Source organism: Oryx dammah, unplaced genomic scaffold, assembly GCF_014754425.2.
Source record: "Oryx dammah isolate SB20612 unplaced genomic scaffold, SCBI_Odam_1.1 HiC_scaffold_6, whole genome shotgun sequence".
Taxonomy (NCBI): Eukaryota; Metazoa; Chordata; class Mammalia; order Artiodactyla; family Bovidae; genus Oryx; species Oryx dammah.
This window is the reverse complement of record NW_024070190.1, coordinates 18,480,176-18,689,633: the sequence shown is the minus strand read 5'-3', so window position 1 is coordinate 18,689,633 and position 209,458 is coordinate 18,480,176. Positions and strand designations below refer to the sequence as shown.

Genomic DNA, 209,458 nt, shown 5'->3' with positions numbered 1-209,458 from the left:
GGAGGACAGCGGTGCCTGGGCGGGTGAGGCACTGGCATTGCCAGAGCCAGTCCGAGGAGGCTGCGAAGGCGGCGAGTGGCCCCACCCGGCCCTTAGGGGAGAGTGAAGAAGGGAAAGCGGACTCTGCCACCAGGCGATCTCTGCCCGCCAGGGTCCCAGAGGCCCATAGAACCAGGATGGGATGAGGAAAGCAGCTCCAGGCTCCCCCTCGGCTTTGCTTTGAGCACTCCTCCCTTCCCCCCAATACGAATTTCCCCTTAAGTCCTCACCCAGAGGACCTTCCCACCCTCTCAAGGCCAAGGCAGGTCACTATTCTTGGTCTCCATCTCCAGCTCTCTCCTCCTCAGACCTGAGGCTACACACCTTGGGGTGAAGATGGACTGGGGGGTAGGGGATGTGAGGAGACTCTGGGCGCACCAGCAGTTCCGGCTCAGCCTCCCTTGGGACTCCAGCTCCCAATCAGTCCTATGCATATCCCAGTCAGCAGACAACACCTAAACCCACCCTATCCTTCAGCAGTGCCCTAGGAAAGCGAGCAGTTGCTCCCCTAGGCCAAAACGGTAGCAGGAAGCCTCGGCTTACAGCACCCTTCCTTCTGGCCCTCAATTTTCCCATCTGTAGGCTGAGTGCAGAGGCTCCTTCCCTGTGGTCTTGACTGTGCTATGTCAGACAAGGAACCCAGGGACCTCTGTGAGCAGCAGATCCAGGGCCTGCCTGACCCCTGTGCACCTGGCCCCTGGTCTGGGTAAGGTAGGCCCTTTACTGTTCAGCAGATCGCTGAAGGCCAGAGCACCTGTCTGCCTACCCAGCAGGGGGGACACATCTGAGCTTCTGGAAACTGTTCTCCACAGGTATAAACTCTGGTATAGAGGAGATGGCCTGACCTTGGAAGTTTCACCTCTTTCCTGCACTTCATTTGCTAATGCCTTAAGCTGCCTGCCCACAGAGGCAACTGGCAGTCATTGCTTGTGTGCCCTCTGGGGAGAGGCACAGAGAGAGGAGGTAGTGAGAATGCCCTGCAAAGTAGAAGTCCCAGTGGTGGGAATTCAGGCATTTGGGCCAAGCTCCTAGGGGAGAAGTTGTTAAAGGGGGCAGTGCTCTTCCTCGGCCATGCCCAGCAGCAGCCACAGCCCAGATGCCAGTTCCAGCCTGGCCCTGCCCTGCCTTCCTTCCTCTGTTGGATATTTTCTCAGCAGTCCTGAAGATCACAAGGGAAGCAAACCAGAGGGGAGGAGCCCAGAGTTATAAATAAACAAGAATAATACCCTGGAGTCATGGAAAGGGCTCATGCCCCTTGCTGACTGAGTGGCCTTGGTCAAAGGACTTTACCTTAATGGCATCCATCCTTGGGCGTGTAAGACAGACCACTCTAGAGAACAGATGGGGTTGGAAGGTGGAGCCCCTGTGGTTAGTGGTATCTCAAGAGCTAAAGCCCATATCTCTCTGTTCCAGTGACTTCGGCTGGAACAGCGGTTCAGCAAGTGGTGGATCAGGCCACAGAAGCAGGGCAGAAAGGTCTGGTGGGGCTGGTGGGCAAGAGGGTGGAAAGCCCCAGCACACCTCCATACTCCACCCAGCCCTTTTCCAGACACACTGTCTCCTCTGCAGACCCTCTATCCTCATTGCTTCCTGGGGAGGGAGCCCCAGGGGAGGCTAACCCTGCATGGCTGTGGTTCCCCAGGATCCCGCCCTCAACTGCTCTTTCCTTCCTTCCCCAGCCATGGACCAGGTTGCCAAGACTACTCAGGAAACCATCGACAAGACTGCTAACCAGGCCTCTGAGGCTTTCTCGGGTTTTGGGAAAAAATTTGGCCTCCTGAAATGACAGAAGGGAGAAATGGGTGACTCCCTTCGAGGCCCGGAGCTTTGGCAGGCTCTTGGTGGGCCACCTCATTAAAACATATATTCCTACCCCGTGCCCACTTCATGACTCCTTCACTGGGCCCAGCCCTCCCTCGCTTAGAGCAGAGCCTCAGCCCAGAAACTCAGCCCCTAGTCCAGAGACAGTCCTGGCATTCCAAATACGGAGGAAACCCAGACTGACTGTCCAAGAACTCATTTGCCTTTTCTCAACCGCGTATCCCTACTCTCCCTTATTTTAAGTTCAAACGCCATTTAGGTACGTGCCTCTCCCCGCCCCCGATTCCAAAACCGCTCTCCCAGTTCCAGGAACCCGGCCCTTCCTAGAAAGGTCATACTCGATCCCCAGAACTTCGAGGAGCTCAGCTCTGGGCGGGGGACTAAAGATTCCATCGGCCACGGCCTCGGGAACTTCTCCCAGCGAGCTGAGCCAGGAGGCTGGGAGCATCGAAGCAATCCAGAGCTGGGCGCCGGCGAGGACTTCAGGCGGCAGGAACTCTCGGGGAAGACAGGGAACGCAGGGGAGTGGGTCTGGCCCTAGCCACTCTAACCAGCCCGTCTGGTGTTTGTGCGACTGCCGCGCCCAGCGGTGAGTCACCGGGCGGGACCAGGAGGGCGAGGACACGCCCCGAAGACCTGGGCCCCGCCCGACTGATTTGGTTGGCGAGGCCGCCAAGAGCTCCGCCCACGACACGCCCCCCCGGGAGGGCCCTGCGGCGCACAGGACTGTGCACGTGAGCGCGTTGCACATGGGCCTGAAGTGCAGGCACCCGGCAGAGTGCGCGCGCGCGCTAGACCACTCCCGTTGACACCCCTTCCGTTCGGATGCGCCAGTATCTTCTGGCCTAGGGTGGAGACCGGCGTATTTTCGGGCAGATCCCCAAGACTGTCTAGAGTTCGCGCAAACTTTATTCCCTCCAACCTCCCCTGCACGTGTCCACGTGTTCATGCACGCGATACTAGCTCTGGGTAATCCCTGCTGGTGAGTGACTCATCGTTGCCACAGGATAAGCCCAGCCCTGGCGCCGGGCACAGGCGGCCCTCTTCATCCGAACCCTCGCCGCACTTGGCTGGTAACGCCCCGTTCCCTTTCCCCAGCTTCCCGCCTTTGTGCACGCTGTTCCCTCCGTCCGTATGATCTCGTTCTCTTCTGGACGAGTACATACATAGTCATGCCTTTTCAACTCTGGCTACAGGGCACTTCCAGTTCAGGGGAGACTGATAGAAAAAAAGCGCCGTCTTTGCTTCATACTCGAGACCGGCTTTCCTAGAGGCTTTCGGCGTCCTGCCAGCAGGGTGCAGCGTCGCGTCCACACCCCCGCACCCCTCCCCTTCACACCCCTAGCCCAAGTCTTTCTGTGTGTAACCGTCTGCCCAGGGGACCTTTCCTTTCTCCAATCCGAGATCTCTCCCAAGGAAGCAATAGGTTTCCTCCCTAATTCTTGTCACCCTCACCGCAGGGCCAAGCTCAGTTTCACGGTTTGTTCCTGTTTCTGACTTCCCCAAAGAAGGCCTCACCTGGTCTACAAAATGGGCCAAGACCTAAAGGGAAGGTCCTGGAAGAGATACCTGGAGTAATGTGGAGGTGCTTCCAGCATCTCCAGGAGCCCCTGGCCCCAGGAGAGGATGCCAGGGCTGGGACAGATCACGTGGGGCCACACCCAGAGGCGGGTGGGGCTGAACTGTCAGAGCCTTCAGGCCCTTTGGGTAGGCACCCTTCCCCTGCCTGACCCAGGAGAAATCCCAGTTGGCCCAACAATCTTTCTTAATCCTGTTTTCCTTCTGAGTGTGTTGGCCTTAGGAATGGGTGTGTGAGCCATCTCAGACCAAGGAGAGGAGGAGTCGGGTCTGAGGACCAGGAGACTTCTAGGAAAGTGTTTTTCATCCTCAAAAAAAAAGACGAAGCATTTCTTCCTCTTCCATTGGACATTTTTGTGACCGGAAATGATCCTTAGGACTCTGGCAGCCACTTCTAACCTCAGGAGGAAGGAGCCAGAGGAAAGCCAACTGGCTGATGAGGGCAGAGCAGAAGTATGAAAAGAACCTATATCCCAAGTTATTTTACTGAGTCCCTAACTTAACCAGTCCTGCACCTGCACAGTAGGCAAAAGGATCAGTTTTCTCATCGTTTAAGCTGCTGTGAAGTATGTTTCTATTACAAAGAAAAGCTAAAATCCTGACGTTGGCTCAGGGAGAGTAGGGTCCTTCCTTTGCAGCCTCCCTCACCGCCTCAGCCTCCTTGCTCAATACCTCCCCCTCTCAGTTTCAGCCCCGTTGACCTCTGTTCATTTCCCTTGGCCTCGTGCTTCAGCTCGCCTCTGTCTCTGTGTGTGCTGTTTCTTTCTTTTTTTTTTTTCTACCTGGAATGCTGTCCACCCTCCCTCATAAATCACCCTTGTCTAGACAGGTGGCTTCTGCCCTTTTGTCCTTCAGATCTCAGCCTCCCAGATCGGCCCCCAACATACACAGAATGGGTCCAGCCACTGCCGGTGTGCTTCTTTCCCCACTGATGGACTAATGAGGGGCTCTCCTGTGTGCTTTGCTCTGATGGCTGTCCACGGGCTGCAGCCAAGTCCCCTGTGCTGATGAGTGCGTGCCCAGTGCCTAGAGTGGGGCTCTGGCAGCATCCGCCGAATGAGAGCAGGGATGATGGTCCGCTGGTTCTCCTCCCAGATAACAGAATCGCCATGCTAGGGTCCCTCTAGTGCCATCTCCACCGGGCAGCCCCTGCACGTCTCTCTGCCCCTGAGCATGGGATGCTCCCATGCGCCGTGCGGATGCCTCTGCACTCCTCGATTCCGCCAACGCGGAGCCCTGGGGGTGTGGCCAGGTTGGACGTGTCTTTGGCTCTATGTCTGGGACAAGGTGGATGTGGTGCTAGGGAGCCCTGGGAGCCTGTAGGGGCCCAGGCCTGTCTCCATGAGGCTCATGAAGTTAGTGAAACCCAGACAGGCTGAGGAGAAGAAGGCTGTGGCCTCTGCACCTGCTGGGTCTTGGTCAGGTCTCCAGAGATGATTCTCCCATTAGCAGCTCCTCAAGTGGTTCCTGATTCTCCCAGTTCCCCAACTAGCCAAACGCAAAGTCACCAACACCACGTTTTGGACTTTAGCTCTGACTCCCATCAAATTACAGATGAGAAGGGCAGAGTTTTCTGCTTTCCACCTTCTCTCCCTTTCTCCTTTATTTCTGCTTGTTGTTAGTTGTCTCGTTTCTCCTCCGTGAAAATACATAGCATTTACATTCCATTCCTCCACACCTTTGTTTTATCTTAGATCTGTAACTGAAGATACAGCCTACCATTGTCTGCTGAAGTATTTTCTATTATCTCTTGGTTGGTTGGAGTTAGTCCTCTAGAAGTTTCCTCAAGAATGAAATATTTTCAGATGAACTGAGAAGACGTCTGGGATGTGACCTGAGAATTATTATAGCTAGGCCCCTTGGGTTACAGCAGTGTGTCCATGAGGGTTCATGGTGTTCTGTTTTTTGTGTGTGGCATTTTCTATTTTTAAAAAGGTTAAAAAGTTAAAAATCAAGAAAGAAGAGCTCATGTGAACTATATTCTGTGTTCTTAAATGTGTGGAAATGTTAGTCTATAGCCTTTATACTTTATCCTCAACTGGGTTTGAAATTTTCAGCTCACACTTTCTTCCTTGAGTGTCTTCTAGATATGGCTGCAGTGCCTTCTGCCACAGAAGATTGAATAATTCCTGTAAGTCTGATTTCTATTTCACTGGAATTTCTTCCTTTTATTTACTTATGGCTGTGCTGGGTCTGTGCTGCTGTGTTGTTCCTTGCTGCCCCATGGAGTTTCAGGAAGGGGAAATGGAACCTTTAGGATTTAAGCTGCTGTCACGTTGCTTCCAGACCTGGAAGTCTGGCAGGCTCAGCTGGTGTTCTCTGTTTTTGGAGAATCCACGTATTCGGTGCCGTTCACTCCCTGCCCTCGTCCTGGGAACTGGCCTCTTGAACCTCATTTCCCAGGCTCCCTTTCCTTCGGGACTTGTTGGGCTTGGCTGCAGGGGATATCAGTAGGAGATAGAGAAGAGAGGGGTTTATCCCTCCTGCTCCCTTCTTGCCGGGCATGGTTGGGCAGTGGCCTTGTTCCTCCGCTGACCGTGGCAGCTCCTGTCTGCTGACCCTCTCCTATAGCTGGAGCTCGCATCAGGGTCTACAGCCCCTCCAGGCCAAGGGTCCCCCATTGCTCCAAGTCCCTGGCAGCCTCACCATCTCTCATTGACTCCCTTAAGTCTACCCACACCTTTGTGAACTCTCCATTTCCTCAGCTACCTCTCTGATGTGCCCTCTGCTCATGGGTGTATGAGAGCTGGGTTGCTAGGGAAGTCTTCTTTTGGTGACTGACAAACCAAGTCTCCCGGAATCTCTTCTTGGCTCCCCTGTGACTGGAATGGGTCTGTATGTATAAGTTATATGGGCTCTGTGTGTACTGGGAGCTCAAATCCATGAAGAAGAAGTAGGAGAAAGCATAGGCAGGATGACAGTTATAAAACTCTTGCTGTTCATGACATTTGCAGTCACAGGAGAAAAAAAAAATGTATCATGCTTCAGATGTGAGACAGCCCTAAGTATTTAAGCATACTTAAACTTTTTTTTTTTCCCCCAGAATTGTTCATTGCTCAGTTGGCAAATTGCTTTTGAAAAATTGGCTCTCCTTGACTTGATGATGGAGTCATCTGGTCCTTTGCCAGACTGGGTTGTTGAGCAGATTCCATTTGAATAATTAGTTGACTCTTGTCAAAGCTCAGTTCTCGCAGCCCCAAGTGTAGGACTTGACCTTCTGACTCAGGACAAACTGACTCGGCTGCCTGTGTTCAAGGCCTGCTCTGTGGGGACCCATCATGACAGGCTTCTGCCCAAATGGGGTGTTTCCTACCTGAGTCACCCCAACCTCATCCAGGTAGGAGTAACCCAAGCCCAACCCCTTAGACCAGAATCCTTCTTAGGAGGGTGTGAGACTGTCCTAGGTTCTTTGGGCTGGAAAGGAGTCCACCCTCAGGGAGCCCGGATGGGCTGGGCTGAGCTGAGAGGCCAGGGAGCTGGTCAGAGCTACAGTGGGAAGGCTGATGGGACTAGAAGTGGGCCAGAGCACCAAGGTCTGAGGCCCAAATCCAGTCTTGGGCAGCTTGGCCTCTCCAGGCCTTCCCTCTCCCTATTGCATTTGGGATCTGTACCTGAACCCAGCCTTGTCAGGAGATTTGGGGCCATGATAAGTTGTCACTGGAGTCTGGGTGCTCACACCAGGGCTGTGCATTAAGGAGGAGAGGGTCCCATGGGCCAGGGGATGTAGTGAAGGTAACAGCAGTCTGACAGGGAGGAGGAAAAGTGTAGCCAGAGGGCTCCTGGCTGGCACCGGGGCCAGAGTCCTGCTGAGTGGCCGAGCCCTGATGGGCCTGTCAAGGAGCTGGTGAGCTCCCAAGGAGAGGGCCACAGTGACGAGTACCCGAGGGTGGGTACTGGCACAGTGGGGTCATGGGGTCTGGAAGCCATCCCAGAGCTGGTGGCTGACACCGCCATCCTGTCAAGGGGTCCAGCAGAAAGGACCCATGTAGGGGTGGAGGACACACGCAACCTCAGAAGGAACGGGCAGGGGGCTTTGATGGGCCCAGGGAGCATCCCTGCAGGTCTCTCAGGCCAGTTCCCACCGGCCATGTCCCAGAAGCGCCCCCACCCTTGGCAGTGTTATCCAAAACCATGAGCAGAACTCTCTGGGATTTGGATGTAACAGGGAGGCCAGAGTCATCTAGACCTGCTTAAACTGCAGGGCCCCTCACTTTCATGGCCACTTCTGAGTCCACAGGGTCAAACATATATATATGTGTGTGTGTGTGTGTGTGTGTGTGTATATTCACATGGATAGTAATATTCTTTTCCTTAAAGGGACTCTCCAAATTGTTTAAGACCTGATCAGTTCCTGCTTATGGCACATGTGGGGCTATGGCCTTGTGACCCAGAGTTCCTGCTGGCTATACCATCCACTGCCCACCCTAGGGCGGCTGGCCACTGCCCAGGGCCTCCCAGCACCACGCAGGAATGTGGGAGGGCCTCGACTCCTTAAGCCTGTATCAGGTAAACAATAATTAAACCCTGCCTCTCCCTCCTGGACTCCCCTGAGAGGTAAGGGAACCTGTATGGGGGGAGCAGCCTCAAACTCCTGCCCCAGGCCTGGACTTGATGAGCAAGTCCTTGAAAGGGCCTTCCCTCCATGACTCCTAGCCAGTGGGAGTTTCATCTCCAAGCCCTCTCACTCCGAGGCAGCTTTATACCCCTGCCACTCTTTGTTCCACCCACTGATTGGTCAGGGCTCACTGCCGAGCAGCATGGACCTAGCTAGCATCCCTAGCACATCACTGATAAGAGGGTGGGAATGGAAGTTTACCAAGAGTCTGCATGCCTGGCCCCACCAGCTATCAGTGACAAGGCCAGGAAGGCATGGATGCCCCCATTTTATAGATGAAGAAACTGAGGCTCAGCTGGGCTAGTGACTAAGGGAAGCAACATGTGATACGTGGCTTGAGGCATCTCTCTCCATCCTGAGTAACTCGGAAGGCAGTCTGGCTCCCTAAGCATGTAGTGTTTCAGGGACTGGTCGAGCTTCTTTCCGGGAACTCTTGCTACAGCCAGAAGCACACCCCCAGATGGTGGCAGGGTCCTCCATTTACTCCCCTAGGACCTTTTGGGTGGGCACTTCTCACTTCACAGGGCTTCCCTAAGAGGCCAGGCCCCAGAGTGCAAGGAGGACTGGGTTCCCTTACCTGCAGGCTACCTAAGTGCTGGGCCACCCAGGTGCTCCCCTGAGTGAGAACCAGGTAACTGCAAGTCCGGGATGACTAGACTTCTGGTCAGCGGTGCAACCTTCTCTGCCTTGGGCCAGGCATGGCCCTCATTTTCTCTACTCCCCCAAACTGTCCAGTGGAGGCTGCAAGGCTACTCTGCTGAGCTGAGTTGGGAATAGGGAGGGGAGCGGCCTCCACTTCACTTGTATTCCTGGCCTGGGGGCTGCGCAGGTCCCCAGGCTTACAAAATGCTATACCCCTGAGTAGGCCACCCTAGGGATAGTAGGCAGCAGGCTGGACGTTCTTGGCCTTGTCTGGATACCCAACTGTGCCCAGACTGCCATGAGTCCAGGGGACTGGCAGGGCTGAGGTCGCCAGATGCCTCTCGCCCTACAGGACACTAAGGCCTCTTGCTTTGGGAGAGGGGTATGTCTCAGAACTGAGCTCTGTCCAGCCTCATGCTCCCGGTCCCTGCCCCTCATGGGGTCTCAGGTTATGGGGAGTGGGGGTTTCATGTTGCCAGAGGAGCACTTCCCCAGGCAGAGCACTGGGGTGGCCCCACCCAGCTTCTTCCTCCTGAGCCTGTGCTGACTCACCATCAGCGTGAGCACTCGTGTCACAGAGCCCGGCCAGGCATCAGAGGCATCTATAAAAGCAGACTGGTCCAGGCCCCAGCATCCTGCTTGATTACCACCTGTTGCCACACAATGCTGGGAGGCCTGGGGAAACTAGCTGCCGAGGGCCTGGCCCACCGCACGGAGAAAGCCACGGAGGAAGCTGGTAAGGACCCTGGGGCTTCTTTCCCCTCGCACTGTTCCTCCCACTGGGGGACTCAAGACAGACTTGACTGGGCCAGTGAGAAGCTGATCCCAGCAGGATTGGGGCAGGCTTTGGCCTCATGGAGAACCAAGGATGATCAGCTCCATAGGCATGGAGGTAGGGGACTGTAGAAGCTAAACCAGTAGGAGCCGAGAGAGGTCCACTGCCCCAGCAACCCTCCTGGCCAGACCTGTTTTGCCCCCCCCCACCCCCTAGGCTTGACACATTGCTGGGGTCTGTGGCTGTGGGACGGAGGCGGCAGCTCAGAGGAGCTCCCTCGTAGCAGGAGGGGAGCCAGGGTGCTGGGTGAGCAGCTGGTGACTTGACTCCTTGCCTCTGGAAACCGGCAGTGGGTGGGAGGCTTTCATGTTAAAAGAGCTTATTCTAAGTATCCTATAGATGCTACAGGAAAAGGAAGGTGGATTTTAATTTTTTACCATAACTTTAAAGCTTCAAAGATTTCTTGCTTAAGAATCCCGAAGTCTGATTGTGTTCAAAGTCAGCCCCTAGGGTTTACACAAAGGACATTTTCAGTTTCTTCAAAGTCCCCGGAAACTCTTTTTTGTACATCAGCCCTTGGATACAGAGAAGCTGATCCAAGCCCTACCCGTTTGACATTTTGTGAAAAACAGCTTGTGCCCAAGTTTGCTGTTCTCTTTCTAAATGGCTGCAAACATGTCTGTGTTTCATTTTAGCTTTGCAACTGCTGTTGACCGCCCACTTTCATCTTGACCAGCTCTCTGAGCACTGTGTTATTCCCAGGACAAGGGAACCCAAGCAGTGGAGTTAATTCTAGGAGTTAGAATCTGAAATAGTCCTTCTGGCCCAACATCTTTCAGCTCTAGCACGTTACTGCCCTAGGAGGGCAGAGAGTTTTGTCTTATTGGAGGAATTGCTTTGGGGGACGTGGTGTTGCTGTGGGCGTGGGCGGGGAGTGGTGGTGGTAGGGGTGAAGCTTTGACATTCAGCCTCCTGCTGCAGCCTCCATTCAGCCATAGGCAGAAGAGCAGCTCACCTGAGAGGCATGGTGACCTGGGAAATAGGCCCAGCCTTGGGTCCAGGTCCCCAGCCGACAGGAAGGCCTGCTCATCAGCATTCCAGGCCTTGCTGGGCGAGGGACACGGAGAGCCCTGTGCCCTGCCAGCTTGGCTGCTAGCAGCCAGGTCCCACTCCAGCCTCTGAAGGAAGCCAGCTGGGGGCTCTTGCTGAGCAGCTTGTCCTGTCCTGGCGGGAGTAGCATCCCGGAGGCCCTTCTGGGATACCCAGGGCTGCCTGGACCCTGCCGTGAGGATGGGCAGCTTACACTGCGCTCTCACTCTGGGCTTGTCTCGTCTTTTCAGTTCATGTTGTGGAGGGAGTGGTGAAGGAGGTGATAGATCACGCCAAGGAGGCTGGAGAGAAAGGTAAGGCCAAGTTCGGGTGGGAAGGAGGGAAGCTGGGTGTTGGCGGCAACCTGCTCCTTGCCTAGCCAGGCCAAGCCCTGCCCCCCAGGTTGCTTCCTTTCAGCTGGGGTGCAGTTCCCTGCGCTCAGCTGAGATCTCACACTGTACTTGCCACAGCAGGAACCATCTAGGTGGTCCTCTCTGTGGAATGTTAATAAGATGGTGTCACGAAAGATCAGGCGGCAGTGTGCTGGGACAAAACATTGGAGACATAAAGTATATATTTGTACAAATTCGTATTTGTTTAAATGTTTATATGCTTGTTTATATGTTTCTGTATCACAGTGTACAAAGCTTGTGTATGTCTCACTCCTTACAACAAAGTAGTTTGCAGATGGATTAGGACTTAAATATAAATACATGAAATTATTAAATTCATAGAAAAGAACGTAGATTTTGGCATAATCTTAGAGAATGGAGGATCTTTTTAATGATGACAGGAGACCCAAAGGCCATAGAGGAAATATTAGGTAAATTGGACAGGGTGTGCTAGGTCACTTCAACCGTGTCCGACTTTCTGCGACCCCGTGGCCCATGGCCCACCAGGCTCCTCTGTCCATGGGATTCTCCAGGCAAGAACACTGGAGTGGGTTGCCATTTCCTTCTCCTAAATTGGACGGTATAAAACTTAAAAAATTTCCATAGTGAAAAAAAAATACCATAAGCCAAAGAAAAGAAAAACCACAAACTGAACAAAAATATTTGTAGTAGAAATGATAACCCAATATAAAAATGACCAAAAGATATAAACAGACAGTTCACAGAAAAATGAAGCCTGAGTAGGCAGTACACCCGCAAGCAGATGCCCTGTGTCACTAATAGTTGCAGAAATGCAGGCTGTTTGGAGAAATAAAAGCAAGTGCGAATGCCTTCATCCAGGAGCTGCGCTCTGCTCTGTCCCACAACGCCTGCAGGGCGCAACCCAGTGAGGCTGCCGCATCCCACAGGACACTCCAGGCGACACCAGCCCAGCGAGCGACTTGAATTGTTTTCTTTGCTCACCTGGACATTCTTCATCTTCCTTCCCAACAGCCATTGCTGATGCTTTAAAGAAGGCCCACGAGTCGGGGGAGAAAGTGGTAAAGGAAGTCACTGAGACGGTGACCAGCACAGTCACGAATGCTGTCACACATGCAGCAGAAGGCCTGGGCAAACTGGGACAGTGAGCTTGCCTGCCACCAGCAGGCTCTTCCTGAATCGCAATAAAAGGCTGTGATTAACTGTGTACACTGAGCCCTGGCTTTGTTCCTGTTTGGATGGAAATGTTGCCTGTGTCCCGAGTGTGCCCTCTGCAGCGACAAGGGGCCAGCACCTTGGCTCACACGGGGGGCCACACAGTTCCCTGAGATTAATCAGCTGTGCTGCTCTGGGTTGATGATCTCTCGTGTCAGCAAGGAGCTCTTGAGGACTGTTAGTGTCTGTGCTACCTCTCCTAAAAGACTATTTCCCTAGAAACTATACAAAGCTTTCAAACACCTCAGTGCTTCCAGGACACCCCAAGAAAGGACCACAGTTCAGCTTGTGTGTTCTTTGGGTTTTCTTTGAAATGTTCTTGCAGGAGTCAGGGAAGATAACAGGCCAACTTGAGCTGGGCAGGATCAGGCAGATCGAGCTGCTTCAGGTTCTCCAAGAGGCTTAGAGAACTGTTTCTTCTGGACAGTCACAGAATCATGACTCGTTGGAGACTCTGTCAACTCTCTGCTCAGAGACGTGGGTCAGGCTTAAACTGGCTGTAGCAGGCAAGAAAGCCTGGCCTTCCCTCCTTCCTGCCATGAATGAATCAGTACCATAAAAGGTGTTTTGTGGAACGAGTTAGTTGCTCACCATATTTCTGATGGTCTTTCAGAATTGGCTTTACAAGTTTCTGAATGGCCCAGGAATATCCAGTGTCCTGGCTTGAAACATTTGTTACTGTCCAGTTGGGTCTGGACCTTATATCTTGGTTTGGTTTCTGATGACTTTTGAATTCTCCCAGTCCAAACCCAAGCTCAAAAGGATGTGACTTGTGAGTGTTAGTGTCAATCAGAACAGGCTCTTTGGACAGCAGTTCCTCTTAGCAGCGTTTATTTTATTCTTCAGGTACACAGACAGAGGCCCAAAGGGTGAGGATACATCCTGACATATTTGTGATAATATGAGATTGGAAACACCCTAAAATGGTAATCAGAAATCACTTGGTTGGCAAGCTTAATTGTGCTTATTAGGTTTGACACACACTATCAAACTGACATTTATTACTTCGTGTATTTATAATGCCTTAGCATGAAAAATGGGACTTCTGCTTAGATGGTCATCTAAGGACTGGATAACAATTACTGCATTTCTATGAAATGGAATACTCTGTGGCTGTTAAGGGATTTCCCTGGTATCTCAACTGGTAAAGGATCCACCTGCAAAGCAGGAGACCCTGGTTCGATTCCTGGGTTGGGGAGATCCGCTGGAGAAGGGATAGGCTATCTACTGCAGTATTATTCTTGGCCTTCCAAGACATTTATTCAAACACAATAAATGTAATGTGCTTGAATCATCACAAAGCCATCCCCACCCCACTCCCAACCCCCACCACCGATCTGTGGGAAAACTGTCTTTCACGGAACTGGTCCCTGGTGCCAAAAAGGTTAGGGACCACTGTGCTAGTAACCTCAAGGCTTACACTCATGGATAAAGGAGGAAAATACACGTGTCTCATATATGCCCTTCCTCCGTCCCTGTGCGCAGAATACTCTGTGGCTGTTAAGGGATTTCCCTGGTATCTCAGCTGGTAAAGAATCCACCTGCAAAGCAGGAGACCCAGGTTCAATTCCTGGCTTGGGGAGATCTGCTGGAGAAGGGATAGGCTACCCACTGCAGTATTCTTGGGCTTCCCTGGTGGCTGTTAAGAATGAGAAAAATGTACATATATCATTAGGGGTCATGTACAAATGAGTTAGTAATATGTGAAATATGTATGTAGAACTAGTTGATTTTTTTCAAAGCAAACAAGAAAACTGGTAGAATATATATGTGTATGTATATAGCAAATGTTAACCATGTCTGTATGTATATAAAATATTAACCGTGTTCAACTCTGTGTTTCTTTGGAGATATGAGGAATCCTCACTTTTTCTATTATATAGATGTAAATGATGCTTGAATTTAAGAGAAAACCAATACAGATATATTTTGAAATGTGGTTATGGAGGCCACATGCTAGCTTATTGAAGACTGCTTCCTAGTTAAGTGATTCTTAAAGTTTGCTGGTTTCATATTTGAAAACCAGTGTAATAGGAAAGTACCTTTGCATTCTATTACGAGTTGATTACTAAAAGGATATTTCCTGTAAGCTTAAATTATAGGTAAGGGCCCATCTCTGGAAAACCTGCCTCCCAGGTAATGAGCATTAAGCTAAAATACCTTTCTTTAGCTCTCAGGAAACATGCTGACCAGGCACACCTGCTAGAGTCCGACACTACTGAGTGACTTCACTTTCACTTTTCACTTTCATGCATTGGAGAAGGAAATGACAACCCGCTCCAGTGTTCTTGCCTGGTGAATCCCAGGGACGGGGGAGCCTGGTGCGCTGCCGTCTCTGGGGTCACACAGAGTCGGTCACGACTGAAGTAACTTAGCAGCAGCAGCAGCAGCAGCAGCAGCAGCAGCAGGCACACCTGTGAATGACTACAGGGAGCAAGAAATTAACACATCTCTCCTGGAGGCTGATGGGAACCAGGAAGTGTTTGATTTTACTCCTTCCCCTTCCGTGTAAAAGAACCCAACCTCAGGCAGAATGGTTCTTTGGAATGTGAGGCCACCATCTTCTTGTGCGCTGGCTTTCTGAATAAAGTTGTTAATCCTTGCCCCAACAACTCATTTCTTCACTTATCGGCCTATAGTGTGGTGAGCAGCATGAGCTGCACCAAAATTTGTTAGAGTTCAAGATTTGCTACTCATGGCTAGCCAGCCCTTGTTGGGGAGTTTTCGGGTAAGGCCCTAGCAACTGCCGGGCCACTTAACCTGAGGATCTTGCCTTCAAAATTCCCTGAAGCAGCACCGGCTTCCCCAGAACTTGACAACTGGAGCAACAAATTGACATTTAGGAGTTGACAAGCTCCATCCACACAGTAGGGTAAGTTGCTCTGGTGTGTTCAGCCAGAAACTTTTCTCTTCATCTGGGGCTTTTCCTTGGGAATAAGCCAACTTGTTTTATATTTGAGTGGGGTGCCCTGGTGGAAAACGTAGAGTTGTTGGGCTTTTACTAGACACGTGAACCAGTTCCTTTGCTCCTTTGGATGCTAGCATTGTGCGTGAGGTTTGTGTTTTGTTTGTCTTGAGTTTCTGTCTTTAAAAATGGGGAATATTTTGCATATGGTAATGTGGATGTTTCAGTGTGCAAGTTCGATGCATGAATCAGGGCACGCAAAGCTGGTGATCTGGGACAACCCAGAGGGATGCGGTGGGGAGGGAGGTAGGGGGGTTCAGGACAGGAGAACACGTGTACACCCGTGGCTGACACATGTTGAAGTATGGCAAAAACCACCACAATATTGTAAAGTAATTAGCCTCCAATTAAAATAAATAAATTGATCTTAAAAATAAATACAAAAATATGTAATTGCAAGATTGAAAGAAAAAAAATGGGGACTGTTTGAATTAACCCTAAAGAAAGTTCTCTGAAGCTTATTTTGGATAAGTCATCTGATTACAGCTATGAACCCCTGGGTGAGAGGAGGATGCTATTTTATTGTACTGATAACAATGTGTGAGCACAGTACCTGTTAGGAGCCCCACAGAGATTCAGGCAGGGTTATCGTGGGACCCTGTGCACCATGTCCTGCTGTCCTTGCTGTGTTAAGCACTTCATTTATGGTCTCCTATGTTGTTGGCATCGGAGAAGGCAGTGGCACCCACTCCAGTACTCTTGCCTGGAAAATCCCATGGATGGAGGAGCCTGGTGGGCTGCAGTCCATGGGGTCACTAAGAGTCGGACACGACTGAGCGACTTCACTTTCACTTTTCACTTGCATGCACTGGAGAAGGAAATGGCAACCCACTCCAGTGTTCCTGCCTGGAGAATCCCAAGGACGGGGGAGCCTGGTGGGCTGCCGTCTATGGGGCTGCACAGAGTCGGACACGACTGAAGTGACTTAGCAGCAGTAGCAGCAGCATGTTGTTGGCGTATGTAACACCCCCAAGACCAAACTTGAGGGTTTGTTTAGGATTTTCTGTTTGTCCTTTGGGTTTGTCATTTCATTTTGTTTGGTACAGCCAAATCAGTTTTGTGATATTTCAAACTCTTAATGATGTCAAATGGAGGAAAGGAATAGAAAAAACAAAAAACAAAAAAAACAACCCTGTCTCCTCTTGTCTAAAAGTGGGACATTCTCAGGAAGAAAAGGTTCCACTTCATTCCTAAAATCATCAAAAGTTACAAATAGAAGTAAAATAAATATTTATAGAAAGTGTTTAGTCATCTAGACCAGTGATCTTGATTTGCCCCATTTGCCAAAACCCAACCTCTTTTGTAACTGATAGGTTTTTACATTGTTGTACCTGATTCAGGGCTGAAATTTTGGAGTGGGAACTGTGAGGTCCTTGTATGTGTGTGTGTGTGGTATGTATTATAGATTGTAGAAATGCCAGCATTACTTAGTAAAACAGCTCTATTGAATCCAGTTCAGTTTAGTCGCTCAGTCGTGTCCTACTCTTTGCGACCCCGTGAATTGCAGCACGCCAGGCCTCCCTGTCCGTCACCAACTCCCGAAGTCCACACAAACCCATGTCCATTGGGTTGGTGATGCCATCCAACCATCTCATCCTCTGTCATCCCCTTCTCCTCCTGCCTTCAATCTTTCCCAGCACCAGGGTCTTTTCAAATGAGTCAGCTCTTCGCATCAGGTGACCAAAGTATTGGAGTTCCAGCTTCAACATCAGTCTTTCCAGTGAACACCAGGACTGATCTCCTTTAGGATGGACTCGTTGGATCTCCTTGCAGTCCAAGGGACTCTCAAGAGTCTTCTCCAACACCACAGTTCAAAAGCATCAATTCTTCGGCACTCAGCTTTCTTTATAGTCCAACTCTCACATCCATACGTGACCATTGGAAAAACCATAGCCTTGACTAGATGGACCTTTGTTGACAGATTAACGTCTCTGCTTTTTAATATGCTATCTAGGTTAGTCATAACTTACCTTCCAAGCAGTAAGTGTCTTTTAATTTCATGGCTGCAGTCACCATCTGCAGTGATTTTGGAGCCCCCCAAAATAAAGTCAGCCACTGTTTCCACTGTTTCCCCATCTATTTCCCATGAAGTGATAGGACCGGATGCCATGATTTTAGTTTTCTGAATGTTGAGCTTTAAGCCAAGTTTTTCACTCTCCTCTTTCACTTTCATCAAGAGGCTCTTTAGTTGTTCTTCACTTTCTGCCATAAGGGTGGTGTCATCTGCATATCTGAGGTTATTGATATTTCTCCCAGCAATCTTGATTCCAGCTTGTGCTTCTTCCAGCCCAGCGTTTCTCATGATGTACTCTGCATTTAAGTTAAATAAGCAGGGTGACAATATACAGTCTTGACGTACTCCTTTCCCAACTTGGAACCAGTCTGTTGTTCCATGTCCAGTTCTAACTGTTGCTTCTTGACCTGCATACAGGTTTCTCAAGAGGCAGGTCAGGTGGTCTGATGTTCCTATCTCTTTCAAAATTTTCCACAGTTTATTGTGATCCACACAGTCAAAGGCTTTGGCATAGTCAATGAAGCAGGAATAGATGTTTTTCTGGAACTCTCTTGCTTTTTCCATGATCCAGAGGATGTTGGCAATTTGATCTCTGGTTCTTCTGCCTTTTTTAATACCAGCTTGAACATCTGGAAGTTCATGGTTCATGTACTGCTGAAGCCTGGCTTGGAGAATTTTGAGCATTACTTTACTAGCATGTGAGATGAGTGCAATTGTGTGGTAGTTTGAACATTCTTGGGCATTGCCTTTCTTTGGGATTGGAATGAAAATTGACTTTTTCTAGTGCTGTGGCCACTGCTGAGTTTTCCAAATTTGCTGGCATATTGAGTGCAGCACTTTCACAGCATCATGTTTCAGGATTTGAAATAGCTCAACTGGAATTCCATCACCTCCACTAGCTTTGTTCATAGTGATGCTTCCTAAGGACCACTTGACTTCACATTCCAGGATGTCTGGCTCTAGGTGAGTGATCACACCATCATGATTATCTGGGTCATAAAGATCTTTTTTGTACAGTTCTTCTGTGTATTCTTGCCACCTCTTCTTAATATCTTATGTTTCTGTTAGGTCCTTTCCACTTCTCTCCTTTATTGAGCCCATCTTTGCATGAAATGTTCCCATGGTATCTCTGATTTTCTTGAGGAGATCTCTAGTCTTTCCCATTCTGTTGTTTTCCTCTATTTCTTTGCATTGATCTCTGAGGAAGGCCTTCTTATCTCTCCTTGTTATTCTGTGGAACTCTCCATTCAGATAGTATATTTTTCCTTTTCTCCTTTGCTTTTCGCTCCTCTTCTTTTCACAGCTATTTGTAAGTCCTCCCCAGACAGCCATTTTGCTTTTTTGCATTTCTTTTCCATGGGGATGGTCTTGATCCCTGTCTTCTGTACAATGTCGTGAACCTCCGTCCATAGTTCATCAGGCACTCTATCTATCAGATCTAGGCCCTTAAATCTATTTCTCACTTCCACTGTATAATCATAAGGGATTTGATTTAGGTCATACCTGAATGGTCTAGTGGTTTTCCCTACTTTCTTCAATTTAAGTCTGAATTCGGCAATAAGGAGTTCATGACCTGAGCCACAGTCAGCTCCCAGACTTGCTTTTGCTGACTTTAGAGCTTTTCCATCTTTGGCTGCAAAGAATATAATCAATCTGATTTCGGTGTTGACCATCTGGTGATGTCCATGTGTAGAGTCTTCTCTTGTGTTCTTGGAAGAGGGTGTTTGCTATGACCAGTGTGTTCTCTTGGCAAGACTCTATTACCCTTTGCCCTGCTTCATTCCGTACTCCAAGGCCAAGTTTGCCTGTTACTCCAGGTGTTTCTTGACTTCCTACTTTTGCATTCCAGTCCCCTATAATGAAAAGGACGTCTTTTTTGGGTGTTAGTTCTAGAAGGTCTTGTAGGTCTTCATAGAACCTTTCAGCTTCTTCAGCATTACTGGTTGGGGCATAGACTTGGATTACCATGATATTGAATGGTTTGCCCTGGAAACAAACAGAGATCATTCTGTCGTTTTTGAGATTGCATCCAAGTACTGCATTTTGGACTCTTTTGTTGACCATGATGGCTACTCCATTTCTTCTAAGGGATTCTGCCCACAGTAGTGTAGATACAATGGTTATCTGAGTTAAATTCACCCATTCCAGTCCATCTTAGTTCGCTGATTCCTAGAATGTTGATGTTCACTCTTGCCTTCTCCTGTTTGACCACTTCCTATTTGCCTTGATTCATGGACCTAACATTCCAGGTTCCTATGGAATATTGCTCTTTACAGCATCAAAACTTGCTTCTATCATCAGTCCCATCCACAACTGGGTGTTTTTTTTGCTTTGGCTCCATCCCTTCATTCTTTCTGAAGTTATTTCTCCACTGATCTCCATTAGCATATTGGGCACCTACCGACCTGGGGAGTTCATCTATTGAATTAGCTTAAAGAAAATTAAGCACTTATATAAATACTCAAATATAAGAGACTCTAACTAGAATAATTTTGTGTTCATGTGATCTAGGAAATATTCAGTATTGAATTAATATCTAGTATGAAAGTTTGTGTAAGCTTGTTGGTTTGATTTATATGGATTTGTGCTTAGTATCGTCAACATTAAGTTCTATTACTTTTATTGTACCTAAGTTTATTAGAAATCAAAGAAGACCTGTTCTTGCTACAAAGTTTGTCAGCAAGAAAAATAACAAATGACAAAGCTTCTAAGTAAATAAAATAGAGGCATATGAAGTAAAATTTAGGTAAATTCTATAGGAATAATTGGGCTTCCCAAGCGGCGCTAGTGGTAACGAACCCGCCTGCCAGTGCAGGAGACGTAAGAGACGTGGGTTCAATCCCTGGGTCTGGAAGATCCCCTGGGGCAGGGCATGGCACCCACTCCAGCATTCTTGCCTGGAGAATCCCATGGAAGAGGAGCCAGGTAAGCTACAGTCCATGGGGTCACGAAGAGCCGAACACGACTGAGGCGCCTTAGCACGCACAGCACAGCACATAGGAATAATTATATTTGGGGAATGTCTATCTGAAATAGTCTCTCTAGATTTTTGTAACCTGAAACTAAGTCAAATGAGGAGAATCATTGACTCTCTAGCTCATTTCAAATAGGATAAAATATTAGAACATTAATTGCTGCTGCTGCTGCTAAGTCCCTTCAGTCGTGTCCGACTCTGTGCGACCCCATAGACGGCAGCCACCAGGCTCCCCCGTCCCTGGGATTCTCCAGGCAAGAACACTGGAGTGGGTTGCCATTTCCTTCTCCAATGCATGAAAGTGAAAAGTGAAAGGGAAATCACTCAGTCGTGTCCGACTCTTAGCGACCCCATGGACTGCAGCCCACCAGGCTCCTCTATCCATGGGATTTTCCAGGCAAGAGTACTGGAGTGGGGGGCCATTGCAGGCATGTCTAAATTTACCAACTTTTGCCTTCTTAGAAGAGGAAGACTAAAGCATAAGTGTGTCAATCAGGAAATGCTGATTTGACAGTTTTAAAATTACTTCTTGGGTTTTCACTGGAGATTAAGGTTTTGTAAGGAGAGTATTTCAGTATGCAAGATGTAGTGTGTGTGTCTTTTAGCAATGAAGGCTTGAGGCATGAAAATGTATTTTGTTAAAGGGAAAAATGTGATTTTGTTCTAGAGCTGTTCTGAATGGAAAAAGTGAGGGACAGATTAATATGCATATAGAAAATTGTGTAAGGTTTTTGCAGGCAGAACATTGAAAGTTTTTTGTGTGTGATCGGGATTAGCTAAAATTGAATTTAAGAAAGCAGAGTTTAAGGGTAAAGTGGTGCAAAACCTGAATTTGGTTCTCTAAGAGCACAAAGTTTTCTTAAAATATTAAAATCCTTTTGGTAATTGTTTCTTTAAGTGATCTGTATTTGCTACTGAAATCTTTTCTTTTTTTAAAGATCTTTTATCACTGGTTAAAACTTTTGATACTTTTGATAAACTTCCTAAAGATCAAATTCTAAATGAAGTTCATTTGAAGCTAGTTAACTTTGAAGTTTTCCTGGGGGTTGTAACATCTCAAATTATTTGTTTTCTTTCTGTCTCAGAGGAATATTAAACTAATTAGGCTCATTTGGTATGTTAAATTATGTGGGACGCGTTGTCAAATAAGAGGTGATAAAAATTCTTGCAGTGTATCATATGTAAATAAGGTCCACAGCAGTACTTTGAACAATTTCTTTCTCAGAACTCCGTAATAAATAAGCACGGTGATGCTGGAAAAAAAACACCACATTTACATCATGTGTAAAGATGATTGACACACATGTTCTAGAAATTATATGGAGCTCCTAAAATTCTGGTGTGTGCATGACTGTGTACTAAGTCGCTTCAATTGTGTCTGATTCTTTGTGACACCATGAACTGTAGCCTGCCAGACTTCTCTGTCCATGGGTTTCTCTAGGCAAGAATACTGGAGTTGGTTGCCATACCCTCATCCAGGGAATCTTCCCGACCCAGGGCTTGAACCCTCATCTCTTACTTTATCTGCACAGTGACTTTTGAATGACTCTATAGCTATTTTGTGAAGAAGTGGGGAAGAGGGATGAAATCCTCTGTGAGCAAACATTTGTGCTGTTACATTGGGAAAATGATGGAGATGAGAGGGAGGATATGTTGCGTGAAAGCTTAACTCCTCTGGCTGAGCTAGCAGTCCCAGCCATTCTGGCCATTATGCCAATTATATCCAACCGTCTAGCGCCTATCAGGAGAAGGAAATGGCAACCCACTCCAGTGTTCTTGCCTGGAGAATCCCAGGGATGGGGGAAGCCTGGTGGGCTGCTGTCCATGGGGTCGCACAGAGTCGGACACGACTGAAGCGACTTAGCAGCAGCAGCGTCTATCATTCCTACCCAGCCCCAATTTCTGACACTGGGACTCACGACTTCCCTTCCTAATAGAGGTCAACTAGAAAATCCCATGTTAGGTTTTGGGGCACAAGTACTTGGTCTGTATCATGTATCATGTAAGATCTGACAGGGCACTCAGTTTGGGCCAGAAGCCACTCCCAGGGGAAGACAGTTTCCCTTCCCCATTATCTCATAGGGAAAGTGAAAGTGAAGTTGCTCAGTCATGTCTGACTCTTTGCGACCTCATGGACTGTAACCTACCAGGCTCCTCTGTCCATGGCATTTTCCAGGCAAGAGTAATCGAGTAGGGTTGCCATTTCCTTCTCCAGGGAATCTTCCCGACCCAGGGATCGAACCCAGGTCTCTGGTGTTGCAGGCAGACGCTTTACTGTCTGAGCCACCAGGGAAGCCTAATCTCATAGGGAACCTAAGTGCAAATGATCAGCCCACTGGGTTTCTCAGAGTTATGTAATTGGAGAGATCGCAACCTTCCTTAATAGGGAGGGTCTTTCACACCCAAAGCCCACTTGGCAGTGCCCTGAGCTGAACCATATTGGGACCCAATGAAGGAAGAATGCCCTTATTAGAAAATAAATGTATCTTGGCAAAACTTCATAAAGGAGAACCAAAGCAAAAGAGTTTCAAAAAATTCAGCAAAACAAAGGAAGACCTCTCTGAATTTTTAGAAAGGACTTGTCAGGTCTATAGATGTTACTCTGATGCAGATCCCAAGGCCCCCGAAAACACTAGAATGGCAAGGTTGACGTTTTTGTAGGGGTGGGGGCAAAGTACCTCAGGTATGGTGAGAAAGTTGCAAAGATTAGATATTTGGAATGAACTCTTTTTAAGCTGTAGATGTTGCTTTTAAAGTGTTCAACAAGGAACAACAGAAGAAAGAAGATGCAAAACAAAACCACTGTTTTGTCAGAAAGTCGCCACTGGGGCCCTCTAGGGGGCTCTACACTAAACACAGGAAAACACTAAAAGAAGAGAGCCTCTTCCTGGTAGAAAGAAACAGCCTGGTGAATGAGCAGGCTTAGGGGCCCCCTTGGACTTGAGGCAGCATGAGGTGGTAAATAACAGTTTAAGCAAATTAAAAAAAAAATCAGTTTAAAGGAAAAACTGGGGGCTAAAATGTCCTTTCGGGGCTTTGAAAATTCCCAACATACTTAGAAGATTCCGAATATACTGCTGGGAATGTAGGCCATGCACATGTGTGACGCCACAGTTCAGTAAAGACCTGAGAAGGCCTGAGGTCCAGCTCTCATCTTTGACCCTGAGGATTTGTGCAAGCAGGACGTGAGAAGCAAGGCCAACATGTAAACTGCCTGGCTTAGTGTTGAAGGTGAGGCCCAGCATGCACAGAGTCTTGGCAAAGACAGGAGACCTACTGATTCTAGGTCCTCGAAGAAACCTCTGTCCAGTCATTAGCTGACCACTAAGCTAACTGAGGAGAAATTTCAGTGGCTACATGCAGCAAAGAACACTGACTGTTAGAATTATTTCAGAAAGGCCACTAAACACTCAACAACAGCAAATCTAGGGGGGAGGAGTGTGAAATCTGATTTCCAGAGTTCCCACTTTGTATTATTTAACATGTCTAGTTTTCAGCAAAAACAAAACAAAGATATGCAAGGAAAGAAATTATGATCGATTTAAACTGTGGGGGGGGATGGAAACTGTGCCTAAAGATGCCCGGAAAATGGACTTACTAGACAAAGACTTCAACTATTTTAAACAGGTTTGAAGAGCTAAAAGAAATCAGATCTAAAGAACTAAAGGAAAGTATGAGATCAATATCAAATAGAGAATACAAATAGTTAGAAATTATAAAAAAGGAATGAAATAGAGTGAAATCAAATGAAAAATGAGAATTTATTACCAAATTCAAGGCCCTGAAGGTTTATCACTATGGTTTCTTCTTATAGCTTTATAGTTTCATCCCTTAGGTCTTTGATCCATTTTGAGTTAATTTTTATACATAGAGTGAGGAAGAAGTCATACTTTGTTCCTTTGCATGTGGGTATACAGTTGTCCTAATGCCTTTTGTTGAAGAGTCTATTTTTTTCCACTGGATGGTGTTATGTGTTGAATTGAGTCTGCCTGTGAAAGATATGTCTGAGTCCTAACCTCCAGTACCTGAGAATGTAACCTTATTTGGAAACAGTCATTGCAGATGTAACTAGTTAAGATGAGGTCATACTGGAGTAAGGTGGACACTTAGTCCAGTATAACTGGTGTCCCTGTAAGAAGACACACACAGAGGGACGATGGCCATGTGGCAACAGAAGTGGAGATTGGGATGATACAGCTGCAAGCCAGAGAATGCCACGACTTGATGCTGCTGCTGAGTCGCTTCAGTCATGTCCGACTCTGTGCGACCCCAGAGACGGCACCGCACCAGGCTCCCCGTCCCTGGGATTCTCCAGGCAAGAACACTGGAGTGGGCTGCCATTTCCTTCTCCAGCCACGACTTGATGGCCACCACTAAAAGCTAGAAAAAGGTAAGAAGTTCTTCCCTTTGGGCTTCAGGGAAAGCATGGTCCTGCTGACACCTCAGTTTATTGCAGCCCAAACTACAAGACAATAAAGTTTCATGTGTTTTTTAAAAAATGTTTGTTTAGCTATTTATTTTTGGCTCTGTTGGGTCTTAGTTGCTGTGGTGCATGGGATCTTCGTTAAAGTACGTGTGATCTTTTGCTGTGGCACGCAGGCCTTGCTAGCTGCGGCACGTGGCTCAGTAGCTGTGACCCAGACTTAATCCCCAACCAAGAATCAAACCCATGTACCCTGCTTTGGAAGGTGGATTCTTAACCACTGGACCACTGGGGAAGTCCCCAAAGTTCTGTGGTTTTAAGCCATCCAATTTGTGGTACTTTAAGTCAGCCTTGGGAAACTAATACAAATGATGTTGGCACTGTTAAAAAAAATCAGTTTACCATAGACGCTTCTGGACTCTCAATTCTATTCCATTGGTCTGTAGCTTTATAAGGCTTTCACCTCCTTGGTTAAATTTATTTCCTCCCAGACATTTTATTTATCTGGATACTATTGTAAATGAAATTGTTGTCTTAATTTCCTTTACAAACTGCTCTTTGCTGATGCATAGGAAAACTGATATTTGAGCATTGGTCTTGTGCCCTGTAACTTCACTTAGTTTGTTTATTAATTCCAGTAGAGCGTGTGTGTGTGTGTGTGTGTGTGTGTGTGTGTATGTTCTATGGGATTTTCTGTATATAGAATCGTGTCATCTGTAAACAGTTTCTCTTGTTTTCCAATTCAGATTACTTTTTTTTTTTTTTCCTAATTGCTCTGGCTAGAACTTCCAGTATCATGTAGAATAACAGGGTGAAGGCAAGGACATTGTTCTTCAGGGAAGGCTTTCTATTTTTCACCGATGTGTATGATATTAGCTGTAGGTTTTTCACAAATGTTGTTTATGTTTAGAAATGGCCTTGAATTTTGTCGAGTGCTTTTTCCATAGCAATTGAGATTATGTGTCCCCTCTCCACTTTGTTCAGTTAGTGGGGTTTATTAGAGTGATTTCTTCATTTTTATACAGTGAAAACTTTTATATTTAGAATTAGCCAGTTGGACTCATTTTAGACGATCCCGGTTTTGTTTGCAATATCTAAAGTATTGTAGTTAGGAGCCCCTTAAACATATGCCTTCCTCAGGTAATCAGGGCGCTGACCTTAGCCCTGTCAACATCATACTGCTTTCTCACTGCATGTTTAATCCAGTGCTGTTGGCCTTGACATCCACAATGAATACCAGTATGTTGTCTGTTTCCTTCGGGGCTGACTCAGTGGGGAGGGGGAGCTTGATGATGGCATAGCGGTCAAACCTGTTTCTGTTCCGGGTGCTCTTCTAAGGATGTTCGGCTGCCTCTTGAGTCACAGTGTTTTGGGCTGTCAGAACGTGTGTGATGTCTGGGTCTCCTTTTTTTGTGGCTGTGGATGCCTTTGAACACTGCTTTGTTGGCTTTCCAAAGCCGTTACTGTAGCTTTGGCTTTGGGAGGGCAGCAGCTTCGGTGGAGAACCTTTGGCGCCATCCTCATTCATAAAAAAAGGTTTCAGATTTATGTTGATCCATCCTTGCATTCCTGGGATAAATCCTACATGATCATGACGTATGTACGATGTATATGCTGCTGCTAAGTCGCTTCAGTCGTGTCCGACTCTGTGCGACCCCAGAGACGGCAGCCCACCAGGCTCCCCCATCCCTGGATTCTCCAGGCAAGAACACTGGAGTGGGTTGCCATTTCCTTCTCCAATGCATGAAAGTGAAAAGTGAAAGTGAAATAGGTCAGTCGTGTCTGGCTCCTAGCAACCCCATGGACTGCAGCCCACCAGGTTCCTCCGTCCATGGGATTTTCCAGGCAAGAGTACTGGAGTGGGGTGCCATTGCCTTCTCCATGATGTATATACTTATGTGCCATTGGATATGGTTTCTGAATACTTTTGTGTCTTTGTTACTAAGGGGTATTTTTTAAAATTGAGGAATAATTGACTTATAGTGCCGTGTTAGTTCCTGGTATACAGCAAGGTGGTTCAGTTACACATACGCCTTTTCATCATGGTTTATTCTAGGATAATGAATATAGGTCCGTGCTATACAGTAGGGCCTTGTTTATCCATCCTGTACACGCAGTCACACACGCTGATCCGAAGCTCCCGGTCCTTCCCTCCCCTACTTCCCTCTCCCTTGGCAACCACGGATCCGTTCTCTCGAGCCTTCTGGTGTGGCAGGATGTACACTTGCCATATTTTAGATTCCACGTGTGAGTGATATGATCTGGTATTTGTCTCCTCCTGATTTACTCCACTTGCTATGGTAATTGCAAGGTTCATCCCTGTTGCTACAAACGTTCTTCTGTGTGGCTGAGTGATGTTCCGTTGGATGCACCACGGCTTCTTTATCCAGTCATCTGTCAGTGCACATTGAGGTTGTCTTCATGTCCTGGCTATTCTGTTATGCTGCTATGAACACAGGGATCCATGTATCATTTTGAACTAGAGATTTGTCTGGATACATGCCCGAGACAGATTTCTGGACCATATGGTACCTCTAGTTTTTTTTTTTTTAGTAACTTCCACACTGTTTTCTATAATGTCTACAGCAATTTATAATTCCACTAACAGGGTAAGATGGTTTCCTTTTCCCAACATACTCTCCAACATTTATTATTTGTAGACTTTTAAATGATGGCAGTTCTGACTCATATTACAGGATATTGAATATCGTTTATATATCTCTCCCATATACCGTTTGGTTGTCACGCTGTGTCTGACTTTTTTGCACCCCATGGACTGTAGCCCACCAGGTTGTTCTGTCCATGGGATTTTCCTGGTGATAATACTAGAGTGGGTTTTCATTTCCTTCTGCAGGGGATCTTCCTGACCCAGGGACTGAACCTGTGTCTCCTGCATGGCAGCTGATTTTCACTGCATGGCACTGAGCCACCTGGGAAGTGCAGGTATACACACACACACACACACACGTGGGATATTGGTGTGTAATCTTCTTGTCTCTGCCTGGCTTTGGTATAAGGATAATACTAACCTCATAGGTGTTACTTCCCTGGTGGCTCAGCGGTAAACAATCTGCGTGCAATACCAGAGGCGCAGCATGACTATATAAATACTCCCAATATGTCAGCCAAAGGCCACACTAAGAGTTATCACCCCACACCCACATGACCTGAGCTCTGCTCACCTACCTGGTCTTGTTCCAAATATTCCGGAACTTGTTTGCACATCTTTCCCTGCCACCCCACCCCTATTTTAATGTTGCATTTAGAATGGAAATAGACGTCACTGTGCTTGGGAAGGGCCTGCCATGACCACAGTGCCATGGGCTTATCTACTCCTTGACCAGATGCTCAGAATCATGGAGAGACAGACTCGATACAAAACAGACACAAAGTTCAGCTGAAAGTTATGTTCCAGATTTGCCAGCTATATAAGCTGGTGGAATCAGGTCTAGAATCCAGTTGTTGATTACGGATACTATGATTACTATCAATCATATGGATACTATGATTATTAGTATTCTGTCTTGTTATATCCTTTGACTAAATTATTAGAAACAAAACCATAATCAACAAAACCTCCCTTTGTTAAAAAGTCCTTATATATAAAAAAAGGTATATAAATTATGTTGGTACATCAGCTTTAAGCACTAGAACCTCTTCCCTGAGAACAGCCATTGATATTGTTTCATAGAATAAAACACAAAAGAATCCAAGAATCAAATTTGGGCTGCTCAGTATAATCCAAAGATACGTTATGTATGTGTTTGTTTCAAAAATTTCAGAAACCCAATTATACTTTTATCATCTACTGACAAAGGCAAACATATGAAATACAAAAACACAGAAATGAAACATAAGCTTTGGAAAAGGTAGTCTTTTTAATAACTGTTTTATCACCAGGTTAAGTCATGCAGTTACAAAGTAGTTAGAAATTTCTAAAAGGATATTATTGTTAAAAAAAAAAAAAGAAAAGAAAAGCTCATTCTTACATAAATACTCTCTAGTACTTCATTGGGGCACTACTGTTCAAAGGCCCTGGCCAAACAACTCCCAACAAAACAGAACCCCAAGTTGCTTCCAGCCCACTAGGGACGAAGCCGTGCACAAAGATGAGGCCTCTAAACGAGGACACAAAGTCAGGGCGAGTTGGGGCCATTGGCAATGCTCAGGGCTGCCAGCCAGACTCCGAAGAGGGAGCCCAAGCGGTTTTTTCTGGGATACTCTACTTGAATTATCGTTCAATTAGTCAATGCAACAGATCTTCAAAAGAGAACAATTAATTAACATGATAAGGAGGTCACTACATTCTTTGGACTATATATCATAATTGTGGTTAGTAAATTTCGACAGCCTTAACAAAAATAGCCTCCATCATTTGCAGGTATGAAGATAACTTAATTCTCTACTAGGCTTTTTATTTTTGCTGGATGACAGTATGCAATTGACAAGCTATAAATGATACTGTTTTATGTTATAAAAATACTAGCTTTTTTCATTCATTATGTTTATAGGCATTCACTGCTTGAGTCAAGGTTAGGCTTGTTAAATGATTAAAGGCAATTTTCTTACAGCAGCATGTACTTTTTCTAAAAGAATAAAATACGTAAAGAGAAAGAGTTTTGTTTTTTGTTGTTGTAACCTATAAAATCGAGTTATTTTGCTGATGTAAAATACCAGTAACTCACTTGAGAACCATGCTACCTCCTGAAAATGCCACATACCTGCTTCCTACATGTGTCAAAGCACCCGACAGACGTGTTCAGAGCTGAAGCGGCAAGTGACTGACTGGTCTTGGCCGAGAAGAGCTTTCCTAGGGCCAGAGCTGACTGTGCTGGAAGCAGCCATGGAGGAAGGCAGCACAGGCAGACGGAGAAACCTTATTTAAAGGCAAAATGCCCAAACGACTCTCTGGAATAGCTATTTTCTACGACCACCTATTAGCTTATATATGATCCCTTAACCTTAATTTCTTTTTTCTTAAAGGGCTGATTTGGATTGACTTGCTGCGAATGGTGTCCGTTATCTATTACGTCATGAGAGAGATTTCTGTGGTTACATGTAAACTTGTGATAGGTCTGCAGATGAAGAGGTGGAAGGGCAGTGAGGATGTCAGCCACAGCCTGGTCTATGTGAAGGTCACACCAGCTTCATTGTACACCTTGAAAACCTTCTCGATGGCGTTGACGTAGGCGGCCGTTCTCAGGTCCAGTCCCAGGTTATACTTCATGGCTGTGCGCATGATTTGCTGAGAGGAAGGAGGAAAGGCAGTGGTTATCACCCCGACGCCAGCAGCCGATCCATGAACACACAAGGTACATGTGAGCCTGGTACAGGTTGCCCGGCTGCCACTTTAGGACTGGATTTGTATAGCCAAAGAGAAACTACTTAGGCGGTAGAAGAACTTCTAGTTGGGAAGGATTAATTCTCTGGAATTGATACAAACTATTGTTTAGGCAACAAGAAGGTGCTACTCTACTCTTCCAAATTTAAGATGTGAGCTATCTCTAGACCCCTTAGACATCTAGTAATCTGAAGCAAGTATGATATACACTAATAATGTGAATGAACTAAGGATGGGGTGATGGAAATGTTCTGGAGTTAGTGGTGATGGCTACACAGCTTTGTGAATAAACTTAAAGGCTGTTTTGTTATATATTTTAAAAGGGTAAATTTACGGTATGCTAGTTATCTCAAAAAATTAACGGCAAACACCATGATCAATATCTGCTCTGCTATTTCAACTTAATGCCAAGTGGATAGAATCTGAACTTGAGAAGAAGTTAAGAAAACTGGACTCAGTGCTCGCTTCGGCAGCACATATACTAAAACTGGAATGATACAGAGAAGATTAGTATGGGCCCTGCGCAAGGGTGACAGCAAATTCGTGAAGTGTTCCATATTTTTCCTTTGACCAAGGAGGCAAGAATATACAATGGAGAAAAGACAATCTCTTTAACAAGCAGTGCTGGGAAAACTGGTCAACCACTTGTAAAAGAATGAAACTAGAACACTTTCTAACACCATACACAAAAATAAACTCAAAATGGATTAAAGATCTAAATGTAAGACCAGAAACTATAAACTCCTAGAGGAGAACATAGGCAAAACACTCTCCGACATAAATCACAGCAGGCTCCTCTATGACCCACCTCCCAGAATATTGGAAATAAAAGCAAAAATAAACAAATGGGACCTAATTAAAATTAAAAGCTTCTGCACAACAAAGGAAACTATAAGCAAGGTTAAAAGACAGCCTTCAGAATGGGAGAAAATAATAGCAAATGAAGCAACTGACAAAGAATCTCAAAAATATACAAGCAACTCCTGCAGCTCAATTCCAGAAAAATAAACAACCCAATCAAAAAATGGGCCAAAGAACTAAACAAACATTTCTCCAAAGAAGACATACAGATGGCTAACAAACACATGAAAAGATGCTCAACATCACTCATTATCAGAGAAATGCGAATCAAAACCACAATGAGGTCCATTTCACGCCAGTCAGAATGGCTGCGGTCCAAAAGTCTAAAAGCAATAAATGGTGGCGAGGGTGTGGAGAAAAGGGAACCCTCTTACACTGTTGGTGGGAATGCAGACTAGTATAGCCACTATGGAGAACAATGTGGAGATTCCTTGAAAAACTGGAAATAGAACTGCCATACAACTCAGCAATCCCACTGCTGGGCATGCACACCAAGGAAACCAGAATTGAAAGAGACACATGTACCCCAATGTTCATCGCAGCACTGTTTATAATAGCCAGGACATGAAGCAACCTAGATGTCCATCAGCAGACGAATGGCTAAGAAAGCTGTGGTACATATACACAATGGAGTATTACTCAGCCATTAAAAAGAATACATTTGAATCACTTCTAATGAGGTGGATGAAACTGGAGCCTATTATACAGAGTGAAGTAAGCCAGAAAGAAAAACACCAATACAGTATACTAATGCATATATATGGAATTTAGAAAGATGGTAATGATAACCCTGTATGCAAGACAGCAAAAGAGACACAGATGTATAGAACAGTCTTTTGGACTCTGCGGGAGAGGGCGAGGGTGGGATGATTTGGGAGAATGGCATTGAAACATGTATAATACCATATGTGAAATGGATCGCCAGTCCAGGTTCGATGCAGGATACAGGATGCTTGGGGCTGGTGTACTCAGATGACCCAGAGGGATGGGATGGGGAGGGAGGTGGGAGGGGGGTTCAGGATGGGGAACACGTGTACACCCGTGGTGGATTCATGCTAATGTATGGCAAAACCAATACAATATAGTAAAGTAATTAGCCTCCAATTAAAATAAATATATATCAAAAAATAATAAAAAAAGAAAGAAAACTGGACTCAAACTGTGCTTGAAAGGCTTTGTAATAATGATCAAGTTGTCAAGAAAACTTTCACATATACCAAATTCTATGCAGTAAGGTAGCTTCCTATAGCTGTAACAGAGTAATGTGCACTGAGCTGCAATCCAGTTTGGCTGACTAAGCTAAACATCACTCCTCCTAACTTGGCATTATTTATTTCAAAGTCTGGAAAACATATTGAGGACCCTAGAAACAACGCTCATCATTTAAGAATGAAAAAGCACACGTTCTGGAACATTTAAACAGACTGATATTTCCTGTCACTGCTCACACAATCGGGCAGCTGAGGGGACACAGCTGAGCTGCACTTCATGTAGCCAGCAGAAACACAAACCACATCTGTATACGTACCCTGGCAGAGCGCTCCATGGTGTAAGCTAAACCAGAGTGCACGATGTCTTTCTCAGAGGCACCCTGTTAGGAAAAAGAATAGTTGAACCAAAACCATACAAAGACATGCTTCACCTGTCAGAGCACAAAGGATTCTTAAGTCAATATACAACGAGATAGAATTGTTTTCTTTCAGGCAAGATATACTTAATTTAAAACATTTATATAACATTTGTATCAATTAAGAAACATGGGTTAAACCTTATTCCAAACTTTTTCTACCAAATTAGGAAACACTTGCTTTACAAGTGGAGTACTGCTATGCCTTTCACTTACTCACTCATTCATTTAAATATTGTATATATACTATGTGGTAGGAACTCTTCTAGGTACTGGGGACACAGCAGAAAACAAAACAATGAAACTTCTCTCTTCTCATAGTTTAGATTCTAGCAGAGGAAACGGCATACACACTTAAAAACCATGCCGCTAAGATCACCAAAATTTTGAATTCAGACTGAGAATGGCTCAGGGCCTAAGGGCTTCCACTGTTAACAGGGCAGAGTGATGACAGGCATCAGCAGAAGGGCCGGCGAGGGAAGCAGGGAGAAATCCAGGAGGATGCGGCACCCTGGGAGCTAAGATGTATTTCCACGGGGAGTGATCACCTGTGAGCAGCGAAGTGAGATGAGAACTAGAAAACGACAACATGGCAAATGACAGTTTGGCGATGCTGCCAAACCGGTTACCTGGACAAGAAGAGTTCTGGTGGCGTGCTGGGCAGAATAGGAGGTACGGATATAGAAGAACTGAGAACAGAGCACATGCGCCTCTTACGGAGGTATGCTGATTAGCAGCGGTCCCCGGTTTCGGCACCGGGGGCGGGTTTTGGGGAAGACCATCTCCCCATGGACTGGGGAGGAAGGACGGTCCTGGGGTGACTCAAGCACGTTTACTGTGCTCTTTATTTTTATTATTATCACACTGTGATACATAACGAAGTATACAGCTCACCATCATTCCCCACTTGCTGACAGGCTTCTGATATGCGCTGCAAGCCACTGATTTATTACGGTCTCTGTGCAGGCACATCTGTTGACGACTTGTATCTGCAGCTGCTCCACAGCGCTAGCACCACCGCTCCAGCGCCCCTCAGATCATCAGGCACTGAGTGCTTGTGAGGCGTGTGCGAGTCACAGTAGGGTTTGTGTGCCTATGAGGATATCGTGCCGTCGCTGATCTGACAGGAGGCGGAGATCAGGTGGTAGTGCCAACAATGGGCAGTGGCCGTAACTACAGATGAGGCTTCACTTATTCGCCTGCTGCTCACCTCCTGCTGCGCAGCTGGTTCCTAATAGGCCACAGATGGTACCCAGGGGCTGGAGGCCCTTGCTATACAGGAGATAGAAATGACAAGACCTGGCAGGGCAAGTGTGATGGGAAGATTTATACTTTCGTAAGAAAGCACTTGTTACATTGATAGCAAAGACTGAAGAGGGAAAACTGATGATGCAAAAGAGGCAAAGGTTCGCTGGAAATTGAAAGTAGGTCATCTAGTTGCCCCGAACAAGATGCGGGCTGAGATGGAAGCACAAAGAGTTGCTCTGTAACAGTAACAGGGCACAGATACCAGGACATGAACTGGAGTGCAGGGGAGGAGAAAAGGAGAAAATATGATATAAATCACCAGGCAAATGAGAAGATGAGTGGACAGGGGAAAGTAACTTAATTGCTGGGGAACTGAGAGCCTACTGGAAGTCAGAGTTTGAAGAGTCAGTGGGGCCTCCTGCTACAGGGAAGGAATGGAGGAGGCAGAGCACGGAATTTCATCAGGTTCTGGTGTTAACAGGGGGTGTGATGAAGCAAAACAAGACCAGGGAGTTAGTGTAATGATGCTGAATGGAATTTAAGTGAAGATAGGGGTAATGAGGGACAGTGAAAAGATGATCAGGTCAAGGATACAGGTCCTGGCAGGGCCAGATCATGGCTGGGGAGGGGGAGACTAGAGGAAAGGAGCTTGGGGCAAAAACTTGTTTTTCAGCTAAAACTTATTACAAAACTCCTGTAATAAATAAGTCAGTAAGAGGTGAGAAACAGCCTTAAAATTGAAAATTGGAAGCACTGAAAGCATCTGAAAGTTGCAAGACTGATACACTGGCTGCTCTGTGGCAGGCCATGTGCTGTGGCAGGCTATGTGCTGCGACATGGGGTGAGCTGCTGCAGCGGCAGGAGCTGGGAACGCACGGGACTCCCCTGGGATGGAAGGACAGATGACAGGCTGGCACACAGAGGGAACTTTCAGGGAACAGAGATGTGATGGTACTCGAGCAGGGAGCGGGTCTGGGTATTCCAGAAGGAGTGACCAAAACTAAGGGATACATAGTTGTGGAGAAGAGGAAGGTTCTTTGAAGAGAACAGTTAGTATCCAGAGTGGGAAAAACATTGTCTCGTTCAAAACAAAGCCCTTAACATTTCCCCATGTTGTAACAGTCTTAAATTATTTTCTATGATGGACTATTTCATAAGATATATAATTTAGCCATTTTCTGGCCCTCCCCCACCACCAGAATGTTAAATCAAACCTAATTTTGAAGATGACTACACACACAGTTCAGTGACATCATGCACAGAAATCATTCCTCTCCTTTAGAACTGTTTTTGTAGGATTAATTCCCAGAAGGGATGTTATTATAGTGTCAAAGAGCAGGAACACTTTAATAACATTTCTGCACTGTCATCAGAATAAAGGTACAACTGCTTCACCACAGACATGGTGAGTATAAGATCCATTGTTTATGCTAGTTTAATACATTAAAGGATCCTTATTTTAATATGTATTTCTTTAACAATGAGGTTAAACATTTCTTCTCAGCCTATTTCCTGTGATTTTTTTCATGATGTCTGCCATTTACTGGTAAAGAGATTCTCTTTATGATGTGTATCAATATATTCTATTGAGAGCTAATTAACATAAAACATCTGTTCTCATCTGTTTTCTTAATGTGTCCATGTTGCAAGTTCAATCTTTATATAAGTCAATCTGTTTACTTTTCAGTTCTATTTCTCTAAAGCTTGAGAGTCAAAGTACACAATAATTCTTCACAATCGTGTTAGAATCACTCGTTGAGTCATCTATATTGTAAAAGTATCAAAAGCAGTAGAACCATGAATTATTTCACACTAAGATACTCCATTTTTAGAACATAATAAAAAGGGAAGTCATATAATTGTCATGTTGATTACCACCCCTCAAGCCCATTTAATCTGCCTGGCCTAATCTAAAGAAGAGAGCAGGCCGTGTATGGAAAATACTGTCACAAGCACACTCACCGATATCCTGTCTTGGAACTCTGCTGTGGGTACAATGGGAATAGTTCCACCATGTTTTCCAAACTTCCTTTCCAAACTTTCTTGAACAGACACTACAAAAAGCCGAGAAATGAAGATAAAATTTTGCTAGTAGGAGAAAACAAATGAAATACAACCAAAAGTAATCCCAAACTATATTCACAATCCTACACTGAATAGTTTTAGAAACCTTCAACACTAATGACATAAAAGGGTTACTCATTTAAAACTGAGCTAAAAAGAATAAAGCACTTTGCCAAATTCCTATGTAAGTGTGAATTTAGGTCACCGATCTGTTTCCATAACACCCATTACCAGGGTTTTCCTTGGCTCTTTTAAAAAGAAAAAGGAACAGGAATTGATGGAAAACTTCACCCAGATTCTCAGTGGGCTCAGTAAAGCTCAGCTGGAGGTCCTGGTCTTATTTTAGCTTGAGGAAAATACTAGTGTTAACTCTGAAGCCTACTCTAGTCAAAGACAAACAGCATTCTTATCAGAAGATGCAAAAAAATTCTTGACTCTAGATAGGTCTTTACCAAGAGCAACCTGAGAAAGAAACGGATGAGTATCAACAGGGTTTAAAATGATACTCTTTATATACTACTAACTTACAGATTATGTTCTGGGAACACTTGCAGAATAAACACTGGAATATAAATACATTCTAGAGAGTTCATATATTGAATACCTCTAAAAGAATTGTATATTTTTGGTCTAAGACTCATGAGACAGAATGGTTTCCTATTCTGAGATTAAACAAGAAGGGAGGGAGGGAGGTTTCAGAGGGAGGGGACTTACGTATACCTATGGCTGATTCATGTTGATGTATGGCAGAGACCAACACAATATTGTAAAGCAATTATCCTCCAGTTTAAAAAAAATTTTAAAAAACTAAAAGAAAAAAAAATCTAATTATGTAACTATTACTCACTTAATATCACTGTATCATTATTGGTCAACAGAAAAATAACAGAATTTTGTATCACCAAAACTACCATTTAATAGAAAAACTGTAATTACTTTTTAAAACCCAGATGCATATCAGAATTATCTTGGAATTTTTTGGGGAAAAAAAAGAAACAAAACGAAATTTGTCCTTTTATTAAATACAAGCTTTCCCCAACTTTTTAGATGGTCCAAAAGACTACTCTTAGAGAATACAATAATCAGAACTCACTAAGCAAGTGGTAGTTAGAATCCCTTTCATATTTGAAGGTCAAACGACCATAGCTGACATGATTTAGATTCTTCAGCCACTCAAAGTAAGATACTGTCACTCCTCCAGCATTCAAGTAGAGATCCTGTATACAAAGAAATGAGATGATGGTTTTAATAAAAGCTTACAGTGAACATAAGAGCTCAGTGTGAAAGCAGATTAAATTTCAGACTTCCCATACATATCTTAGACAGGGGCAGAAAATTTGTACTTAAGAAATTCAGTTTAACTGAAATTTTTAAAGTGCTTGCAGCAAAAGGAATTCTTCAAAATGCATCACAAGTCAACACTAACTTCTAATGGCCTTTTGCTACAGACCCCATGCTTAACCACTGAAAAACTTAAGCACATGTTACTCACATTAGCTTTCTGAGTGAAAGGAGCAAGGAACATGTGCAAGTTACAGTAGTATTTCTAGCACATTTAACATTTATATAACTGGATTTAAGAAGTCTAAATACATACTCAAGAAAGAGCCTGAAGTTGAAAGAAAATGTTCAGGTCCAAGTGAACTATCTCTCTTTTTTTTTTTGGACAGGCTTATTATGTTAACCACACTTCCACTTTATTTTCTTAAAAGCAAAATAAAGATGAAAAATTCACTAAGCCTTGGGAAACTAACAATCCTCTCCCCACAATTCCTTGCAAAAAAACAATTATGACTCTGAGTACATACAAAACCCAGCAAACACAGTTTACTTACTGGAATAACCATGATGTTCCTCTCTAGGAAAATCTTATCAGCTTCTGGAGTTGTCGGTCCATTGGCACCTTCAGCAATGATCTGCAAGAAAGTTAGAAACATAGAGAAATGCTGGTAACACTGTGAAATCCCCTGCAGCTGAGCCTCAGAGATATGTGCATGGGAGAGGGCTGTGAGAGAGACAAAAAATTCCCCTTTAAATTGCATGCTGGGGAACTATATGTGAATTATATCCCAGTAAAGCTGTATTTTTTTAAAGAAGAAACCCATTGGAGCTTTCCTATGACCTTCAATCGCATTAGTAAGGTTGAACCCATCATCATGTCACCTTGGCTTTGACTCGTGGTGCATTGGACTTGGTCAGCTGCTTCTCGCTGGCAGCAGGGATCAGTATGTCACAGTCAACCTCCAAGATGCTCCCTTCATAGATCTTTGCTTTGGGGAAGCCCAGGATTGTTCCATGTTGCTATAATTGATTAAAAATCAGAATTAATGGCTGCAACAGAGTTTAAATGTTTATGTTCAGTGCCTATCATATGAAGTCTCATAAGCAAACAAAGTGAAAAGACAACACACAGAAGGGAGAAAATATTTGCAAATGAAGAGACCAACAAGGGATTAATCTCCAAAATATACTCATGCAGCTCATTAAAAAACCAAACAAAAGCATGAATGGAAGACCTAAATAGATATTTCTCCAAAGAAGACATACAGATGGCCAAGAGGCACATGCAAAGATGCTCAGCATCACCAGTTACTAGAAAAATACAAACCAAAACTACAGTGAAGGGCTTCCCTGGTGGTTCAGTGGTTAAGAATCCACCTTGCAATGCAGGGGACACCAGTTTGATCCCTGATCCGGGAACAATCCCCATGCCTTGGGGCAACTAAGTCTGTGCACTTCAACTACTGAAGCTCTCGTGCCCTACAGCCTGTGCTGCAACAAGAGAAACTACTGCAATGAGAAATCCCTGCATGGCAACTAGAGAGTAGCCTCCTCTCACTGCAACTAAAGCACAGCAATGAAAATACAGCACAGCCAATAAATAAATAAAATATTAAAAACAAAACAACTGTACAATGAGGTACCACCTTACCCTGGTCAGAATGGCCATCAACAAGAAATCTACAAACAATAAATGCTGGAGAGGTTGCGGAGAAAAGGGAACCCACCTATACTGTTGGTGGGAACGTAAATGGGCATGGCCAATATGAAGCATAGTATGGAGGTGCCTACAAATAGAGCTACAGTATGATTCAGCAACCCCACTCCTGGGCATATATCTGGAGAAAACTATAATTCAAAAAGATATATGTAAGTAGCCAGGGCATAGAAGCAACATAAATGTCCACGGACAGAGGAACAGACAGAGAAGAGATGGTACATATACACAATGGGGTATCACTCAGCCAGAAAAAAAGCACGAAGCAATGCCACTGGCCGTGCCACGAATGGGCCTAGAGACTGTCCTGAGTGAGGAACGTCAGACAGAGAGAGAAACGCATGACATTGCTTATATGTGCCATTTAAACAGGGGCATAACGAGCCTGTCTGCAAAACAGAGACAGAGTCACAGGTGCAGAAAGTCGACTTATGGTTACCCAGGGGGAAGTGGGGGAGGGATAAATCGAAAGATTGGGACTGACAGACTTCTACATATAAAAACAGATAAGCAGTAAGAACCTACTGTATGGCACAGGGAACTCTACTCAATATCGTGTAAATGACCGACCTGGGCTAGAACCCAAAAAGTGGATACATGTATAACTGTTTCACTTCACTGTACAGCAGAAACTAATGCAACACTGTAAATCAACTATAGCCCAATAAAAACTAATCTAAAAAAGCAATGGAAACAGATTTCAATAATGCTTATTTCAACTTTATAACACCCAGGTGGTCAAACTCCTCAGATATTAGAATAACATACCAATTTGAAGTCTTCCAGTTCCTTTGGGTCAATACCATCTGGATTCCATATGCTGCCATCAGACTCACCAACAGCAACACATTTAGCACCAAAACGATGTAAATATCTCATAGAGTGCAGGCCCACATTACCAAATCCCTGTGAACAACAGTTGTACATGAAACAAAAATCAAAGTCCTAGCACAGATGGTTAAGTCATATTCTGACCAATACACATTCTATTAGTTTAGAAGTAATTCTCAAAATACTTTTGACAAAAGAATCCATGTCTCTCTTCAATAATAAATTTCTGTGTTTTGAAATTCAGAACTCGGGGCTTCCCTGGTGGCTCAGAGGTTAAAGCGTATGCCTGCAATGCGGGAGACCTAGGTTCGATCCCTGAGTCAGGAAGACCCCCTGGAGACGGAAATGGCAACCCACTCCAGTATTCTTGCCTGGAGAATCCCATGGATGGAGGAGACTGGTGGGCTACAGTCCAGAGGTCACAAAGAGTCGGACATGACTGAACAACTTAAAAAACAAAAACAAAAACAAAAAACAAAAAAAAAAAAAAAAAAAAAAGAAATTCAGAACTCAATCCTTTGTAATTTCTGCTAGTGAGTCCTGAAGACATTCAGTTATGAGCAGCTTGCTGACTTATAAAGAAATGGCAACTACCTAGGACCTCAGTCCCTGATGGCCAGATGTCCTATGGTCATGAAAAGATAAGTCACTAACTGGGAGGAATATAAGTCTTATTTTAAAGTAGCATTCAACTTAATTTCGATTCTTCTAAGCAAACTAATCAAACATCGATCAAAAGCTGAAATCTGGATCACCATGTATACACATAATAGTTTAAGAGGATGTATTACCTTGCAAATGTCCATTTTAAACCTTAAGAGATCCAAAGGATCTAATTTTAAAAACTGCAAATCTAGAGGCTCCAACTGAGAGCATGTAGAACTCGCCTCTTCCCAGAAATACATCAAAAATATATCTACGAATGGAACAATTTTCACAGAATACCTACTAATCACTAGACCTCAAACACCTAAAAGGATAAGAAAGATGTATTAATTTAGATCTTTCCATTAATAGATCTTTAGGATGAAAGAAAAAAAGAAAAAAAAGGGAAGTGGAATGGGACCTGTGTCCCTGTATTGAAAGTGTAAAACTGTTAATCACTCAGTTGTGTCTGACTCTTTGTGACCCCACGGACTGTGGCCTGTCAGGCCCCTCTGTCCATGGAATTCTCCAGGCAAGCATACTGGAGTAGGTAGCCATTCCCCTCTCCAGGGAATCCTCCCCAACCCAGGGAGTGAACCCGGGTCTCTTGCACTACAGGTGGATTCTTTACTGCCTGAGCCACCAGGGAAGCCCTGGAAGGGAGCTGCAGAAGGGGAGAGGGTCCTGTATCCTGGGAAGCCGCTTCGCAGGTGGGGGAGATCAGGAAAGGGGTTTCAGAGGCTCAGAAGAGAGCAACAACTGTTCTGTGGCAGGCAGGGCAAAGAAGAGACCTGCACAGACTGCCCATGCCACCACCCAGCGCACCTGGCCTGAAATACACGTCTGCTGGTAGAGGTGGGGGTGAGTGCTGAAACTCGGAGCTGAGAGGACAGACCTGGGGGAGGACTGCTGTTGGCTGCATGGAGACAGAGTGAGTGTGGTATGGCTGCGACAGAGCGTGTGTGAAGAAGCCTGGCCCTGCCACAGACACGGGAGTATAAGGATGAGCCACTGTTAAGGGCGTCTGACGCACGGGGCAGGGCTGCCACAGCACCCTCTTTCTCTGCAGGCACTGGGAACACGCACCCTTGCTGCGCTCTTGCTGCGCTCTTGGAGCTGGCACTAGCGGATCTCCCATGCACAGAGTGGGGCCGAAATCAGAGCGGAGCCCTTGGGCCGTGCACAGCAAGGGGGGGCCTCGGTGCATATCCAGTGCAGGCTTTGGTCTCAACACCACTCACACTTCCCATCCAGGGGATAACGGCTAGCATACACTGAGGAAAGAGGCGGCAGGCACCCACACCACAAACAGCCCTCGCACGAAACAACACTAAACCCACGCAGGCTACATAGGGATGCGCCCACGCGAAAAACAGCCCTCTGAGACCACAGGAGATAACTGCTTCTACTCACAGACATAGAGAACAGACTTGTAGTTGCCAAGGTGGAGGGGGCGAAGGAGGAATGGATTGGGAGTCTGGGATTAGCAGATGTGAATATGAGATGGGTAAAAAGCAAGGTTCTACTGTATAGCACAGGAAAATATATTCACTATTCTGTGACAAACCATAATGGATAAGAATATGGAAAAGAATCTACATACATGTATAACTGAATCGCTATGCTGCACAACAGAAACTAACAGAGCACTGCAAGTCGACCGTACTCCAACGGAATTTTTAAAACTTGCAAATCTAAAAACACTGAAAACCTTACTGCCTATTTATCAGTCATTCCTCAAGAGAGTAACAAACATTTTTACCTGAACCGCAAATGTTTTATCTCCAAATCCTGGTGTCATTCCTAAAATACTCATGTAAGAAGCCTCATTGATGAAGTTTTCAATCCCATGGAAAACTCCCCGGCCAGTAGCAGAGATCCGTCCATGGATTCCACCCTGACTGATGGGCTTACCAGTAACACAGGCATGGGCATTAATATCCTGTAAAAAAAGAAAAAGGGCGCAAAACTTAAAATTATACTCATTAGAAGTGAGTGTGTCTTTAAGGTATACTTTCGTCAACAGAGATAAATCTCACTTTTTCAGATTCTTGTTCCTAGAAAATATATAATAAAGTATATTGTACTTTCTGATGGGAGAAACAGGGTTTCTAGGAATTTAACATAAAGTAAGGACAATAAAGGACAGAAATGGTATGGACCTAACAGTAGCAGAAGATAGTAAGAAGAAGTGGCAAGAATACACAGAAGAACTATACCAAAAAGATCTTTATGACCCAGATAACCACGATGGTGTGATCACTCACCTAGAGCCAGATATCCTGGAATGTGAAGTCAAGTGGGCCTTAGGAAGCATCACTATGAACAAAGCTAGTGGAGGTGATGGAATTCCAGCTGAGCTCTTTCAAATCCTGAAAGAGGATGCTGTGAAAGTGCTGCACTCAATATGCCAGCAAATTTGGAAAACTCAGCAGTGGCCACAACACTGGAAAAGGTCAGTTTTCATTCCAATCCCAAAGAAAGGCAATGCCCAAGAATGCTCAAACTACTGCACAATTGCACTCATCTCACATACTAGTAAAGTAATGCTCAAAAAAAAAAAGCTCATAAACTGAAATTCCAGATGTTCAAGCTGGATTTAGAAAAGGCAGAGGAACCAGAGATCAAATTGCCAACATCTGCTGGATCATCAAAAAAGCAAGAGAGTTCCAGAAAAACATCTATTTCTGCTTTATTGACTATGCCAAAGCCTTTGACTGTGTGGATCACAACAAACTGTAGAAAATTCGTCAAGAGATGGGAATACCAGACCACCTGACCTGCCTCCTAAGAAATCTGTATGCAGGTCAGGAAGCAACAGTTAGAACTGGACATGGAACAACAGACTGGTTCCAAATTGGGAAAGGAGTACGTCAAGGCTGTATATTGTCACCCTGCTTATTTAACTTATATGCAGAGTACATCATGAGAAATGCTGGCCTGGATGAAGCACAAGCTGGAATCAATATTGCTGGGAGAAAATAGCAATAACCTCAGATGTGCAGATGACACCACCCTTATGGCAGAAAGTGAACTAAAGAGCCTCTTGATGAAAGTGAAAGAGGAGAGTGAAAGAGTTGGCTTAAAGCTCAACATTCAGAAAACTAAGATCATGGCATCTGGTCCCATCACTTCATGGCAAATAGATGGGGAAACAGTGACAGACTTTATTTTTTGGGGCTCCAAAAATCACTGCAGATGGTGACTGCAGCCATGAAATTAAAAGATTGGAAGAAAAGTTATGACCAACCTAGACAGCGTATTAAAAAGCAGAGACATTACGTTGCCAACAAAGGTCTGTCTAGTCGAAGCGATGGTTTTTGCAGTAGTCATGTATGGATGTGAGATTTGCAGTAGTCATGTATGGATGTGAGTTGGACTAGATAGAAAGCTGAGTGCCGAAGAATGGATGCTTTTGAACTGTGGTGTTGCAGAAGACTCTTGAGAGTCCCTTGGACTGTAAGGAGATCTAACCAGTCCATCCTAAAGGAGACCAGTTCTGAATATTCACTGGAAGGACTGCTGCTGAAGCTGAAACTCCACCAGTTTGGCCACCTGGTGCGAAGAACTAACTCATTTGAAAAGACCCTGATACTGGGAAAGATTGAAGTGGGGAGGTGAATGGGACAACAGAGGATGAAATGGTTGGATGGCATCACTGACTCAATGGACATGAGTCTGAGTGAGCTCTGGGAGTTGGTGATGGACAGCGAAGCTTTGCGAGCTGCAGTCCATGGGGCCAAAAAGTGTCAGACACAACTAAGTGACTGAACTGAACTGAACTGAAAATTGTAGCAACCAGAACAGTGTGCAATAGGTAAATCGATGGGTGGGACATGAGAAAACAGTCTTAATATATATAGGAAGTCAATATAAAATACAAGAAGCATTTTACGTCAGTGGCTAAAGTATGTACAGTTTAATAAACAGACAATTTGTTACCCTTATGAAATAAGATAAAGTGCCTTATTTCATACCATATCCCTTACCCTCCAATGTTCTAGCTGGAGAAGTTAAAAAATGACTATAAATACTTTTACAGAGAGAATTTAGGATTGTGTTAGCTGTATCATTACCAACAAAGAGGATAAAATAAAAAAACCAAAATGGTCCAGTAAAGTGATTTATGGTATTAGTAGTTTTCCCACAGTTTTCCTTCATGAATAGTTAATGCTTATGAATACAGAATTACAAACCAGGTGCCAAATGCTTTTGAACAGAGAAAATGCAAATGCTGGAGCTGACAGCGATCCTCTCTGAGGTCAGGCACTGTGCCGGCTGGCTGCGAGCTGCCCTGCATACCTAATTGTTCTGGAAAGCCTGGGCCAGGGTGGAGAACTTGCTTGCTTTCCAGTGCCCTCACATCTGAACACAAGTAACAAAAACTATGGCTTCTTATCTGAGGCCTGGCCCTGATTTTGGATTTCCTATCACTTTAAGGATAGTCTTTTACCAGCGTTTAGTTTAAGGGTTAGTTGGCAAAGCCTCACAAGACTTTCTTTTGTCGCCTTTGGGAATGAGCTAGGAAATGACAATGTACTGCCCACTGCTTTGTCCTATTCGGTCTAATGCTTTGCTTAAAAAGACCATCCCCAGGGCTCATTTAACGCAAGAAGGTAACATAGAAAAGCAACCTTTTGGGAATGGCAGGCAAAACCAAAATTCTTTGAAGTGCCTCAGACTGCTCCTGTTTTAGGGGATTTGCAGAATTTGCCTGGTGTAGTATTTATATTTACTTTTCGTGGTTACCAAGAGCCACATTATTCTCTGACTCACTTAACCCTAATGGCTATCACATGAAGTAGGTACTACTGTCATTTTCTAGAAGAGGAATGCGAGACAGAGAGCTTAAGGCACTTGCCGCAGGTCACAGAGCTGGCATGTGAAGAAGCCCGTTCTAGAACCCAGGGTGTTTACCCGTGCTCCCGACTACACACATACTGCGTCACCGCAGGAAACGAGACAAGTCTAAATTTCTCCACTAGATGCTGTGGCCACCTTCCTCTCTTTCCCAGGAAACAATATTCCTCCTCTTCTAAGGCTGATTTTCCACTAGGGCCCTTAAAAGATGAATCCACGGCCCACAGCCAATCAACATGCCAAACGACAACAAAAACCTTTCTCTTTGGAAAACAGGCACCTTTCAAGCTGTCCTCTAGCCAGGGCCATTTTTCTTAAGTGAAGCCTACTCTTCATGCCCTACTTCACTCTCCACAGCCCCCCTGAAGCCTGGCTCCATTCTCACTATTCCAGCCTAGTTGCTGAACTGGCGTCTCCTCAGAACCACCCCCAGCATCCACAACGCAGAGCTCTTGGTCCTTCTCATTCTTTTGTAACTAATTGCTTCCCCCTCCACCCCACAAACACTGTGCAGTCTGTCCATTCCTCCCGATTCTATGGCAGGCCAATAGCGCTCTGGGGCTCCTGTGTAGTCGTCTCTCCCCAACAATCCCATTTTCTGCTGCACACACGGTGAAGCTTACTGTGGCACACACCTGCTCACTTAGCACTTCACTGGCTTCCCTCTGTTTTCAGGACAAAGACCAAAGTGCTTGCTGTCACCTACAAGGTAGGAATCTGGTCTGACTCTCTTCTGCGGGCCTGTCTCATGCCCTCTCTACTCTGGCTACCACAGTCTTCCCTCAGCCTCTCAGGTTCGCTTCTTTTCACATAAGGACCCAGGTGCTTCCTTCTGCCTCTAACCCTTGGCTAGCACCACTTCCCCTGGTTGATAAGTACTCCTCTTTCAGAGTGTAGACCAAAGGTTACATCTCAAGGAGGCTTTTCTGATCCTACTCCAGAGACGGGGTTAGGTTCCCAGTACTCTTTTCATGCCATCAAAGTGCTTCCTTCTAGCCTTTACCCCAATTGTATTGAACACCTTGCTTGTACTTTATTATTTTTTTTCATTCTCCAATTAAAAAAATTTTTTTTATTTAATTATTTTAATTGGAGGCTAATTACTTTACAATATTGTAGTGGGTTTTGCCATACATTGACAGGAATCAGCCATGGGTGTACATGTGTCCCCCATCCTGAAACCCCCCTCCCACCTTGCTTGTACTTTATAAGCCTTGCATGTAGTAAGTGACCTCTCTATATTTTTAGAATAAACTGTGAGCAGTTAGGGTATGGAGTTCTTAGAGGAAGAGAATCAGGCAAACCCTTCCTCACAAAAGAAAAGCCATTGTGTTATCTGAGCCTGTCCACAATGCTTGTACTTGGACAGGTCTCAGCACTCAACCATCAGATCAGCTGAAATCTAAAGGAAGATGCTGACCTTTTCTCATCTTAGTAAGTTCAGTCACCTAAAGCTTGGACTCTGCCAACCCCCCAAGCCCCTTCATAAATATGCGTGTACCCTTAGCTCAAAAGGCTCCCGCTCGTGCTGTTCGGGGAGACGCTGCTTTGGGAAAGATCCCTAGTGCTGACTTGCTCTGACTGGTACACCAAGCCCATCTTCAGTCTGGTCCTGCCTTGGCCTAACACCCATCAAGGTGTATCCAGGTTTTGGGTAACAGGGTGTCTTTCTTCAGTCACTCTCTCTTCCTATTCCTAAGTGGGTTCAAGGCTCCACCCCTTCAAGGACAGAAGGCCAAAGGTGTCAGTGGCACTACTTCCTCGCAGCCCAGAGACTCAAGTCCTCCTGGTGCTTTCTGATTCAACCTTGTCCTTCGCCTTGCTCCCACGTGTGCAGCCCCGTACTGCTGAGTCTACCTCTGAGCCAGTGCTTCTCCCTAGCCACGTGGCTCCCAGGCTGGGAAGGCGGATGCTGACACTGTGGAGGCCGTCTCTTTGCTCTAGCCGAACACTGTGGCCAGCCCTTCTCCCCTAAGGAAGAGCCAGCATCAAAGGCTCCCCGCTGACTAGCAAGTAAAACAAAAACACCGGGACTTGAGTACTTCCTTATTTTTTCATGTACTTCTTCGTTCTCCCATCACCTTTCTAAATGGGCCTTGTCTTCGGGCAATCTGAGCTCTACAGCTTCTCTGCCTATTTATTCCCCAAATCCCCACACTGAATTCTATCCATTTTCAAGGTCTCAGCTCAGTTCAGTTCAGTCACTCAGTCGCGTCCGACTCTTTGCGACCCCATGAATCGCAGCACGCCAGGCCTCCCTGTCCATCACCTATATGCAGGTCAGGAAGCAACAGTTAGAACTGGACATGGAACAACAGACTGGTTCCAAATAGGAAAAGGAGTACTTCAAGGGTGTATATTGTCACCCTGCTTATTTAACTTATATGCAGAGTACATCATGAGAAACACTAGGCTGGAAGAATCACAAGCTGGAATCAAGATTGCAGGGAGAAATTTCAAGGTCTAGCCCTGACCAAATACCTCCTTCCAGGAAGCCTTCCTCCTCCTGCCTTCAGAAACTCTCCACCCTGCTATCACACTATCTCCATACCTTATCTGCTTAATGTGTCTTAGTTTCTTTGAGGAAAAAGCCCGAATTGAACGCTTCTTTATTTCCCATCTACTGTCTTGTAATGAATCCTGCCCTGGTAGGTGATCTTTGAGGGTCCCATCCCAGTGTTGAGAACAGGATTGCATGTGAGTAAAAGCCTAACCCAAGTTCACTACATTTATGATGTAAGATTATTGTTTAGTCACTAACTTGAGTCTGACTCTTTTGCAACCCCGTAGACTGCAGCCTGCCAGGGTCCTCTATCAGTGGGATTTCCCAGGGAAGAATACTGGCGTGGGCTGCCGTTTCCTTCTCCAGGGGGTCTTCCCGATCCAGGGACTGAACCTGAATCTCCTGCATTGGCAGGCAGATTACCACTGAGCCACCTGGGAAGCTCATGATGTAAGACAGACAGGAAGTAAAATAATATATAAAACGAGGCATAATTAAATGAGAGGAGACAAACTCGATGACTTTTCCCCTTATATACATCATCATTTGAACTGTTACTTCTGATAGATAAGAAAACGAAGCCTTCAGGGCCTTGGTGAGTACTCACATAGTGCCCTATGGTGCTAGCGTAGGTGTCAGCAATCCAGGACATCTCTCGCTCGCCTGTGCTCATGTCTGGGGCGGGCACATCAATGCCAGGACCTGGGGACACAGAGAAAGGGCATGGCACCAATGTTTAAGATAAATGCATCTCAAACACATCCTTGCAGTTCTCTATAATAACAAAGCTACCATGGCTAGAAAACTTCAGATTTCATCTAGGTTACTAATTCAAATTATAGAAATACTAAATGTTCCATTACAAAGTCGACACACACAGCGTTACATAACTTCTCCCACTAGTGTTCACTCGCTCTGAGTTTGGAAATTAGTTCTGTACAACAGATACACCACTCAACAGACTTCCGAATGTGCAAGCATAGGCAAATCAGTCTAACCTCTCTTGACCTCGTTCCTTAAACTGCAGTTAGAGATCACAGTGGCATAAGGAGGCTGCAGTTAGAAAGTTTATGTGTCTGACACAGCACAATGACATACCTGCTTTCTGGGGATGTAAACCCTCCTCACCAAGTAGAAAAAGCAAAACCACATAGTGCTGAAGCAACTGTGTTAAGCCCATAATACTTTTACCTGTGACAGAATCCTGCTTTGACCTATTATTAAAAGCTTACTCTGCACAGAAAGTTTTAGACCTTGGCTTTCAGTTCCTCAGAGCAGCAAATCAAATGGTTTGAAGGTAACAAGAAGTCAGCCCACAGGCAGTGACAAGTAACAATGACAGTCCTAATGCTGATGTCCTATGAGATCTCAGATGGAAATGTATTAAATGGTGCCCACTTAAATCTGTAAAGGCAGGAATATATAGAAATAGACTCATCAAAATGGTAAGTAAGAATACAAAACAACCTGTTTAGTGGATCAGTTAACTAAAATACAGTATATCATGCAAAGAAATACTGTTCAGCAGTTACAAGAATGATGTGCACCCATGTAAATGACTTGGAATCATCATTAAAATGTACATGTGGAGAAAAAAGCAGGTTTTGTATAGCAAGTCCAAGTTCCCATTCATATAAATTTTTCTTTTTTTATACATTTGTTATTGTTTAGTCACTAAGTTGTGTTAGCCCATAGATTGTAGCCTGACAGATTCCTTTGTCCATGGAATTTTCCAGGCTAGAATACTGGAGTAGGCTGCTATTTCCTTCTTTAGGGAATCTTCCCAACCTAGGGATCAAACTTGCATCTCCTGCAAGTTTGGGAGGCATATTCTTTACCAGTGAACCACTAGAGAAGTCCTTCTCTATATATACCCATGTGTAATAACTACACTTATTTCCATATAAATGTATGCAGAGGTTTAGAAAGATAAACTTTTTCACTCTATTTAGAGTTCAGTCCTGTTTATAGCTTTCTATATTGTTTCAACTGTAAAATACAAACTCATTACCTTTATAAAAAGAAAACCACAACTTTAAAATGACAAATTGCTCCTGCGTCCTTTTAGAGGTTCCCAGATGGCTCAGAGGTAAAGAATTCACCTGCAATGCAGTAGACATGGTTCGATCCCTGGGTCGGGAAGATCCCCTGGAGAAGGAAATGGCAACCCACTCCAGTATTCTTGCCTGAGAAATCCCATGGACAGAGGAGCAGGAAAGGCTACATACAGTCTATGGGGCTGCAAAAGAGTCACATGACTCAGAGACTGTTACCACCACCACCCAAAGTAAAATTACAAAGTATTATTACTACTGCATACAAAATCAATGTATAGGGATACACAAATTACAAATAATTCCCGAGTTACAGGTAAATTCTCAAATACCTTACAAAGTACAGGTGTGAAAGTTTAGCCTTTTAACACTCAATCCTGTAGATAAAAAGTTGACTGAAAAAGGCACCTGCTTTCGCAGGAGTATAGAGGTAAAGCTAAACAGGTAATTTTGGTGCACAGAGATATAGGGGGATGAAAAGGGAACTCCACAGTTTAAAAGACGATATCCAAATGCACATAACAGAATTAACACCCTTTCACAAACTAAAAAAAGAGAAAAATGAAGGACTACTTCTCAATTCATTCTATGAGGCCAGTATTATCTTGATATGAAAGACTTCATAAGAATACTAAAGACCGGTATCTCTTAGAACAGTATCAGAAAAAATAAAATACTTATGAATAAACCTAACAATTAGTACAAAACTTGTACCTAAAAAACTGTAAAATATGATTAAACAAATGGAAGACATTCAGTACTCATGGACGGGAAGACTCAGTATGGTTAAGATGGCAACACACTACAGATAAGTCAACAGATTAAAGCATCCCTACCAAAACCCCAGGCAACAACATTTTTTTTTTTTTTTGCAGAAATTGAAAAGCTAACCTTAAACTCATTCAATATGACAGGGCTAGGACCCAGACTCAGGTCTAACTCATAATCTGAAACTCTGTGGAAAGGCAAGTCAGAAAATAACTGAAATGATGTCAGTTCCAAAGGTTTGCTCAGGACTAATTCTGTGCCCTAGGGAGAGGAAAAGAAAGCCAACTGCCTCCCTCTTAGGCTACAAAGCTTTCTGGGCCCAGATGTCAGCTTAGTTGCAGAGTGGCTTAGTAAAGCTTTTATACATAAACAAAAAAAGTTAAATTGCTAATATTTAAGCTTTCAGTGTTTTAATGAATCACCTTTTAACCTTTGAAATTACAGGGTTCTTATCAATATAGAGAAAATTAAGTTGTATATACTCTATATATGGGCAATAAATACAACTGAATAAAGTCTGACACCACTCAAGACTATTAAATATGTTTGAGGTTTAAGCTAAGCTATGGCGTAAAAAATTACGAAGGCTACCAGAATTGGTAGTTACTCTGCCACCTCATTAGCGCTTCCCCTGTACAATGACTGCAAGTAAAGCCCACAGCAGTGCCAGGGAGGACGTGCCAAGAAGCCAAATGCCTTTTAAATTATGAAAGACAGGACAAACCTAGTAAAGTTCTCGTGTTACTAGAAGGGGAACTTCAAAATAGGAATACATTAAGTCAATAGGAACTTGTCAGCAGTGAGAAGAATACTAAGAAAGAAAAACAGAGGGTCAGGAAAACAGAAAAAGGAACTTTTCTTTCCTGCTTAGTTTTCTGAGTTTACTATGTTAAACTACGGTAGCAAAATTCTATCAAACAATTTTATTTTATTTATTTATTTTTTTACCACAAATCAATCTTTCAGGACAATAAACAGGTTTAATTTGCTTGAAACTTAAATGGATTAAATAATAATTATAGATCAAAGAATATTCACATCTCACACAAAATAATGTATGATACACATAGTACTATGATACAAAAACATAAAGAAATGAGTATCAGTACCCTCAGAAATTTAGTCTGACCGGCAAAAACTCCTAGTAACAAACATTAGGAGCCCCAGGAATCAGCCAGTGATGGCAGAGTGAGTCAAGAGAATGAGCCTCCACACCTCCCAGCCTGCGCCCACTTCTCTGAAGGGAAAGGCCTGCTTCAGCCTCCGATTCCAAATAGCATGTTTTCTCACTGCTTTCCGAACAGGATTACTATTGCAAAACTCCTTTTCGCATATTAAAAATTACTTATGATGAAGGTATTATTTCGTTCCTAAAATCTTTTTGGATGTCACAATTGTGACTGTGCCTGTGGTTCAATGCTATTACAGTGATCAAAAATCTTATAATGTTATGTCTGTACAAGGAGAAGAGGTGCAAGTGACCTCTGCCGCTGTCCACGCTGTATACTAAGAACGTGAACTTTTCTATTAGAGCGGAGTCACGAACATGCCCTGGTGTGCTCACCATGTTTCACACAGAGCCCAAGTTCTCAAAGGAAAAGGACAAGTCCATCCATGCCTGTATCCATATACAGACAAAAGCAGGAGTTTAAAATCATGACAAGTAGTTTTTAGATGTTCCCACGCTGTGGAAACCTACATGGCAATACATACCAATAAAGCCCTTCTTTGCCAGCTCCATGGTGAACCTCCTTGTGATCTTTTCCAATTCATTATCCTGTAAAGGAGAAAGGTGAAAACAGACAAGAATGAAAAAACAATTTTTGATAGAAAAACCACTAGAGGAGGTAACTAACAGGTGCATCCTATTTTCTTCTTATAGAACATTTTCATACTATCTTGTATAATCTTCAGAAAAACAACTCCTAAAGTAGGCATTTCCATTCTAAACGGAAATTAAAATTTACATTTCTGAGACCAAAAATTAGGTTACCTAAAAAGGACAGGGAAGCCTAGCATGCTGCAGTCCACGGGGCCGCAGAGTTGGACAAGACTCAGTGATTGAGTAACAAGCAACAGAGCAGCACAGTGCTCACACCTGTTCTTGCATTAATATAGGAGCCTGTGAGCAATCCTCATGGTTTATTTTCATTTAATCACAATTTAAAAACATATATAGTTTGTATGCCGATATTAATTCATATAATTTATTAAACGTAATACAGAGGCTAATTAGTAACATTAACTTGGAATTGATAGGATAAATAAAACTTTTACCAAATTACATATCACTAGAACCTTGAGATCCCAACATAAAAACCTCAGATCATAGCTGTATTAGTATATGATATATTTATATATAGTGTATTTACATCACAGCCATATATAATAAACATGTACACAAATGCCTAAGAATATGAATGTATACTTACTACCTTTTAACCAAGTAGGAAAATGAAACAGGACACTGCTGTGAGCAGGCGAGCTTTATCTGGCAGAACATTCAAGGCGCTAGTGGTCTATTTGTTTCTCCTGTGCTTTTCAAAGCAAGGGAACCACTAATGTCACCGGTATAAGGGGTGCACAGAAGCACAGTGATTTCAAGCCCCATTAGTGCTGCGTACACTAATGTCATTTTGATACTTACAGTGTAGTTCTTGGGATTGATCTTTACACCTGCTTTGGCACCCCCAAATGGCACATCTGAAAGAGAAGTTTGAAAGCTGCTATTCCGTATAAAGGATAAAAGAATTAAAAAGGCAGAAAGCACTATGTAATACTATAACAGTGTGATGCCTTTAGCTTTAGTTTCAGAAAGTTCAGTAAATAAGCCCACAATGATCTCTCCTCAAATGATGTGATATAAATTCTAAGAAGATGCAAATTACAGTCATATCTAATCAGAGTGCCTTACTTCTAAAATGTAACAAAGTATTTTTCTTGTATTATAAAAAGTATAGTATGAATAAGACTATGTTTGGTCTTATTCACAGAGTATAGAAAGGGATTTAAACAAATATCTACACTTCAGGAAAATTCAGTTAATTCCTATAAAAAGTTTCCCATTTAGAAAAAGGTAAACCAAGACTGATAGAAAAAAATGATGTAAGTCTTTCACAACCTAAAAAAAAAGCAAAACAAACCCCAAACACTTCTCCTAAGGTATACTTCTCTAACATCTTAAAAGTAACCTTGTATGCAAACATATTTTCCCGGAGTTCTTATTAGGTAGCAACAAAGGAGATCACTTACCAACCACTGCACACTTATATGTCATCAGGGAAGCCAGAGCTTTTACTTCATCTACACTCACATCAGTGCTGTAACGGATACCTGGTTGTTTAAAAAAAAAAAAAAAAAAAGATGGGGTGAGAAAGAAGGGGATGTATTTAGAACATCCTTCCAGCATGTTAAAAGAAATACAACAACTTAAAAATGTCCACACTTTTTAAAGGACAATTAAAGTAGCTTATAATTAGAGTCAGTAACGGATGGAGTTCCCTGGTGTCCCAGTGGTTAAGACTTTGCCTTCCAATGCAAGAGGTACAGGTTTGATCCCTAGTCAGAGAACTAAGACCCTGTATGCCCCAACAGAATGAGCACTGAATTTGATTCAAGTATTCTGATATTTTAGAGAAAAAGATTTGCCCACAAAGGTCTGTATAGTCAAAGCTATGGTTTTTCCAGCAGTCATGTATGGATATGAGAGTTGGACCACAGAAAAGGCTGGGCACCAAAGAACTGATGCTTTCGAATTGTGGTGCTGGAGATGACTCAAGCCCCTTGGATAGCAAGGAGATCGAATCAATCAATCCTAAAGGAAATCAACCCTGAAAATTCATTGGAAGGACTGATGCTGAAACTCCAATATTTTGGCCAACAACACAGAAAGCTGACCCATTGGCAAAGATCCTGATGCTGGGAACGACTGAGGGCAGGAGGAGAAGGGGGCGACAGAGGATGAGATGGTTTGATGGCATCACCGACTCAATGGACACAAATTTGAGCTAATTCTGGGAGATAGTGGAGGATAGAGGCGCTTGGTGTGCTGCAGTCCATGGGGTCACAAAGAGTCAGACATGACTTAGCAAGTGAATAACAACATATAGATACTCAAATGTATAGAATACAGAAACTATGTGCACACCACGCCTTTATCTGCTCGTCTGTTGGACACTTCGAGTGCGTCCATATTTTGGCTATTACGAACAATGCCGCTCTAAACACTGAGGTGCATGTAGCTTTTTGAAATCAGTTATTTTCATTTTTTTCATATACATTCCCAGAAGTGGAACTGCTAAATCATATGGTAGTTCTATCTTTATTTTTCTTGAGGAACCTCCAGTTTTCCAGAAATTGGCTGCACCAATTAACACTCCCACCAACTCTACTGTGTTCCCTTTCCTCCCCTTCCTCACCAACACTTGCTATTTGTGGTCTTCTATTTTTAAATTAGATTGTCTTTTTAGTATGGAGTTGTAGGAGCTGTTTATATACTTTAGATGTTTAACCCAAATGTTTTCTCCCAGACAGTAGATAATGTCTTTTCACTTTGTTGCTGATTTCCTTTGCCTTAGGAGACAGATCCAAAAAAAATATTGCTATGATTTATGTCAGAGTGTTCTGCCTTTGTTTTTCTCTAAAAGTTTTATGGTTTCCGATCTTACCTTTAGGTCTTTAAGTTTTGAGTTTATTTTTGTATCTTTCCCAATTGTATATTCTTGTCTCCTTTTGGGTAGATTAATTGACTGTAAGTGTGTGGGCTTATTTATGGGCTCTCTATTCTGTTCCATTGATCTGTGTGTCTTTTTTGTGCCAGAAATACACTGTTTTGATTGCTGTAACTTTGTAGTATAGTCTGAAGTCAGGGAGCATGATACCACCAGCTTTATTCTTTCTTCTCCAGATTTTTTTGGCTATACAAGATCTTCTGTGATTCCATACAAATTTTAGGATTATTTTTTCCTAGTTCTTTGAGAAACTGTTATGAGATTTTGATAGGGGTTGCATTAAACCCATTGATTACTTTGGGTATTACACACATTTTAATATTATGAATTCTTCCAATCTATGAACACAGGATATTTTCCATTTCTTTTTATCTTCAATTTCCTTCAAAAACATCTTAGATCTTTTATCTCCTTGGTTAAGCTAAAAAATTGCTTAAATACTAAAATGTGTTTATACAAATTAATGAATAGGAAGGACTGATGCTAAAGCTGAAACTCCAATACCTTGGCCACCTCATGCGAAGAGTTGACTCATTGGAAAAGACTGATGCTGGGAGGGATTGGGGGCAGGAGGAGAAAGGGACGACAGAGGATGAGATGGCTGGATGGCATCACCAACTCAATGGACGTGAGTTTGGGTGAACTCTGGGAGTTAGTGATGGATAGGGGAGGCCTGGCGTGCTGAGATTCATGGGGTCGCAAAGAGTCGGACACGACTGAGTGACTGAACTGAATGAATAGGCATTACTTAAGCATGTTAATGGGGCTTCCCTGGTGGCTCAGCAGCAGTCTGTCTGCAATGCAGGAGACCTGGGTTTGATCCCTGGGTTGGGAAGATACCCTGGAGGAGGGTATGACAACCCACTCTAGGACTCTTGCCTAGAGAATCGCATAGACAGAGGAGCCTGGCAGGCTGCACAGAGTTGGACATCACTGAAGTGACATAAGCAGCAGGCATATCATTTAGTGGAAACTAAGCTAGGCCAGGAATCTGGGTTGGGTGCAGTGCCCATCATTTTCTAACAAGTGAATCCCCACCCAAACAGCAACTGCAATGGATGTCTGCACCTGCTCACCTGGTTGAGCAATGAGGTATAAGCAATGCTCTTAGGCTTCACGCCAGAATTGCTTGGGATAATGTGTATGAGGCAGCTGGCGCAGTGTCTGCATGTGGTCAACACTTCACTCTCAACTATTTTCACTTCTATAATAAGTATTACAAAGTAGTGGCAAATAGCAGAGAAATGTACATTTCAAAAGTCTAAATGGATAGCATTTTAAGCAGTTCAGTGAACTCTGATTTCTGAAGATAAATTCGTCTGGGTGGTAAAGTAGTGCACTATTAAGAACCAGCATTTTCCTTATTTTATTTATTTATTTTTGGGGGGTCTACAAACTTGATTGGGAGTGAGAGGGCTAGGAGAGGAGCTGCCTTTGCTTTCTAGCTGTGTCCCCTGCCCCCACGGGGGGTGCTGCCCTGAAGAAACAAAGCGGAAGACCTTTCTGTCCCCAGGCTGAGAAGGCTGGGCTGGAAGAGGCTGAGGGTAGGCCACACAGCAGGAAGGGGCACGCCTGACAGAAGAGAGGGTGTGCAGAAAGAGGCAGCAACCAGCTGGACGCCCAAATCTTTTATTAAGGGGGGACAGTTTGGGGAGGCCTCTCACTGCACAGCCTGTTGGTTGGCGCTGCTTCCCGAGTCCTGTGGCTTCATCACGACCGGCAGCAGGTGGGCGGGAGAAGGGCTCGATGCAGCAGGGCCTCGAATGCCTCATCTGCCCTGAAGGCTAGCCCCACAGTGGCAGGGGCCTGAGGCCGTGGTGTCTGGCTGGTGAAGCCACACTCGCCCAATGTCTTGCCGTCGTCCAGAAGCTGGTCGTCCTTGTACAGCCGCTGCTCATCCGGCGGCCGCTTTACCCTTGACGATGCGCTTCAGCTCGAACACGGTGCTCGACTCTTTGGCGTCCGTGAAGATGGTGGTCTTGTGGCACCGGATCATGAGGAACACGTCCTGGGGACGGCGGGCCAGCGTGAGCGCGGAGCCGGGGCCCCCCGCGCGGCCCTGCACCCCCGCCGCCCCCGGCCCGGGCCCCGGCCCCCATTTTCCTTATCATATATAGAGCCCTGTCATCAGTCATGAGTGTGCTTTTAGAGTCTGTGCAGTTTAGTTCAGTTGCTCAGTCGTGTCCGACTCTTTGCGACTTCATGTATCGCAGCACGCCAGGCCTCCCTGTCCATCACTAACTCCCGGAGTTCACCCAAACTCACGTCCATTGAGTCGGTGATGCCATCCAGCCATCTTATTCTCTGTCATCCCCTTCTCCTCCTGCCCTCAATCCCTCCCAGCATCAGGGTCTTTTCCAATGAGTCAACTCTCCGCATGAGGTGGCCAAAGTATTGGAGTTTCAGCCTCAGCATCAGTCCTTCCAATGAACACCCAGGACTGGTCTCCTTCAGAATGGACTGGTTGGATCTCCTTGCAGTCCAAGGGACTCGCAAGAGTCTTCTCCAACACCACAGTTCAAAAGCATCAATTCTTCGGTGCTCAGCTTTCTTCACAGTCCAACTCTCACATCCATACATGACCATTGGAAAAATCATAGCCTTGGCTAGACGGACCTTTGTTGGCAAAGTAATGTCTCTGCTTTTGAATATGCTATCTAGGTTGGTCATAACTTTCTTCCAAGGAGTAAGCATCTTTTAATTTCATGGCTGCAGTCACCATCTGTGGTGATTTTGGAGCCCCCCCCAAAATAAAGTCTGACAGTGTTTCCCCATCTATTTCCCATGAAGTGATGGGACCGGATGCCATGATCTTCATTTTCTGAATGTTGAGCTTTAAGCCAACTTTTTCACTCTCCACTTTCACTTTCATCAAGAGGCTTTTTAGTTCCTCTTCCCTTTCTGCCATAAGGGTGGTAACATCTGCATATCTGAGGTTATTGATATTTCTCCCAGCAATCTTGATTCCAGCTTGTGCTCCTTCCAGCCCAGCGATTCTCATGATGTACTCTGCATGTAAGTTAAATATATGAGTCTGTTCAAGTAGTCACTAAATTATATGAACTTCTTTTTTCTAAAAGATTTTTTTTTAAATGTGGACCAGTTTTTTATTGAATTTGTTACAATATTGTTTCTGTTGTGTGTTTTAGTTTTTTCACCAGGAGGCATGTGAGATCTTAGCTCCCCAATCAGGGATCAAACCAGCACCCCCTGCATTAGAGGGGGAAGTCTTAATCACTGGAGCACCAGGGAAGTCCCCCTTCCTTTCTTAAGTGGGGAAAAAGTTATACTTTCCCTTCCCAGTGCTTATAACTAGTGCCTTCAACGAAAAACAGCTTGAAATATTAACATTCAGAAATCATACAGAAATTTAAGTTCTAGACTTAAATGCTCATTGGAAACCAGACCCTTCTTTCTACATGGTGTAAACAAAACGTCTATTTTATTGCAGAAGTCGTGGAATGATGAGTCAGAAACTGTGCATGTAAGAAAAAACATGTTTCCACTGGGTGGCACCCAGGAATTCCTGTTTGTAAAGTGAAATTTTCTTTCCTAGCCACACCCATTTACAGAGTTCAACTCAAAGACACTGAAGAACAGTAGTCACATAAATTACCTCTCATTCCACAGGCATTTTCTGCAGGCTAGGAACCAATGACGACTTCCAGTGAATTGAGGCAAGGGATGACTATAAGGAAAGTAGTGGAGTCAGGGGAATAAGCCTTGGAACAGATAAGGGTAGACACAGAGAGGAACCTAGAAACCAGTGCAAGGGGTGCCTGGGCTAAGGAAGACATATGCTTTTATTTTAACTTTCTAATTAGTAATACATGAATGTTTTTAATTCTGGAAATCAGCAGATATACTAGTACAGAGTGACTCACACTATTAATCTGAGGGGGAAAAAAAACAACCTCAACAAGTACTCTGCACTAAACACTCGAGATAACAGGTTAACAAACTCCAGTAATACAGGAAATTACCTATACCCAAGGGATAGTTGGTTACTCTTCTTCCTTTGGGATTGGAAATCAAAGAAAATTACTAAAAATATACTGCCACCTGAAAAATTCTTCATCACATTCTCACTGATGTTAAGAATATGATTGCAAAGAAGACAATATTTCCACTAACTTTGTAAATTCAGTGGATTGGGAGATACTATATTAAGACAAAGTTACTCATGAAGCCAAATACCCACATGCATAAAAGAAAATCAGAAAAACTTAAAACATTTTAAACCAAAATGAAGCAAGAAGGACCTTATTTTCAGTATGAATATTCTCATTTTTTATAGAACCAAGGCTTTCTCTCCCTCTCTTCTGTGGCAGAGAAGGCCAAAGGTAAGCAAGACCAACAGAGAGTGGATGGGGTACAGGGACAGAAACTAAAAGGAACAAATCTTATTAGAGAAATGGAGAAAAGTACGTTAGAGTTTTTGGGTATCCTAAAGTCTTAGAGCCTAGGCTGACATTAGCATTACTACTGTTTGCGAAGAAATCAACTGGGTCTTTGAAAAACAGATGTAATAATGGAGGTAGACGCTTCCAATGGAAAGCCTAACTCCACAGCTGGGTACACTAGAAAGGGAACTGGGTGATTACAGAGGTGTGGACCACAGGTCTAATGTCATAAGAAATGCGGTGCGGGGAAAGGAATAAATTAGAAGGTTGGGATTAACATATACACACTATATAAAACAGATCAACAAGGACCTACTGTATAGGTAGGTCTACTGTATAGGAATTCTACTCAGTACTCTGTAATAACTTCTATGGGAAAGAATCTGAAAAATAGAAATAAACATACGTATAACTCAATCACTATGCTGTACACCTGAAACTAACATTACAAATCAACTATACTGCAATATAAAACGAAAATTAAAGAAGAGAAAGAAAGGGGGTCTGAAGTCAAGGACTATGGCTGACAGTAATCTGTGCTTTCAATTCACCAGAGTAAACTAAAGAAACACCACCCATGACAATGTTTATTATTTATCAAACTTAGTAACATTGGAGGAAGGGTTGGTAATAGAACTTTGTAATCACTCCTTTGATTCTCCAGAGAAGTTAACCTAATATATACTTATTTTGAGCTAACTAGTATCCAGATGTTTGAAAAGAACATCAGTGAAATGCAGACACCTGCAAACCATACACAGCATGAAATGTTTCTCAGCCTTTTAACTTAATTCCCAGAGATTTTCCTTACTACCTTCAAGAGCCTAAGATTGGTGTACAGTAAGTTTTTCTAGAAGGAAAAAAATCGAAAGCAAAAACTGGCTATGTTGCTATGGTGATAAAGAAAACACACCAGCTGATTACACTGAAAAAGATGCAGTGAAAGCCACTGCCGAGTAGCTTGAATTTTTCTTCCTTTTCCTAGCTGACTCAAAATCAAAACATACAAAAAGCTCTTAGCAACTGAGGAAGCTTTGCTTTTTTATGTTGAATCATTAACTAAATAATACATTCATGTAAATTCAAATGGTTTTAAATGTCACTTGAACCTGGATCTTTTAATAGGGTTTGACTTATGGATCAGAAATTCGATTTCCATCTGTATTTTGTCTTTTCAGAAACTATACTCAATAACCAAGAGTTCTGCCACAAGCATAGAAACCTATAAAGGCAAAGAGGACTTACAACTCTTACTAAAGTTCATGCAATACCACACTTGCCATTTACTCATTAGAACCTATTTTCTCAATAATATAATCCCCTAATTCGCAATGAAAGAACATAACTTAATTTAAAATGAGGAGAGAAGGCAAAGAAGCAGTGAGAAACCAGTACCTACCCACCAGCAAGTAAACACTCAAAGTCTCACAAAAATTCCTTCAGCCTCAGGAAGGAGTATCCATGTAAGAAGGCAAGGAACACATCACAGTTTTAACCTATTATCAAAATTTTTATTTTAAGCACTTTGGAGAAATAAATCTAAGCCTTCTGGAAGTGAATGTCTAACAGATGCTGAAAAAATGGAATGGAAACTGTATTTCTTTCCATTGAAATTTCAAAATTATATAACATATATGCCTGTCTTCATCAAAATTCAAATACGGAAAAGCAGATGTCTCCTGATTACCACTTATGACCTCATTCTTTAGGGGTGAATATTCTTAGCCACTTAAATGTGTATGTATCCTTCCAAGTCATTTCCCTGCATTTATGTACATACATATCTATAGAACATACAGCTCTGTTTTGTGCTTAAGTATTTAACTTAAAGCCCAACGGATGGAGGAAAGAATATGCATTAAGGCGGGGGACGGAAGATTCTGTTAATTTTTATTTTATTGATTCCTTACTCTGATAATAATACTAAACTTAGTCACACCTTCATACCAAATAGGTCTTGGGAATGATGCTAGTAAGACTTGTGAATATACAGTAGGTAACATTTAGTAAAAGACAACAATTCGTTATAAAAAGGTTCAAAGAGGTAAAGGCTCAAATTTTCAGATATCTAGTTTCATATCTATTATTTACAAGTCTAGGAGATATCTGAGAGGGATCTTAAGAGAGGAAGAGAATTATGGGGATATTGGAGGCAAGGTAGGGACAGGTGCCACAGAGACTATACTTTGCAAGGATAAAGCTGAGAAAAATACATGCCTGTCTTTTTTCCTAAGGACCATTTCACACCAGATTTCCTTTATTTTCAAAGTCCAATCCTCTTTCCTCGTAACACTTCTTTCCCTAATACCAGTTTTTCTATCAGTGTCTCAGAGGAGAAAACCGAGTTATCTTTGACTCTCCATTCCATGCACCCTACCTGTAGGGGAATCCTGAAGCTATCAAGGAGCCAATAATTGGTTCATCAGAACAAAAGGTGCTCTTATTCACCCAGGAAATTCTAAGGGCTTTAGGAACTCTGTATAGGATGCTCCTGCCATCCCCCAAACCCTGGAAATTACAAGGATTTCAGGGGCTCTGTGTTAGCAACTAGAGTTGAAGGCCAAATATTGAAACAATGGGCATGCTCAGAACCCCTATCACTCAGGAAATTACACAGGTTTTAAAAGTTCTGTATTAGTAATCAAATGAATATTTATGCTATAAAACCCTTCTTTTCACTATTGACAAACACAGTCTGTCCTCACGGCCCCAACACACACAGTCCTGCCTCCTGCTAGACCTACGGCCAACTCCTCTTTGGCATCTCTTTATCTGAAATGACCTTTTCCCAATCTAAGTCCTATCCAGCCTTACCTACCTCTAGACAGCTCTTCTCTGGCGTCTTCCTTGAACTCCTACTGCAGTAACATATCACTCAGAGTGCTCTCAACTGTGTCACTAGAACCCGCCTGCAATGCAGGAGACCAGGGTTCCATCCCTGGGTTGGGAAGATCCCTTGGAGAAGGGAATGGCTAACCACTCCAGAATTCTTGCCTGGAGAATTCCATGCACAGAGGAGCCTGGTGGACTACTGTCCATGGGACTGCAGAGTCGGACACGACTGAATAGCTAATGCTTTTTAGGAAAGGAAAATCAGTCTTTATAATTTTCATTTGTGTCACCTTTCACATTTTCAACTAGCCAAGACGCAATTCAGCAAAAGTAGAGGGTCTGAGAGACTTTCGCCAGGAACAGTCAAGAGAAGTGATTCACGATCAAGTTTGCTTATAGAAGAGATACCCAGAAGAAAGCTATTTTAAAAATTATTTGCACTGACTAGTAATAAATTTTGATTAACTCTTACATGATTCAATTTTTAACTTTTTACATGAATAAACCCAGACAGTAAAGACTCAGAAGGTGGGTGCCGGAATCATATGGCTAGAACCTGAACTGAACCCTACTACTTACTGCCGTGTAGCCCCCCACAAGGAAGACCTCATTCTTTAACCTTAGTATCTGCATCAGAAAATCTGGGTCAACAGTGCATTCATAAGGTTGTTCTGAGGAATCAAAGCAGTGGTGTATGGAACGCTCTTAGCGAAATGAATGGTTTAAGACTCAACAAATGTTATCTAGCCCCTTGTTTTGCCAGCTGACCTTTGTGAAGGCAGACTCTCCTACAGCTGCCTTTTGAAAGGTAATCAGAAATATTCTGAGCAGCCCTCTCCCAGACTGTCTTCTTGCCCTTCAGAAAACCTTTCCTGCCTTTATTAGTAGTATTAACACTTCAGTTTTGATAGTGTGTACTGCAATCTGCATTAATTTCTGCCTCTGGAAAGGCGAAAACATTGATTCATCTGGATAGCTAGGTCAGTTTTAGATAACAGTTGTGGTCTTAAGATTGTTCACGGTTATCTTGTAGGAAAGGACTGGGAATAGAGCTGCTTCATTTTATAACTTTCACAAATATTCACAAAAACTGTTCACAATTATTCACAAATGTTCACAAATTATTAGAACACTTGTATTTTAACAGGGATTTGTGGGGTGGAGCAGTTATGGGCCCATTTATGAATCAACATGCTTCATTAAAGTGCTATTTAAAGGTTTTTCCCTTCATTATTTATAACAATCTAATTATTATGCAAAATAATCAGAAAAAAAAGTCTCATGTCAGAGACTATGTAGCCTAGGAATTTTCAACATCCAGAAGTTGATACTTTAGGCTTTATTCCTCAGTTATCTTTAACATAACTGGATATGAAACAATTTTATTAAGCAATCTAAATTATCACCAACAGCGCTAAAGCCAATTTCTTCCCACTATATAAGTTATAAAGTCTAAGTAATTCTCTACACTTAGCAATTTACATGTCAGTTTTACTGGAGTTTGATACACACTATTGATGTTTGTCCTCAAATTTTTGATGCCCCAATTCCTGCAACGTGTCCTTTGCATAATGAGTAAGTAGTAAGTATTTGTCTTTCTGCATATAGGGTTTTTACTGCCAAAGCAAACTAGCTAGAGGAATTCACAGCAAGCGACAGGAAGACGGAAGGAGACGGAAGGACAATCAGGTCTCTTGTATAGGTCTCCTCCATTATCAGGGCTTTTCATTCCCTAGTATTTCTGGGGAAAGCATCTGGCTCCATGAAACAGAAAAGACTTTTATAACAGCAACACCAATTCATATTTAACTAAACAATATTAAAAAGAACAGGGCTACTACCACAGGGCTAAGGGCTAGAAGGTAGAAGACATATAAGCTACCTGTGGTCTAAATGACCTTTCAGACTGAGTTAAATGTATAGATACAGACTCACTCTAAACAGACTACACAGTGTGAATTTATTCAAACTTACCTATGTTTTGACTGTTGTCAATTCAGCATAAGAGAAATAAATCTGAAACTTTTTTTTTTTCAGTGTAAGCAGAGGAAGTCTCATTTTGAAACAGTATCAGTACTTTCTACAGTTTTCCCCAAAGTACTACTATTTACCACAAAATCAGATCCCAAAGGCTGAAGGGGGGCTTCAATACTGTATTAACTCCAACTCTTATCGGGCTTCCCTGCCCCACCCCCTACATCCAGTTGCCCAAAGACAACAACAAAGACCATCTACCTCCTACTGTTTCTCTTTTGCATTTTGGTTCTTAAAAAATAAGTCAATGGGTTAATATACACTTTTTTTGGGTGCTGACATTTGCAGCTAAATAAGACAATGTATCAGAATTACATCAGCTTTATTTAAATGATAATTTTAGAAAGTTCTGAGAGGAAAAGTCAGCCACAGGAATTTGGACTCAACATTTTTAGCCTGAGGACTAAAGAGTGGGGGATGGGAGGACTGGAGAGAAGAGAAAGTAAACTGACTCTTGCATCAATGAACTGCTATCATCAATCTCTCTACTTCTCTCCAATCAGTTAAATAATTTTTCTTCTAAAAAGGTACATTAATCTCAGGTAGAACCATAGCCAATAAAACACAGAGGGTTTATACTGAGAAAGTTAATAGGAATAATCACTGATAATGTTTTCACCACGTTTGAAAGAGTCTTCTCAAAGCAAATTCCACAAGATTAATCTTTGCTGAAAATATCTAAGGCCTCTCTTGAAACTTTCCGTCAGAGCATGAAGTACACTCTTTTGCAAATCCTTAACAGATGCAAACCTACTGGCTTCCTTTAAATATGGTATGTGGGAAAAGAGAAGCATAAAAACATATGTATTATTAAATATTTACTTGGTATAAAGTACACATTAGCCACTCTCAGTTCTTAAAACCACCTGTTTCCCTTACAGAGATTATAAATTAGATTGTTGTTTTGTTTCAACCTTAAGAATTTTATGTTGGAAAACTCAGGTGTAAGGTTGCTCTTGAAGAAAGATTAGGAAGCTGAGGATTGGAGAGAACGATGATGAAGAGCAGACAAGGGTCCTCCCCAACTCAGACAAGCTGGTTGAGAAGGCAGCGGAGTGAAGATGGGGAGAGAAGTGTGCTAAGGAGGGTAAATTCACACGGCTGATCCAAAGCACTTAAAAAGTCTCAATCACCTAATACACGCTGTATTTCTAAAAATAGTTAATAACTTCCTTGTAGTATTTAATTAGAAGCGAAAAAGAAAAACCCAGGGAAAATAAGTCCTTCTTGGAATACACATTCTCTGCAATAAGATGGGGATGATAAGGGTAGGAAGATTCCAGAGTGTCATGAAAGCAAAGTATGGATGTCTACAGCACCTCTGTTTTGTAGCTCATCTGTTTAGTATCCTGTTCATTATCTTAAGCAATCTAAAATATGTTGAAGAGCCTTCATAGCTACATAATCCTTCCCAATCCCGCTCCCTCTGTATTCCTTAAGATAATATACTCATCAGTTTATACACGCTGATTTTCTTTTGTATTATCTTGCAATGTTTGCTACTACTTATTAGGTGCAATTCAGTTTCTGTTTATATGCTGGGATTTAGCAGTGCTTTCAGTAGCAAACCTTCTTGTAAACAGGATAAAAAGAACAGAGAATTGTATCCTAACATTCTAGTTACTAGAACCTAGTAGAAACAAGTGCTACAATAACAGTGCTTTCTATAGCTGATGCAATTTATTAATGTTTTGGTATTAAAAACTATGGCAAGATGAAGAGGACTAACAAACTAGGGCAAACTTCAGTTGCTTTCGTGAGTTTTTGGAGCTGTGACTCATCATAGGAGAGGACATGGCATAAAGGAACAGAATATAAAGAACTTCAAAGAAATGAACTCAGATCCTGCAGGAAAACAAATATATTGGCTTAGCTGCGTACGTCTTAAGCAACTGGAAAATAACGTCAACAAGGCACATAAACGTGATGTCCACTCTTCAGAAGCAACTACAATTTAATATTTGCTAACTTGGCCTCTTCTAACATCTTTGCTTCTCTCGGGAGCCGGAATGTGAATTGCTGGTTTTGAGAATAAGGGAGTGGACAGAAAGAAGGCAGGCGATGTAGATGGACAGAGTGTGTTTTACATAGTATTGGGGCTGCAATGGGAAATCAGAGATCAAAGAAGTTCAAAAGCTGGTTTTAAAAGAGGAAATTGAGAGCTAGAGGATAATTGAGCTCTAAAGGTTAAGTCCTAGAAGTGGGTGGGGTCAATGCAAATTTAGCAAGAAGTAAAAGTAAATCATTAAGCAGTCTGAAGCAACCTTTGTTCCTGGGCTAAGAATGCCAGCAGAGTGCAAACTTTCCTCCTAGAGAGATTTCTAAAAATCATCCTTAGAAGTCAGCCAGTATTAACAGAACACTGGACCTGATTTACTGAGACAAAGGGTCCAGCCCAACATCCTCTGTGCTTCTTAGGCAATCCCCAGCTGGATTCTACCTCCCCGGGTTCTTTATTCTACAATTTTTTAGTAGAAAAAAGTGGTTTTGCCACTGTTAAGCACGATTAAAAATGCACTGTGCGATTTTAAGGAGTAAAAAAGAGAGGGGAGCCTTTTTTTTTTTTTGCTCAAAAAAAGCAATCTGACTGCAGAAGCCAAATCTACAGACATTCAAAAACTACTGCAAACCTGGTGACTATCAAATTCTAGCCGATTCAACCCCTTTCTTCAAATACTTTTCCCCCTCAAACTCAAAATGTGGTGCTAGCCTGGACCAGTACACACCCCCACAGCTACTTCATTCCATTGGCTGGCAGGCGGTCTTGCAGTCTACACCCTTTAGACCTACCCTTGGTGTTTGTCTGATGTTACACTGTTCATGTATTACCATTTTGTGTGTGTGCGCAAAGCTGCCACAGTAGGAAAATAATTTAAAAGATCGACTATAATTAATAAATTCATTTAGTTAGTAAAACTGTAGATTTCGATTCATTTTGTTATGTTCCTGTATCATCTGTCACTACTGTGAAAGAGTGAAAAAATCCGAGAACAATTATTTCATGCTTTGCATTCGCTTGAGTCATAGAAGATCACAAAATCTTGCAGAGGCAGACAGATGGGGCTGTCATTTTCTTTTCTACAAGTGCTCTTCAAGACCCACACTGTGTGTCACAGAGCCTAGGATCAAAAGAGCAATGTAGTGTCTTCTGCATACAGCATCAACAAGCTCGCGGGGGGAGGACCAACTACGGGGTGGTGATGGAGCAGAAAATTCACTATCCATCGGAGCCTGACACAGCTGAGGCCGGGACTTGGGAGAACGGGGACAGCGTGGGGGAGGGGGGGGGCGACGGTACCAGCCTGGGCTGGGCTGAGCGGTGAACCCCCGAGGCTGGAGGCCAGGCGGGGCGGGGCAGGACACAAGGGGCTCACCTCCCTTGCAGGGCGTGCGGTGCTGGCTGTGCTGGGCCCGGTAGCCCTCGATGACTTCCCAGGAGCCGTCGTCACGCCGGATGGGGAAGGACAGGCTCAGCACATGGTTGCAGGGCTTGATGATCCGCAGGATGCCACGCACCCGGTTCCGCTTCTGCTCCTCGGTCTCCCGGGTCTTGAGGTCCTCCACCAGCTTGTCCTCCACGATGCTGGCACCGCGGTCAAAGAAGCCCTCCACCATCTTGAAGAAGTTGGGGTCGTCCTCGCGGTCGGCCGCCGCCTCGCTGTAGTGTCGCCGAGCGGGTGGCGCGAGCCCTGGCTGCGGGGCGGCGACGGCTGCGGCAGCCTGCCCGCGGGCCCGGCCCAGCAGCACGGCCGAGTCGGTGGCCACGGAGCCCAGGGCGGCGGGCCCGACGCGGGACAGCAGCAGCGCTTCACCCAGGCACCGGTACATGGCGGCGGGACGGAGGCCAACGGAGGAGAGGCGCTCTCACAGGCCCGGAGACGGACAGAGGGAGGAAGGGCCCGGCGCGGGCTGCCCTTTTAAGCCACAGCTTCCTGCCTTCCTGGCTATCCCCTCCCCTCCGGCGCTAGCCGCCTAACGGGGAGGACGGACTCTGGGTGCCACGGGCCAATGTCGCCTGTGAATGGCAGGGCGGGGGGCGCGCACCGCCCAGGGAGCCGGGCCTCCGCCTCCGCCGCGGCCTCGCCCGGCCTCCCCGGCGGCGGCGTGAGCCGGCGGGGACGCTCGGGGGCGCGCAGTCGCGGTCGCGCCGGACGCGCATGCTCGCAGGTCGCGGGGCGGGGCGAGGGCTCCCGCCCGGGGCTGGGATCCGCGGCGAAGAGCTGGAGCCCCAGGTCTGTGCGCAGCCCGGGCCTCTCCCGGGGAGGGGCGTTGACTGGGGAGGGGGCCTCCGTGGAAGAGGCCTGCCCGCCTCGTGGGGGCGCTAAGAGTCTGGTCCCAAGCCCGCGGGCGGCCTGGCGGTGGGCCCAGGGTGGGTGAGTCACGGGTGTCCCTCCTTTCCGCCCGCGCTCTCGGGCGGGGCGGCCATCCTGTCACCCCTGCGCCTGTCTTCGGGTGGCAGGGAGAAGCACCGTTTGGAGGTCGGGCTAAGAGCTTGTCTTTATCCGCTGGGACTGAGACGAACTTTGGTCTTTGGAGTTGGAGTTTTGAAGTGTCTTGCAAGAAATGGAAAGGAGAAGGCTTGGGAGCTGGGGACTCCCTTGTCTATTGGCTTTCACTGTTTTAAGTTTTAAATTTTGTCCCATTCAACCACTGCGTGATGTTGAGATAGTTATGTGAATCGTTGTTGTATCTTTCTGAAATTTACTGTTTCCTCATTTCAGAGATATGTTCTCGAAACAGTTAAAAAACAACACTGTAGAACTGCAATAATACTCCAGGATATTCTTTCTCAGTAATAAATGTACTAATAGTCCAGAATAGAATTTGTAAAGGTTAAAAGACATGAGGGTTTAATTATGTACTTACACAAACTTGATGAGAAATGCTAGTTAATACACTTCTATGGGTACAGTTAGATGCTTGTAAAAGTCTAATGACTCAGTTTTTAAGACAAGCTATCAAAGGCCACATTACCAACTTAAGTGGTTCCAGTGTAGGTTGGTGATTTTAAAATAGTACCTTTTTGACCTGCAAAACGACTTTGCCTCCTGACATTGACTTTATTCATCTGTTAGTTAGCATATGGAAGGGAATGTTTTAATTCTTACAATTTTCTGTGAAGTATAAGGTGACAACCTAGATCAATTAAATTACTTTCGTCTATTCAATGTAGTCAAAACAAAAAAAGGTGGAGCTTATGTTTTATCTCATTTGCTAGACAGTTAATAGTCATTTATATTTGTATTGTGTTTTCAGTGGTAACTGTTCTCTGGACTGAATCCTGAATTTGTCTTGTTGGTCAAAGGATTAAGGTATCAAGTTTCCTTTTCAGTTGACAGTGTTACTTTATATTGCAAAAACAACAACAACCAAAAACCTTAAAAAGTATCAGAATAAAATGATCAGAATCAGTAAACATGGAAATTCAGATTAAATTCTTAGGTATGGTTTGAAGAAAGTGTTTTAGAAGCTTAGTTTTATTGCACTTCTTTATCTCCTTCTTGATAACGACAGCCTTCAGAAAAATAAATGTTTAACTTTTCTTCTTCCAAGTTTTGTTCACCTGAATTCAAGAAGTTATTAATGAGAGGCAATGGAAGGAGTGAGGAAATTTAATTGAGTCTGCTATGTGTCGATGTCTTATGAAATATCTCTAAAAGAATGTCCTAAAGTAGATTTTTAAATTTTTAGAGTCTTTGTTATGTTTTTAAATTATGTACAAGTTGTAAAAAAATTCAAACGGTAAAGACAGATTTTTTTTTAAAAAGAGTGAAATCAAACACTACTGCTCTCCTCACCTTCCCATTTAGTAACTGGTTGGAATGCTTCTTTTCATACTGAAGTAGGTATTATAATTCTTGATTTTAAGAGGAGGCTGAACTGAGGCTTGCAGAGACCAAGTGAATAGTTGATCACCTAGATGTTAAATAGCAGACTAAAATTCAAACTGTATATCTGACTCCAAGTTCTGCCATTTCTAGTATTCCAAGAAATATTTCAATTATGTGTTGTGTTTAGTTTAAAATTATTTACTGTGATGTAAATCTAGTAAGTTTCAACTTTACACTGATGATTGCCTTTATAAAATATACAGATATTTTGCAAATTAAAGCTTAATTATTGATAATAATTTTCAGTTCAAAGGAAGACTTGAATTTAACTTGAAAGGAATTTTGTTCATTTGATAGCATTCAATAAAGACAGTTTGTTTTCTGCCTTTAAGGTTTATGCATTTTCCTTAGCTGTTTCAAAATTCCAGGCCTTTTCTCTTTGATTCATAGCATGCTTTTGTGCTTTCAAGTGCTTTAAAAATTATTTTAGAAGAATTATTTTAGGATTTAGAAAGACATAGCATATAAATACAGGAACAACATGGTTGTTTTAAAAAATAATTTAATTAGAAAAGGTAATATATACTTTCTGTCTTAGATTTGTCTATTTGGGACATTTTGTTTAAATGGAATCATGCAGTCAATATGTGGTCTTTTGTGACTGGCAAAGATTCATACCTATTGTAGCATGTATCAATATTTCATTTTTTTAATGGTTGAATAGTATTCGTTGTATGGCTATAGCCCTTTTTCATATATATTCAGTTCAGTTCAGTTGCTCAGTCATGTCTGACTTTTTGTGACCTCATGGACTGCAGCATGCCAGGCTTCCCTGTCCATCACCAACTCCCGGAGTTTTCTCAAACTCATGTCCATTGAGTCAGTGATGCCATCCAATCATCTTATCCTCTGTCGTCCCCTTCTCCTCTCATCTTCAATCTTTCCCAGCATCAGGGGCTTTTCAAATGAGTCAGCTCTTCACATCAGGTGGCCAAAGTATTGGAGTTTCAGCTTCAGCAGCAGTCCTTTCAACGAATATTCTGGACTGATTTCCTTTAGGATGGACTGGTTTGAACTCCTTGCAGTCCAAGGGACTCTCAAGAGTCTTCTCCAACACCAGAGTTCAAAAGCATCAGTTCTTCAGCACTCAGCTTTCTTTATAGTCCAACTCTCACATCCATACATGACTACTGGAAAAACCATAGCTTTGACTAGACAGACCTTTGTTGGCAAAATAATGTGTCTGCTTTTTAATATGCTGTCTAGGTTGGTCATAGGTTTTCTTCCAAGGAGTATGCATCTTTTAATTTCGTGGCTGCAGTCACCATCTGCAGTGATTTTGGAGCTCCCCAAAATAAAGTCAGCCACTGTTTCCATTTTCGTATATATATGTGTCTATATATGTGTGTGTGTGTGTGTGTGTGTATATATATATATATATATATATATATCTTCTTAAAAAATTTATTTGGCTGTGCCAGGTCTCGGTTGTGGCACATGGGATCTTTGATTTTTGTTGCACCATGTGGAATCCTTTAGTTTTGGCATATGGGATCTTTAGTTGCAGCATGTAGGATCTAGTTCCCTGACCAAGGATTGAACCCTGGTCCCCTGCCTTGGTAGTACAGAGTCTTAGCCACTGGACCATCAAAAAGTTCTATGGCCCTCTTTTTAAATCTGTTAATCTTTGACAGACGTTTGGTTATTTCCACTTTTTGGCTATTGTAACACTACGATAAATGTTCTTGTAGACGCTTTTGTGTGGACAGATACTTTCAATTCTGTTGGGTACACACCTGTTAGAGTTGAATTGCTGAATTATAGGGTAACTCTCTGTTTAACCTTTTGGGAAGCTGCCTAGCTGTTCTTCACAGCAGCTGGACCATTTTAATTCCTACCAGTGGAGGATTCCAACTTCTTTTTATTCTCCCAAACACCTGTTATTATCTGGTTTAAAGGTATAACTCATTTTGATTTTGATTTGCATTTCCTTGATGGCTAATGATGTTGAGCATCTTTTAATGTACTTATTGACAGTTTATATATATATATGTATTTTATATATTAATTTTTATTGGAGGATAATTACTTTACAATATTGTGATGGTTTTTGCCATACATCAACATGTATTGGCCGTTGGTATATGTGTGTTTCCCTGCCATCATGAACCCCCACCTCCCTCCCCACCCTATCCTTCTGGGTTGTCCCAGAGCACTGGCTTTGGGTGCCCTGCTTCATGCATAGAACTTGCACTGGTCATCTGTTTTACATATGGTAATGTACATGTTTCAATGCTATTCTCTCAAATCGTCCCACCCTCGCCTTCTCCCACTGAGACCAAAAGTCTGTTCTTTACATCTGTGTCTCCTTTGCTACTCTGCAGGTAAGATGGTCGGTACTGTCTTTCTAAATTCCATAAATATGCATTAATATACAGTATTTGTCTTTCTTTTTCTGACTTACTTCACTGTGTATAATAGGCTGCAGGTTCATCTGCTTCATTAGAACTGACTCAGATGGATTTCTTTTTATAGCTGAGTAATATTCCATTGCTTCCTTATCCATTCATCTATCAGTGGATGTCTAGGTTGCTTTCATGTCCTAGCTATTGTAAATAGTGTTGCAATGAGCATTGCGGTACATATGTCTATTTCAGTTCTGGTTTCCTTGGGGTGTATGCCCAGCAGTGGGATTGCTGGGGTCACATGGCAGTACTGACAATTTGTATGCGGTTTTAAAGAGAGATGTACAGTCACATCCTTTTCCCACTTTTCAGTTGGATTGTCTTTTTATTGTTGACTTGTAAGAATTTGGGGTTTTTTAAAATTTACTTTTGGCTGTGCGTTGCAGAGGCTTTTCTCTGATGGCGGCAAGTGGGGGGCCACTCTGTGGCTGTGGTGTGCAGGCTTGTTACAGGGGCCTCTCTTGGTGCAGAGCACGGGCTGTAGGCTGTGTGGGCTTCGGTAATTGTGGCACGTGAGCTCCGTAGGTGCCACTCGAGGGCTGTAGAGGGCTGGCTCGGTAGTTCCGGTGCACTGAGTTCTGGCTCATTAGTTGTAGCGTGTGGACTTAGTTGCTCTGCGGCATGTGGGATCTTCCTGGATATAGAACCTGCATCTCTTGCGCTGACAGGTTAACTCTTTACCATTGAGCCACCAAGGAAGCCCCTTTGTAAGAGTTATTTATTTTCGGTTTGTTTTCTTTTGAGAGCTCTTACATGTTTTAGATGCAAATCCTTTATCACATATATGATCTGAAAGTGTTTACTTCCATTCTGGGGCTTGTCTTTTCACTTTGTTGATGCTGTCCTTTTAAAGTTTTTAAGTTTGATGAAGTCCAGCTTACAAATGTTTTCTTTTGTGGCTTGTGCTTTTGGTGTCATGTCTAACAAATGATTGTCTAATCGAAAGTCAGGAAGATTTGCACCCGTGTTCTAAAAGTTTTATACTTTTAGTTTTTACATTTTGAGTTGATTTCTGTACAAAAAGTGAGGAAGGAATCCAGTTTCATTCTTTTGCATGTGGATAGCAAATTGTCCCAGCACTATTTGTTCAACAAAAGACTATTTTTTTCTCCATTGAATTGTCTTTGAATTCTATTGAAATCAACTGACCTAAACGTCAAGATTTATTTCTTCATTCTTTATTTCTTTTCCGCTCACCCATATGTCTATCCTTATGCTGGTACCACATGGTCTTGGTTACTGCAGCTTTGTAGTAAGTTTTGAAATCAGGAAATGTTATTTTGTTCCAACTTTGTTCTTTTTCAAGATTGTTTGGTTCTTCTTAGTGTCTTGAATTTTCATGAATTTTAGGATCAGGTGGTTTATTTCTGCAAAGAAGCCAGCTAGAATTTTGACTGGCTTAATGTTGAATGTGTAGCTCAACTTGGAGAGTGGTGCCATTTTAATCAGAACATGAATATGTCTTTTAATTTATTTGAGTCTTTTAAAGTTTCTCTCATTCATGTTTTGTCTTTTCAGAATATCTAAGTTTTGTGCTTCTTTTCTTAAATTTATTAATAAATATTTTACTCTTTTTGATGCTATTATAACTGGAATTGTTTTCTTAACTCCATTTTCAGATTATCTATTGCAAGTATACAGAAATATAGTTGAATATTATATATTGACCTTTTAAAAAAATACTCATTTAAATATTTATTTGGCTGTCCTGGATCTTAGTCACAGCATGCAGGGTCTTTAGTTTCAGCATGTGAGGTCTAATTCCTCACCAGGAATCCAGCCTGGGTCCCTAGCATTGGGAGTGCTGAGTCTTAGGCACTGGACCACCAGGAAAGTCCCTATATTGATCTTTTATCAATATAGGTCTCATTTATTGACTGAACTCATTTATTAGTTCTGATAATTATTTTAGTGAATTCATTAGGATTTTCTGTGTACAAGATTATGTCATCTACAGATACAGATAGGTTTATTTCTTCCTTTCCAATCTGGATGTGTTTTACTTTATGGCCTGATTGCCCCCCCCTCTTTTTTTTAATGTTGTATAGTATTTCATTGTATGAATGTGCCATAATTATTTTTAACTAGTCTCTCACTGATGGTCATGTAGGTTCTTTCCAGTTTCTTGAAGTTACAGCAGTGCTGCAGTGAATAACCTATTACATAGAATATTGGTTTTCAAACTCTTCATCTCAGGTCTTCTTTAGTGTCTTAAGTATGAGTAGTGAATTTGAACTGAGAAAGAATTTAGTAGTCATCATAATTTTACTTACAGAGTTGTTTAGTTCATATTTGACAAAAATCATTGTCTTATTTGGATATTAAAAATGATAAAACCAGCTGATATAAAAAAATCAAATTTAATTTTTTAACAAGGGCTTTTAAAACAAGGAGTTAAAAATCTTTTTTTTTTTTTTAATCAGGTCCCCATGTTACTAAGTTTTATAGGGTTTAGTTCACAAGTGCTTGTCAGTACCTCATTATTCACCCAGATGAGAGTAGCGGAGAGAAGAATATACCCCATAAAGGAAAGATCATTAGCATAGGTCTGAAGATAGGTCGAAATCAGATTGATTATATTCTTTGCAGCCAAAGATGGAGAAGCTTTATACAGTCAGGAAAAACAAGGCCGGGAGCTGACTGTGGCTCAGATCATAAATGCCTTATTGCAAAATTCAGACTGAAATTGAAGAAAGTAGGGAAAACCACTAGACCATTCAGGTATGACCTAAATCAAATCCCTTATGATTATACAATGGAAATGAGAAATAGATTCAAGGGATTAGATCTGATAGACAGTGCCTGAAGAACCTTGCATGGAGGTTTGTGCCATTGTACAGGAGGCAGTGATCAAGATCATCTGCAAGAAAAAGAAATGCAGGGGAGGGAGGAGGGAGGGGGGTTCAGGATGGGGAACACGTGTACACCCGTGGCGGATTCATGTTGATGTATGGCAAAACCAATACAATATATATAAAAAAAAAAAGAAATGCAGAAGGCAAAATGGCTGTCTGAGGAGGCCTTACAAAAAAGCTGAGGAAAGAAAAGATGCAAAAGCAAAGGAGAAAAGGAAAGATATGCCCATCTGAATGCAGAGCTCCACAGAACAGCAAGGAGAGATAAGAAAGTCTTCCTCAGCGATCAGTGCAAAGAAACACAGGAAGAAAATAGAATTGGAAAGACTAGAGATCTCTTTAAGAAAATTAGAGATACCAAGGGGACATTTCATGCAAAGATGGGCACAATAAAGGACAGAAATGGAATGGACCTAACAGGAGCAGAAGATATTAAGAAGAGGTGGCAAGAATACACAGAAGAATTATACAAAAATGATCTTCATGACCCAGATAACCACGATGGTGTGATCACTGGCCTAGAGCCAGACTTCCTGGAATGCAAAGTCAAGTTGGCCTTAGGAAGCATCACTACGAACAAAGCTAGCGGAGGTCTTGGAATTCCAGTTGAGCTATTTCAAATCCTAAAAGATGGTGCTGCGAAAGTGTTGCACTCGATATGCCAGCAAATTTGGAAAACGCAGCAGTGGCCACAGCACTGGAAAAGGTCAGTTTTCATTCCAATTCCAAAGAAAGGCAATGCCGAAGAATGCTCAAACTACCGCACAATTGCACTCATCTCACATGCTAGTAAAGTAATGCTCAAAATTCTCCAAGCCAGGCTTCAATGGTACATGAACTGTGAACTTCCAGATGTTCCAACTGAATTTAGAAAAGGCAGAGGAACCAGAGATCAAATTGCCAAAATCCGTTGGATCATGGAAAAGCAAGAGAGTTTAAAAATAACATCTACTTCTGCCTTATTGACTATGTCAAAGCCTTTGACTATGTAGATCACAGCAAACTGTGGAAAATTCTGAAAGAGATGGGAATACCAGACCACCTGACCTGCCTCCTGAGACATCTGTATGCAGGTCAAGAAGCAACAGTTAGAACTGGACATGGAACAACAGACTGGTTCCAAATTGGGAAAGGAGTACTTTCCCAAGGCTGTATATTGTCACCCTGCATATTTAACTTACATGCAGAGAACATCATGAGAAATGCCAGGCCGAATGAAGCACAAGCTGGAATCAAGATTGCCGGGAGAAATATCAATAACCTCAGATATGCAGATGATAACCACCCTTATGGCAGAAAGCAAAGAAGAAGTAAAGAGCCTCTTGATGAAAGTGAAAGAGGAGAGTGAAAAACTTGGCTTAAAGCTCAACAGTCAGAAAACTAAGATCATGTCATCTGGTCCCATCACTTCATGGCAAATAGATGAGGAAACAATGGAAACAGTGAGAGATTTTATTTTTGGCGGGGGCTCCAAAATCACTGCAGATGGTGACTGCAGCCATGAAATTAAAAGATGCTTGCTCCTTGGAAGAAAAGTTATGAACAACCTAGACAGCATATAAAGCAGAGACATTACTTGGCCAACAAAGGTCTGTCTAGTCAAACCTATGGTTTTTCCAGTAGTCATGTATGGATGTGAGAGTTAGACTATAAAGAAAGCTGAGTGCTGAAGAATTGATGCTTTTGAACTATGGTGTTGGAGAAGACTCTTGAGAGTCCCTTGGACTACAAGGAGATCCAACTAGTCAATCCTAAAGGAAATCAGTCCGGAATATTCATTGGAAGGACTGCTGCTGAAGCTGAAACTCCAATACTTTGGCCACCTGATGGGAAGAACTGACTCACTGGAAAAGCCCCTGATGCTGGGAAAGATTGAAGATGAGAGGAGAAGGGGACGACAGAGGATAAGATGATTGGATGGCATCACCGACTCTGTAGACATGAGTTTGAGCAGAAATCTCTGGGAGTTGGTGATGGACAGGGAAGCCTGACATGCTGCAGTCCATGGAGTCACAAAGAGTTACACACAAGTGAGCAACTGAACTGAACTGATCAATAATTTTGATGCATCTGAAATTGTTTTTCAAGTCTTTGTGTCATAGTTTTCAGAATAATTTTTTCTAATATTTGCTTTTATTTTTCTGACTGATATTCAGAAAAGGGTAATTTTTTTTTCTCCCCTAGTATGTTTGTGTAATAAGCAGAAAAATAGTAACAGAAAGTATATCAAAGAGAAGGACCTGAAATTTTCAGAATTTATAGTCTTTTTATTTCTAAAAACCTTTTTTTTTTCCTCTTAATAAATCAAATGTCAGTTACATCTGTTTGGCTAGTTTAGCTAAGTTTTCATTTTACTGCGTCACTGAATAATATTCAGCAAAGGTTTTCTCAAGTCTTGCTTAAGGATTCTTGCCCTGTTATGAGTAAACATGAATATCATGGTAGTATCTTTATCCCTTTAAGCATAGCATGCAAGAAACAATTTTTAAGAGCTCTCTTAAAAATTAACTGTAAGCCAGGATTTTGAGCTCACATGTATGTAATTCATCGTGTCTCTGTCTCTTTTTTTAAATTGACATTTCTTTTTGTTTGTTTTCTTTATAGGTAAAAAAGATAGTACATTCAATTATTTATTATTCAAGGTGCCTCACCATTCAGCTCCACTTATTGACATGTAAATGCAAATCTTTATTCTATCTTTAGCATTTTCTTTCTAGAAATTTTAGATCAGTTTTGATTTCAATATGAAATTGTTTTCAATAGTAAGAAAGTGTAAGCTAAAAATTGCAACATGTCTCTAATGCTATTAAAAGCAGGCATAACTGAAAAATATACTGGAGGCAAAAAGTACCTTCCCATTGACCGTGATGAAGAGTTACAGGGGAAGCATAGACTTTATTTTGAAGCATGTAAAAGTGTTAGTTGTTCAGTTGTGTCCGATTCTGTGACTCCATGAATATATGTATATTATACTGAGTTTGCTCCTTAGTAAAAGGCAGAAAAGAAAAATGAATGAAGCAGTAGGGAGTAAGGTATCTGAGACACTGGTAATGTAAACAGGTAAGTTAAGCAGTCTCTGGAGAAGAACCAGGAACCACTTTCTTGACATAAAAGAAGCCATTTTGTGGTCTATGTCTGGTTACAATGCTTGCCCATGAAAGAAGTCTGGCAGTAATTATGACCTTAAGGAAAGTAGGGGAATACAGGACAGAGAAAAGACAGTTAAACAGTAGTGCAGTGATAAAGCAAAGTCCTAGCTCCTCCTCACAAGATGTACATAGGATATCTTTGAGTTCTGCAGGAACTAAGGCCCCCACCCAGGTAGAGGATGGAATGATGCTGAGCCTCCTGACCTTAATCAACCAAAGCCTGGACTCTGTTGATCTTTGCCCCAATTTGCTCCAATTTATTGTTGTTTTGGCCACACTGCTCAGCTTGTGGGATCTTAGTTCACTCGACCAGGGATTGAACCTGTACCCTTGCAGTGAAAACAAGGGGTTTTAACCCCTGGACCACCCTGAAATTCCTTGTCCCAATTTTATGCCAAATTCTCCTTTACTCAGGCCTGTTCACGAATATGCATATACCCTTAGCTTAAAACTTCCCCACTTTTTGGACTTTGCTGGTGGTCCAGTGGATAAGACTCCCTGCTGCCAATGCAGGGGGTCTGGGTTTGATCCCTGGTCATGGAGATAGATGCCACAACTAAGAGTTCTCACAGTGCAACTAAAGATTCAGCATGCCTCACCTAAGACCTGGTGCAGCCAAGTAAATAAATTGTTTCCCTTGTGGCTTAGCTGGTAAAGAATTCGCCTGTAATGTGGGAGACCTGGGTTTGATCCCTGGATTGGGGAGATCCCCTGGAGAAGGGAAAGGCTACCCACTCCAGTATTCTGGCCTAGAGAATTCCATGGACTGAATAGTCCTTGGGGTCGCAAAGAGTTGAACACAACTGAGTGACTTTCACACAAATAAATTAGAACAAAACAAAACCTCCCCACTTTTGCTGTTTGGGAAAAGACTACTTTGGGAAAGTTCCCAGGTGTCCTCCTTACTTGCTGCAAGTAATACAGAAGGATCTGGATGTATTACAGAGGTTACAAAGATCTCCTGATCTTTGGCTTGGCTGTGCCTATTTGAAATCATTTACCTCAGAATGGGGCTTGAACCCATGTGTTGAAACTCAAACCCAGCCAAAACCTAGTTTGAGTCTTGAACCCATAAGGCCAGGACTGGAACCCAGCCAAAACCCAGTTTGGGACTCTAACCCACAATCTTTTAATTAGAATCACTCACCTTATGTCTGGACTTACCGAGACTGAGCTGCTTTTTGTCTCAGTGTAGAAGGAGTTCAGTGAGAGACAAAGTGATAGGCAAGAAGTAGATCTGTTCATATAGGATGCTTATAAGAGATGCAGGTGGGCAGGCAAGGGAACTCTGCCCTAAGGATTGAGTGGGCTACCCATTTTATAATGAAAAAAAGTGGGAGGGGAAAAGACTGCCTTCTTCAAGTAGACACAGATGCAGACGTAAGGCATACATCAGTAGATCCTCCTTCATACTTGGCAGGAAAGTGTCTGACTCTAGAATGGTGGTGATGTTTTTCTTCCATCTAATGGCCTGGGGCATACCTTGTGGGTTTGTGTATAGTTTTATGGTTAAGCAAGCCTGCTTCATTGAACAATGTCCCAGTAGCTTTCTTGAGGTTTCCTTCTCTATCTATAGTCCCCTATTGGGACTTCTACAACTACCTGTATAACTATTCGGTTCTATCCCTATCATACTGTCTAGACACCCGCCAAGAGGCCTACCCAGGTTTCAGGTAACAGTAATGACGGGAGTCAGCTAAGTAGCAGTAGTCTAAGTGCCCGATCTCGATAGCTTGCAGTGAATAGATATTTGCTTCCCTGGTGGCTCAGACGGTGAAGAATCTGCCTGCAATGCAGGAGACCCAGGTTTGAGCCCTGGGTTGGGAAGATGCCCTGGAGAAGGAAATGGCAAACCACTCCAGTATTCTTGTCTGGAGAATCCTATGGACAGAGGAGTCCATGGGGTTGCAAAGAGTAGGACACGACTGAGCGACTAACACACACAAATGCCTGATCCTGATAGCATGCAGTGAACAGATGGACTCGCCCGCAAATGACACTATCCAGATAAAAGTGGCTTAAACTAAAGCCATAAACTAATAACTTACCTGACAAGAAGGTGGCGCTAGTGATAAAGAATCCACCTGCTAGTGCAGGAGACGTTAAGTGTGGGTTTGATCCCTGGGTTGGGAAGATCCCCTGGAGTAGGAAATGGCAACCAGCTCCAGTATTTTTGCCTGGAAGATTCCATGGACAGGCACCTGCCTGGCTGTCTGTGGGGCTGCAGAGAGTCCTGCACGACTGAGCAACTGAGCACAAGAAGTCTGGATGCAAGGATATTCATTGTTGGTTCAGGGCTTAGTTACCCAGTGATTTCTCGGTGTAACTTTTAGCAACGTGGTGATATCTTTCCTTAGGGTTGTGAGACTGCTACAGGTTTCTAGGGGTCACATGCAGATGCAACCAGGTATTACCTAGGGCAGCAGTTTCCTCCTGTACACCTCTCTCTCTCTCTCTTTTTTAAGCTGCACTGGATCTTCATCGTTTTGTGAGGGCTTTCTCTAGTTGCGGCAGGCTGGGACTACTCTCCTATGGTGGGTGGGCTTTTCGTGGCTGTGGCTTCTCCTATTACAGAGCACGGGCGCTGGACGTGCAGGCTTGAGTAGTTTTGGCACACGGGCTCAGTAGTTGCAGCCTGCAGGCCTCCAGAGCACGCTGCCTTCAGCAGTCGCGGCACCCAGGCTCTGGAGCAGAGGTTCAGTAGAGTTGTGGCGCACGGGCACAGTTTTCCCATGGATGTGGAATCTTTCCAGACCAGGGGTCAAACCTGTGTCCCCTGCATCGGCAGATGGATCCTTATCCAGTATACCACCAGGAAAGTCCTACATATCTCTTTATTGGTGAAGAAAGCCTGTTCCAAAGGCCTGCCGGCCAGCTGCAGCTCTCTGAGGCCCCAGTAGATAGGATTATTAATTCATGCTCTTGCCTTAACAGAGGCTAGAAAGAGAACTTTCTGGCACTTTTAGCTTCTGAGGTATAGGCAGGCTGTGCCGGCAAGGGAGAAGGTTGTGGAAGGAAAAATTGTTAAATTGGTAGCCAACAGTTTTTGCCATATTTACCATTGAAAGTAACTAATGCTCTCTGTGTTATCTTATTGTAATAATATATATTTTTAGAATACAAGTACAGTTTAAGATGGGTGAAACATTCTTAACACTGGGAATCGTGATGCTTATGGTTTCATGTTCTCTACATTGAGAAATCTGCAGATTCTAGTACCCTTTCGAACTAACTGTCACTGTGTTTTGTGTTCTCTGTATTGAGAAATTTGCAGAGTCTAGTTCCCTTCGACATCTTATATAATGATGATCGTTTTAAGAGTATGTCTCCTCTTTTTTTTGAAAAGCTTTTTACCATTGACAGCTTGTACAGCAGTAACTCCACGCTGTGGTGTTTACTCTGTTGCTAGAACAGAAACCCATCCTTAACTTCTGGGAAAAATCTTGAGAATTATAATGAAATATCAAATGCTCAGATGAAGCTGCTGTCAGCAACTTACTGTCCTTGGAGTAACACATAGGCAAGTGGCTTAAATGAAAATAACTAGTGTGACCTTTATGTTGAAATTGGAAGTTCTTCTTATCTTTGTTTCAAGCATGGAAATGACAGCCTCATCACAGTCACTGTTAGAGTACCATATGGTTAGAAACACAGCCTGAGAGTGGGGTCAATATGTAAAGGTGTCCTTCAAGTCGTTTCGTCCTCCACAGTGTCTTAATCAACCATAGAATCTTCATGATTGCATTCTTGTAGGGTCATGTAAATCAAAGAAACACAAAGGGGATTACATCTTCGATTCTAGAAGTTGATATCTGCCAGCCATCCACAATGAAAATTCCAGTCAGCTATTTAAAAAAAAGAAAAAAATGAAGTGTCAGTGAAAAGCTGCTAATACGCAAAGAACACATATCTAGACTTTAAGAATGTAGGACATTTGTGATGAAAGGTTCAAGTTAAAGCAAATATTTATCCTTACCTTTGTGTGTTTTTTCTAGGTCAGGTAAAAATGAATTTATTTTGAATAATAATCTGGTATATTTTTACAAGTCTATTCTAATTAATTATAGACTTTGACTATCTTCTGTAATTTCATTTTTTAGTCTTTTTAAAAAAATTCAATACAAACACCAGAAAAGTGAACTAAACTACCTTCAGGAAGCAATTGCAATTGGCTTTATTTATTGGCTCCCTAAATTACTTCGAAAAAGTTTAAGTGGAAAAAGCTAAAAAAAAGACCCCAAGCCCTGAGAAGTTCCAAATCCTTGCCTCTTATGGTTTTCATTTATTTTAACATTTCCTTAGAGAAAACTGAAAAAGTGTACAAATGAGAATAACAAAAACCTATACGTAAGTCCATAATACCTGTGTGTTTTGAATTACAGGTGTTCCCCACTGACCCAGCTTTTGGGGTCTGAACTCAGAAAGAGGATAGATGGGGTAGTAAGGGATGCTCAGATTTTATTCCTAACCTGATTGTATAGATTCATATTATTTCTAATGCAAATCCCAGTTTTTTCATACTGGTTCTCAATATGGAAGATTTATATTTTTCTAATTTTTCTCTGTAGTTATCAGTGAAAGCAGTAATAACTGGCAAAAAGTCAATTAGAATTTTAAACAGTAGGATAAAACCTGGAAATCTTGAAATATGAAATAATAATTCTAAAAAATATATATATAGGATCATATAAGCAGTCCATGATATAATTAAGGTATGGATACATGTACTGCATCCCTTACTTTTGGGAAGTTTGATTTACTCCACTTTGATGAAAGACCTACATTAGTACCTATTTTTAATAACTGAAAGCAATCTGAAGAGGATTTTCACTTTTATGGAAAAAGGCAAAAAGCAAAAATAGCATTCAGCATTTGTCTTGAAGGGAGCCAGCTGTTGTAGGGGTGGTCCACCACCAAACTCCTTCTCTGGTAACACGCTCAACCATAGCTTTGAACTGTTCCTATCTCGATTTATTTTGTGCATCCCTTAGCTAGCTGTCTCCTAAGGCAATTGCTTCTTCAATTTATGCTGTTTTGGCTTAAAGATTTCAGAGGAATGCTCTACTTCCATATAATAGGAGAAAACTGCAATCGAAAACAAAAAAGACTAAGTATTTTCAATTTTTCCACTTTTGAGAATCAATTTTTATTTTGAATAATTGTGTTTATAATAATTTTTCTTTAGAAATAAATTTACATTTACAGAAGAGTTACAAAGATACCACAAAGAGTTCCCTTTACCGATCTTTCCGTACTACCCACATCTTACATAGCCATGATCCATTTATTGAGAGTAAGGAATTAATGTCAGTACAAGTATGTTTATTTTTGACTGTCATTTCAGTCAGATTATCATGTTAACGAACATGTTTTTTGCCAAATTACCTGTAGCTGTTGTTGTTCAGGGGCTCAGTCATGTCCGACTCCTTGCGACCCCGTGGACTGCAGCACGCCAGGCTTCCCTGTCCTTCACCATCTCCTGGAATTTGCTCAGACTCATGTCCGTAGAGCTGATGATGCCGTCTAAGTCTCTCATCTTCCATTGTTGCCTTCTCCTCATGCAGTCAGTCTTTCCTAAAATCAGGGTCTTTTCCAGTGAGTTGGCTCTTTGTATCATGTGGCCAAACTATTGGAGCTTCGGCTTCAGCATCAGTCCTTCCAGTGAATATTCGGGGTTGATTTTCTTTAGGATCGACTTGGTTTGATCTTCTTGTAATCCAAGGGACATTCAAGAATCTTCTCCAGCACCACAGTTTGAAAGCATCCATTCTTCGAAATGTTGTGAAAGTGAAATTGTTAATCACTCAGCCGTGTCTGACGTTTTGTGACCCCAGGGACTGTAGCCTGCCAGGCTCCTCTGTCCATGGAATTCTCTAGTCAGGAACACTGGAGTGGGTAGCTGTTCCATTCTCCAGGGGATCTTCCTGACCCAGGGACCGAACCTGAGTCTCCTGCATTACAGGCAGACTTTTACCATCTGAGCCACCAGGGGAACCCTCGAAATGCAGTACTTGGGTGCAATCTTAAAAATGATGGAATGATCTCAGTTCATTTCCAGGGCAAACACGGAGCATCACAGTATGCCAAGTCTGTGCCCCAATCACCAGTGCCGAAGAAGCTGAAGTCGAATGGTTCTCTGAAGACCTACAAGACCTTCTGGGACTAATACCAAAAAACGATGTCCTTTTCATCATAGGGTATTGAAATGCAAAAGTAGGAAGTCAAGAGATACCTGGAGTAACAGGCAGTTTTGGCCTTGGAGTACAAAATGAAGCAGGGCAAAGGCCAACAGAGTTTTGCCAAGACAACGCACTAGTTATAGCACCCTCCTCCAACAACACAAGAGACAACTATATACATGGACATCACCAGATGGTCAATACCAAAATCAGATGGATTGTATTCTTTGCAGTTGAATGTGGAGAAGCTCTATACAGTCAGCAAAAACAAGACAGGGAGCTGACTGTGGCTCAGATCATGAGCTCTGTACTGCAAAATTCAGACTTAAATTGAAGAAAGTAGGGAAAACCACTAGACCATTCAGGTATGACCTAAATCAAATCCCTTATGATTATACAATGGAGGTGACAAATAGATGCAAGGGATTAGATCTGATAGACAGAGTGCCTGATGAACTATGGATGGAGGTTCATGACACTGTACAGGAGGCGGTGACTAAAACCATCCCCAAGGAAAAGAAATGCAAGAAGGCAGAATGGCTCTCTGAGGAGGCCTTACAAATAGCTGAGAAAAGACAAGAAGCGAAAGGCAAAGGAGAAAAGGAAAGATATACCCATCTGAATGTAGAGTTCCAAAGAATAGCAAGGGGAGATAAGAAAGCAAGTCTTCTTAAGTGAACAATGCAAAGAAATAGAGGAAAATAATAGAATGGGAAAAACTAGAGATCTCTTCAAGGACATTAGAACATTTCATGCAAAGATGGGCACAATAAAGAACAGAGTTGGTAAGGACCTAACAGATGCAGAAGAGGTTAAAAAGAGGTGGCAGGAATACACAGAAGAACTGTATAAAAAAGGTCTTAATGACACGGATAACCATGATGGTGTGGTCACTCACCTAGAGCCAGACATCTTGGAGTGTGAACTCAAGTGGGCCTTAGAAAGCATAACTACAAACAAAGCACGTGGAGGTGATGAAATTCCAACTGAGCTCTTTCAAATCCTAAAAGATGGTGTTGTTAAAAGTGCTGCACTTTGGAAATTTGGAAATGCCAGAAAATTTGGAAAACTCAGCAGTGGCCACAGGACTGGAAATGGTCAGTTTTCATTCCAATCCCAAAGAAAGGCAATGCCAAAGAATGTTCAAACTACTGTACAATTGTACTTGTTTCACATGTTAGGAAGGTAATGCTCAAACTCCTTCAAGCTAGGCTTCAACAGTATGTGAACTGAGAATTTCCAGATATACAGTGGATTTAGAAAAGGCAGATCAAATTGCCAGCATCCATTGGATCACAGAAAAAGCAAGGGAATTCCAGAAAAACATCAACTTCTGTTTCATTGACTACACTGAAGCCTTTGACTGTGTGGATCACAACAAACTGGAAAATTCTTAAAGAGATGGGAATACTAGACTACCTGACCTGCCTCTTGAGAAACCTGTATGCAGGTCAAGAAGCAACAGTTAAGTTAGAACCTTACATGGAACAACAGACTGGTTCCAGATCAGGAAATGAGTACATCAAGGCTGTATATTGTTACCCTGCTTATTTAACTTATATGCAGAGTGAGTGAAGTCACTCAGTTGTGTCCAACTCTTTGCGACACCATAGACTGTAGCCTACCAGGCTCCTCCGTCCATGGGATTTTCCAGGCAAGAGTACTGGAGTGGGTTGCCATTTCCTTCTCCAGAGGGTCTTCCCGACCCAGGGATTGAACCCCAGGCTCCCGCATTGTAGGCAGACGCTTTACCCTCTGAGCCACCAGGGAAGCCCTGTGCAGAGTACATCATGTGAAACACTGGGCTGGATGAACCACAAGCTGGAATCAAGACTGCTGGGAGAAGTATCAACAACTTCAGATATGCAGATGACACCACTCTAATGGCAGAAAGTGAAGAGGAACTAAAGAGCCTCTTGATGAAGGTGAAAAAGGAGAGTGAAAAAGCTGGCTTAAACTCAATACTCAAAAAACTAAGATCATGGCATCCAGTCCCATCAGTTCAGTTCAGTTCGTTCAGTTCAGTTGCTCAGTCATGTCCGACTCTTTGAGACCCCGTGGACTGCAGCATGCCAGGCTTCCCTGTCCATCACCAACTCCCAGGGCTTACTCAAACTCACATCCATTGAGTTGGTGATGCCATCCAACCATCTCATCCTCTATGTCTCCTTCTCTTTCCACCTTCAATCTTTTCCCTCAGCATCAGGGTCTTTTGCCAAAATGTTGGAGTTTCACCTTTAGCAGCAGTCCTTCCAATGAATATTCAAGACTGATTCCTTTAGGATGGACTGGTTGGATCTCCTTGCAGTCCGAGGGACTCACAAGAGTCTTCTCCAACACCACAATTCAAAAGAATCCATTCTTCATTGCTCAGCTTTCATGACTATTGGAAAAACTATAGCTTTGACTAGACGGATCTTTGTCAGCAAAAATCCATCTGCTTTTTAATGACGAAAGTGAAAGAGGAGAGTGAAAAAGTTGCCTTAAAGCTGAACATTCAGAAAACGAAGATCATGGCATCTGGTCCCATCACTTCATGGAAAATAGATGGGGAAACAGTGGAAACAGTGTCAGACTTTATTTTTTTGGGCTCCAAAATCACTGCAGATGATGACTGCAGCCATGAAATTAAAAGACGCTTACTCCTTGGAAGAAAAGTTATGACCAACCTAGATAGCATGTTGAAAAGCAGAGACATTACTTTGCCAACAAAGGTCCGTCTAGTCAAGGCTATGGTTTTTCCAGTGGTCATGTATGGATGTGAGAGTTGGACTGTGAAAAAAGCTGAGTGCCAAAGAATTGATGCTTTTGAACTGTGGTGTTGGAGAAGACTCTTGCGAGTCCCTTGGACTGTAAGGAGATCCAACCAGTCCATTCTGAAGGAGATCAGCCCTGAGATTTCTTTGGAAGGAATGATGCTGAAGCTGAAAGTCCAGTACTTTGGCCACCTCATGCGGAGAGTTGACTCATTGGAAAAGACCCTGATGCTGGGAGGGATTGGGGGCAGGAGGAGAAGGGGACGACAGAGGATGAGATGGCTGGATGGCATCACTGACTCGATGGACGTGAGTCTGAGTGAACTCCGGGAGTTGGTGATGGACAGGGAGGCCTGGCGTGCTGCGATTCATGGGGTCGCAAAGAGTCAGACATGACTGAGCGACTGAACTGAACTGAACTGATGGGACTAGATGCCGTGATCTTAGTTTTCTGAATGTTGAGCTTTAAGCCAACTTTTTCACTCTCCTTTTTCACTTTCATCAAGGTGCTCTTTACTTCTTCTTTGCTTTCTGCCATTAGAGTGGTGTCATCTGCATATCTGAAGTTATTGATATTTCTCCTGGCAATCTGTGGCAATCGGATGGTGACCACAGCCTTGAAATAAAAACACTTTCTCCTTGGAAGAAAAGCTCTGATGAACGTAGATAGTGTATTAGAAAGCAGAGGCATCACTTTGCTGACAAAGGTCCATATAGGCAAAGCTGTGGTTTTTCCAGTAGTCATGTACGGATGTGAGAGTGGCACCTGTGCTATACTATTGACCTTGAGGTCACTGCTCTGTCCTCACAGCAGGACATGCTTTCAGGTGGTCATGTGACCTTAATCCCTTGTTCCTCAGGCTGCAGATGATTGATTGCCTTTTGGGAAGGTACCTTTGGACAGCATGTGCCTTTTGGCTAGCCATGGCCAATCTGATTGCTAGCCAGAAACCTGTGATGTGATGTGGTCAGAAAGATGACTTTCTAATTTGAATTTTATTTCTCATTTATGTGTATCTTTGTCATATCTTTGTCCCACTTTTTAAATGTGGTCCAAGTGTTTTCTTTTTCAAAACAAAAAAATCCTGATCAAAATGGTATGAAATACTTTGTTGTTGTTTAGTCGTTAAGCTGTAAGCGACTCTTTTGCGACCCCATGAACTGTAACCCGCCAGATTCCTCTTGTCCACGGGATTTCCCAGGCAAGAATACTGGAGTGGGTCGCTATTTTCTTCTCCAAGGGATCTTCCCAGCTCAGGGATCAAACCCTCATCTCCTGCAGGCATCTTCTTTACTGCTGAGCCATCAGGGAATCCCATGAATTCCACAGCTACGTTGTAGTTCACTGTGGTTGGAGTGTGAGTTTATGTGTTATTCATCGACTTTACTGATGTACTCTGTTGTATATGTGTTCTTTGTGATTTTTGATTCTAGAGGTGGGGATCTGTCATAGGTTCCAGGGTAATTTCAGCTGTTAACCCCTTTAAATACTGTCTTGACCCAAATCATCTCTCACTTTATCGTCTGTGTATCTTACCTATTCTTTATATGCAACTTTTTAGTTTTTTATGCTTTATTCTATAGGCACCTGGGATTAGGCAAAGTGCCACCTTAATCCAAGGTTTGTAATTCCCAGGACCGTGAGACCATGCAAGACTTGGTTACCGGACTTCAGGGACTGGTTCACTTCGGGGTGACTGTTACCGTAGGAGTGTTGCCCTTTGGCGTTATCAGTTATTGTGGGGATACTCTCTTATTAGAGTTGTCATCTTATGTGGGTTCTGTGTGTTGAATTATGTTCCTCACAGCCTACGGCACCATCAAACAAAAATTTTTATTTTTCCTCAAGGTCAAATGCCCTGAGATCAAAAGCAGCTCCAATGCTAATTTATTGTAGGTTCCTGATTTTCTCACAGAATTTTAACTGGGTATCCCTTACTCTCTTATTATGGCTTAATGACTTTTAAGAATTTGCTTTTTATATTTTGCCTAGTGTTTTTAGTTGTTTTCATAGGATGAGTTGGCTTGAATCTTGATCATCACTTTGGAGAACTGGAACTTATGTTGTTATTTACATATTTTAGTTTGTCTGCTATTTATCATGATTAACTTAAACACACAGAGACACATATAAGATACTTTTGTATTCTTAAAGTTACATTAGTGTTATAAATTCATGTGGAAAGAACTGATATCCTATTACATTATCACCGAACCACGAAAGAGGATAAGCACTTTCCCGTTGCATTCAGACAGACTCTGTTGTTCTTCAGAGTTTTACAGGCTAAATTCTATTCTCATGGGCTTTATTTATTTTAATTTAAAAGAAACTTGTCTTGATTCTTCGTTAGTTTGTTTCTGTTTTGTGTTTCTGTTTCAGTGGCTTTTGCCTGGAGAAGGCACCCTCTGGATTTACATACCATCTTTGTAAAACTCTGTAATTGCATTGTTCTTAAAATAGAAATAGGAACTTATTTATGGTCATTTATATGGCTTTGATAGCCACATTGAACTGTGGTGGTTGTCTACTTTTAACTATTTTTCGAAGACTCTTGAATAGCCAGTGCAATCGTTTTTTGAGCGTTCTTTATTTATTTTGGCTATGCTGGGTCTTCACTGCTTTGCATGAGCTTTCTCTGGTCACGGTGATCGGGGGCTGCTCTCCCTTGGGGTGCGCGGGCTTATCATTGTGGTGGCTGCTTCTGTTGTGGCGCATGAGCTCGAGGTACTCGAGCGTCAGCAGTCGTGCCTCTCAGGGTCTAGAGCACAGGCTTAGTTGCCTTGAGGCAAATGGAATCTTCCCGGACCAGGGACCAAACCCGTGTCCCCTGCATTGGCAGGCAGATCCTTATGTACCACACCACCAGGGGAGTCCTACTTTTAATTTTTTTAACTTCTTAATACTCAGATTTATTAGAAGACTTTAAAGTTTGTTTTGACTCTCACATTTTACTTTGTTCATTCATTTATATAAAGCTGTTTATTGAGCACCTGTTAGTGACCAGACCCTGGGGTGAATAAGACAGACAAGGAAGAACTTTGGAGGGTAGATTGCAAGGAGTGCTGGAGAGGAGGTGTCAGGGTTCCGTGCAGCTTCCGATAGGGTGGCCAGAGAGTCTTCTTCAAGGATGAAACATTCCCATTGAAATTAAAGGCTGAGTTGGAGCAACTTGTGTAAAGAGCTCTGGGTATAAGTGAAGGAAACACCATGTGGAAAAACCAGGGGAGGGGAAGAGTGTATGTGTGTGTGTCTGGGTGTCTGTGTGTGTCTGTCCACACATTCAGTCATATCCGACTCTGCAGCCTCATAGATGCTAGCCTGCCAGGCTCCTATGTCCATGGAATTCCCCAGGCAAGAATACTGGAGCAGATTGCCATTTCCCACTCCAAAGTATCTTCCCAACTTAGGGATCGAACTGGCATCTCTCATGTCTCCTGAGCTGGCAGGTAGGTTCTTTACTGCTGGCACCACCTGGGAAGCCTGAGGGAGGAAAGAGCTTGACATATCTTGGGAACCAGCGTGATTGTGGTTGTCCAGCTGTAGAACAGCATGCTGTGATTTTGGAGAGATAGATCATGTCAGCAAGGGCTTTACCTTTTTACTTTTTGTTCAGTGAGAAACTTAATTGAAAGTATAGTGGGCATAAATTTTCTAAGCTACAAATTTGAATGAGCAAACATGTAATTTTCATTTTCTCTCTATAACTAAAATTACCTTATTTCTGGGGCTTCTTATTCTACTACATAATAGAAAACAGTCTTGCCAGTACCTTCTGGTTTAACTTAGTTAATTCCAGGTTAACTCAGATGTTCAGGTAAATAATCAGTCCTTTAGATATGTGTTCAGTTTTCTCATACAGCGCCCCCGCTTTTATTTCTGGGGTGGGAAGTATTGACAGAGAAGCCATGTAATACTTTCTGCCATAGAGGTGGGGCCTCTCACCTTTGTGCCATCTTGTGCCCTTGGCCGGAGAAGGCAATGGCACCCCACTCCAGCACTCTTGCCTGGAAAATGCCATGGATGGAGGAGCCTGGTAGGCTGCAGTCCATGGGGTCGCTAAGAGTCGGGCACGACTGAGCGACTTCACTTTTGCTTTTCACTTTCATGCATTGGAGAAGGAAATGGCAACCCACTCCAGTATTCTTGCCTGGAGAATCCCAGAGACAGAGGAGCCTAGTGGGCTGCTGTCTGTGGGGTCGCACAGAGTCGGACACGGCTGAAGCAACTCAGCGGCAGCAGTGCCCTTGGCCACTGTGAGACTGTGTCTTATACTGACTTAGTCTTGAATGGCACTGTCTGCTCCGCTGCATCTGAGGCTGATGTCCATGGCCTCTGGTCCTGGTCGGCAAGTCTGTGTATGCTGGGTCTTCCTTAATCCCAGGCTTTTTTGGGTCCATTGGCCCAAAGCAAACTCCTTAGTGGGTTCCACGTTCTGCTGGCATGCTTGGGACTCTGAGGTAGCTTTTCAGGAGTGTAGTCTGGGCATGTTATTGGCTGTTGCTACCCTACTACATTGGATTAGTGTTAGCTGTAAAGTTTTGGTAAAAGGCTTGTAGTTCCCTCATCCATGACTTGGAAAAGGGAAACATAATTATCTTCTATTCCAGATCCTCCCCAACAAAGATACTGGAGATCTTCCTCACCCCAGCCTTAGCCCCATCTGGGACAGGAGATAGAAATTTTGAACTTGTATCTAAGCTATCTCCCAATTCCTCTTTCTCTCTGTACTCCTTCCCTAGGTTTTTATGTCCTCTCATTTGTTGTGGGAGAATTGCATTTTTGTCACCACCTGCCACTTTCTTTATGCTGTAGTTTAAAGTATAAAGGCTTCCCTGATAACTGTTGGTAAAGCATCCGCCTGCAATGCAGGAGACCCTGGTTCAGTTCCTGGGTCAGGAAGATCCACCGGAGAAGGGATAGGCTACCCCTTCCAGTATACTTGGGCTTTCCTTGTGGCTCAGCTGATAAAGAATCTGCCTGCAATGCGGGAGACCTGGGTTTGACCCCTGGGTTGGGAAGATCCCCTGGAGAAGGGAAAGGCTACCCACTCTAGCATTCTGACCTGGAGATCGCAAAGAGTCGGGCACGACGGAGCGACTCTCATTCACTTCACTTCCGTGTAAAGTCTGCCGGCAGTTTCCTTGCCTTGGGGTGTGATATTTAAAGCCATGGTTTTAGAGTTTAAAAAACTCTTTTTACTCTTAAACCTTCAGATACTGCCTTTGAAATGCTTAGCTTTCAAAAGTGATGGTTTCAGTGGATTAAAGAACTAATTAAAAGAGCTGAAACTATTAAAAAAAACTTAGAAAAAATGTAGGTACGGATATTTATGATCTTAGATTAGGCAGAGCTTCCTTAAATAGGACACAAAAAGCACAAGTAGCCAAAGAAAAAATAGATAAGTTGGATTTCATCAAAATTGAAAACTTTGGTTATCAAAGGATGTTATCAAGATAGTGAAATATACAAGTACCTATATCTTTTCATAGAGAATAAAACCAATGAAATCCTGATTCTAGAACTCAGGATAGAATTCTCAGCTATAGATGTGCATTTTGTCATCATTGGTGAGTAGGTAACATAAATATAGTAATCCTGGGATAAATGTGAGATGAGCATAGAGGGGAGCCATGGGGGAAGTGTAAGCATCTATGGGCTGAATAGAGAAAGGAAGGGATGATGTGAGAGGCTGAAAGAAGAATATGAATTACCATAGGAGTTTCCCCAACTTGATTTTAAGTTTCTTGAGGGCTAAGATTGTCATATTCATCATTTTATCCCCAATTGTTATCATAAAGTAGGTTTTCAGTAAATGTCATTAAATGAAGACAGAGAAGTTTTAGGAAAAGCGTGGTCAGCAGTGTCAAATGTGGAAAATAGTTTGGCTGCAATGAGGACAGAGCAGCAAGTAGGTGATTGATCATCTTCTGGGAACAATTTCAGTGAAATCTCTGTGGTAGAGATAAATGCCAGGTTGTTGAGAACTGGCGTGAATGGTTGTGAGAGAGTGGAAGCAGTAAGTACAGATATTCTTTTCAAAAAGCTTATAGAGCTATAGGATCATAGGTAGAGGGCATGGTGTATCAAGAGAAAGTTCAGCATATTTATGTGTTAAACAGAGAGAGTCAGAGGAAGGGAGAAGTTGATGATACAGGAAGAAGGAGGAGGTGTGTGAGATTGATCGACATTGTCCTTATGCATGGAGAGAACAGAATGAGGATACTAGGTTTGAGTGGCAATAGGAATATTGTTCCCAGCACAGTAGGGATAAAGGAAGGAAGGATGGTGCGGGTGGAGAAGAGTGAGGGATGCAGGGCATCAGTACACTTGATTAATTTTTCATGAAGTGGGGGGACCACCTCGTCAGCCGAGATCATAGGAGATGATGAATGTAGGAGAGAGTTTGAGGGAAAAGGGAGAATTTCTTTTTTTTTTTTTTTAATGTTTAATTATTTATTTGGCTGTGGTGTGTCTGAGTCCTGACATGAGGGTTTTTCTAGTTGTGGTATGCAGGCTTCTCTCCAGTTAAATGGATCACAGGCTCAGTAGTTATGGTCAGTTCAGTTCAGTTCAGTCACTTAGTCGTGACTTAGTCGTGTCTGTCTCTTTGCGACCCCATGAATTGCAGCACGCCAGGCCTCCCTGTCCATCACCAACTCTTGGAGTTCACTCAGACTCACGTCCATCGAGTCAGTGATGCCATCCAGCCATCTCATCCTCTGTTGTCCCCTTCTCCTCCCGCCCCCAATCCCTCCCAGCATCAGAGTCTTCCAGTGAGTCAACTCTTTGCATGAGGTGGCCAAAGTACTGGAGTTTCAGCTTTATCATCATTCCCTCCAAAGAAATCCCAGGGCTGATATTCTTCAGAATGGATTGGTTGGATCTCCTTGCAGTCCAAGGGACTCTCAAGAGTCTTCTCCAACACCACAGTTCAAAAGCATCAATTCTTCGGCTCTCAGCCTTCTTCACAGTCCAACTCTCACATCCATACATGACTACTGGAAAAACCATAGCCTTGACTAGATGGACCTTTGTTAGCAAAGTAATGTCTCTGTTTTTCAATATGCTGTCTAGGTTGGTCAAAACTTACAAGGAGTAAGTGTCTTTTAATTTCATGGCTGCAGTCACCATCTGCAGTGATTTTGGAGCCCAAAAAAATAAAGTCTGACACTGTTTCCACTGTTTCCCCATCTATTTTCCATGAAGTGATGGGACCAGATGCCATGACGTTCGTTTTCTGAATGTTGAGCTTTAAGCCAACTTTTTCACTCTCCACTTTCACTTTCATCAAGAGGCTCTTTAGTTGTTCTTCACTTTCTGCCATAAGGGTGGTGTCATCTGCATATCTGAGGTTATTGATATTTCTCCCAGCAATCTTGATTCCAGCTTGTGCTTCTTCCAGCCCAGCGTTTCTCATGATGTACTCTGCATATAAGTTAAATAAGCAGGGTGACAATATACAGCCTTGATGTACTTCTTTTCCTATTTGGAACCAATCTGTTGTTCCATGTCCAGTTCTAACTGTTGCTTCCTGACCCGCATATAGGTTTCTCAAGAGGCAGGCAGGTGGTCTGGTATTCCCATCTCTTTCAGAATTTTCCACAGTTTATTGTGATCCACACAGTCAAAGGCTTTGGCATAGTCAATAAAGCAGAAGTAGATGTTTTTCTGGAATGCTCTTGCTTTTTTGATGATCCAGCAGATGTTGGCAATTTGATCTCTGGTTCCTCTGCCTTTTCTAAAACCAGCTTGAACATCAGGGAGTTCACGGTTCACATATTGCTGAAGCCTGGCTTGGAGAATTTTGAGCATTACTTTACTAGCATGTGAGATGAGTGCAATTGTGAGGTAGTCTGAGCATTCTTTGGCATTGCCTTTCTTTGGGATTGGAATGAAAACTGACCTTTTCCAGTCCTGTGGCCACTGCTGAGTTTTCCAAATTTGCTGCCATATTGAGTGCAGCACTTTCACAGCATCATCTTTCAGGATTTGAAAGAGCTCAACTGGAATTCCATCACTTCCACTAGCTTTGTTCGTAGTGATGCTTTCTAAGGCCCACTTGACTTCACATTCCAGGATGTCTGGCTCTAGATGAGTGATCACACCATCGTAATTATCTTGGATGTGAACATCTTTTTTGTACAGTTCTTCTGTGTAGTCTTGCCATCTCTTCTTAATATCTTCTGCTTCTGTTATGTCCAGACCATTTCTGTCCTTTATCGAGCCCATCTTTGCATGAAATGTTCCCTTGGTATCTCTCATTTTCTTGAAGCGATCTCTAGTCTTTCCCATTCTGCTGTTTTCCTCTATTTCTTTGCATTGATCGCTGAGGAAGGCTTTCTTATCTCTTCTTGCTATTCTTTGGAACCCTGCATTGTGTGATTAATTGACTAATTTTCTGTGATTATGGTTTCAGTGTGTTTGCCCTCTGAGGCCGTCTTGCAACGCCTACCGTCTTACTTGGGTTTCTCTTACCTTGGACATGGGGTATCTCTTCATGGCTGCTCCAGCAAAGCTCAGCCGTTGCTCCTTACCCTGCACTAGGGGTATCTCCTCACCTGCCGCCCCTCCTGACCTTGAACTGGAATAGCTCCTCTAGTCCCTCCTCCTCCTTGGGTGTGGGGTGGTTATGGTATTACAGGCTTAGTTGCCCCAAGGCATGTGGGCTCTTAGTTCCCAGACCAGAGGCTGAATCAGTGTCTCTTGGACTGCAAGGTGAATTCTTAACTACTGGGCCACTAAGGAAATGCAGAACGGGAGACTTTCGAGGCCATTGAGAGAAATGAGAGGGCTCACTGAACTGGGTTATTACTTAGAAGAACTGTAATAATTTTTCACGGCTCTGGTATATCTAGTTGTCAGGTGATTTACCCCCCCCATTGCTCAGGCCTCACCAGCCTGAGGGTTTGAGCGGACAAGCTGAGCAATTGGACTGATTTTAGTCTGAGTTTTACAGCCCAGTGTAGCAGACAAAGGATGAAAGAAATTTCAGTAGGATGAGCATTTGGAGTTCTGGGCCACTGAGGATAGGCAGAGTAGGAAACAAATGAAACCAGGAAGTAGCTTCTGTAGTAGCGGTTGAGACGTGGATATTGGAATTTAAGATGAAATAGGAGAAGCCCTTGCTGGTATGGCTGAAGGTGAGATCTGGCTATGGGTTTCTGAATGGAGAGATGGTAAAGATTCCTGGAGTTGGAGGAGATAAGGAAACTGTAGAGCTAAAATTTTACAGGAGTCAGCTAAACAGGAAGTGAGTTGCTCAGAATGATGGCAGAGCAAGGGGTGGAAAGATACTGAACCATGTTCCAAAGCCGTTAGTGACTGTGAGAGAGTGACCAGCAGGACAGGCGATGACAAGGGGAGACCTAACAGATGGCCTAACTCTCAGAAGATGTGTTTTTGTTTGAGGGTAAAGAACTGTGCTGGTGAGTAAGGCATAACTTCCGTGCTTCCCATGGCCTCCCTGGTGGCTTAGAGGTTAAAGCATCTGCCTGGAATGCGGGAGACCCAGGTTCAGTCCCTGGGTTGGGAAGATCCCCTGGAGAAGGAAAACGGCAACCCACTCCAGTACTCTTGCCTGGAGAATCCCATGGAGGGAGAAGCCTGGTAGGCTACAGTCCATGGGGTCGCAAGGCTTCATGTTTGCTGAGTGGGGAGAGATTAGCTTGCACCCAGATTAGTTTTGAGAACAAGACTGCTGGCAACCAATTTAAGTTGGTTGGGGTTTAGGGTATTTGTTTGCAGTGAAACAGTGGAAAGGGTTATTAAGAAGTACAGCTATGGGAGGCGTGTGATGGTCAAAGAGGGAGAGAGTACTGAGTAGGAATGAGATCAGAGTGCAGCAGGAAAGAGGGATTAATTGAAGGGGCATACATTTTGGATGATTGTAAGAACGTGGTGGTCTTAGCTAATCTCAAAATTTTTATTAATTTTCTGGGAAAAGGCCTTGATGCTGACAGATTGAAATTCTGGGTTATGCACAAAACTCGATGACTTCATTGTTTTCAGGTCTATTTGGCAGTGTTTAGCTGTCTGTGGCCTTTGTGCAGAATGTCATAAAGAACCCTAGCATGGGACTGTTTTCTTTTATGGTAAGGCTTAGCCTTGGGAAAGGAGGAAGGCAGGGGTGGAATGGATTGGTGTTCACTTGATTTTTTGACCTTGACAAACTGGTCTCTAAGGGGTTTGTATATGGGTAGAGATAAGCCTAAGATCAAATTGAAATGAGAAATCATTAGGTCTTCAGACCTTTGCACAGTGGGCACCAGGTTGAGGAGTGTAAAAGTCTCTGAATCACAAGAGGAGGTCACAAATAGCAATATGTGTAGTTCTTGATTTCTTTAGAGGTATGTGAATTTAGTAACATTGTAGCAATAGCTAATCCATATTTAAGTTATAAATGTAACCTGAAATGCTACATATTAAATGTCTTTTTTTTGTTTTTTGTTTTGGCTGCACTGTATGACTTGTAGGATCTTGATTCCCTGAGCAGGGTTTGAACTCGAGCCACAGCAGTGAAAGCACCAAGTCCTAACCATTGGGCCACCAGGGAATTCCTTAAATATCTGTTTTTGGAATTTTGAAAATGTATCAATTCATTAAGTTACAAAACTCTCAAGAGTTTTACCTCTCCCCAAATGCCTTAAAACCAAAGGTTATACTACATTAATCTTTGGCATATTTAAAATATGTTTTCAGACTTTCTCAGGTCACAGAACACTTTGAATCATGATTCATTGTGTTTCTGTAGAACAAGAAACAGTGACCGACTTTATTTTCTTGGGCTCCAAAACCACTGCAGATGGTGACTGCAGCCCTGAAATTAAAAGAAACTTGCTCCTTGGAAGAAAAGCTATGACCAACCTAGACAGCATATTAAAAAGCAGAGATGTTCCTTGGTTGACAAATTTCCATCTAGTCAAAGCTATGGTTTTTCCAGTAGTCATGTATGGGTGTGAGAGTTGGACCGTAAAGAAAGCTGAACACTGAAAAATTGATGCTTTTGAACTGTGGTGTTGGAGAAGACTCTTGAGAGTCCCTTGGACTGCAAGGAGATCCAACCAGTCCATGCTAAAGGAGATCAGTCCGGAATATTCATTGGAAGGACTGATGCTGAAGCTGAAGCTCCAATACTTTGGTCACCTGATGCGAAGAACTGACTCACTGGAAAAGACCCTGATGCTGGGAAAGATTGAAGGCGGAGGAGAAGGGGATGACAGAGGATGAGATGGTAGGATGACATCACTGACTTGATGGACATGAGTTTGAGCGAGCTCTGGGAGCTGGTGATGGACAGGGAAGCCTTGTGTGCTACATTCCATGGGGTCACAAAGAGTCAGACATGACCGAGTGACTGAACTGAACTGAACTGAACTGAAGAAATATGGAGCTTCCCAGGTTGGCAAAGAGTTGGACACAACTGAGCACACACACACACACACGCACATAAAAGAAATATTGATGTGTGGGATTTCACTGTACAAACCAAGAACAGCTTTGCTAGCAAGAAAACATGGCTGTTTTGTATGTGTGACCATCTCTGCCTCTCACAAAATAATAAAGAACCTTCGAAAGAAATCACATTTCACACTTTTCCCATCTTTGCCCACTAAGCCAGTTTGCTTCTCATTGTTTCTTTTGTCATTTAGTAGAACTATTTAGCTCAAAGGCAAGTGGTGTCAAGTTAGACTTAAGCAAAATTGATATACTCAGTAAAGAAAACGTGGAAAATACAGAGAAGTAGGAAGAAGGCTCACCTTATGGCTCAGATCAACCATAGTTGATGTTTGGCTGTATTTTTAGATTGAATTTTTCTCTTAAATTTTGATTACTTAGTGTTTTGTTGGCTTTTATAAAATTATGCTTATACTTCAAAAGTAAACTAGTAACTTGCTTTTTCACATAGCATTATTCATCATCTTTAAAATAGAATTTGTAATGACTGTATAATGCCACTAATGTACCATTCTTTAATTCTTCCCCTAAAATTAGACTTTTGTGTGTTTATTTATGGCCACGCCACACAACTTGCAGAATCTTAGTTCCCCAACCAGGGATGGAACCCACACCCTCAGCAGTGAGTGTGGAATTGTAACTACCGGACTGCCAGGGAATTCCCTAGACATTTTCAGTATTTCTAATTTTCCACAATATTAAACAGTGTTGTAATATGTGTATTTATATAAGATTTATCTTGTGTTCTCATTTATCTTCATAGTGTAGATTCTTGAGAATTGATGTGTTTGATCAAAGGGTGTGAGCATTTCTGAATATCCTGACACATACTGCTTAGAAAAAATTTTAAATGGAAGCATAGCATAATTAGCACTTCTGGTAATGACTGTTGCTGTTTAGTGGCTAAGTCATGTCTTACTCTTTTTGCTACCCCGTGGACTGTAGCCTACCAGGCTTCTCTGTCCATGGGGATTCCCAGGCAAGAATACTGGAGTTGGGTTAGCATTTCCTTCTCCAGGGGATCTTCCTGACCCAGGGATTGAAACTGTGTCTCCTGCCTTGGCAGGTTGATTCTTTACCACTGAGCCACCAGGGAAGCCTGGTAATGAGTAAATTTGCCAAATGGACACAATAAATACCAAATGGAAAAACCCTATGATTTGAATATTGACTTCAAGTCTATACAACAGATGTGAGACTTAGATATATCTTGATAATGGGAACCATACATGTCTTTAATTCAAATGGCCATAGACTGGATGAGGACGAATAGTTTCCGCACAGAACTGTAGATAATTGAATGACTACTATGATGAGACATGATCAGTTGAAGCCAGTGAAGGTTATGAGAATGGAAAATAAAACGTTCCATTCTACTACATGTACCGGTTCCAGTCACCAAACCCATATGCTACAATCTGCGAAGATATTACTGGCCTGGTGGCTTAGTGGTAAAGATTCTGCCTGTAATGCAGGAGACCTGCAGGAGACGCAGGTTTGATCACTGGGTCGGGAAGATCCCCTGGAGAAGGAAATGACAACCTACTCCAGTATTCTTGCCTGGGGAATCCCATGGACAGAGGAGCCTGGCTGTTTGCAGTCCATGGGGTCACAAAGAGTCAGACATGACTGAGCATCTAAAGAACAACCACAAGTTAAAGATACAACATAGGAACATCCAGATGGAAGCGATGAGTAGAGCAAGGTAGGGGGGCAGGAGTGTGGAGCTTCCCGGGCGCTCGTCCGACACAGCACCCTTCCAGCACCTCATTGTGTTCACCTGGGAGGTGTTAACCGCTGGTTTTTTAAACAGATTTAACTTTAGTGATGGAATTCTTTATTGTTTCTCAGGGTACTTTTTGTTTGTTTGGTTTTAATTTTAAAAAACATTAACCAGTCTTTTTGAAGGATGGTCTGTGAAAAGTGGGTTCTATCATATAAGTTTGGGAAACTGCATTCTATAAATATCCCTTGACTGCTTGGCCATTTATAATGAACATCAATTTTTATCAGCTTAATAGAGACTCAGGGAAATTATTTTAGTACTAATAATTTAACCTGTATCAAGCACTTACTATTTGAAAGCTCTATTCTAAGAACCCCAGCTGTATTAATCATTCTAATCTTTTTAGCAAGTCTGTCTTCTGCAGTTATTTCCTTTTTTTTTTTTTTCCTTTTTTAACAGATGAGAAGATTGACACCCAGAATGGTGAAATGACATGCTCAAAATCCGATGGCTAGGCTAGGAAGTGAAGAGTTTTGATTCAAACCCAGATATTCCAGGCTCCCGGTAATATGTCGTACTTTTTGTTACCAGTGAAGTTCAGCATTTCTCAAACTTGTTTGTTGCTTTTTTCCCCTACTTGAAAGCCTATTTTAAGTGGAAGGTTTTTTTTTTTTTTTTTTTTTTTTAACTTTTTGGCCGTGTCTTGTGGCCTGTGGGATCCTAGTTCCCCAACTGGGAATCAAACCTGTGCCCACTGCATTGGAAGTGTAGAGTCTTAACCACTGGACCCCCTTGAAGGTATTTGTATATTCTTTGTTGCAGTGACTGTCCTAGGAATTTTTAAAAGGTCAACATCACTCTATAGTACTTTTGAGGTACTAAAACAGTTCATAATCGAAATCATTATTTTACTCTGCTTTCTCTGTTCTAATATTATATTATCATAGTTAAATAAATTAAGAAACTGACAGGTAGTGCCATGGAGCATTATAATGATGGGCATTGGAGTCTGAACCTTGGCTCTGCCTATTTGTTAGCTAGGTGACCTTAGAAAAGGTACTTTATTTCTCAAAGCTTCTGTTTCTTTCTCTAAAAGGTTAATATCTTACAAAGTGGCTGTGAGAACTAAATGAAAAAATCATGTAGTACCTGCCAAATAGAAGGGTCTCAGTAAGTGTTAATTACCCTTTTATTTTTTATTCTTAAGTCATCTCAGTTCTTTACCATGAATGATTATGAAAACAGTTGGGAAAGAAAAATCAGTTTTAAATTTAAACTGTCTCAGTGTTTATGCTGATATCAGCTCCATTTCTGATAAAGTGATGTTGTCATGATACAGGTTGTATGGGAGTTAAAACCAGTTTCCTTCCGGCTTTCCAACTGACATAATACGCAAAACCTGACTGGGCAAACATAGACCTATTTATTAGATGACTTATTATTAATGTTAAACTAGCTTTGGTGCTGACTTCTCCAGTTCTTTTTGAAATTTCACTGTTGTCATTTAAAATCTGACAGACTTCAAAAGCTTTGTAAAATGCTTAATGGTTTAAATCATCCTTCAGAACATAGAAAGTATATTTTCCAAAGGGATGTTCTCTATCTAGCAATATGCTCAAAATCATGCAGGAGGACGGAATTGCTTATGTTTTCACATTTACTACTGGAGGATTATTCAGTTTTTATGGCAATCGACTTTATGCTTTAGGAGAAGTATTTTTAACATATGTAACCAAAGTATGCATAATCATTTAAAACAAAGCTACAAGAGAAATCTATAGGGCGTTTTCAATTTCACAATGATTTACCGCCCAAGCGAAAAGAAGGTGGGTTTGGGTTGAGCTGCGTGTGTGTTCAGTTGTGTTGGCTCTTTATGATCCCATGGACGATAGCTCGCCAGGCTCCTCCCTCCATGGGATTATCCCGGCAAGAATACTGGAGTGGGTTGCCATTTCTTCTCCAGGGGAATCTTCCCGACGCAGGGATTGAACCCACGTCTCCTGAGGCTCCTGCCTTGCAGGAGGCTTCTTTACTGTTGAGCTCTCTGGGAAGCCCTTGAGCTGTTTGTAGGGGATCGCTAACATTCTATTCTAAGTGCCTCGTAATAGCCCAGGCACATCATAAACACTCAGTAAACATTTATGGACCGATTGAGTTTGATTTCTAATCCCAGCCATATACCTTGCAACTTCTGTAACCTTGGACTTTCTCGCACCTTCTAAACTTCCGTTTCCTCTTAAGTAAAAAAAAAAAAAAAAAAAAAAGAAGTATCAGTATTAACTTCCCAGGATTGTTGTAATAGTTAAATGTTCATGCATTAAAATAGCCAGCCCAGCACAGGGCGTGTTCCCCAGATACCTCAATAATGTTCTTTTCAAGCACTCTTTTTGTTTCTCATTACCTAAGTATTTAGTTGTATTCAAGGGTGTTTACACTCTTGAAAAAAATGAATGTTTATTAAACTGAAATTATATTCCTTTGTAACCCATACTTGAAATGTTTCAGCAAAAAGTGATTGTATGTTTGTTAGACTTTGGTTTGAATCTTGTCTTTAGTGTTGGGACCTTACGGAAGTTATTTAGCCTCCCTGTAAGGTATTATGAAGCTGAAATGAGCAAAATATATAACGCTCTAGTTCATTGCCTGGCTTGCATAAGCCCCAAATAGATATTATTTCTTTAAGTTGAAACTGTCATTTAGTCTGCTAATTTGCATAATTAATTCATGTAGCTCTAGAGCCCACTCTATTCAAGCCCCACTAAGAGCAAATAGGAAGACTGTCAGTGGACACTGGGACAGTTATCATGTAGGCAACTGAATTCGGCCTTGGGGCTTCCTTTGTGGCTCAGTGGCAAAGAGTCCACCTGCCAATGCGGGAGACCGGGGTTCGATCCCTGGGTCGGGAAGCTCCCCTGGAGAAGGACATGGAAACCCACTGCAGTATTCCTGCCTGGGAAATCCCACGGAGCGAGGACACTGGCAGGCTGTAGTCCATGAAGTCACAAGACTCATACACAACTTAGCAACTAAACAAAGCCAACAGATTAGGTTCAGCAGAAGCGGTATTTTCTATTGTAATTGAAGTAGAATAAATCAGTGGGGCTATGATTGCACTAGGCTTCCCTGGTGGCCCAGACTGTAAAGAATCCACCTGCAGTGCGGGAGACTGGGGTTTGATCCCTGGATTAGGAAGATCTCCTGGAGAAGGGCATGGCAACCACTCCAGTACTCTTGCCTGGAGAATCCCATGGACAGAGGAGCCTGGCGGGCTGCAGTCCACGGGGTCACAAAGAGTCGGACATGACTGAGCGACTAAGCAACAACAATGTTGCATGTGGCATGGCCGTTTTTTGATGTTGTCTTTTTTGAATGTCAGAATTTTAAAAAATGAATGTCAGAGATAGGTTCATGAGAACTCAAGGACACCAGGTAAATTTTGCTATGTAAAGTTTTTCATCTTTTGCTGATCTTCTTCATTAGAAATAAACATGTTCCTCCCCTTTACTAAAATTCAACATATGATATTGGTAAGCCAAATTTAATAAAACATTCTGCCATTATAAAATTCACTTGAATTGTTTAGATACCATATAAAATCGATTTCTACCATGGCAGATTAAGCATTGCAAAGCTGGTGATAAGAATTTTATGTGAACTCCTGGCAAATAGAAAAGATTACTGAGCATGGTAGAAAAAGGTTTACTTTTGAAAATGTTCCTAATGTCCTTAACAATAAGGTTTTTAAAGGGATACTAAAAGATCAGTGGTTGTTTCGGGAGGTAACTCTCTGATAAAATGTTAACATCTGTTTTCTGTTTTGTAGGGTTTCTTTCATTAATTAAAATGTAATTCACAGAACATAACAGTTTCAGTGGCTTTGAATACTTTCATTGTCATGGCTATCACCATTATCTGGCTCCAGGAGTTTTTCATCACCCTCAAAGGACATCCCCTTAAATTTTCTCCCTTCTCCTAGCCCCTGGCAGCCATACTTCTGCTTTTATCTCTGTGGATTTGCCTTTTCTGAGCAATTCATATAAACAAGAGTCCTATAATATATCGCCTTATGTGTCTGGTCCCTCTCTTACACAGTATATTTTCAGTTTACTTGTAACGTGGCATGTCAGTTCAGTTCAGGCGCTCAGTCATATCTGACTCTCTGCAACCCCATGGACTGCAACACACCAGGTTTCCCTGTCCATCACCAACTCCCGGAGCTTGTTCAAACGCATGCCCGTCGAGTCAGTGATATCATCCTACCATCTTATCCTCTGTTGTCCCCTTCTCCTCCTGCCTTCAATCTTTCCCAGCATCAGTGTCTTTTCCAGTGAGTCAGTTCTTCGCATCAGGTGTCCAAAGTATTGGAGCTTCAACATCAGTCCTTCCAATGAATATTCTGGACTGATTTCCTCCAGGATTGACTGGTTGTATATCCTTGCAGTCCAAGGGACTCTCAAGAGTCTTCTCCAACACCACAGTTCAAAAACATCAGTTCTTTGGTGCTCAGCTTTTTTTATGGTCCAACTCTCACATCCATACGTGACTATTGGCAAAACCATAGCTTTGACTAGATGGACCTTTGTTGGCAAAGTAATGTCTCTGCTTTTTAATATGCTGTCTAGGTTGGTCATAGCTTTTCTTCCAAGGGGCAAGCGTCTTTTGATTTCATGGCTGCAGTCACCATGTGCAGTGATTTTAGAGTCCAAAAAAATAAAGTCTGTCACTGTTTCCATCATTTCCCCATCTATTTGCCATGAAGTGATGGGATCAGATGCCTTGATCTTAGTTTTTTGAATGTTGAGTTTTAAGCCAAGTTTTTGACTCTCCTCTTTCACTTTCATCAAGAGGCTCTTCAGTTCTTCTTTGCTTTCTGCCATAAAGGTTGTGTCATCTGCATATCTGAAGTTATTGATATTTCTCCCAGCAATCTTGATTCTAGCTTGTGCTTCATCCATATCAGTACTTTGTAGCTATTCTGGGCTGAATAATTCCGTTGTAAGGATATACCACATTTGGTTTATCTATTCATCAGTTGATGGATGTTTGGGTTGTTTCCACTTTTTGACTGATAGAAATGATGGTGCTCTGAACATTTGTGTACAAGTTTTTGTGTGTACATGTTTTCAGCTCTCCTTGGTATATACCTGAGATGGAATTGCTAGGTTATATGGCTGCTCTCCTTCTCCTATTTGGAGCCAGTCTGTTGTTCCATGTCCAGTTCTAACTGTTGCTTCCTGACCTGCTTACAGACTGAGTGACTGGACTGAGCTGACTGATGGTGGTTCTGTGTTTAACGTTTTGATAAACTGCCAAACTGTTTTTCCTGAAGCAGCTGCGTCATGTTATATAGTTTTTAATGTTATTTAAGACTCTTGGAAGAAATGAGGAAAAAGTTTATGAAAATGTTAACCTAAGAATGTTAGTACTCATGAGAGCCATTCTGGCAAACCGGATGAAAGTCTCAGTTCGTCTCATTTGCTATACAGAATGAAAAATTAAGATGTAAATCCACATCATAGAAGCAGTGTCATTTTTTATACTCTCTTACTCCTTCACCTGCCCACTTCTCTTAAAAGTGTGGAATATACTTGGAATTGGTGTTGTTTACTTTCACATAATGAATATGTGACTAAAAGTGACGTATGACGTTTCCTGCTTTGCCTCTGTTTAGTGAGTTTCATGTTGTGTTACACACAGTTTACTAAAGCAGAGAAACTGAGCATTGTTCTTTCTGCAGAAGACATTCTTAATCAAAATTCAAAATAGAAAAATAAAATTCAAAGTGGGTTTGAATTCTGTTTCAGCTTTCTTAGATATAAAAATATTTTTCAAAAATATCACGTAGAGACCTCAGTTATTTGTGTTACTGTAATGGGTGGTTTAGAGACACTTTTGTCTTCTCTGCTGAGGCTGCTGCCCCTGTCTTTTGTTCTCCCCGGTCATCATCAACTGTTCAAACAAACTTCACACTTGTTCTAACAAAGATTTATACAGCCTTCCTAAATTTACATGAAATGAAATTAGTATAAAGAAATAAAGTATTTTTGTTTCATTAGGGAAATAGACTTTCAAAGCAGAAGGGACACTCAAGAGAAACAATACTTATGAAGTGATTTCTGATATTAGATCAACACACAAGTGCTTTTCAAGCCTTTCTCATTTAAGGTGACAGTCCATGTGAATTTTATATTTGAAAGAAGAAATGTGATTATCAGTCATTTCATAAAGCTTGATGTGCACCCTGGTGCTCTAGGATAAATTGATCCTTATTCCTTTCAAGGATGTATCATAGAGATTGAGTCATATTCTTTGAGTAATGAAAAATTAAGGAGTTTCTTGTTTAGGTAAACTCTAAGTTAGCTTTGCAATGTGGACATCGAATATATTGTTTACTAAATTCTATAATTTTAACTGGTAATTTTCAGTTGTTTTCCAGTTATTTTGTTTTTAATATAATTTATGTTATTTTGTTGGGTAATTTTATCTACTTCATTTCTGGAATGCCTGAGTAAAGAACTAGATAAATATTGGGTTTTAATCAGGATTTTTCTTTGAAAATTGAGCCTTTTAATAAATTTTTCATGTATTTTTTTGGTCTGTCATATTAATTTTTCAGTTGATAACTTTCTTTACCGACTAGAACTAGTACAGAAAATGCTTTCTACCACCCTGTAATGTAAATTTTCGATTACAAAATTTACCTCACAAAAATAAAAAATAATTTACTCTATGATTCAGCAATTCTACTTTTGGAAATATGTTCTAAGTGAAATCACTATCTTGAAGACATGTCTGCATCCCTGTGTTCATTGTAGTGTTCTTTACCATAGCCAAGACATGGAAACCATGTAGGTGTTCCGTTGTTGGCTGAGTGGATAAAGGAAGCGTGGTATGTGTATATGCAATGGAGTATCATTCGACCACAAAGATAAGGAAACCCTGCCATTTGCAGCAGCATGGATGGACCTCAGTGGTATATGCTAAGTGAAATAAACCAGACAGACAAAGACAAAGGCTGTATGATGTCACTTATGTGTGAAATCTAAGCAAACTGAAGACACAGAAAAAGAGAGCAGATTGGTGGTTGTCAGAAGCAGAGGGGAATAGGTGAAGGTGGTCAAAAGGTAGGAACTTCCAGACTTACTTGGTGATCCAGTGGTTGGGAATCCCCCTGCCAATGCACCAGACACGGGTTTGACTCTTGGTCCAGAGATTCCATATGCCCTGGGGTAACTAAGCTCAGGGGCCGCACTGCGAAAGCCCGTGTGCTTTAGAGCTCGCGCTCTGCCGCGAGAGAAGCCTCCATCATGAGAAGCTCGCCTGCTGCAGTTAGAGAGCAGCTCTCACAAAAATAAATACATCAGTTAAAAGGTACACACTTCCAGTTATAAGGTAAATAAGTCCTGGAGATGTAATGTACAGTGTGGTGACCATAGTTAACAACACTTTATTAAATATTTAAAAATTACAAATGGAGAAATCTGAAAAGTTCTCATCACAAGAAAGAAAAGTATTTATAACTATGCAGAGTGATGGATATTAACTAAACTTACAGTGTAGACATTTTGCAATATATACATATATCACATCTTTATACTGTACCCCTTGAACCAATACAATATTTTATAACAATTATGTTTCAATAAAACTGGGGAGAAATTCATCTCAGATACAACATTGATTGCTGGTATTTTTATTTAAGATACTGGTAAAGAGAAAGAAGCAGGGAATTTTGGAACTCAAGTTTTGTATATGTATAGGGCTTCCGGTAGCTCAACTAGCAGAGAATCCGCTTGCAATGTGGGAGACCAATGTTCGATCCCTCAGTTGGGAAGATTCGCTAGAGGAGGGCATGGCAACCCTCTCCAGTATTGCCTGGAGAATCCCCATGGACAGAGAAGGCTGGTGGGCTACAGTCCATGGTGTCACTCAGAGTCTGACATGACTGAGTGACTCAGTACAGCATATATATATATGTATTTAATATTTTAAAGACTTCAGCTGGAATTCCATCACCTCCACTAGGTTTGTTTGTAGTAATGCTTCCCAAGGCTCACTTGACCTCACACTCCAGGATGTCTGACTCTAGGTGAGTGATCACATCATCGGGGTTATCTGGGTCATTAAGACCTTTTTTGTAACGTTCTTCTGTGTGTGTTCTTGCCACTTCTTTTTAATCTCATCTGCTTCTCTTAGGTCCTTACTGTTTCTGTCCTTTTTGTGCCCTAACTTGCATGAAATGTTCTCTTGGTATCACCAGTGTTCTTGAAGAGATCTCTGGTCTTTCCCATTCTGTTGTTTTCCTCTATTTTTTGCACTGTTCACATGAGAAGGCCTTCTTATCTCTCCTTGCAATTCTCTGGAACTCTGCAGTCGGTTGGGTAAATCTTTCCCTATTTCCATTCTCTTTTGTTTCTCCTCTTCCCTCCGCTAATTTGTAAGGCCGCCTCAGATACCTCTTTGCCTTCTTGCATTTCTTTTTCTTTGAAATGCTTTTGTTCACTGCCTCTTGTACAGTGTTACAAACCTCTGTCCATAGTTCTTCAGGCACTCTGTCTATCAGATCTAATCCCTTGAATCTGTTTTTCACTTCCAATGTGTGATAATATAAGGGATTTGATTTAGGTCATACTTGAATGGCCTAGTGGTTTTCCCTACTTTCTTCAACTTAAGCCTGAATTTTACAATAAGGAGCTCATGATCTGAACCACAGTCATAGAGTTTCTTCATCTTCAGCTGCAAAGAATATGATCAGTCTGATTTCAGTATTGACCATCTGATGATGTCCATGTATACAGTCATCTCTTGTGTTATTAGAAGAGGGTGTTTGTTATGTCTTGACAGAACTCTGTTAGCTTTTGCCCTGCTTCATTTTGTAGTCCAGGGCCAGATTGGCCTGTTACTCCAGGTATCTCTTGACTTCCTACTCTTGCATTCCAATCCCCTATGATGAAAAGGACATCTCTCTCTCTATTTTTTTTTGGTATTAGTTCTAGAAGGTCTTTGGTCTTCACAGAACTGGTCAACTTCAGCTTCTTCAGCATCAGTGGTTGGTGCACAGAATTGGATTATTGTGATTTTGAATGGTTTGCCTTGTAAACAAACTGAGATCATTCTGTCATTTTTGAGATTGCACCCAACTACTGCATTTTGGACTATGCATATGTCCAAAATGCGTAGTCCAATCTTTTGTTGACTGTGAGGGCTACTCCATTTCTTCTAAGGGATTCTTGCCCACATTAGTAGATACAATGCTCATCTAAATTAAATTCACCCATTCCTGTCCATTTTACTTCACTGATTCCTAAATGTCGATATTCACTCTTGCCATCTCCTGCTTGACCACGTCCAATTTACCTTGATTCATGGACCTAACATTCCAGGTTCCTATACAATATTGTTCTTTCCGGCTTTGGACTTTACTTTCACCACCAGACACATCCACAGCCGAATGTCATTTCCTCTTTGGCCCAGCCACTTCATTCTTTCTGGAGCTATTAGTAATTGTCCTCCACTCTTCCCCAGTAGCAGACTGGACACTTTCTGATCTGGAGGACTTATCTTCTGGTATCACAGCTTTTTGCCTTTTCATGCTGTCCGTGGGGTTCTCTCGGCAAGGACACTGGAATGGCTGCCATTCCCTCCTCCAGCGGATCTTGCTTTGTCAGAACTCTTCACTGTGACCCGTCCATCCTGGGTGGCCCTGCACAGCGTGGCTTATAGCTTCATTGAGTTATGCAAACCCCTTCTCCATGACAAGGCTATGATCCTATAGAAATAGCTAAAAAACAGTACAAACAGAAATAATACAAATATTAGTGCTGTTAAAGCAGTGTTTGGAGAGAAGCATTGTATTAAATTCTTATATTAGAAAAAAGGAAAGGTCTCAAATCAGTGGTCTAAACCAGGTATCAGTACACTTCAGCTTGTAGGCCAAATCTAGCCAATCACCTGTTCTTGTGTGGCTTGTGACCTAGAATGGATTTTATGTAATAAAGTGACTGAAAAAGAGTGAAAAGAATACTGACATTTTGTGATATGTGAAAATAACAGGAAATTCACATTTTGGTGACCATAAGGCTTTCCTGGAGCATGGCCATGCTCATTTGTTTATGTACTGTCTGCAGCTGCTTTCTTGCTATATCTATGGTATACAGTAATTATAACAGACTATATGGCTGCAAAGCCTGAAATATTTTCTGACATTTTGTAGAAAATATTTGCCAACCATGGCTATGGATGCTAAAGATTTTAAAACAGTTATATGGTTATATATTTCTCTTTTACCACTTTTATTCAACATTGAAATAATGGTCCTAGAAAGTGTAATAAATCAAGAAAAAGATAATAATCAAGCATAAAAATTAGGAAAAAAGAAGTAAAACTTATTTACATGTGTTATGATTGTATACATAAATTGTGGAATCTGCAAAAAGCAATTTTAATAAGTGAATTTAGCAAAATCAGTATGTAAAATAATTTTAGTTCTCTATATTAGCAGTGAATGATTTGTAAACTAAAATTAAAACCGCTGTTTCTGATAGCATTAAAAACAGACAGACAGACAGATACCTATGGATAAATCTAAGGACGTGTCCTCAAAACCGAAAGGGGGAAACATTGCTTTTGTTGCTGTTCAGTCACTCGGTCGCGTTTGACTCTCTGTGACCCCATGGACGCAGCTTCCCTGTCCTTCCTCATCTCCTGCAGCTTGCTCAAACTTATGTCCATTGAGTTGGTGATACCATCCAACATTGCTAATGTACATTAAGGAAAAACTAGATAGTGATAGAACATATTCATGGATTGGAAGACTCAACATTGTTAAGATGGAGTTCTCTCTATAAATAGATTCAGTTCAGCCCTCATTAACACCCTAATAAGCTTCTTTAAAAGGCAGTTCAGGTTTATTCACTGGCTGTGCTGGGTTTTGTTGCTGCCTTCGCTTTTCTCTGACTGCAGTGAGCAGCTGCTCTTCAGTTGCTGGGCACAGGCTTCTCACCGTGGCGGCCTCTCGCATTGCTGAGCGCGGGCTGTAGATCTCAAGGGCTCAGTAGTTGCGCTTCCTGGGCTTTAGAGGACAGGCTCAATAATTGTGGCTCACAGGCTTGGGGGAGTGGGTGGGGTGAAGTCGCTCAGTCGTGTCCGACTCTTTGCGATCCCATGGACTGTAGCCTACCAACCTTCTCCGTCCATGGGATTCTCCAGGCAAGAATACTGGAGTGGGTTACCATTTCCTTCTCCAGGGGATCTTCCCGACCCAGGGATCAAACCCGGGTCTCCCGCATTGGAGGCAGATGCTTTAACCTCTGAGCCGCCAGGGAAGAGGTTAAAGCATAATCACCTTTGTTTGAAGAATTAGATAAGATGATTCTACAAACCTGTCAAGTTGTAAAGGACTAAGAATAACCAACATAATTTTGAAAAACACAATTGGAGGACTTTTGTTTCCTGATGTCAGGATTTTCCACAGAGCTACAGTAATCAGGACAGTGTTGGGTAATTCCCTGATGGTCCAGTGGTTAGGACTCCATGCTGTCACTGCCAAGGGTACAGATTTAATCCCTGGTTGGGGAACTAAGATCCTGCAAGCTAAGGGGTGCAGCCAAAAAAAAAGTGTAGTGTTGGCATAAAGTTAAACATATAGATCAGTCATACATAATAGAAATCTCAGAAATAGACTCATATATTTTCCCACCAAAGTGCTAAGTCAGTCCAATGGGGGAAAAAAAGACAAATGTGTCTCTAACTTGACATCTATATGGAAAACAAGGAGCTACCACCTTGACTCGTTCCCTCCAGAGAAACTATCAATAATTTGCAAAGGATCGTATATCTAAAATGAAAAAAGCAAAAACGGTACAACTTCTGTATTATCTCTTCCTTCATAACAATTACCCAGTACTTCCTGGCTTAAAGCAACACATATTTATGTAACAGTTACTCTGTGTCAGGCACACAGGAGGAACTTAGCTAGGTAATTCCAGGACAGAGTCTCCTGTAAGGTGGTAACCAAGATGTTAGAAGACTGTAATCATCTGAAGACCTGACGGGCTTGAGAGTCCCCTTCTAAGATGGTTTGTTTCTCATGGCTACTGACTAGAGGCCTCAGCTCTTGCTGGCTATTGGTAGGACCCAGTTCTTCACCACTTGAACATATCTATAGCGCTGCTTGAGCACCCTCATGATATGGCAAGTGACTTCCCTCAGAGTAAGTGATCAAAGAGTGAGCCCAGGGATGAAGTGGCATTGCCTTTTATGACAAACTCTTGGAAGTCACCATCACTTCCACCATGTTCTTACTCATTGCTCCAATCCACATTTAGAAAATTAAGGGTAGAAAATTAAGCCTCACCTCTTGAAGGGAAGAGTATCAAAAATTTGTGGACCTATTTTTAAAATGTCATAGCTTCTAGAAAAAAGAAAAGGAAACCATCTCTATGACCTTGAAGTATTTAAATGTTTATTGAATAAGATCCTAAAAGAAAAAAGATATGTAAAAAAAACATGGATAAATTGGGCGTCATCTAAATTCACACTTTAAATAATACCACTAAGAAAAAGAGTAGGTAAGCCCAGAGTATGGAAAAAATATTTCCAGCATATTTCATATTTATCCATCAAAGGACTTTTTTCTAGGGTATGTAAAGAACCACAACAACCCATTAGTAAAATGAGGAAAAGAGGAATAATCCAGTAACAAAGACTTCCCCAAAGAGGATACTAATGATCAATAAGCGCTTGCAGAGGTAGTCAATGTCACTTAAAGAGGGAGACAAGGCAAAGTAGATTCATAATAAGATTCCATTTCATACCCTCTAAAGTGGCTAACAAAAGAAAGACCGAAGATGCCAAATATTGGCCGTGATGTGACCCAGCTAGAATTCATCCATTGCTGATGGGTGTGCAAAATGGAACAGCTACTTTGGAGAACTGTTTGGCATTGTCTTTAACTTTTAAAATTTTTATTTACTTATTTGCTGTGATGAGTCTTAATTATAGCAGGTGGGATCTTTAGTTGTGGTGTGTGAACTCTTAGTTGTGGCTTGTGGGGGTCTCATTCCCTGACCAGGGGTGGAACCTGGGCCCCGTGCATTGGTAGCTTGGAGTCTTAGCCACTGGATCACCAGGGGAAGTCCCGTTTGGCATTTTCTACCGAAGTTAAGTGCTTCCAGGTGGTTCAGTGGTAAAGAATCTACCTGCAATGCAGGAGATGTAGGTTTGATCCCTGGGTTGGGAAGATCCTGTGGAGAAGGAAGTGGCAACCCACTCCAGTATTCTTGCCTGGGAAATCCAATGGACAGAGGAGCCTGGCTGGCTACAGTCCATGGGGTCACAAAGGAGTCGGACACGCCTGAGCGACTAAACAGCAACAACTGAAGTTCAACATGTAGCCATCCTGTGCTTTGACAGTTCTACCCCTTCATATTTAATGAAGGAAAATGAAGACAGATCTACAAAATTATGAATTCAAGAATGTTCATAGCAGTCTTATTCATAAATGCTACAAATTGGAAACAACTGAAATGTCTGTTTACAAGGAAATTCATTAATAACTTGTGGTGTATTCACAGTACCCAGCACCTGGTATGCCCAACAACACAGGTGAATCTCAAAACCACTGTGTTAAGTGAAAGAAGCTAGACATAAATGAACATGTACTGTTTTGTTTCTATGACGTTCAAGAAAAAAACAAGACTCTTCTGTAGTGATAGAAATCAGAAGATAATTATAGATTGGAGAGGGAAGGAAGCTGTTTAGAGAGGGACATGAAAGAACTTCCTGAGGCCCATAGGAACGTTCTGTATTTTGTTTTGTGTGGTGGTTACATGGGTGTAGACAATTGTTAGTTGTCATCAAACGGAACTCTTAAGACTTGTGCCTGTTATTGAGTGTTTAATTATACTTCACATTTTTAAAATAGTAAACAAAAGTCTAGAGGAAGAATGTTTAAGGCTGAGGGGGTGGTGCTGAGATATGCTTTGGGGTATTTAAGGTCAAAGGAAGAAAGTGGTTCAGGTCAGGAAGATAACTCTGTCATCTGTGGTTTGTTTCATTTACTCTGTATATTTTAGCTTGCTAAGCAACATATTTTTATCTATTTATTAAATGTTTTTGGCTGAGTCTCATCATGTGGGGTCTTAGTTCCCTGACTAGGGATCCAACCTGTGCTCCCTGCAATGGACGGACAGAGTACTAACTGCTGGACCACCAGGGAATTCCCAGCAACAGGCTTTTAAATTTGAATATTTAATGTCTCCCCTTCATGGATCACAGCTTTGTCATGGCAAAGGGGCTTGTGGAACTCAGTGATGCTATGAGCCATGCCATGCCAGACCACTCCAGATGGACACGTCATAGTGAAGAGTTCTGATCAAACATGGCGCACTGGAGGAGAAAGCGGCAGCTCACTCCAGTATTCTTGCCTGAAGGACCCCATGGACAGCATGGACTAGAGAGCCTCTTGAGGATGAAAGAGGAGAGTGAAAAAGCTGGCTTGAAACTCAGCATTCAAAAAATTCGACCATGGCATCTGATTAGGTCACTTCATAGCAAATAGATGGGGAAAAGTAAAAGCAGTGATAGATTTTATTTTCTTGGCCTCCAAAATCACTGCAGACAGTGACTGCAACCATGAAATTAAAAGACGCTAGCTCCTTGGAAGGAGAGCTGTGACAAACCTAGACAGCATATTACAAAGCAGAGATATTACTTTGCCCCAAAAGTTTGTATAATCAAACTAGTTTTTCCAATAGTTATATACGGATGTGAGAGCTGGTGCGTAAAGAAGGCTGAGTGCCAAAGAATTGATGCTTTCAAATTGTGCTGGGGAAAACTCTTGAGGGTCTCTTGGACTACAAGGAAACCAAACCAGTCAATCCTAAAAGGAAATCAGCCCTGAATAGTCACTGGAAGGGGTGATGCTGAAGCAGAAGCTCCAATACTTTGGCACCTGATGTGAAGAGCTGACTCACTGGAAAAGACTGATGCTGGGAAGGACTGAAGGCAAAAGGAGAAGGAGGCAACAGAGGATAAAATTGTTAGATAGCATCACTGACTCATTGGACATGAATTTGAACAAGCTCTGGGAGATAGAGGACAGAGGAACCTGGTGTGCTGCAGTCCCTGGCGTTGCCAACAGTTGGATATGACTTAGGGACTGAACAACAACAAAAATTTAATGTCTTGGAAACTTATCCTCCCATTGCTAGATGATTAAAAAGAGAGAGAGGGAAAGGGAGGGAGGGAGAGAGAGAAGAATTTGTCAAATATGAAGGAAGCGATTTACCAGGGCGGAGGAGTGGGGAGAGGTCCTCTCCAAAACCATATACTTTTCACTTCATTATTAGATTTACAATAAACCTTCTAAGTGGAATTCTTTGATAATGAAACCCCTTTGTGTTGAAATTCTCTTCTTTCCTTACCTTTCTACCCTAAGCCAGTGCTTTGTGAGTGTGTTTCATATGATTACAATCCTGAAAAAAGGGAACACCAAAGAATGTTTAAACTACCGCACAATTGCACTCATCTTACACGCTGGCAAAATAATGCTCAAATTGCTTATAGCAGAAAGCGAAGAACTAAAGAACCTCTTGATGGAAGTGAAGAGGAGAGTGAAAAGGTTGGCTTAACACTCAACATTAAAAAATGAAGGTTATGGCATCTGGTCCCATCACTTCATGGCAAATAGATAGAGAAACATTGGAAACAGTGAGAGACTTTATTCAGGGGGGCTCCAGAATCACTGCAGATGGTGACAGCAGCCATGAAATTAAAAGACACTTGCTCCTTGGAAGAAAAGCTATGACCAACCTAGACAGCATATTAAAAAGCAGACATTTCTTTGCCGAAAAAGGTCCATCTAGCTGGTTTTTCCAGTAGTCATGTATGGATGTGAGAGTTGGACTATAAAGAAAGCTGACTGCTAAAGAATGGATACTTTTGACCTGTGGTGTTGGAGAAAACTCTTGAGAGTCCCTTGGACTGCAAGGAGATCCAATCAGGCCATCCTAAAGGAAATCAGTCCTGAATATTCATTGGAAGGACTGATGTTGAAGCTGAAACTCTAATACTTTGGCCACCTGATGCGAAGAACTGACTCACTGGAATAGACCCTGATGCTGGGAAAGATTGAAGGCAGGAGAAGAAGGGGATGACAGAGGATGAGATGGTTGGATGGTATCACAGACTCCATGGACATGAGTTTGAACAAGCTCCGGGAGTTGGTGATGGACAGGGAAGCCTGGCGTGCTGCAGTCCATGGGGTCACAAAGAGTCAGACACGACTGAGTGACTGAACTAAACTGACTTCAGATGATTCAGTTGCAGTGTTCAGGCTTGGATTCTGGCTCCACAATTGTGCAAAGTCCGGAGAAGCCGTCTGGTGTAATGGGTAAGATCTTAGGCTCTGCAGTCCGATTTCCTGCATTCCAGTCTTGGCTCCAGTGCCTGCAAGCTGTGTGACCTGGGGCAAGTTCCTTTAACTCCTATAAACCTGTTTTCTGAGGGGGAAATAGGATAAGAAGGAAAATCAATTAGGTTATTGCAAATAATCCAAATGCTCATTGGAACAAGGGCAGGAGCAGAAGGTGGAGAAAAGTGGTCAAGTTCTGAATGAATTTTAAAGGTAGGACTGAAAGGATTTGATGATACATTGAAAGAATGAGAAAAAGAAAGCAGGCAGTGAGAACACTGAAGTTTTTGACTTGAGAAACTGGGAGAGTGGAGTTGGCATTTGCTGAGATGAATAGACATTTTACAAAGTAATGTCAGGGCTGAAGTTGCAAAGTGTTTTTGTTGTTGTTATTTCTTGATTTTGTTGGATTTTTCATCTTTTTTAGGTGGTGGGTGGAGGTGAGAGCAAGCACAGGTTTTGTCAGGCAGACCCCTGGGACACGTTATGCTTGAGGCCTTTATTACTAATCAATCATTACAGTTCAGTCCTTTTGCTATTACATGATGTAGGGGACAAGGGAATGAAGTGTGCTATTTTAGATTTCATCCTTTGACTTTGCTTAGGAAGAGTGATTCTTGGATAAGTTGACATCTTGCTGTCTGAGATGTTTTCTAGGAAGAGTGGATCCAAAAGGTATTATACCATTGTCTTCAGACTCATTACCCAGAAACTGAAGCTAGATTCTTTAGTTGTCAAGTTAATTCTGTTTTCGACTTCATTTAATTCTTTTCTCTGTCGTGTGATTCTTAAATGCATATTATACTTTTTAGATACAATTCAACCTTATTTCTATTAGTATTTTATTTTTAAAACCTTTTGGCAGGGATGGAGGCGGGTTGGTTTTCTTTTCTTGGCTGCCCAATGAGGCATGTGGATTCAGGATCTTAGGTAATCAGCCAGGGATTCAACCTGTTCTCCCTGTAATTAAAGCTCAGAATCCTAACCACTGGACCACTGGGGAATTCCCTCCTTAAAAACTTTGTACAGGGAAAGAGAACAGTGTTTCTCTCTATTTCTTAAGTCCTTCCTAACTATTATTTTAATGTTTTTGATAAAAAACACACTCTTCACTAATAGGACATTTATTCATGTATTTATATGGTTCTTAACTAGAACACTATGTAATTTATTTCTAAACTGAGACATTTTTAAGAGTGAGGAGGGAAACTGACGGAATAGGACTCCAGGATACCTGTGCTTAAACTAGGACTGTCCTGGGCGGATCAGCATGTCTGGTTACCCTGTTCTTAAGGCAGAAGAGCAGCTAGAATAAGGGTCATTTTCTGTTTAAATACTTACTGGGAGGAGGCAAATGCCTGGAATAGGGGCTGGGAGGGAGAAATTCCCACTGCATTGCCAGCAGGTCTAAGAGGCTCACTGTGTTGCACTAACTTTAGGGTATCTCAGGTGATGATCAGAGCATAATTACAGATCTCTCACTTGAAAAACCAAAGGCTCTTGCAAAGGAAATGAGAGCTTAGGCAAAAAGGTTTAAGAAATCAATTGTCTGCTTAAAAATTTGTCTTAGTAGTTATTATTTTAGATACAAGAATGAGTAATAACTTTTTTTAAAAATAAATTTTTTATTATTTCCTTTTGATTGTTCTGGGTCTTCGTTGCTGCGTGGACTCTCTAGTTGCAGTGAGTGGAGGCCACTCTCTAGTTGCGGTGCGAGGGCTTCTTACTGCGGCGGCTTCTCTTGTTGCAGAACACGGGCTGTAGGGCACACGGGCCTCAGCAGCTGCTCAGGAGTTACAGCTTCCAGGCTCCAGAGTGGGGCACCATAGTTGTGGCACATGCGCTTAGCTGCTCAGAGGCATGTGGGGTCTTCCCAGGTGAGGGAAGATCTGTGTCTCCTGCACTGGCAGGTGAATTCTGTACCACTGAGCCACCAGGGAAGCCCCAAGAATGAGTATTTGCTTTAAACTTCAATTGATTTTGTTTTTGAGGGACAAATAGTATATCTTACAAGCTTTCATGGGTGACGTGAAATGTGGCAACTTTCTATCATTTTAAGTAGGAAATTCAGATACTAGCATTTAGTGATTATTGGTTATTTGTAATAGTAAAGACCCCTTCACCTCATGCGAAGAGTTGACTCATTGGAAAAGACTCTGAGGCTGGGGCCAGGAAGAAAAGGGGACAACAGAGGATGAGATGGCTGGATGGCATCACCAACTTGATGGATGTGAATCTGAGTGAATTCCGGGAGTTGGTGATGGACAGGGAGGCCTGGCATGCTGCGATTCATGGGGTCTCAAAGAGTCGGACACGACTGAGTGACTGAACTGAACTGAACTTCATCGATTACAGCCTTGTCCTGGTGAAGAAGGGGCTTGCATTACTCAATGAAGCTATGAGCTGTGCTATGCAGGGCCACCCAAGATGGATGGATCATAGTGGAGAGTTCTGACAGTGTGGTCCACTGGAGGAGGGAATGGCAAACCACTCCAGTATTCTTGCTGTGGGAACCCCATGAACAGGATGAAAAGGCAAGAAGATATGGAAATGGAAGATGAGCCACCCAGGTTGGAAGGTGTCCAGTATGGTGCTGGGGAAGAGTGGAGGGCAATTACTAATAGCTCCAGAAAGAATGAAGTGGCTGGGCCAAAGTGAAAGTGACGCTCAATTGTGGATGTGTCTGGTGGTGAAAGTAAAGTCTGATGCTGAAAAGAACAATGTTGCATAAGAACCTGGAGTGTCAGGTCCATGAATCAAGATGAACTGGATGAGGTCAAGTAGGAGATGGCAAGAGTGAACATTGACATCTTAGAAATTAGTGAACTGAAATGGCTGGGAATGGGCAAATTTAATTCAGGTGACCATTATATCTACTACTGTGGGCAAGAATCCCTTAGAAGAAATGGAGTAGCTCTCATAGTCAACAAAAGAGTCCAAAATGCTATCTCAAAAATGACAGAATGATCTCAGTTTGTTTCCAAGGCAAACCATTCAGCATCACAGTAATCCAAGACTATGCCCCAACCACTGATGTTGAAGAAGCTGAAGTTGACCAGTTCTATGAAGACCTAAAAGATCGTCTAGAACCAACACCAAAAAAAAAAAAAAAAAAAAGTCTTTTTCATTATAGGTGATTGGAATGCGAAAGTAGGAAATCCAGAGATACCTGGAGTAACAGGCAAGTTTGTCATTGGAGTATGAAATGAAGCCGGGCAAAGGCTGACAGAGTTTTGTTGAGAGAACACACTGGACATAGCAAACACCCTTTTCCAACAACACAAGAGGCAACTCTATAATTTGTCAATACTGAAATCAGATTGATTATATTCTTTGCAGCCAAAGATAGAGAAGCTCTGTACAGTCAGCAAAAACAAGATTGGGAGCTGACTGTGGCTCAGGTCATGAGCTCCTTATTGCAAAATTCAGGCTGAAATTGAAGAAAGTAGGGAAAACCACTAGGCCATTCAGGTGTGATCTAAATCAAATCCCTTATATGATCATACGGGGGAAGTGACAAATAGATTCAAGGGAATAGATCTGATGGACAGGGTGCCTGAAGAACTATGGACAGAGGTTCGTAACATTGTACAGGAGGCAGTGACCAAAACCATACCAAAGAAAAAGAAGTGCAAGAAGGGAAAGTTGTTGTTTGAAGAGGCTTTACAAATAGCTGAGCAAAGAAGAGAAGCAAAAAGCAAGGGAGGAAAGGAAAGATATACCCAACTGAATGCAGAGTTCCAGAGAATAGCAAGGAGAGATAAGAAAGCCTTCCTCAGCAATCAATGCAAAGAAATAGAAGAAAACAATAGAATGGAAAAGTCTAGAGATCTCTTCAAGAAAATTAGAGATACCAAGGGAACATTCCATGCAAAGAGGGCACAGTAAAGGACAGAAATGGTCTGGACCTAACAGAAGCAGAAGATATTAAGAAGAGGTGGCAAGAACACAGACTGCTGCTGCTGCTCAGTCACTTCAGTCGTGTCCGACTCTGTGTGACCCCAGAGACGGCAGCCCACCAGGCTCCCCCGTCCCTGGGATTCTCCAGGCAAGAACACTGGAGTGGGTTGCCATTGCCTTCTCCAGTGCATGAAAGTGAAAAGTGAAAGTGAAGTCGCCCAGTCGTGTCTGACTCTTAGCGACCCCGTGGACTGCAGCCCACCAGGCTCCTCCATCCATGGGATTCTCCAGGCAAGAGTTCTGGAGTGGGGTGCCATTGCCTTCTCTGAAGAACACAGAAGAACTGTACAAAAAAGATCTTCATGTCCCAGATAGCTACAATGGTGTGATCACTCTGGAGTGTGATCATATCCTAAAGTGTGAAGTCAGGCAGGCCTTAAGAAGCATTGCTTGCATGCTAAATCGCTTCAGTGGTGTTCGACTCTTTGCAACCCTATGGACTGCAGCCCGCCAGGCTCCTCTGTCCATGGGATTCTCCAGGCAAGGATACGGGAGTAGGTTGTCATGTCCTCCTCCAGGGAACCTTCCCAACCCAGGGATTGAACCCACGTCTCTTATGTCTCCTGCATTGGCAGACTGATTCTTTACCACTGGCACCATATGGGAAGCGCCTAGGAAGCGTTGCTACAGACAAAGCTAGTGGAGGTGATGGAGTTCCAGCTGAGCCGTTTTAAATCCAGAAAGATGATGCTGTTAAAGCACTGCACTCAAGATGCCAGCAAATTTAGAAAATACAGCAGTGGCCACAGAACTGGAAAAGGTCAGTTTTCATTCCAGTCCCAAAGAAGAGCAGTGCCAAAGAATTTTTGAATTACTGGACAATAGAGCTCATTTTGCATGCTAGTAAGATTATGCTCAAAATCCTTCAAGGTAGGCTTCAGCAGTACATGAAAGGAGAGTAATCATGTGGCGTTCTGAGCTGGATGAATCACAAGCTGGAATCAAGGCCGCCTGGAGAAATATCATAGGTACGCAGATGATGCCACTCTAATGGCAGAAAGTGGAAAGGAGCTAAAGAGCCTCTTGGTGGGGGTGAAGAAAGACAATGAGAAAGCTGGCTCAAACCTCAACATTCAAAACACTAAGATCATGGCGTCTGTCCCATCCCTTCATGGCAAAGAGAAAGGGAAAAAGTGGGAGCAGTGACAGATTTTATTTTCTTGGGCTCCAAAATCACTCTGGATGGTGACTGCAGCCACGAAATGAAAAGCCGCTTGCTCCTTGGAAGAGCTGCTGGTGGTGGTTTAGTCGCTAAGTTGCATCTGACTCTTGAGACCCCATGGACTGTAACTCTGCCAGGCTCCTCTGTCCATGGGATTCTCCAGGCAAGAATACTGGAGTGGGTAGCCTATCCCTTCTCCAGGGGATCTTCCTGACCCAAGAATCAAACCTGGATCTCCTGCATCGCAGGCAGATTCTTTACTGACTAAGCTACGAGGGAAGCAGAGCGATGAAAAACCTAAAGAGCATATAAGAAAGCAGTGACATCACTTTGCTAACAAAGATCCATATAGTCAAAGCTACGGTTTTTCCAGTACTTATGTACGGATATGAGAGTTGGACCATAAAGAAGGCTGAACACTGAAGATTTGATTCTTTTGAGTTATGGTGCTGGAGAAGATTCTTGAGAGTCCCTTGGACTGCAAGGAGATCAAACCAGTCAATCCTATAGGAAATCAACTCTGAATATTCATTGGAATGACTGATGTTGGAGCTCCAATACTTTGGACACCTGATGTGAAGAGCTGACTCTTTGGAAAAGACCCTCATGAGGGGAAAGATTGAAGGCAAAAGGAGAAGAGGGCAGCAAAGGATGAGATTGTTAGATAGCATCACTGAACTCAGTGGACATGAATGTGAGCAAACTCTGGGAGACAGTGAAGGACAGGGAAGCCTGGCATGCTGCGGTCCGTGGGGTCACAGAAGTTCAGACAGGACTCAGTGACTGAACGACAACCGCAGAGAGTGAAGAGTTCCGCGTGAGTGCACATAGTGTGTGGGCCGCTAGTGCCCAGTTATTTCTTAGCGTGGTGTATTAAGATGAGCTCAGTTGATTGGCTGGACTTAAAGAATAGAAGAATTATTTATTTTTTAGCACCACGGTAGCAGTCACTCTGGAGAACACATAGAAACTGTAACAATTGTTTCTAACGTCAAGATAGATGGCAGTAAACTGAATACTGGTTTTTAAAAAACAAATTAGACAAAATCTTTCCATATATAATCTTTGTTAGTCTCCTTGTTTTATGTATCAGTATATTTAGGAAAAGTTTTTGTAATAATACATAGCTTCATGACTTTAAGTGGCTATATAGTTTGCCTTTGTATGGATGTGCCATAATTTATTTGTCAAACCTCAGTCAGTGAGCGTTTTCCTCGCTTTTGTAACATGTTACATGGTGCTGCTGTGAACATCCCTGTAATGCATGGTATTTCCCCCTTCAGGTTAAATCCCTCCAAGTGATGCTGAACAGGGCCCTGTGGACTCCTGGGCACAGAGGTCTTTTTGTCCCCTGTTTCTTCCCAGGTGGCACTAGTGGTAAAGAAGCTGCCATTGGGCAGGAGACCCAGGTTCTATCCCTGGGTTCAGGAGATCCGCTATAGAAGGGACTGGCAACCCACTCCAGTATTCTTGCCTGGAGAATCCCATGGACAGAGGAGCCTGGTGAACTACGATACAGTCCATGGGATCTCAGAGTCAGATACGACTGAGTGACTAACACTGTCAGTTTTCTTATGGGCAAGATTCCACCCTCCATGACCTTCTCTCAGTTCCAAATGGCTGAACAGTTGTTAATCAAAGGAGGAACAGCAGTGAAACCACTGTGAGGCAAGATTAAAGGACCAGAGAGGCTCATCAAGATTAGGAGGCTAGGTCACCTAACACCCTGCACAGACCATAATCTTGTCAACAGCCCCACCCTTTTGAAACTTTGCAGAAGAAAGACTAGACTATCACTCACTACCTGACTGCATAAGCTTTCCATACTCTACAGAGAGAGGGAGCGCAGTTCTGGAGGCACGAGCCTGCTGCGTTCCCCCTTTGCCTGGCAAAGTAACAAAGCCACTCTTTCCTTCTCCTCCATAACTGTCTCCATATTTCTGTTTGGCAGTGATGCACAGAGAGCCAAGATTTTGCCAACAGAAGTATAATTATGGGGTTAAAGGGGTACAGAATTTTAAGACTTTCAACATACATTGCCATATTCCCCTCCAGAAAAGATTTTATCAGTATAAGTTATTTTGCTATACCCTTGTACCTTTTTCATGAATGTTTGCTTGTTTGATAGCTAGAAATGTTTTCTTAATAATTTATAATTTTTTATTTAATTTTATTAGAAGAATGAATGTTTTCTTTGTTTTTAACCATGGCTTTTTTTCTGTGATATAAACCTGGTGATCTTCAGTTTTTTCTATTTCTTTGTGTGTCTGTTCTTTCATACTCCTCATATATTAAGGATTTTAATCCAAATCTAATTTAAAATTCACTATTTTTTCAGTTTGGAAATAATTAAGGAAATGCAAATGAAACACCAGTGAAGTACCTTTGTGCCCTCACTACTAATTTCCCTAGTAAAATTACTTTTTAATATGCTTACAAATTTGTGGTGAGACGGAACTCATGGCCATTGTTTGGGGCTTTATAAACTGTGCAGTTCTTTTGCACACAGTGAGATAATATTAAGAACTATAACAATGTATGTCATCTTTGACCCAATAATTGCATACCTGGGCATCTATCACAAGAAAATAATTGAAAAGTAATTGAAAATAATTGAAAAATAATTAAATTTCTCAAATTATTTATTGCTGAAATGGCTGTAATAGTGATAAGTTAGAAACAAATGAGTGAAGTAGAAAGTAATGGGAACTAAATTAGATTCATCATGAAAACATTAAGCTAGCATTAAAAATGATTAGGAAGTTATAGGTTGACATAAGAGAGTAGCCTTACAGGGATTAAAGCAAAATATACAGTTATATCAATTTTATGGTTACAACTGTGTAAAAATACACATTAAAAGCAAAGCCCTAAAATACAGTGGTTTGGTTTTTACATGTCACTAAGCATGTATGTATAGAGTTTCCAGTGTTTAATTTAGTTTGTTGAATAAGTACTCTTGTGCCCATCTCACAGCAATAATGTAAGAAAGGGATTGATGTTATTCTCATTTGATAGATAAGGAAGCAATTATCACTGGACGTATAAAGAAATGTATTTTTTTGTTAGGGATGTTTTCAACTGTATACAGAAATATAAAGAATATATCATGTAGCTTCAACCATTTCAAGTTGCAGAGTATGGTTTTAACTCAAATCTATCTTACTGTAAAAACCATGCTTTTAATTATTACAGTCCTGTGCTACCTCTTCATTTTGTCGTTTGATACTTTTGAGTAGCTTTATGATGCTTGTATTTTTGGTAAAATGGACATGGAAAGGCATGATAACAGTGAGTTTATAAGTTGATGGTAAGATGGAGAAAGCATTCCCTTTTAACTGCTTATATTTTGTAACAAGCATTTCTAGTTGTAGTGTTCTACAAAGACAAACTTACTGATACGGTTCATCCTGTTTTATAAATCTTTGACCCATTCATTAGACTCTGACCACTCTAAAGATAAAGGACTATGGTTGCATTGGTCTTTCCGACTGAAATGGCCTTCTGCCGATTGAGAAATGGTGTAATTATTAACTATGGTAATGGATATGTACTTGCAGGTTTCATCTGGTATCTTAATGAGCTTTAACCCTCGGAGTCCACCCAAGCATTATCCAAGAATCATTGAAATGCATCCGCGTTCACAACTTAACTCTTCCGTCCATGTGTATTTGCTCGGATAGATATTTCGTTCCCCTCTACCCTCACTACACCCCATCCACCTGTTCACAGGCTCCAACTCCTATAAATCAGAGGAGTTAGTAGCTACAGCCTTAGCTGTAAAGACTTATTTCTTTGGGAAAAAAAAAAAAGTACTCTTTTGCATTAACAGGACCATACTTTCTAGTCAGTATTTTTTTTTTTTTTGATGGGGGAAGTAGGGGTCCCACACATACAGGGGTGTGTATTTAGACAAATAAGCGAAGGCATACTCAATAATTGTTATGTAGAAATAACCTTGTGTTTTATAGAGTTTTAATCTGCTTTGGACCTGTTTTGTACGAGAGGTCTTGTCTGAACTCTCAGGACTGCCTTCTGGCACCCCGTGTGCTTCAGTGACTTCCCTGCCTCGAGGGCAAGGAGAGCCCTGAATCTGGGAACCTGCAGCCTCTGGGCTCAGAACCTTCAGCCCTACCAAACTCGAATCCATGGGCTGTGTAATCTAGTCTGGATATATAGTCATTTAGTCAGATTTTCCCTTCAAGAAAGAGACTAAATAGAACATTGCTTTCTTTTTTTAAATTGAAGTATGGTTGATGTACAATCTATATGTTTCATGTGTACAACATAGCAATTCATAATTTTTGAAGGTTATATTCCATTTATAGTCATTAAAAAGTACTACCTATATTCCCTGTATTTTATCCTTGTGGCTTATTTATTTTATTTTATACTGTTATCTTGCCCTCTGCCTTCCCACTTGCTACTGGTAACCACTAGTTTGTTCTCTATATCTGTTGAGTCTGTTTCTTTTTTGTTACGTTCATTAGTATGTTTAGTTTTTAGATTCCACATATAAGTTATGTCATATTTGTCTTTCTCTGACTTCACTTAGCATAATATCCTCCAGGTCCATCATGTTGTTTCAAATAGCAAACTTATTTTTAAATGGCTGAGTAGTATCCTATTGTGTATATAATGTATACCGTATGTTCTTTATCCATTCATGTGTTGATGGACACTAACGTTGCTTCCATATCTTGGCTGTAGTAAATAGCGCTGCTTTGAGCATTGGGGTGCCGGTATTTTTTTGAATTATCTCTTTGTTTTTTAGGTATATATCCAGGAGTGGCATTGCTGGGTCATGTGGTAGTTCTCTTTTTAGGTACCTCCATAAGAACGTTGCTTTTTTTCCAATCATCTACTGTGCTAGTATCATGATACTAGAAATATAAGTCTGATGTTACGGAGAATGGTTGGTTCAATATAGACGAGTAAAGCATGATTGGATATTTAGTAGTAAAATGAATGCAGTTGGCTGGAATTCTGCAGTGTTGTAGGGAATGAAAAGATGAGATGGCCCAAGGAGAAAGAGAAAGAAAAATCAAAGAGGCAGAAGAATTATTTAGGAAAGAGTAGTGTTCTAAACATTAAGGAAAGACTTTCACAATTGGAGTGGTGAAGTACTGTGGATACTTAAATAACAATTTGTACTTCACTGTTGTCTTAACAGAGATAGGAAGTAGAAGTCAGATTGCAGGACATTTAGGAGGACATGTTAAGTGAGGGCCTAGAAGCAGTGAGTGCCGTGCGCCCTGTAAACGTTTTGGAGATCACGTATAGCCGGTCTGTCCCGTGACTAACACAGCTGAGGGTGCTTTACTGGCCCCTATTTTGGGCTGGGGAGGAGGGATGTCTTGGGACTATATTGTACTACTTTTTTATGAATAATATTTAAATATAGTTTCAAAATTTTGTCACTAACCATAGTCCAGTGAGTCTATGAAAAATGCAGGTAATGGACAGTCCTACTTCAGTTGAATTGCCCCAGGCTTCTCCGTCTTAGGGACACCCTGCATGTTTCTGTGATAGTTCAGTATCTCAATTTTACATTTGTCAATTTAGCTCTCCCATTAAAATATAAGCTCCTTAAAGCTCTTTGTTATTGTTGAGTTCCCAGTACTTAGCATGATGCCTGACACCTACTAGTATTTATTAAGTGAATCAGTGAATAGATCAATAGTTTTCTGTGTTTTTTTTTAAGCAGAAAAGTATTCTAATTTGATGATCTCACAGAATCAAAAAAGTAGAATGTTTCAGGAAAGAGGAATTGATAATCAATTTCAAATGGCGGTAAGATGAGGGTTAAAAACTGATCTTTGGATTTGGCTATTAGGGGTCATTGGTTTCCATAGTAAAAAGTGTTATACAAAATGATTGAAGTAAGAGCCATATTTAAGTGGATTGAAGAATAAATGGGAAGGGAGAACAAAGAAACAATATGGAAGCTTGTTTTCTTATTTTTTATTTTTTAATTTATTTATTCTTAATTGAAGGATAATTGCTTTACAGAATTTTGTTGTTTTCTGTCAAACCTCAACATGAATCAGCCATAGATATAATTAGTTGAAGCTAACGGGAAGAAACTGTTGGAGAAAAACCCAAAGATTCGAGAAAGGGAAATTCGTTAATGTAGTAATTTAATGTTTTGATTTGAAGATATCTAAGTGTTTCTACACAGAACTATACAAAAAGATCTTCACGACCCAGATATCACAATGGTATAATCGCTCACCTAGAGCCAGACATCCTGGAATGTGAAGTCAAGTGGGCCTTAGGAAGCATCACTACGAACAAAGCTAGTGGAGGTGATGGAATTCCAGTTGAGCTCTTTCAAATCCTAAAAGATGATGCTGTGAGAGTGCTGCACTCAGTATGCCAGCAGATTTGGAAAACTCAGCAGTGACCACAGGACTGGAAAAGGTCTGTTTTCATTCCAATCCCCGAGAAAGGCAATGCCAAAGAATGCTCACACTACCACACAATTGCACTCATCTCACACACTAGCAAAGTAATACTCAAGATTCTCCAAGCCAGACTTCAACAGAATGTGAACCGTGAACTTCCAGATGTTCAAGCTGGATTTAGAAAAGGCAGAGGAACCAGAGATCAGATTGCCAACATCCACTGGATCATTGAAAAAGCAAGAGAGTTCCAGAAAAACATCTACTTCTGCTTTATTGACTGTGCTAAAGCCTTTGACTGTGTGGATCACAACAAACTGGAAAATTCTTCAAGAGACGGGAATACCAGACCACCTGACCTGCCTCCTGAGAAATCTGTATGCAGGTCAAGAAGCAACAGTTAGAACTGGACATGGAACAACAGACTGGTTCCAAATTGGGAATGGAGTATGTCAAGGCTGTATATTGTCACCCTGCTTATTTAACTTATATGCAGAGTACATCATGAGACGTGCTGGACTGGATGAAGCACGAGCTGGAATCAAGATTGCCGGGAGAAATATCAATAACCTCAGATATGCAGATGACACCACCGTTATGGCAAAAAGCGAAGAAGAACTAAAGAGCCTCCTGATGAAAGTAAAAGTGGAGAGTAAAAAAGATTGCTTCAAGCTCAACATTCAGAAAACGAAGGTCATGGCATCTGGTCCCATCACTTCTTGGCAATTAGATGGGGAAACAATGGAAACAGTGACAGACTTTATTTTTTGGGGCTCCAAAATCACTGCAGATGGTGACATGGTGACTGCAGCCATGAAATTAAAAGATGCTTGCTCCTTGGAAGAAAAGTTATGACCAACCTAGACAGGATATTAAAAAGCAGAGACATTATTTTGGTAAGAAAGGTCTGTCTAGTCAAAGGTGTGGTTTTTGCAGTAGTCATATATGGATGTGAGAGTTGGACTATAAAGAAAGCTGAGTGCCGAAGAATGGATGCTTTTGAACTGTGGTGTTGGAGAAGACTCTTGAGAGTCCCTTGGACTGCAAGGAGATCCAACCAATCAGTCCTAAAGGAAATCAGTCCTGAATATTCATTGGAAGGACTGCTGCTGAAGCTAAAACTCCAATACTTTGGCCACCTGATATGAAGAGCTGACTTATTTGAAGAGCCCCTGATGCTGGGAAAGATTGAAGGCGGGAGGAGAAGGGGACGACAGAGAATAAGATGGTTGGATGGCATCACTGACTCAATGGATATGAGTCTGAGTAAACTGTGGGAGTTGGTGATGGACAGGGAAGCCTGGCATGCTGCAGTCCATGGGGTCGCAAAGAGTCGGACACGACTGAGCGACTGAACTAAACTGAACTGAAGTATTTCTGCCTACGTATCTGGATAATATATTCCTCCCTCTTCCACTTGGTTTTGATGTCAGTATCTTTTGAGAGTGTTTTTGCTGTGCTATTTGGAGCCCCATAGTGACCAATTTATTAGTGATATATAAATTTTAAAAAAGTGTAGTGTTAGTCGCTCAGTCATGTTTGACTCTTTGGGACCTGTAGCCTGCCAGTCTCCTCTGTCCATGGGATTTTCTGGGCAAGAATACAGGAGTGGATTACCATTTCCTTCTCGGGATCCTCCCAACCCAAGGATCGAACCCAGATCTCCCACGTTACAGCAGGTTCTTCACTGTCTGAACCACCAGGGAAGCCCAATATATAAATAGTAAACCATCAATTAGATCTAATATATCAATTATTTTTTCTGCAGATTATTATTTCTCTGAGGATTAGATGAGGTCAGTATATGTGGTTATAGTACTTAATGATACTTAGCCCTCTTTGTTTTGTTATGGGTCAACACACCTAAACTTACTATAATTTTGTTTCTTTAGTAATAATTCACTATTATAAGACTGTTTGAAAATAGCAGTATATCTTTGTTTTAACTGGTAATAAGTTAAAAGTTGCCATCTTTGTTGTCAACTCTCATTCAGCAATATTAGATTTAGGTCCATTGTTGTACTGGAACATCATGTCCAGTTTGAAGATTGTGAAAGAAAAGCCTGAATTATCAAACAAAAAAAGATCTATTATGAAAATAATAACCATTCATCATTCATCACAATAAAACTTTTAAAATATAGATGTCTTTGAAAAATCATCTTTAGTCTTGCTTCTCAGTTTTCCTTTCTAGGGTTTTTTTTAAGGTTATACCATATTTCTGAACAATATAAGGACTATATTTTCCTCGTTAGAAGAATCAGCGTGGTTAGCACAGTTGATGCCCTTTACGTGTGCTTCACCCATCACATCCCCATTCCTCCTTCCTGAAGGTAACCACAATCCTGGATTTTGTGTTTTAATCTGAGACACATTTTAAAATTCAACATGTTGATATCATAAGTTGTCTATTCTTCACATTCCTTCTTTCATTTAAAATTATGTTTATAAGATGTATCCATGTTAATATGTAACTTGTGTTCATTTATTTTTCTGCCATATAGCAGTCATTCTCTGAATATCCCATGACTTGTCTCCTCTTCATGGATTTTTAGGTTCTAAATATTTTTTTTTTATAAAGTCCTCCCTGATGATTCTTGCGCATGTATTCTTCTGTGGATGCGGGCAAGCGTTCTCCAGAGCAGAAACTTGGAAGTGGCATTATTTGGTTGTGAGGTATGAGCAGCCTCACCTTCACAAGATTGTCAGAGCTGTGTAAGAGTTCCCCAACCTTGGGTGTGATTAGACTGCTTAACTCTTTTCCAAGTTTGAAAAAATATTTCTTAAAAACAACAACAAAGAAGAAGGCTTGTATTATAGCATATTTAAAAGATGTACAAAAGTAGAGTGATTAGAGAAGTGTTCCATCAACATGCCTGGACATAAGGCCCATCTTGTTTAATCTGTAACCTCATCCTGTCTCCCCTCCTGGTGTTCTAAGGAAATTAGGAAATGGCACACCATTTTACATGCAAACAGTCATTTTGCATCTTTGGCACATAGCCTTTCATATATAGCCTTAGATCCCACTAAAAAAACCCAGTAATCCCTTAGTGTTATAAAATACCAAAGTTTCAGTTTTTCCAGTTGCCTTATATTTTTACACTTGTGTCTTCAAATCAAAATCTAAATAAGGTCCACACTATGTAACTGGTTTCAATCTACAGATTCCCTCTGCTGTCCCTCATAACATCTACCTGGTTATATTAGTAGTCATTAATGGCTGTTGCCTAGAAAATCCATGACTCATTAGGAGTCATCAGTCTTTTGGTTGTTGTTTATTAGCAGAATATCACTGTAAGGAAAGATTTCCTCTCATCGTATATTTGGCCATCTTGAGATTCTCTTAGTAGAGAAAACAGGGTAAAATGTTTTCCTTTTATTCACCAACGGTTTTGAAACAGTCACAGTATCCTCTGAAGGTGATCACTGAGTGAGTTTGTTTTAGTTGTTTGTATGAGTTCATGGATATACGCATGTCGGATTTGTTCCAGTCCATCTTGGTGGTCGTCCTGACTGTGCTCAGATTGCCCAGTTGTGGCAGTGGGAGCCTCTTCAAGTTGGCTCCTCAATTCTTTTGGCAGAGTCCTGCTAGTCTCCGACTCTTCTCTTGTATGATGAGATGTTTCAGGTTCATTTTGTATATCTCCTGCCCCAAATCTAGAATCAGCCATTTCTCTAAGGAGACTTGGTGTTGCAGCCACCCTCTGCCTATCACGTACCAAAATGCCAGTCTCTTAGAAGGAAAGGAAGTGATTATTAGATAGTTTAGGCACAGTGAGCCATTCTTATCAAGGCATAGTGGGAACCTACCTGAAATCAAAATGCACAAATGCCTGCCAAGGGCCCACATTACAAGCAGGCCTTCTTAAGGATGGTAGTCTCAAGCTTGGTATGTTAACTCTCTTCCGCACAGGTGCCTGTTAGGGATACCACATCCTCCTGATTCTGATCCCACCTCACATTTCCTCACCATACATTCCTGCTCACTCTCCTGTGCTAGCTTTTCCTCATCTCCTCAACTTCTTGCTCAGGGGCCCAGTACTTGTATCTCAAGGAGAATGTTGATAAGAATGTTGGATACTGCTACTGCTGCTAAGTCACGTCAGTCGTGTCCAACTCTGTGTGACCCCATAGAAGGCAGCCCATCAGGCTCCTCCATCCGTGGGATTCTCCAGGCAAGAACACTGGAGTGGGTTGCCATTTCCTTCTCCAATGCATGAAAGCTTAAAGTGAAAGAAGTCGCTCAGTCATGTCCGACTCTTAGTGACCCCACGGACTGCAGCCCACCAGGCTCCTCTGTCCATGGGGGTTTCCAGGCAAGAGTACTGGAGTGGGTTGCCAGTGCCTTCTCCGAATGTTGGATAAAGAGTCAGGAATTCAGAAGAGAGACTGATGGAGATAAACATCTGGTGGGCATTAGTGATGGAGATATACATCGGGTAGTCATTAGTCATTACATCAGATGTACATCTGGTAGTCATTAGTCATTATAGCAGATATACATCTGGAAGTTATTAGTGATGGAGGCAGACATCTGCTAGTTATTAGAAGGTATTCAGATCCTGAGACTGAATGACAATTACCTAGGGAGTGAGTCCAGAGAGAGACCCAAGTACTGGGCCCCTGAGCAAGAAGCTGAGGAGATGAGGAGGAGGAGGCAGCAAAGGAGGCTGAGAACGAGCGTATGGTGAGGTGTGTGAGCTGGGGTGAGAATCAGGAGGCTGCGGCACTCCGAAAGCCGGAAGAAAGGAAGAAAGAGGTGATCAGTGCTGACAGTCTAAGCTGAAAATGGGGAGTTGACTGATTCCAGTATGGAGGTTATTGGAGACCTTGAAATACGTTGTCTCAGTGGGGTCTTTTGGACCAATGCTTGATAGGAGTGGATTTAAGAAAAAAATGGGGTAAGAGGGAATATAGACAGTTCTTTCAAGGAATTTTGCTGTAGAGGGGAGCAGAAAAGCGGTACAATAAGTGGAGGAGTAGAGAAGCTGAGGACTAACAGCGTGAGGAGTAGTCACAACGTGTTTGTGTGTTGATGGAGATGCCCCAGTGAAGAAAGAAAACCAAGATGTAGGAGAGAAATGGAGGACTGTTGAAGCCTGGGGAGGAAGGAGGTCATAAGATCTGTTTAAGTGAGGAAGAGATGGCCTTAGACTCACAAAGAGTTGATTCATATTAAAGTGGCAAAGTATACGGGAAAGATAGAGGTCGGTAGGGATGTTGCTGGCAACTTGTGAATGGTCATCAGCTGCACAAGGACGGGGAGGAGGTGCTGAGCTTTAAAGAGTATGAAAGAGTTGTCCTGAAAAATGAGTGGACAGGGAAAGATAAGATGTCTGGGTACCACCCTGAGGTTAGTAGTAATGATCTTAAAATGAGACTAGTTTTCGTTGGGTATGGTTGTAGAGTGGGTGTGATTGAACCAGGGCTTGAGTTTAGCTGGAGAGGAGAGTAGCAGAATTAAAGAAGTATGGTAGGGAGTGATTATAATGACCCTAGACTCTAAGCATTTTAAGGAGGGAAGTGAAGAATGAGGCTATAAAAATGAGTTACGATCATTGCGTTCAACATAGATCCCACGTGGTCAAAGAGTTGTTGTAGTCATCCATTTAGAGGGAGTAAGTCAAAGACAGGAGAAAGTAGTCAGTGGGTTGAAAGCTTAAATTGAAATTAAGGAAATGTATAGTGAGGTCACTTAGTCGTGTCTAACTTTTTGTGACCCCATGGACTGTAGCCTACCAGGCTCCTCCATCCATGGGATTTTCCAGGCAAGAGTACTGGAGTGGATTGCTATTTCCTTCTCCAGGGGATCTTCCCAACCCAGGGATCGAACCCGGGTCTCCTGCATTGTAGGCAGACGCTTTACAGTCTGAGCCACTGTGGCACTTTTAAGGAAATGTATAGTTATTGTTAATGATAGGGCATATGATTATGAGAATGAATAACTGAGATAGGGTGGAGAACAAAATCAGTAGAGGAGAAGAGGACAGGGAACCAAGAGGCCAGTGTGTTAGCAGGAACACCCACACTGATAGTGAAATCACAAGAATTATAGTCAGATAGGTTATTAAATTAGAAAGAGGTGACCGTGAGCCACTCAAGGACTGATGAGAGTGACTGGGGACTGTAGCTGTGGTTTCCTGTATACTGCCGTACTTCCATATAGACTTTTCATGGTTTGAAAGCTTCTTACCTTTTTACAAAGGACTCTGTACTCTGATCAAAAGTCCTCAATCATACCATGGTCTTTCGTAACCCTGCCTTTTACAGCTGCTTATTCTTTTGTTTAGATGCTTACAGCCATAGGACTTGCCTTCCATAGGAGTATTGTTCCCCAGTAGACTTCTATTTCCTATTTCTAGTTTACATTCACTGTTTTTTTCTCCTTTTTTTTTTAAACCAGACTGACAGTTCCCTTAGGCCAAGGACCTTATTTGTCTTTTTGTCCCTGTAGCACTATCAAAAATTTATCCGCAAACTCTAGGAATGATACTTTTGGAAAGTCAGTTACTATCAAGTCAGTAGTGGTATGATTCTCTATTTTTATCTCACTAAATATGATGCTTACTTAGATTTACTTATAGCAAGTGCCCACAGTTAATGAAAAAATATTTAAATTATAATGAGTTTCTTTTGTCTGTATATTACAAAATGGCTATTCTTAATCTGTTTGCATTTTAGAGAAGATTAGAAATACAGAAGCAGGGCTTCCCTGCTGGCTCAATAGTGAAGAATCAGCCTGCCAACGCAGGAGACACAGGTTTGATCCCTGCTCCAGGAACATCCCATGTGCTGCAGAGCAACTAAACCTGTGTCCCACAACTTCCGAGCCCGTGCTCTGCGACAAGAGGAACCACCACACTGCGAAGCCCGCACACCACCACTCAGGAGTAGCCTCTGCCTGCCGCAGCTGCAGAAAAGCCTGTGCAGAAACGGAGGGACCAGCACAGCCAAAAAACTAAATAAACAAAGTTATTTTTAAAAGACACAGAAGCAATTATTGATTGTGCTTATAGATTGAAGATAGATAATATAGTCACTTGTACATTTTGAAAAAAGCCTTGGTTTTTTATTTTCTCCTTACTGGTTCAAGCCTCTATTTTGGGATTTTGGAATTGAGTTCACAGTTGAAGGAAGAAGGCCCTAAAAAGAAAACAAGGGATTTCAAGGTGACTGTAATACAGCTAAACAAATGCTGTTTATTCCCTTCTTTACTAACTTACTGTTTAAATGGTGCAGGTTTTGGGACTCCCCTGTCAGTCCAGTGGTTAAGACTCTGCATTCCCAATGCAGGGGACATGGGTTTGATCCCTGGAACGAAGACCCTACATGCTGCACTGAGCAGCCAAAAGAAAAAAAAAGAGTGCCAGTTTTTACAACCAGGAGTGAACATACTAAAAGTTTACTCATTTGTTGTTAGTATGCTTAATTTTATTTTCCTTAAAGAGAGTCTTTATGTGAGTATTTTTTGTGCATATTTTGATTTTTCCTCATGATTACTTATGTATTTGTTATTTTTTAATTGAGTAAGAATATAAATCACCTTTATTAATTATGTTTTTGATTTATATTACATTTGCTTTCGGGCTGCTGCTGCTGCTGCTAAGTCGCTTCAGTCGTGTCCAACTCTGTGTGACCCCATAGACGGCAGCCCACCAGGCTCCTCCGTCCCTGAGATTCTCCAGGCAAGAACACTGGAGTGGGTTGCATTTCCTTCTCCAGTGCATGCATGCATGCTAAGTCGCTTCAACCATGTCTGACTCTGTGCGACCCTATGGTCAGCAGCCCACCATGCTCCTCTGTCCAGGCTATTATAAGTTAATTTCAATATATAAAAATTTCTGACAAATGCTTATTTTAGATTTTTCTTTTTCTTTTTTTTTAGAAACTATGAGTGGAGGATCTCAAGTTCACATTTTTTGGGGTGCTCCAGTCAGTCCACTGGAAATGACAGTCTCACAGGAACCAACTTCTTTAGCGTCCCCTGCTGAGACCTGGAAAGAAATTCAGGTTTTGTACAATCACCATTCCTTAAAGCTGAAGGATGAAAAATGCAGGCACAAAAATCTCGAGGACTATCAGGGCCTGAAACCTCCGGGCCTTCCAGATCTTCCTCATGGTCATTTTCCAGCAAATTCTATGAGCAGATCTGTTCACATGAAGGATGGCACCACACATTGCATTTCTGAAACACGAACTGTAAAGTCCCAGAAGAGTTACCTCTTGGGAATGAGTGATAGAACCAACTCCAGTGAGCAAATATGTGGATTTACGGGAGGAGTTCAGCATGTTACTGAAGAAGAACAGTATCAAAAGCTTTCCAGTGAACTTAAGAAAACCACAAATGAACAGCATGATCAATCAAACATATGTGGTCAGAACATTCCAAAAAATTCCTTTCATTTAGATCTTAAGTGTGCAGCTGTATTGGGTGTGGTCTGTGGTGCTGAACAGACCAACATGCCAGAAGCTGCCCTCCGTACAGCAACAGAGCACCGTGAAATACGGAACCAGTGTCTGGAGTTCTTTCCCTCTAACACAGTAGACAAACCAAGGCCTGAAGGAACAGTTGGGAAGGTGTCAGGTCTTAAAATATCCACTGATACTGAATTTCTTAGTATAATGACCTCCAGCCAGGTTGCTTTTTTAGCTCAAAGGAAATATAAAGGGCAGAAGTCTATAAATAAAGGGACCATAAACATGGAGACTGAACCAGAGGCAAGTTATGGGGAAATCAGAATAACTGAGGATAATTTGATTCAGTCCAAAGATGATTCTGCAGAAGGAAATGAAGATGGACAGAACCAAGCCTGTTCCCTTGAACTTTTTAGTCCTGTTTGTCCTGAAACAAAAAGTAGCCACACGGTCTTAAACGCTAATAAGGATCTTGAAGAAAACATAGGATCTCAAGAACTTTTCAATTTTGATGATAAATTTCAACCAAATGAGATATGCATTGAGTCATGTAACTCAGGAATACTGTGTTCGCAACTAAATACCTTCCACAAAAGTTCTGGTAAGAGAAGTTGGACCTCTGAAGATAAATCAGGCCATCCTCAGGCTCTATCTGAAGTCCCCCACGTAGCTAAGAAAATTAAGTTGTTTTCTAATGAGAGAGATCATACTGTAACAGTGGGCCAGAGGAACATGTCTGGATTTAATGGCGTTAAAAAAACCTCATTAATAAAAAACTGTGATTCTGAACGTCAGAAATACAATTGCTTAGTCATGGTGTTATCTCCATGTCACATGAAAGAAATAAATATAAAATCTGGACCAAATTCTGGCTCTAAAGTGCCTTTAGCAACAATTGTGGTAACTGACCAATCAGAAATTAAGAAGAAGGTGTTTCTGTGGAGGACTGCAGCATTCTGGGGACTTACTGTGTTTCTTGGAGATATAATTTTACTCACAGGTAAGGTCATTGTGGTAAGTATCTTTTTATTTTACAGAGCTGTTGCCTTTTCCCCCCTCCCACCTTAGCCCCTGAAGGATTCTTTCCTTACCATTTGCTACTTAGGGTTCGAGCATGACTGAGTCCCTTACAGCGTCTGTGTTGGTCTCCTCATCCATGCATTGCCGTTTCTGGGTGTTTACCTGTCCTTCTTTGTTCTGTCCCTCCTTCCCACTGTCCCTTCTGTTCCTCCTCCTGTTTGAGAAGTCTTCTCTGGTTTCTTCTCCTTTCATTCACTATGCTAGCATTCATGTTGTGTCTCATCGGGCTCTTTCTTTATTTTCTTATGGTTTTATTTATGTATGTCTTATTTGTAACCCTTTTCTTTAGCTGTGTTAACAGGACGACATTTCTACTATTCCATCCCTAGTAAAGCTGTGCACACTACATTCTTACTGAGGGAATATGGAATTTCTATTGCATTTTAAAATTATTAAAATTACCAAAGACCCTTGAACTGCATGGGCCCCTTTTTGTGTGTATGTTTTTCAGTAGTGAACACTCCAGTGCTCCGCCATTGCTGGCTGGTTGCATCCATGGATGCAGAAGAACAAGAGATTCAGAGGGCTGGCTAAAGCAATAGATGGATCAACTCTGTGTTATCCAAGGGTCACTGCTGATCACATTTGGAAATATGGAAAGGAGAAACTGCCGCTATTATTACCAGCCGCATATGACTGCCAGTGGAGTGTGGGAGTATTGCCTTCCAGTTACCTTGCCTGTGCTCCTCAATCACGTCTGCATATGGATAATAATGGACATTCACTGGGAACTTAGTCCCTGTTTAGACATTAAATATCTTTCAACTCATTATGTAACAATTGCATGAGGAGAGCGCTGCTTGTCTTCCCCATTTTTCAGCTTGAAAATGCAGACCCAGGGAAGTGAAGTAACTTACCCGCTGCCAGCCAGCTAGGAGGTGGCAAAGCAGGGCTTCACCCAGACTCTAGAATCCCTACTCTCAATATATAGTTGTAATCATGAAAAGCTGGAATCAAGATTGCTGGGAGAAATATCAATCACCTCAGATATGCAGATGACAGCACTCTTATGGCAGAAAGAAAAGAGGAACTAAAGAACCTGTTGATGAAAGTGAAAGAGGAGAGTGAAAAAGTTGGCTTAAAGCTCAACATTCAGAAAACGAAGATCATGGCATCTGGTCCCATCACTTCATAGGAAATAGATGGGGAAACAGTGGAAATGGTGTCAGACTTTATTTTTTGGGGCTCCAAAATCACTGCAGATGGTGATTGCAGCCATGCAATTAAAAGACGCTTACTCCTTGGAAGAAAAGTTATGACCAACCTAGATAGCATGTTGAAAAGCAGAGACATTACTTTGCCAACAAAGGTCCGTCTAGTCAAGGCTATGGTTTTTCCAGTGGTCACTTATGGATGTGAGAGTTGGACTGTGAAGAAAGCTGAGCGCCAAAGAATTGATGCTTTTGAACTGTGGTGTTGGAGAAGACTCTTGAGAGTCCCTTGGACTACCAGGAGATCCAACCAGTCTATCCTAAATGAGATCAGTCCTGGGTGTTCATTGGAAGGATTGATGCTGAGGCTGAAACTCCAATACTTTGGCCACTTCATGCGAAGAGTTGACTCATTGGAAAAGACTCTGATGCTGGGAGGGATTGGGGGCAGGAGGAGAAGGGGATGACAGAGGATGAGATGGCTGGATGCCATCACCGACTCGATGGACATGAGTTTGAGTAGACTCCGGGAGTTGGTGATTCATGGGGTTGCAAAGAGTCAGACGTGACTGAGCGACTGAACTGAACTGAATCATGAAAAATGATTTGTACCCTGCTTTTTCACCTGAAAAGCAAAATCTTAACAGTTTGTTGCATGTCCTATATTGATCTAAAAATCAACACATAGTGTATTAGGGCAGAGATACCAGTCATCTTAAGAATTAATCCCACACGAGTACAAAGTTGATTAAGCTTTGTAACATATGTAAAGAAAGAATGTGATAGGGAAGAGATGTGGGTCAACTTTAAAAGCTTAGAAAGAGAAAATATCAAGGCAATCATGGGTAGTTCCTGGCAGATGGTTTGCGGGGGGAGTGAGAACCTTAGCCAATATACTTTGGTATTTGTGTAACACCGTCAGGTACAATTCTACTGGAGAGTTGAGCACAGGTCGTATCAGCTTTGCATAGTCTCGTCCCACTGGTGGTATCTTCTTTGTCGGCAGCTCAAGTCGTCCAACTTGCTCTTTTCTGATTCAGTGCTTGCCGAGCAGCCCTTTGCTTATGACTCGGCTTCCAAGATGTAAAACCACCTACAAGGTGACGGCAGGCTGCAAGTGCCTCTTTGGCAGTTTTGTATATTTAAACAAAAAGGTTGTGTTCTGTTTTGTTTGTTTATCTCACTAACTTTTTTGAACACAAGCTTATGTTACAGAGCTGAAATCTATTTTTGGAGTTCTGAAAAAAATGAGGTTCCCAACACCGTAAAGAGTGGGTTAGACCCTGGACCACAATTACTTTATCAAGGCATTACTGTCATTGTATGAGCCTCCCAGGAGGCCTGTTCCTAGCAGATGGAAACTCAACCCAACTATCTCTGTTTTTCCCTAGTGTCCATACAGTTGATAACAAGTAGGTAACATTCTGTGAGGTCACTTTACCAAAGTTTACTTAACCATTTTCCTATTATAGAATGTTTAGACTATTTCTATGGGCACCAGTTTTTTTAAATGTTTTTTTTTGTTTGTTTGTTTCTGTTTTGCTTTATTTCCTTAGTTGAAAAAAAATAGTTTACAGATATGTAGTTTCTTTTATTTGTGTGGAACAGATGAAAACTCTGTGGAAAGAGAAATTTGTACTTTTATATTTTCCAAGTGAGGTAGTGAGATTACATTTACAGAGAAATGTATGAATGAAATCCCACTTTAATTAATAGCATCCAGTTGCAGATGATTATCGGAGAAGGCAATGGCCCCCCACTCCAGCACTCTTGCCTGGAAAATCCCATGGACAGAGGAGCCTGGTGGGCTGCAGTCCATGGGGTCGCTAAGAGTCAGGCACGGCTGAGTGACTTCCCTTTCACTTTTCACTTTCATGCATTGGATAAGGCATTGGCAACCCACTCCAGTATTCTTGCCTGGAGAATCCCAGGGACAGAGGAGCTTAGTGGGCTGCTGTCTCTGGGGTCGCACAGAGTCGGACACGACTGAAGTGACTTAGCAGCAGCAGCAGATGATTGTATCTCTATTGGATGTCTCATACTACCTACTGATATCCACCCAAAACTGAACAATTCTGTGAAACAGATGGATTCCAGATCACATTCCATTCAGCAATGGATATTTTTCTACTACACTTTAGCCATAGATTGAAAAGATGCTCTAAATATGGTCTATATAGTCTCTAAGGAGACTAGTGACTAGAGTTAAAAGAGAAGGCCTGGGACCTAGCTGGGAAACCAGTATATAAAGAGCAAATAGAAAACTGTATCAGTGAATGGACCAAGAAAGGCGGGGCACGGGCTGAATTCTTAAGTCCCCTCCATCTGGTCCCCAGAGTTTAACATTTTACCAGTCTGAACGTAGGTTTTACAATATGGTTTTCTGAAAGTTCTGCTTGAAATTTCTTGTTTGTTCCTTTCTGAAGAGCAGGTGTCCTGAAGGTCAGATCTTGAAAAGCCTCAAATGCTGTACTGGTTGTCCCTGACCAGGCCACGAGGAGCCACTGAGAGTTTTTTAAATCAAGTCAGTAGATCACATTAATGTTCTTGATGAATCATTCATTAGCATCATGGGACATGGATTGGAGATAGGAAGTGAACCTGCTTGGAGAGAGAAGAATGTTTGATGCAAAACAGTAGCCGTGGCAGGGCTGCGGGCAGAGTCAAGAAGTGGAGTCAACAGTTGGGTGGAGACAAAGATGGGAAAGGAGAGGAAGTTCAGGATGATGTCATGTTTCAGTTCAGCAGCAGCAGCAGCAGCATAGTGCCAACAAATGAGATGGGGCATACAAGAAGAAAAGCAGATTCGAGCAAGGCTGAGTTTGGGGAGCTAATAGGCTATCCAGTCAGGAATGCCAGTTAGGCAGTTGTGGGTAAATGGGTAAATGGGGTTGAAGCCGAGGAGGGGATCTGGGATATGAATTTGGAAGTAACTACTTGGAGATCATGCACCTTGGTTTCCTTTGATTATTTTCCTGCCATTAGTGTATCTTCACGCCGCTAACATTTTATACACTGATTGTATCCTGCCTGGGATGGATCTGCCTCTGTCTTATACTTAATTTTTGTTCTACCTGGAATTGTTTCTCCCAGTTGGTATGTTTAGTTCCACTGTTTCTTCTCTTTCCATCTTAGATCATGCGGCTCTTTTCCTGGGAAGTGTTCCTTACCTGCAAAGTATTCAATTTTTAACATCTATAGAAGATGATTACCATTCAGTTTAGGGAAAAATAATCAAAGTTCTTTAAGAATGCCTTATATTTATATATGGCTTATAGCAGAGGAAATAAATGCATACTAAATATGTTTACTCTTCTAGGAACTACTGCTTTGGAACCCTGCTTTGCTTCCTGATCCTAAATGATTTACTTTTAATTTATCAGAAATATATATTACACATTTGCCTTAACTGAACAAAATCGTTAAAATTTTCTCTATGGAGCAGAGCTTCCATATTGAGATTATTTGAATATACAGAAGAAATTTTGTTATTTTACCTACATATAGACATTCCTAGGTTCAGAGATCAAATTTGCTATTTTATCATTTTGTGCCTTTAGGGAGATCATTTACCCTATTTGGACTTCAGTTCCCTGGCATGTGAGAGGCATGCATGGTATTTTGCTATGATGAGTACATTAATCCCAGTGTGACGGAATTTTTAGCATGATCAGAACTTTTTTTCCCCCTTTCTAGATGTCACTATCCATGAGGATCACTGGCTTGGTGAGACAGTACTGCAATCAACATTTACCAGTCAGTTATTAAATCTTGGGAGTTATTCATCTGTCCAGCCTGAAGAATGTAAGACATATTTTAAATTTAAATATAATAATTTCTTAGTATTTAAAGTATATACACATATTGAGAAAAAGTAGAGTTAAAATGGCAATGTTACAAAATGTTTTCTAAGTAGTTAGCTGAAAGGTATTGATTTGTTTTCAGTAAGAAGTAAAATAGAATTTATAAAAATCAACTTGTAGAGTGTAAATCACATTTATTTTAAGAAATATTGGGGTTCATGATTTGTTTTCTTTATCTTAGGGTCAATATCGTCGTGATTCTTAACCTTTTAGGGAGTCGTAGACCTCTTTGAGAAGCTATGTGCCATTTCTTAAGAAAAATAGACTTAAGTAGGGAGATATAAAATTTTGCATATCATTCCAAGTGATTCCATGGACCTCTGAAGTTCTTCCATGGAATTTCTGAGCCTCTGGAATTCTTGAGGTAATGAAAAGAGGAGGTTGTATGACAAATACATGTTTAGTTTTATACAAAATTGCCAAACTATTTTTGCAGAGTGGCTGTGCCACTTAAACTCCCTACCAGCAATGTATCTTGTAGTTTCTCTGCGTCCTTGTCAGCATTTGGTATTGTCCTATTCTAAAAGTTTAGCCATTCTGATCACTGTGCAGTGATATCTCATTGTGGTGTTAACTTGCATTTCTCTAATGGCACAAGACAGATCTAATAGACAGAATATGACTAAGAAATAAGAGATCTAAACAGTATAGTGAGCGCTGTAGGTCTTATGAGTTAGGTGTATCCTATGGATGTAAATTGACTTCTCCGTTCTAATGACAGAAATACGCATTCTTGTCGTGTGTGCACAGCACAGCCAGAAAAATTGATCCCATTAGGCCATAAAGAAAACGTTAGTAATTTCTATAAACTGGAATTATTACAGACATACTGATCAAATGCTATACAACTTGAATGTATTTCTTTTTGATTTCTTATAATGTTATTTATTTATTAACTGTGCTGGGTCTTTGTTGCTGCATATGGGCTATTTTCTGGTTGTGGTATGCAGGCTGCTCATTGCAGTGGCTTCTCTCATTGCAGAGCACAAGCTCTAGGGCACACAGGACCCAGTAGTTACAGCACGTGGGCTGAGTAGTTGCAGTTCCTGGGCTCTAGAGCGCAGGCTCAGTAGCTGTGCACAGGCTTAATTGCTCTGCGGCATGAGGGATCTTCCTAAACCAGGGATCGAACTTTTGTCTCCTACATTAGCAGGTGGATTCTTTACCATTGAGCCACCAGGGAAGTCCAAAAACTAGAATTTATTAACAACAGCGGCAGCAGGTCCTATATCTGGAAATTTTATACCTACTAAACAAATTTTGAATGAAAAAGGAAATGCAAACTGGTATTGTAGAATTTAAAAATGTAATAATGAAAACACTGCATGTCAGAATATCTGGGATGCATTTAAGGAAAATTATCAAAGAAAAATTTATTAGCTGAATTCTTTTTTATCAATAATAATAAAAAAATAAAAATACATGAATTAAATTCTAAACTCTGATACCTAGCAAAAGGACAACAGAGTAAAGCAAAGAAACAAGGAATGAAATAGTAAAGGTGAAAGCAGTAATTAATAAGAATGGGCATTTTAAAATGATAAATAGTTTTAATAATAAAACCTTGTTTCCAAAAAAATAGATGAACTAGCTAGATAATTTGATCAAGAAAAAAGGGAGACATGCACCTCAGTGTTTTTTGCAGCACTGTCTGTAAAATAGCCAAGACGATGTCCACTGATAAGAGGAATGGATAAAGAGCATGTGGTACGTGTGTACAATGGAATATTGCATCCATAAAAATGAATGAAATTATGCCATTTGCAGCAACATGGATAGACCTAGATTCTTGTACTGAATGAAGTAAATCAGATAGAGAAAGACAGCTATGTGGTATCAGTCATATGTGGAATCTTTAAGTTTTTAAAAAATGATACAAATGAACTAATTTGCAAAAGTGAAACAGACTTACAGATATTGAAAACAAACATGGTCACCAAAGGGGGACTTTAGGGAGAAGGGATAAGTCAGGTATGCTTGGGATTAACATACACAGGCTACTATATATGAGATAGACAACCAGCAAGAACCTGTACAGCGCAGGAAGCTGTACTCAATATTCTATGATAACATATATGAGAAAAGTGTCTGAAAAAGAATGAATGTATGTAAATTTTCTAGGGAAATACAGATAGCCAGAATTGATCCCATTAGAGAAAGAAAGTTTAAACTCACCAGTTTCTATAGAAGAAATAGAGAAAATTACTAAAGAACTACCATACAAAAGAGGGCCAGGTCTGAAAATAGTTTCACAGGAAATTCTACCAAACTTTCAAAGGCCAGATAATTCCAATGCTGTATAAATTAGTCCAGAGTATTGAAGGAGAACATTCCCAATTCCTTTTATAAAGCAAATATAACACTAGCACCTAAACCAAATAAAGACATTACAAATAAAAATGCAGACCAGTATTATACATGATTATTGATGTAAAAAGTCTAAACAGGATTTTAGTAGACAAAATCTAACTCTACATTAGGGAAATAATGACCAAATGAGATTTATTCTAGAAATGGAAGATTTGTTCAGGTCCATGAATATTTTATTATTAATATATCATATTTTATTTTATTATTATTTATTTATATTTATTTTATTATTATTTATTTATATTTATTTTATTATTAATATATCATATTAATACATCTGAGAATTTATTTGACTATCTCCATAGATGTTGAGAAACTCTTTACAAAATTCAACATCCACTTATTATAAAAGGCATTCCAAGAAATCAAAATTGAGGGATACTTTCTCCTATCAATAAGTACAGTATCAGTATAGTGCTACAATTACAATATAGTTGATATTATATCAATAATATAGATATACTTAGCCCTGATGCCTGATCTTATTTAATGTGAAACACTAGAGGCATTTCCACAAAGTCAAGAACGAAATAAGAATATCCCTTATCTCTGCTGTTCTTTTCCATTTGCTGTTGTTCAGTCACTAAGTCGTGTCTGATTCTTTGTGACCCCACGAACTTCAACATGCCAGCCTTCCCTGTCTTTCACTGTCTCCCAAAGTTTGCTCAGATTCATTTCCACTGGGTCAGTGATGCCATCTAACCATCTCATCCTCTGCTACCCTCTTTTCTTTTTGCCTTCAATCTTTCCAAACATCAGGGTCTTTTCCAGTTTGTTGGCTCTTCACATTAGGTGGCAAGGGTATTGGAGCTTTAGCTTCAGCATCAGTCCTTCCAATATATATTCAGGGGTGATTTCCTTTAGGGTTGGCTGGTTTGATCTCCTTGCTGTCCAAGGGACTCTCAAAAGTCTTCTCCAGTACCACAATTCAAAAGCATCAGTTCTTCAGCACTCAGCCTTCTTTATGGTCCAACTCTCATATTCGTACATAACTATTGGAAAAACCATGGCTTTGACTATATGGCCCTTTGTCCGCAAAGTGATGCCTCTGATTTGTAATACACTGTCTAGGTTTGTCATGGCTTTCCTTTCAAGGAGCAAGTGTCTTAATTTCAAGGCTATAATCACCATCTGCAGTGATTTTGGAGCCCAAGAAAATAAAACCTGTCACTGTTTCCACTTTTTCCCCATCTGTTTGCCATGAAGTGATGGGATCAGCTGCCATGATCTTAGTTTTTTGAATGTTGAGTTTCAACCCAGCTTTTATACTCTTCTCTTTCAGCCCCATCAAGAGGCTCTTTTAGTTCACCATTATACTAGAGTTATTCACCAATGCAATCAGAAAAGAAGAGGCATTTGAATGGGTAAAGAATAATACAAAAATTACTGTTAAAAAAATCAGTAGCCTTCATATACACAAACACCAAACAGAGGGCATAATGGTAGGAAAATTCTAATTTACAATAGTAATAAAGAAGATGTTTCAGAATAAATTAAACAAGAAATGTGCAAAAACTATATGAATAAAAATTTTAAATACACTGGAAAGAAATGAAGACATGAATAAGTGGAAAGGCAACATTCCCTATTACTGGATTAAATAATTCAACATTAAATGATACCAGTTCTTAAGATTATTGATAAATTCAGTGCACTCTCAGTAAAAATGCCAACATGATACTAACATGCTGCTATATATATAACGTGATACTAACATTCACATGGAAGAGCAAGCATGCAGGAATAGCTAGGAAAACAGTGAAAAAGAAAAATATGAGCAACTGGGCTTACTGAGCATTAAAACATACGCTAAAGCCCCAGTAATTAAAGCAGTGTGACACTGGTGCCTGAATAGGCAGCTAGATCAGTGGCAGAGAATAGGGAGAGAAGAATTAGGCACCTTTGTGTAATTTACTATGTAACGAAGATGGTATCTGAAACCACTGAGGCAAAGGTTAGCTTTTAAATAAACATTGCTAAGGTAACTTGATAGCCACATAGAAAAAGATAAGATTGTATCCACTTTGTAACCAAGTAGGGTAGGGGGTCCTTGGAGAAAGAGTATCAGTATCAGGCATGATTTTCTTGACATAAGAGAGACCATTTTTGGCCTAAGCCTTTTGTGATCTAAGCCTGGCCATAATGCTTGTCTTTGAACAGACCTGAGTAATTAATAACCTTTAAGGCAAAAACCAAAAATGACTGTTATCAGGCAAGAGAAGTTAACAATAGCAAAGATAACATATCAGTTGTAAAGATTCCCAGTTCTGTTTCAGAAATAAAGATGAGCCTGAAGTGGTGAGCCACCTGAACAGCGGAAGCTAAAGGATGGTGATGTTGACGTTTTCAAATTTGGGCTCAGCCTACCTCCCAAAGTCCCTTTATGAATATGCATACACTAGCCCAAACCTCTTCGTGAAAAAGTGAAAGTCACTCATTAATGTCCAACTCTTTGTGACTTCATGGACTATCCATGGAATTCCTCAGGCCAGAATACTGGAGTGGGTGGCTGTCTCCTTCTCCAGGGGATCTTTCCAACCCAGGGATTGAACCCGGGTCTCTGGGATTGCAGGTGGATTCTTTACCAGCTGAGCCTCTAGGGAAGCCTGACTATGCATCTACCCTTAGCTTAAAACTTCCCCAATTTTGCTGTTCCAGGAGACACCACTTTGTAAAACATCCCCAGTATTCTTACTTGCCGCAAGTAATAAATCCTTCCTTCTTTCAATCTTTGGATTGGTAGTGTCTTTTGACTTGACACCCACAAAAAGGTGAACCAAATTTTTGGTTAACAAATTCTTATAACAAATAGAAGAATAAACTCCAAATGGATTAAGAATATAACTATAAGAAAATAAAACAATCTAACTACTAGAAGGAAACATAAATGAATTCCTCTCTAATATTGGTGTAGGGAAATGCTTTCTTACTATAACTCCAAATCCAGAGGCAGTAAAAACAGGAGACTGATACATTTATCTATGGAAGAATACTAAAAACACATAAAGTCAAAAGACTTGGCATACTTGGAAGGAATATTGCAGCATACGCCTTAGACAAAATCCTAGTGTTCTAGTATATGGAAAACTCTTAAAAATTAAGCAACAAGGGACCTGATGGGAAAATGGAAAGGAGACATGAAAAATTCAAGTTAAAACTACATAGAGGTGTCATTATTCACCTATAAAAGTGGCAGAAATTAAAAAATAAGACAACACATTCTGTTGGTGAGTCTGTGGGGAAACAGGCTCATTTAACCTTGCTGGTGGGAATGTAAATTGCGCCAACCCTTGTGGAGGGCTATTTGGCAATACCTAACAGGATTATATATGTGCTCAGCTTTCAGCCCAGCAAGCTTATTTTTAAGAATCTATCCTGAAGATAGAATTACAACAGTATGAAAATATCTATACATCAGAACAAAAAAATTATTCATTGCAGTATTGTTTGTAACTGGAAGGCACTAGAAAAGTGGAAACACTCATATATAGAACAGCTGATTAAATTATAGTACAGTCACATAGTGGAATACTATGCAGATGTAAAAAGAAAGTGAAAAGCGTCTATGAACTGATATTAAGTGATTTCTAAGACATACTGTTGTGTGAAAAACAGAAGCCCCCAAAAGCATACGTAGTATGCTGTTTTTCATCTAAGAAAGAAGGGAGGAATAAGAAAATATATGTATAACTCCACATTTGTGCGACAAAAGTACAGGAAGGGGCTTCCCCTTGGCGGCCCAGTGGCTAAGAATCCACCATATGGTACAGGCGACACCAGTTTGATCCCTAGTCTGAGAAGATCCCACAGGCCCCAGAGCAGCTGAACTTGTGTGCTGCGCTATTCAGCCTGCGCCCGAGAGCCTGGGAGCCCGTGAGCTGCGGCTACGGAAGCCCGAGCCCTGGAGCCCATGCTCCACAGGAGCAGTCACAGCGATGAGAAGCGCTGGCACAGCAGCTAGAGAGAGCCAGCATACAGCAGCAAGGCCCAGTGCAACCGAACACAGACACATAAATGGATTTCTTTTTTTAATGCAGGAAGGATGAACCAGAAGTAACAAGATTGGTTACCTGCAGGGAAGGGTTGGGAGAGAGGTAGAAAGAAAGAGAATGGAAATAGGGAAACACTGGTGGAGAAGGGGTGACACCTCTTTGAGTGTCTCTTTGTGTGTCTCTGTCTTGTAGAGCCATAGTATGTTTCATATGCCCCCAAAGCAAACAGGTAAAACCAGTTAGAATGCGGAGTAGGAATCCAGATGGAATGGAAACACCCACAAATGAACCTCACAGTATCAAACATGAGTAAAGTGACTGTGCAGAAGGGTAGTGGGGACCAAAGAACAAACCCAGGAAACTGGGGGAAACGGTGTATTGACTGGCTTCTGTAAGGCCAAGGGGAAAAAAAGCTGTACATAAGCGCTGTAGTCTAGTAATAAAAGTGCTGCTCAAGGAGGAACGGGTGAGCAACAGCCTTGTATATGTACTAGAATTGAACAAGTAAATAAATATGTAATAGATAATGAGAATTGGGTTTTTCGTTGTTACAGAAAGAAATTATATATAAAAAAGGGGGAAGATTAAAGGGAACCTTTTGGATTAGAGTCAGAGATATAAGTGCATGGTCTTATATATATATAAATATAAGCAAATAGATACAGGAATACAGAAATATAGGTATAAGTGTATGGATGGGCTATTATGCTCAGTACATAAATTTCCTGGTTCTGTCTGCTGAGAGGACACAGAAGCAGTGACACCTCAGTAGTAATGATCCCACCTAGTGCCCGTCTCTTACTCTGTAAAAGCAATCAGCACTGCTGGAAGTGGTTGATTACAAGCCCGGGGCGAAGAAAATCCGAGAAGAGGCTGGAACTTTAATGGTGTCAGAAAAGGGTTGTTTTGAAAGAACACAAAACCCAGCTTTAAGGACAGCCTATTGGCAAAAACTGAAACAATTTAAGAAAAAAAGAAAAGATAATGTTGGATTATAGCCCTCAGAATAAGATATGTATGGATTCATACTGATATAAATATTTAACTAACTTATAAAACAAGTAAGCAAGTAAATAAATGAGAGAGCTCTTTTTCACAATTCCATGGGATAAATTGGAAGTCCAATGAATAAATGTGAGAAGAAAGAAGAAAACAGAGAATTACCATTAGGTAACTACTTCAGTAATAAATATTGTGAACAAGGATCCATTAAGAGATGCTAAAATTAGTAGGTGGGAGTTTGGGGGAGATATAGCAGTGCATATGTATGCAAAGTATCTCCCCAAGGTAGTTACCAACACACAGGGGGAAATAACTTTATAATGAAGAAACTTGGCTGACATCAACTTAACTGGGTGATCAAGGTAAGTATTCTCTGTATTAAGGATATTGCGAATTCCTTGCTTTGTTGCATTGACAGGGACACAGCATAATTTTTGTGATATTCCTGCCAAGAATGCATAACCTCATTTCAGTCATGAGTAAACATTGGAGAAATCCCAATGGAGAGACATTCTACAAAGTAACTGATCAATATTCTTCAGAAGTGTCAAGGTCATGAATGACAAGACTGATAACAACTGCAGACTAAAGGAGGGTAAAGAGAAATAAGAACTAAATGTAATGTAGAATCCTGGATAGGATGCCACACAGAAGAAGAATATTAGTGGGAAAATTGGTAAAATTTGAGTAAGATTTATAGTTTAGTTAATAACATTAATATTTAGACAGTATTAGTTTCTTGTTTGTGGATAACATGATGGATTATTATGATTATTATTTATAGATTTACAAAGAATCCTTCCCCTCTTAAAACTACAAGCAGATTATTAGAAATAATGGGAAAGTTTAGCAAGGTGGCCACGTAAAATGTTAATATACAAAAGTCAATTGCATTAAAGACTAAATATATTTTGTTCACTGAAAGATTTAATATTGTGAAGATTTCAGTTCTCCCCAAGTTGATCTGTAATTCAGTAAAAATCCAATTAAAATCCCAGTAAGATTTTCATGAAATTTGATAGATTATTCTGATAGGGAAAAGAGTAAGTGGTCAAAAGCAACCTGGGATTTTATTTTATTTTTTAATTTGGGGATTTCTTTAAAAGATTTAAGTTTAATGTTTTATTATGAACATTTGAAGTTGCTGCATCTTGGAAAGCACATTTCCAAGGAGTCAGATGGCTTTTAGAGATGTTATTACAGATGTTTTATAGTTGTTAATACAATAGAAGGGCAAAGAATGTTTTAAAATAATGAAAATAACATGGAATGTAAGTATTTTTCAAGGGATTTGAGAGAAAGATGTTGTAGATCTCGTTTTAAGACTGAACTGGATTCAAGTAAAATTGCTCTAGTTCAGTAATTTCATGAAGATCTAAGGAGCCAATTCTGGATGGAGAATATGCCATGGAAACTCTGGGTAGCTTCAGGTTTTTGTGAAAAATATTGAGCTAGTTAAATAGCTTTTAGAGGTTATTTCAAATTTGTTTTTCTACTTACATAGGAATTTATATTGCCTTGTTTTTCACAGGTTACACAAGTTAGTAGCTACGTAAAGTATGTTCTAAGGCTTGTTTGTATGACTAGATAACTATTTTGAAAATAGTTAACAGTTGATACTTTGAAAATATTGCAGTTGTTTTTCTTCTGAAAGAAGAAGTCAATTTTGGTTTTTATTTTTGCAAGTTGTTACAACTCATGAGAGCTTACTCTGATCAACATACATATAGAACTTTTGTTCTTTTCTCATTAAAGTAAGGTGTCATAAATTTTACAAATTTAGTCCTGATAATGTGACAGGATATAAATTTATCTTAAATATTACTAAATTAAATATATAAATAAAAGTTTTAACACAGTGTTTCCATGAAGTAGACTATTTTGTTTTGAATCTAAGTAATCAAATGTTTTTGTACAAATTTTTATGAAGCAAGAATTAGTAAATAATTTGATGTTAGGGAGCTTCCCCTCCTTCCAAAGCTCTTATTGCAGATAAAGAACAAAGCCCAGAAAAGTTATGTACAAGTTCAGAAGAGTCATTATTGACAAAGTCAGAATTGAACCCAGCTCTTCTGAGTGCAAATGTGCTGGAAATATTGTGAAAGAGGAATCAGAACATCTGGTGAATAAACGGGAGCTGTAGAAGGAGATATTTGGAGTTGGGTTTTGCTATAATGTAATAGGTCTTATCTTCACTCTTCCTCTCTCATTCATTTTTCATGATATCTGTTCTTTTCTTTTATGTTCATTATCTTTGCTATGATATCACCATTGTTTTATAAAATTCATTTATGAATTAAGTACCCTTAATTAGAATAGATTTCATATCAGGTTCTGGAAACTTTAGAACATTTGTTTTTATCCGTCCACTCAGCTATACTGGAAATCTTGTCCTCTGCAATCTTTTCTTTACCCTCCACATCTGATTGTTTTAGATTCTACCTCTGAACTAGTTCACAAGTCTGTCACGCTTTTCTCCTTCACGCAGTCTTGCCTGCTTTCCAGCTCTCATCATCTGCTGGATGGTCATCAGCTTCCTAAAGCGTTCTTCCTACTTTTGTCTGTGAAAATTGATTTCCTCTGCATTAAAGCGTTCATAAACTTGGATGGGAAGATATTACATGCCTTTTTTTTCCCTGCCAGTTTTATGAGATATAATTGACATACAGCACTGTGTTAATTTAAGGTACACAGCATAATACATAATGATTTGAGTTATATACATCATGAAATGATTATGACAATAAGTTAAGTGAATATCATTTCATATGAATGAGATGATAAAAAATAATAAAATTAAAGAAAGAGAAAAAAATATTTTTCCTGTGATGAGAACTCTTAGGATTCACCCTCTTAATAATTTTCATATGTAACATAGAGCAGTGTTAATATATTTATCATGTTGTTCATGACACCCCTAGTACTTACTTATCTTATAACTGAAGCTTTATACCTTTTGACTGCCTTCATCAGTTCCCCACCACCACACTCCAACTCTGTTAACCATAATATTATATCTTTATTTTCACTAATTGCCTACTGAAAATTAACATTTCCTTCCATTATGAATAAGGTGACGATCCACAGTAATATTTTCAATACTTGTAACTTGATCACCAATGGAAAACACATATATTTTCATATCACATTATAGTTGTTGGAGGTAACTTGAATATTATTTATCCACATGATACTTTGGCATACTTTGAAGTTATAGTAGTTGCTGCATACTCTGCTATATCTCATTATTTAATGTTTTAATGAGGCACATAAGTTATCCTCAGTTTTAAAAATATTTTGATTACTGTATTTCCATATAATTGGTTTTACTATCCTATTTCATTTAATGAATTAAAAAATATAACTGTGATAAAATGTTGTAAAATTAGATAATGGTTATAGCCACACAACTTTGTGAAGTACAAAAAGCAAAAACACTGAAATGTATACTTTAAAAGGGTGAACTTGGGAATTCCCTGTGGTCCAGTGGTTAGGAATCTGCACTTTCACTGCTGAGGTTCATTCCCTGGACGGTGAACTAAGATCCCACAAGCCGTACACTGTGGCCAGAAAAAAGAGAAAAAGGGTGAACTTATGTATGTGAATTATATTCCAATACAGTTGTTATAAAAATATTATTCTGATAATGGGTCCATATGCTTTATCAGAATACCAAAAGCATCTGAGATACATAAAGGATTACTAACCCTTTCTCTTTACCTGGAAACATATTCTTCTTCCTAGTTACTACCTAGAAACCTTTTCTTAGGCGTTTTCCCAAAGCATTGCTCAAATATTTCCTCAATAAAGCAAGCCTCTCCCAGCTCCCCTGGGCAGGTCTTTAGGTGTGCTCTTAGGAATGCGCACACATGTCGCTTATATCCTAAGCCCAGTGCTGGTTGTCAGCCTCTAGGCTGATAATTTCTTCAGCCTTGGGATCATGTCTTTGTATCCCTAGCACTGGGAGTCTAAAATGGTTGTTTTTCTGTGTAGTATTCAGATAGGTGGCTAGAGAGGAGAATGACAGCATTGTAGCCAGTGAATATGGTGAGGGCAGAGGCTTAAAAGTGAGAATAAAACATGTTCTGGGAGGGCCAGTTAGAAGAGTGTTAGGAGTATTTCAGATGAGAAATGCTAACAGTCTTGAGGAAGAATAGCGGTGGTTGGGATAGTTGAGAAAGATGTGATCAAATCAGATTTCAGGGATTAGGGCACTGGTTGGATACAACAGGGTAACGGAGGAGTCAAAAAAATAATCGATGCATATATATATATATATACATATATATATATGATTCATTTTGTTGTATAGCAGAAACTAACACAACATTGTCAAGCAACTATACCCCAATTAAAAAAAAAACTAAATTGTTAGTCTTGGTTAATTGGTAGAAAAATGATACTGTTAATGAAATAGAGAAGTAAGGGAACAGGGCAATTTTTTTTTTTTTTGCAGATGATAAATAATTCCATTTCCATTGGTTAAAAACATCAAGCTTATTTTGGCATCTAAACTGGTTCAAGGATAAGCTACATGCTTTATAGAAATGAAATCATGTTTGACATTTAATCACACTTTGCAACATAAAATACAGTTCTAAGAAAATGCCATGTTATCAAGAAAATATAACGTTTCCCTCTTTTGTATATATGGTCTTTTTTTTCTTTCCTAGATTCCAGTATGATTAGTAATGTTGTACTTCAAGACTTACTGGCATATGTATCTTCAAAACATTCCTATCTCAGAGATCTTCCTCAGAGGCATCCTCAGAAAATGAGCAGTATAGAATTTATCGAGTTGGAGCAGCTTCAGCCAGACATACTAGTCCATGCAGTTCTAAGAGTTGTTGATATCACTGTACTGACAGGTAAATATTTTGGGTACTTCATCAATTTTAGGTTATAAAAAAATTAAGACATAACAAGGACCTACTGTATTACACAGGGAACTGTACTCAGTATTTTATAAAAACATATAAGGGAAGAAAACCTGAAGAAGAGTATATATATCACTGTGCTGTGTACCTGAAACTAATGTGATACTTTAGATCAACTGTATTTTGATTAAAAGAAACTTAAGTACAGGACTGTCTTAGTGTACCATTTGGTTATCAGTGGATATTTATCATTAGACAGTAAAGTATGATATTACATGCAGTAGAGTGATGCCAGCTAAATATTTCTTTTCCTTTTCCAGAGGCATTATACAGTTATAGAGGACAGAAGCAAAGGAAAGTTATGTTAACAGTGGAACAGACCCAAGGTCAACATTATGTGCTTGTATTGTGGGGTCCTGGAGCAGCCTGGTACCCTCAACTTCAAAGGAAAAAAGGTAAATACGCCAAAAAGCATTTAATCTATTTATAGGTAAGTAAATGATTAATGCTTATGAGCCTAAGATGAAGGGACTCTGAAGATCAGACGTTTGAAATATAATTGAGCATGATTGAGTATTCTTTTGCAGATTTCTTGTTACAATTTTTTACCTCCTGTAAACAATTCAACGATCTATAACCCTCTATAATTAATGGCAGCAAATTAAAAGGTTTCATTTATTCCCAGGTATACTACTTTACCTTTTTAGTGAAGATTGAAGATCTTACCTTCCTTGGATAATGTTGTTTAAAACTTTAATTCTGGAGATGCTTCTACAATTTTTATTCAGCCAAGGTAGTCTGATAAATAAACTCCTCTCTGGTTATAGGGCAGATGTTAGAGGAGTTGCATTAACTCTTTCAAGTCACAGTGTTACTGTTTAATAAATTACTATGTTCCAGGTTTTTATTCCAGTTGTTTTAAAAGTGTGGGCTATTAAACATCCATAGAATGTTCATGTTTAAAGTATGACCCATGGTTATATTTTTCTTTAGAGCACCAGTTAATCATTTATGAGGTATTAAATTAAATGGAATTGAAACAACAGACTGGTTCCAAATAGGGAAAGGAGTACGTCAAGGCTGTATATTGTCACCCTGGTTATTTAACTTCTATGCAGAGTACATCATGAGAAACGCTGGGCTGGATGAAACACAAGCTGGACTCAAGATTGCTGGGAGAAATATCAGTAACCCCTTATATGCAGATGACACCACCCTTATGGCAGAAAGGGAAGAAGAACTAAAGAGCCTCTTGATGAAAGTGAAAGAGGAGAATGAAAAAGTTGGCTTAAAGCTCAACATTCAGAAAACTAAGATCATGGCATCCAGTACCATTCAGTTCAGTTCAGTTCAGTTCAGTTCATTCGCTCAGTCGTGTCCGACTCTTTGTGACACCATGAATCGCAGCACGCCAGGCCTCCCTGTCCATCACCAACTCTGGGAGTTCACTCAGACTCACATCCATCGAGTCAGTGATGCCATCCAGCCATCTCATCCTCTGTTGTCCCCTTCTTCTCCTGCCCCCAATCCCTCCCAGCATCAAAGTCTTTTCCAATGAGTCAACTCTTCGCATGAGGTGGCCAAAGTACTAGAGTTTCAGCTTTAGCATCACCAGTACCATTACTTCATGGGAAATAGATGGGGAAACAGTGACAGACTTTATTTTCTGGGGCTCCAAAATCACTGCACATGGTGACTGCAGCCATGAAATTAAAAAATGCTTGTTCCTTGGAAGAAAAATTAATGACTAACCTAGACAGCATATTAAAAAGCAGAGACATTGCTTTGCCAACAAAGGTCCATTTAGCCAAAGCTATAGTTCTTCCAGTGGTCAGGTATGGATGTGAGAGTTGGACTATAAAGAAAGCTGAGAGCCAAAGAATTGGTGCTTTTGATCTGTGGTACTGGAGAAGACTCTTGAGAATCCCTTGGACTGCAAGGAGATCCAACTGGTCCATCCTAAGGGAAATCAGTCCTGAATATTCATTGGAAGGGCTGCTGCTGAAGCTGAAACTCCAATACTTTGGCCACCTAATGCAAAGAACTGACTCATTTGAAAAGACCCTGATGCTGGGAAAGATGGAGGGCAGGAGGAGAAGGGGACGACAGAGGATGAGATGGTTGGATGGCATCACCGACTCAATGGAAATGAGTTTGAGTAAATTCCCACCAACTCTGGGAGTTGATGATGGACAGGGAGGCCTGGCATGCTGCAGTCCATGGGGTCGCAAAGAGTTGGACACGACTGAGCAACTGAACTGAACTGAATTGATGTTTCAATAACAGTGTAACATCTTCATTTTGATATTGGATCCTTTAGTTATAACAATCAGAGACAGTTTAATTAGTGGCTTCTGAATTATTTTACTCTGTTAAATTAATTTGGAGGTTGATTAGGTATGTGATCCATTCTTTTTTTACCTGAAAGAGTTAATGAGTCTTTGGAAACTTCTATTTCAAAATAGTTATCTAAAGATAGGATCTATCACATTGCCTCTTTTAATCATTAATAGCCCATAACTAGGAATTGAGATAACTCTGAATTTTGGCTTTCATGTTAAGATCAAACAGTGGCAAATATTTGTTTGGTTGAGAAATCTGGAAAACATGTGTCAGTGATACACAAACCATCATTATTGACCACTGTGTCATGGTCGGGAACATGAGTCTGCTGCATGCCGGGCAGAATGTGGATCAAAGGTGGCATTCCGATTATAGTGGAGCTGCAGCAAAGCAGATTGCTCCGTGCTTAACATGAATATCCCTTAAAAGCTGATAGTTATTTGGTCAATAGAAGAGGAAGTATATTTTCTCTAGATAATTCTTTGATATTTAGGTTAATGTTGAAAATTTATAAATCTGTGAATTAAAGTGTAGTTTCTTTGTTCATTTCTTCAGCATATTTATTTATATTTCAAGTTTTAATATCTGCCTTAATACCTCAAGATCTAATTTTGAAGAATCATTTAAGTAAGTGATTCTCCTTTCACAAATTGTTAGTATTCTGTCTATTCATTTAGTATTTCTTGAGGCATTCTCTGTATTATTCTGTCTGTACTGGGCCCTCGTTTTCCTTGTTCCCAAGGGTAACAAACTCACATTTAGGTGATATAATTAGAAGGGATTGCCAAGCAGTAATTACTGAATACTAGAGACAAAAGAGTTGATGTTTTGGAGAAAAATAATAATAAATTAATTCCCAGTTTTTTTTGAAATATGTTTTGCTAGTAGGAATTTGGTATGCCTGATGTGAAGCAAGCATTGGTTACAGTTAAAGTCCTAATGAGGGTGGGCTAGGGACATAAGTTACACTTCTTGGTAATAATTTGGTATGCATAAAATAAGCTATTCGGAACTAAGTGCCTTTCCAATGCAATATTCTCCTGAAATCTAATAGAAGTCTAATATTTAAAAAAATATAACATTACAATAAAGTATACTCATGACATTACTAATTAAGTGCAGAATAATATAGATGATCCCAACCTTTGTGGTTATGCCTCATGCAAAATCACAGTTATATCTGCATGGAGGTTTGGTATTCCTTCGCACCCTTAATTCGTGATTGAAGTATAGAATTGTATCACAAATTGTCTCGGTACTGCACGGTCTCCCTCAGACTCACTAGCTTAACCCACATTTGACTCCTTTCTGTTTCTTGAACACGCCAAACTTTTTCCTGCTTTGGGATCTTGAATTTATGTATTTCTCCTGCCTAGAGTGCTTCTCCTCCAGCTCTCCCACACAGATGGCTGTCCAATTTCATTTCCCCAGAGAGGCCTCACACATGAATATACAAAATCACTCTCTATCATGTCAGTCTTTGCATTGCACTTGTGCCGCCTAACACAGACAGATGATCCAGCTGATTTGCATGCTTGATAATTAACTAAATTTCTCAGTAGGTTGTAAAGTTTGTGACTAAAAGCACCCTGATTAGCCTGTTCACCATTGTATCCTCATCACACAGAACTGCCTGCACTAATAGATACTTTCTTTATAAATGATTGAAGAATAAAATATAGATCAGGCAGCCATTTAAAATTCCCACTGTCTTTAAGGAATAAAGATGCAAGTTCGAGGAGGAAACAGCTTGTTTCAAATGATAAGGAAAAAATCACAAAGGCAAAAATGCTTGCACATGAAGATTGTTCAGTCCGTTGGCTGTACTAAGGAACTGTATTTAAACTTGGGCACTGAAGGCTTGAATTTCACACTGGAACTCCATCATGGTTAACTTAAACAATTAAGGGGGATATATTGGAAGTGTACAGGAGTATCTCCTAGTAAATAGGGCAAGAGTGATGGGTTTCAGGGGGACTTGGAACTAGGAACAGAAAAGCTTTCTGGGTCCAGGCAACATCTCCATGGACTTGCTTTGTTTACTTAGTAGAGACTTTCTGTCGACTTTCACTGCTTCTCAACATTATGGATAGCACACTGTTACTCTGAAGCTCATGTTTTCCTTTTCCTTTTAAGAGACCAGTCCTATTTCTAAAGTCCCAGTAAAGAGAATCTGATTGCCTAGTTTGAATTTGATTCAGTTAACTGTGGCCTGTAGCATAGGGTCAAAAAGTACCAGTTGGGGGATTCCCTGGTGGTCCAGTGATTAGGACTCTCTGCACTTCTGCTCCGAGAGGCATGGGAACCAAGGTCCCTCATGCTGTACGAAAAGGTAAAAAAAAAGTATGAGTTGGAATATGTAAGCTTATTTCAGTGGGTGAGGGAATAGTTAAGGGGGTCATCTGTGGTCTGGTGGACACACCAATATACTCATTATCAAAGATATGTATGTTCACTAGCCTGGATAGATGTATAGATATAATATTTGGTTTAAAAAAGTAGATTATAAAACTTCATGTATAATAGGATCCCATTTTAATAAAAGTGGATATGTAAGTATGTATATACACTTAAAAAAATCTGGAAATACAGGTACTAAAGTACTAGCCATCTCTAGTAGTATTATGTGGTTTTTATTTTTTATATCTTTAGTTTGAATTTCATGCATGTATGGAATTTACATTTATTCTTTAAACCTTTTAGTATAAAGAAACTTCAAACATACAGAATAATACAATGAACTAAAGTACACATTATCCATTTTATTGAAATACAATCTTACTTTGCCTATTACTTTTCTTTTACTGTCTAAATATTTTATAAAAAGTATATTTTATTTTATAATTTAAAAATTAAAGTAAATTTTTTCTTTAAAACTTAGTAGATATATTTGAAATATCTATCTAACAATTTGAGAAGAAATAAGAATTAAATTTATGCTTCATATTTGTGCCCAAATAAATGCTGGATGTATTAGAAATTGAAATACTTTTATTTATTTATTTTTGCAGTTTATTTATTTATTTTTATTTTTTAAAATATAAATTTATTTATTTTAATTGGAGGTTAATTACTTTACAATATTGTATTGGTTTTGCCATATATCAACATGAATCTGCCACAGGTATACACGTGTTCCCCATCCTGAACCCCCCTCCCTCCTTCCTCCCTGTACCATCCCTCTGGGTCATCTCAGGGCACCAGCCCTAAGCATCCTGTATCATGCATCAAACCTGGACTGGCAATTCATTTCATATATGATATTATACATGTTTCAGTGCCATTCTCCCAAATCATCCCACCCTCACCCTCTCCCACAGAGTCCAAAAGACTGTTCTATACATCTGTGTCTCTTTTGCTGTCTCGCATACAGGGTTATTGTTACCATCTTTCTAAATTTCATATATATGCGTTAGTATACTGTATTGGTGTTTTTCTTTCTGGCTTGCTTCACTCTGTATAATAGGCTTCAGTTTCATCCACCTCGTTAGAACTCAACATCACTCATTATCAGAGAAATGCAAATCAAAACCACAATGAGGTACCATTTCACGCCAGTCAGAATGGCTGCGATCCAAAAGTCTACAAGCAATGAATGCTGGAGAGAGTGTGCAGAAAAGGGAACCCTCTTACACTGTTGGTGGGAATGCAAACTAGTACAGCCACTATGGAGAACAGTGTGGAGAGTCCTTAAAAAACTGGAAATAGAACTGCCTTATGACCTAGCAATCCCACTGCTGGGCATACACACCGAGGAAACCAGAATTGAAAGAGACACGTGTACCCCAATGGTCATCGCAGCACTGTTTATAATAGCCAGGACATGGAAGCAACCTAGATGTCCATCAGCAGACGAATGGATAAGAAAGGTGTGGTACATATACACAATGGAATATTACTCAGCCATTAAAAAGAGTACATTAGAAATTCAAATACTTTTAAAAGGAACAGTAAGTACTAGGAGAAAATATAAGTGAACTTATTTGGAACCCAAAGATTAGTAGGTTAAATAAAATGCTGTAACAAAAAGTACCACACATGAAAATCACCATATGCAAAATTAAAATGCAAGTGAAAAACCAGAAAAAAAATTGTATTTTGTCTGAAAATAATAGCATAATCTAAAGTCAAATACTTGTGAGAATAAATGAGCAATAGATGTGAACAGGCAGGTCCTCAAAGAAGAAATTAAAGTGGCCAATAAGTGTATGAAAAAAAATTATTCTTACTAGCAATGGAAGGCAGACGAATAAAATAATAATGATAACTGATTTTTGTCCTAAGAAATCAGTAGAGAAGATATGGGGAAATAACCACTCTCGTAGACTATAGAAGATGTAAACTGGCGACCCTTCTTTTTTCTCTTTTTCTAATCAAAGTATAATTGACTTATGTGTGTGTGCTTAGTTGCTCAGTCATGTCCAACTCTTTGCAACCCCATGGAGTGCCCGCCAGGCTCCTCCGTCCATGGGATTCTCCAGGCAAGAGTACTGGAGCGGGTTGCCATGCCCTCCTCCAGGGGATCTTCCCGACCCAGAGATGGAACCCAGGTCTCCCACATTGCAGGCAGATTCTTTGCCATCTGAGCCACCAGGGAATCCCATAATTGACATGAATTAGTTTCAGGGAAACAGCCTTTCTTGAGGACAATTGACAGTGCATATGGAAGCCTTAGAATTTGGGATACCTTTGGCCTAATAATTGGCTCAGACGGTAAAGCATCTGTCTACAATGCGAGAGACCTGGGTTAAATCCCTGGGTTGGGAAGATCCCCTGGAGAAGGAAATGGCAATCCACTCCAGTACTATTGCCTGGAAAGTCCCATGGACAGAGGAGCCTGGTAGGCTACAGTCCATGGGGTTGCAAAGAGTCGGACACAACTCAGCAACTTCACTTTGGCCTAATAATTACACTTAATAGGAAGTTATCATGACTATGCATAAAGACGTAGCTAAATATATTTTACCATAGTACTAAATTTATAATAGTGAAAAATAAGAAACATGTCCCGAAAGAGAGGATTGCACTAATAATTTTTAAGATTTTGGTGTACCTGTGCAATGACATATTATGTAGTATTTTAAAATAATGCAGACTAATACTTAATGACATAAAATATACATTTGACATAGTAAGTAAAAATCAAACAAATTGAGAACATCTGTATGGACACTAAAATATTAGCTGTATTTATTTTGAGGTGTTGACTGTAGCTGCCATTTATTTCTTTGCTTATCTTACCTGTGATTTCTAAGCATGTATTCTATAATAAGAAAATTGTTTTAAAATAGTGATTGGTTTTAAGCAACAACTCGGAATATATATGCTTTAGCTCTTTCTAACTATGTTCTGTCTATACAGATTTACTGACTTGTTTTAAAATTTCCCACAAAAAATAGCTGTCCATAGAAACTGACGAAGTGGATGAGATGTGTGATTTAGATTTATAGACTGAAGTATGTGGGAAAATAAAAAGACAATTGTCATTAGAAGACTTTGTACTAAGAAACTTCTTTTTGTTTTAATATAGTTTTAAAGTTGAATTTATTAATATACAGTCTGATTATTCCTGGAGAAATGCATGGCAACCCACTCCAGTATTCTTGCCTGGAGAATCCCATGGACAGAGGAGCCTGGTGGGCTACAGTCCATGGGGTCACAAAGAGTCGGACATGACTGAGTGACTAAGCACAGCACGGCGCAGTCTGATTGTTGAGCAAGAAAGTCTGTGCTACTGTGGTTCAGAATTATTACTGAAAGAATTAAAAATAGGAGCAGCTGAATCTAAATGGTTTTTTGTTGTTGTTCCAAAAAAAATGGCTAAATAGGAAAACTAAGGTATTGAAAAATCATTGAGTAATATGATTATGGCAGACATGTGTCCATTTCTATGTCATTATTTAAAAAAAAAATCTTTCCTGTAGATAATCAGAATGAGTTTGCTATTCTGAATAAACAGTTGGTTATGATAAATTATGACTGTTTAGGAGACCAAGTAATCTTTAGAAAAAATTTTGTTAAAATTATCTCTACCATTCTTATTGCCTTAACACAACATTCATATTTTGCCTCTTTATATCCAAATTCCTTAATGTGATAAAAGTTGTATTTAACTGATTTAATCAGGTCAGTCTGTTTAATCTGGTTTTAATCCTAGATAATTTCATTACGGTAACTTTTTGTTTTTGTTTTGTTTAAGATTATATTTGGGAGTTTAAATATCTTTTTGTTCAGCGGAATTGCATCCTAGAGAACCTAGAATTGCATACAACACCATGGTCATCCTGTGAGTGCCTGTTTGATGATGATGTAAGAGTAATTACATTTAAAGCAAAATTTCAAAACAACACACCCTCCCTTGTGAAGATGTCAGATTTAGCAACACACCTAGAGGAAAAGCGTTCAGGTAAGATCTTATTTATAAAAGACATTGCTAGTTTTAATATAAGCAAAGAAGCTGCCATTTGTAGGAAAAATGTATAACTGATGTAAAAGTGAAATAGAGATCTCTGTAAGTAGCTGAAGCAGATACTAACCTCTTCCTGACTTTCTGCCTATAATCCTTTGAGATTAATTTATAATTATTAAGGGTTACTTAAAAATATTTTTTGCGTATAGTTATAAGTAGCTTATCATTTAATACGCCAGAAATAGATAGCAACTCTAATCAGAATCACTGTTGAGATAAATATTTTATCAAGTTACTAAGCTATCATCTATACATGATTGTTAAAAATGAACATTGAGGAATTTCCTGGCGGTTCAGTGGCTAAGACTCCATGCTTCCAATGTAGTGGGCCTGGGTTTGATCCCTCCTCAAGGAACTAGATCCCACATACCACAACTAAGACCTGGTACAGTCAAATAAACAAACAACTATTTTTAAAAAAGTAATTAAGATTGACACAGAATTTATGGAATTTACTTACTGCTTTGTATATTGTAATAACATACTTCCTGAACTTGAATGTTTGTGAGAGTGTGTATATAAATTTCATTTTCAGAAGCATACCGCATGAAAGGATGCCTGATGAATTTTATATACATACTCACGCAATTTCCAGGAGCAAAATATAATTACTTTCTTTTGAGCGAAGTAGTAGAAAGAGTATGTTTTAGGTTTAGTCTGCTCTATACTTTGAAATGAAGAGAGAGTAAAACAGCAAAAATAAATAACTAGATAAATTGCTACAATTTTAGTGGGAAATACCAATACTTTCCACTAAATTGCATTGGCTTCTTAACTATGGAAATGATGCTAAAAGATGCTAACTCCTAGTTGATGGTATTATAAATTAAACAGCATTTAAATCTATAGTTAGGGTTGCTAAATGCCAATAATGAGTAAATATTGGTGATTATCAGTTTTGGAAACTAATAGAAAGCTTTCCAATGGCTATCATAGCAAATAAATTTAGAGGGAAAATAAAGATTGAAAAAAATGAGATGTATCTGCAGGTTTATTGTTATATAATTTAAATTTGTTAATGGAGAAAAATTTGGTGAAAAATTTCCTCAGAATTTGTATAATATTACTGTTTTTGAAAAAAAAATTACTGTTTTTTATTTTATAGGTTGAGTTATTACAAATATCTCCGGAAATTTGGATCTTGACAGTGAATTTTAGCTTTATTCTCCAATTTGCATAAATAATTTTCAGAATTATTATAGATGGCTTTAGATTTCATTAAATGATAGAATTGTTTTAAATGAAATAAGGTTATTTTTACAGTTTTTCTAATGAAAAGAATCTGATCCCAAATAAATTAGGTTGAAGCTCCTCATATCACATGCTAAGATTCTCAACTCCATTTCTTGGGGTTTTTTGCTAGCATGCTCTGCCCTCTTCTGGTTCGTCCACAGAAATGTAAGAGTTGGGTCCTATGCAGTTAATAGGACATTTCAGTTGGTGCTTTTCAAATAGGTTCAGAATGTTAGATTAAAAAAAATTTTTTAACAAGATTTTTGGGATATAATTTTCGTATAGGCAGTTGCCCTTATTTAATAAAGTGTGTGCATTCACGCTGGTGAGTGTGGACGTGAAGCCCACGAAAGCGACACCACAGGTATGACATCATCTCCTGCCTCTTTGTGTCTCTGTCCACCCCTCCTCCCTGCCCCCGACCCTTCCAGGGAGTCACTCTGCTTTCTGTCACTAAAGATTAATCTGAATTTTCTGTGCTTTTATATATGCAGAATCATTTGTTCGGCATCTCTAACTTAGCCAATTCTTGGAGAGGTATCAGTTTCTTTGAGATGTATCTATGTGGTTGTGTGTATCAGTAAATCATTCTTTATCCTGTTATACAAATATACCATGCTTTGTTTATTTGTTCAGTTATAGATGTACATCTGGGTTGTTTCTAGTTCTTGGCTATTATAAAGTTTCTATAAACATTCAAGTACAAGGCATTATTCAGACATAGTCTTTCTTTTCTCATGAGTGAATACCCAAGAATTGAATCAATAGCTGGATTATATGGCAGGCTTATGTTTAACTGTTATAGATACTGCCAAAAAAATAAAAATAAACTGCCTGTTTCCCCAAACAATTGTCCTGTTTTGCATTTCCACCAGCAGTGTATGAGTTCTGTTTTTTCCACACCCACCTCAACATTTGGTATGGACATTCTTCTTAATTTTGTTCATTCTAGTAGATGTGGAGTAATGGGTCATCATAATCTCAGCTTGCGTTTACTTATTGGCTGGTGATGTTGAACATCTTTTATGTACTTGATTGCCACCTATATATCTTCTTTAATGAAGTGTCAGTTGAAATCTTTTGCTTACCAAGAAAAAGTTGGCTTCATTGTTTTATTGAGTTTTGAGAGTTCTTTATATTCTGGGTAAAAATTCTTCTTTTGGGGGGCTTACCTGGTGGTCCAGTGGTTAAGATGTCACCTTTCTAAGGCAGGGAGTTTGTGTTCAGTCCCTGGTCAGAGAGCTAAAATTCCACATGCTTTGAGACGCTTACTCCTTGGAAGGAAAGTTATGACCAACCTAGATAGCATATTCAAAAGCAGAGACATTACTTTGCCAACAAAGGTCCATCTAGTCAAGGCTATGGTTTTTCCAGTAGTCACGTATGGATGTGAGAGTTGGACTGTGAAGAAGGCTGAGCGCCGAAGAATTGATGCTTTTGAACTGTGGTGTTGGAGAAGACTCTTGAGAGTCCCATGGACTGCAAGGAGATCCAACTAGTCCATGGGAGATCAGCCCTGGGTGTTCTTTGGAAGGACTGATGCTAAAGCTGAAACTCCAATACTTTGGCCACCTCATGCGAAGAGTTGACTCATTGGAAAAGACTCTGATGCTGGGAGGGAATGGGGACAGGAGGAAAAGGGGACGACAGAAGATGAGATGGCTGGATGGCATCACTGACGTGATGGCTGTGAGTTTGAGTGAACTCCGGGAGTTGGTGATGGACAAGGAGGCCTGGCGTGTTGCAATTCATGGGGTTTCAAGGAGTTGGACACGGCTGAGTTAACTGAACTGAACTGAACTTGAGGCCAAAAAAACAAGATGCAAACCAGAACCAATATTGTAACAAATTTAATAAATACTTTAAAAATAATCCACATCAAAAAAAGCTTTAAAAAAGCTTTTTTTTTTTCTGCATCCAGCTTGTAGGGTAGTTCCCTGACCAGGGACTGAACCTGTGCCCCAGTAGTGAAAGTGCTGGGTTCTAACCACTGGGCCACCAGGGAATTCTTGCTTTTTGTTGCCCTTGTTGTTGTTGAGTCACTAAGTCATGTCCCACTCTTCACAACTCATGGACTGTAGGCCACCAGGCTCCTCGGTCCATGGAATTTCCCAGCAAGAATACTGAAGTGGGTTGCCACTTCCTTCTCCAGGGGATCTTCCCAACCCAGGGATCAAACCTGTGTCCGCTGCATTGGGAGTCGTATTCTTTACCACTGAGACACCTGGGAAGCCCAGAGAATTACTGCTAATATCTGTTAATAAGAAGCTTTGTGTCTGTATCATGGTAGATAATTGTCTGCAGTCTCCTTGTGTCTCTTTCTGGTTTGGGGGTTAGAGCAGTGCTCATAGAATGAGCTGATGAGTAGTGTCTCTTTAGTCATCCCTTGCCTGGTGGCTCAGAGGTTAAAGCATCTGCCCGCAATGCGGGAGACCCGGGTTCAATCCCTGGGTCAGGAAGATCCCCCTGGAGAAGGAAATGGCAACCCACTCCAGTATTCTTGCCCGAAGAATCCCATGGGCCGAGGAGCCTCTTCAGTTTTCTAGAAGAGTTTATTTGGAATTAGATTAAATTCTTCCATACATGTTTGGCAGAACTCCTTCAGGCCTCTCTGGGCCTGAAGTTTTCTTTATTGGAAGGTTTTTAACTACAAATTCAATTTCTTTAATAGATACAGGGCTATTCCAGTTACTTGTTTCTTCTTAAGTGCGCTTTGATAGTTTGTATCTTTCAAGAAGTTTGTTCATTTCATCTAGGTTGTTGGCACAACAACAACAAAAGTTTGTTGGCATAAAGTTATAATATTTTCTTACTATCCTTTTTAATATATATAGAATTTGTAGTGATACTGGTATTACCTGATATTGCTAATTTGTGCCTTCTCTCTCTCTTTTTTTTTGACTGATCATTGGCTGGAGTTTTACCAGTTTTATGAATCTGCTCATATAACTACCTTTTGTATTTATTAATTTTTCTATTTTCTAGTCCATTGATTTCTGCTCTGATCTTTTTTTTCCCCTTTCTTCTGCTTTCTTGGGTTTCTTTCTTTTTTTTCACATTCTTTAGGGTGGAAATGGAGGTAACTGAGATGTTTTTTCCCAATGTAGGAGTTGAGTGCCATGAATTTTCCTGTAAGTACAACTTCTAAGTTCTCTACCCAATGCCTTATGGAGTATGACATTTTCCACTGTAGCTGGTGGGAGAAGACATTATTCCTATCTATGTGCAAGCTTCAGGGATTGTCTAATACTTTTGGATGGTTCTTTTCTTGTCCTCTGGTTACATATATTGTTCAGTACTCAGTTGAATTCTACAGGCGGCGGGTACCCTCTGCAGTTCTCCAGAGTTCCCCTTTGTCTTGTCTCATAACCGACTCTGATATCTCTAGCCGTATTAGCCTTCCAGACTCAAGCTGTGTCTCTGTCAGTTCAGGGAAACCACCAGGCTCTGCCTGGGCCTCCTTTCCTGTACTGTAGCCAGTAAATGCTTGTCTGTAAGCTGGGGCAGTTACTAGGCTTATATCTTTTACTTCTCATCTCTTAGGGATCGCTGTCCTTTGTTGCCTGATATCCAATGTCCTGAGAGTTGCTGTTTCATACATTTTGTTTGGTTTTTAGTTGTTTCCAGTGTCAGCTGTTTTTACGCACAACACTTCTGACATCAGATGTATGGTTTGTTGTTGTTTTCCACATCAACAGCCAGTTCTCCAACTCTGAACACCAACTGGGTGTTGTACAGTTCAATTCAATTTTGATGCTGCCTACTTCAAGTTAGTGTCAGACTTCACAGGTTTAAGAGCTCAGTCCTGGCCCAGAAAATTAAAAAATAATACCCCACTTTTTAATTGAATTACAGAGATTTATTCTCAGAGAACTCCATATGCCCACTTCTACATAGAAACATTTATTATTAACTTTAAGCAAATGTAAGTTCATGTGCTGGACATACAGTGAGGCCTAATGAACTGAAATATCAAAGTTTGGAGCAGAAAAAGGTTTAGTGAAGGGCCAAGCAAGGAGAATGAGCAACTCATGCTCAAAAACTCCTAAGTCCCTGATGGTTTTCAGGGAGAAGTTTTTATGGGCAATATTTGGGGTGTGAAAGGGTGTGACTTTCTTCAGATTGGTTGGTGGTAAGGTAACAGGATAATGTTCCAGGAATCTTGTGCTTTTTAGCCTGAAGTTACCATCCTCCAGCTGGGTGGGGGCCTTAGTTCCTGCAGAAGAACTCAAAGATACAGTTATATATATTTTATGAGAAGGACCCTGCCCCACTGGTATTCTGTTGTTTCTTGACTGCTTCTTCGATTCCCTCCCTTCCCAGATTCGTAACTGAATTGGAACTCGGAAAGTCAAGGAGGCTGAATGAAGCCTGTTTCTTAGAAGCAAGAAATGAGGACAGAAAGGAATTTGTGCCTGGGAGGGCCCCATAGGGTCATGCTCTGTTTTAATACTAACAGTTAGTTTAAATTAATAATATTTCTGGAAAATAAACACAGATAGTAGAAAATTTACACATTTTTACATCATCGAACAAAAATTCGATACAACTTTCAAACATGGGAGTCGGGGGCCACCGAAGCCTCTGGACTGATACTAACCGGTGGGATCCTGGGCAGCGCTTAGTGCCGTGTGTGTGTCTGAACCTGCTTCCTGTCTCTCTGTCCCTCCTGCCCCCGCCTCTGAAGCCTCACGGGCTTGAAGATGATCACTGCAGGAAGAATGCCGCAGGCAGGAGAGGGGCCGCGATTATCCTGGTGTCACAGAGGAGTCAATTCTTTTTTCTTTTTAACAATCTTCTTTTTTCTTTTTAAGTCTTTATTGAATTTGTTACAACATTGCTTTGGTTTTTTGGCCACAAGGTATATGGGATCCTAGCTCCTCAGTTCAGTTCAGTTCAGTTCCATCGCTCAGTCGTGTCCAATTCTTTGTGACCCCATGAATCGCAGCACGCCAGGCCTCCCTGTCCATCACCAACTCCCGGAGTTCACTCAGACTCACGTCCATCGAGTCGGTGATGCCATCCAGCCATCTCATCCTCTGTCGTCCCCTTCTCCTCCTGCCCCCAATCCCTCCCAGCATCAGAGTCTTTTCCAATGAGTCAACTCCTTAACCAGGGATCAAACCTGCACCCTCCTCATAGCAAGGCAGTCTTAACCACAGGACCAGGAAATTCCTGTTACATATCTTTTACATAAAACATCTACTTGCTGGGGTTAGAGGCCTAGAATTAGATATAACGATAAAAATAAACAACATATAGACAACAACAAATTAGGTGGCTATAGTTTTGATGATTAATAGCACAAAGGATATATCCTCACTTCATTTGGGGCATGAGGCGGGGAATTGGGAGTATTCTTGCAAGCCCTGGAGAGGTACTCCCCACTGGGAAACCATGCAAAAACCCTGTGGGGTTACAACCAGTCCCTGGTGGGCTTCCCTGGTAGCTCAGCTGGTAAAGAATCCGCCTGCAATGCTGGAGACCCTAGTTCAATTCCTGGGTCGGGAAGGTCCTCTGAAGAAGGGATGAGCTACCCTTACTCCAGTATTCTTGGGCTTTACCGGTGGCTCAGGTGGTAAAGAATCCACCGACAACGCGGGAGACCTGGGTTCGATCCCTGGGTCGAGAAGATCCCCTGACGGAGGGCATGGCAACCCAATTGCCATGGGGAGTTCTTGCCTAGAGAATCCCCATGGACAGAGGAGCCTGGCAGGTTACAGTCCACGGGGTTGCAAAGAGTTGGACACAACTGAGTGACTGAGGACAGCACAGCACAGTCAGTCCCTGGCAGTGAAACTGAGCAGGATCCTCCTCCCTGGTACAGACATCCATCTTTTCAACCAAGGTAGCCAGATGAATCTTTCCTCTTAGTTACAGGCAGATGACCCCTGACACTTTAGAGGAAATGCTGAAGCCGTAAGTGAGTGAGCTTGTCCAGCAAGAGAGCAGAGAAGGCCAACAAGACCTTAGTGTCCTTTACTATAAGTGACTGTGAATCAACCATGGAATTAACCATGTTTGTACATTAGAGTTATGGTTTTGGCCTCCTGATTTATGATATTTCTTTTTGTTTATCTTTTACAGGAGTGATTCTGATCAAAGCCCAGATTTTAGAGCTAGTGTTTCCCATTACAGCAGTTCAGAAAATAGCTCTAAATGCTCGCAGTTCTCTGAAGAGTATTTTTTCTTCTCTTCCCAATATTATATACACTGGCTGCGCAAAATGTGGATCAGAGCTACAAACAGATGAGAACAAGATCTACAAACAATGTTTTAGCTGCTTGCCATTTACTATGAAGAAAATATACTATAGGTAAGGCAACTAAGCAGGCCAGCTAGATGGGAAATGTTTACTATCATGGGACTAGAAATGACCAAAAAGTTACATATATCCAGTGTTTCTGATGAAAAATAACTGGAGCTAATCCAAGAGAATAAAGTTTTTCCTCCTGAGTGATGGAGAAATGGCTATTTATGAAAGCAAAAATTGCCCAGTAATCATAACAGGCATTTTTAAAAAGCACTAATTGGAAGATTTTATTGTTTTTAAGTAGATATACTAAAGAAACCTTTTACTTGGTTTAATTTTTAACCAAGTTCTAAATGGCTCATAAGAAACTCATTTCCCCATCTTAACACATTATTGGAATTTAAAGGTTAAAATTAATTATATGATCTAACCCCTGAGTTGTAGAAGCTAGTAAGATGTTTAACTTTTCTGCACCTCAGTTTTCTCATCTTCACACTAAACATTAAGGATAGCAGATTAGCAATCAGTGTTTTATGCTCTTTTCTATTTCTAAATACTGCAATATCTAAAAACCAAATGCAGATATGTTCAGCATGTTATCATGGAATAATTTAAATAAGAAAATTTATAGAAGCATAATCCATTAGCCTTATTTCTCTTTACATATATTTCTGTTTGTTATGAATAAGTAAATGAACTTTGCTCTTACTTTGAAAGTTGCTTGCCTGAAAAAGAAGATTGGATTCAGATGCAAGGTCCCCTCCTCCCTTTGTCTCCACCAAGTCCATTCTCCACAGCCAACAGAGTAACCACTGCATTCCCCTAGAACCTTTCCAGAATCTCCCATCACACTCTGCATTTGCCATCACACTCGTCTGCCACACTCCTTGCCTTGATCTCTGGGTTGATACTGGCCTTCTGTACAGTTTTTAGCGCTCTGACTTTTTCCTCCTTAGGGCATTCTCGCCTGCTTCTCCCCCTGCCTGACCCCACGAGGCTCACTCGTTCGTGTCTTAGTTGAGGGGCCCTTCATCAGAGTTGTTTTTTTAGTCGCCTCCTTTGTTCTCTGTTGAAGTGCCCTGTGTGTGCACCTGGAGTCATTTACTTGCATAGTCTTCTGAAAAACCTCTTTATGGAGATACAATTCACAGTCCATCAAATTAACCCATATAAAATGTAAAATTCCAAGGCTTTAGTATATTCACAGGCTTGTGCAGCTGTTACCACAATCCATTTTAGATCACCTTCACCTCTCCCACCCCCAAAGTAGCCACTTCTCACTCTCCCTTCCCACCAGCCTAGAGCACCCACTAGCTGAATTTCTGGCTCTGCAGATGTACTTACTTTGGACATTTCATATAAATAATCATACAGGGTGCAGTCTTTTATGACTGGCTTCTTTTTTAACATGTTTCCAGGTTCGTCCATATTGTAGCATACATCAAGCACTTCATTTTGTTTTATTACCAGGTAATACGGGTGTCCCTGCATGCCAGGACAGGAGATGCACGTTTGATCCCTGGGTTGGGAAGATGCCTGGAGAAGGAAATGGCAACCCACTCCAGGATTCTTGCTTGGGAAATTTCATGGATCGAGGAGCCTGGTGGGCTTAGTCCTTGGGGTCACTAAAGAGTTGGACACAACTTGACGACTAACCAACAACAACATATAGATATACTGCATTTTATCTATCCATTCATCAATTGGTGAACATTTGGATTGTACCTACTTTTTGGCTATTATAAATAATACTGCTCCAAACATTCATGTACAACTTTTTGTGTGGCCATGTTTTCATTTCTCTTGGGCATGTACTCAGGAGTAGAATTGCTAGGTTGATGTGGTAACTTTTTACTCCTTTTGAGGAACTGCCAAACTGTTTTCCAAAGCTGCTAGGTTGATGTGGTAACTTTTTACTCCTTTTGAGGAACTGCCAAACTGTTTTCCACCAGCAGTGAATGAGGGTTGCAGTTCCTCCATGTCCTCCATGTCACTTTTTATTATTATCTGTTTCTCTCTTTGGTTGCATGTGCTTTTGGTATCATGTCTAAGAAAAGTATGCTTCCTAAGCCAATATCATGGAGGCTTACTCCTATATTTTCTTCCAAGAATTTTATAGTTAGCTCTTCCATATAGACTCATGATCTATTTTGAGTTAATTTTTATATGTGGTATAAGGAAGGAGTCCACCTTCATTTGTTTATTCAGTTGTCCCTGTACCGTTGGTTGAAAAGCCTATTCTATCCCCACCGAAGCATCTTGCCACCGTTATTGAAAACCTTAATTGTCTTTCTATACTACTAAACTCCGAAGTTCCTTGAGTGAAGGAAGCAGATATCTCTTGTTCACCAGTGTATACCCAGTGTGTACACTGAATAGTACAAAATTTTGAGCACGTATTTGTTGAAATAAAGAATGGAGGAAGAGGGACGTCCCCGGAGGTTCCGTGGTGAAGACTTTGTGCTTCCCATGCAGGGGACGCAGGTTCAGTCCCTCGTCAGGGAACTGAAGGCCCACGTGGCACATCCAAATTTAAAAAAGAGAATGGAAGAAGTGAGATACCCTGGGGAAAGATTATAAAAAGATAAAAGGACCTAGAATCATCATGTGGATAAAGGGAAAAATAAGTTTTTAGAGAGAAAATCAATAGTCATGTTTTAGTGGTTACACTGAATTCCCCTATACTGGTAAGTCTTTCTAAATTCAGTTCAGTTTATCTTGTGATAATTTATTTTTAAAAGGGGCATATCCCTTTCTTTAAGAGCACACAGAATAATTTTATTCACGTCATTTTGCTCATATTGTTTGTTCTTTAGAGTGTATCATGGTTTGTCTCTACTTCTTTGTCTTTATTTAGTGACATGCACAACAGTTTGTTTTTTATGGTAAAGAATCCAGTGGAAAAAAATAACTTGAAATTGTGATTGTGAAATATGTGATTATCATCTTTATTTTATCTCTAAAAGTAATTTGCACAGTAGGGTAAAATTATGTCTTCTTATATTAGTATCTGAAAATTTTAAATGAATCTGAAATAAATAAAATCTATTAATTTATTACTTGAAACTCTTTAAAATAAAAGCCTTTCATTTCTAGAGCATTTCAGGACATCCTAGTGTTGTTTTAGGAATTAAAATTAACTCTGCAGAAAAACCCAGTGATTTGGGCTTCCCTGGTGGTTCAGTGGTAAGAATCCACCTTGTAATGCAAGGGACACCAGTTTGGTCCCTGGCCTGGGAAGATCCCATATGCCTCGGGGCAACTAAGCCTGTGTGTAGTAATTACCGAAGCCAGCACGCACTAGAGGTTGTGCCCCAAAACAAGAGAAGCCGTAGCAATGAGGGGCCCACTCACCACACCTCGAGAGTGGCTCCTATTCACCGCGATTAGAGAACGCCTTTGCACAGCAGCAATGTCCCAGTGCAGCCAAAATAAGTAAATAAATAGATATTTTTTTAATAAAACTGACTTTTGAAATTATATTACATTTAAACATTTCTTTAATTGAAAATCTTTTTGATGGTCCTGAGCTGTTTACTCTTTTGTAGGCCAGCTTTAATGACCATAGTTGATGGAAAATATAAGGTCTGCATCCATGTAGGATCAAAGCTGATAGAGAAGATTCTTCTCAACATTTCTCCTGACTGGCTCAACAGAGTAATAGGTAAGATATCAACATGCCATCAAGAGGTTGTCTTCTGTGAAACCATTCATATCAGGAGTACAGATAGTATATTAAAATAGAAGGAACATTATACTCTAAATTAACTTCTTTTCCTGTCAGTTTATAAACAGAAGGATAGTTTGGCTTGAGTGAAACACAAGAGTATACAGACTACTGCGTATAAAATAAGTGATCAGTGAGGACCAACTGCATAGCACAGGGAACGCTACTCAGTACTCTATAATAACCTATGTGGGAAAAGAATCTGAAAAGGAATAGACGTATGTATGCGTGTAACCGCCTCGCTCTGCTGGACACCAGAAACTAACACAACATTGTAAATCAACTATACTCCAATATGAAATAAAACTTTTTTTAATAAATAAAATTCTCATATATACAAAAAAAAAGAAACACAAGATTATGTGGGTTGGAAGGTAAGACTTGCTCTACATCTGTCTCAGCACATGAAGAGAGAGAAGTAGGTGCCTAATCTCTTCTAACTTTGCAGTTGGTAAGGGAAAACACCAGTACCTTAGTTTTTTAATAGTTAAGTAAATGAATGTGCAGCGCTATATAAACATATGAAGACTGTGCAGATGTCGGTCATGTGGATGTTCAGGAACTCCCGCTCTGATGATAGGAACAACAGTGGCTGGGCATCAGTAGCTAACAACAAAAGTGGAGACGATCCAGTTGTCAGATGCTCAAACTCCATCCTTCCCTCCTTAGTCTTAGACTCTCTAAGCAGATGAGTTAATCTCGTTTAGTGATGGCTCTGCCTCTTAATAGTGGGTTATTTTTTCTGGCTTTCATTTTTGCCTAAATGTTGAACATTGCTTATAGAACGATACAGACTGAGGTGAACAGTATTTGTACTTGAAGTGAGCATGCCTGTTTTCTTTGACTTTTAATGGGGGTGGGCGTCAGCAGAGTAGGGTTAATTTTGCCAGACCATGAGTTGGATTTGAGTTTTTCATTGCTCTGCTTACCTTCAGGTCACCACTGGCTTCAAATTATCTAGCATTATCCGTGCTCATGGTGGGGAGTGGTTCTCCGGAGAGTTTCCTCCGAATATTCCTGCTCCCCTGTCAGCTTTAATCCTTCACCCTGCACCCGGGCCTCAGAGAGTTTCTTACATTCTTATACCTCACCAGGTTGCACAGGCTCCGTCGGTTGTCATTTTTGCATCCCAGCCTAGAGAGAGGGGCAGGAGTGATTCTCTTTGATTCTTGTCTGGCCGTAGTCCTACACAGGTTCTTCGTGTGTCTGGTTCTTGGATGTGGTGCTTTCTAACAGGCCCTGTCCCTCCTGCCATAGCAGCCGAGCTCTGCCTGTGTCTTTGTTGAGTATCTGTGCGTGGTCCTACCCCTATCCCAGCCTCAGGGTCTTGATCCAAGGTGGTTTTCTGCCCCTTCCCCAGGGATAGAGGGATTTTCCTCCGTCTTCATCCTCACCATCTGTATCTTGGGGTAGGAAGACTTGTGGTCTTAAGATCCCTGGTGGTCCAGGGGCTAGGACTCCACGATCCCAATGCACAGGGTCCCTCGTCAGGGAGCTAGATCCCACAGGCACGACTAAAGGTCCTGCAGTGAAGATCGAAGATCCTGCCTGCCGCAACTAAGACCTGGCACAAACAAATAAATAAATATTTAAAAAAGATTTTGATATTCATTAAGCAGCTGACTCAGGGTTCTGTTATACAAACAGTATGTGTATATATAACCATGATAAGATAGACTAGATAAACCTAAGAGTTCTTTTCTGATGTGGACATACCCTCTTTGTTTCAAGCTTAATTTAGGAAAAGATGAATCTCAGTTCTTTCCTGTATTGTTTTATGAAGCCGGTGGCTGTGCCATAAAAGGAAACACCATCAGTCTGAACCGGTGCCTTCTCTTCAGAACAGCAGGAATTGGACCTCATCATAATAGAGTAACCTGTGGCTAGAAAAAGCAGGGATAGAGATATTTACAGTGGCTTTGGGACTTGAGAAACCAAGGGAAACAATGAACCCTTTACATGTGAGCGTTTCCATTCCCTTGGAGAGGACACTTTGATTCTTGTCTGGCCGCAGCCCCTCCCTCTGATGTGTTTTTTCTTCCGCAGCCCCTCCCTCTGATGTCACCTACGGAATGGTCGCCGCGGACCTGCTCCATGCCTTGCTGGCGGGCAGCGGGGCACCTTGTGTCCTGAAGGTGCAGAGCCTCTTTGTGTTGGATGAGAACAGCTACCCACTGCAGCAGGACTTCTCCCTCCTGGATTTTTATCTCGATGACTTGAAGCATGCATCCCAGTCCTTCTCTGAGACCAGAGGAAGAAAATGCAGGCGCTTCAAGGAAGAGCACTGAAATGATTTGTCTTTGGAAATGAATGACAGGGCTTTTGCTCGGGGTTTTAAAATAAGTATGTTTTATAAAGAGAACTGTGCTAAATATATTAATTAAAACTTTTTTTTCCCTAAGAAAATTCTGTGAAGTTTATTGTTCGCTTATTTTTTGGTCTTTCCCTTTCTTGCCTCTAGAGAAATGATCTAGCAATGAGGCAACATGCAGCAGATCATTAGGATTCAGTCTGTCTCCATTTAGTCCCTGCTCCATTCCAGGCGCTGTGCTAAGTACTGAGACATGGACCTGAGGAATTGCTTTTCTGCTATGGTCACAAACTTAATTTTTTTCTTACTCCTTCATTAATAAACTGTAGACCTGACATGATTTCTTTGATTATAGTTCTGCATGACTATGGCTTAGTTCAGATAAGCCTATGTTTAGACAAGTTCCAGATGACCATGTCTTTTGATAAAGAGGCATTGAAAATGTAGGAATATGGTCATGTTTCAACTCATTATCAGGGAAGGCAGAGAGTCATATTGTTCATTTCTAGGATTTGAGTCGGAGAAGGCAATGGCACCCCACTCCAGTACTCTTGCCTGGAAAATCACATGGAGGGAGGAGCCTGGTAGGCTGCAGTCCATGGGGTCGCTGAGTCGGACACGGCTGAGCGACTTCACTTTCACTTTTCCCTTTCATGCATTGGAGAAGGAAATGGCAACCCACTCCAGTGTTCTTGCCTGGAGAATCCCAGGGACGGGGGAACCTGGTGGGCTGCCATCTGTGGGGGTCACACAGAGTTGGACACGACTGAAGCGACTTAGCAGCAGCAGCAGCAGCAGCAGGATTTGAGTACCTCGCTGAATTTACTTACCAACAGACACTTTACAACTTATTACATTCTATACATTCTCTCATTACAACTATAGCAGCAGCTCACAGAGAACGGTAGTCACCAGTGAGGAAACAGGGAGCGGTACTTAACCAGGAGGTCTGGAGGATGCTCAGAGGTACTAGATTAATCATATTGCTTGAAGAAAGCTAAATTCATGATAAAATGAACAGGTGTGTTTTATAAAATTGTTTTGGTTCATTGAAATTTTTTTCTCAAATTCAGGCTTGTTTTGTTTTTAACTTGGCTTCCCTAAAAATGAACGTCAGGAGTTTTGTGATTCTCTCCAAAACCACATACAAAAATGATGAGAGTATGTATGAGAGTGCACACACGCAAAAGAACCTTATTCAGTGCAGAAGGGTCTGTAACTTCTAACAAAACCTTCTTACACAGTTTGTGACAGTTTCTTGTCACGGGAGAACAAGCTCCTGCCTGATCTCTCACACGCCGACAGCTCCTGCCAAACGGCACCTCCTCTCTCCATCCTGCTGTTTCTGTCTGATTCATTTCACTGTATGCTCAGATAAGCTCCGGGTGGCAGGCCAGCGAATTGTCTGCAGAATCAGACACTAGATAAGCTAAGGAGCTGTGTTTATTTACATTTGCTGTTCTTTAGTTGCTCAGTCTCGTCCGACCCTTTTGTGACCCCATGGACTGTAGCCCACCAGGCTCCTCTGTTCATGGGATGTTCCAGGCAAGAATACTAGAGTAGGTTGCCATTTCCTTCTCCAGGGGAATCTTCCTGATCCAAGGATCGAGCCTGAATCTCTTGCATTGCAGCAGATTTTCATGCAACACTGTGATCATACTGTCTGGAAGAATCTTACCAATATGGTATAGTGATTCCCCTAAATGGGAAATCCTGGTTTTATTTTCTCCTTTATTTTTACTTGATGGAATTATTAGAAAAATGTCCCTAACTTCTAAAGAATATAAATTCTCTGTATTAAAAAGATCACTTCCCAAATATAGAAAAAATATATATTCATGTAACCAATATCCCAATTAAGATTTAGAACATTTCCATCACTCTAAAAATTTCTCTCATCTCTACCTCCAGTTAGTTCCCACTAATGGCAGGAAATCACTGTTCTGATTTCTATCACCGTAGATTAGTTTGACCTGTTCTTGAATTTCATATAAGTAAAATCATATAGTTTATTTCCTTTGTGAACTTTTTTTCTCACATCATTTTTGAAATTCACCTGAGTTTTCATGTGACTCAGTATGCATTCTTTTTATTGCTGTGGAATATACCAATTTTATGAATATATTACATTATCAATTTTCTAGCTGCTATAAGCATCATTTTACAAGTCTTGTTCTGGATGTATGTTTTTATTTTGTAGTTGGGGAGGTAAATCCCTATGGAGATTGCTGGCTTATGGGATAGGTGTAGATTTAACTTTGTAAGAAACTTTCAAGCAGTACTCCAAGACTGTTCTATACACGTATGAGGATTCCGATTCTACACCTTTGCCAACATTTGAGGGTGTCATTTTCATTTTAGCCATTGTAATGGGTGTAAAGTGGTTTAAAACATTAGGTTAGTGGCTGTGAGAAAGGGAGCTAGTGCTGGGGAATGGACACGAGAGAAGAGTGTGTGTGTGTGTGGTGGTGGGGGAGCTAGCTGGCTTATCAGTTTCTCCAGTTATCAGTTATCAGTTTCCCTGCAGCTCTGATGGAGGAGATAGGTAGGCCCAGGCTGAGCCCTGCAACTGGTGTCCTGCTGATGCTTTGAGACGGGATCCCAGTGAGATCACTGGGCCTGGTTGGGTGCATTCTTGTGGATTCCCCCCAGGACACATGCAGAGAAGGCTTTCAGTTTAGGGGAAGGACAAAAGGAGGGAGAAGACGCAAACTGGAATCCCGCTTGGCTGAGATGTGCCCCACACCAGGGCCAAATTTGGAGATGACTGGCCAGAAAAAAAAAAAAAAAAAAAGTCCAGAAAACTAACACTACATAAGCAACCTAAGCTGCCGCTAGTAGATGCAACTCACTCTGAGCTCACCTGTGTGCCCTGTGTGGCTGCTGTTTCCACACACACTTTGCTTCTTCCACATGTATTTTGCTTCTGATGAACCCCTCCCCCCCCCCTTTTTTTGTCTCACAATCTTGATCTCTGCTGAGTTCTTCAAAGAAGACAAGAACCGAAGTCCTTTTTTCAGCCTTTCACCTCCGGAATCAGCTCCAAATTCATCCTTTAAAACTTGCTCTGCAGATGGAATTCCCTTTAAGCGTCTCTCCTTCGCAGCGAGTACGCTACTAAACAGTAGAAGGCGCTAGAGATCCATTGCGGGACGTAGGCGCTTTTCTCGGTGGGTGCAAGTAGCTGCCGGAGAAGGCAAAGGCGCCCCACTCCAGTCCTCTTGCCTGGAAAATCCCGTGGACGGAGGAGCCTGGTGGGCTGCAGTCCATGGGGTCGCTGAGGGTCAGACACGACTGAGCGACTTCACTTTCACTTTTCACTTTCATGCATTGGAGAAGGAAGTGGCAACCCACTCCAGTGCTCTTGCCTGGAGAATCCCAGGGACGGGGGAGCCTGGTGGGCTGCTGTCTATGGCGTCGCCCAGAGTCGGACACGACTGAAGCGACTTAGCAGCAGCAGCAGCCAGTAGCTGCACTTATGTCCCGAGGGGTGCGCCGACACTGGGTGGCGCTCTGCTCCAGCGACATACCCTGCACGCAGCGGGTCCCTCCACCGGCCTGCGGCTTGGCCCAGCCCGTCAATCACGTTCCCATGGCCCTCCTGACAAGGAGACCACCAGCTCCAGGCCCCCCTCTGGTCTGTACCCATGCACCACCCACCCCACTCATCCACTCCCTGCAAATTTGTCCTACCGGATTTATCAAATAGCAAACCGATAAAAGCATGTTACCAAACAAAGGGCAGATAGAAATCAAAGCTAGTTATTTGCTGGATTATAACTCATTAGTGGAGATGAACAGAGAACTTACCAGACAGGAGCAAAGGACAGAGGAAAGGAGAGGGAGGGAGGGAGGGAGGGAAGTAGGGGAATAGGGATGAAACGTGGAGAAACAAACAGCCTCACTAGAAACCAAACGGGGACAAACAAGCGGCCCTATTGAATAGGCACTTACAGGTCCTTTCATGGATCCCAGGCTGTGGAATGTTCTGGCACTCCACAGCACCTCTGTCCTTTCTGAGGTCTCTCCGGCTATATGTGATAATGTTACCATTTTTAGACATCTGGAATCTGATTCAGATTCCAGCTTCACCACTTCCTAGTTCTGCAGCCTGAGAGATGGCATTGCCTTCCTGATGCGCACACCCCTCACTTCTAAGTGTGGGCAAGTTCCTCCTGAACTGTTGTACAGTTTCACAAGCGAATGCTCAAAGGCCTAGTACAGTTCCTCAGCGCTAGTTCCCTCCTCCCCACCTTGACAGTCCACTCTGAGTAACACAACCCTGAAGTAGAGAGGGGAGGAGTGACCTGAGCAAATAATCCCATACTTAAAAATTAAGGGGGAAAAACCCATAATAGGCAGATAGTCCAATCTAGCTTCATAAATTAAGACATACATCCATTTTGTTGAAAGAGCCAGCCTTATAGAATGTAGTCGGTTAACTACTTCATTCTGTTCTTCCCCAGTCACCCATTCAAACTTGCTTCCCCCTTCCCTTTGGATAAAATCTAGGGCAAGTCCCATGACTTTTTTGATCATTCTTACATAACAATAAATCTTTCCTGTGACTTCTAGTTGTAAAAACAAGCTATGTTCAGCACTGGAAATGTCCAACCCCACGCAGTGGTCTAAACCTCCAACGTCATTTAAAGTTTACACCTCCCCTTCTCTCCTGCCCTGACCTAGGCTCATGCCTTATAGATAGGCATGGAGCTCTATTTTTTTATTTCTCCAGTTTGTGCTTCCATTCCTCCTCCCAATTTTCTAACAGGAATCTCTTTCTTTTTAATTTTAATTTGATTTATTCATTTCTTTGGTTGCTCCATGTCATGTGGGACCTAGGTTTCTGTGCCAGGGATTGAGCTCACATCCTTTGAATTGGAAGCGTGCAGTGTTAACCATTGGACCACCGCCACTGCCACTGTCCCCTAACAGGGATTTCTGATCATCCAGGCAGGGGCAGGGAAGTGGTACAGAAAGGCCACCTAAGGGGCAGGGGAGGTTCTATGTGACCAGTTATGAGCTAGAGTGTTCACATGGGTTCTTCCAGAGCCTCCTTTTTCTGCAGGTTCCCATGACTCAGGTTTGCCCCAGAGTGTGGAATGGCACACAGTACCCTTCTCATCCACTTTAAAGGTCTGTATTACAGTTTTGGGAAATGAAAGTCTGAAAATTATGCTTCCCAGACTCTCTTATGGACCAGGTTCCAGGTTGCTCACCAAATGTGAGGCACTCAGGTGAAGCTAGGAAGAGGAAAGTAGAAAATCATCCTTTTCTTCCTTTGATGGTGATGCTTATGACAGCAAGATGCTTGAGACTCTTGAGGTAACTTGACCAAAAAAGAAAATTTGTGCAAATTCCAGCCAGTTGTCACTATAGGATACCAAATAGGCAGCAATGGCTTTGAGATCTGGCAGCAGTTACGAGACAGGGAGTTGTCCTCCTCTGGGACTGCACCTGCACAGCCAAGCACAGACCCTGGAGTTACCCATTTCTAGGAAACGTCAATATGGCACCCTGAGTTATCACCCCCGTCCTTGGCCTCTCCCTGTAGCTGTATCTATTGCCATGGGGCTTTGCAACTCTTCTCCCAAAAAGGTGAAGTTTACCCTGCCCCTTGATTTGGAACCTTGGCTACATGACTCACTTCAGCCAATAGGATATTAGGCGACACAGCACAAGCTGAAGGTAGAAACGTGTTTGTCCTTCCTCTGCCTTAAATGGAAAAGCTTTCCTTGGGTTGCTGCTGCCCCTTCAGCTTGTGCTCAGAATGAACGAACACGGAGCAGGCCTAGGTGAGGACATGAGCCTGGTCAGACCCACAGGTTGGAAGTGAGTTGCCTAATCTAGACCAGCCCATATTCAGCTGATCCACAGATGTGTGAGAAATACATGCTCAATTTAGTAGAACACTAAGATGTTGAGATTCTTTGTTATGCACCATTTTTTCAAAAACACCCAACTGATACAAGCACCTTTTCTCCTTTTGGTTTCATCGGCCCCCTAAGAAGGCTATGTAACTTGTGTCATCAAATTCCCTGTATAAAATCACTCTTTGTTGCCAGTTCTTTCTCTGGGAGTAGAATTCTGAGAAAATAATGATTTTTCTGCTTGAGTCAGAATTATGTTCCTGCTGAGAATTAGAAAACCTGAATGAAATACAGAAAGCTTCTTTGCTAAAGAGCTGCCAAGTCAACAAGCATCTGATGGGCCATGATCTCAGAAGAAGGAAAACACAAGGGATGAGCTGGCATTTTGTGAACCACTTTTCCCTTCAGGAAACTTGCTGACCATTTGCACAGAGGGCCGTGGGTTAAGAGGTAGAAAAGGAAGCAGAGTCTCTGGAGCTGAACAGACAAGACGTCGGAGACTGGAGTTGCCAAGGCAGCTAGGATTATCTAGCCAAGATGCTAGATAAAAGCAAAACACAGAAAAGAAACTCTGGGGGATTCTCTGGTGGTCCTGTGGTTAGAGCTCAGTGATTTCACTGTGGTGGCCCAGGTTCACTCCCTGGTCAGGAAACTAAGTGAGTCACGTGGCATAGCCAAATATCAAAGAAATGCTGAAACTTGAATTACATTTTAAAGCTGTTGAAAGAAAAAGAAATGTTAACCTAGAATTTTACATTCACAAAAAGTTTTGGTGGGTTTCTTAGGATTTTCTATACACAAAGCCACGTTGCTGCTGCTAAGTCGCTTCAGTCGTGTCTGACTCTGTGCGACCCCATAGACCAGTCTCCTCTGTCCACAGGATTCTCTAGGCAAGAATACTGGAGTGGGTTGTCATTTCCTTCTCTGCAAAACCATGTTATCTGCAAATAAATATAGTTTTACTTCTTCTTTCATGATCTGGATTCCTTTTATTTCCTTTTCCTGTCCAATCACGCAGCCACTACAATTTTGCAAGAGATAAAGAAGGCATGAAGATTGTAAAGGAAGAAGTAAAACTATCATTCACAGAGGTCATTTCTATATACAAAGAAAATACAAAGACTCTACAAACAATTACAAGTGACTTTAGCAAGGCCACTCACTAGGTACAGAGTCAATGTACAAAAATCAATGGAATTTTTATATACTAGAAACAAATATAAAACACTTAAGAGTAAATCCAAGAGAAGAGGCACAAGAACACTTTCCTGTGAAAGCACAAAACAAGTTTAAAGAAACTTGCAAAAATCCTAAAGAAATGGAGGGATACACCATGTTATACACATGTAATACACCATGTTAATGGGCTGGAGATTCAGCATTTTAAAGATACCAAATTGTCCCCAAACTGATCTATATGTTCAATGGAAAGTCCAACCAAATTCTAGTACTTTTTTGGTGTGGAAATTAAGAAGCTGATTCTAAATGTTTTACGGAAACGCCAAGGGCTTCGTTCTGCTTGGATCACCTTGTGGACAGGACTGAGACCTGCTATCTCAGGTCCATGGGAGGCACTGTGTATTTTTGCCCTGACTGTGTATGTAAAGAGGGGCCAACCAATATAGCACCCCCCACCTCCCCATCAGAGCAGAGAGCCTGCCGGTCTCTTGCCACTGAAAATTTTCAACTGTGAATCAGACATGTCTGTCCATTCTGTCCTGCAAAGGGCATATTTACCAAATTTTCCAAGTGGCCCTGGAAAGGTCACTGATAGACATGAACCTCCGCTTGAAATGTGGGGGTAGTTGGCACCTATGGTCTCAGGACTTCAAGAGAAAGGGGAACAGTTCCATTCTAGTAGCCGGCTATACAAACACACTGTTGCTGTTTAGTCACCAAGTGGTGTCTGACGTTCAACTCTTTGTGACCCCATGGCCTGTAGCCCACCAGGCTCCTCTGTCCATGGGGTTCTCCATGCAAGAATACTGGAGTGGGTTGCCATTTCCTTCTTCAGGGGCTCTTTCTGGATCAGGGATTGAACCCACATCTCCTGCATTGGCAGGTGGATTCTTTACCACTAAGCCACCAGGGAAGTCCCATACAGACACATAGAGAATGCCTATTACATGTGTGCTGTGATGCTATTAGAAATTACTGCAGGATTGATTATCTTAAAAATCATGAAATAAGTAAGGAAAAGCAAACACAGGGTATTCTGTGCATACAGACCACTAGCAGCAAAGCTTATATTTGTGCATTGACAGAGATTGGAGGTGAAGTCAAAGAGGCAACATTTCACTACTTTCTTTTGCGAAAGTTGCTTCACTGTGTAAGAAAAGAGAAGACACCATTTAAGTGATGTTTCAGTTACACAGAAACAAGGCTTGAATATGCAAGGTTAGTAGTATTCAGGTGAAAATGATAACTGAGCACAAGCTGGAATCAAGATTGCCAGGAGAAATATCAATAACCTCAGATATGCAGATGACACCACCCTTATGGCAGAAAATGAAAAGGAACTAAAAAGCCTCTTGATGAAAGTGAAAGAGGAGAGTGAAAAAGTTGGCTTAAAGCTTGACATTCAGAAAACCAAGATCATGGCATCTGGTCCCATCACTTCATGGGAAATAGATGGGGAAACAGTGTCAGACTTTATTTTTCGGGGGCTCCAAAATCACTGCAGATGGTGACTTTGATGCCATGAAATTAAAAGACGCTTACTCCTTGGAAGGAAAGTTATGACCAATCTAGATAGCATATTCAAAAGCAGAGACATTACTTTGCCAACAAAGGTCCGTCTAGTCAAGGCTATGGTTTTTCCAGTGGTCATGTATGGATGTGAGAGTTGGACTGTGAAGAAAGCTGAGCCCTGAAGAATTGATGCTTTTGAACTGTGGTGTTGGAGAAGACACTTGAGAGTCCCTTGGACTGCAAGGAGATCCAACTAGTCCATTCTAAAGGAGATCAGCCCTGGGATTTCTTTGGAAGGAATGATGCTAAAGCTGAAACTCCAGTACTTTGGGCACCTCATGTGAAGAGTTGACTCATTGGAAAAGACTCTGATGCTGGGAGGGATTGGGGGCAGGAGGAAAAGGGGACGACCGAGGATGAGGTGGCTGGATGGCATCACTGACTTGATGGACATGAGTCTGAGTGAACTCCGGGAGTTGGTGATGGACAGGGAGGCCTGGCGTGCTGTGATTCATGGGGTCGCAAGGAGTCGGACACAACTGAGCAACTGAACTGAACTGAACTGATAACAGTTATCAGTGACAAGCAGAAGGGCTGCTGGTGACTTTGAGTACATCTTCACAGGGAATTGATGACTGTGGTTTGTGGGAACTTCCATCTTAGTGAAGTTTACACAGACATCTACCACAACACAGTATTCATAATGGCTCTGCTAGGTTTACAGGCAGTTTCAGCCCTATGGATATGCTTTGGCTATGTGCTTTCATCATTTCTTACCCAAAGTGAGAGCCCAAAGACAGATGATCAGAACCTGTCCACCACTTGGTACCTGGGCGGGCTGTTCACAGCGTTCTCCTGCAGGTGTGAAGCCAGTGAGTCTTGATCCCCAAGAGCCTTCTTTTCCAAGCCATGCTGCCCAGGCTTTCTGGGACTGTTCCACACTTACACGCCCAAGCTCGTTGTCAGACTATGCTATTATATTAGGTTGGTGCAAAAAGTAACTGTGATATTGCATTGTTGAACTTTGCCATTTGATATTGGAATACATTCTTAAATAAATGTGGTTATGTTATACATAATTTTAATGTGCATTTCTTGCTTTATGTTTTTTTTTTTTGCTAATGACACTATTTGCTGTATATTTTATATTTATTTTAGACTATAGAAATAATGTTAGGAAAAAAGCAGACTCGAGTGATTTTTTTTTTTAATTCAAGTGCAAAATGGGTTGTTAATGATCGCAGACAACTCGAAACGTCAACGACACATTTGCTCATTTGCTAATGAGCATACAGTGCAGTAGTGCCTCAAGAAGTTCTGCAAAGGAGGAGAGAGCCTTGAAGATGAGAAGCATAAGTGGGTGACCACTGGAAGTTGACAACAACCAGTTGAGAGCAATCACTGGAACCGATCCTCTTACAACTGTGTGAGAAGTTGCCCAGGAACTCAACGCTGACCATTCTACTGTCATTTGGCATTTGAGGCAAACTGGAAAGGTGAAAAAGCTCGATAAGTGAATGCCTCCTGAGCTGACGGGGGAAAAAAAAAAAAGCATTGTTCTGAAGTGTTGTCTTCTCGTATTCTACATAACAACAATGAACCATTTCTCTATCAGATTGTGACATATGACAAAAAGTGGATTTGATATGACAACTGGTGACAACCAGCTCAGTGGGTGGCCTGAGAGGAAGCTCCAAAGCACTTCCCAAAGCCAAAAAACGGTCCTGGTCACTGGTGGTCTGCTGCCAGTCTGATCCACTACAGTTTTCTGAATCCCAGCTAAACCATTACATCTGAGAAGTATGCTCAGCAAATGGATGATATGCACTGAAAATTCCAACGTCTGTAGCCAGCACTGGTCAACAGAAAGGGCCCAATTCTTCTCCATGACAATGCCCAACCGCACAACCACACGTTGCACAACCAGCATTTCAAAAGTTGAACGAATTGGGCTATGAAATTTTGCCTCGTCCACCATATTCACCTGACCTCTCACCTACTGACTACCACTTCTTCAAGAATCTCTTGACAACTTTGCAGGGAAAACACTTCCACAATCAGCTGGAGTTAGAAAATGCTTTCCAAGAGTTTGTTGAATCCTGAAGCACAAATTTTTATGCTACAGGAATAAACAAACTTATTTTTCATTGGTAAAAATGTGTCGACTGTAATGGTTCCTATTTTGATTAATAAGATGTGTCTGAGCCTAGTTATAATGATTTAAAATTCACAGTCCGAAACTGCAATTAGTGTTGTACCAACCTAATATTTATTGTGAATCAACTGAAGTAAACCCTTTAGACAACTTGTCTTCTCTGCCAGGCAGAAGGTAGAGAAACAACAACAGAAAAAAAGTGTAGGCTGAACATTAACACATCATCAGCTTTCCAAGTTTCCATGGCACTCTACACATGTACAGCTACGATTTCACTAAAGAGACTATTTCTCCTCAATGTCTGAGTTTCCAGTCCAATTCAAGACAGGGATGACCGGGAGCCAGGATTCTACGTCCAGGCACCCCCATGGGCAAAGAAGGACAGAGTGAGTCAAGGAGGGCCTCTCGGGCTGCTGAGATGTAACCCACCGGTCACACCGCTGCCCAGGCCAGGGCTCTCTTGTCCCCTCTTCTCTCCTATACATGAGCATACATGTTCCCCAGCTCAGGCTGACCCTGCAGCCCAGTGAGTTGCTGGATGCAGTGTCCAAGCCTGTGGCTGTCAGGCATGGCTCTGGGGAGAGAGAGCTTCTGGAGCAGACCTGAGTTCCCCGCCCAGGTTAGGGCTCGGTGCTCCGGCAAAGCGCATGCCAGCGCTTTACCAGTTCCTTGGGTTTGCTAAGCATCTCGTTCCAGTGCTCCAGTTCTCTGCCACGGGTGTACATGTAGGGGCCCACCACAACCCGGCCCAGCTCGTGACTCCCTGCAGGGGAGGGAGAACATGGTCATTCTCGGAACCTTAGAAGCCACCTCACCTAAGCCATCCCCAGGGCCTTCCCTCTCTCTCACTCGCTCCTTCTCTTAAGGGAAGTAGCCAGCCCTCTCCCTCTTTAACAGCCTCCAAAAGGGTCCTGACTGCTGTGGAGCTGGAGCTGACGGGGAAGGGAGCTCAAGTAAAAAGCCTGCCCTTTGGTGCGGGCACCCATTCTGCCCCCCATCCTCCTGGTGGTCCATCAAACTGCCTCACGTCAAAGAGCCGAGGGAGGAAGGGGCCCCTCCAGAAAGAAGCCCTCTTCTCTCAGTCAACTTGTATATATTCAGCAGGAACATTCAACAATAATTTTCGCCTTTTACCAACTATCACAATGGAGAAGGGGCCTAAGCTCTGACCCACAAGACCAGCCGACCCAAGAGCTCTGCCTCAGTGACAGTGGACCCTGGAGGGAGGGGCAGTGTGGGATGACTCCACCCTCTCGTCCACCCTGAGCCTCACCCAGGACCCTCAAGGCTTGTACAGAGGGCATGAGGCAACCCAGGGTACATAGAGACCCGCAGCACCGGGTCGCTTGGCCAGTGCAGGTAGCTGTGCTGCTTCCCGAACTCTCTGGTGATTTGCCCCAGGATGGAGCAGCAGGGTCATCCTTTAACCTCTTTTAGGGTGCTATGAACAGTGACACCAGATTAAAGCTGGGTGTGAGCTCCAGCTATCTCACTAGCAAGCTCCGTGTCCTGGGGTAAGTATCTTAGCCTCTCTGAGCACTAGTCTCCTTAGGCACAGAACAGAAACCGTACAGCTCCCTCCAAAGGGTCCACGCTTCCTGAATGCACAGCAGCCCCGCCTTAGCCCAACGCCCCTGGCTGCCAGTGAGGGGGCAGCCTTACCGTTTGCTTCGGTGCTCTGCAGCACTGTCAGGCTGAGGCTCGCAGTGTGCAGCTCCGCGGGGTTGGCTTTGAAGCTGAAGGTCTCGCTGTACACAGGGTTGGTGGAGCCCGGCACAGCCGAAGTCTTTTTGCCCTTGACAAACTTGTTGTGGTTCATCAGAGACACTTTGACAAACACACCTGAGGGGCAGGACAGACTGCAGGCTGGGAGGGGCAAGCAGGGGGCCCAGCCTCCTGCCCATGGGAGCCTGGGTGGGAGGGCTCATGCCTCGCCTGGGTGCCAGGACCCCCGGACCCCATTACTCACAATTGCTGCAGCCAAAGGGCGTTACAAGAGGAAACGGGCTTGATTAGCGCACTGCCTACAGCCAAGGAAATGCTTGGCTCCCTTCCTCTTCCTTCCTCTCTGTCTCCTGAATGCACCCAAGGTTTGGCTGGCCCTTGTTACTGGAGCCTGGCACCACACGCCCATCCGTCCCCATTGTGGGGTGGATCCTGCTTGCTGGGTGCCCGGGGTCCTGGGGCCCTTAAACACCCCATTCAGAGGTCAAGTTTTTTTTTTTTTTTTTGCAGGGGGAGTTGCTGTTAGATGGGTTTTGAATCCACAGTGGAAGGCTGAATGCCAGCTTGCTTATAGTGACCCAAATGCAGAGACGCACAAGGAGCAGACAACCACCTTCTTGCTGGGGGCCTGGGGCTGGACATTTAGGGTGAGCCAGAGCGGGGTCCCCGTTCCTCCAGCTCCTGAGTTCTAGCTGAGGGTCAAGCTCTGCATGCAAGGACACCCTGTTTGCTGCTCCCTGCCCTGGGGGGAGCCCTCGCTTTGCAGAAGGGCCGGGCTGGAGACAGGCAGCACAGTACAGGAGCTAAGGCACTGCTTTGGGAAAGGGAGGGGCAGGCTTGGCCTCAGGGTTCTTAGGGGTCTTGGTGAAGGCCAAGGGGGTGCAGCCTTGGCTCAACGTAAGGAAGCAATTTCTCACACCCCAGCTGTGCAGAGAGGGAGGGCGTGGCTTGGGGGGCAGCAATGCTCCTGGTAGCACATGCAAGCAGAAACTGGATGGCCAGGGTTGAGGGCCAGACGCCAGGCTCCAAGATCATGGGGCGGGCCCTGCCCCAGGGGGAAATCTTACTGACAACACTCGTGTTCTCCCGGAGCCGGAGTCCCTTGGCTCGCAGCACGACCACGGTGAGGCGGTTCGGACGGTCATTGTAGCTGAGGCAGAACTGGAGGTCACCAAATTCGGAGGGAGGCTGGAGAAGCCAAGAGGAAAGCACCCCAGGTAGGTACTGGAGGCCCCATGCCCTCCTCCTTCCTCCTGGCAGGCAGGCCCGGGCTACTCATGACATAGCCACACTCCCTCCTTGAAGTCCACCCACCATTTTACAGATGGGGAAAATGAGGTCTGGAAAGTTGAAGGGGCCTGCTGAAGATCACATAGTAAGGGCCAGAGCTGAGGGTTCAAAGCCAGGAATGGGGAATTCCAAGGCCTATTCCGAGTCATCCTCGGGGTGGGGGGGGTGTTGGGGGAAGAGTGGGTAATTTCCTTGGCAGGTCCACTTGAGGTGTCAACTTTCGTAGCTAACTGATCTGGATGGGAATCCAAATGTGGTTTTCCGGGACGCTCCAGGTAATCTCCAGGGCAAAGGAGCCTCAGGCGCACCTCCACCGTCCCGTGCAGCTCTGGCCTGGGCCCGCCACCGCGAGTCACACTTGTAGGGGTAGTGGACAGTATTCTGCCGGCCACACCTGCTGGCTGTCTACGGTAGTCAGACTCGTGGTCGTCTGGCATGTGTCTGGTGACCCTAGCCTTTACCTCCAGGCTCTCTGCTTCCAGGTCTCTCCAGAGGATGCGCCGGCAGTTGCCCGCCAGTGTCTCCTTCTTCAGAGGGAACAGCACTTGGCCTAGGAGCTGGTGCTTCCTTTGCCTGTCCACGTGGTACACTGAGAACCTCAGCACCCTCTGGTTGACGCTCTTGCTGGATACCTTGGAGAGACGAGGGCCGAGCTGGAGTCAGGTAGGGTCAGGGGATGGGATGATGTGATATGTTGTTCTGGAAACAGAATCTTTCCATGAGGGGTGTCTCAACCAGGGACCTGCACACCCCAAACCCAGGCATCCTCAGGGGACCCTTTGGGGCCAGTGTCCCCAGGTGGGGACACTGGAGGTGGGAGGCTGTGCCAGAGCCTTGCCACACAGAGTGTGGTCCCAGAGCCAGCAGCACCCACCACCCCCGGGGCCTTGTTAGAAATGCGGGACCTTGGGCTCCACCCAGACCCACGAAGCAGAGTCTACCATTTAACCGGCATCCACGTGAGTTGCCTACACTAAAAGTGTGAGAGGCTCCCACACTGGAGCCCAGGCTCTGCTCTCTGAATTTGGCACCTGAACAGTCCTCTCCCTGAGACTCAGTCTCCTCACCTGTAAGATGGGATAATCGTTCTTACTCTCTGGGTTATAAAACCCCAATTAAAGGGCCTGGCTTAAGGCAGATGGTTAATTAAATTTGATTTTCTTCTCTTTCTCTTCCCTAGAGAGGGAAGCACAGAGGCCAGGGTAAGGTTGGTACACAGGGCAGGGAATGATTCAAAGCTCCCCACCTTGGATTTTGAGGTTCCAACAGGAGCAGGTTCACCTGTGAATTCTCACAGCCTGAGCCCAGCAGGACGGCCTCGGGCTGGGCCCCATGCCTCCCCTCTTCCCAGGGCTCAGCCCCGGAAGAAGGTAGAAATCACACTCTCCCCAGTTGCAGACAAGTCTCTCCTTACCTTGCCAGTCAGCTTCCTGCCCTGCTCTTAAAAATGTTTGTCCAAGGCCTCTCGGGAGCTCTTGACTGCTGGCTTCCCATAAGGGCCCCAGTCACCTGCTGAGGCTCCCGAGGCCGCTGTGCGCCTGGCTCAGTGCCTCATCACCCCAGCACTTCAGGACCCTGAGCTCACCTGCCCACCATGCTGCAGAGGTACCACCTGTCGCGAGATGGCTCTCGGGTCCTGCTCTGGCCTCTGACAGGACGGGTGAGTTCTGGTCCCCACCCCAAGAGGCCTGGGTGGCGGGGGGGGTCTCACCCTCCACCTTCCATGGATAACCATGTCAGAAAGCTCATCGTGTTCCAGGGTCTTGGCTGCCTTCCTGAGTCCCATAAGCCAGGGCCTGGCATTCAGTGGGTGCTCCAAGAATATGTTTCTCTTTCTCCCCTCCAGGCAGCCTGTACAGGAGGAGCCCAGCCCTCCGCCCCCTCATCCTTCCAGTCTCTCATCTGCCCCCACCATCAAGGGTCAGGGCTCTCGTACACCCTGGCCTGGCAGGCGCGGTAGGGTAGAGCCTGTGGTGTGGGGCCCCTGGGGGCTGCAGGGCCCTGGTAAGCACCGGAGGCTGGGCTCTCCTGCAAAATGTCTGTCCTTCCCAGGAGGCAAAGGGCCCCAGATCCTGCCTGCTCAGAGGTCATACCTGAAAGACGAAGTGTTCGTCGAACCGTGGACTGGTGGTTCTGTGTTTGGTCTTAGACTGGAGGAAGCGCCGCTCATCAGGCAGCAGGTGGAGCTTCACCAGGGGACTACAGTTCTCTGAGGGGGCGTGCAGCCGCTGTGCCTTGATCAGGCCCACCAGCAGCCGCTCGGTCTCCTGCTGGTATTCCACAGAGAACCACAGCCGGCCCAGGCAGCCCTCAGGGAAGTCAGCCTCACTTTTGTCCTCTGGGATCTTGTAGAGCTCGGGGTTGATGGTCCCCACCACGCATGCGTCTCCTACAACACAGGGACTGGAAAGACTGGCAGGCCAGGGGAAGGCAGGGGCATGGGGACCGCAAGCTCTGGCTCTCCCGCCCCCTCCCTGCCCAGCCCTTCTTGGCTGAGTCTTGACAAGGTCGTTCACCGGCTTCTCCTGACCACGTTCGCCCCAGTCTCTTCTCCAGACTAAACACAGCCCCTCTCTCTATTGCAGCTGGGCAGGACGCATTCTCAGCACTAAGGCATTCTACATCCAGGCCTGCTCCTCCTGGGCCCCCTAGCAGAGGACATAGTATCCATTCAACCCTTGCCCCCATGACTGACTCCCACCCCTAGAGGTCAGGGCCGGCAATGTGGGTACAGTGCCCAGCATCTGGCCTGGCTCCTTTCTGTGGTGTCCCAGAGGATGTCACAGTGATAAAATGTTGCCTCTTGTCTTCCTCTTTAAATTATAAGGGCTTAGCTAATTACTGGGTGGTTCTTAGCCAGGTCTTCAGAGCAAGGAGGTGGGCAGAAAGCTGTGTGCCCAGCTTCCACTATTCTGCTCTCTGGACTGGCCAACCCATCATCTGGAGGAGGACCCCACACAGGTGCTGCACCTGGGAACACTGGGTTTCCAATCCCAGCTTCGTTGCTTCCTGCCTCTGTGAGCTGGCACGGCCCTGTTACCCTCCCGAGTTTATTAATGTGTAAAATGGGGCGATTCCCACAGCCATGGTCTAACTCCAAAATGGTACATGAAGCCATACCTGGCCCAGACTGGGACGCAGCAGGCATTGGTAAACTGAAATACCTGGAAAGAGTGGTCACTGGGCAACTCTGGCATCCTGGGCCCCATCTGGACTCTTTTCAGGAGCCAGGCCCAGGAAAGCAGATAGGTCTGTCCTGGCCTGGGCATACCATAACCCCTGGGCAGGCCCTGGTGGGCACACTCACCAAGATTGCTGCCAGTGGTGTGGGGCAGGAGCTCCGGGGCTGGGTAGGGGTCCTGTGGGACCTGGGCCCACTCTCTGCTGCTCAGGGGTACCCAGTCTTGGCTTTGGAGGGAAGGGGGCACCACAAATGGTACACCAGCTGGCCTGTCCAGAGGCAGGGAGATGACAAATAGGTAGCAAGTGAATGGTATGGCTTCAGAGTGCTCAGCCCAGAGAGTGTAAGTGTCAGGAACCAGAAGAGAAAAAGCCAGCAGGAGCCGGGGGAGGCAAGAGCACCGTCTTCCGGGCCCACACCAGGGGGCACGCACAGCCACCTCCTCCGTGTACCCACGGCCGTGGTGAGCTGGAGTAGGAGCGTAGCTCCTGGAGTCAGCCTGCCTGAGTTTGAATGCCTGTTCTGCCACTTTCTATCTGTACTATCTGGACTTATGTCCATTGAGCCTCAGTTTCCCCGGCTGGAAAATGGGCTTCATAACACCTGCCTCATAGCTGTGGCTCAGATTCTGGGGTTTCTTTGTGATTGCTCCTGGCCTGCTAACAGCATAGAGGAGGCGCTCCATAAACAAACAGACCTTTCCTTCTCCACCCCACTCCAAGGGAAACTCCACAGGGAAGCAAGGCCAGGAGCTCCCTTAGCCCCACATCCTGCCTCACCTGCTTGCCTGGGTCCTGGCATCTGGAGGGCAGAGCGTGTCTCCCTGTGTGCTGGAAGCAGCCGTGGTCCCTGACAGCTCCTCATAGGTGAATGTGGCACAGAGTCTCTTCCAGAGATAGTAGCTCACCCCAATCAACAGCAGCAGCAGCAGCAGCCCCCCAAGGATGCCCCCAATCACGAGGGCCACCTGCTCTGGGGGCAGACACCACCAGTACTGTGATGCCTGGGGAAAGTCACTCCCCTTCACACCACTGGCATTCTGGAGACAGCATTTGGGTAGCAACCCCACCTCCCTGGGTTGGATTCCAGGAAAAACAGAGAAGCAGGGCTCAAGTATCTGCTGGGGAAGGGTGCTACTGGCTCGGCTCTGCTGGGTCTCAGGGGAAACGCCATTGCCCTAGAGGTCCTAATGCCCTGTACAGAGCTGTCTGGTTCTGGACTTGGCATTTTGGGTTAAATGAACCATTTTTCCTTGTGCTTCTGTGTAGAAACTAAGCCTTCTCTTATCAGAAGCTCCATCTCCCCTGGACTCCTGTTCAGGCTTGAGGGTGGTGGGCCTCATGGACTTAGGAAAGCCAGGGAAGGGATGACGCCCTGGGTGGCACTCAGAGCCCTATTCTTTGGGTCCTGGAATCTGCTGAGAGGTTGGGCTCTTGCTTTAGTTCTGTGACTTTCTCTAAAAACCTCTCCTTCCCCTCAGCCTTCTATCACAGCAAGCCCACATATAGGGGAGTCGGTGGGAGCCGGTGGGAGCCGGTGGAGGCGGCTGTGGATGAGGACGGGAGCAGCGAGTGTGAGAAACCAAGGTATACTGGCACTCTGCTGCCAATAGCTGTCCCCAGCCTTGCCCAGACCCGGGAGGCTTCACTCTGAGCTGAGAGCGCTCTGCCCCTCCATCCCGCACTAGACGAGGAATGTCCCTCCTTTGGGTCACGCTTGAGGCGAGGGCTCCCGCGACCCGGGGATCTGGACTGGGTTTGGTGGTAAGAAGGAAAGACACCCACACCTCCTGACCCGCAGCTGTCTACGAGGGGGCCTCAACTCTAACCCCACACCTTGCTAGGAGCGGGAAGCAGGGCAGAGGCAGCGCCCCAGAGGGTGGCAAAGGGGCGCCGCGCGGCGCCGGAGGCGTGGGAGGGGAGGCGAGGACACTTACCTTCCATGCGGCTGCTCTACCGGCCGTCGGGGGCGCGGGCCCGGAGCTTGATCTCGCGGGTGTCTGTGCCTTCAGCCGCTGCCAGGCGGTTGTAAAGCGCTGAGCGGGAAGGAGGGGCGGGGGTGGCGGTAGAGGGCGGTGCCTTGTGGCGCTCGGGTTAGCGGCGGTCGGCGCGAGGCACAGACCCGGCCCCCAGAGGCCGCACTCTGCGCGGCCCGGCCCAGATAGCGGCTCAGGAGGCGCGCGGAGTCCACCAGGCGCTGCCGGAACCCCCGGGCTCCGCTCAGGGCTGGGGGCCTGGGGCTCCGCGCGGTTAAGGCGCCAGGGCCAGGCCTCCCCGGGCAGAGCTAAAACCTCCTCTGCGGGCTTTTCGCCCCTGACGACCTTGTCTTGCGCTGTGCCCGTCTAAGAATGCCCTCGGCCAGCGGGCACCCGTTCCCCACCCCGTCAAGGATGCGCATTCACAACCTCCCTGCAGGGAGCTGTTGTGCGGGAGTCTTAGACCTCAAAGAACCTGTAAGTGGAGAAGGAAAGGAAGTTATTTGTGGGGGACGGAGGTGGGTCTTGTTATTTTGGGGCTTTGAAGGTTGTGTCCAAAGACAGAGCCTGAGCCTGGACCTTGCTCTCACGTGGCACCGACTGTGTAGGAGGGTTCCCTTTCCTCCACGCCCTCTCAGCACCTGTTTGCAGACTTTTTGATGACGGCCACTCTGACCGGTGTAAGGTGATACCTCGTTTGATTCGACTTGCATTTCTCTGCTAGTTAGTAATGTCGAGCATCTTTTCATGTGCTTTTATATGTTAGTTATATGTCACCTTTGGAGAAATGTCTATTTAGATCTACCCATTTTTTGATTGGGTTGTTTGACTTTTTCACACAGAGCTGCATGAGCTATTTGTACATTTTGGAGATTAATCCTTTCTCAGTCGCTTTTTTTGCCAATATTTTCTCTCATTCTGTGGGTTGTCTATTTTTTGTTTATGGTTTCCTTTGCTATGCAGAAATTTCTGAGTTTAGTTAGGTCCCATTTATTTATTTTTGTTTTTATTCTCATTACTCTAGGAAGTAGATCCAAAAAGATATTGTTGTGATTAATGTCAGAGTGTTCTGCCTATGTTTTCCTCTAAGAGTTTTATAGTGTCCAGCCTTACACTTAGAACTTTGATCCATTGTGAGTTTACTTTTCTGTAAGGTGCTAGAGAATGTTCTAATTTCATTCTTTTACATGCAGCTGTCCAGTGTTCCCAGCACCACTTAGAGACTGTTTTCTCTACTGTATTTTCTTGCCTCTTTTGTCACAGATTAATTAACCATAGGTTCTGCCTCCCTCTTTCTTATAAGAACCTTTGTGATTTCGTGGGGCCCACACAGATAATCCTTGATAATCTCTGCATCTCCAGGTCCTTAACTTAATCATATTTACGATGTCCCTTTTCCAGGTAAAGTAACCTGGTTCCAGGAACTAAGGAGTGGAGATTTTGGAGCCATTATTACGCTGAGCAGTGTCTGGGCAGCTCTCAGGGAGAGATGGTTTATATTCTCCTACCTCTTGCTGTCTGGAGCTCTCGACACTCCCAGGCTGGGACCAGACAGCTAGTGAGGCCCTCGTGCCCCCAGATGGTAACTCTCCAGCCACCTTAACACCACAGCGCACCGGCTCCCCCTGGACCTGTGACTGTCCTGCTTGTCTGACCATCCCTCCCTGGTGGGCATGTCACAAACTCAGGTTGGCCACCTGCACAGTTGGGCCTCGGCTTCCTGGGGATCTTCTGAATGTGGGGTGGGGAAGTAGCTGCTTCTGGCAAAGGCTATGCCTGTGGCTAGTCTATGCCAGGCTTAGAGCTGCCCATCCTCTCCCAGCCCTGTGCTATGCCGTCCCAGAGCCCATCACCCTCCTTGGCCTCCTTGTCTCACCAGTCACACCCAAGCAGTCACCATGTCCCGCCAGCTCTTCCTCCTCCATCCATCTTCATCTCCATCAAGAACTTTGCCCAGGTCTCCATTATGCCTCACCTTCTCAACTTCCTCTCTGCAGTTTAGACTTGACCTTATACTCCTGCCTTCAGCTTATGTCTTCCAGGCTCCTCTCTCCATTTCTCACCCACATGGACACCCCATATCCCCCCATTTTTCTGCCGTGCTCAAGGTCCAGACTGATGGAACTATTTCTGGCAGCGCTGCTACTGAACTGGATGTGTGCATGTGTGCGTGCGTGCTAAGTTGCTTCAGTCATGTCCAACTCTCTGTGACCCTATGGGCCATGGCTCACCAGGCTTCTCTGTCCCTGGGGATTCTCCAGGCAAGAAGGTTGGAGTGAGTGGGTTGCCCTGCCCTCCTCCAGGGGATCTTCTGGACCCAGGGATCAAACCTGCATCTTCTGTCTCCTGCATTGGCAGTCTGGCACTGGATACCTTCTCATTATACTGCCCTCTCCTGGTGGCTCGTACCATGAAGAATCTGCAACGTAGGAGACCCAGGTTTGACCTCCGGGTTGGGAAGATCCCCTGGAGAAGAGAATGGCTACCCACTCCAGTAATCTTGCCTGGAGAATTCCATGGACAGAGGAGCCTGACAGGCTACAGTCCATGAGATGACAAAGAGTCGGACACCACTGAGCAACTAACACTTTTGCTTTCACTTCCTGCCGGAGATATTTGGGCCCACTATCCTTCCCCACTGCTTATCTTTCAGAATGAAGTACTATGAGTCTCCTTCCTTCTCCATGAAGCTCCTTCCTTATCTTCACTGTATCTGTAGCTACCATGTTGCTTTCTAGGACTCTGTGTCTGTGACTGTCACTCCAGCTCACTCTCCCAGGCAGACCAGGACTTCTGTGAAGGCAGGGGACCATGTCTTATTTATTTTAGCATTCCCAATATCCACCTCCAGGCCAAGGCAGTGCTGAACAGTGGATGAAGAACTTGTGCCCTCAGATGAGCTGCTTCTCTGCTTCCCCCACTTTTGTCCATGTATCACACGTCTTGGGTCCACCCTTCAGGGTCTGACATGAGCTCCTTGGCCTAGCTCTGGAGACCAGCTGCTGGGTCTTACACTCACTTTGCTATCACTATCTGCAAGCACCTTACACCTTAGCAGCCAGCTCACTGAGTTTTGAGTCTTTCTTCTTTCACTGGAAGATGAGAGCAGATGGCAGGAGGTAATTCACCTTTCCTGTTGCTCCTTATGTCCTGGGTATCGGGATGAAAGCTTGATATTCCTGATTCCACTCAACTCTGCCTTGTGTCAGCCAGCCCTGCAGGGACCACCCCTTTAGATGAAACCAAATCAAAGAGTTTCCATTGCCCACCCAATAAGTGGTGGAGCTGGACCCGACACCTGGCCCTCCTCATTCCTTTCTCGTCACTGACTGCTGAAGGCCCAGGCAAGGCCCCAGGGGACCATTTCCTGTGGCGGTGACCTTGAACAGCACCAACATGCACTGTGGTAAGTCTCCCTCAGTCCACTGCCCTGTGGAGGTTCTAAGACCAGGCTGGCCTGGAGCCAGCTCCATAGAACAGAACGGCCTCTGGTTCTGGCTGCTGTCCTGGCCCTGCTTCCTGTTTTCAGATCTTGCTTAGGATTCTCTGGGAGCTAGGAAATCTGAAAACAGCAGCAGACAATGTTTGTCTTTTCCATGGCCAAAAGGAAGTCATATTTCCACTGGAAAAAGCATTTCCAAGGAGGTTTGCAGGAAGTCCAAGTGTTTAAAGGCCTGAAAATGACTGTAGGTGATTAATAATTCAGTGTAATGGATGATTCACGAGAAAGGCCACTTTTAATTAACCTTAAGAATCAGCCCTGTCTAAGGAAGTTTCATCTCTCATCACTTAGGAACAGAAAGGCCAGAGCAGAGTAAAGGCCATGCGGAGAAACATGCGGAACACTGTGTTTCTGACATTTATGTCAATTCCAGCCCGGTCACCCCACGTCCCTCTTTGTGAGGTGGGGGAGGGTTCCCCCATCTGCATCATCTCTATTCTCTGGTGTTATTAAGGTGGCCTTAGCATGAATTTCCGGTAACCTCTTCTTCTGAGGACTTTAGAGAGAGTATCTGTCCTTGTCATATCCGAAGGCCCCTCCTTCTCTCGTACTCCACTGGGCTGGCTCCAGATGTGTGCCATCCTAAGGACAACCACCCAGGGTCCCAGGATGGAGACCAGAGCCCATGGCTTACTGCTGCTTCCCAGGAATGTTCTTGGCTTCTCGGCTCAGTTCTCCCTGCTTCCCGTCCCCTGCCTGGCAGCCTTTTTCCTCTCCTGGCAACAGCGTCCTGCCTTTTCTTTCTTAGGAACTAGAATTTTCTCTCCTCCTTGTTCACGTAGTAACTGATGGAAGTGGATCTCTTCCCTTTCCCCACATCACCAGATCACCTCTGTTCTGGAGCTTTGCATATGACCCAGGCCACAGGGGTAGATTCAGGGGTGAGTCATGACCTAATCAGAATCAATCCTGGAATTTTTGTGGGATCACTCCCTTTTCCAGTGAGTGTTGTTGAGCTGAAGGAGCTAAGTCTAGGGCCATTGGGAGCACCTGTGGAGGAAGGTATGTGAGACAGGAGCTCAGAGCAGTGCAGGCCGCCTGATGAGGCTGTCTGGCCCCTGGTCCTGCTGTTCAGGCAGCCATCTATCCTTAGGTGGTCCAATAAATTAAACCTTTTCTTTCTCTTGAACCAGTATGAGTTGATTTCTGATATTTGAAACTAACACCCTTAATTAATTGTTAGCCATGGCAGGAGATGACTGATGGGGGAGGGGAGGCAAGTTCTGTGAGGCTCTTTTCCCCTTTATACTCAGGTGGGAAGTGAGGGGCACTGAGGTGTTGAGACTGAGAAGTGGCTGGTCAGGTTTGATTAGCAGGTCTAGCTCCAGGTCCCCTGAACACGAAGGCTGGCCCTCAGAGCAGAAGTCAAGCATTAGTGGTTGCGGCTTGCAGGCTCTCAAGTGCAGCTTCAGTAGCTGTGGTCACAGGCTCAGTTGCCCCAAGGCATGTGGTATCTTCCCAGATCAGGGTTTGAACCCATGTCCCCTGCATTGGCAGGCGGATTTTTATCCACTGTACTAAAATGGAAGTCCCCATAATGTCAGTTTTCCAAAGTGGCTGAGAATCAGCTAGACAATTGGCCAATAGTGGGAAAGAAAATTCTGGAAGAGTGGAAGAGAGTAAAGACTTGGGAGATGCCTTTGTTGAGCACTGAGGCTGTGATGTAGGACCCTTTGCAAGAGGGACAGCTGGGTAGCCCAACTCTCCCCTCAAGCCCAGGGAGCTTTGGCTGGGTAGCTATACTCTCCCTCCAGCCCAGGGAGCTCAGGACCACTCTGAGTGCTTGCTTCAGGAGGAAATGGATTGGCCGTTGGTGTGCACAGGCAACTGTGGCTTCTGGCCTGAGATGTCAGAGAGAGAACCAGAGACCAGAGCAATTTGCCGCTGTGTTGGGAAGTAGTTGCACTCCCTCTGTTGGGAGTCAAAGACTTATGGAAATCAGGGACTAGACGTGCCACTTGTGGTGGGAATGCGGTCCTGGGTATGATGCAGAATTACCAGTTACATGTATACTCTTTTTAAGTTTCTTTTCCATTGTAAGTTATTATAAGATATTGAATATGGTTCCCTGTGCTACACAGTAGATCTTTGTTTGTTTTTTTTTTTTTTAAATCTATTTTATATAGTACTGTGTGTCTGTTAACCTCAAACTCTGAATTTATTCCCATCCACCTCTTTCCCCTTTGGTAACCATAAGTTTGTTTTCTATTCTATAGTAGGTTTTTTTTTTTTTTTTTATAAATCAGTTAAGACTTATTTTGGCTTCTTCTTACAGAAAACCTGGTTAAATGTGTCCTAATCCCAGATCACTGCAGATGGTGACTGCAGCCATGAAATTAAAAGACGCTTACTCCTTGGAAGGAAAGTTATGACCAACCTAGATAGCATATTCAAAAGCAGAGACATTACTTTGCCAACAAAGGTCCGTCTAGTCAAGGCTATGATTTTTCCAGTAGTCCATGTATGGATGTGAGAGTTGGACTGTGAAGAAGGCTGAGCGCCGAAGAATTGAGGCGTTTGAACTGTGGTGTTGGAGAAGACTCCTGAGAGTCCCTTGGACTGCAAGGAGATCCAACCAGTCCATTCTGAAGGAGATCAGCCCTGGGTGTTCTTTGGAGGGAATGATGCTAAAGTTGAAGCTCCAGTACTTTGGCCACCTCATGCGAAGAGTTGACTCATTGGAAGACTCTGATGCTGCAAGGGATTGGGGGCAGGAGGAAAAGGGGACGACCGAGGATGAGATGGCTGTATGGCATCACTGACTCGATGGACGTGAGTCTGAGTGAACTCCGGGAGTTGGTGATGGACAGGGAGGCCTGGCATGCTGTGATTCATGGGGTTGCAAGGAGTCGGACACGACTGAGCAACTGAACTGAACTGAACTGAAACCATAAGGAAATTTATTACTGTATTTCATTAACTTGAAGATGCCATTGATTATGAAATGTATCACTATTACACCACTTTGCATAAGCAAAGATGCTATCAAACTATGAAGCAATTCTTTATTATCAAATAGTTGAGACTTGATTTTAAAGGTGTTATGTGTGAAAAATAATATGGCTCTTAGAATTGGTGAAATATGGTATTTCTTAACAAGAAATTGGAGTTAGATGGCCTCAGATTTGGTTTGGCAAAGAATATCATCCAAGACTGAGGCTCCTTGTGTCTTTCTGCTTTGCCATCTCAGCATGCGTCACCTTAAAGTTGCAAGACTTCTACGATAGCACCAAGCTTAGTGTTCTCTAAGACCAAGTTCAAAGGCAGAAAAAGCAGGAAGGGAACAGGGTGGGATAAGTGCTTCTTTCCTCTCTCACTTCTCTCCTTTCATCAGAAAGCCCTTAGCATGTTGACTTTTATGCCTCATGCACAAGACCCACATAGCCATGCTGGTTTCAGGGAAGACCAAGAAAGTGAATATCTGATTTTTCAGTCTTATAGTAGGAGTTGAGCGAGGGCAAGGAACTTCAGAAATGGCTGTTTGTCAAAGGTTGAGACCAGCTGTAGTTCTCACTAGGGTCAAAACTCAAAATGATGTTGTTAGGACCTTGCTTCTCTCAACATCCTGGCTTTGTCACCCACTGGGCTGACTCCAGTATCAGGCTTTGTGTAAGATGATGGCTTCAGTCTCCACATTCCTTTAGCAAAAACTGAGTTTCTTCCTCAAGACTCCCGGAGAAATTCCTTATTGCATGCCATTGGCTCTAAGTGGGACACATACTTATCCTGAGCAACCTCTGAGGCCAGGGTAACGTGAGGCAGTGATTGCCTTAGGCTTGTTGTATGCCCTTCCTCCTGAGACCCACCCAGAGCACATGGGTGTGGAGGAGAGGAGAGGATGAGTAATTTGTAGCATACAGGTTGAACTGTTGGCATAGAAACTTCAAGTGAGATTAGCTTAAGCAACATAGAAGTTTTTCTTTCTTACCTTTCTTAAGCAGCCTGGGAGCCCAGGTGTTTCCCAATCCTGTTGCTTGACTAGCCCTAGGTATTACTTATCTGTGTGGTTTGAGGCCTTTCACCACCTCCATACCCAGCCAGTGGAGAAGGCAATGGCACCCCACTCCAGGACTCTTGCCTGGAAAATCCCATGGACGAACGAGCCCGGAAGGCTGCAGTCTATGGGGTCACTGAGGGTTGGACACAACTGAGGGACTTCACTTTCACTTTTCACTTTCCTGCATTGGAGAAGGAAATGGCAACCCACTCCAGTGTTCTTGCCTGGAGAATCCCAGGGACGGCAGAGCCTGGTGGGCTGCCGTCTATGGGGTCGCATAGAGTTGGGCACTACTGAAGTGACTTAGCAGCAGCATACCCAGCCAGTGGAGAGAGAGAACAGCAGGGCTCACTGCTGCTTACAAGCATCACCTCCCTACACTGCAGTCCTACTGGTCAGTTACCTGGCCAGCTAGCTTCCAGAAAGATAATGAAGTATCATCTTTCCCCCCTGGATTTCCATGTCTACAGATAAAAGGAGATCATGACCACTGGGGCCAATTACCAGTCTCATCCCCAGTCCATCCGTTTGGCCAATCAAATGTCGGTGTTCCTCATTCTCGCAGAGCTTCAGATGTCCTCTCCCAGGGGGCGATGACTCCAAAGTTCCATCCAGTGCCTGCATCCAGCTCCCAGCCTAGGATCTGGGTATGGACAGCCTGCAGTATGGAGTCTGGATGTGGTTCTTCAGGGTTCAGTGCCCTCTAAAGACATACACAAGTTAGCTGCTTCTTCACACCCAATATACAATAGTACACAGGAACAGTATAACATAGTAGGGACCCTCGTCCAGAAGAAGGAAAAAATGGAAGCCCATTGCAGCCACTGGTTGGCCACTGTCATCACATCCTGGTGGGCAGAGACTGCAAAAGATCCCAGGGTGGAGCAACTTCCTTGGATGACAGCCTTCTCTCCAGGATTGTTCCTTTGGGCCCTGGTTGTCCCCACTTTGGTCATTCTCTTCCATCCCCACCACGGAAGTGGGCATCCATGGCACACCCCTCTTGGGGCTGCATAGCTTTTCAGCCCACTTCCTGCTGATGTGGGTTTTGTGGCTTAAGGTTGGTTAGTCTGAGTCAACAATGCAGGCTGGTGTTGACCAGGCTTGTGGTTTTGGGGGAAACATATATCCCTCAAAATAGTAGTTTGGGGCATGTAAGGAAATTTAAAACTCTGGTTTTTTATGTATGAGCTTGTACGCTATACCTGTTCCCTGGAGGAGCATATGACATAGGCTGGCCAATCAAAGAGCTACCCCTCAGCTGGCCACCCTGGCCCAGTTTTACCAAACAGGGTAAGATTTGATTTGTGGATCCAGAGATGTGAGGATGTAGATTTGGGGTTGCCAGCAACCTTGTTTCCCAAGAGAGACTAGGTAAGAATGACTCTAACCCAGAGGCGATCAGAGGGAAGGAGTGTAAGAGACAGAGGCTTTGGATGTTGCAATACTCAAAGCTAGATTCAATAAATTCCCTTCTTTGCCTAAACTACAGAATATTAGCTCTTTTACACAGGGTTCAGTTTTGATCAATGATTGGTTAGGAGGCAAGTCAGTTAGTTAAAAGACAATCGGGGCGGAATCTGATTCAGAATTTGTCTAAATTGTCTAGATTTTCTTCCTATGCTTTTTCAAGTTGCCTTTTCCACACTTAACTGGCAGTTTTGATGACTCACTTTTCAGAGCACTTAAGCCAGTTTTCACAGGAACAAAACTGTCTTTTCATATTCATATCCCATCAGTTCATGTGCAGTTTAATTACCTTGCATAATAACAACGTGTATGGTTGGAGTAAGTAAGTTTGGATACAAACTCACTTGACTCTTAACAAACCCACAACTCAACTGGTAAGAGCAGAGGTGTCCAGTCAGCTAGAGTGTGTCCTCCTGGACACCAGCATCCAGAAGGATTTGTTCATTGTTTTTACTGAAGGAATGGGGACTGTGGCTTATTCTGAAAGTGTAGAGTGGAGTTGTGTCAAAAGCACCGTTTATTTATTTATTTTTGGCAGCATGCAGCTTGCGGGATCTTAGTTCCTCAACCAGGGATCAAACCCGTGCCCCCTCTGGTGGAAGCAAGTAGACCACCAGCGAAGTCCCCAAAGGTACCTTTTAAAGTTCAACTTTCTAATTTTCTCTTGCAACTGTGAGTCCTAACTCAAATTTGCTTTTCTTTGAATAAGATTCTTTCTTCATAATTGCTGGTTCCAAGCTTATGTGGGCCCAGATATTTCTTGGTTACCTTCTGTGGCATTTCTTTGGCTAACAGGCTCTTCCACTTTCTGCAATGACTGTTTCAAACCTCCTCCTCCCTCCTTGCCTCTCCTACCTTTCTATCTTCCCCTTTCTGTCTCAGCACATGATTTTGCCTTTTATTACACACAGAAATCAGAACCATCAGACAAGAAAACAGAAATCAACAAACTTCAATTTCCAGACCTCATTGACCTAACTTGGTATCACTCCATCATTTTTCTTCTCGTCCTCTGGTTACACAGAAACCATTTTGCTCCTGTTTACTATGTTCAGGATCCCAGCGGGGACCTTACACCAGCAGCGATTCCCACTCTTTCCTGTTCTTCCTCTACTCCTTCTATATGAGCTCTTCTCCTTGCTGTCAAATATGCTCAGTCTATTACAACGTGCAGTGGACCTGTGTCTGGCTGCCCAGTCTCCATTCCTCTTTCTGGGGAAACCACCCTGTTTGCAGTCCTGGTGGGTCTTGTGTGATGTTCCTGGAGATGAATTTGACCAGATATTGCTCTCACCATCCCAGGACAGAGAGCACGTGGATATAGCTCAGTCAAATGAGTTCTCTTGCTCCCCTTGGAGAAGGAAATGGCAACCCACTCCAGTGTTCTTGCCTGGAAAATCCCAGGGACAGTGGAGCCTGATGGGTTGCCGTCTATGGGGTCACACACAGTCGGACACGACTGAAGCGACTTAGCAGCAGCAGCAGCAGCTCCCCTGGTTCTTTGAATTTCAAGCTGAGAGGCACAGGAAGGACAATTGGAAGCTTTCCTTCCAGGGTGGTGACAGGGCGAGATGGTGAGGTGCTCCCTGATGCTGAGGTGCTCCCTGATGCTGAGGTGCTCCCTGATGCTGAGGTCTACACTCACCTGGCTACTATCTTGAGGAACGAAGACCAGCTCTCCAGCATTAGCTTTCATCCCAGACTCCTGATATCTCCCAACACATTCCTTTTTTTGCTTAACTTTGCCAGTTGGTTTTTGTTGCTTGAAATCAAGGAAACCCACTACATGATGCATCATATTTTAAAAAGTGAGCCAAAACACAATACCAACACCCCCCAAAATTTTCTTTCTTGATCCTGCACCCCTTTCCCAGTGACGCCTTTCTTACCTCTCCTCTTTACGGCTGCCCATAAGAGCTGACTGCACAAGCGGTCTTCCACCCCCCGCCACACCCCTTCATTCATTCCTCCATCTGCCCTGGTGGCTTCTGCTCCACTGCCTTGTTGAAGCTGTTTGCTCCAAGGGCCCAGGGTCACAGCAATGTCCTGGTTTCCCTCTTTCCTTTCTGGCTGGTCCTTATCAGTCTTTAACCACGTGGTCAGTCACAGATGCCAACTCCAGTGTTCCTGCCTGGAGAATCTCATGGACGGAGAAGTCTGGCAGGTTCACAGGGTCGCAAAGAGTCGGACACGATTGGAGCAACTGAGCATGCGTGTACTCACAGCTGAGTCCTAGGTCCTCCTCTCGGTCCTTCCTAAAAGCCTTATCCATTCATGTGACTTCAGGGTCCCCTGTGCCCATGATGCTCAGACTTCCCTGGGGAATCGCAGTTTCTGTGTCACTCACCTCTCCACCTGCTGCCCCCCATGGAACTCCTGAGACCATTACACCTGCTCCTTTTTGGTTGGGCTCCGAGTCTCAGGAAATGGCGCTTGGCCCATGGGGTCTTAAGCCAACTGCCTCCTCTCTCTACCAAAGTGGTCAACAAACCGCACCCCACTCCCACTTCATGCAGTCCTAGCTTGTATCTCCAGAACCTAATGCAGGAGGAGCTTGTTAAATATTTGATCAAATGACTGATAGCAGCAAGAACATTCTGCAGAACATTTAAACTCTCTTTCCTATCATCCTGTGAGGTAAGAATAATTATTCTGCAGATGAGGAAACCAATATTCAAAGAGAGGGATAGTCTGGCTTGGGTGTGGGATCACAGAACCAGTGAATATGTGGGATGTTGAGGTTGTAATTCCTGTTTGATTCTTCAGGTGTCTGGACTAGATGCCAGACTTGGGGCTACAGAAAGTGAATGGTGCAGGCTCTCGCCTGGGCTTCCCACTTTCCAAGGGCTGGGGAACTTTGTGCAGGTCCCCTCTTGATGTTAGGTGGAGGCACAAGGCTCGGGGAGACCAGAGAAGTGAGGCTGGTGCCTGAGGTCTTCCCAGACTGCAAGAGCAACAGAGATGGCGCTCCCTTTCCAGCTACTGAACCAGAGGGGTGCAGACCCTTCAGTAAAGGGCTGGGCAAGCAAATCAATGGTCCCTGCAGCTGGGTTCAACAGAAAATAATCGATACTGGGACTTGATTCTCAGAGACAAGGGCCCTGGGGATGGGTGATAGAAATCCCTGGAGAGCACAAGGGGTAAGGAGCTGTCTGGGCCTGGGGAGGCATGTTGCGAGCCTGTGCCTAAGGAGCCTGCTGCCTGAACTGGAAACAGTTCTGGGCATGGAATCTATGGGGTTGAGGTTGTGGGGCCGGATGGACGGCCTGGGTCTTGAAGGCGCCATGGACGCAAAGCTCAAAGGACCAGGCTCGGTGGTGGGGTCTGCAAGAGTGAACCTGAGAGGGTGGAACTATGGGGTCCAGAGCTTGGAGAATGGGCGTCTGCAGGGTGGGTCTAAGACGGACCCAACTAGGTGTCCCATGCGCCTGGGTTCTCGAGGGCAGGACTTGAAATCCCTCACTATTGAAGGATGGGGGCCAGGGTGATCAAGAACATGGGGGCCGGGTGGCGAGAAAGAGGGTCTTCTGGGGGACTCTTAGACCTCTGTGCTGGGCGTGGTACGCCAAGACCGAGAGGGCGGGGCTCTTTGGAATTGGGCTGGGGAGCTGGAGGATTGTAGGGAGCCGAGCCTATAAGGTTGGGGACATTGGGGTTGGGTCGAGAAGCGGGGGGTCAGGGGGGAAGTCGTTGGGAGGCCTGTAAAACTGGAGATCATGGTGGGGGCGAAGCCGAAAAGACGGGACGGTGAGACGTGCCGTGAAGAGTGGGTCGGGAAGAGGGACTAGGGGCTCGCGGGGCAGAGTCGAGGGGATGCTCGTGGGGGGCTGTAGGTTG

General features: G+C 42.7%; 5 protein-coding genes and 1 non-coding gene across 9 annotated transcripts in view; 4 read left to right on the top strand and 2 right to left on the bottom strand.

Moving 5' to 3' along the window:
• The window catches only part of ADIRF (adipogenesis regulatory factor), a 2,289-nt gene extending 378 nt beyond the window's left edge, over window positions 1–1,911 (top strand). The window contains exons 2-3 of the mRNA XM_040242164.1: window positions 1,453–1,515; window positions 1,719–1,911. Coding sequence (XP_040098098.1) covers window positions 1,453–1,515; window positions 1,719–1,825 — 170 coding nt within the window. The 3' untranslated portion in view covers window positions 1,826–1,911. The remainder of the gene's footprint in view (window positions 1–1,452; window positions 1,516–1,718) is intronic.
• Window positions 1,912–9,290: 7,379 nt separating this feature from the next.
• Window positions 9,291–12,137, top strand: FAM25A (family with sequence similarity 25 member A). The gene is made up of 3 exons (XM_040242162.1): window positions 9,291–9,431; window positions 10,811–10,873; window positions 11,945–12,137. The coding sequence occupies exons 1-3, from the start codon at window positions 9,359–9,361 to the stop codon at window positions 12,076–12,078; spliced, it is 270 nt and encodes an 89-aa protein (XP_040098096.1). The 5' UTR covers window positions 9,291–9,358; the 3' UTR covers window positions 12,079–12,137.
• Window positions 12,138–28,379: 16,242 nt separating this feature from the next.
• Window positions 28,380–68,431, bottom strand: GLUD1 (glutamate dehydrogenase 1). Its single transcript, XM_040242159.1, has 13 exons — window positions 67,695–68,431; window positions 53,574–53,654; window positions 52,969–53,024; window positions 52,035–52,098; window positions 48,107–48,201; window positions 41,899–42,078; window positions 39,429–39,566; window positions 37,826–37,963; window positions 37,498–37,578; window positions 36,756–36,879; window positions 35,561–35,652; window positions 32,252–32,314; window positions 28,380–29,766 (listed from the first exon to the last, which is right to left on the bottom strand). The coding sequence occupies exons 1-13, from the start codon at window positions 68,146–68,148 to the stop codon at window positions 29,647–29,649; spliced, it is 1,686 nt and encodes a 561-aa protein (XP_040098093.1). The 5' UTR covers window positions 68,149–68,431; the 3' UTR covers window positions 28,380–29,646.
• Window positions 30,320–30,425, top strand: LOC120865527. The gene has a single exon (XR_005721435.1). It is a non-coding gene; the product is annotated as a U6 spliceosomal RNA (small nuclear RNA).
• A 44-nt stretch (window positions 68,432–68,475) lies between the features above and the next one.
• On the top strand, window positions 68,476–177,860 carry SHLD2 (shieldin complex subunit 2). Of its 4 annotated transcripts, XM_040242153.1 has the most exons (11): window positions 68,476–68,552; window positions 69,577–69,632; window positions 101,196–101,300; window positions 136,565–138,094; window positions 143,022–143,129; window positions 155,226–155,420; window positions 155,750–155,884; window positions 163,972–164,178; window positions 171,562–171,790; window positions 175,276–175,391; window positions 177,501–177,860. In XM_040242153.1, exons 4-11 carry the CDS (start codon window positions 136,570–136,572, stop codon window positions 177,740–177,742), a joined length of 2,757 nt encoding a protein of 918 aa, XP_040098087.1. In that variant the 5' UTR covers window positions 68,476–68,552; window positions 69,577–69,632; window positions 101,196–101,300; window positions 136,565–136,569; the 3' UTR covers window positions 177,743–177,860. The 4 variants fall into 4 exon arrangements, with proteins under 4 accessions (XP_040098087.1, XP_040098089.1, XP_040098088.1 ...); XM_040242154.1 differs by lacking the exons at window positions 68,476–68,552; window positions 69,577–69,632 and adding an exon at window positions 90,855–91,002; XM_040242155.1 differs by lacking the exons at window positions 68,476–68,552; window positions 101,196–101,300.
• Window positions 177,861–188,576: 10,716 nt separating this feature from the next.
• Window positions 188,577–196,695, bottom strand: LOC120865155 (synaptotagmin-15-like). The gene is made up of 8 exons (XM_040242151.1): window positions 196,614–196,695; window positions 195,457–195,649; window positions 194,804–194,946; window positions 193,590–193,885; window positions 191,958–192,128; window positions 191,274–191,394; window positions 190,144–190,323; window positions 188,577–189,244 (listed from the first exon to the last, which is right to left on the bottom strand). The coding sequence occupies exons 1-8, from the start codon at window positions 196,618–196,620 to the stop codon at window positions 189,102–189,104; spliced, it is 1,254 nt and encodes a 417-aa protein (XP_040098085.1). The 5' UTR covers window positions 196,621–196,695; the 3' UTR covers window positions 188,577–189,101.
• Between the last annotated feature and the right edge of the window lie 12,763 nt (window positions 196,696–209,458).

Bases quoted from the DNA above. Each gene is read 5' to 3' on its own strand.
- LOC120865155 (XM_040242151.1), bottom strand. The intron at 192,129-193,589 runs GTATGACCTCTG...CGTCTCTCCAAG, and splicing joins ACGAACACTTCGTCTTTCAG to GTATCCAGCAAGAGCGTCAA. The intron at 191,395-191,957 runs GTAAAGGCTAGG...TGGCTTCTCCAG, and splicing joins TGGAAGCAGAGAGCCTGGAG to CCTCCCTCCGAATTTGGTGA.
- FAM25A (XM_040242162.1), top strand. From the start codon at position 9,359: ATGCTGGGAGGCCTGGGGAAACTAGCTGCCGAGGGCCTGGCCCACCGC. The intron at 9,432-10,810 runs GTAAGGACCCTG...TCGTCTTTTCAG, and splicing joins GAAAGCCACGGAGGAAGCTG to TTCATGTTGTGGAGGGAGTG. The intron at 10,874-11,944 runs GTAAGGCCAAGT...CCTTCCCAACAG, and splicing joins CAAGGAGGCTGGAGAGAAAG to CCATTGCTGATGCTTTAAAG.
- SHLD2 (XM_040242152.1), top strand. From the start codon at position 136,528: ATGCTTATTTTAGATTTTTCTTTTTCTTTTTTTTTAGAAACTATGAGT. The intron at 138,095-143,021 runs GTAAGGTCATTG...CCCCCTTTCTAG, and splicing joins AGATATAATTTTACTCACAG to ATGTCACTATCCATGAGGAT. The intron at 175,392-177,500 runs GTAAGATATCAA...TTTCTTCCGCAG, and splicing joins CTGGCTCAACAGAGTAATAG to CCCCTCCCTCTGATGTCACC.
- GLUD1 (XM_040242159.1), bottom strand. From the start codon at position 68,148: ATGTACCGGTGCCTGGGTGAAGCGCTGCTGCTGTCCCGCGTCGGGCCC. The intron at 36,880-37,497 runs GTAAGTAAACTG...CTTTGTATACAG, and splicing joins GGAACATCATGGTTATTCCA to GATCTCTACTTGAATGCTGG. The intron at 35,653-36,755 runs GTGAGTTCTGAT...GGCTTTTTGTAG, and splicing joins TTCTAACTACCACTTGCTTA to TGTCTGTTCAAGAAAGTTTG.